Genomic DNA, 247297 nt, shown 5'->3' with positions numbered 1-247297 from the left:
ACGAACGGTCTGTGAAACGAGAGCGATGGGGCTGGATTGAAACCCTCCCAGCGTCCCACCGATGACCCGACAGTCATGTCACGGTTCGCGGGAAAAAGCCCAAGGTTTCTCCTAGGACTCGCGGTGGGGTAAGTAGGACAGGTGGCTGGCGTATCATTGATAAAAAATGTGTATTTCTTCGAAAAGCAGCGCGTCATTGCGGTGAGTTAAGGGTTCAGCCTGGGGGTGCAGCTCGAATGGACTGGATCGCGCCGCATGAGTGCGGCGAATACCCAAAATATTCACGGGGAAGGAGCTCGGCGGCAAGTCTCCTCGGCTGCAGCTGTTCGCGAGGACAACTTCGGCCTCGCAGTTTCGGAAGCCCCCCGGTAGCGCGCGTAAATATTGGCCATGGACTTCCGCATCCTCCTCGAACGCGCCCGATTTGCGGGACTCTGCTCGTATTACCGTCCCGCCGTGCCCGCACCCAAAGGGTCCCGCGCCAAAGCGCAAGGCCGCCGCCGAAGCGAACGCGCGCTTAATCGCGCGCTCCGGAGCGCCGCCGAGCGAAAAAACGGCTCGGCTGCAGGAAGCTGAACTTTGGAGGAGGCTTTCCTCCTCATTTCGTGTATCTCCTAAGCTAACTTTCCGAAAGCTGAGATGAAAAGAGCATCGGCGGAACAGATGCCCTACTTACGATGCCTTGAGTACTTTTTCATAAATTAAAATTCTCAAAAGCTGTTCTGCACATGGATGAGTCGTGTGTATTTTTTTCCCCCCTTCTTTTATTTCCTTCTTTCAAACACGCTAGAAAATATGGCATCGTTCGAAGTCCGGCGGACCGGACGCTGGAAAAGTGTGTCTGTTGCGCACACCAAGTGTAAAATGTCGAAAGTCTGCAGCAAAAATGTTAAAAGGCGGCAAGGAGTCGGCATAATGACAGCAGCGCTGAAGGTTTTCCGTCCAAAAATAAATGGTTTCAGCTGCTGCAGTTATATTGGATACACCTTTATGGATATTTTCCTATTTCTTATAGCGGAGTTATTGCGTTTCTCTTTGGTGGAACCGCAGTGGGCCGCCATCGCTAAGCTTTTCAAACAAATATTGAGCCAAAAACAGTCATTAAAGCGCAAGCAAAAAAGACAGCTCACCGCGGCGCAAAGCGAACGACAATAACAGCAACGAAAGAAGCTCGGCTCCAGAGCGACTCGCTGCAACGCGTCCAAACGTAAATACAGCTGGGTCCCAATATGACTGGGTCAGTGGGCTCACCAGCAAAAACAGGGACTGATATACGTTCGAACCGTTCGCGCTCGTAATGAGCCAAGGATCCGGGGCAGCAGGCCGAGGGATTTAAACTGATTTAAGTAACGCTAATTTAGCACCGGCCTTTCATAATAACACAGCGCAAGTGTCTGCTATTCACGGTGAGCACAGTTAGAGTCATTTTTTTAGCAGACGCTTTTCTCCAAAGCGACTTCCAGCGAACTCTATGTAGTGTTACCAGCTCACACACCTTATTCACCGCGGTGAATTACACTGCTAGATACACTACTTACACTGGGTCACTCATCCATGCGTCAGTGGAACACACTCTCTCTCTGGCACTCACACGCCGTGGGTGAACAACTGTCATTTGAGTGTGGGAGGAAACCAGAGCAGCCACCCACGTAGACACGGAGAGAGCATGCAAACTCTACACAAACTGAGTGGGGATCAAACCCACGTCCTCTCACGCCACCCGGGTGCTGTGAGACAGCAGCGCTACTCCCAGTGCCACCTTGTCCAGTTACAGAGGAAAATTAATGTGGAGGTTAAATGAAACTCGTAATACTATACCGGCGTACAGTTATTTCCTTATAACATTCTCATACAGTACAGAAACACGGTAGACTTTTACGAGTCATTTGAGACTAACGGGGGGAGAAAAAAGCAAAGTATCCCGACAAATGATCCCCCGCACACATGAACACACACACACACACACACACACCAGTGACAACTCACAATGCAGAAAGTGTTTCCCCCTTTTTTAAAGAACTCTCCAAGGTTCTGGAAATGCACTTAAAATTATTACGTTATTCCTTATGAATATTTATTTGCCTTGGACCGTGTGGCCGCTGCAGGCGGAGGCCAGCTGAAATGAAACGAGGAACTGGCAGCGCATCATCGGAGTCTTAGGTGAGGTATCTTATAGCCTGCATCAGGTTACTTCATATTAGTCTGTCTCGAGTCGCGCCGCTTTGTTCGCTGTTTGTCTTGGAGACGGCGAACGGCTCATACTGGGATTCAGTGTGTCAACACGCCTCTATATTATACCTTGAATCCCACCATCTGCTGGTCCCCATCTGCGGCTGCGGTTCGGGGGGCTCTGCGGCGCTCGGAATAGCCAAGAAGATCCCCCACCCGGTCGACGAGAGGAGATGAACGCAGACGGTGGGGGTTGGGGGGGGGGGTTTGAGGCGAGACAGGGCTGCGCAGGGTTTCCCGAGTTACCTGCGCCTGCTTAACGACTGCGGGACACGGAGGTGCAGCGGGTTTGACTGGGTCTTGGGTTCAAGTCCCGCTTGGGGTGCCTCGCGATGGACCGGCGTCCCGTCCAGGGTGCGTCCCCTCCCCCTCCGGCCTTGCGCCCTGCGTTGCCGGGTTAGGCTCCGGTTTGCCGTGACCCCGCGTGGGGCAAGCGGTTTCAGGCTGCGTGCGCGTGCGTGTGCTTTTAACGAAAGAACCCTAACGAACGCTGTTATTACACTGTCGGTACCGCTTTAAAAAAGTTTTTCAGCTCTCTGCTCACCTTTGACTGCTACCTGTTTGTGAACGGACCGGTCAGCGCGTGAGAACGGAAGCGCCGCCGCCGATTCGCACCGCCTCGGCTCTTAGGATATGTGGCGTGAGTGCCCAGCCGTAGCACCTTACAAGATTTTTAAGTTTCCGCGGAGCGGCGCCTCGTCGGAGACGATCGGGTGCGATACATCTGCATTGTATCCGAGTCGCCGTCCCTCCGGCGATCGGATCGTTGCTCAGCCGACGCTTTTACCCAGAGTCTTACTTTGTTGCAGGAGCAGCGCGTGCTCAACGTGGCAACAAGCGGCCTTTCGAGTCTACGTCTTTAACCGCTGCGCCCCCTACTGTCAACGTGCCGAAGAGACCCTGTGGGAGGAATGAAACGAGTGACGCAAGAACAGGCCCCAAAGGAGAGGCATCAGTCAATAGGTAGTTCTGCGTAGCTGCCGCTGTTGCCCTCCGGCAAGGTGCTTAAGCCGAAGGTCTCCGGCAGAAACGTCCAGCTGTGCAAATGGCTAAAACTAGTGGCTTTGGACAGAAGCGTTGACTTTGCAGCACGGTACCACAGGATGAGAGCGGCAGCGTTTTGTACGAGTCGCAACGCGTTCGTGTTTCCTCTTCTCCCGCAGCGCAGTGTTTCATTTCATGGCAAAGCAGCTCCTTGGGATTCATTACGTCGCCTTTGCGAAGTCCTTCGGGCCAAAGTTCAAGGTGGAACTCCGGCGCTGAGATAATGTGTTTAAAGCCCGAACCCAGCTGCAGGCGGGTAACGTCCCAGCGGCACCGCTCTAACCAGCTCGTCACGAACCGCGTGCGCTCCGACTTTGAGTTCGCCCGGTAGGGTGCGGGCTCGCGTCCTGCAGGGGAACAATAGAGCGGGGCTGTACGGCGAGGGCCGGCCAACAAAGGCCCGCAGCGGAGCCGGCGACACGTGGGCGGCGATCGATGACCCGGCCGAGCTACCGTCTCGAGGTTCAAGCCCGGTGTTTGCGTTTGCGGCGAAAGTGGGCCGTTTCCATGGCGCCCAAAATAAAGCGTGGGCGCTGCCCCCCCCCCCGCACCCCGTTCCTGAAATAGCCGCTAAATAGTTTAAACGGATAGATGGAAAGGTGGCGGGCTGCCAGGAGCGTGGCCGGCCGACACACGGGTTACGCGGGCGCCGCGGACCGGGGTTCGACCGCTGCGCCGGAATAAGTCCAGGGGCGACCGCAGCGCGCGCCGGCTCCTCGCTTCACACCGGCGCTCTCCTTTAATTGCCTTCATTTAGCGAGCTGCCGCTTCCTCCGTAAATCCTGTTAGAGAGGGCCGAAGGGAGAGCGCGCTGACGTGGGCTTGTTGTTTTATTGAGACGTACAGAGGCGGAATCCTCAATGAATGGCTCCAAGTGTAATTTTCCCCATCAGACTGAAACCGAATAAAGGATGTGCTGATAGCTTATTCCAAAATAATATGTGAATCCAAAATATATATATGTATATATATATATATATATATAATATATATATATTTTTTTTTTTCTGATATTTGCCCCTGAACAGGAAAAGCGAATCCACCCCCTGCGAAGAACATGTTGTGTGGCACACGTGCACAGTTTGTTTAATATTTCAATAGTTTTGCCTCCGAGTGAGTTTCCCACTTTGATTCGGTCTGATACCTTCTGTTAAAGGGAGTTAATGCTCTCGTTTCCTCGCAGCCGCACCAAACGCGGTGCGGTAAAAGCACTGCGGCAGGGCAGCAGGGCTCCCGGAGCTCCACGGTTAGCAAATTTCTCCAAATATCTTAGGACCGGGCCGTTAATTCACATTGCGGTCCAGGAGGTGAAATTTACTCTCCGGCGTGAAGGACGGTGACCTGGGAGCTGAAGACGGTTTCGGACGAGAGGCCCCACATGCGGCGGCCGTCACTAATCCGGCCCGTCCCTCCGTCCGGGGGTCAGAGGTCACCCACCGCAGTAATACCAGGTAAACCTGTCATCGGTAACAGCACGGTGAACCTGGATTTTTTGCTCTTTTTACAAGGCGGTGCCCCTTGCGACGTCCAGTTCGATGCTCTGAAACTTCTTCAGATCCAATGAGTCAGAGTGCAATTCGCACTTCATCCGACGAGCGACCTCACGACGTACCGTGGCGCGAAGCGGCGTCTTTCGCTCCCGGAGCGACGGCCCTCGGAGACGGGTCGTTTCCCCCGGCGGAACGTTGGGACGAGCGGTTTATTGCAGATAAGTGTGAAAGTGGCAGCAATTAACATTTTCACAAAGCTTCCAGATGTCCTTCTAGTGGCTGTGTCGCATTTCTGAGAATTGGAGTGCGATTGAGATCACCGTAATCCCATTTGCGCGCACGATTAACTCGCGTTCGAAAACGGAAATGCATATTTCGGCTGTCGTAAAACGTGCGCTTTGGATGGTGACGGCACGTCGGTCTCCGTGTACGATACAGCGGCGATGTCTACTGGAGAGTGCGGAGTACACGGCGCTACTTGTCACCTAGTTACATTTATCCCTTGAGCCGACACTTTCCTCTAAAGCCACCGACAATTATTCACCCAATTTAACACGGCTGGGCAATTTTACCGGAGTAATTAAGGGCTAGTAAGCGCAAGGCTACTACCGCTAGGATCTGAACCTCTCACCTTTGGCTCCAAAGGCAGCAGTGTTAACCGCTATGTTACGGGAGTAATGTAGGCTTCTACCCTGAACTGATTACTATTGTTTTACTCATGTACACAACAGGGTAATTTTATTCTACCAGTTCAGGATGAGAGCAGTGGGGCCAGATAGAGCTGTTGCCTTTGGACCTGACGGCTGGGGGTTCACATCTCGCCTACAGCAGTGGAAAAAAAGCTACTTACCCTAAATTACTCCAGTAAAATGACACAGCTGTAGAAATGGGTAAGTAGTTGCAGGTAGCTTAACATTGTCAGGCACTTTGGAGAAAACTGTCATCTAAATGAATAAATAGGTGTAAGTACTACATCTATTTGTATGGGTGGCACAATGAATAGCGCTGCTCTCTCACAGCCCATGAGTGGTGCGAGAGGACGTGGGTTTGATCCCCGCTCCAGCTGTGTGGAGTTTGCATGTTCTCCTCGTGTCTGTGCGGGTTTCCTCCGGGTGCTCTGGTTTCCTCCCACTCTCCAAAGACATGCTGTTCAGGTTCCCCCAGAGTGTGTGTGTGTGTTCCACTGATGTATGGATGAGTGACCCAGTGTAAGTGGTGTATCTAGCAGTGTAAGTCACTGCGGTGAATAAGGTGTGTGGGCTCATAACACTACATGGAGTTCGCTGGAAGTCACTTTGTAGAAAAGTGTCTGATAAATATATAAATGTAAGTACTGTGATCCAGGGTACTATAGCAGGAGGTGGGATTCAGACCCAAGTCTTTCTGTCTCGGCTGTAACCCCTCAGCAACTTGCACCGTCCGTTTAGTTAATAATTGGTGTTTTCAACATGCACGATACCCATATTCTAATGTGACAGTTTTAATAGTGCATTGATTACGTCCCATGTGATAAGACTGTCAGCTTGGTAAGCAATGTGAGCGACTTGTCTCCTTTTTCCTGTAGACTCGGTATTAGTAAAGCTCAGCTTTAGGGTTCTGAGCTTATTTGCGGCCTGCCTGGAAACCGGTCCGCTGGCCCTTACTTGTTCCTTTGCTGCGTGACCCGCTGATAAAGTGTTAATACAGCCGTCTCCCTCTAGCCACGAGAGAGGCGTGACAGGCACCGGCAGGGCCCCGAAGGTCCCCCCCATCGTCCTCTTTCCCCTGAGCGCACCCCCCCCGACGAGAAGGACATCCTTCACAGCGTGAGGATAAACTGTCGGCGCAAGCCGTCCGCTGTCCGCCGGCCCGTGAAGGGTATGTCTTCATGAGGGCCTCGGAAGCACCAGGTCGTCACTTTGATCTAAAGCCGTTCTAAAGTTTTGCAGGGAAGCGCAGCGCGTTCTGTCCGAGAGACGAGCCGGCGGGGAAGCGAGGGTGCTGCTCCCGTGTTCTTCCAGCTCGCCATCTCGTTTTCCCGCTGACATCGTTTTCTGTGCGTGCTGAAGGAAGTGCTGTAATAACTGGTGTCCAGGTATCATCATGGTAACACACCATAGTAGCGAAGGACTTGTATTTCTCAGCGGAAGATTCAGAAGACTGTACTTGCCATGGTCCCCTTGACCAGTGTGTGTAAGCAAAACCTACGTGCACGCGCGCGCGCACACACACACACACACTCTGTGAAGCTGCTTGTCCCAAGCGGGGTCGCAGCAAACCGGAGCCTAACCCGGCAACACAGGGCATAAGGGGACACACCCAGGACGGGACACCAGTCCATCGCAGGGCACCCCAAGTGGGACTCAAACCCCCGACCCACCGGAGAGCAGGACCCAGTCGAATCCACTGCACCACCACGGCCCCTATGGAAAACACCCATGTTCCTTATTTCAGTCATGTGCATTAATACCTTTAGCTGACACTTTTCTTCAATGCAACTTACACTTATTTCCCCATTTATAGAGCTGGGTGATTTTACTGGAGTAATTCTGGGTAAGTACCTTGCTCAGGGATACTATAGCTGGAGGTTCGATACAAACCCGTGACCTCTGGGTTCAAAGGCAGAAGCGCTAACGTTACGCTGCCACCTGATTCACCTCTTCGGAAAACCCTGTTACCATCACAGGACTTATGGAAGGTGGAACCCCTGAGCCTGTCACGCTGTGGAACCTTGGCACAGTTTCCAGTGACAGCAGGAGTCTCAGTGTGCAGACCATAAAGTCTAAATGAAGACCATAAAGTCTCGGTGTGCAGATCATAAAGTGTCAGCATGCAGACGTAAAGCCTAAGCGAAGACCATAAAGTCGAGGTGTGCGGAACACAAATCCTTAGGGTAGTCCGTAAAATCTCGATGTGTAGACCGTAAAGCCTAAGGGAAGACAATAAAGTCTCCGTTCGGAGACCCCAAAACCTCAGCGTGCTCCTTAAAGTGTCAGTAAGGACTGCGAGAGGTCAGTGTGCAGACCACAAAGCGTACGGGAAGACCACCGGGTCTCGGTGTGTCCCGTGAAATCTCGGTGCGGACTGTAAGGTGTCCCGTCATCTTCTGCTCTTGAGTCCTACGGCTTGTGTACATCAAACACAGAGCCTACGAAGAGCGCTCCCGATGAGGGAGCCGGAACCCCGAAGCTCATTATGGAAAGTTCCCTCGCGGTGAACCTTTCGCGAAGCGGTCCGAGGGAAAGCCAGATGAAGAAGATCCTTTTATTGCCTAATTCAGGAAAACAAGAGCAGCAGCGACAACAATAAAAGCTCGAAACCAGGAGCCGCTCTTGTGGCGGTGCGGTGCGAGAGGGGCGCTAGCGGCCCCAGGCCCACGGCAGCTTCCCTTTTTTTCCCCTCTTCGTCTCCCGGGGACGAGATCCTCCTGCTTCGTTTCGGCGTCCGCCCCATTTTTCGTCGCTTTCGTTCGCGCGGCTCGCGGCCCGAGCGGAGAAGGCGGATCGCCGGACGTCCGCGACTCACGTGGCACCAAGGAGGGCGCAGCTGACAGCGTGACCTCATCATGTGATGCGTTTTGAACTTAAGGCCATTGTTCCAGAGGGAAAAAAAAAAAAAGAAAAAGTTGTTTATGCATGCAATTAGCCTTCCGGTGTTAAAGGTAATCCCTCCGAGGCCCGGATGACTCTCCAAGGACGATGGGGGGAAAAAATAGCGGAAAACGGCTCAAATGCACACCGCTAGCAGTATCTGTGTCTCCTCAAAGTGATGAAATGCCGCTTCCCTTTCTGACATTTAAGGACGCGCCGCATGTAAATTTCGTCTGGGAAGATGAAACCTGGCCGCTCGTTCTAAGGGCTCCCGGAAGTCCCCGGTTCGGCGCCAGAGCCGGGGTGCCCGGAGCCCGAAGCCGTCGCAACCTCCGCAACCCGACGTCCTTGCCGTGCGCTCCGAGGCCGGCGGTATTGAAATATCGCCCACGACTGCGGTTCCTGAGGGATGCGTTCCTGAACTTGTGCCGGTCCGGAGACGCTTTCCCCACTGCTCCGGGTTAGCGTCTCCGCGGACCGGCCGTCGAGGCCTAGAGAAAGCCCGGAGGACCGCGTGAACGCGCAGGTTGCCGTATCGCAAAGAGGTTAATGCGGAGCAGGGGGAGACGCTGCCACCTTTGCGCCCGAACGAGCCGGGATCCGTTCCCGCTGTACCGCCGCGTTACCCTTGAGCGAGGTACTTACTCTACATTTACCCCGTAAGAGGCTTAACGTCGTAGGTCGCATCGGAGGAAGCTGTCAGCGCGAAGAATAAACGGAGTTACATTTTAAACCTCTTGCCGCTGCACCTTTGCCAGATTAGAAAGACACAGCTGTCGACTTTCTTAGCAACCGCCCCTGCAGAACTAACACCGAAGTGTTGCAATGAGATTATGTTTCAGAGGGATTATATTATTTGATTTGCACCTGCACAGCAGAATGGGCCTAAAGATGCATGTAAAGAGATTTCGGAACATATATTCCAACTGCTAATTGCTCTCTTCCTCCCCGCATTTAGATAAGACCCCCCTGTCAGCAACGAGGGACACAGAGGACACACTGTGGGTAAATATCACGGTACTGCCTGACACACGGCGGGGTGCGGTGGCGCGGACCGGGTCCCGCTCTCCGGCGGGTCTGGGGTTCGAGTCCTGCCGGGGGTGCGACGGACCGGCGTCCCGTCCCGGGTGCGTCCCCTCGCCCTGAGTTGCCGGGTTAGGCTCTGGCTCCCCGCAACCCCGCGGGGGGCGAGCGGTTTCAGACAACGTGTGCGTGCCTGACGCATGTTGCTGTGAAACTTGCGCAGGGTTAAATTGTTCTCACCACCTCTGAGGGCCCAGCCTGGGGCTCGAAGCAGCAACCTTCAGGTGTGCGTGTCCTGAACCGTTGTTTCGGGCCTGCGGTTTTGTGTCCAGCAGGGACCCAGGGCCAGGCCTGCTGAATGGATGAACAGATTTTTATTTATTTATTTATTTATTTGTTTTTTTTTTTTTTTTTAACTGTAGCTGCTTGTGTTTGTATTTGCTGGCGTGAGCGCAGGGACGCCTCGAGGCTCCGAGACCCTATTCGGAGTGCCGGCGGTTTAGGAGGGGGAGAAATAATGAACGCAAATTCTCGTTGGTTTGGCACCGTTCGCCGACAAGATGCTTTGAATCGCCCTGAATTTCAGATGCGTACATGTTACACGTGAAAAGGAAATTAACACTGGGATTATATATGTGCAAACAAATACATATTCATATTTATAATTAAATTCAGCAAATTTGCAATTATCATCCTCAAAAACCGTAGTAAATCTACACAGATAGAAGTGAATTGCATACTGATGTGTTTTAAAATCATTTTTGGTTTGAAAATGCTTTATATAGAGACATAAATGAGGAAGCTTTTATAAGCAATGATTTTTTTTTTTTAAATAGGTCCTATGTATTATACTGGAATGAAATGCCTTATTCTTCATTGGTGGAACCGAAATCCAGGAACATGTGTCCAATTTACGTTTGACTTCTACATTTAATCGCAATTTGTAAGTGTAAAATACAGCAAAACCCGATTAATCAGCTGGTTTCATCTGTTGCTGTATGAAGTGCACAATGAAATTTTTTTTTTGCAATTATTTTTACATTTTTCACAGCGTTTATTATTGTATTGTATTGTATTTTTTATGTAGCACCATGCTCCTGGAGGAATGTTGTTTCGTTTCACTGTATACTGTACCAGCTGTATATGGCTGAAATGACAATAAAGCCATTTTGAGTTGGACTTAAGGGTGGCAAGGTGGCACAGCAAGTAGCACTGGTGTCTCACGGTGCCAAGGTGGTGCAAGAGGATGTGTGTTCGAACCCTATTCGGTCTGCCTGGAGTTTGCATGTTCTCCCTGTGTCTGCGTGGATTTCCTCCAAGTGCTCTGGTTTCCTCCCACACTCCAGACACATGCTGTTCAGGTTCCCCCACAGTGTGTTCCACTGATGTATGGATGAGTGACCCAGTGTACGTAGTGTATCTAGGAGTGTAAGTTACCGCGGTGAATAATGTGTGTGGGCTCATAACACTTCATAGAGTTCACCGGAAGTTGCTTTGGAGAAAAGGGTCTGCTAAACAAATATATGTAAATGACTTTGACTTGCAGCTGCACGAAAGTACTGTATTTTCTTCCGAGATTGGAATCAGCCTTAGTTCTTGCGTTTAATTAAATGAGAAAAGCGTCCGCACAAAAGGTGTAGCCGACGAACAAAAGGCTCTTTATCAGACGTTCGTGTTTTGCTGCTTCCGCTCCACGAGTTCCGAACTCAGAACTTGCGCCTTTCGGAGAGCAAGCGTGTCGGATGTGAACGCTGCCTCGAGACATGGCTCCGCGCTGAGCAGAGGGAACCGTCTAGCGCTTCGGTCCTTCAGCTCAGACTCTCAGACGAGGGAGGTTAAATATTAATAGCCTCGCCTTCCCGCAATTAATCTCAGCCTGTTGTTCACGTACGGCGTGTTACGTGTGTGTGTGTGTGTGCATACATACTGAAGGTTAACCTACCCCTGGCAGTAATGAGGCCTTAGTGCAAATAAAGTTCTCCATAATTATAGCGACAATTGAAAAATACCCACCAGATTGAGAAATGACGCAGACGAACGGGAATGCTTGCTCCTGTAAATATGATAACCCCCAAAACATGTAATTGATTGATGGACGAATGAGTGAGTCTGGATTCGGCGCAGTTTCCAGAGTTTAACGTCATGCTTGTGAGAAATGTGCTTTCTTTGAAGGCTTTTCCTTTAGTTCGCCTTTCAACACTCTTAATGCATAGCTGTTTTCTAATCAGCACTGGAAAATAAAATTATTAGGAAAACAATGTATAAAAGAACAATCTGTGAGTGTTTGCTTCTGTGGAAACCAGATTTTTATTCCCTTTTTAAAAATTGTTACATTGTTAAATATAGGGCACAGTGGCACAGCGAGTAGTGCTGCTCTTTTCCAGCACCTCAGAGGACATGGGTTCGATGCCCACTCAGTCTGTGTGGAGTTTGCATGTTCTCCTCGTGTCTGTGTGGGTTTCCGCTAGGTGCTCTGGTTTCCTCCCACACTCCAAAGACATACTGTTCAGGTTCCCCCATAGTATGTGAGTGACAGAGAGAGTGTGTTTTGTTGATGTATGAGTGACCCAGTGTAAGTAGTGTATCTAGCAGTGTAAGTCACCGCGGTGAATAAGGTGTGTGGGCTCATAACACTACGTAGAGTTCATCGGAAGTCGCTTTGGAGAAAAGTGTCTGATAAATGAATAAATGTAATTATAATGCAGGCGATGTCTGGTAGTGTAGTGATTGAGCTGCTGCCTTTGGAACTAATGGTCGCAGGTTCAAGCCCATCTCTGGCTGCCATACCCTTGAGGAAGGTACTTACCCTGAAATTACTCCACTATATAAATGGATGAGTAAGTGTAACCTTAACAATGCAAGGTGCTTTGGACAAAAAACATCAGCTGAAAGGGTAAATGTAAGAAGATGAAAAACGAAGCAAAATCCTACGTTTCCTCTTCGATCGGCCCCTCCGAGCTGCAAGATTGCAAACTGTATCTCTGCTTTACCGAAAAAAAAAAAAAACAACAAAACAAAAAAAAAACAACTTTACGTAAGTTGCTTTTATAGCATAATGCAGAGCAGATGTTGAGCAAAAGCAGGAGACGGAGATTGGATGTCAGGTGTCAAAGAGACAGCCAGACTGTGGGCTGGTTTAAATATAGTCCACACAAGCTGCCTGCCCAAACAACAGTACCATCACTTATATAAAGCGTGTATCATTTTAAAGAGCGCATATACTCTCTTAAACATCCTCCTTTTTGCCATTAAGAGCAGGGGTTCATCTCGCAGACCAGGCAGTCACACTTTCTCTCAGTTTCACACTCGGGGTGGGGGTGGGAGTGTTGCCACGGTGAATTATGGATGACACATAAAGAAACGCGCTCCGTGGCTATTATTATTAATTTAGGTGACGCTTTTCTCCCGGGTGACTTAGAGCGTTAGGTTTGTATGTTAAGCTGCTTACGATTTATTTACCCATTTATGCAGCTGGGTAACTTTCACCACGTCAATTCAGGGTCAGTGATCACTATCAGAAGGAGTACGGTAGGAGCAGGGATTCGAACCCGGGCCAGATCAGGGTCTTTCGACTGGAAGGGGACACCTGCTGGGAGGATCTATAGTCAGGATATTATAGCTCTTTATGATAAAATGTGTTTATTATGCATTTTTTTTTCCAAGTATAAAAAACTCTCTTTCAAAATGCCTGTAACTGGGCTCAGAATAAAACTCTACTGAGGGCTCCTGCTTGGTTAGTTATTCTTTTTTTGTTGTCGGCGTTGCGCGGCATCCTGTTAGGAATGAATATAAACAAATAAATCCCTTTTCGTCAAATAATGCCGCTGAACTCGGTGGCATCACACGGCAGAAGAAATGCAATTTAAAGGGGCCTAAAACCGTCGAAGGGTTTCCGTTCCGCGGGCCCTTTTCGAGGGGAACGTCCGGAGCCGCGCCGTCATCGCGAACCTGCTCCGAAGTCACCGGCGAAGGCCGGGAAAATGCGAAGAAAATGACTCGCGCTCGCCAGACTAATTTACACGTTGGCCAAATTTCATAGTTCCTGTAATTTCACACTGACACAGTTTTGCTCCATAGAAATGCCAGGAAGACGGCCAAGTCTGCCACTTTCCAGATGGAGTTTACAGTTATGAATAATGAAAAAGTTGTGCATGGGTACTGGACGCCAGTTATGCAACATTAAGTAAGTCACTGATTAACATAATTATTCTTATATAACCGAGATGATTTATTCAAGCCAGGATTCTACTGTTAATGTGATGATATGTGTTCGCACTCTGAAAACTATGCGCTTTAGTGGCACTGTCTTGCTTACATGTACAGATGGGAGACCCCCCATTAAAGGGGCACTGCACCCCCCACAGCCAGGATGCGAATGACATCGAACGCTTGGCGGCTGCTCTTCTGACATGACGTCTTCAGGCTGATGTCAGACGTTTACCATCTTAGATGATCTGCATACTGTAAATGCCCCAGAAAACAGGACTGTGTACGTTCTCGTGTTTATTAGCGCCACTGCAGAATCCCACATCTGTTTTTTGCATTTACAGAGCTCTTCTTCGTAATACGTGCTTGAAAGTGTCCCGTAGCTTATTGGTAGCGCAGCTACGAAAAGCTGCAAGAAAATGCAGACATTTGAAATAGAGTCTCGCTGAAAAGCGTGAGCCCATCTGGACATCCTGGGCGGTTACCTGGACAGGTGAAGCTCCGCAGAAGTGCGAGAGGGGAGCAACACATAGGTGTCCACGAGCGATCCGCTGCTCAGAGCTGCGAACCATATGCCTCGTGAAAAAAACCTTTCCTTCCTCAGTAAGTGTACTCACACTTCTCACTGCTGCTGTGTATGGACTTATAAATAAACTGACTCTTTTGGGGTTATGCATTGTCAATGGGCCCAGGGGACATTCAAGATACACAGGACAAGATGTTATACCCACGCGTATATTACAGCAGCTCTCCGCAAAGACCCAGTCCAACCCACAACAGCATGAAGCCGCAGAGAACAACATCCAGCGTAGCCAACGTACATCTCCATGATTGGAGACCAAGAAGCTTAACTACCTTCTCCAACCAACCAACCAACCAACCAACCAACCAACCAACACAACTACCAGGTACCAACATGAGCATTTCATCGAGATTATCAAGCGGGCTCCTTCCTTCGCCAGTGTTTCGTTGAATTAGGTCCACGACACCTCCGGAAGGCTCAACGGTGCGGTCTGGCATCCCAGGTTACAGTCTATGCTAATTGGAAAGAAAATTTTCCAAATCACATCAGAAACATGGGGTTTACAGCAGACGTACAAATACGTGCACTGAGTCGATTATGTCTTTCTAGTCCTGTTTCTCTGACACGCATAAGCCAATGTGATTGTGTGTTTTTCTTTTCTCAATGAGTGTGTAATGGTCCACTCCAAGCAGCAGTCTCTGAAAATGCTGTAAAGGTGTTTCCATAATCAGAAAAGTTTCCTTATAATGTTTACTGGAAGGTGTATAGTGTAAGGGGACAACTAGTAGTGTACTGGTTGGAGTCACTGCTCTTGGATCCCAAGGTTGTGGGTTCAATCCCTGTCTCTGGCTATAGTACCCTTGAGCAAGGTACTTACCTTGAATTGCTCCAGTAAAATTACCCAGCTGTATAAATGGGTGACTCACTGTGGGTAAACTAACATTGTAAGTTGCTTTGCGGAAAAGCATCAGCTAAATGTAAGAGTGTGTTTATGCAATTCAGTTACACACTTTGGAAGAAGTTTTGTGCTGAGAAAACATCACCTCGTTGAAAATTCACGAGGTCAAAAATAAAAAAAATGGATGTTTGGATTGTGACCTCTGCCGACCCCACCCGCGTGTCGCTGGCCGTTGCGCAGCTACTGTCCGAAGCCGTGTTGATTGTGCGGTGTGCGCCAATTTATTTTTAATCTCTGGCATCGTTCCTGGAAAACAGCAGCTTCACGTTCATTTGACAGAAATGTCTCCGATTTGAACATGGGAATATTGTTTATTTGCGGTGCCTTTGGGCTTTATTCATTAGCCCTCACCCAGCTAACTTTGAAACTGTAACATTTTTTGCAGCTTGTTTCAAAGATGTTCATTTGCAGCCCATAACACTTTTCTTTTTCATAAATATACTTACAGCACACGGATCTCCTTTACCAAATACAATCGCATTACAGAGTACACAATGACTACGGAACGGCAGTTCCGAACATGGAATTAGTATCCATCCATCCATCCATCCATCCATCCATTCATCCATCGTCAATAACCACTTGTCCACCGCGGAGCCGCAGTGGTCTGGATGTTGTGCTATACACGTGACATAACTGTCATTGTTGTTGTTATTGCTGTAACCTCATATGTGGGTCTCGAAACCTTTCAAATCAAGGGACAGTCAGTCAGTATTAAGCACAGGTTCTCCTGAGCACTACATTACAGCTCCCATGAAACTCTATCCCTGATACAACCCACTTTGAAGACCAACTGCCCGCCCAGGCAGATGGACAGCGCTCGGTGACAGGAGCTGTGGACGGTCTCAGACTCCTGTCACTGGGCTGGAAAAGGATTTGGGGATGGAGGCGGGTGATGTCCGGGGCAGGAACGTACACCGTGACAGACCCCTCAGCCGTGCACAGGTGTCAAAGAAAGCGATAGAAAAACATGTTTATCCTAGTGAGAATATGTGGATCAAAGAGGGTCCACTGAGACATTGTTTCTGCTAAATAACCTGTCCCTTTCTCTTACTAAAATACACACACGCACACACAGAGAAACCGCTTATCCCGAGCGGGGTTGCGGCAAACCGGAGCCCAACCCGGCAACGCAGGGCACAAGGCCGGAGTGGGAGGGGACGCACCCAGGACGAGACGCCGGTCCGTCACAAGGCACCCCAAGCGGGACTCGAACCCCAGACCCACCGGAGAGCAGGATTTGGCCAAACCTGCCCCGCCGCTGCACCCCCCTATTGAAATATAATTAAACTTAATTTTCCACAAATATAACTGTGTTATATGAGTATACAAAAGTCTATATATGAAGATATATATTCAAATTGTGCGTCTGTATGTATGTCTGTGTATATATATGTATATATGCATATGTACTGTATGTGTGTTTCCTTAAAACATTTGCTTGTTTTGAAACAGCTGTGACAATTGCTGTCACCATTATACTTTGTCACTGTAGAATTGTCAAGATAAAATAGCATGTGTTTTGCCGGAGTGTTTGTGATATTCAGGGAACCTGTTAAAATCCTGTTATCTCTGTGCGGTTATAGGGTTCGGCATAGTTTGCCACTAAAAGTTTCTATTTTCTGTGTAATATTTGCATACAATCTGTTGGCATGGTGCGCTCGTGCATAGTGTGCTTCTTCAAGGTGATAAAAATACAAAATGGTTTTGCAAATCTGAGCGGAATACAGTTAAGGGGGGGGGGGTGCTCATTAGACATCCCATCTATCTTACTGAAGTGATACCCGCGCCATGTGGTTCCTTGTCATGCCATCACTCTGGGTTCCAGATGTGAGAGAAGCTGAGAAATGATGCTGCCCATTCATCGGTAAAGTGCTCCAATGATCTGGGAAGCATCAGCGGCAAACCTTGGCCTGTTGGCGATGAGCTTGGGATCGCCGCTCTCGGCGGGGGGACTGGTTCCGTTATTGCCGTGGGCTCTCCTCAGAGGTGCCGCTGCGGTTCGGTATTTGGGCGCAGAACCGCAGCTACCGGACGCATTTTCAGATCCGCGCTGGGCGTTGGCATCGAGCTGTAAAACATTTCTTTGCCGTCTTTAGAACGAATTTGTGGTTCCTTGCAAGGCCCCGTTACTCCCAGCCGTCCCGCCCCGAGCGCGTTTCTCCCGTAGTAAAACCGACAGCCGTCGGCCTCTCTGATTTATGCCCGGCTGAAAGTTTGTGGCTTGGATCAGGCCGGAGACGATCTCGAACCGTGTGAGTAATTCACAAGCGCCGCTTGCGAGGTTGCCACCCACCCTGACACATAGTATGGCGTGTTATGCAACGGCGCTGATTAATTGCCACTGACATCCCCTTGACTGTTGCCTGCAGGATTAATCACGGTGCCACCGTCGGGGGTTCGAGATTGCACGCCCTCCGTGTGCGATTCATTGAAACCGGCCCGTTTCGATGAGCTGCGCGCGAACCCGTGTTGGCACGGTATCGGGAACCGGGAATCGTGTCTCAGGAATGAGTCTGCGCTCTAACGCCCACGGAGCTATCACCTGTAACTCAGCTGGCCACGCTGCCGCCAGCGTACAGTAATCCCGAGGGACATCGTGCCAGCCGGCGCCACGTCGGGCCGTGCGGCAAGGATACATTTACACCGCTGCGCATAATTTACACCGCTGCTGACTATTTACAGTACTGCACATCAGACGCGCATTGTCCGACATCCACACTCTAACAGGGACCAACCATACTTCTACACAGCTTTACGCTCGTGACGTAAGCGATAGTTACGCAAACAGCACTGGATTTAATGTCTTCACCAGAAGTGTTCGTATGTATTCATTTATGATGTATTAATTATGAAATGAATTAATTTCAGCACAGGGTTTTTACTGCAGCAGCAGCAGCACGTAACATGTCATCGGTGGCTTGGGGTTCCACCACGATCGCATAACACAGCTCTGTAAAGTAAAAGGAATAGAGTTGCTGGTATTGAGCACAGGATGCAAGGATTATAGGAGTGGTTGTCCACCCAGTGGTACTCAGCGAGGCCAGACCCCTGACCGTGGTATTGCTCGTGCTTCTACCGCAAAAGGCCAATTTTCACGACAATTCCACGATACCGATGTGTGGAACAGTCTCTCTGTCTGTCCGAAATCTTTTTCATTTGTTATACAAGTTTACAGGAATACTTATATTTTGAATGTGTTGTTCTTCTATTTACTACTGCCGTAGCGAGGTCCTATGATAACGCCCGCTGTTCCTTTCAAATCAACGGTACGCTGTATTGTACTCCATGATTTTACTAGAGTGTATTCTGGTTTTGGGCAGATAAAGGAAACCAAATTAACTGCCAAGATGAAGTGTTCCTTCGTCCGCATCCAGTCGTCATGACTCCTGAAGGGCTGTGCAGTGAGAGTCACTTCTCTCTCAGACAGAAGGGGAAGGCTGGTGATAGAGGCTGGTACCACAATATACTGCGGTAACCTGCATCAACCTTTCATACTGTCTGCGGTTTGGCTTTGGTTTTGCATTCCACTTGCAGTGATTTTTTTCCACGGTGAGAACAATAAAGGTCTCGAACACATAACGCTCACAGGAAGAGGAGCGCATGCATGCACGTATCGAGTGCTTGGCAAGGACGGCGGCGTCTGAAGCGCCTTCGCTGAGGGTAGGCGTTCAGTCTGCCCGCCCCTGCGGCTGCTCCTGTTAGCCCTTCTCCCGCTTCGGCATTACATCACAGTCAGACTGGCCCACTTTGTCGGCTCGCCTCTGCGCCGCAGCTCAGCTCGCGCAGGTTCAGCTCAGGCCAAACAAATCTGGAACATTCTGTCAGGCATCCGAAGAGGCGAAACTTTGCGCTGATTTGGGTTTGTGCGCGAGACCTTATTTATCACCCGCATGCATTGAGAAGGATGGTGTGTTTTTGTTATTAGAAATGTGAATGCAAGGGATCTCCGGGGGGGCTTACACACTCACCAAGGGACTCTTCATTATACTTTATTAACTATTTTACACCACAGGGTGCAAAGCTCAGGGAGATGCAGCTGAGGCCACTATCCTCACTGTAATTAGGCTGCGTTTACTGTATGAGTCGACGGCGTGCAAATCGCTCCCCTGCAGCTCACGCTCTCTCATTGTAGCGTGGGTTTCCGTGCAGAGTCGCCTCATTGCAACCCGTCTGTCACAGCGATCATCGTCAACACATTTCTTGCATTTATTCATTTAGCTGATGCTTTTTTCCAAAGTGACTCACTGTATTGAGCTACTTAGGATTATACATCTGGGCAATTTTACTGGAGCACATCGGGGTAAGAACCTTGATCAAGAATACTACAGCAGGAAGAGAGACTTGACCCTGCAACTTTTGGGTCTAAAGGCAGCAGCCCTTACCACTAACCCACCAGATGTCTCCTACACTACCCTGCAGGCTTCAAGGGTGTATGCGTTATACAGTATGTAGGGTGTTTGCTGCAGCAAATGCATGTATGTTAAACCAAGCATCACGGCCAGCTGACAAAACTGCCACTGCTGTGGGAAGGCACAACCAAACCTTAAAAGTAACGCATGCCTCCTGACTAGGACCTCCCCTCGAGTTCATAGCAACAGAATAACAGCCATAAATCTCTTCCCAAAGGAAGGCCTCTGAAGCCCTGCACTTTGGCCCTGAGAGTCCTCAGCTGGGGCTCATCAACACACTATATGGAAACCCAAAGAGTGGGGTCCCTGGAGACTGGAACCCAGGAGCTTGGGTTACTGTAGGTTACTCTGCCTTTGTCACGCCAGCCCCACGGAAACCCAGCCGACACTCCTTCAGAGGTGAGTCCTGAGCGCCATGTGCTCACACCTAGGGATTCTTTATCATACTTTATTGACTGAGTTCGCAGGGGATGTGAAGATCTGGGAGGTGCAGCTATCGCAACAGATCCACAGTATCATTAAACCAAGATCAGTGTTACAACTGATGGTTTCCCCAGCGTTTTCATTGCAGCTGAAGGATGTTTCCGTAACTAGATGACAGGAGCAAGGGGTCAGTTTCCCCAAACCATTGTTCTTGTTTTCATCGACTTTCTATGGAGTTATGCTTATGACAATCCTTCGGTATTTCTGGTTAAGGCCCTAAATCCAGATGCACTTCTTAAAATATCCCGATGAGTACTTATATATGCATACGAAATGTGAGATTAATGTGTTGCTTTAACCATTTCTGGTGATAACCAAAATAGGAAAACTGTTGTGAAATGTGATGTCAACTCAACGTCCAACGAGAGCTGTCCAGAGTGCTGAAATCTTGAACACCTTCATTATTGAAAAGAGTTACGGAGCACAGGAATATTTACAGCAAAGTGTTATTAGAGTTCAGAATCATACCTCTTGTGTCTTGATTGTCAGGCAGAACATTTACAGAATCAGTTATTTTACTTTTAATTCACTGTTTTACAACACGACATGCTGCTTATTTTTACTCAGATTCTTTCACATTCACTTTTGTTTTGTTTCAACCTGAGACCAGTTTAAGTTTGTTTCCCAGAACACTTTCACTTGAGCTCATATCTCCATAGAAAAAAATAATCTCTTGGTCATTAATGTCCAGATGATTTTGGGTTTCAGATATGATAATAATGGAGTTTCTTATTTTTTAAATAGGCATCTCAATCAACCAAAGGTAGATCAGAAAGGCATAATGGTAACAAAGCAGAATGAACACAAACAGAACAGATAAAGACATAACCAGTACAGTTGAGTTACTGTCTTTTTTAATTACAGTTGAAATTTAAAAAATCTGATTTGTTGGTGAGGGGGTGTGGTGGTGCAGCGGGTTTGGCCGAGTGCCGCTCTCTGGCGAGTCTGGGGTTCGAGTCCCGTTTGGGGTGCCTTGCGATGAACTGGTGTCCCGTCCTGGGTGTGTCCCTCCCCCTCCAGCCTTGCGCCCTGTGTTGCTGGGTTAAGCTCTGGTTCGCCGTGACCGCGCTTGGGACAAGTGGTTTCAGTCTGTGTGTGTGATTTGTTGCTAATTTGCAAAGAAAGATAATCAGTAATTGTTTTTCTGTTCAGGTAAAAACAGTTTAAATTTTTGAGGCAGTTACATCATTAACTATGTAGGACTCAGTATGGAACCCTGTGGAACACCACATTTTGTTTTTGCTATTCAAAAAGGTTCATTACACATCTGTCTGTATTAAAACACCTGACGGATGGACCCAAACACAGAAACAATGGATGCGTCCCTTTCCAACGTTTTTCGGTGCAAAAGGTGGACCGAACATTCTGGAGGAGTTAGATTTATGTGGTTGCCAGGGGTTAATATCAAGCCAGAAGCACTCAACAATAAGTATTAAAATGCCAAGCAACTGCGTGGTCAATCAAATTAAACTCTGGGTTTAGGCCTAACATTATGATGTCTACGGTGTAAACAGAACTGTTCACACAGATTAAATTTAAACAGTTAGTATTGAATGTGGGGTGTTAAACAAGGGACCAAAAGAGAAACAAGAACATTACCCACTACACCCCCCCCAACCCCCACCAAGAATAGTTGTACTGAAATCATTTTGGGAAGAAAGGGTACCATTTAGGGCACAATTTCACACACAGAGACAGCAGATTGCATCCTAAAAATTGGTTTTCACTGATTCTCCAGCGATACGGTGCAGCCCGCGCTTCATGTCTGATGTAGATAATCGAGGGGTCTTGCGGTAATTGGGCAGCAAATTAGTTCTCCGTCTGCCTTGTGGCTTCTCCTTGTTTCCACAGCTGCTGTGAGCTGCTGTCAATACCGGCGCGGTGGGATGGAGCAAAACTAACTGCCCCAAAAAAGTGGATGGAAGGTGAAGAACTAATGCTAGGGCTGCCTTTACAGAGGGAATCATTTTGACATCCTTAAGCTGCTGTCAAATTCTCCTAAAAGAGCAATCAATAGTATTTTACTCTAGAAAGTGAAATGGAACAGAGAGTAAAGTTGGAGGAAAGTAAGCTTTACACGGTTTAATACTGGTATTTCCTGATTGCGTGTCACTCCTGAGTGAGACATTCTGTATGATAATGAATAAATAGCAATAACTGCGCTAGTAATTATATTTTATTTAGGATGCCGGCTCCCTTGGACATCTCGTTGCTTTTTTGCTTGCTCTCTCTTTCGTGACATCACTGTTTAAATGTTTGTTTCGTGAGAAGTTGATGTATGCCTCGATTTGTGAGGGAAAACTTGCCCACACTGTCGAGCCATTGAGAACGGCAGCAAATAATTCTGATGTCACGATCAAGTGCACGGGCTGCTGAATTGCAAAGATGTTAACGCTTGCATGCATTTCCATAATGTAGTTGGCACAGGCTGAGACACAGAAGTGGCTTTCAGACCCAGGGTGGCCACAGGCAGATACCCACTTACAGTGTGTGCCACCTCTGTTTCCCTGCTGATTCCTATATCCACAGTGAATTTACACAGCAGAGAGCGCATGATAGTGCTGATGAGTGATGTATCTGCAACTATGTTATGCACAAAAGGCTTTTAAAAGTTGGTAGTACTGTAAGTGCATTGATGCAGCCTGGTCAGGTGGCTTGTCGTACTGCATTTTGGGGGAGAAAAAAAGAAACGCATCGTTCAGAGTCCACTTCACACTCTCAATTTTGATGTAGCACTGACGATTTTACCCTGGTAGAATTACAGGGTGGTTCAAGTCCAGCACCTATATAGTGCACCTTTGCTCCCTCTCCAAAAAGCAGAACGGTTTGTATCCTCTTATTTGTGCATTTCTCAATTTCAGCTGATTTCAATTTCATCACCTGCAAACCACCACCCTTGTCTTTATAAATATTTGTAGACACCACATTTATCATCTCCGAGCAGAACCAGTGCATGTGACATATATATTAATGGAGTCCGGAGCCCAGCTCAACTCACCTTGCCTTTTCTGTACCCTTAAAGTATATGCACCTACTGAAAAAAGCCAACATTTAGTGAAGAACCAAATCAAGAGCCATGCAGATTGGTAGATGCTGTCCTTGCTTAACCCAGGCTGTTATGCAAAGTGACCCACATAGCTTGCAATTTTTTGCACTTTACCTATTTATACAGATGGACTTCGGTATGAATTCAGGTTAAGCACCTCGCTCAAGGGGACAACACTACAGGGTCTCCCGGGGCTTGAGCAAGCAACTTCCCGGTCATTTTTCTGTGCTCTAACCTTAGTAAAGCTGAAATGCAAATATGAATTCATGTAAAATAGGTGAGAGCACTGCAGCTGCAGAACTCGCTCTGCTCCTGTATGCGGACAGCGCCGTAGCACTGCCTGCCTCCGCTGTAACCAAGCAACTCCGACCGCCATCCCCTGCAGGAGCTCCGCAACCCATGTGGAGCTCAATGCACGGCTTCGTGCTCTCTACAACCTTTGAATTTACATCCCCGCGAAGCCGAAGGAAAAACTTAACGGGGGAAATCCACGGGGGGCACTTAAAGTTACCAACAGAACCCCTGCAACGCCATTCAACTTGTGGGATTTTTTTGGAGGATGAAAAGGTGACAGAGGACATGGCAGTCAGCAGTATCCCATTGTGGTGTTACCACAGTACAACTGGGAGCAGTGTCGAGCAGTTGGGGGAAATGTAGCGCCCCCTGGTGGACAGCGCTGCCTCGGTCCTCCTGCAGTGCGTATATGCGTTGCGTGACACTGTCTGGTGGATTGATTGACCAGTCAGTCCAAATAGAATACAGTCTTACACTGGCAAATTCCTGGTGTGGTTCTGCAGCTGCCCCGCGGTTAAAAAGCTATATAGGCCATCTGAGTGATACTGAAATTATAAATGGGCTGTTTGTATTCATTTGTATTGATCTCTTTAAATCAGATAAACCAAGAGCAGACAAACCGGGTGCGGGTGGCGGGGGGGGGGGGGGGGGGGGCAACGTCTGGCATCAAACCACCAATTCTTTATTGTGCAGGGCTGGTCTGGTGTGCTGCAGAAGAAGAGCTGCCATATGGGGGTCTGTGTTTTCCCAAAGAAAATGTCTGCATCACTGTAAGGCCATAGTTCTTATATCAAATGTGTGTTTGTGTGTGCCGGGGGAGGGGGGGATTTAACTTTGCCAGGTCTTTGTTTTATAACTCAGTCTGTTTTTTTTTTCTTTTTCTTTTTTTCTAAAGAATGCTGATGTTACATACCGTTAACATCGGACTCAGTCGGTCTCTTAAGGTTCAGTGGTTTCCAGGACAACAGGTGGCGTAGTGATTAGAGCTGTCACTTGTACCATCTAAACGTCTCTGGTTCATGTCCCTTTCATGCTGTAGCTCCCTTGATCATGGTACTTACCCTGAACTTACCCTGAACAGTAAGAATGAGCTGCAGTACAAATGAGTGAATCGCTGTAAAGTTGATTAACAGTGTAAGTCTGGGTGGCACAGCGAGTAGCGCTGCTGTCTCACAGCACCTGGGTGGTGTGAGAGGAAGTGGGTTCGATCCCTGCTCAGTCTGTCTGGAGTTTGCATGCTCTCCCTGTGTCCGTTTGGGTTTCCTCTGGGTGCTCTGGTTTCTTCCCACACTCCAGTGACATGCTCAGGCCCACCCATAGTGTGTGAGTGACAGGGAGAGTGTGTTCCCCTGATGTATGGATGAGTGACCCAGTGTAAGTAGTGTATCTAGCAGTGTACATCACCGCGGTGAATAATGTGTGTGGGCTCATAACACTACATAGAGTTCATTGGAAGTCGCTTTGGAGAAGAAAAAGTGTCTGCTAAGAAGTAACTCACTGTAAGTCTCCTGGGAGGAACGCGCCGGACAAATAAAGGTTAAATAAATACATTTGTAAAAAAGGGGGTATTCAAACGTGAAGGTGGCTCCATCCTAGTTTATTGCACAATAGTGATACATAGTACATACCCCCCCCCTCAAGTTTGTGCGGTAACGGTGATGTGCTGCGTTCTGCAGTCGGTTCCCGCTCACGCGCGGTCTCACCGCCTCCGGACAGGAGGAGGACGATCACCTGCTCAGGTCACACACCCTGCCACCGGTGCACCTGGGAAGCCGGGATTCGGTCAACCCCTCCCCGCCACCAACCCACCCCCCTCCCCGCCCCGAGCTCGTGCCGCCCGTTGCAGTAGGAGGGTCCACGTGCCCGCGATGACGTCGCTCCGCGAGCCTGCCGGACTCCTGGGCTCCGCCGCTGCGCTCCGCGTCCTCGGCGCTCGGCGGGGAATGTGGTGCGGAATATGAGAGCCCCGAGGGCTCCGACGGGGGCGTCTTCGCTGTGGCCGTAAATCGCGCTCGGGGAGCAGTGGGAGCGCCGCTCCTGCCGCCGCCGCCGCGCAGCCTTTTTCGCAAGTGAAACTAGTGCGCGCGCACGGCAGCAACAGTGAGTGAGCAAGAGTGTGTGTGCACGGCGGGGACGGAGTCGGGAAGAAGAGCCACTGACTGATGAGTTCTTCATCACCACCATCATCATCATCAGCATCATCCTCATCCTCATCACCGTCATCGTCGTCCTTTCGCGCGTGGATTACTGGTGTCCGGCAGCAGCGGCGGCAGCCACCTGACCAACCTGGATGTCGTGATTAAGGTAAGATCGGAGGAGGGGGGAAAAAAAGAGGAAAAAAAAAAAAAAAAAAAGCTGCCCTCGTGCTAAATGTGCTCAGCGAGCCAAGTTTCTGCGAGTTAAGTCTTTCCCACCTTTTCCCCGTTATTGCTCTCTCTGCTAATCACCAATATCAACTTTGAACCATTTAGGACCTGTAAAAACTGCACAGGTTTAATTATTAACCCCCGCTGTTGCACGCAGAAATTGACAGTACACTTACACACACAGTGCATGCACGCTCAGACTATGGAACGATATGACATATGATATTATTGACTGGGTATCTGTGTTTCGGTGTACTTTTTACCACATAACAGTCAGCAGCAACGATGTAATCGCTCGTTCCACTGGGTCTCAAACATCTACTAGGCAAGTTTCCTTACAAACCTCGTTGACACAATCCTCCTGCTCGAGTATGTTTCCCTGCGTGCACACCGTCGTTATTTTAGTCGGTAACGTGTTATTTTTCCTCCGCTGGAAATAAATAAATCACACCGATTTCACTCCATAATTAAAGAAGCACTGTTGTATAGCTTCGTTGAGCTAAATGTAACTGATACATTCCCTTTACCCTAGCCTGTAATTCTCCAGGGGACCTTATCGATACAAATATTAGGAGAACAGGTAATAATAATGTGATTTTTACACTTTTTATCATATACGCCGTCTCTGTGCGGTTAAACTGTTAGTAGTGCTGTACCCTATTAGCATAAACAGCGCAGATCGCTTGAAAAAAGTGCAGTACGTGTGTTAAATACACTTTTATCGTGTGTTATATGGAAACTTGAAGACTTGGACATCTGCTTTTCTGTAAATATCGTTTTTACACAAACCAAACACAGCCCAGCGTGATAAATGTCCGCCTTACTTATGGATTCTTCCAAACGACATGAAGACCGAATATCGAATTTCGTCGGACAGTATTTTATTTCAAGTAACACGTTAATTTGGGCCGAGGATCGCGGATTTATTCAAAGTTTTGACTTTTTCCCCTAGCACTATGTGGCCTTAAGCGTTGTTATAATTTCTCGGTAATGTCGCAGCAATGTTGTGGCCGCGATTAAAGACCCACTAACTGACAGTCCACTAAACCAATCCGTGCGCAGCACGGCGGAGCGATGCCTCTTTTTCATCCAATCGCAGCTCTGAGGCGGAACCGTAGGAGAACGTTACCGAGGACCACGTGATGTGTTTATAGCTACCGCTAATGACTGACAGATCACGGAGCCAATCGTTGCGTGGTCTGGCACATCGGTGCCACTTTTTCACCCAGTAGCAGCTATGAAGAGGCGGAGCCATTGGAGAGAGAGGGAGAGAATGTGGCCGAGGACCACGTGACGCCTTTAAAGCCCCACTGTCATCCTGTCTCGGGTTTATATAATGAAAACAAACGCATGTATGCTTGTGTTGATTTTCAGTACATTTTGGCCGAAGGCACGTTCTAAACCTAATAAAACAATTGTCCAATAAGTTGTAACAACCCGGAATTTTTTCTCCAGACGCCAGGATAAGCTCATGGAAGATTTGTGACATGATGAAGTATTTAAAATTGTCATTGTTGTGTGGCAGAAGCAGAGTTCTGCCTTACATGGAGGGTTCGGGTCTCCTCCGCCAGGCTCGGTTCCTAATGCTTATGAGGTTTAGCTACTGAGGGGAAAAAAAGTCACCAGTTCAAAGTCAGTAGACCATGCTCCCTAACATCAGAGTGCTCGCATCACGGTGCCAGTTGATGCTCCGTAGTCTGTCTCTCCTCCAGTTTCCCACGAATCAGTGTTATCCTGTGGCCCAGTGCAAGCGCTATCACACACGCTGCACTGTACACGTGTGGCGGGGTGTAAAGACGGCGGTGATGACAGCCTTCGCTCCAGATCCTCTTTAAAAGGGCCTACCTCAAAAATTGTATAAGCTCCTGATAAAAGTCACGTTCGTTATGTCCTCATATTACAAGTGGGTGTTAAATTGATTTTTTTTTTTTTTTTTTAAAGACGTTTTGCAGCGTAGTGTGCGTTCCTTGAAATGTTTGCTTTATCTCTTTTCGTGAGAAGTTGGAGAAAAGTTGTAATAACATCAGTAAGTCATGGGTCGCATTGATCAGACAGTTGCTTTGAAGTTTTAAAAAAAAGCGTCGTCATTTTGACAGTTATATTTAGAGCTTGCAGGTACATGGCAATGTGTTATAAATTCATGTTGGGGATAATTCTGTGTGCTCTGTGCATCAAGGATTTCTTTCTCTTTTTCCTTCCCTTTCCCGTTTGCATCAGGTGTGTCGATGATTCAGTCATGGAGACCAAAAAATACCAAAGTTTATTTGAGGGAGGTGACAGTGGGAGCCAGTGGGTTCACTCGGCAGAGTACCCTGGTGCAATGGAACAGGGCGCTCAGACCAACAGTGATGTTCTGATGGACATTGTTAATGCCGGCTGCCCTTCTGCCTCGGAAATGACCTTCAAAAACAGCAGCGCAGAGAAGATGGCTCAACCCACCCTTTGCCCCAGCCAGAGCCAGTCATTTACTTTTCCAGGTTTTAGTGGTCCTGTGACTGGTGCAAAAATGGAGATGGATTCCAAAGAGCTATCCAAGACGGTGGCGGAGTCAATGGGCTTGTACATGAACTCTGTGAGAGAGGCTGACTACCCGCTTGGCCCACAAAATGCCCCAGGAGGTCACTGCAGCCCGGGCAAAGCATGTCTGCCCAGTGGGCAGCGCCCAGAGGACAGTATAGGCCTGTCATCAGAGAGCCCAAATCCGAAAGCTTCTCCTTCGGCCTACATCGCTGTACCCCGTCCGCTCAACGTACCTCCCTTGGACAGCACCTCCGGGGCCCGGCGGGGTGCTGGCACCGTGGTCTTGACGCTTCACGGCAGTTCTCCAGGCTCTAATAGCTCCAGCCCTGGAGGTAATAATGCGGTGTCGTCAACCTCGAGCCCGACGTTCTTCAGAACCGCCGGCCCGTCCCTGGGCAGCCCCTTGGGCCAGAACACTGCTCCAGGCCTCTCTAACGTGCATCCCAGCAACGCCAGCACCTGCAGCCCAGCTGGCACAGGCGTCATGGGGTCTCCGCAAACCAGTCCTCTTGACGTCATGAGGTCACCCATCTCCAGTCCGCAGAGCATGGGGAGCGTGAGGTCCCCACCGTCCTGCAGTGCCAATGTGAGGTCTTCTGTGTCCAGCCCAGCCGGTGGTGCCAGCAACATCAGCAACAGCAACATGCGGGGCTCCATCTACAGTCCTGGACCTGGTGGTACCGTGCCTCAGACCAGTCCCAGGAATCTGACGGGCTTCCCTATGTCCAGCCCTGCTGGTGGACTGGGCCTAGTGCAGAGTGACATCCACAGTCCGGAAGAGAGAGACCAAGACCTGAAGGGCTTTGAATTCCCCAAGGTGGAATGTGCTGATGGTGAACAGTACAACATTGGCCTGGACCACATGGGCATGGTGAAATACATAAAGAATGAACCAGATACAGACTTTAGGAGCATGTGTCTGGGCAACAACAAGAGCAGAATAGCCAACTCGGCTTTTCCTGTACAGGTTAAAAGTGAGCCAAGCAAAGAAGGACCGTGCTTGAACCCTGGCTACAGTGAGCCGGAGTCTTTAAATATGTTCCATACACCTGAGACCTCGTACTTGTCTTTGAGGGACAATGTGGATGAATACAGTCTCTCTGGAATTTTAGGGCCTCCTCTTTCTTCAGTGAGCGGTAGCTATGAACCCGGTGTTTTCTCCAACAGTGTGTTTCCAAAGGGGATTAAGCAGGAGTACAACAGTGACAGCTACTACTCAGAGAGTAGCAGCACGCAAACTCCAGCTATTGTAGGAGTTAATTCAGGAGGACATTCGTTTCATTACCAGATCGGAGCGCAAGGAACTATGTCTTTTTCGCGGCACGATGTCCGAGACCAGTCAAATTCCTTGCTGAATTTGATTTCCCCTGTTACGGCGTTAATGGAGACGTGGAAAGCACGCCGAGGTCTGCCGCAAACCCCTCTGTCATCACAAGGGGAAGGTTACCCTGGACAGAGCTGCTTGGCGGAAAGCATGTCAAGGTAAGGGAGGAGACTGTTCGGAAAGCAGAATCGCGCACGAACACCGTGGTCCCGTCACCTTACAATGGCAAGATTCATTGATAGCGGTCATGTTGCGGTCATGTTGCATCCTGGTGGAAAGGGGCAAAACTATGCAGAAATCTTTTTTCCCCAATTTCCAGTTACAGAAATTGGCTGCAATATTTTTTTTTTTAATCATCGTGCACAGATATTTTTATCGGCGAAGAAACGGATGGTGACACCGATAAGGTAGCTGAAATCAAGGTTGAAACCTTTCTTTGTGGGGAAAAAGGCAACATTCTGACATCAGAAAATGCGGTATAGATCTGAAAGCAAAATTGTTGGGTCTCTGCAGCTTGAACATCAATACGACACAGATTATATATAGTTGCCTGATAACGTAGATTGCTCGGTTAAAAAAAAAAAAATTCCCCAAATTTCTGATCAAAACAAAATAATAGGAGCAAAAGCATTTTTTCCATGCATATTCTCTCATGAATATCGCCTACCTTAGCTGGTTATTCTTTGTATGCTCTGTGAGCAGGTCATATAGAGAACCCATGTACATCAGTGAACGGGCTAGCTTTACATATGGAGGTGCCAGATTTGAAATCCATGGGAACCGGAGTGCCTGCGGGGGATTTCATACCACGAGCGCTGTCGGGCCGAGGCACCATCAGATCGCAGTACCGCAACACATGATTGCGGCCCTGCAAAGCTCATTTCCCTCATCTCTCTACTGTCTCACTGGAAGGCAAAGTTTGCGTCTTATCAGGATGCTCTGTGTGTGTGTAAGACCGCGTTTATTGCTTGCGACTACAATCTGGGAAGGAGCAGTATCAACACAATTGTTTTCCAGCCAATATCATGATTACCTGATTACACACCAAAGACCATAATCAGATTGTACAAAAGAAATTACTATACACCGACGTCCAGCTGCATTGTATCATACATGTTTTGTTACAGTACAATTTTTATTATGTTGTTCCCCTTTGGGTTCAAAATAATTATTTTAAATGTTAATATTTTATTTATGTGATGAATCTGTGTCCTGACAACAGGATCTGTGATAAAGCGATACCTTCTACGGGTTATACATAGTGTTTATGGATTTAAATGCTGCCCAAGTTACTGAAAAAAACTTAATCTCCCTGTTGCTCGTGAACAAAAATCAGGTTTTTGTTTAAAGAAATACATCTTAAGTTTTTCCAGAGATGGTTTCATTGTTCCACGACCATCGGCTAATGCTTCTCCAGCTGATATGGTGAACAATTGAATATGAACAATTCCCCCCCCGTTCTGTTCACCACACCTATCTCTGCTATTGAACACAGCCTTGTTCTTGTTGTTGTCATTTTAGTGAATGATAGACATTTTTAATTTGTTTTAAGTTTGTTCCTGATATGGAGACATGGACCACATTGCTGACCACATGAAGTCTTGTTGGGGAGAAAGCAAAACCAGGCAAAAGGTTTATTGCCTTCTGGTTATGCCCACAATTATGATTTAGTTTAAAATATTTAAACCAGTGACCTCTTTGCTTTGCTCATATATTATAAAGGTATTGATAAAGTAATTAGATCAGGTTTGTGTCACAGGTGAATATAAACAGGGGGGTGCGGTGGCGCAGTGGGTTGGACCACAGTCCTGCTCTCCGGTGGGTCTAGGGTTCGAGTCCCGCTTGGGGTGCCTTGCGACGGACTGGCGTCCCGTCCTGGGTGTGTCCCCTTCCCCCTCCAGCCTTACGCCCTGTGTTACCGGGTAGGCTCCGGTTCCCCGTGACCCCGTATGGGACAAGCGGTTCTGAAAATGTGTGTGTGTGTGTATTTAAACCAGTGACCTCTTTGCTTTGCTCATATATTATAAAGGTATTGATAAAGTAATTAGATCAGGTTTGTGTCACAGGTGAATATAAACAGGGGGGTGCGGTGGCGCAGTGGGTTGGACCACAGTCCTGCTCTCCGGTGGGTCTAGGGTTCGAGTCCCGCTTGGGGTGCCTTGCGACGGACTGGCGTCCCGTCCTGGGTGTGTCCCCTCCCCCTCCGGCCCTACGCCCTGCGTTACCGGGTTGGCTCCGGCTCCCATGACCCCGTATGGGACAAGCGGTTCTGAAAATGTGTGTGTGTGAATATAAACATTCTTTCATTTAGGGGTTTTCTAGTTATTAACGTTACCAAACGAATGCTGTCGGCACACCGGCGCGACCCATAAAGGTTAAGATGATGCTGACTGAATCTTGTCCTAATGAGATTCTGCTTAACTTAATGTCAGAGCTGATGAGAATCAATGAGGTGGCATGGCTGAACGGCGACCAACACCGGCAAGGTCTACGCAGGGCATGTCAGCTTCACGACGGATGGTGGGCGACAGCCGCTATCAAACTGATGCCTCTGAAACCTCACCGGTCGCTGGTGTCAGATCAACACACCTGCGAGCTCATTGGTGTTAACTAGACACTCTTCCCAGACCGGTCGCTGACGGTGACGCTCCTCGGTAATTTCTTTGTCTGATTCTGTTTTCGACAATGCAGGCAAGAAACACATTTGCCCAATTTGCCGGTAAAGGAGGAAATGGACGTTATCCCCTGACACCTGTGAATAGGACTCCTGAAAACTACACTTGTGTGAATGTATAAATCACAGCCTATGTACATTGGTAGAGTTCACAGATAAGAGGCTCTTGAGCACGGTGCGGAGATGGCAATTATGGCTCAGTGGTCCAGTTGCTAGAAGCGGGGTGCTGGGAGGGAGGATTGGGGGCTTCTTTTATTTCATTGGCCTCTTTTGACCTTGTTTGCCGGCAGGGTCAGCTGACCTCCGTTTGTGATTTCTGGCCAGTTTGATGAAGAGCTGGGCTGCCACTGGCAGAGTTATCGATGTGTATACCGTTCGGCTTGAATGAGGCACCATGACTGTTTTCGTTAGATCAAAGGGTTATGTAAGCGTTGGGTGGTGAGGCCCAGCATGACCATGCATGCAAAGGCCAACCCTGGTGATGCGGTGGTGCGGTGGCAGCTAATGGCCCGAGGACCTTAATTAAAAAGCATCTGACTGTGTTGACGCAGGGGCTGCGCAGGGGACTGATGTTTGCAATCACAGGGACCTTTGTCGGCGAGGTCGGTGCAGTCATACCCCGATCAAGTGGTTCAGAACTTCTTGTTTTTCAGCGTGCGAGCGAACCTAGAGTCCCACAAAAAGACAAACGGAACAGGTGGCTAAATGTCTGCTGAGATGAAGCCGACAGGTAGGAGGAAGGGATTTTCCTCCATCGTTAATCGTCAACTGCTAAGTAGACTGTGTAGTGTTTATGCTGGCAGGACATGAGAATGTGGGCAATCACGCATTGATTGAGCTCGTCCTGTAGGGGAAACGATTTTGGGCCTTTGTGTTTCCGCAGACACGTAATTAAATTACTGCCAACCCAGTGTTGATGAATGGAAATTTACAGCCAATGGCATATTTTGTATTCCGCATTGCCTGTGTGAATTCAGCATTCAGATTATGTTGTACTCTTCATCAAACCGCTGCTTTTTTTTTTCATTGCTGGGGGACCAAGTTGAAGCGAAGTGCGCATGAAGCCGAAGCATTTAAAATGCTTCTCGTTTAGCCCCGTAGAATGGCCTGGGAGAAGGTGAACTTTCTACCAACTTGCTTATTCCTGGCTCTCCGCTGTAGTATATTTAAATGAGTCATATTAACACAGAAACCATTAACTGTAAACTGTTCAGGCTGTAAATGTAATTTTTACAGCGTCAGCTTTTTTAGCTACTTCACTGTCAGCATACAGGCGCCGTGTGGGATGAAAATATACGTTTTTTACTACTGAATCCGCTTTTGTCTTGGTTGCACTGACCCTTGAGTGGAAAATGAACGTCGGATGTTTCTCTGACCGCCAGATGGGTTCCTCAGCTGGCGGCCGTTTCCGTAGCCGTAGCGGGGCTGTGGATGGAGGGAAAATAGGAAATGACGACGCCGCACGGCGGCCGCGGTGTGAAGGTCAACCGTTCGCCCTCGTTTCTGTCGCACCCCACGCCATCTCCAGGCACGTGCGGGTGACCGTGTCGCCGCCAGCCGAGGGAGGGCGGGGGAACGGAGCGAGAGCCGAGGTTGCCCTTCGAGCTGCCCGGGTGAAAGCGGTCGGCGCGATTCTCCGCCGCGGACCGTGCTGGCGGTCCACGCTTCGGGGGCCGAGGCGGCTTCGCTTAGCGGCGCGGCTGAAGAAACGAAGCGGGAAAGCGTCGTCTCTAACGGAAAGAAGTCTCGCGGCTGGGCCGTGGCCAACTCCTAATGTTCTACGAGAGGATGAAAGAGCATATTCCTTGGAGGATGCCTATTAGAAGCGTAATTGTGTGTTCTTATACTAAATTAATGGCAGACGATGATTTGATTAATTCAAACTCTGCTGGATACAAATATCCAATTAATTCGGATCCTCGCGGTGCCCCGTTGCATCACGGTCCGTCGTAACGTGTCCCTTTGTATAAATTTCGATGCTGAGAAAAGTTGCGTTGAGCCCGCCTCCCGCTCACGCTCATGTTACCGCTCTTGCCTTCTTACTCCGGGGGTGTCGGGTGAACGGTGCGACAGGCTCGTTTTACTCCTCCGTGAATGTGACTTTGAGAGGACGCTTTTTGATAGGCCGGTTTTGCTCCGCTGGGGGCGCGGCTTTGGGAGGGAACATTTTATAGGCTGGTTTTAGTCGCCCGCGAGCTGCTTTTTCAGAGGGACGACTTCACGGTTCGTCCTATTCGTGTGGCGTTGTGACTTTTTGAGGCACCTTTCGGACAGGCTGGTTTTACTCCCCGGGGGGGAGTGGCTCTCCGATGAAACCTTCTCCAGGGTGTTTTATTCCTCTGGGGGCGTGGCCTTCAAATGAAAACATTCAGACGGACGTGTTTAGACAATGCCTCCATCACGGTTAACTTGACAAGCTGCTTTCAGACCAAAAGTAATTTTGTGTTCACCGCTTTTGTCCCTAAATTGTGTGCTTTGTTTCAGTTTCGCCATTACAGGAGTTGCGAAGGAATGTATTGTAAACATTATTCAGGCCATGAGTTAAATGAGACCGTATGCTACATTTTAAGTGTGATTTTTTTTTTTCTGTGTATTATTTACATTCTCTTTGTATATGCAAAAAAAAAAAGAAAAACATTTTAATGGAGGTATATCTGGTTCGCAAAGAAACTAGATTATTAAATGTGCAAAATCTCCCAAATCCAGCTGAAGCAGACGACGCTATTAATTCCTAGGCAAAAACGTAAATCGGGAAAATCGTTGGCTAGATGTTTGTCCTTGCTTCCTTCTACAGCTTGGCTGCTCGAATAATGAGAAGATGTTAAACTGCTCGGCACATGCAAAGACCGTATAGAATACAGACCTAGAGCAGCTGTTGCTAAACCGCTATAGGTTAATAATTCGGTCACGTGTCACTGCAGCGGAATTTACCCGAATTGATGATCCATGGAACAGTACGTATACTGTATTTCCTCTGCTCTGCGAGCGTTGAAAAGATTGCGGGCGGCCGCGAGCAACTTTCCGACGGGCTGTCGGGAATGCCGTTAAAGCGGCGGCTATCGCTCGCAAGGAACGTCGGGGTAAAAACGCCGTCCTCATGCGAACTCTTTTCGCAGGGAGGTTTGGAGAAGCCACGGGCCCTCACGATCTCCACCTGCGCCGCCACGCACGGCTACCTCCGGCACTCATTTTTTCTGTTGCGTTTTGTTTATACGTAGCGGAATGGAAATTTATGTTAAATTTCATCCTCTTCTTCAGTTTTGGGTTTGAAGGGAAAAAAAAGACACCTTCCGGTTGCGGAAATTACTTGTTTAATATGAGTTCGCAGCAGTTACGGCCCTCGTTCAGGTATTAACGACTGTAGAAAAGTATAGAAATTTCTGATATTCATCAGTTTTCGCAGACGAGTGTTTCTGTCAAACTTTTATTTACAGCATAACTAGTCTGATTGTGTTCAAGGGGGCGACGGGCCCATTGACGTTGGCAGTAATAGATGCCATTTTGCAAAAAAAAACACTTCAAAAATGTTAATTGTTCCACTTGAACGGTTTGCAGAAGTAGGTCAGGCTTCGCTGGCCGAATTAAAGAATGCAAAAATCACAGCGCCGTGAACCCAGCGGTGGAATGCGCGTTACATAACGCGGACGTCTTTTAAAACGGCAGTTCTAAATACTGTAATGGCATTGGATACGTCCCCCCCGCCCCCCACCCCCGCGTCCCTCCCCGCTACAGAAAGTTCGCTTTGTGCGACTGAAACGAGACTCTTGTCACTTCCCATCGCTTGACTTTATCTGATATATCTGGAAGTAGTGGAGGCTGCGGGGTAGTTTTCACACACGCGTCGCTTATGAATTTCCCCCAAAATATGGGTGATGGCACAGTAACCCAGTAAGTATCCGAAGTTCCAATCGCCTCCTGACATCTTCTGGGGAAAAAGGTCACGATCGCGGCTACTTAGCGGAGCCGACTCGTATACGATAGCGTTTGTTAAAAACGAACAAATGACATAATCGGAGCATTCGGATGTTTGGCGTGAGGTTTGTTACGCCGCTTTTAAGCCAGTTTAAAAAAGCAAAGTAGAGTTGTGCTTTGGTGCAGTTTTAATGTTTCGTCTCCTGTGAAGGAGCGCTCGTATGTAACGGTGCCGTTGGTTCTGCGTGCACGTGACCCTAAGGTTGCAGGTTCGAGTCCCACGAGAGCCTCCGTCGTCGTCCTTGAAACGAGTTGCTCCGTGCGAATCCTTTCGCTTAAACGGCCAGCCGTGTAAACGCATATAAGAACCGTAAAAGTGAAAGCTGCGCGAGTCGCTTCGGAGAGCGCCGTCCGCTAAACGGAGCGGTCAAATAATGGATCTCTGGGGCTGGGTTGCCATGGCGTTCCCGTGGACCGCTGCAGACACTGGGACCTTTGTGTCCCCCGCGGGCCGAGCCCGGCGGACGGGTTACTGTACACACACGGGCCGTGGCCAAGGGAGCCGGGCCCGTTTGTTTTCCGCTTTTTTTTTTTTTTATTTTAAACTGTACCTGGCACCCTGTATCCGTGGCCCCTGCCTCTTTCATGCTTTACCGTTGGCTTTTGTTCCCGCAGCTGCAGCTCTTTATCACCACCCGCGTCTTGGCCGCCGTGTCGCTTCTTTTCCTTTTTTTTCCTCTTTTAAATTGCACATGGCGCGGCCTCCGTTTATTTTTCATGCGGCTTATTTTCAGCTGCTTTTCCTTTGCTCAACCCACCCGGTTTTTTTTAAACCCCGGAAAGCGCAAGGTGTTTGCTAGAAGACTTTGAGCAGTGGGGCGCAGGTCATATTACGTTTTCTGTAACTTATGCATTATTTTGTTAGGAACCGCGCAGTGTTTGAGCGCTGCACGCTGCAAAATGGGCAAAGTGAAATCGGCTGAAGCGCCGCTCAGCTCATCCCTGCATGGACCCCCCCCCCCGTTTGATTACTTTGCCCGTTGTGCTCCGTCACACCGGTCACCTGTTGAGCGAAAGCGGCGGTACGTCGTGTTGACCGTACCCGGCGCCTGCAACGGCGCCTTCGCCTGCTTTCGTAAACGAGCTCGCTAAGGTTCGACACGCGTCCGCATCCTCGGCAAGTCGCGGGGAGCCTCATCCCTCCGATCCAGTGACGCTGGCCCCGAAAAGGCAACGATAGCTATATTTTTTGGCTATTTTTCATTTTCCCTTGTATTATTTCCTGTTAACAGGATTTAAGAAGTGACCTCATTTAACACACCCAATCTCCATCTTATGTGAACTAAATTTATAAAAAAAATACATATTTTGCATCTGATGCAAATTTATGTAATACCCATTACTGTATAAATCTTTCTAATGCATATAATCGTTTAATCCACGCTTAAGGCATAAACAGGGGAGACATCTGGAGTGAGAATGTGGTGTTTTCATGGATAGTTTGAGTATGAGTAGATGGTTTACATACTCTGCTAACGCTGGGGGTCCAGGTAGGGACGAAGGCCACGATGCAGCAGCGTACGGTCTGGAAACCGCTCTGGAACCGTACCGTAGACCCTTCTTGTGACCTGGCCGCCCTCCGTTCGTTTCTCGGATGTTAATTTGTACGGAACGGCATGGCGTCGACGTGTTCGCCTTCGGCGGAGCGCAGGGTGCTCGAGAAGAGCCCCCGGGAGCTATTAAGGGCAACGGAAAGCAGTTCCCGTTTCCCCCTGTCCTCAGACCGGCTGTTTCGGTGTGCGCGTGTCGCGCGTCGGTGGGAGTCGGCTAAAAATCAATCGGCGTACGCTCGTGCGGCACGGCGAAGCTAATTTGACAGGACCTTTAGTGGAGTGTACAATGGAATTGCCCTCGATGACCACACACGGTCCCCCCTGCACATCTGACCTATTTTCCTGCCAGCTGCAGCAGTCGACCCCCCCCCCCCCGGCTCGTCCCGCCCCCCTCCCCTCCCGCCGCAGCTCTGCCCCTCGGCCCGGCGCTGGCTAGCTGTCGGCTTCCACGCTCATCTGTGATCATTAGGCCCCCAGAATTGGGGGATAATAAGCCAAAAGTGCCGTTTCCATGGCGAAGAACAACATTATACCTGGCCGGCATGTCCTCTCGTCATTAAAAGCCATTGTTTCCCTCTAGCACGTGTGCCTCAGTGGTCACTGTTTGCTCCGCTCTCAAAATCATCATCGGTTGATAATCTGCAACATGTTGGGTTCTCGCTGGGGTTGAATGAATAACACAAGATGCTCGTAAAGATGCGTGTGTCGTCCCCCCCCCCCCCCCAGCTGTGAGTAATTTGGTGTTTTTTTTCCTATTTTTTAACATAAGCGATGAGAATGCTGGGAGATTCGTCTCCGTTCCTCTCCTCGTAGACACGGACAGAGCGTCAGAGTCGAGGCAGAGCCGTGCGGAAAGCCTCTCCTCCTCGCGGCTGCCGGACTTTCCGGGGTGGCACCTGTCTCGTTTCATCGAAACCGCGAGCTTTTGGCACGGGCTCGCCGGCGGGAACCGTCCCCCCGTCGGTCCGTTTTCGTTCAGGCTCCACTGGGGAAAGGCATGCGCGGGAGTGACGTTCCCCGTAACGTTGCGCGGCGGGAGGCCGATCGTGTCGGGCGCTGAGAGCGTGATGGTGCTCTTTATCAATATTCTTTCCGCACACCGACCGCATACCCGCCACGTCGTACTCGTTGCTACCGTGCGGTCGGTCACACGGGTCTCCAATCACATGACAGAGCTCTTAACCGCCGAGCACAGTTCTGACACATCTTTGACGAGTTGTCCCGTCCAGAACTGTGTGCTATTGATAGTGATTGTAAATGTTGGAATAGGTACAGCTATTTAAAAAAAAAAAAAAAAAATCAGTTTGCCATGCCTGTGCTTTGTGGAAACACGTCATGCTTCGAAGTGTTAAAATGTTCGCTCAGTCACGGGGGCTGCAGCAAATTGACACCTGATAGCATCTGCTCAACAGTCACGGCCTGTTTTCTTTGGCTTTTTCTTGCTTAACTTGAACGGGAGGCCCTTCCGAGACCCTTCGCCGCACGCTGTCGTGCCGCGTTCTCCGCGGTCAAAGCCGTCTCTCCTGGGATCGCATTTAAACACGTAAACGGCAGTATCGCGGAATTCGGGAGCAGGTTGATAATGTCCCCATGTGGCTGCGATGGACTGCAACGGAGCGCGAGTGGGACGGAATTACCATAGAGAGCGACCGGGAAACCCGTAAAACACGAGGGACGATTTTGACTGAAGTTCTTCCCGCCCCGAACTCTTTGAATGGACAATAAAGAAAGTCGATCTGACGTTAAAGCGCCCTGCCCCAGTGGGCGCAGGCACAAAAACAGCCTGAGCAAATACGACATGTAAGCAAATATAAAAATGACCGCCGTCCACCTTTAGGAGGTTTTTTTTTTTTTTTTATATGGCTGGTTTATTTGCCGAAATGCTTGGAGGCGCCAGGCGAACGGACCACCGGAGTCGCAGGTTCGGGAGGAGGCAGGTAGCGGGAACGGTTGACCTCACGCAGGGCGTACCCTTGCGGAGGTGGGGACGGCAGCACGACTGGGGCCGCAAGGTGATCTGAGCGCACGGGAGGAGCGAGAAGGCCTCACCCGTGGAGCTGGGTCGCACCGCCATCTTTACCACGCTTTCTCGCTGTCCCGTGGGTAGCGGGGCGAGAAACGAGGGCTCGCGCGCTTCACCCGCCCGGGGGCTGGGGCCTAGACCCGGCTCGACCTTTCCCGCCCGTCGCTTCGTCGTTAAAGGGCAGCTGCGGAAGGCTTTCGACGGAAACCGTGATCTTCGCGGCGTCCGGGAATCCCGCCGTGTCCGAACCTCGCTGCGAACGGGGCGTTTGTCTGCGCGGCCGTTCCCACCCGTCCCCCCAAAAACGAAATTTCCGTTTAAAAATACACGCAGAGACACTGAGACGCACGCGCTCGGAGGAGCACGGGAGTTTGTTAAGCCCCAGCCGTTTCGCCGTCGGCGGCCCCGTGCGAGGCCTCGAGATCCTCTCGATTCCGGATACGGTTTTCGAGGAGCTCTCGTGTCCCGCTCGCATCTGCGCGCTTCTTCCCCTCCGCGGTTTGCGCCCTTCTCCATCCCATGCGGTTTCCGCACGGATCCCCGAGGGCGCGGCGTGATGGATGCGTCGGTCGAGCCGGCCCCTGACTCACACCGCTGGCTGCGTTATTAAATACCGCAGGCGTGTATGTGTGTATTTTAGGAACGCGAACTGGCGTTATTTTATTGCCTTAGCGCTGCGAGCTGTTTAAACCAATTTGTAATGCTCAGTAACTGAGCGAATGAGGATGTAAAATTTCCACGGATGGAAACGTTCATGCGGTATACAAAAAAAAGCGCGCTGCGGAGCTGCACCGATGCGCGGGGATAGCGGAGGCTGCGCCGGTACGTGCCGAGCTCCTACTTTGGCTATTTTTTTTTTGGTCTTGCGGACGCGCAGCTGCGAGTAATGACGGGGCACAGGCGAACACCGGTGCGCCGCAGTAAATCGCGTCCCCGTTGCCGCGGCGACCGCGCTACGCCTGCGGCCCAAGCTTAACGGATCCCTATTAGGATAATTGGCCCTCGCAACTGAGGAGAGGGGAGGAGAGGCTTTCGTTAGAATTCTCTCCCTGCAATCTGTTCATTACGGCCTTTGTCCGGCGGAGAGCGGGGGACCGTCCCGAACGCGCCCGCTTCGCGTGTGGTACCCCGGACACGAGTGGGAAGGGGCAGGGAGCCATCGGCCGCACCTCCGGGGACGTTTCGACTCGGACCCCGCGTGAAAGGCGAGGCCTGACTTTTTTTTTCAGAGGAGCAAGGTGCAGAAGGAAGAAGTATATTTTTGGATTGCCGTTACTCGAGAGTCACGCCGAAGGGCGTACGCGCCCGCGTGGCGTCGAGCCGAAAGCCTCGCCCCGGGTGCGGCGGTGCCCCCTCGATCCCGAGCCGGGCGTGCGCGACCTTGCCGGGGCGCCTCTGGGACGTGACTTTTCTCCGTCCGCCAGCTGCCTTGTTAGGCTGGCGTTGCATGCTGGGAAATTGAGGTGTCATTACAGAAAGATGAGACGCTCCTCTAAGACCATTTCATGTTGCAGAAGACAGCGATGAGCTTTTTTCTTTCTCGGCTGATGTTTCGATCGACCTGAACTTGACAGCTCCTTCCCTGCTACTGCTATTTTATTATTATCATTATTGTGCCTTCGCTTCTACCTAAAGTGCCTTAAAATGTAAGCCGATTATACAGTTGGGTATTTTTACAGGAGCAATTCAGGATATGTTCAGCTGTCAACGATACTGCATCGGGGTCCATTCCTGGGAACGGAACCGACAACCTTAAGGGTAGAAGTGCGCGTCATTGCTTATGCACTTAGGAGAAAGCAGTTTGTGTTACTAAAACGTGGTAATGATCTCTGGCCATTCCCACATTGGGCAATGAGGCTTCCAAAGTCTGGCTCATACATAGATTGTTCACTCTTCACTCCATTGTAATGAGGAGAGTCTTTTTTTTTAATTTATTTTTTTTTTTAACCGATATGGTTCAGGGTTTTGCCCGGGACATGAAATATGCAATGTAATCTGTGTCTTCTGCAGGCAGATCACAGCATACTAATCTATTGTACACATTTGTTCCTGCCATCTGTTCATGTAATTACTTTAACTGTAATTGAGCAAATTAGTTTCAGAACGAATGTAGCACAGGTGCTGTAGATCAGAAGGGAAATGGTTAATTTTTTTTTTCACGACTTTAAAAATTTAAACAAAGTCGCCGATGGACTTTCGGGAACCATTTGCCTTGTACCCCCACGCGTGGGGAGATTGGAGCCGGAATAGGCATCCGTCACCCCCATCCCCCAGATGGGGCGGTGGCTCGTGGCCCCGCGGGGGCGCATCGCGGAAGTTTACCAAACGTGACGCTGGCCGTTTCTGGGCGGGCGCCGGGCTTCCCTCGCTCACCTTGAGCTCGCTCCTCTGTGGAAGATTGAGCCGCAGCCAGCGGCCCGAGTCTGGAGCGAAAAGTCGGGCCGTGCCAAGCTGACCTTGCGAAGCTACCGAAAGCCTCCGAAGAAATGAACTTGCTTTTCTTTAGATTGTAGGTAATGCGGAGAAGTTCTGGATCACTGTGCTGGCGAAATCTCCTGTTGCACGATCTGCGCCGGGGGGTAACTCTGTACTCTTGGCAGGGCTCCGCCGGCCCTGCGGTCTCAATCTGGTTGAAAAAGATCCACCTGGACACCGTCACCTCCTCCTTTTGACCTGCTGGACAATCCCCTGGTTTTTCTGTGTTTGAACAACTGCAACTGAGCTGTACGCCGCTGATCTGAGTGGGTAAATGCGGCAAAAAAGGGCTAAAATCTGAACCGGTGTAAACTGTTGTTTGAGGTTTCACAATGATAATTCCCCCCCCCCCCCCCCCCCGCTTTTAAATTGTTTACTTACAAGGGAGTTGAAACTGAGAAAAGTGCCAAGATAAACTCAGTGCAGCAGAATACTGAGAAAAGTAAGTCTTTGTTAGGAACGGCTACAAGTTGGGTACCTGCCTAAGCAGGACATTGATATGCTTTATGTAGGATAAATTCCAAATTGTTGATGGCCAAAACGTTATTTTGACTGTAGGACAGAAATGGTGGAATTGACTGATAAAACAGCCCCAAGCATCTTGATATGCACTGAAACGAGTGATACCGTTCGTTGACTTTCGCGAGCATCCATGTAATAACAGATTCTCACACACGCTGGTTAAAACCGCTTGTCCCGAGAGGGTTTGTGGCGAACCAGAGCCCAACCCGGCAACACGGGGAGCAAGGCTGGAGGGGGAGGGGACACAGCCAGGACGGGATGCCAGTCCGTCACAAGGCACCCCAAACAGGACTCGAACCCCAGACTCACTGGAGAGCAGGACCCTGCCAAACCTACTGCACCACCATGCTCCCCTAATAACAGGTTCACATCGTTTAATTGCACCTGTTGCCTGTCGTTATCACTTGATGACCGTCCAAGGCTGTAAAGATGAGTCATATACATTTTGTCTACGAAGTCTATGAAGCCCCCTTCTATGGGATAGCTGGTGGTGTAATGGTTAGAGCTGCTGGCTTTGGACCCAAAGGTTGCAGGTTTGAATCCCCTTCCAGTTGTAGTACCCTTGAGCAAGGTAGTTAAGCGCCATTACTCCACTTACATTGTCCTACTGTATAAATTGGTAAATAACTTAGAACATTAAGGCAATTACAGTTGCTTTGGAGAAAAGCATCAGCTAAATGAGTACTTACATTTATTAATCAGATGCTTTCCTCTAAAGTGACTCTTCTAATGAACTCTATGTAGTGTTATCAGCCCACACTCCTTATTCACCAAGGTGACTTACATTGCTAGATACACTACGTCACTCATCCATACATCAGTGGAACACACACACACTCTCTCTGTCACTCACACACTGTGCGGGAACCTGAACAGCATGTCTTTGGAGTGTGGGAGGAAACCAGAGCACCTGGAGGGGAAACGGACACAGGGAGAGCATGCAAACTCCACGCAGACTGAGCGGGGATCGAACCCATGTCCTTTCGCGCCACCCAGGCGCTGAGACAGCAGTGCCACTCGCTGTGCCACCATGCCGCCCGTACTTGTAAGTACAACGCGAGGTAGATGGCAAAATTATTGTTATAGTTTGCAGTAAAAGTTAAGTTTCTTAACCAAGAAAACCTAAACAGTAGCACAGTTAAGACTACTCGTGGACTTTTACGAGGACCGGTTACTTAAATTTTCAGAAAAGTATGTTACGTGGGGCGATAATGCTTGTGTTTACTCACTTGACCTAGAAAATGTGTCCAACCGTGGGGTTTAGAGCTAATGTACCCTCAAGCGATTAAGAGTATCATATCCTATTTCTTTCTTTGCCAGAAATTAGTAGCGTTGTCTCCTGCCAAAATAGTCTTGCCTTTTTCGCTTATTTTTTTTACAGGTGAGATAGTTGCACGTAGAGCTATTGCAAGTGGATACGGGGGTGGACTTGACTGCCACGCCGACGTGTCTCCTTCCCAAAGGACAAGTAAAGAACATTCATGTCATTTTCCCAAACTGATGCCATAGTTTTTCATTAGAAAAAACGTTTTTTTTTTTTCTAACTTTCCTGCAAGAAAAATATGAGCCAAATACTAAAGTCAACCATAAATCTGAATATTTCACAATATCCTTTGCTTCACTGCCCCCCGGGTATATCATCAGAATGATAATCACCATTAAAGTAATGACTGCTGTCGGTAATTACTTAAAATACACAATGTCGGGATGTCTAGAAAGCATTCGGCATGCACCCTTAGCACTTGGGAGCCGGTGCAAATCCCGTGTTGATGTCAGAGCCCGTTTCTGTGTTAGATAAGTGCCTCGCGTCTTAGTCAGTTTGTTTTCAGATTACTCAGTAATCCAATTAGCGCATGGGAGCTTTCTTTAGCCGTCCCCTCTGAAGCGTGCGCTAAAGAGCGCTCCTTCGCATGCAACACGAGAAAGCAGGGTGCGCGGCTGCGAACCCGTTGACCTTCGTTGTGTCAGCCTGTCTTTCCTTCGAAAGAAATAAATCTGATTTTGTGTGTGTGGGGGGCGTGTGTGTGGGTGGGACAGCCGGTCACATGGTGGTTACTGCTACTGCCTCTGGACCCAAAGGTCTCAGGTTTGATTCTCACCTCTGGCTGTAGTACCCTTGAGTAAGGTACTTACCCTGAATTGCTCCACTAAAATTACCCAGCTGTATAAATGGGTAAATAAGTGTAAATACCTTAACAGTGGAAGTCGCTTTGGAAAAAAGCATCACCTAAATCAATAAGTGTAAATGTGTGTGTGTGTGTCTGTGTGTGTGTGTGTGTGTGTGTGTGTGTGTGTGTGTGTGTGTGTGTGTGTGTGTGTGTGCGCTTACATCAATCAGTGAGGAACTTGGCTCCATATTTTACTGGTAAATAACTTTTCCTTTGCCTATTGCTTTATGTGATTTAATAACATAATTGATTAAGAGAGCTGAACAAAACAGCCTACTTGACGTAGTTCTCTTCCATAGGATTATGATTACATGTTATAGGGCTAGAACTTATGCGTAAGAGTTTATTTTTTTTTTATTAGGATTGTTTTTTGTTTAAAACACGTTTAATCTTGGTAGCGATCAAGGCAGATGGGTTGGATGTAAGAGGGATGTTTGCAGGGGCTAAGGGAAGGTTAATTACGTAACTCCGGTCAGGGCACTTGGGGGATACATATCCGAGTCTGTCTTTTGATATTCAATTCCGTGGCAGACGAGTGAAACCTGTGTGTGTATAAAAACAGATGACCGGTCAGATTTCCCAGTGAAAGGGAGGCTAAATTCCAGAGCTCATGTCTGCGACGTATTTCTCTTCGTATGCAGAAGGTCAGTCACCACACAGTTGAGTTCTTAGATGATCCTTTGCATCTTTAACAGCCAGGAAAATGGAAAGAGAACTTTTTTTTTTTTTTTTTTTTTTTTTTTAAATTTGGAATGACATGGGTAGAAATTTTAAAGTCCCCATTGAGGTGAAACCATGTTTCTGTGTGTGGCTTTGGCTGTCTGAGTTCGGTGGAAAGGGGGACTCCCTAAGAACGCTCGCCAGCTCCATTTGCATACAAGAGCAGCAGCACATGCTATTTGCATACTACAGAGGAGACATAACTTTCTGCATGTGGGAACTGTGTATTTCCTTACTTGGCACCTTCTTAGTCAACTGTCTCGAGAAACCGACAGGTTCCTCCCCATGACGAAGAGGTGATACATGGCAGTTCTGCCCAGAAGTGCATTTCACAAGACTGCTCGTGTCCAAGGGTTTACTTTTCACGATTTTTACACTTCCATTGTTTTCTAGGAGCAAAGTACTGCTTGCATTGATAACGTTATTGATCAGCACATTTCCCCAGTGTTGACATGCGCTGGTTTTCTGAATGTACAGCTATAGTTGTGTTGCCAGAAGTATTGGCGCCCTTGCACCTTTTTGCAAATAACTCAGTTTTCTTAAAATTAAGTTGAAATCGACCATAGTATTTTGTCTGTGCAATTCTTTATTTCACCATTAATATTACAGAACTTCTGTTTTTTATTGTTTATGTCCATTGAAATCAGAAAATAATAAATTGACAAAATTATTTATGTTATCCCAGGCTCAATATTTGGTCCCATGGCTTTTCGTCCAAGTAATTGCAGTCAAGGGCATCCCTTAGCCCTTGGTGATCTTCCTCCCATCTCATATCGACAGTGTGACCTGCTCTTCTTGTGCAGACGACGCGTGGCTTCTCCCAACCGCTGTTTCCAGATCTCTTCACAGGTTTTCAATGGGCTTTTGATCTGGACTCATTGCTGACTACTTCATAGTCCAAAACGGTGCAGCATTTTTTTCTTAAGCCAGAACTGGGGTGGTTTTTGTGTGTTTGAGGTTATAGTCGCGATAAAAGACCAATGATCTTCATTCAGCATTCTGACATGGGTATGATGTGCTCTGAAATTCCTTGGTATTCTTCTGATTTCATGATGTCATGTGCAGTTTTAAGGCACCCAATGCAAGTGGCAGCAAAGTAGCCCCAAAATATTGGCAAACTTTCTCCATTTTTCATTGTAGGGAAGGCGTTTGTTTCTTTGAAGGCTTCATTTTGATTTCTGTAAACATAGGGGTGGTATGCTATATCAAGAACCTCTAATTTGGTTTCATCTCATTTCTACATGACATTCTCCTAGAAGGATTTTGGCATCTTCAGGTATGTTTTTGCAAATTGCAATAGGTCTCCTTTATGGCGCTATCTCTCAGCAGTGGGGTACCGCTTGGTTACTATCATGCTGTATATCCCCCCTTCTATAGGGACAGCTGGTAGGGTAGTGGTTAGAGCTGTTGCCTTTAGACCCAAAGGTCACAGGTTGGTTCCCTGTCTCTGGCTGCAGTACCCTTGATCAAACTACTTACCCTCAATTGTTCCAGTAAAATTACCTAGCTGTATAAATGGGTAAATAATTGTAGGTAGACTAATATTGTAAGTTGCTTTGGAGAAAAGTCTCAGCTAAATGAATAAATTCATTGACTTGCAACAGATAGTGTGAGTTGAAACTATTGTACCTTGTGTGTGAAGGCCAGCTTCAATCTGGGTGGCAGTTGACCCAGGTGCTTTCTTCACTATTCAAACAATCTTTCTCTGCAAACTTTCATCAATTTTTCTCTTACGGCAACGTCCAGGGAGGTTGCTTACAGCACCATGGGCACAGTACTTGATAACGTATGGTGGGAACAGAAACATCAAGGTCTCTGGAGATCAGTTTGTTTCCTTGAAATCGTGCATGCTTGGCTACAGTCTTGTCTGACCTCCTAAGACAGGGCTTTGGTTTTCTTTCTTTTCTCTGTGCTCATTGTGGTATACCCAGTGACACAAAACAGGAGAATGAGCCCTTTCCTCTATTCATAATTGTTGAATGAATGACTTTTATGTTGCAGACATCCGCAACTTGCCACAGGTGAGTTCACTTCCAACATAAAGGTGAATCACTTGCTCGAAATCATATTAATTCTCAGTGCTTGTAAAAGGTGCCAATAATATGATCGGGCCTGTTTCAGATTACCAGGTGAGTAAGATAAAGTTTAATAAATTATTAATCTTTTTTTTCGTTTTGTTCCACAGGAGACCAAAGAAATACATATGTGGGTTCAAAAGATTTTTAATTTCAACAATTTTCTGGAAGGAATGTTGTTATGCTGTTTGAAAGATGTGCATGGATGGCAATATTTTTAACCGTGACTGTATACCAAGTTGTATAAATATTCACTTTTATTGTGTTTTTTGCTTGATTTGTAGTACATGAAACCAGTCATCCATGCATTAAAATCCCCTGAAATGTTATTTTCTGTTTAGCAATCATTATGCCAAAGAAATTTTTCAGTTCAGAACTCATGCATGCAAATTTTAATAGAAAATGAGAGAAATAAAGTATATGGCTAATATATTTTGAAACTTTGTTGCACCACTTTTATTCAAAATGCACGGAAATCTTACGCATTTATACAATTAGGAATTTTACTAGAGCAATTTAAGTAAAAGGTTCAAAAAACAGGTCCCTCCCAGACTCAAACCAGCATCCTTCAGGTTACAGCTCTAGTTATGATATTTACGAAGGACGAGACAGTTTTGACTTCGCTTGAAGTTACTTGGTTAATAAAAAGTTCAGTGCAGTTGAGCTGTGTCTTTATTTTGACTGGGGATTTGAAAGGGGGTGCATTCATTTTGTTCAGCGTCTCAGTTAAATGTAAAGCATTCTTTTATGATTTTTCTTCATTGTCATGTGAAGATAATGCTAATTGTTCTGGAGTCACTCTGAGGATGATGTGCCGTGCTTCTTTCTTGCTCTTTGCATTTATGTGCAATCAGCATGGGTCAAATTTAAACATTCAAGCAACGTAATAAAGTGACACTGTGATGTATGTGTTGGTGGAGGAGTGAAACTTCTTGCAGCTTTGTGACACTGACTAAATGAGTGATAAGAAAGAAATGCAGCCTAAAGATCTCTGGAGAGTGTTGAGTGGCAGAAAGTGCTTTCTGGGTCCCAATAATCTATAAACGTGTTCATGCTTAGGAAGTGAATCGGACCGAAAGCCGTCTGATCCCTTGATTTGGTATTTTGGATACGCAACTTGCCATTTCGGTTTATAAGACCCGCTGCCTTCATACTCAGTTTGCAGCCTCTTTATTCCTTTTTCTCATGGGGGCTGAGATCGCAGCTTGACAGCACACAAGTAGAGGTGATTAGACCTTGGATTGTACCAAATAGACAGATTTCCTGTGCCATATAATTAGCTTTTGTAGGAATGAGCATCATAGTTCAAAAGTTTAACTCTCCAGAAAGAGAGTGAATGCCTGGTTGTTGTATCATTACCACACGTGTCCATTTCAAGTCCCAGGGATGTTCCTTTGACGTACCACATTAATGGAAGGGCTTAAAAAGGACAACATGTACTCCAGCAGAGAGCAGAATGGATTCTCTTCAGAATGGCTTCCCTTCCCATCACCTCATCGTGTTCTTAGCGAAAAAACATGGGAACCTGATGAATCGAACTCCATGTTTGTCCGAAACATCCAGATTGCATGTATGCGTCATTGTTCCAGACTGACTCATGCTTCTTGACACCACTTCTTGGTGGACCACAGAGGCAAAAATGGAAAGGTGATCCCATGCATTGGGAAGTGGAAAATCTGAGGACAAATTGGAAGAGTACGTTTCCTCTGCCTTCTCTTGTCCTCTGAATGCAGAGAACAATGCTGAGAAAGTCCTTCAAAACCGAGCACATATTCACTGACAATGAACCATCTGCTTTTGTATACTTTTTTTTCCTCTCCATATAAAATATTGACATTCATTTTAGTGCTGAATACATTATTCCTTACTGAAGGCTTTAGATTCAGTCTTTCAGCACAGTTATCTCCTTGTGTTTGTTTCCTTGTTAATGAAGGAGCAAAAAAGTCATATAGTCAATTTTCACCTTTTTCTGGGCAGTTTATAGTGAAATAAACTATTTAGACAATTCAGAAGGTGAAAACGCAGTTCTGCCATTTTATGGAATGGATTATATGATTATGCATTGAATCCGGTGCAGAGGCAGACATCTTGAGATGGAAGAAGAAAGGAAATTGGAGCTCTCTGTTTAGGGGCTCCTTGAGGGGCAAAGAATAAGTGAGAAACCTACAAAAAAAGCAGTAGGCACTGACCAGTTGGCGTGAGGTTGGATGGTCCAAGAAAAGCCCAGACAAGCCTATTTCTCAATTTATAAAATAGGAATTAGAGCAGAACATGTGGTAGAGGAAATTTATGATAGGAACAGCCTCAGGACTCCCTGAAAAAGCGACTCACTGTGTTTAGCTGAAGGTAAGGACGAGTTTGGTTTCCCATGAATGGCCCTCTTTTTTTCTTAAAAAGTTGCAGTATGGGAAAACCCCATATATCTCCCCTCGATGTTTTTCTCCATGGGCCTCCTTTAGCTGCTTGTATGAAGTTCAAGACTCTGGTTACAGCCACCAAGACCATCAACAGATCTGCTCCCCGATACCTCCAGGACCTGATCATTCCCTATGCCTCAAACAGCCTGCCTTCCAGACCGCTCTTCCTGTTCTAGCCCCTTGGTGGTTCTGCACGCAAGAGGTCCAAAATCAAAAGCCAAATGTTCTTGGTTCTGCCTCCAATGTGGAATGGCCTTCTTCTTGGTTCTGGTTCCCCTTCTCCGTCTAAACTACTGGAGCCCTCTAAGCATTCAAGAAGAAGAGTCAACCCAACCAATGTCAACAACCGCTTGTCCCAAGTGGGGTCACAGCAAGCCGGAGCCTACCCGGCAACACAGGGCGCAAGACCAAAGAGGGAGAACACCGGTCCGTCGCAAGGCACCCCAAGTAGGGCTCGAACCCCAGACCCGCCGCACACCACCACATCCCCGAAGAAGAGGAGTCTCAAAACACATTTCTATCCGTCCCCTTTGTTTACTCTGAGTTATACATTGCTTTGGAGAAAAGTCTCTGCCAAATGAATAAATGCCAAGTGTGACTATAATCCATACATCACAATAATTCCCCTCCAGTGGAATGTCCGCCTTTGGCAGGTGAACCTTAAATTAAGAGGTGATGCTCCTTCTCCAGGCATTCGACTTGATTTGGGTTGAGTTTGGACAGTGTTCTTTTGTCCAAGTTGCTCTGCTTCCAGTGAGTGTGGTTGATTATATTCCTCTGGCCCATGTTCAACTTGCCAAAGGCGTACTGGGTGGAAATCCTTCTAACATGCTTTTACCCTTCTTCTGCTTTTGCATCAAACATTTCGTCAGCTAAAATGATGAGTTATGTTCTGAGATATGATATCTCTAATTCCACCAATCCCTGCTAAGTGGATCCAGATTCATTTCTGTGCAAAAACCTTTTGATAGAACTAGTTTCCTGTACAGTACTTTTATACGTTGTGTGGTTGTTGAAATGTTAAAACATTTGTTAAAATGTTCATTAAAAAAAACTGACTGTACTTATCCTTACACATCCTAAATGTAAATCTTCTTTGTAAGTACAAAGAATGAGTGTTGAATATAATGTTCCTTCTGTCCTCCAAGGATTTTACTGTCCTGTGTAACGCAAGAATTTCTGGTGCATATGTATTGCATACAGCAGGGCTTCATTTTAGCAGGTCCAGAACCGCAAATCTGGGTGTTAGAATTCATTAAAGTGTGATATGACAAGAATAAAGATGGTGGTTAATCAGGGGAGATCAGCTGGGAACTGTGGTGTTCAGCTCATCTGGACAGAACTCCGCGATTATGGTTCTTTGTATTACATAACGGAGCCTCTTGTTTTGACCTGGTTCTGTTATTCAGGGTTAGGATTTATTTAGAATCTGTATGCAAGGTGTAAACCATTAATTTTTTTCATTTGAATTTAATCGGTATGTGAAATGACCCCTTCCTGCATCTCCAAATATAATGTAGGATTGGAGTTAATTTAATGAAAAGGTAAGCATGGCATGGATTTTAAAGTATAATAATGTACAGTTTTTTTCCACTCACTTAGATAGATGGTCTGTTCATTATATTGGACTTCTGTTGGTTTTTTTAATCATAACTTTCTGCTCCTGAACATTACAAATCAAGCCGTGAAAATGAGAGCGTGCTATGCTGAATTTCAATATTGCTAAAGTAACCGCCAATTTGTGGTATAATTTTATGGAGTTAATGTGTGATGCTAAGTTATAGTTTTGGAGATGTGCTCATACAACATCTGGCTCTCCTCCGAGTTTATCATAACTCTCCTTGTTAAAATTAATTAAAATCCAAGTCTGTCATTTCTTGGAAAAGTGTGGTCTGCATGGAACACATAAAAATATAACTTTTTTTTTTTTTTTTTTAACCCTTGCAGATTTATCATATTATTCTGTCTGACTGTTTCCCACCACCAAGTAGTATTTTAAACTGGCTTTACTGGCTAAGGAAAATATTATTTTCAGGTCTTACAGATACAGTTAGTTGTGTTGCACCATGACATTTGCGTTCATATGGAACGTCTTATAATGACAGTTCATGTAATAAAAACAGCTTCACTGGGAAAATCGGATTAGAAGTAAAACATAAAAAACAGTTGCCATCACCTATAAAAACTCATAGCACATACAAATATGAGAAAATATTCAAAACCTATTAAAAACATGATCTATTGAACTGAAAATAATGAGAGATTTTACATGTTGGAACGCTTTGTTCTTTCATACCTTTCAAAGGCCTTTATAACATCCAACTTCTCTTCTAGAATTTTGGACCACAGACCACTTTTTTAACACTCTTATTACTTTAGCCAACCATGTTTAACTGTAATACAGAAAATCGAAATTAAATACTAAATGCAAAACAACTGTGGCACAAGTTTGAATTTCCAGAGTGCGATCGCGTCATTCCCAGATCGCACTCACAAAATTTTGCCGTACCGTGTGTTCCTGTATTTATTCATCAGCTTGTATCCAAAATCATACAATTAAAAAAAACACATCATAGCAGAAGTGACTATATTGAAGGATAATACCACAATGTGGAAAGTGTAAAAAGAATTTGACTTACTTGAAATAAAAAAGAGAGAGGTTCAAGGGTCATTTAGTGGTACAGTATAACTTATAGTATGGGTGGTAGATCAGTGACACTGAAGAAGGATGTCTTTTGCAGAAGAATGAAGGTTAATTACAGACAAAGGGAGATTCTGTCCAATGTCTCACTGCTGTGTGTCTTTAGAGATGAGATTTTCAGCTAGCTGCCAAAACCGTACTAAGTATCGTAGTTGTAGAGTCAAAGCACTGCCCTTCCGCTGATATCCTTTGTCTGATCTCTTCTACTCATGGCTTTGCATCACTTCTCCATGGTGGAAGCCCATCAGCTGGTCCAGACTGGACAAGCTGATGACATCCACCCGCACGCTTTGGCCTGTTTCTTGCAGCTGTTCAACTATTATGCCGTTGAACAACTTTGTGTTCATTATTTTATTATCATTTCAGTTTCTGTCTGGAGTATTGGACTCGGGTTCAGGGATGACTCAGCGCCGGGTGCACTGTCTGCTGGACTGAGTGGGGGGGTTGTTTTGTGTAGATGTTGCCGGATGGCTTAACCTCACCTCTAATGCTCCTCCAGCTTGTCCCACAAGCTAAACTCTCAGTCCAAGGCTGAATGGCACTTGCTGCATGAGTTAAGTTTCCGTTAAACTGCGGATACGTGCAGATAAGAGTCTTCGGGAACAACCTCATAGAGGTCTTTTGGCCCATTTCTTCTGTCTAAAGCAGAAGGTTGACCAGTTCTTGGTTTTTGAACTTCCCCGAACGCAATACCCACTGACCTACATCTTTCCCAGTGTCGTTGGCTGGGATGAGGGCACGGGGGTGGGTTAATATAGTCCTTGTGTATGATGTTATTGCAGTTTGCCTGGGTGTTCTATTTTGGTCTATTCTTTCAGTTTTGTTCTTAGTGGGCATGTGTGGTGACTTGCCTCTGACAGGTGTTGCATTGTTTGTTCGGTGACCATATGGCCCAATAATCCGCTGACGTGTAAAAGTGAAATTACAAAAAGGTCAAAGAGGGGGACGTTTTCTGGGCTGCCCGTACATGCAGATTGTGTCCTACTGGTGTTCCGTAACGTCTCGTACCATGTTTGTGCTCTGGATCTTTTGTAGTTCAAGCCAAAAATTTCTACCTCGACCTTAACGGAGTTAGTGATTCCTAATGAATACGGCCTAATACCAAGTTTTCCCATATCTGCACAAACATTTGGCAACTTCTAAAAACTCACATTTACTCGACAAAAAGATGACTAGACAACTAAAGTTATGTAGGAGAGGACATAATCTGCCATCTGCTCGTGAACCTGCCATCCACCACTGTTCGGCTGCTAGTCGACTGCTCAGTACATAATGATTTACTTTCTGCAATAAATGTTCAGTTATTTTACGTGACCCTTTTTAGTTGGCATGTGGGAACTCATTTTTGGTCCAGATGTTCTCTTTTTTTTTTTTAATTATTCTTTTTGGAAATGTTTTCTGTGAAGCCTTTCGTGCCAAACCACTGGCAGAGCAAGAAACAGCCTATGTTTCATTTGATGGAAATAAATGAGAAAGCTCTTATTCTCTGATACACAGACACAAACCTCAATTGTCTGTTTAGTTTTGTTACTAATGAAACTCCATTTACCTTAATAAATAGGGTAAGTACAGAGATAATACTGCGTCATTTCAAATGTCCTCGTTTTAGCTTAAGATTAGGGCTCCTTGTTCTACCATATATATTTATACATTATATACTGAGTGTATGTGTAGGTGTTTATGTGTAAATAAAGAAATCATGGAAATATTCAAATCATCTCCACCAATTTTACCAGCCCCTTATGATGCATAACATTGCAAATGTTTTTTTCTTCTTCTTCTTCTTCTTAAAGTGTTCTTTAGTATGTGGGGCACATTTAATTATATTATTTTGTTTTTTGAGAGTTCATTCTTTCCTCTGTGCTTGACTGTATAGTGCCTGTTGCGTGACGCTAACCTGGCGATCGCTTTGTCTGCTCAACTCCCACGCACCAGGAAAACAACGTATTTCTTTTCCGTCAACATTTTGAACTCTTGGAAAAACATTCCATTATACATTATTATCTCATTTACGCAATGGTTGAACAAGTATTTATTTTTGTGGGAAACATGGCAATTTTTGAAAATGTTCACTTTTTCATTGTGGATCAGCGCTGGCATGCTTCCGAGTCTGAACAAAACAGTCAGATGTTCGGGAGCGAAAAGAAAACTGTCACAAATATAATCACAAAATTGCTGATCAATTTTACTTTTAATTCATCCTCATAAGAAATATACTTCTTTATGTTGATATTAAGATCCATCTTCTAATGCCCTGTAAGTGGCACAGTGAGTAGCACCGCTGTCTTAGAGCGCCTGGGTGGTGCGAGAGAACGTGGATTCGATCCCTGCTCAGTCTGTGGAGTTTGCGTGTTCTCCCCATGTCTGTGTGGGTTTCCTCTGGGTGCTCTGGTTTCCTCCCACACTCCAAAGACATGCTGTTCAGGTTCCCCATAGTGTGTGAGTGGCAGAGAGAGTGTGTTTCACTGATGTATAGATGAGTGACCCATTGTCAGTAGTGTATCTAGCAGTGTAAGTCACCGTGGTGAACAAGGTGTGTGGACTGATAACACTGCATAAAGTTCATTGGAAGTTGCTTTGGAGAAAAGTGTCTGCTAAGTGAATAAATGTAAGTGATTTTCATTAATACTTTGTTACAGAGATTATGCTTTTTTTTTAATGATGCAGATTTGTCCATTAACACAGGTAGATGTTTTATTGTAGGAATTCAGCTTGAGCTCATTTCTCCAAGGCACAATAGCAGGGCCGTTCTGGGATTGCTGCTTTCAGCCTTTTGGATGCAAGTCCGCGTTCTTAAACAGCCGCGTGCAAAGACTTTTGCTGAGGTGAGGATTGCTTCAGGAGCCTCCAGGAATGACATCGCGGTCCTCGGAGGCGACCGGACAACCCCGAGACACCCCGGAGGTGGCCGTGAGGAGGTCCTCATTACCCTCTGGCAGGTTTTTAATCTCCGTGTGTCTTGACTGGGATAATTACCTCCACCTGGAGCGCGAGTGCAGAATGTCCAGGCTGGGTGCTAACCCCTCGCCCGCGTGATGGGGCGCGCAGAGGGCGCCCCTCCACCTTGTGGTTCCGGACCCCGTGACTGCTGCGCGTCACTCGACAGCAGACTGCCAGCTATTGCCGCGGTTTCTCGCGCGCTCTGTCCGTCCTGCGTGCGCATCTCCGTGCTCAGCCAGGACCGGGCCTGCGTGCCGGTAGCTGCGTGCTCTGCCACTGCCGGTTACGTGGAAATACCCTGTCTGATGTACCATAGGACACGTTTTGTTGTGTCCCGTGCAGCCCTACCTACTCAGTTCCCAAGAAGGGGATTTCGGGAAATCTCTCCGGGCTCATATTGTATAGGAGCACCTTGATCTGCCACTGCGGAGATTTAGAAGGATGGAGAGCCGTGCCATTGATTTCGACTGTCTTTTTCAGACGTTCAGACGCTTTCTTCGTGGCCGTCACGTCTCCTGTTTACTGTCGTCTCCTTTCTCTCTCTGTGTTAATTATGGGTCGACTTGGATGGACAACCCTGCTTTCCGGTGTCTGAAGGACTGGCGTTAGGCCTCCTCACCTGTTGCTCTGGCCACATCACAGCTCCCTCAAACCACATGCGTATGAACGGGGATTTTTGGCAGAATAAAATGTGCCACCGCGCGTCTCGGTTAAAAATTAGGATGCTTTTATCCAGTTCCCCCAGTCAATACACCGTAACCCTTACATAGAAATGCATTGGAAAAAATTAGCTGCATGCCGCTTGCGTGATGGAACAAAACTCGTTTTGCCCAGGTTGTCGCCTGGCACAACCTCCCGACCCCATTCCGTGCCGCAGGTGTCCGTGATGGAGCGTTTTCCTCAAACTGACCACGAATCGACGTGTTGTACGTTCCGGCCCAATTCGTGCGTCCTGTGAAGAGAACTTTTGAGCAGTTTATGCCTTGTCAGCAAATATTTATATATATTTAATGAACGTATTAAAAAAAAAGGTTTAGTATACATCACGTTTCAGGAGCCATTCATACTGAAATCCAGATAATTCTGCAGAAAGTTTCTCATCAGATCTGCATACATACATTTAAACTGATGCTTCTCTCCAAAGCGACTTACTGTGGTAAGGTTACAATTATTTACCCCTTTGTACAGCGCCATAATTTTAGGGTAAGTACCTTGCTCAGGAGTACTGCAGCCAGAGGTGGGGAATCAAACCTGCAACCTTTGGATTGAAAGGCAGCAGCACCAACCACTACCCTACTGGCTGTCCCATACAAACAGAGGCGCACACAGAACATATATTTAAAAAAATTAAAATCAAGTATTCAACCTGTCGGAGGAGTGAAAAAAGCTCCGAGTACGGGTACGGCAGCGAGGCTGAAATCTCCGTGCCGTGGGTCCTGTCGAAACGGGACGGGGTGCGGAGAGTCCCGTTTTCCTCACTAATGGAGCAGCCGCCTGGCTCATCCGAGCAGCGATTGAGCCCAGATGTCTGAGTCATGTGTGGAAGAACAACAATGAAATGAAAGACACATAAATACAGCAAATAATGTTTTGTTTTGTTTTTTTTTTTCTTTCTTGCCACACAGGGGCCCACACATTTTTCTTGTTGCTCAGCGTAGGACGGAGCAGGGTATCGATGTCAGCGCAGCGTGTTGATTCAGGCTCGCCCGTGAGTCTCGTGCATTTCGGGACTGGAGCGCACCGGTTTGGAGTTTGGGCTTTGAGTGGGGGCGGGGTGCTCAGAACCGGGCTTGTTGGACCTCACGGTGATCCTTTCAAGTTAATCTTGCTCTTGAAGGATTTGTCATACTTGTTTGCCCTCGCCGGCCTGAGCCGAGTCTGGAGGTCACCGGCGGATCCGGGCCGCCCCGTCTCCGGCGAGAAGCCTCGGCGCAAGGAGCGGAAACGTCCGGAAAGAGCGAGCGGACGGGGGCCGCGGGCGGCCCGTCGCGAGGTCGTAAGTTCGCCTAGGTGGCCGTAAGCGAGGGATTTTGAGTTTAATGAAACCGATTTACAGACTAGCTTCGAAGTAAGTCTGTTTTTATTCATGCGTCGGCCACTAAGCCAGATTAGTAGAAATAAAGTGGAATGTGATTCGGAGCCGCTTAGGAACGTCGCCTGCTATTTTACCTGCGTTACGATACCGGGCAGGTTACCTGGCAACATGATGAATGTACCACCCTGTAAATGTGGAAATGGGATTACCTTGCGTGCTTGGTGTTTTACACCGCTCGACTGCGCGTTTTCCTGAGCGCTTCCGTTTTTTTTGTTTGTATACCAGTTTTTTTTTTTTCCCCCCTCTCATGGCAATGAATCCATTGTCCAGCACTGCATCCTAGCCAGTGGGTTCCAACGCAACACGGTCTTGGTGGAGTGTTTGCTGAAACGAGGCCTTTGTTTTCCGCTCTGGGTGATTCCTGGAAGACGGTTGTTAAAAATAGCCACGACGGAGGTTCGCCGAGAGATCAACTGGTGGGAGTTGATGACTTATTCATTTAGCGAGAAATAATTTCAAAAATTTCCAGTTTCCAGAAGCAGCCATCCAGGGGGTCGCTAGATAGGAGCGATGAGTAAGAAGCTGTGCTTTTTTTTTGCGCAATTGACTGATCACAACTGTTACAGAGTCTTTCTGGTTATTACTGGTGTCGTAGTATTTAGGACCAGCGCCCGGTGATGCTCCACAAATCCTCTGAAGGTGCACGAGGCCCTTGATGGGTACCATTTATCTAGAGGACCTCTCCTTTCTGTCCTGATCTGTCACCTTCTATATCTCATCTGTTTGCTTGCAGCCATAAAATACACGGTGCACGTAAGCGATTAATTTAACGAACAGGCCCACGGTCGTGCCGGATGCATCCGAATGGCACCTCGGAGAGCGTTCGGCGTGCACCTGAGCCTCCTCCTCCTGCGCTCCTCGGTGACGGAGCCGAGTCGCGAGCAGGAGATGATCAGCCCGCTGCGGTAATTAGCACCTGTCACACCTCAAACTCACCCACATCTACAGTCCCATCCGCCGAGATAGATACGTCTTTTCTAGTAATTAAGTGCTGTCTGGCTTGACAGTGCACGGCTGCAAAAAGCGCCATTAGCATTACAATGCGGTCTGATTGCAGTTTTACAGTTGCAGGGTCGCAGGCGATTTGGGGCCTTTGACAGGGGTTGGTGTCAGAAGTTCACTGCAGTGGTGAACGATGCTGGGTTTCTGGTGTCGGTTAAGATGGGCGGGTTGAGAAGGTGTGTCATGGAGCGGTGGCGAGGGGGCTTGACCTGACGGTTTTGACCCGTACGTGACCGAGAAAGCAGCATACCGCATGCACATAGAGCGCCATGCGGGACCTGCCTGCTCTTTGGGACCTGTTGGACTGGCCTGCCGTCTCTGGCCCTTGCTTCCTGTGGAATACGATACCGTGTGGGAGAGGCGTCTGGCAGCGAGCGGCAAACCTTGAGACCCGCCGCGCTGCCGGACCTGAAATTCTGGTTCACCCGTTTCCAATTTCCACGGCTCGCGCCCGGCTCCCAGGCCTGACCTACGTAGAAAATGGCGCGTGGAAACATTTTGTCCTCTGCGGACAGCCGGGAGAGGACCGGGCTCTCCGGTTCTCTGGGCCGCGGGTGACGCTGGCTCTCGCAAAGCCCGAAACGCCGGGCGGGCCGATGGGGTGAAGACGGTCTTCCTCCATCTTACACAGGTAATTTCGTCACCTTCCTTTACCTTGTAAAGTAAATTCTCACAAACCGAACACGTAATTACCCTTGGTTTGAAACGAACACTCGTTTAAGCTAAAAGTGTCACGAGACCCCGTTAAAATAGGCAGTTACTTCAGTAGTTAACATTAGATATCATAACACAACATAACAAGACTGTTTCCCTTCATTAGTTACTCTATAGTACAATACCATTGTCTGCCCTTGCTTATTTAGCTCTATTGTAGGACAGCTGGTAGCATAGTGGTTGGCGCTACTGCTTCGGACCCAAAGGTTGCAGGTTCGATCCCCACCTCTGGCTGTAGTACCCTTAAGCAATGTATTTACCCTAAAATTGCTCTAGTAAAATTCTCCAGCTGTACAAATGGGTATATGATTGTAAGCATGTAATAACTGTGATCTTAATATTGTAAGTTGCTTTGGAGAAAAGCATCAGCTAAATTAATACATGCAGCTATTACATACTGTACACTTACTGAATGCTCACAAAGAAGACATAAAATATTCAATGTATTAATTCAACCTTTAATGCAAAAAGCAGGAAAGGCAAATGAAATCAATGAAAACGGCGCAAATGTATTCACAGTCGCCGAGAAAGTCGATGTTGTTAGTAGAGTCCAAACGGTGGGGATGATTATGGGGATTATTACGCTATATATTAAACTGGCAAACAAAGGCTCATGGATGCTGAGAAGGAGCCATGCCATAACTGTGGAGAAGACGCATGGCGACTCTGGTTTTGCGCCGCTCACATGTTGGGAGTCGCACGAACTCCGGATTCGGTCCTTGGAAATGCAAAGAAATTCCTTGTATGCCGAAGCAGGGGTATTATATGGAGCTCCTATTAAAGTCCGACTCTCAAAACCTCAGGGTGCGACTGTCAAGCCACGCACAGACATCTCTCGAAAGCTGTTTATTCTGTCTAAAATGACAATCGGCATAGTTCGTCGTTCCAACCTTTCTGATGCCTCATCCCAAAATAACAAAGTTGCGTTTTTGCTTTTGTAAGCAACGCATGGATGAGGAAAGGAGTCTCTGACCACACACGGGGAACCTGAGCAGGGCTGCCATTTAAGTGCCGTTCATAAATCTGTTGGATTTTTTTCTTCTATAGGTTTTGGGATACCAACAAAGACATAACGAGGTATTATTAACATAAATGAACGTTGATGCCGGGAGAACGGTTTCCCTTTGTGCACATGGCGCTATAGAGAAGAGGCCCCCACCCCCCCAAACAAGGCTGGATGTGGGCGCACAGATAATGCTTAGGTCGTCTCATTACTGTTGCGTAACGCATCGGTTGCTTCCTCCGATTATTTTACCTGCGCTACCTTGAGCTCCTCCAGATTCGGACGGACTCGCTGTGTAAATATTCCACGCCGGAGCGTCACTTGGTTTCTATTACAGCAGCTGCTGCTTGCGAAGCGCAGGAGTGCAGAAGTTCTTCCAATAAGTTTTTGGCACAGTTGCATGTCTGAAAGTCTGTAAAAGCTTATCTCTCTCCCCGCCTACGTCGAAGTTGCTTTGATATATCTGCGTGTGTGTGTGTGTGTGTGTGTGTGTGTACGTGCATGCATGTGTGTGTTTGTGCGCGTGTGTCTGTGCACATTTCCTTATTATGCTCCCATTGTTGAAGTTTTGCATATTGGGTTTTGTTCCTGACCTTGTTTTAATGATATGCAGATCAGATGGAATTTATTATTGTTATTATTATTATTATTATTATTACTATTTTGTTGCTTTACAGCCATTTCATTCCCATAAAAATTTGAATTCCCTACATTTTTGCACTTGAATATTTTACTGCAGGTTGTGCACCTTTCAGAAGGGTACGACAGCAGAGCTCTTATGGAGATTCCAGTGACGGGTGTGTGATTCCAAGCCCGTGTTCCTGTCCTGTGGCACATGCACAGACCCCTCTCTGCTATGCATTGCGCGTCTCTCTCACTCTCTCTCACTCTCTCACACACACACACACACACACCCCCCCCCCCCCCCCCCGCCCCCCATGCAGCTTCCCGAAACACGGGAGGAGCCGGAGATATTACCTCAGCGGAACGTCTTTTTCTGGTGCGTTGTGTTGTGCGCTCTGTCTCCGGTTGCTGACACCCTTTCTTTCCCACATCTCCTTTGGCGTACGGATGACCTCCGGCATGACCTCACTTTCTCCACGTTCGTTAGCAACTCTGAAACAGATTGGCGTTCCGAGGGCTGAGTTCATCGAACCCGAACGCTGCGGTTTTCATCCTGTGCGCGTAACACGATTGACCTCCGGCCAGAGCTCGGTCCAGACGGGGGGGGGGGTGGTCAAGCTCCTGCCTTTTCGCCTCATCTCCTGCGATCTTCCCTGATCGCCGAGAAAGCGCTGACGCGGCGCTCCGGAGACGGCGACGAGCCGCGCGGGTCGAAACGGACCGCACCACATCTAATTCGGCCCATGTGGCGCGTGAGCCTCTCATCTGCCTTTTGTGCTTCGCCTCTTGGTGCTCTAGTCATGCTGGGGGCTCTTTTAAATCATTTTTCAAATTTCTGCTTTAAACACGATGGAGTACGCAAGACATTAGTGGTTCCCCCCTCCTGGATGCATCCAGGTGAACGTGGAAGTAAGGAGCAGAAATAGTAATCAATCGTTAAAAATGTAGTAAGTAAACGATGACCTTTGAGCACAGGTTCTCGATCGATCGCTACACCTGAACATGATCACAACAGAGCGATCTGGACGGGACATGAGATACGGGCCGAGGATGACTGTGTTGTCTGCTCCGCGGTAGCTTTTGATGCATGTTGGGGTTTTCCTGTTGGTAAACAGGAAGGCTTTGAAATCTAATCCCTATTGAACGTATGCAAATGAGCGGTAGCCCGGCGGGATGCGCTTGCGCTGCCGACGATGGCGTCGCCGGCCGGGCACGACCGTACGCGTGGGCCTGGCTGTCGGAGGGTGCTGGGTTTAAGTCCGGGTCTGTTCCGCGGCCGTTACCGTGTACCGCGCAACTGCAAACCGCAATGCTGTGAATTTTTAATTTTTTTTAATCTTCCACAGAAGTGCTGCACTTAATTTACCAGCTTATTCCGATGGGCATTTGATGTGTTTTTTCTTCCGGATGGATGCCGCACACCTCCCCCGTGGCTCTCTGTAGTTCCTGCGCACATCTGCTCGTAGTTTCAGGGGTTCGAGAGGTGTCGTAGCTGACCTATTTACTCCGCCGCCTTGCGCAAAGGGAGCGCAAAGGGAGCCGCGGAGGTACGCGCGCTGGGTCCAGCCCAGCTGAGATCCAGCTTCCCGGTGGGCCAGCGGCAGACTCGGGCAGTGCAGGGCAGGGGGCGAGGAGAGATGTTTCGCACGAGAATTCCAACAAGGGAATCGCCATCTTGCCCCGTTCGCACCCGAAGCTACGTGGGTCTTCGCCCTTTGTCTTCACGTGCCGTCATCTCACCTGCAGTGTATATTAGACACCTGCAGTAGCTAAGGACAGCTGATAGTGTAGTGCTTAGCGCCGCTGCATTTGGATCAGAAGGTTGTAGGTTCAATCCCCATCTCTAGCTGTAGTACCCTTGAGCAGGGTAATTACCTTATATTGCTACAGTAAAATTACCCATCTGTATAAATGGGTAAATAATTGTATGCTCATAATCTATAAGCAAGCGGTAGGTAACGAACTAGGTTTGCTTGAGACTTTCATGTCTGCAGCTATGTCTCCTTCTCTTAATGTAATGCATAAATTGTGCTTTTTCTGAGATGGACAAAAGCATCTGCTAAATGAATGAATGTAAATGCAACCGCAACTTTAACATTGTGAGTCGCTTTGGAGAAAGCATCAGCTACGTGAGTAAATGTGATAAAGCCATCAGTGCTAGTTTTTCAGCTCAGATTTTCTTGGAGCTGTTTTTAACCCTTGAGGAGTGACCAGATGACTTCCACATCACATGTTCCTCACTTTAGCAAATTGTGATTTTTTTTTTCTTTTTTTTTTAAATTTCTTCGATTTTCCTTTGTGAGATAACCGATGCAACGCTTTGCCATAGCTGGTTTTTAAATATCTACTATAATCATTAAATACGTTTCATTCGTTGGTTGATGGAACGTGTGTTAAATTGCATTTGATAATCGGGCCCGTTGGTGTGTCGCCCGCAGCCGCCTCTGCGCACCCGTGACTTTCAAATGCAGACGGCGCGCTTAAGGAAGAAATTTTATTCCGATTTCGCTACTGACTGAAGCCAAGTTGTTCCGGTGATTGAAACAGAGAATTGCAAGATACCCTGAAAGGTGAAAGACAACTCTTGACCCAGTGACCCTGCTGGTTGCGCTTCGCTCTCCGTATTGCGCGCTATCAGGTTAGCTGCTTAAGCTAGTCGTGGTAGCTAGAGAAGCTAGAGAAGCTAGAGATCACGTAGCTCGAAAGAGAGCGGCAGGGTCCGAACCGGTACAGCGGAAGGAGGCAACAGACGTTCGCTCCTTGAAACTGTACGTTCGTAGCGTGTTTTCTTGTCATACGGAGTATTCCTCCTGCCGGCAAATCGCATCACCCGTAACGCACGGCGTGGGTGTTTCAGCGTTGCGTTTCTCACAAAGATACGGGCTGCGTTGGGAAAGTTGCGTGACGAGTCACTAGATACCGGGTTACCAGGGTCGCGACCTCCGTTACCCTCCCCTGCCGTTTCATGTTTGTCGGTGCAATTTCGTAGCAAAAAAAAGAGAACCCCACAAAATCATTTTCTCGTGCTTCCCGCTGGCAAATTGTACAAAGCTTAATAAATGTTTCCATCTGTTTTTCAGACATTGTTTCAATTTAAAAAGGACAAACGAACACAAAATGTGTAGGGCAGACAAACGAGGAACCCCAGCCACGCGTCAATTTACCATTCATCCATCCCAGCTTCATTTATTTTTCACGCAGTTCATGGATTCCAGGTGATGGTCACGGTACGTAAAATTAAAAGAAAATTTAAAAAAAAAAAAAAAAACTAATTTCTTGGTATTGAGAGAACTTAATATCTAAAGTAACTAATTGGTGGGAATTTTTTTGCTTCCCTTCTGCATAGAAATGATGTTTAGAAGATTCTTTAGTATATATTAATAAATACTGGATGACCCTCTCCCTACTATATTTTAACATTTTATATTAGTTTGGTATTTCACTATATATACATTCCAGGTTTCATCTAATTAAAAAAATAAATAAGCAGTCCCATCAGTGTGTCTGTGCTGTATTTGTGGTTTTGGTTCAGACTTTCCCTGCAATGCGTCTTGGAGACGGCTTCTGGTGATGATCTCACTTAAAACTTTGCTCTGGCTGTAGACCCTGTTGATGCAGAAGGAGGCCAACGGCGCCGTGCCACGCCACGGGCAGCACCGAGTGTCGTGTCTGAAAAAGCATTCTCCTACCGCCGGTCCCATGTCTGATTTAAATAAAGAGATCCAAACAAATGTTCGTCTGACAAAGCCAAAAAAAAAATAGAGCTAATTTGCTTTTTTTGCGCGTTGCTGTCGCAAAGTACGGAACTCGAGCCGCTTTGCACTGCTTTAGTATTTGCGTTATGCGTACTTTAATTTAGTGTAGAAATGCGCTGTATCTCTGATACACAGTGTGGCTTTTTTACATTTATTTATTTAGCAGATTAGTTTGGTCGAAAGGAACTTACAGGGTTTAGTTTTTTACAATGATTTACATGTTTTTACAGGAGGATAAGGGGGGCGCAGTGGTGCGGCGAGTTTGGCCAGGGCCTGCTCTCCGGTGGGTCTGGGGTTTGAGTCCCGCTTGGGGTTCCTTGCGGCGGACTGGCGTTCCGTCCTGGGTGTATCCCCTCCCCTTCCAGCCTTGCGCCCTGTGTTGCCGGGTTAGGTTCTGGTACGCTGTGACCCTGCTTGGGACAAGCGGTTTTGCACTCTGTGTGTGTGTGTGTGTGTGTGTGTGTGTGCAGCAGGGTCATTTTTCCTGCAGCAATTCAAGCTAAATACCTTGTTCAGGGGTACTACAGTAGGAGCAGTGACTTGAACCCAGGTCCTTTGAGTGCAAGGAAGCAGCTGTAACCGCTACCCACCTGCAGCTGTATTGTTTTGTTCTGTTCATCATCCTTCATTCTCAAAGTCCAAACAGTCGTGTTTGGCTCCTGGTAGCCAGATGACAGCACTCTTCTCTGAGGCTCTGAAGGCCCTGTGTTGGTGGTAGCACCAGGAGGAACAGGTGTGGACCAGGCCTCTAACCGTTAGGGGCCGCAGGCCGTTTGCTCCGCCCTCGCTTAGGTTTCGGATAGCATCCTCTCACCTCGCGGCGGTGTGGCACGCGAGTCGGGGAGCGGAGGGGAACGTTACGCGGTGAAGTCGGCAGGTAAATTAACTCCGGGAGAGGTAAATCGGCTCAGCTGGAGCCGAACCTTCTCCGAAGGAGCTCATTAAAACTTGCTGTCATTTTGCCGCATTGGGCTTTTTTTAAACAAATCTACGGCGGCGCTTGGTTCGCAGGCAGCTGCAAAGTTGCACACGGCACGTGGTTCTGTAGGAAAGTTCTGCAGAAGGAGAACAGCGCGGGTCATGCAAACTTCTCGCAGGATCCTAGACCTGCTAACCCTGTGTTATGTTTTTAGCGAAGGCACTTGGAGGGTCCAGGAGAGGTGCACAAAGACACTTAGAGCTCTGTATCCATTTATCTGTGGTTCAGTGTGGCGCCATACAGCCTTTAAGAGGGTCAACCTTGCAAAGGATGTGCTTTTTTTTTTCATCTTGCAGAAAGTATGTCAGGTTTCAGAAGAGGACTTGGACCACCTTCTGCTGACTCAACATGACTATTTGGAGCTCAGGGGTTTGTTTTCTGCTGTTTATATTTCAATTGGACGGCAAGACACGTAAAAGATATTTCTCTCTCTCTCTCTATCTCCCTGGTTCCCTATTTATAGGTGCTAAGAGGCTTTGTGATTTGTTGTTTATTATTGATGGGGAGATGCAGAAAAAACAATGGGGCATGCTCCATCAAGGTCACAGAGAATGTAGCGCTGCTCCATTGTCTCATGATCAGCCTCATATATAATTCAGAAGCTCTCAGACGCCAGAGGTGAAAGGCAGCGCAGACCTCTGGGACACACCTATTCACACTAGAGCCTGCCGGTTGAGGGAGGATCGCAACATAAACCTAGTTCCCGCACTCATCACCGATGACCCTTGGTGTTCAGAAGTTATTATGGAGCGTTCACACTGGTGGAACCTCTGATGGTGGGGCAAGAGTATGGCCAGCATTCAGCCAGGTCTATTCCAATGCGTTTGACTTATACATAGCTTATAAAGATTTAATTTTTTTTGATTTCCTCAGAAGAAGCGTACAATTCTGAGTAATAAAAACTGCCTTTTGCCAGCAGATGAAGAGCTACAGATACAAACAATTGATTTTCAAAGCACAGTTCATCCTGTGCTGTTATTTCTGCAGGTGCACATTATGTGACTAGTTGCATATAGAAGTGAATGGGAATGCAAAGGTAATATATTGCAAGTTTATGGAGCAGACAGGAAATCAGAAGAGAGGTGGGTCTGAAATAGACGTGCTTTGAAACCCTTCTTGAATGTTGAGATGGATTCAGTCATTTTGAGTGTAAAAAGCAGCTCGTTCTACCACGTTGGACCCGAAACCAAGAACCTTTGTGCTTTTGCCTTTGGACCTCATGGGGGTGGGACCACCAGTAAGCCAGAGATGGAGGAGCATAAGGGTCCACTTGGGATGTAGGGAGTAATCGGGTCCTCCGGGTATCGGAAAAGAGACTATATTGGACAAAGGTGTAGGAGTCCTGCGTGGATGAACTTTCACAAAGTAATCTTGAATTACGCAATTGGTAGCCAAAGGTTCTTCTTAAAAGTCATTGCAGCAGCCTTTTGTGAAGTCATTAAATTTGTGTTAAGCTGCGTTTTTCTTTCTCTATGTTAACTTAAACTGACTGTACAGACCACGGTGGAGCTCCAGCTTTGACTTCATGTAATGACACCTGGTTGTTCCTGCACTTCTCCAAGCTCTTTGTATCTTCCGCTCCTGTGTAACAGGCTGTTTCTGTCCTCCTCTCGATCGCGACGTTTGAGAAGTGCGAGGCCATTAAGACGCTTCAGGAATTGCTGGACATCTTCAAAATTAGCCAGATTCCACAACTTCTCTGTCTCTGTGCTGTAAGTCATGGGAACCTGTGAGGTCCTTCACACCTTCCTAAGTGTGCTCTCTCTCCTTGTGCCCTGTGTGTGTTTCAGCTCGTCGCTAAGACACTCGTCCCTGGGCTCCTCTACGGCCAAAGTGTGCTTGGTGTGTGGAGACGAGGCCTCGGGATGTCACTACGGGGTCGTCACGTGTGGCAGCTGTAAGGTCTTCTTCAAACGGGCCGTGGAAGGTAGGATGCTGGGATTGAACAACCTAACTGAGCATTGGCTGGTGTAGAGTAGTTGGCCCCTGGTCCCTCCTTTGGGGATAATAAACTTCTCATCTCTCTGTCTATGAATCTCTCTTGGCAACCAGGGAACCCAGAACACAATTTTGTGATAATGGATCCCGGCTGATTTTAAGGCCTGTATGCTTCTGGTTTACATTTACGTTACATTTACATTTACTCATTTAGCAGATGCTTTTCTCCAAAGCGACGTACATCTCATAGAAAATACAATTTGTGCATTACATGAGAAGAAAGAGACAGCTGCAGATGTGTGACTCTTAAGTAGTTTCCTTCACCATATGCACCGATGTTCATCACACAAGTAGCTGCATAAAACTTAGCCAGAATATCACTGATTCCTAATCACCTTACTAGGAGTTTTTTTTTTTTTTTTTTTTTTTTGAGATACATATGAACATTTACGTTACATTGCAGGAGCGGCTCTGTCAAGGACTGATCCGAGCATCATCAAGAACATTTATACCTTACATGAACTTAAGAGATGATGGGCGAAGTGAGTCTGGAAGAGATGAGTTTTAAGACCCTTTTTAAACGTGGACAGAGATTCAGCAGTTCTGAGCGAGAGGGGGAGGTCATTCCACCGCAACGGAGCCAGAACTGAGAACCTCCGTGCTTTACCTTTCGTTACCTTTGGTTTCCAAGGGGAAGAGACATTTGGAAATAGGAGAAACAGGAATTCGTCCTTATGCTGTCAAGTGAACATGTAATTTAATAAGGCCTTAGAGGTGGACATGTGGAATCAAGCCCTTCCGCTTTTCTGAATCGGCAGGGTTTTAGTTGACATAACTGTGGATCACCATATCTTGCGGGATACCTGAGAGGTGTTTGAGAGAGGTGGGTTTGGGCTCTTCTCCTGTGCCAGCACTCCTGCTCCTCATTTCAAAGTCATGTGATCAGCAGTGTCCAGAGAGAGCCATCTGCTTCACAGGGCAGCATAGGGAAGGAGGGAGAGCATGTCTGTTGGGTGGAGACATGGGCGTGGAAAGGAGGGCAGGGGGTGGGGTGCACTTAGAAGTGGGTGGGGAAGAGGGTAGGAGGGAGGCGAGTGGAAAAGAGCGGCAACAGACTGCGAAAAGGGGATGTGGAGTGGAGATCATGGAGAGGGGGAGGCGAAGGGCATGGAGAAAAGAGACTAGAAGAAGAAGGTGGGCTCATGGAGACTGTGAAAAGAGGGTGTGGAGAGACGGTCATGAGGTGGGGTTACTGGAAAGGAGGTTATAAAAGGGTTTGGGGGTGTAGGGAGAAACCTGGGAGGTTGATAAAAAAGTGGCATTGGACAAGGATAGATACGCTGGGGGGTTTAAATATCATTTTTAGGATAATTCATGTCTATTATGGAAAAATGTAGGGTTTGAGAGCTCAAGTCCAGCGTCCGGGAACTGATGTGCGGCAGCTCAACCCCATCATTAGAAACAGAACACTGAAACCTCACAACCGGCCGACCGAGGGCCGCTGGGCTAGCGCTGGTCTCAGCGGCGGAACCCAAAACGCCGATCAAACGTTCGGCAGGCGGAACCGAACCAGAGCCGAGGAGCAGCGCCGCGACCCCGTGTAAAGCATTCCATACGCCTGACGACTGTCGGCGTCCAAACCTTTGTCGCTTCTCCTAGCACAACAAAGGGGATCGTAGAAACGGAGATGACTTTTGAGGGAGCTGCATGTGGATCTGTGCTGAACGGCTTCTCTGTGTCTCTTTTACAATTCCATTGTTTAAACTGCTTCATTCTTTAGTTCCTTTTTTAAAACGTATAACCCCGTTCGCCGCACTTGGCCGCAGTCCATATATGATGACCGTCTGCGTCCTTGGTCTGAGCAAACGCACAGTCTCCTGATGTGTTTTTTTTTTTTTTCTTCACTTTTTGGGTGTCGCACGCTGCCTTAGACTAATTAATTTAGCAAAGCGTCACGGTGTAAAATGCCGGTACGACGGCACCAAAGCAAGGCGGACACGAATAACGCTAACATTTTTGAGCCGACAAAAAGTCGTGCGTCGGGTATTAACGCAACTTCTGTCAATGCTGGATTATCTTTTCACTTCGTTGCCGTCGAGCGGCATCCTATCCGTATCTAATCTAGTTTGGGTCCTGCAATGTTTTTACTAGAAAACACCAGTTTTTTGTGCTGAACTGAACACACACACGTTGTCTGAAGCTGCTTGTCCCAAGCAGGGTCGCGGCGAACCGGAGCCTAACCCGGCAACGCAGGGCATAAGGCCGGAGGGGGAGGGGACACACCCGAGACGGGACGCCAGTCCATCGCAAGGCACCCCAAGCGGGACTCGAACCCCAGACCCGCCGGAGAGCGGGACCCGGCCAAACCCGCTGCATCACCACTCCCCCCAATTTAGCAGACGCTTTTCTCCAATTGACTTCCAGTGAACGCCGTGTAGTGTTATCACTTTTTTTTAGAATGTGCAGGGTGCAAATTTGAGAAGAGATGCAAAAACGGAAAATACTGCAAATACTGTCCTGCCTCGCGACGGCGATATGCGAATGAGAGGTTGAGTTTTTTTTGTGCTCCAGGCTTGGTCTTTCTCAGCTGTCACCCTGTGTCTTTTCAGACCAACGTTACCCTGAACTCACCTTAACAACATACAGCCTATAATCAGTTGGACGAAAACTACTGTATGACCCTCCTGTCTCCCCGCAGCCCAGCTGACCTCCACGGACGTCTGGAGGAGCTCCTTTAACAAGCTTCAGCCAAATAAGCTTTTCACTGAACTCAGCTTGGAACTCACATTACAAAAGTCTTCTGCAGAGAACTCCCCTCCCCGCCCTCAAAACACGGGCTTCTTTTATAAAGGGCCTGGAAAGTGTATTGATTTATTGAGTTTGATCAAAACAAATAGCCTCATTGTTATTTCTCTTCTTTATAGTGTTCCCCCTCCCCCAGTTGCACCCAATGAAATATGTATTATTCTGCCTGCGCTGTAAATTCACTCTGTGTGTTTGTCTCTCTGCGAAGGAACAAGGACAATAGTGAGAAACTCTGATCTGGCTGTAGCGGAGCCGGTCGAATAAAATGGGTCAGGGCTCGGTACGTTACATCTGCAGTTTGCCGAATCCGCAGAATTGCACGCGTTTTATTTATTTATTTTTTTTTGGGGGGGGCATCCGCACTAATTGCGCTCGACGTGATCCGAGCAGATGGTGCGAAAAGCCGGCAGGGGCGTTGGCGACCGCTGGCTCACCTGACGCTTACCGCGGAGAAGAAGGAATAGAATAACAATATGAAAATGCAGCCCTGTTTATGGAATTTACCAGGTGATGCGTGCCATTTTTAAAGGCGTACCTCTCTCAAGGAAGCGTGACATTCTGGGAAACACAATTTCCCTTTCTCTGTGAGGACAGAGCGTGCAACAATGAGACGGCGTGCCGCTTTTAAATAGAAGACGGCCCGGCCGATGGCCAGATGCCCCGACCTGCGTGCCGCGTGTTCAGCAGGGAGCGGGGCTCCTCTAATTTAGATAGAGGGATAGAGAAGCGTAACATGAGTAGTTAGACCAACACCTTCGGGAACGGCTCGAACGGAGCGGATCCTCTCATCTACTGAGTCACGTTCAGGGTGCATCTCCTGTTGCCATTTATTCCTCCAAAACAGGGGAGCATTAATTTGATTTGTCAAAATGTGACTTTATCAGGTCGAACAAATAAGGGAGAAGTGTTAGGTTCTGGCTATTTGGTGAGGCTACTATTATGAAGACCCCCACCCCGTTGCTTTGGGGGTGGTCTTCATTTCTTACATTTAGCCAAAACTTTTTCTCAAAACTGACTCACATTATTAAGCCACCTACAATTTTATTTATTTTTTTTTTAAACCCATTTACACAGCTGTCTATTTTTTACCGCAGCATATTAGGGTAAGTAGCTTGCTTAGAGGTACTGCAGCAGTGGGTGGGATTCAAACCTGCAACCTTGCAGTCTAAAGGTGGCAGCTTTAACAACTACGCTACCTGATACCGAGTGTGTGAAATCCAACACAGCAGCATCATTTTCCAGTTTTAAAATTAAACTGTATTTTACATTTCCTTTGATTTAAGACGCTGATTTTATGGTATAGAGACCTGGGAATGGTCTAGTGCTGTATGTGTTATCGATCATCCTCCGCTCTCTCTGCACTGGATTTCTGTTTTTATTGTCATTTTCGAGGTCGGCCTGCTTGGATGTTGCAATGCTGACAGCAGAACAGCGCGTGTGTGTGTGTGTGTGTGGATGTGTGGGTGGGTGAGTGGGTGTCCCTATATGGGGATTTCAGTTTTTCCTCCAGACCAATACAGGAATCCAGCGAGTTTGAATTTTGCATTACATGACAGGCAGGAACAGTAGCTGATGCAAATGAAGTGGAACGCTGGACGCTGTAATGGTGTGCAAATTAGCCATGTGCAAATCCTGCCTGCTGTTTCCACAGGGTTTTGGAAATTGTGTGCCGGTGTGCCGTTTTTGCAGCCGTTACCCAGGAGAAGCAGGCCATTGATATAACAGAGCAGAAGTCTGGAGAGACTCCCCCGCGATAGATTATTATTCCAATGTCATCATATTTAAATGCGGCTTGGCGTGCCTGCGCTTTGAACAAATATTTAACATTACTTCTTCCATGGCTTGTTATTTACAAGACATTTATTGAACTTGGAGGACCGTAATGAAAGGGCTCGACCATGTTATGGTGGAGTTTCATGGCCGAAGGGTGCCAGAGCGGCACGCTAACTGTAAAACGTTCCTCGGCAACGTGGATGATCTCTGCCGTCGCGTTTAACCTGGAAGGAGTGGAAAGAGTGGACTTTCTCAAACTGCCGTGGCGCACATCCGTGTGGGGCTGACTTACCGCTCTAGTAAGGAAACAAATCCAGCCAGTTTGCCTCTACTGTACTTTTTCGCCCCCAGCGTAGTGTCAGACTTCTGCTGCTCTTTCTCGAAACTACGCGAGCCGTGGACCGAGAGAGCCTTCCGGGACAAACGAGTCCTTTGGGTTAACGGGAAGCTCGGTAGCCATTTCAGTGCGCTTCATTGTATATCAACAGCCGTTCAGGCTTTAGGCTCATAGGTCACATCCACACTGAGGTGATGCTGGAAGAGACTGTGCTAACCCTGGAGAGCGTATGAATGGTTGGGGTTAAGGTCAGGGTCATAGTGTTCTCATAACGTTGAGGGAGGACTCTTATTTTCTGCAGTGCACTTCTAGTGTCCAAAGCCCTTCCTGCTCCGAGGCTGCGGCTCCTGTTGATCGAACCTTGGCTTCAGTCAAATATGGGTTCCAGCTAGCTAGTTGACTCCATGGCCTCAGATCTCCATTGTGACCTGGATGTGAAGAGAAGGCTTGGCGGAGGAGCAGTCTCTGGACAGCGTCTGGTGCCTCAGGCCTCTGCTGGTCAGCAGGTCAGCAAGGCGGGAGTTTGCCCAGCTATATTTCCAGGATTTGTCCTGCTACCTCATGGTTTGGGTGCCCAAGTTCATCCCAACCCATATTCTAAGAGAAAGTTCAAATTTTTTTTTTTTTTTTTTCCTTTGCTTAGAGCACAGTGATCTTCACGTTTGAGTTTGCCGAAGATCATGCAGACGACCTCCAGCGAGAGCTCAGCATCATCATATATTCCGCGACCTTCGGCAGGAGCTCCAGTAGGCAGCACTTCTTCTGGTCATGGTGACAATTACAAAACAGAGAGTCCGTCTGTGTGTCCTTGTCCTTAAGCGTTGCTGTCCTTAAATGACCAGATACCGGCACGCCTTTGGAACTACCTTAACTATCCGCCATCTTTTCCGCCACCGCGATAAACTTCGTACTTTGACATCAATGCAAAATGGGCAATCGTTGCGAGACTATGACTTTTGTATGTAGGCAAATGTGCCAGTAGTATCTGATTCACTTTTCTATTTTTTTTGTAAGGTTATTTTGTATGTCCTTATTTTTCCTCTGAACTCAGCTGATTGTCATTGTGTGTCTTTCATTTAATAACAAATAAAAAAGGCTTGTTGCGCAGTGCTGAAAATAACAAACGGTTCCTAAAGTTCGGTAGTACAGTAAGAAATGTGTGCGGCGACTTTGTTTCGATTGCTGAAGGGAAGGCTGGGTTCTTCTCGTTGGACGTTACTGTGGTATTCCGACACTGTCATTATGTCACCGAAAGAACCGGCAAGGATCATTATAGACAGGGGATTTGAAAGAATGGTGTAATTAGCTCTCCTGTACACTGGCACAGCAATACATTGTGCAATAAACAATAAGGCACTGTTGCTACACAGGCCCAAATATATTTTTTCCACTAATGACAGATTTATTAATAGTTCCACGCTTGCAAAAATATTTTTGTTCTCGGTTTTGCGATTTGATTAGGAAACCGCTTAGACCTCAATCGTGCCTGTATGCTTTTATCGTAAAAGATAAGAATGTATTCAGGTATGCTGAGAACCGTTACTTGTTCTTGCGTAATTTGTATTATGATGAATTAATTCAATCTTGTATTTTGCCAGAAGGCAGCGCAACAAACGGTGCAATAAAAGGAAGTTGTGCGCTTATTTAGTCTTTATCTATTCGAGAACAAACAAGTTATTGCAGTAATTACCCTTTGGTCGTGCCAGAGAAATCAAAACAAATATAACTTTCGTGTTAGCAGTGTGTAGATGGGGGAAGGTTATAAAAAATATGAAGTAGCGAGTTGTGCCGAGGGATTGTATGATTCCCCGCGTTACTGTTCATGTCGACATTATTGTATCGTTGTGACCAAAATATTTATCTTAGACAATTTGTCCAATAAGTTTGTAACACTCCTCTGTGCTGCAGTACTATTACCCAAGGGAAGCTAATTGCTCAGCCAATGAGGGAACTGAATTAATTTACCTGTCAAGGAGAGGACCAATAGACACTAAGGGGGCGGGGCTTAAGTGCACAATGTAAGCACCCGCAGACCATCTGCTCTAATGCAACGTGCACTCTCAGATCTGGGTGCGATGAAGTGTGTGTGGGGGGCAGGGTGCACGCTGCCGATGTTAAACATAGCGGAAGCCAACTGGCTGCTGTTACAGATGTTGCATAACTGCGAGTCGGGCTCCTGCCTCCGAAGTCGAGGCTGAAGTTGTGTTTTTAAGTGTCGATGTTTAATCACTGCTGTAGGAGCGCAGGAGATGCTCGCTGCGCCGGCGTGCTCTCTGCGCTCTTGTGCGCATTTGCTCAAATGGTGCTTGGGAAGGATTTTGATTTTCCTCTTTGCTTACTGACTCCCACTCCCACCCACATGACACACACACACACACACACACACGCCGTGTGACCCAGCAGGACTGCTTGAGATTATATAATCGGAGAGCAAGCGCTCTAATCTTGCTAAACAATTACCGGACGAGGTCAAAATACTGGGAAAGGTCAGAAAAGTGGATTTCCTTGGAGGGACCGCTCGTATTAATTTTGCGTGCCAGTGGGTAAAAAGTGCGTACCGTCCCTTCGTGCTGCGACGGTTATAGTCCGTCCCAACGAGCCATGTACGATTCTGTGGGGATGAAATAAGACACAGCTGACTTTCCTGTGAAGTCGCCGTGTTTATTTGGTTTTTTTCCCGCTGTGGGAAAGTGCCTTGTCTTCAGTCCAAGAACAACAATGGCAGAAATGCAGGGACTCGCTTAGGCAGGTGCTGAGTGAAAACGAATTTTTCTCTAAGAAATAATCCGTCGGAAACGCCGCGGACGTCGCAGAAAGCCGGCGTACGGAGGGAAGAGTCATTTCGGCCTTGTGCGGAAGCGAGCTCTGGAGCCGGCGAAGCGTTTAGAAGGTTGGGCGCGTGGATGCGAACGGGCCGAGAGGTCGAAGTAAGGAGAGGACCGGGCGAGGGACCCGATCGTGCTCCCTGCTTCCTGAAGGCCGTGTTCTCCGGCTGCGTTCCTCACGAATCGTCTTGCTTGCGTCGGCTTGCCGGCCCGTGACGTCTTTGGCCGAAAGGCCGACGCCCCGCAGAGCAGCTCCTCTGTCCGTGTGTGAAACACGGAGAACCGTCAGTCGCTTTGCTGTGTTTTCTCTCTAGGTCTTGGTCTCTGTTGGTGTGCGATTCGCCGACGTTAAGACGGACGCTTCTGTTATTTGTCCGTTATCAATCACCGCTTATCCAGTGCAGGGTCGTGGTGGTCCAGAGCCTATCCAGAAGGTATGGAGAGGAATACACTCTGGAAGGGCTGCCAGGGCTCCCTCGCTTGAACCAACACCCGCCATCAACGGCAGGGCTACCCGCTCCGCCTCCATGCCACCCGCACTCACTTTTATACACTTTCAATACATACAGTATTTTAATGTGTACTAAGATATGTACATAACCCTTTTAAAACTGTATGTAAACTGCATGCGGGAGCTCGGCAAACCTCCCTATAATGAACAACGGTGTACAAATATTCCTTCCACTCACGACACGAGCGTTCTACCCGGTCCACGTAGTGAAAAGTACGTAAACAACGGTCGGAAAGCTGCGCGCTTATCAGGTGGTCCACCCTTCACAAATACTGAGCGAGCGAGCAAGCGAGCGAGGGATCGAGTGCGAGCGCTCACATGGAGGGGAGCTGGGCGACTGCCCACCTCTAATTGTTCCTGACAATCATTAACCGCCGTCGTGGGAATGGAGTGGTCCTTCTGCAGATTGCTGGTTGACTTATCTCAGCCGACTTTGCTCCGATCGCAACGCGCTTCCCTGCCTTGCAGTTTACTGTTTTTTAGAGCAAGAAAAATGGGCTTATGTAATGGTCATGTGACCTTGCCAGAAATAGTGCCTGCGCTACAGCTGCTGTTACTCCTCCTGCAGTTCCTTGGCTCTCGGAGGCTCCCAGACAGATCCGTTGCACATTTATCTGACCCAGCAGCTCCTCCGCCCGTATCCGAGCTCTCTTCCCGTCAAATTATGGGAATTAGCTAGCGTTAACGATGGGGGTGCCCTGGGCGCGCGACGCACGTGACCTCGGCCCGGGATGCGTCGCCTCTGCCGCGGAACGCGGCGGCAGGGGGCGGACCCGGACGTGGCCGGCCGCGGCCCGAGGAGAGGCGTGGGCGGGCCGCTCGCGGGCCCTGCGGACTTACTGGAGCAGAAAGGACCCGAAATCGGAGCTCATTCGCTTGGCTTCCGGCTTGGTGGGGGACTGAGAGGATGTGACAGCCACCGTCATAACTGCACACCCTGCTCTTCACTCATCACGTATTATTTATATGCCTGCGTTGTTGCGTAGGGTCTTGCATTTAAATAACGTTTCAAAGACCTGTGGCACAGCTGGAACGCTATCTTATTAGGCTTCCGCAACGTTTCGCGCACGACACACGCGTGCGGTATCTTCTGCAGCGCTTTTTGTGTGCAGCTGTAATGATACAATTAAAACCACCTTATTGCCAAATTGTTTTTCTGTGGGTCGGCGAGTCTTTAATTAGGATTCTCAGGTTATCGGCGTTTGCTGATTATTTGCCGTCATTACTACTGTATTATCGCTGTAATTACTGTATCATTATTCATTTAGTGGAAATCTTCTTCCAAAGCAACTTACGGCGTTATTTAGGATGACTTTCCCCTTTACGCTGCCGCGTCGTTTTTACGGATGAAGTTCAGGGAAAGTACCTTGATCGAGGGTACTGCGGTAGGAGGGATTTGAACCTGGGTCCTTTGAGTGCAAGGCAGCAGCAGCTCTAACCACTACACCGTGCTCCTCTTGCTCTTATTTAGATGAATATGATATGTCTCACGTGAAAACGCAACCTTCGCTTCGTTGTTCGTGTTCAAAAAATGGTCATCGTAACGCCTGCCTTCTGCGCTGCTTGACACGAACGGTTCATGCTGCCGTCGCTCAGCGCCGACAGATTTTTTTTGCTCGGTGTTTGTCCGCTGTTTTCCGGTTTCCTTTCCGTAACGGTCTCGCCCTCGCTTTCCTCCGCAGGCCAGCACAACTACCTGTGCGCGGGGAGGAACGACTGCATCATCGACAAGATCCGCAGGAAGAACTGCCCGGCGTGTCGGGTACGGAAGTGTCTTCAGGCTGGAATGAATTTGGGAGGTACTGGACTTACGATCCCTTTTTCTCAAAGAATGTGCAGGCATGCTCCGATTTACAAGATGATTCCATCCCTGAAAACAGTGCAACTGCCTAAATTTTGGATAAAGGAAGTCAGTTTTTCATTATTTTAAATGGGAACGATGATAATGCATCAGCCCATCGGAAATCTCAGCCCAGTTTGATCACTAAAATCTCACTATATATCATTAAAACGTTGCGAAGCACCTACGTAACTATCTGCACAGTATAAAAACACCTATTTTTACATTTATTCAATTAGCAGACACTTTTCTCCAAAGTGTCGCGTATCTTAGAAAACAGTACAAAAATGCTTCACGCCTGTCATCTTTGCTTTCCTGCTTCCGGAGCGTGTGTGGAAAACCTAATTTTCTTTTTAATTGATCAGTTCTCCAGAGGATAAGCAATAGACCAAGCAGGGATTCAGAGGGCATGTTGCTTTTATTGGGAACAACTTCCTAAAACTGCACTGTTGCCAAAATGTGCATATTTACATTTATATATTTATCGGACACTTTTCTCCAAAGCGACTTACAATGAACTCTATGTAGTGTTATCAGCCCACACACCTTATTCACCATGGTGACTTACACTGCTGGATACACTACTTACAATGGGTCACTCATCCATACATCAGTGGAACACATATGCACTCTCTCACTCACACACTATGGGGGAACCTGAACACCTTGTCTTTGGACTATTATGTATTATATACAGTAGTATGTTCATATATTATATATGCATATATGTTTGCAAAACCAACAGCTAAACTTGTCTAAATGCCCTGCTATCTGTGCAATCATTCAGTTCAATAATACACCCAATATGGCAGACGCACGCTCCTGTGGAATTTCAAATGCTTCCTGTAATGCCCCACACTCATATTTCTAACAAACAGACAGAGAGATGCTCATGCAGACACACCGCCAGCAGTACAGTACTGCAGTTCTACTTCACTCACACAACATGCAACTTTAAAAGTTTTTTTGGACAGGCTTCAGATAAATTTTGTTACAGTGATTTTTTTTTTATTTATTTATTTATTTATTTTTTTCTGGAAATCAAAAATTGGGTATCAAATGCCAAGAGCTGTTACACCGAAATGTCAGATAAAGAGAGTTCGTAAATTGAGGGAAGCCCGTGTAGCCTCTAGGCGGAAATTCTGCGTGTAATTCCGTTATACTCTGTCGACATTGCAACTCGATGAGGCGAGAGGACAGATGAGGGGACAGTCCCGGGGGGGGGGCAGGCGGAGGATGTAATCCAGCTCATTTGTATTGACACGGGGTGTGGCGGTGCAGCGGGTTTGGCCAGGGCTGCTCTCCGGTTGGTCCGGGGTTCGAGTCCCGCTTGGGGTGCCTTGCGATGGACTGCCGACCTGGGTGTGTCCCCTCTCCCTCCAGCCTTTCGCTCTGTGTTGCCGGGTTGGGCTCTGGCTACCCCACTTGGGACAAGCGGCTTTAGCAAATATGCGTGTGTGTGTGTGTGTGTGTGTGTGTGTGTGTGTGGACACAGAACAATGTGACTAAGGAGTATTAGGGGAGGCAAATGTGAAGGTGTCTGCTGCGCTTTGCTTGGGTTTTAATAAATGTGTGTAACTGGACTGCAGTCTGTCTGCAGCTCACATGTAGAAGTTTGGCCTTCTGTCACTCCTGTGATTGAGACTAATTGTGTAACTTTATTGCTAAAAAGAAAAGATTTCTTCCATGCATTTTGGAGCCTGCTTAGCGTAGCTGATTGCTCTTTATTGAAGAGCCATTTTGAGGGTGTTGTGCTAAATGGAAAAAAAAATGTGAACGTATTGCAGAGCTGAATAATTCCGAAATGCAGAGCGCTATAATTTGAGAGGGAGTAAATTCTCAGCCTCGTTAAGGCACCGTTGATGCGGAGACGCGAGCGAGCTGCGACGACCACGAAGCCAGATTACGGGCACGGTGCGGCGCCTCGACGCCCTTCCGGTACGAAAAGCCCGGCAACGTGCGCTTCGCGTACTTCACCCGCAGATGGGCGGATCGGGCTTAGAGCTCCCGGCCACCGGCGGCGCCCGGGCGGAACGCACGTTGCACGCTTCGCTCTGGAGGCTCAGTGTCAGGTGGCAGCCCGGGCCCAAGGTGACAGGAGCCTGGGTGCGTGCCAGCGGATTTCCGGATGCTCTAAGAAGTCCTCATTAACATCTGAAAATAGGCTAAGCCTGGCCATGGTGCGTAGGCAAAAAATAGGCCTCCCCGCCGTTAGTCCTCTAGATTGTCTGGCACGTGTCGGTCGAAAGCGGATCCGTCAAAACGTAGTTCCGTTCGCCCATGACAAGTCGGCATGTCTCTCCATGAGCACGCAAAGGCCTGGGGGCGCAGCGGGTTGCACCGCGTGAACGGAGGTGGGTTCGACCCCCGTTCGGTCGCTCTGCGCTTTGCGTGTTCGCCGCGTTCGCGTATGTTTCCATTTACTTTTATTCGCTTAGCGGACGCTTTTCTCCAAAGCGACTCGCAACAGATACTATGTAGCGTTACAAGGCCACGCACCTTATTCACCATGTTTCGTCCCACGGTCCAGACACATTTGTGTCGGGCAGATCGGACAGGCTCTAAATTGCCCTTAGCGCGCGTGCGTGCGTGCGTTACCTTACTCCGCTGTATAGATGGCGAATGAGCGTGGGCAGTTTAGTGCAGTGTATCTAGCAGGGTAAATCACCTCGGATAAAGGTGCCTCTTAAATACTGCTTAATAATCACCGGAAGCTGCTTCGAAGGCCAGCGTCTGCTAAATGGAGACACGTGAATTAAAAGGCATTGTTTCTTTACCTTGAATCTGCTTTCGCTTTCACTTCCAGAAGGTGGTGCGGAAGGCAGGTGAACATTAAGAGCGGTTCCAAATAGGCGCGTCATAAATCGATGAAAAGGGGGGCTAACCTTTAAACAAACCGTCGGCCGATTCGACCCGCCGACGTTTTCCCGGCAGCCTCGCGCAAATGGCGCGGAGCCCTTTCTCGGCCCTCCGCTCCCTCCGCGTGGTTTCTTGGCAGGGTGTCCTCGCCGGCGCTCCGTGCTAAATTCCTCCTCTTTGTGAGATCCAGACGATCTGCGGTGCCCGATTCGTGCCCCGCTCGACGCCTCCAAAACACACACACGCACTGCAAGAGTCTGATCGGAATGCTCGAGAATTAGTCACGCTTTCCCCGAAGGAGCTCGACACACCTCTGCTCGGATGTCGACGGGGTCGCGTTGCTCTCCTGGATTAACTCCAGAAATCGAAAAGCATAATGAATGGATTTCGTGTCGCTCACTTCCGAAGTTAACTTTTAATTGTGCTGAAAAGGGTTGTAAAAGCGGCGCGGAAACGCGCGGCCGAATTTCCGCCTGTGTAGTTTTGTGGGTTGTCTCCCGGGTAACGGGCTTTATAATGGCGTTTAATCCATGTGTGATTTCCTCCGCGCTGAGCGCTGTGGGGATTTGCATTGAGCAACGTTTGATTAAAAGTCAACTTGTACGGGAGGTAATTGCTGCGGAAAACCATTTTAATTCGGGCCACAATGCTGATATCATACGGCCCTAACAAAAACCATATTAGATTGTTTTGTCATTTTCTGCTTGTTTAGCCATAAAGGCTTGGATTTATCTGATTTTGGATTGAAAATGTATTTAGCCGAAAGCAACGTGAAACGTTTTACGAGCGTGCATTCGATTCTTTGTTTTATTGACCTTTCTGGAACTCCCTTAGGTTCAGTTCATGAGTTGTCACAAATATTATTAAGCGATACTGTACCGTGGTACGATACGAATCGCAGCGATCGCATTTTTCGAACTCGGCGGAAGACCTGTGTTTTCGGTGGACGGTCGGCGTGTGCCGTGGGATCGCGCTGAGCTCGAGGCTCGCGTCGCCTCGCCTCGCCTCTTGGCCCGAGTCTTTTGGATCCGAAGATCGTGCTTGGTGTCGTACCGCGTTTCCTTGTTTGGCGAACTACCTCAAAAGCCGCATCGCAGCACGGCTGATCTTTCCGTGCGGTTGAGTCCGGCGTTCGAGAGACATGCAAAACCAGGAGGAGGAGGAGAGAGCGTCGGGATAGAGGCTCTCGCTCGTTCTCTCTCGGCTGCGTGGGCTAACCGCTGCTGATGTCTGTGTGTCTCGCCCCGTCGACACCCCGACAGCTCGGAAGTCCAAGAAGCTGGGGAAGCTGAAGGGTGTGAGCGAGGAGTCGCCGCTGCAGAGCCCCAAGGAGTCTCAGAAGGACGCGGGATCGGGTGCCGCCCTGGTCCCGCACGTCCCCGGGGTCACGCCCTACTTGTCGCCGTCCATCTGCAGCGTGCTGGAGCTCATCGAGCCAGAGGTGGTGTACGCCGGCTACGACAACACCCAGGCGGACACCACGGACCACCTGCTGTCCAGCCTCAACCATCTGGCGGGGAAGCAGATGATCCGGGTGGTCAAGTGGGCCAAAGTACTTCCAGGTCAGTTTCGGACGCCTGTTGGGGGCCGTTGATGGAAACGTTGACATCTGTTGGGCTGCGAGTTAATGAGTGACTCAGGACTTATTCAGCCCCCCGTACAAACAATAAGTGTGTGGCTGTTCAGCTCTGTGGCTGATGACCCAAATTAGTCTTCGGGCTCAGAAACACATGTTGCAGCGCGGCCAACATTCGGGAGAATCGTTTTGGCTCGTGGGCATCTGATTATTTGCAGACTCCTCCTGTGATGTTCCCACAAAGGTGGAGTGAAGTGTGCAAATTTTTGCCTTGTACTGTATATGTATGTTTGAAATATATGTATGTCCTCTACTGGGTTGTTGTGGCCCAGAGTCTATGATGAATCCTGGAAGCATAGGGTGTGATGTAGGGTACACCCTGGATGTAACCCAGTCTATCACACAGCAATCAGACACACGCTCGCATGCTACGGACAACATACAGTCACCAGTTCATCTAAGACATGTCTTTGGAGTGTGGGAGGAAACCAGAGCACCCAGAGGAAGCCCACATAAACACGGGGAAAACATGCCAACGCCACATAGATGGAACCTACTCGTTCATGTTTTCTAAAATCGTATCTCAGTACTTTTTGCTATTTTCCCTGCCGTCACTTTAACATTGCACACCTTATGAAGGGTCGAGCTGCAACAGAAGATACAAAAAAAAAAAAAAACTGAGATCACTCAGACCTTGGTGTTAAGATATAACTTTGATAATGTTTAATATGCTGCATCACAAATATTTGATACTTCCAGGGAGCTGGTGTGCTGTATCCGCTTTTATAAATAGATGGTTATGCGGATAGTGGGCCGCAGCGTGTCGCTGAGTCCGAGCTCCCAGTGTCCTCAGCCCGCTGTGGATCGCGGGAGAACGAGTGAAATGCAGTAAAAACGAAAGGAGCACCCGAACCCCCCAAACCCCCTGAACCTCCCGAACCTCCCACGCTCTAAAGGCTGCCAGAATGAGGTGCAATGCTCAAAGGTGGGACAAAGGGGGCGTTTTGCTGCTTAGTGTGGGATGAGCCGCTGCAACAGGTTGGCATGAACAAAGAGGAAGAGAATTGGCTCCGTCTGTCATTCCAGATGTTGTTTTCAGTTGTGCCTGAGAGCAGGTGTAGTATCCCTGGAGGAGCTAAAGCTTCACCTGTTTGGCTTCAAGTCCTAGGTGGAGCCCTGCTGCCATACCCTCATGGTATCTCTCGCACCCTCTCCACGTCCCTCCTTTCCCACCCCGCAGGGTTCCGGAGCTTGCCCATCGAGGACCAGATCACCCTCATTCAGTACTCCTGGATGTGCTTGTCCTCCTTCGCCCTCAGCTGGAGGTCCTACAAACACACCAACGGCCAGATGCTCTACTTCGCCCCGGATCTCATTTTCAACGAGTGAGCGTGGGCTTCCCTCGCCTTTTCAGTGTGTATTTATCTGTGCGCGTGTGCGTGGGCGGCGTTCGTGCGCCTTATTTGAAAGGTGCGCTCGTACCCCAGACCCGCGTCAATATTTGCACCGTGAAGTTTGCACAAGTTAGATGTGAGGTCCAGCCCTGGAATACGATCAAACAAAGAGGTTAAAGAAGCGCGCGCCGAAGCCAAGCGCCCGCGTCCTCGGAACCTCGTCGCCGCATCCCGCGCCGAGCGGATTATGTCACATAATACTGCGCCCTTGTTCCTGCTGAAAAGGGAGCGCGAGTGCTGCCCCGCGCTTTACACACACACTTGATCGGAGAGCACAGTTAGGTAAATAGACCGGATTTCCTGCTTTAATACTTTGGGCCGCGAACGACTAGAGAGCTACATGCCACGTCCAGCGACGTTGTGGAAGGAAAGCCAGACGGGAAGCGAGCACTTCGTGCCACTTTGGTGGGGATGGAACGGAGGTAAGAAGAAAGCGACCCCTGCAGACCGCTCTCAGAAGCGCATCTGGTGCCAGAGCCACAGGCTGGCACGGAAACCTTGGAAATATTTACTTTAAACACAAATTTCTCACTGACAGCTTTAAAATCCTTCTCTAATATTAGCAGTGGGGGGAAGGCATAGTAGGGATTTTTTTTTTTTTTCTTTTTTAAATCACCACATTCAACGGTCTCAGCTAATTATTATTATTAACCGTTACTTAGCTGATGCCATTCTCCAAGGTGACTTACAATGTTAGCTTTTTACAGCGAGCTGCCGGCAATGATTTACACAGCTCGGTAATTTTTATGGTTTCGATTCGGGGCAAGTACCTTGATCAAGGGCACTGCAGCAGGAGTGGGGATTTGAACCCGGGTCCTTCAGGTGCAAGGGGGCAACTCTAATCACAATGCCACATGATCGCTACTATATTAATGTTTTATATATGCAGGGGCAGCTGGTACCTTTAGAGTTGCTGCATTTGGACCCGAAGGTTGCAGGTTCAAGTCTCACCTCCAGCTGTAGTACTCTTGATCAAGGTACTTACCCTCAATTGCTCCCGTAAAAGTTACCCAGCTGTATAATAAATGGGTAAATAATTGCCTAATAATGAGTAAAGTGTCCACTAAATGAATAAATGTAGCATGACGGTGAAGTGTCCTTATACTGTAACTGTTAATTCCTTCCATCAGAGTTGTGTGCAAGTCTCCCATAGAGTCCAATTATTCTGCCCAGAGACTGCGTTCAACTCCGCACTCTAGTTCTAACTGGCTGGAGTAAATGCAAGTGCCCGTCCCACAGTTAGCATGTGGCTTATAGCTCTCTGGTCACCATGAAGTGGACGGCCGAGTGGGTTCGGGTTCTGTGGTTCTGTGGTCCAGAGGTCCAGCCTGCGCTCGGCTAGTAAAGGCCCGGGCGGCTGCGCATTTAAACACAGAACAAAATCCGCCGCCGCCTCCTGCATCGGGTCGATGTCCCTGCCGACCGGGTGCTGCACTTCGCGCTCAGACGCGCGTTTGTGCCGACTGCAACTCGCCCGCAGCCAGTTCGGAGTTCGGAGTTCGGAGGGAGGAGAAGAGAACGGCGCCGGCGGAGGGGATCTCTGCACCCCGGCGTCCGTGCAACGAATGCGGTTGTGCGGCCAGGTTGCCTGCCAGCCTGGGGATCGGGGATGTGCAGATTTTGCGCAGAGATCATCATGATGATGAGGTTTGCTCGGGGAGTCCGGGAGAAACGAGGCTGTTTTCCATTCCAGGAGGAGAGAGAGGCTGCATCTCGTATGTATCTCCTGGCCCGTGTGTTCCCCCCCCGATTCCATTAACGCGTTTTAGTTCGGCTCCAGATCCCGAAGCCCGATCGCGCAAAGCCATAAAAGTGACGTCGAGCACATTTTAATGAAATGTAGCAGCCTGTCGAATCCCAGAGCCCGCCCACAAGAGCAAATTACGGTATTACATCTAATAACACATTCCGTTGAGCCTGCAGTTCGGGGGGGGGGGGCTCCTGTCGCCGATCATCATTTGCAGTCCAGACAAGTAGTAAGTGCAGAAATACAGTGAAGTGATAACAGCGCAGCACAATGCAGTTTTCCAGTTTCATAGCCGGGAGGATTAAACGAATTGTGGACACCCCTCACCTGCGCGTGGGACACGTGTCGAGGAGCGCAGCGCCGTGGCGTGGGGCGGGATCCGCGCGGTGCGAGCGCCGCCCTCACATCACGTGAATGTGACCTCTTTCGCACCAGCTTTGATTAATTGATTAATTTGCGGTCAGCTCGGCGAGGATCAGAGCCAGCGGTCATCGGAAACCGCCAGTCCTCTGACTCCGAGCCACGTGCAGCGCTGTTTCCTGCAGATTTTCCCATTTAAAATGTTGCAATAATCTTTGATGCGGATTGGCTCTCCGCTGCGCCGCGGTTTTCGTTCCGCTCCACGCACAGCGTGTTATGCGCGCGCTCTTTTCATGTGTTGTACTTTTCTTCTCGCGGATGCCTGCGCTCTTCTGGGGACACGCATGTTTTGTGATTGGCCGCCGAGAGACAGCTGTCAGCCAATCGGAAGCAGTGACCGCTCCGCCCCCCGCCCCCCCCCGACCTTTCATGTCCCTGCAGGGAGCGCATGCAGCGGTCGGCTATGTACGACCTGTGCCTGAGCATGCGGCAGGTGAGCCAGGAGTTTGTGAGGCTGCAGCTCACCTACGATGAGTACCTGGCCATGAAGGTGCTCCTGCTGCTGAGCACAGGTGAGTGTCTCTGCCCTTGGCCCGCCTCGTACCGCTGACCGCACGGCCAGGCTGCGTTCTTCAACTAACCCTAACCCCTGTTCTACCCCATTCATTTCCCTTCCACTGACCCCCTGCCCTTTTCTACACCCTTCCATTGACCCCCCCCCCCCCCCCCCCCCCAGCTCTATTCTACACCTATCCACTGACCCTACACCTTTCCATTGACCCCCCACCCTATTCTACCCCCTTCCACTGCTCTATTCTACACCCTTCTTCTGAGCCCCCCCCCCTCCCACCTTATTCTATCCCCCCTTCCACTGACCTATGGAGAAATTGGGTGTCTTGAACTCTGCTGCCGTCTGATGTTTGCATCTGTAAAAGCATTTACATTTACTCATTTAGCAGATGCTTTTGTCCAAAGCGACGTACATCATCTCAGCAAAAATACAATTTGTGCATTACATTAAGAGAAAGGGAGGTGGCTGCAGACATGTGACTCCTAAGCACACCTAGTTTGTTACCGTCCACTTGATGCACCGATGAACTGCGGCGACGGACCTCCAACGCGAAAAATAACGCACGATGAACAGGATTGACGGCTTCAGAAATGCATATAAGTATAGACTGAGGGGTCAGATTGGTCTGTGATGCTGCAAGGTGCCCCAGATTAGGGCAAAACCATGTTTGACTGCTGATGTATGGTATGTACTTTGTAAACCATGAGCGAGAATGAAGGGTGATGCTCTCCGCTTCCGGGCTGCGCGGCGCCGACGCCCCCCACCCCGCGTCCCGGGATGCCGAGAGGCGTCCGCGTTTAGGACCGTGCGCGCCCGAGACGGTCTGCGCTCACGTTCGATGATCGATGCCGTTGCTGGCAGCTCCCAGGGTCGCCGGTTTACTTTGTTTCGGTAAGGTCAGCTTGTGGGGGTGCAACGGTATGTGCAACCGGATAAATAGTTTTCAGCCGTTTTTATGCTCTGTTCTCCTGGGGAACCTTCAGCTTTTTCTTTTCTAGTGCACACTGGCCTACAGTTTCCATTGTGGGTATTTGATAATTCTTCTTTTTATCCTGGGAAACGCAATTAGCCGTCTTTAACGACGTAACGGGAAGGCCGCGTTTCTGGCCCTTGCGTTGACATTTCCAAGAATGAAACGGATTTGCCGAAGGATTATCAATTAGCGGGCTGCATTAATACTTGTATGATTCCTTCTCTTTGCTGAAGGAGGGCAAACAAGAAGAAAGGGGGGGGATTTAGGGCGCTAATGATGATTCGGAGCTGCAATTTGTCCCGCGTCAAAGGGATCGATGCCGGGTTTTGCGTCGATTGAATTGTCCGGCTCCAGCTTTGTGGCAGCTGCGTCTCGCGTCCCGCGGAGCCTCGGCTGGAGGTGTTCGGTGGGGGTCTGCGGGACCTCCCCGGGGCCTGCGTTCCTACAGTGGCGGTGGGTTGTGAGTGCCGCCCTGGGGGTCTTCTGACCCTTCGCCTCACCTTTAAAAAAAACACTTTATTGTGTGTGTGTATGTGTGTATATATATATATATTATCTGAAACCGCTTGTCCCATGTGGGGTCGCGGAGAGCCGGAGCCTAACCTGGCAACACAGGGCGAAAGGCCGGAGGGGGAGGGGACACACCCAGGACGGGACGCCAGTCCGCCGCAAGGCACCCCAAGCGGGACTCGAACCCCAGATCTGCTATATTTCAAATATTCCAAGTATTTTTGAAATACTCAAAATAAATGTATTTCAAGGAGAAGTGATATGGCATATTCACATAGTCATAGGGTATCGTTGCCATGTGAAGCTTTTTTTACTCTTAAGGTTTTATATTGTTTAGTTATAGTTGGCTACTGTGCCAAAGTTTGTTTCATCCAGCTTTCCGCACGTTGTGTTTGTGCAGAGCGGCCTTGCTGATCCAAGGCCTTCCCCGACAGGTTCTACGCTGTGCTCTCCAGCGTGCGCCACACGCAGTTAGGCTGCGTGAACATGTGGGGGGGCGTCTCCGCCGGCGGGGATCGGTCCCGTGTCGCCCGCTTTCCGGTGGAGGCGTACACCTGCTCGAGACTTATTCGTAGTTTCCAAATGCTCAGACCCCATAAGGTGTGAAATCAGAGGGCTGCAGGCCCTTGGCGAGGTGGAGGGTGCGGAGGGGCAGGGAGAGGACGGAAGAGGAGCTCTAATAAGTTTGTACATTTAGCGCACGGACAGATGGCTCCGCTGTCATGTCCCTGGAGGCGTGTTATTGAACCGCCCTTACGGGTGACCACTGAGGCGTGGTGGCAAAGGGAGGATCCGTCAGCCTCCTGCAATGGGGACCTCATGCTGTCAGACGCGATGAGGAGAAAGGATTTCGATTTTCATAACCCCCCCCAAAAAAAAAAAAAGTTATTTTCCTTCTTAACTCCAAGACAGCATGGCAAAATGAAACCCTCCAGAGTCGTTGCTTTTCCGGAATTCACCACGGTGAGAAACATTATGCTGTGGAAACGCACTGGTCTTGCAAGGTGCTCTGGCTACATAAAACTTGCATCAACTCCAAGGAAATATTACAGTAAATCTGTTATTTCACATGTATGCATGTGCCAGCTTGTTGATGCAGTTTACAATACCGCTGTTCCTCGTGACTGCTGGAGGGATTCAGCAGTCATGAGGAACAGAGGGAGATCAATCCACCACGTTGGGGCCATGACCGAGAATCGTTTCGCAACAGAATTCTAAAATATGATAGCATGTCTTATAAAATATACATTAAAAGAAATATACAATACGTAATATAAGACTAAATGTTACATTTCCCTCTTGTTCAGCTATGGGAACTTGGTTCTAACAAAAACTTTTCGACTATTCTGGTTGACCTGCGTTGCTACTGCCGGTGTGGCACCGGGTAGCAAACCAGCACCGCGCTCCTCTCGCAGTGGCTCTCCCGCCAGCACAATAGTAAAAATTGGAGTCAGCGGGTCACTACGGTACACCGTCTCAGTGGGGGCTTGGTGTGTATCGTAGGGGCATGGTGATTGCGGGTGTGGGCTTGTATCCTAAAGGCTGTGGGTTCGAGTCCCAGGAGGAGCGCTGGTGTGTTACCCCTGCGAAACTAGTGAGCGAGCAGTAAGATGTCTTTGTTTATACATGGGTAAAATGTAAGCCACTTGGGAGTAAACAGTGCTGAGCAAAGAAATGTTTAGAAATCGAGCAAATACAAGTTTGAAGCATGGGGGGGGGGGTTCGAAGGCATCGCTTTTTTTTTTTTTTTTTTTTTTGCTCAGGCTCGGAACACAAACACGCAGGAGGTATCCTCTGTACCGTAGCGCCCCTACTTCACTGTGCGAACGTGAAAATGTAAGCCGTTCTGGATGAGGGGAGCCGCTAAGCTGTGGAATATCGCAATAACAGCGATTGTAGTCTAATGCAGGTCTGTGTCCTGCCTTGCACTCTTGAGCAGGGTACTTAACCTGAATTACCTCTGCAAATACCCATGCAAGCAGAGAAATGAAAATGTCAACTGCCACACGGTACGGTGGTGGGAGAAGTAAAACCAAACAATTATAACAGGGCGGCAGCTATTGTGGTGCCACTTCGAAAGTCTCGGGTTCAGATCCCACTCCTGCTTGTGGCACCCTTGCTCAAGGTACTTTACCTTAAATTGATAGAGTAAAAATCACCCGGGTGTCCAGATGGATAACGTAGTACGTCGCCTTTTACTAGGTGCCAACTAAATGAATGAATAATTAAATATAATTGTAATAATGTGTATTCCAAGAAGTGTCGTGCGTGCGAGGAACGCACGAGGGATTTCGGTGCCAGTGCTTCCACTTGACAAGTGGCGACAGTTTCCTCACGTTTACCGTTTGCCGTCGGTACGAATAGTAAGGGGGCAAACGGGACATTAGTGTGTCTTGGCTTTAAGTACTTAAGTGTAATGTGTTGCAGTCTGGGTTTCCACACGTCTTTTCTCGGAATATCTAAATTCACATTTAACCCGGAACGAGTGGGTCCCGTTCAAGTTCAAAGCGGGAACGGAATATAATATTATACACTATACGTTATATAATATAGCAAATATTTCACTCTGATGCAGGGGGGTGCGGTGGCGCAGCGGGCTTGGCCGGGTCCTGCTCTCCGGTGGGTCTGGGGTTCGAGTCCCACCTGGGGTGCCTTGTGATGGACTGGCGTCCCGTCCTGGGTGCGTCCCCTCCCACTCAAGCCTTGCGCCCTGTGTTGCCGGGTTAGGCTCCGGTTTGCCGCGACCCCCGCTCGGGACAAGTAGTTTCAGCCTCTGTGTGTGTGTTTCAATCTGAGCGCCTGCTTTTGAGGCACGACAATTACGTGAAGTAGACGAAATATTTTCTGAAGCGGAGTGCAATTTAAAAGGCTGGCGGCGCTCCGGCTGCGCGTTCGCCCTCGAAAGAATAAGAGGATGTCGTCGTCGTCCCGCGGACACGGTGCCGTCGTCTCCCGCCTCGTTCCGCCGGAGTGCCAAGGACATCCTCATTATTCCTTGTCATCTTCCGTGATTGATTTTGAGGAGAACTTCCTTGGTTCCTCGGCGCTTTCGGCTCTCGGATGTGGACAGACCTTAATGAGATTACTAGCGTTTTTATTTGTGTAATCATTAAACGTTTTTGAATATCGGATGCGGAATGTACTGCGTCAAACTAGAACGACTCGGAAATAACTGCAACGCATTTGCATACGTTAATTTAGCAGATGCTTCAGTCGAAGCCAAACCCACAACTTAGAGTAAACGAGAGTGCGTTTCGCAACAGGCCGAGCACTTTAGATACAGGCGCACGATTAATGGAGCAGTTTGTCTGCTATCGCCGTTTTCCTGGCGTGGGTTCAAGTGCCGGGAGCAGCGTGATATGAAATAAAAAGATGATCATCACAGATATGATTTACGGAGCTGTTAGGAGATCAGGGCACAAGTTGGTCAGAAATGAGACGAGTTTTGAGAAACTTCTTGAATGCCGGAAGGGATTCAGCAGCTCCGAGGAGCGGAGGAGGCCGAAAGGTTGCTGGTTTAAGTTCGCTTCGCAGTTTTGCTGTAACGGTACATGTTCTGCATCTGATAAGCCAAGGAAAAACAGCTATATTTATTTGCGGTATCAGATTTAATTATAGGTGGGTCCGTGGCGCGAAGCACGAACTGTGAAACTTCAGCAAAGCTTCGGAAACTGTGAGGTCGCTGATGCGCTCGATGGTCGATGGTTGCTCCCCCTCGCAGTTCCCAAGGAAGGCCTGAAGAACCAGCCGGCGTTCGAGGAGATGAGGGTGAACTACATCAAGGAGCTGCGGAGAGCCGTGGGAAAGGCCACCAATAACTCGGGACAGACGTGGCAGAGGTTCTTCCAGCTGACCAAACTGCTGGACGCCATGCATGACGTGAGTACGGCTCCACGGTCAAGCGTGTCCACCGCTGCGAAATTATGCCTTTCGTCTGCGTTTGTGCATTTTACCTTTAATTGTGCTCATTTATTACAATTTTATAATAAAAAAAACGATAATCAATTATTCAACCTTATGTTGTTATTATTATTTATTTTTTTTTATCAACCTTTGTTTAGATGACACCTTCTCCCAAGTAAATTTTCAATGTTAGGTAAACAGTTGTTTTTTTAAAAAAAAAAAAAAAAAAAAAAAGTGATTTACCCACTTAAATTGCAGGGTACTATTACTAGAGCAACTCGTGTTCAGGGCCTTTATCAAAAATGCTATAACAGGACTGGGGGGATTTGAACCCGCGACCTTCACATTGAGCGGCAGCAGCCTCTGTGCCACCTGCCCCCCGCAGTTAGATGCCTGTTCAGACAAATGACTTAATTGCCCTTGAAAAACACAATGGAAGTCTTTAATACAGATGTTCACGCTCTATAGCCTATAATAAGTTTGAACTGTTTACATATTTGACATATATCGACACGGGCTGCACAGGTGAACGCATTTTATGTCTCGGCGCGTCACCGACGCTGCTGATTCCGCTCCGTGCTCGGTAGCGGCAACACGCCGATAGAGTATTTCCTCTTACCCCAGGCAGGGTCAGTCAACTGACTCGGCGCTTCGTGGTACAGCAGAATTATTGTAATCCAAATGACAATATCGCCGATCTAGTCATCCTCGCAGCATAAAGCCATTAGACTTGTGTGGCGAACGTCCAAAACGGTTTTAAATGTAAATATCGGGTATAATTTAAATATCAATTTTTAATTAAATTCTGTTTTTTATTTCTGATTTAGACCGATTACCTGTTGGCTTCCATCTGCTACTGTTTGTTTACCTGTCGGCATCTGTCAGCAACGCTGTTAAAATGAGTGCTGGAAACGAGCTTTGAACGAGACTTTATTCCAAAGTCCGTCGCTTGGTCCTTCAGTCTGCCGTTGCACGTGACGTATTTAAGCGTTTCGGGAAACGGGAGCAGGCGGCGTACGGGTCGGAGGGGTTGCCCTTCAGTCGGAGGCCTTGGGTTCGAATATCGAGTCCCGCTGTAATAGCCACGATCGAGGTAGTTGCGCCGGACGGGTGCGGTAAAATCAGCCACCCGTGTAAATGTAAGTCACTTTGGGGAGTTAAATAACGTCGGTCAAATGTGTCGGTGGGTAGAATAAAAGCTCCCCGGGGCGCGGAAGATGAGCTGGCGAACGTGGACGGCGGGCCCCCGGATTATGCCGGATAACTGACCCTTGACCTCTGTCTCCAGCTGGTAGGAAACCTGCTGGACTTCTGCTTCTACACGTTCCGGGAGTCGCAGGCGCTGAAGGTGGAGTTCCCCGACATGCTGGTGGAGATCATCAGCGACCAGATACCAAAGGTGGAGGCGGGCCTCACGCAAACGCTCTACTTTCACAAGAAGTGAAGGAGGAGAGCGGCCCGGAGGGGGGAGGGACCTCGCCTTAACGCAGTCCGCGGTCTTCCCCCGGGAGGACGGGGACGGAGGGGGGAGGGGGGGGGTCGGTCGCTCGCGCCTCGGACGGCCGCCCGCCGCGGGACGGCGCCTGCGGGGACGACGAGGCGCCGGGACGGACTTCGCGACGGCAGAGCGGGCCTCGGGCCTCGGGCCGCCAGCGGTGACGACCGCAGCGTTGCCGGCGGAAACGAAGCCATGCGTTTGTTTGGTCAAACCACGACCTGCGCGCACGCACGCATACACACACTCGCAGCGCGCAGGTGCGCGCACCTCACCTCCGACGCTCCTCTGTGGGAAAATCAGCGCAAGCTTTTGCTTTGCAGTAACGCTGAGAAAAAAGGAAAAGGAAGAAAAAAAACAAAAAAAAAAAAAAAGCATTTTAACTGGAGATGTGCCATTTTCCCTCGTGGGGGGGGGAGAAAAACCGGACATCCGAGGTTCACGTCTAGTATATTTCAGCATTTGCAAGGGCTATACGAGTTTCACGATTAATTGAACGGTAGCAGAAAAAAGTTTAAAGTAATCCGATAAGTACACATTGCATATATACCGTGCGCACGGAGGCAGCAGAACAACGCATTCTTCAGTGTGTGTACGCATTTTACAGCAATCACGCTTTTACTGATATGCAAAACGGTCACGTGATGGGTCGGAAAGGAACAGAAAAGCCGGGGGATGGAACTGAAGTTGCCGGATCTTCTAGTTTGGTGGTCTCGGTGTGAGGCCGCTTGATAAATATGCATTAAAAACAACATAGTGGTCCTCCGCTAGTGCAGGAGGAGATGCAGGGGGGAAAATAAAAATCAGAAACGATGCAACTCGGTTCCATTAGCAATATGACTTTTAACTGGGATTTTTTTTTTTTTTTTTTTTCCTTTGATAGGATGCGTGTAGCTGTAATATATTTAATATTTGCCATTTTTTAATTTTGCTTGGTTTATAGCCCTACATATATACTCACTCACTTTAAACCAGCTCTTTGTAAAAAAAAAAAAAAAATGTATGTGTGTGTGTGTGTATATATATATACATACAGTATATATATATTATAAATGAAAAAAGAACTAACTTTATTTCAGAGTTCCAGTATATAAAGTCTTGTAATTTTTTTTTTTTTTTTTTATTAACTTTAACGAGAGCATTTTCAACATGGTGCTTTTCTCCTCATAAAACTTTTCTGGTAGCGCCACATAAGCAGACGCTGTCTTGTGTGCAACGTAATACAATTCGCAAAGAATTGCCGAGTCGTGCAAAATTCATACTGGAACCTAAAAATAAAGTTTTTATTAACGCAAAGTGGAAAATTAGGAATGAAAGGACCTGGCAGATACCTGTAATTGCCATCTTGTTCGGAGATGTTTTTTTTTTAAATACTGTACTGTACAGAGGAAGCTTGCAGTCCTTGTTAGCATCTCCAATAAGTGATGCATCAGCAGACTTTTCTTCAGTATTTTCACATCGCATCTTTTCTGGGCCCGCGCTGAGGCTTCGCCTAGTTCGTTGGACTTCACCGTTACCCATTATTATTATTATTATTTTTTTTTTTACTAAAACTCGAGAGGTCGTGTGACTTTGACCCCCACGACTTTGCCAGCAGGTCTGCTGCGGTCCCGAGCGGCGGACCAGACGCCGACCGCGTTCGTTCACATGGTTTGGATGGGTCGGTAAGGAAGGGCAACGGCGGTACACAATTCAGGGCATTTTCCCTTTTCTGAAATATGGGACTGTGTGTACATTCTCTTGCCCACCTTAGATTTGCACACGAGAATAAATGTGACATTGGAGGCATTAGTCTTGCTTTGTTGTGTGGCTGGAAGGAGGAAAAGAAAGAAAAGAGGAGAGGAACATTCCTTGACTATAAGTTGCTTTTTTTTTTTTTTGCATCACAATGAGGTGCTTTGTGTTTCGTTGAGGGCGCATTGCAGCGGAGCGGAGAATTATTGCTGCACGTGCGAGGGAACGGACGAAATTCTGCGGGCTTTTGCCAATTCGAATTGTCATCTTTGCTACTCTGTACATGAGCGCCCTGCAAATATTTTGAAGGACCTAAAAACAAGCTGTAAAGAGTTTTTCCTTTTATTTCCTTCTTTTTTTTAGAATATATATATATATATATAACTGAGAATAAATGTTAAATGGTTCTTAGGACGAATGGGAAAGTATTTTTGAAAGAATTCTATTTTGCTGGAAACAATATTTAAGTACTTTGTCTAAGAAACAACACTTTTTTGTAAGGTGAAATGTTTATGCATGCTTTTTGACGAGATGTTTACAGTGTATTTAAGAAGGGAAAATTGTGCCTTTTTATCTCATAATTTACCATTTTACAGTATGTGTTGTAAATAACACGGCGAGTCAATATATCGAGTAGTATAATCCATTTCTACTTTATCCTTTGTTGGAATACTTTGCTTTTTTTTTCTTTTTTTTTTTTTTAAAAAATGTGGTTCCCACAAGTTGCTGTGCTGTAAACTATAATGGTGTGGTGTGTGACAGTTACTGCCGGAATTAAGGGACGATGTCAGCAGAGGTGTCTGACACACCGATGAATGTACACGACCTTGTGAGACGGACACGAAACTACCTGAATGTTAGATGTTTGTTTCTTCTTTTGCTTTAAGAAAACATGTACAAGAAAAAAAAAAAAAAATTTTACATTTTATACTTCTGATTTTTTCCAGCGTGGCTGTCATGTCAAACATTGGCAAAGCCTACAAGTAACTCTTGGGTTTATAAGTTAAAGAAAGGAATGAAGAGGAATAGTACAGTTGCAGTTGACAATTTGCCACCCCCCTGCCCCCAACACCTTTTGTAAATCTGTTTAATGAGGCTTCCTTTGCATCCCTTTATTTGCATTTTTTTTTTTTTTTTTTTAAAAAAGCAGCATGTGCATACATAGACAGTATCTGCTCGTAAATGTGAACGCGCACCGAATGGTAGTTGGGAAGAGGCGGATCGGAGCCATTCGTTTCCGCTTTCACCCTCTTCGTAAGCTAGGCTGCGGAAGAGCGGAAGTTCCCCAGGAGTTTGAATTCAAGCCGGAATTCCAGAAGGTCCGTCTGTGCCGCGCGGTTCCTCCGACGGTCGAGATTCTGACAGCTCCTGCAGAATCCCGGCTCACGCCAGACTTAACATCTGACGGAGGGGAAGCGCTGGAAATCGTGGCAGACGGTCCCCCTTCCCCTTCCCCTTCCCCCCCCCGTAGGCTGGGAGAAAGCCATTCCTTACCGTCCACCTGTAAGACCCTACGGACTTATTTCCCAGGATTCCCCAAGCCGACCGCATCCTGATTTTGCAGATAACAGCAGGTTGTCTTGCACAGAGACACTTTGGTTTCTCTTGTCCCATTACCAGTCTTGTCCTACTACATCTGTAAAAACTACACAAGAAGGTATTTCCACCATGCAATTTAAATTTTGTATGGTTTAAAAAATAAAATAAAAATAAAAAAAAAAAACAAAAAAAAACCATTCGCATTATCTCTGTGCAATGAAGGCCATTTAGTTGTTTACCGTTCAGATGCTTTTGTGTCCCAGTGTTTTGATATTAAATCTAAATGGTTAAAACTGGAGCTAATGCATTTCCACTACTGTATAAATAATTAATCCAGAGTAGAGCAATTAAGCCATAACTCAGATTCAAATTTTCTGTTACTGGTTGATTTAAAAAAAGAAAAAAAAATTTCAATGCTTTGCACAATATGTGTCTGCAAATATTCACGGTACATTTCATATTTCATTATAAAAATGCAAAACTAGTTCCTACTTATTCTATATCTTGAAGCAAATATTGCTATAATTGTATTTGCAAAAATATCAAGGGATTCAATAAACCCTTTTAACAAATTAACTTGTTTTCATTTCTTATTCGCATCTTGAAAGGAGCACGTAGAGACGTAGCGCAGCGGTTCTGCTGTGTGTCACAGACCGAATAAATTTGTTCAGAAACCAAACATTGTGTTTAAGCTCAGGAAAAAAAAAAAAAAAAAAAAAAAAAAACCATCTACATCAGCTATGAACTGGACACCTGGCGCAGTCTGTCACACATTTCTTTCATTTATTCCTAGCATTAAAAAGTGGGGTTTTTTTCTTTTTTTTTTTTTTTACTTTTTACTGAATAAATTCAAACACCAGCTGTCCGACTGTCCTAATGTTATTCATTGGTTTGCTGCACATCTTTTTAGTCGACTTCCAAGCGAAATCCAGCACAGAGACGATTGACAGATAGGTGTGGGTGGAGGATTTCCTCCAGCAGAGGTAGGAAAGAGTGCTGGGAGGGAGGAGAGGTGGGGGGGGGGGGCGAGTCACATGACACGGGGGGGGGGGCGCAGCATTGGCTTTGGGCCCATTCAATCTCAACAGAACCACAACGAGGGAAAGCGGAGGGGATGGCGAGCGATAGCGACAGAGAATAATAACAAAGACTGCATGGCGTGAGAGAGAGAGAGAGAGAGAGAGAGAGAGAGAGAGAGAGAGAGAGAGAGAGAGAGAGAGAGAGAGAGAGAGAGACCAAGCGATGGGGTGAGACACTTACACTGAACCACCAAATCCCTCCCAGAGGAATTAAACATTAACCTTGTTATAAACCCATCTCAAAACAAGGCCATGTGTGAGACTGCTATTCAGACTCTATTACTTTTGATCTTTCATGAAATCTGCAGCCCATCCCAGTTCTCCAGCAGACCACGTAGGCGCGCCAGATAAACGAAACCTATTGGATCGGACCGATTTCGGGCTGCCTTTTACGCACCGGTCCCATTTCCCTCCTTTCGTCGCGTTTTTAAACTCTACGTAAGCTACCGGCTCCATTTCTATGCGCTTCCCGCTTAAGCCGTCACTCTATTGCTTTGGCATCACGAACTTCACGTTTCTGACCCCGCCCCGGTCCTCAAAGTCCACAAAGAGGCGAGAGGAACAACAAAGGCTGTGATTTCGATGAGGCCATAAGCATTTTTTTTCCCCCACCAATATTCATCAGGATTTTCAGATTTATTATTTTATTTTCCCCAGCAAAAAGATTAAGCTTCATGTAATGATTTTATGTCTTAATCCTAAACCTAAAATCCTCTCATCTCGGGTGGAGGGAATAATATCACTTTTACAAACATTTATCACTTGTGGAAAAACGCTGCAGCGGAGGGTCAGGGAGGAGAGGTCAAGCGCGACGACGGCGACGCGTCGCGAGGGCCGACCGAGGGAGAGCGGATTCGTAGCCCTGCTAAGGGTACAGCTGCGAACCTACGTGGAAAATGTGCTGTATCATTTGCACGAGCCACATGCGTCCAAGGCAGAAATTCCTCCTCCGTGCGAACGGGCAGATGCGTGTCCGTGCGGAACCGAGGATTTGGGGAGCGCAACACTAAATGTGCGCAGAATACGTCTCTTTGCCCAGTCCTGCTTAACGCTTTTGCCAGGAGGTTCGTTTAGCCACATCGTACCGCAGCGAGAGCCGGGAAGGTCAGATTGCACAGCGCGACCGATTCCCGCTGGCCGTTTCCCCACCTTTTCTCAGCCTGCCACACGAACTTTCACATCCCTAGCAAGTTCCTGATGCAGCATTATTGTTCGACAGGACGCAAGTGGATGAGGGAAACCTGATACACGCTCTTATAGGAAAGGGTTTAGATGGCAGCTTACACAGTACTGTCTAAATTATGATTTATTCATTTCCCCGACACGTTGCTCCAATTTAAATTACAATGCTCATTTTGTACACTCAGCTTATTACAATTATTTACCCATTGCTGTAACAGAGTACTCACTGTACCAATTCAGAGTAAGCACCTTGATCGAGGGTACTACAGTGGACAAAGACGGTAATTTTTACGCACATATAATAGACACGGACACACGCAGTGCTACGATATATCGAGCGCATTTTTCCTCTGTACAAATGATGGGCTCAAAACGTATTAATACAAAAACATTACAGGGGTCCTTCCGCCCAGCCCGGCACTCGGAGACGGACTACGCTCTTTCCCTCCCGTGTTGGAGTGTTAAAGTGACAGAATGGGAGACACTGATTCAGCGTGAAGAATTCCGAAGCCGCTAATCGCAACGATTCGCCCGTCTCGCCATCCCATCGCATTGCGTAAGAACCATGTGTCCACAGCATAGCAGGTCCCAGTCCAAACCTACCAAGTATTTTTACCAAGGTTTGACAATGGATTAAAGGCCCAGAGCAACCAGTCTTTATATTGTAATATTATTACTGCCGCCAGGTGAACCGTAGCTCCTACACTAAGTACACAGGTAGAGGACGGTATTTCCACAATCTCTGAGGGGTCCATCGTGAATCCTGGAAACTTTGCCTTCTTCTAGTGACGAACTTGGCTGTAGTGCCTACAACTATAATGGTGAAGGATAAATGGCTCATTTATATAAAGACACTACGGTTTTACATAAATCAATATTTTATACATCATGCAAATATGCAGAAAAATGTTTAGAAAAAACCTTGCAACTTCAAAAAATGCTTTATTTAACAATTACACAGTCTTTCCAAATTAAATATAAGCAAGATCTTTAATGACGGTATAAATCAATGTTTACCTAATTAAAATAAAAAAAAAAAAATGGGCGAGGCTCTTGACAACAGACAATGCCTTATTTAACAGCAGTGAAAGTATGTGTGGATGTAACTGATGTAAAAAGTGCCCAAAATACCACCTGAAAACAAAATCTTGAAATGGAAGTCGACACTTTTGTGAAATAATACTTTTTAAAAGACTCCGTAGTGGTAAGACATTCATGGCAATATTATAGACACTCATGAACACAAAATATAAATCAGAAATATTTCACTTAAACACCAAATGTGCTAAAACCATAAAATCTCATCTGAAATAGAGAACCTTGCAGAGTGTGTGTGTGTGTGTGTGTGTGTGTGTGTGTGTGTGTGTGGGGGGTGTTTCTCGTTTTCAGAAATAATTCCGCCACTGAAACGGAGGAAACAGACCCTGCGGTGGAACGTTCCGGTTCACCAATGAGGAGATGCCGAGATACTCCTCGCTGAAGTGAATCACATCAACATCTCCAGCCTCTGCATTCAGACTTCCACCCCCAAACAGGAGTGGAGTTACACATGGATATAATGTAATATTACATATTGCTTCATGCACTCTAGCCGTCAAATAATCTTAGGCCAACATGATTATTATAATGAGTAATAAGGCAATATCAACCCATGCAGAAATTTCAACTTTTAAAAGTATACAAGATAGAAACCCCATGTTTTTCCAAATTAATATACAACACAATGTCATACAAACCCATATATACACGTTAAAACAGATATTTAAGAAATACCTGCAAATCCTGTAACTTTAACCTTCAGCTCTAAACGTAAAACGAAAGTAATCCTTTACTGCAAGACATTGTGGTTATTATTATGGGCACGTCTCCCGTCTCCGAGCCGATGCATTTTTGTGAGGGAGGGAAGCAGGTGCGGGAGGATAGAGAGGCATAAGAAACAGGATGTGAGGGGAGAGCGAGTGCGTGTCGGGACGCAAGGACCATGGATACCATGTGTAAGTGGACGCCCAGCTCTCGCTCCCTTCCCCTCTCTCTGGCTACAGCATTTCCACGTAGTTCTCTGGGATGAGGCCTCTTCTGCCCTCCAGCTCCCCCTCCAGCCAGCCAGGTTCCCTGGAGAAAATCACTGTAGGGGGCGGGGAGGCGCACGCATACGGTGGACAGGGGAAAGCCACAAAGGAAGTGTGGGATCAGCGCAAACTGTACAGGTGGACTGCATGATCAACAAAACGAACATTAAAATTAAACATTGCTGGAACATGCAAGGTGTATCGGTTGAAAGGGGGGGGGAAATCTTAAATCAAGAATGCAGATCCTCAGTTTCACTGTCACACTGATCTAGGGCCGTACCTGACACCTCGACCCAACCTAGGGACTAAAGAGGCAGACCGAGACAGCGTGGGATCAGAGGGAATGACCGGACACACGGAGACGCACAACTCACCATCGTCAAATATGGCGCCGACATCGAAGGACAGCTCGGAGTCATGTTCAGCTTCGCACGGATACACCGCCTTGGCCTTCCTGTTTGTGACACTGAGGCATTCAGCAGGCCTGAAATTGGGGGAATTACATTGTGGATAAGATATTTAAAAAAAGAAAGAAACACGAGATGCAGAGAAGGAATCTATACACCTGGTGGTGCGGTTATGGAAGGCGTGTACAGGGTGTGAACACGGTGTGCGGCGCCGAAAAGCTGAAGATCCGCAAGTCTATTCTCATCTGATGGACAACGGCGGCTGCGTAAATAATTACGGTGCGGAAAAAGAACATTCCAGAAGTGGGAAAACAAATGGCCTTTTCTACTCTATCCCTCCAGGTGCTGCAATATCACTCGTGTTCTTATTTCAAAAAATATTTTGTTGTTTCCATTCAATAATTCTGACCATGAGTTGCCAAAGAAACCCTGCACGGAGATATGTTAGCTTTGCAGAAAATATGGTTATTATTTTGGCCTCAACAGCATTTTCAAAGGCTCTGCAGGAGTACAAATATTTATTTCAACTGGCAGTGTTACTGGGTGGAAGGAGGAAGCATTCAATACTTGATAACCTGATAAATATTTCATGCACTTTCTCTGAGCAACTAGACATGTAGGAGAGGGTCCTGTTGAATGATACATAAACCGAAAAAGTTGGGAGCAAACTAAGCTGTCAGCTCAACGATGTGCATTCCGACCGAACTTTGCATTTTGGGCAGACTCTGCCGCTAAGTTTAACGCTATAAGTTAAGCTTGACTAAAAGCGCCGGACTGCGAAAGCCTTCTGATGAAAAAGCGGCGCTTCCCGAACCCTTCTGGGACATTTGCAAGTTAGCGGGTAAAAACCCTGTAGTTTCTATGACACGGTCCCTATAAATATGGAGGAATGTGAAGGCTGGTGGCTTTAGCGGTCATCAGCACGTCGAGAACGCGGGAAGGAACGAATGAGAGCGGGAGAAGCGCGATCCCGTTCATCGCTTGTGAGCTGGGGATAAGTACGGTAGCAGTCGGAAGTTTGAGCGCACCTGGGTAATACTTCCGTGGGATGGAATAGTCGGGAAGGCAAAAGCCAAGGAACGTACAAGTGTCTCGCATCTCTGGGAAACGATTCAGGAGAGTTGGGAAGACAGGGTGACTCGAGTGTACTCACACAGTTCCGGTCCAACATGTGTATACAGTACGTGTAAGTGTGTTCCTGTAAGGAACAAAGTGAGCCTCCAAATCCATGTGATATGGTGAACGAGTGAACGATCCATCGATCGCAGAGATGAATCGCTAAATAACTGGGTAAGCGCGTTGGTCACTGGGCGGTTACATGGACGATGAGTTGACAGCGGGGCGGAAGTGAATGGACCGAAGAGCAAGGTGAGCGAGTTTACCCGTCCTCCTCCTTTTGAGCCTCACAAGTCTTCGGCGCAGCCTTGGCGTCTCCGCCGGAGCTAAAAGCCCCCAGGTTCAACCAGGAGGCCATGGATGGGCACGACCTGCGAAGACAGGTGGACGCCGCTGTCAGAGCACCGCTACAGGAGCAAAAATAGACCGGGACTCCGCAGCGGGCCGGAGGCCAGCACACGCTCCGGCATAAAGACACTCGCTGCCGTCTAAGCCCAGCTCAGACAGTGAACTTCCGAACTCCAACAGCTTGATGTGGCACGAGGGGATTACCGCAGTGTCTGCTTTACAAAACTTGTAGCTGTGTTCCGCTACTTTGTTTAGGATGACAGGATTTTGTCATGCTTGAACACCGCTGAACATTGTGCGTCGGATTACTAAGTACAAGGAGGTGGCGTGTGGGGTTAAAGATGATCCGCGTTGCGTGAAGCGAGTGGGAGTCGAATCCTTATTGTTTGTTATTGTTTACAACTTGATAAAGCGACTGGCCTACAAAAGATGGGATTTGGGCTGCCTGTCAATCCCAAAGCTTCGGTTACAAGCAGGTAATGGCTATAAATAACTTGCCTTCCTGCGCTTTAGTAAATATAATTATAGGTACGTTTCGTGACACAAGCTTCTCAACTGTTTCTCTCCGACGGCTGCGTTGCCTCGCCCTCCCCCCCCCGCAACACATTTCCACTCCCGTCGTAGCAGCCGAGCTTTTTAAAAGTGTTTACGAGTCGAGTGGGGAGAACCCGGGAACGTGTTCTGTCGGAATGATCAGCGAGGGGCGCTGTCTGTCCAGGCCAATCAGGAGGGAGCGCCCCGGGCCGCGCCTCCGGTTCCCACCAATGCGGACGAGGGGGCGGCCCGCGGGGCCTCCACGCTGGGCCTGCCGGCTGTTTACTCGAGTGCCTCTGCATCTGGCAAGAGGCCGCAGGCTGCAGTGTTATACTTGGAGGCAATGAGGAATGGAGTCAGCAGCAGGACGAAGGCGGGACGAGGGAGAAGGAGCCAGCCGCTCCGCACAGAACCCATGGGCGCTCATCCCTCCCAGAAGCATCTTCTTCAAGGCCGCGCGACTACCTCTCGACGAGAGCGAAAACACGGATCGCACCACAAAAATCCACGTTGCTCTCTCCAGCAGTCTGCAGCCTTTCTTGGCCGGTTTTAAACACGAGGTAGTATTTGTAGCGATGCACAGCTGGACACGGCAGCCTCGGTCCATTCTTAGCCCAGCGACAGGAACATGAACGCCGGGCTAAAGACCAAGATGGCAAAATGAGTTTCCAGGATGTAAAAGTTAAGCAGCCAAAGTGAAAGTACAGAGTGGAACAGTGGTGTAACGGGTAGCGTCTTACTGTGCCAGGGCTGTAAATTCCAATGTGGGTTCGAACACAGACCTGGAGTTTGCACGTTCACCCAACGGTTGCGTGGTTTCAGCCATGTGCTCCGATTCCCTCCTACAATCCATAGACATTTGTGTCAGGTGGATTGGTGACTAAATTGGCTTGAGAATGCATCTATGTACGTGTTACATTACTCAAGTAGTCTCTTAAGGTCCAGGAGTTGAGGTCTAGACTTTGACTTAGCCATTCAGTTGCAGAATTTGTTGGTGTGCTTGGGATCATTGTCTTGTTGAAAGACTCAAATTTGCCCAAGCATTAGCTGTCGTATAGATGGCCTTACATTTGTTTCCAGAATACTTTGGTATAAAGATGCCCAGGTCCTGCGACTACAGAACAAGCCCAAATCCTTACCCTCCACCACCGTGCTTAACGGTTTGTATGAAGTGTTTGTGGCGACTGGTTTTTGCCAAACTTATCGCTGAGGAGATCTTTGGTCATTGTGCACTTCGATCGCATCTGTCCAAAGGGCATCAATCCAGAAATCTTGTGGTTTGTTCAGATGCAGTTTTTCAAACCAAAGCTGTGCCGCCATGTTCGTTTTGGAAAGAAGGGGCTTTTTCTTGGCTACCCTTCCAAGAGAGCCATGCTTGTTTAGTGCGTTTCTGATCGTACTTTCATGAACTTTAACATTAACTGAAGCCTGAAGGGCCCTAGATGTACATCTTGGATTCTTTGACACTTCTGTGAGCACTATACGATCTGACTTTGGGGTCAATTCTCTCAGAGGCTCCTGGGAAGATTGGAGACTGTCGTAAATATTCTCCGTTCATAAACAGTCGTCCTCACGATATAACGTTGGATTTCAAATATTTTGGAAGTGGCCTTTTAACCCTTTCCAGATTGATGAGCAGCAACAATTGCTTCTCCGAGTTCATTACTTACATCTTTTCTCCTTGGCATGGTGTTAACGCACACCTGAACGCACCAGACCACCAAACTGCCAAAATTTCTGCCTTCATAGAGGTGTTCACACTTCCAAATTATCAACTAATCAAGTGCATGATTAGCACCTGGCTGCCAACTACTCCCTTAATTCCAGTGGAAGCAGTGAGGGTGTACTCGCTTTTCTTTCGACACACACTTTCTGCATTTGGGCTTTCTTTTTGTTGTGTACTTCACACGGCTGTACCTAGTCAGGTAGCTATCCCACTAGCCACCAAGCTACCAGGACTACCGAGTTACCTAAGCAACGGAACCATCCGATAGCTACCTAAACACACAACCTCAAGGTTAACTAGCAATGAAGCTACAGAGGTAGCCGTTGAACCCAGAGACCCCTAGATAGTAGCTAGCTAACTACACACATAACTTCACAGTTAGTTAACCATATAGCTAAGTGGGCAGCTACTGAATCCACAGTCCTCTGGCTACCAACCTGCCGGCCATCAGCTAGCTACCAAACAAGGCTAGCTGACTGTACGGTTTCATGTCAAGCGGCTAGCTAGCCAGACATGCTAAAAGCCTTGGGCTTCTGATCTCGTTGGAAAGGTGCGGGAGGAAGCGAGCACGGGTGTGCTAGCGCCAAACTCATGCATCCCAGGTGCTTACACCTGCAGCATTTCCTGGAGCAGCGCTCGCCAGGCATGCGGAGAGAAACAAAACATGCGATAACAGAAAGAAGAACCATCAGGAAATGACATGAAATGGTTTCCTCCAGGATGCCGTGGACGGAACGGCGTCTCTGTACTTTCTGCGGCTGCTAAGCCCCACAAAGAATTCAAAAGCTAACAGTTTGAGGCATTATGTTGTAAAGTAGCAAAACAAAAGCCTTGGAACTTCATTTATGTCTTACACAGCTGAAGAACATTCATTTTAAAAGAGGGGCACAAAATTCCTTTTTTAATAACTGAGGACAACTAAATATATTTGACAGCAGATTAATGGAGTTTTTGATGTGGAAGAGAAGGATATCATTTTGTGCATAAACGTCGCTTTGTCCACCATCAATGTGACAAACATAATTTGGATTCAAAATACAATGAGACGTTTCTTTTCCATCGTCTTTGTTTACCTCTTAATTATAAGGGAGTAAACAAGGTTCTCTTTTATTCTCAGAGCGGAATACCGAAACAGTGAGTACGTATTACACACAAAAACCATTCTGCAGGGTGCACGTGGGCAAGACTGTTGTCCCAAATTGCCTCATTAACATTTCTGCGAGAAAGTCCAGTCATATTCCCCCAAACCTCAGTGTTCCGGGAGAAGCGTCCCACACATACTTAAGCAAACGGACCTTAAACCCGCCGGACACGGACTTTGGCCCGAGCGCCGGGGACATGCTAATGCACGATTTAATCAGCAAATTGTTGCAACCGATTGCTCCCATAGAGACGATAATAACGGCAATTAGGACGAGTAGCTGAGGAGGGGCCACAGGACCCAGGAAAGGTGAACACCGCGTTCCGCCGCCTCCCCGGCCGCTCACGCCGCCTGTGATTTATGGCTCTGCAGTCGCTGGCCGGCGCTCAGCCGCTGCGCATCAGCATGGAGGATGGCGTGCGCTGCAGTGCAGCAAATCCGCTCGTTAACCTCGCATTGTCTGCCTGGGTGGCGGCCAGCTTCACCCGCGGCCCCCTCCGAGCGGCGGCACACATCAGGAACAAGAGCGCGGCGCGCGCGCACACACACACACACACACACACACACACACACACACACACACACACACGATGCAGACAGGTATAACTTCTCATCCTTGCCAGAAGATCGCCCCCTCACTAGTTTGAGCTCTCCAAAGTCACATTTACATTTTCATTTAGACAAGGACGACAGAACCAAATGTTCATATAAAACTGTGTAGGATTTAAAAAAAAAAAAAAAAAAAACGGGCTGATCTTCAGAATAAATTCCTGTTTAAATTTTATATCATGATTGGCTGGAAGCAAATTGCAGAGCGTAATGTTCGCCTCTAATATCAACTCGAGAGGAGCTCAAGGAAAATGGCTTGTACCTGAATGTGGCACTTACAATTACAGTTCGACAAAGTGGTCTCATTTATATGGTGTAAAATAAGCACATAAATGCTTGCAAATGGTTCCATTATTTGCAACTAAACATTTGGTTTGGGATTTCCATATAAAAAGAGATTAAAACATATAGACAAGTATAACAATTAATTCCCGTTATTTTCCCAGCCATTTATGGAGGGGCTCAACCTTTCACCTGCTGAAATAATACTGGGATTATGGAGACTTATTACTGGGATTATGAAGATTTATGACTAGTATCCATGTGTTCATGTTAGCTGTATGAACTGAATCATGATGCTCTACTCTTTTAAGTGCTTGGCATCAGAAGCACATAGTCCCAGCAGGCATCCCAGAGGATGACCACATCAGAACTGTAAAATACCCTGTTTACAGGGTCTTAGAGAAGGGGGGGCATTAAGGCAATTTCACTAAAGAGACATACTGCGGTGCCAAAATGTGAAGCATATCCCAATATTATTAGGCCCTGCATCAGCATTCGAGGCAGGCTGTGTAGGAAACGGCAAAATCTGAATCTTAGGAAAGGCAGAGCGAGCGAGCGACAGACAGAAAGAGAGAGACAAAGTGAGAGACTCAGAGCATGTGTGTGTGTGTGTGTGTGTGTGTGTGTGTTCTGTACAGAGTGTCGCAAAATAAAACCAGAAGACTGAGTGAAACCTTGCCAGAGCAAATAACCCCAGAGTGCAGGGTTACCATTCGGCAGAGGCCCGGCCCCCGGCAGCCAGAGCAGTACAAGGGCAGGGTGACGTAGGCGGAGCCGGTCCGACTCGGCAGGCGCACACCAGAAGACCCTCCGCAACTACGGTGGTCGCCTGCGGTGATCTCCATTCAACTCAACTCACCCTTTACTGTCCTCTTTACACAATGTCAGAGGAAATGTGTCTTTAGCTTAAAGCTAGGCATTTTTATAAAAAGAGGAAAAAAAAAAAAAACTATATTTATGCTTCATTGTTTTTGTAAGTGGTTAAGTAGAACACCACAAACTGCACTCGCTTTTGTTAACCATTTGTCTAATTCAGGTTGCTGTGGTCTGAGGTTCATTCCAGAAGCACAGGGCACAAGGCTAAGTAGAATAAACTCTGGATGCGAGGCATGCCCAACGCGCACACGGAAACCAGCGGTCCCGTAAAAACTCACCCCACGCTGTCCACCAGGCTGCCGATGGTCAAACCGAGGCTGTTGTCTCCCGTCTCCGGAGTCGAGCTGGACGCCGAAGCGTTGGAGGACTGGGACGAGACGGACTCGTTGCTGCCCGAGGACACTCCGTCGGGGGCGGACTGCGCGCAGTTGGCTGCAGCGGAGGGTGGCAAAGAGCAACAGACAAGACCTTGTCAGTCTCCTCACGTTCACCTGTCATGCTCATTAACATCATAACTAAGAGCAGAACGTGCGTGTGTATAATATATATATATGGAGGGGGGATTACTGTTCCAAAGCTTGTGCGCCGTCTGCCACGTTGGAGCCGGACACACACTTTAGAAAGGAAGCAGCCCGTTTGGACATTTCTGGGTTCTTACTTCTCCGCCCCAGGGGGCCTCGCTTCTAAAAGCGCATCAATTTTTTCCACGTGCGATACAAAGCTAACGACAAAGTACAGACCTCGGAGACTGCGGATCCCTCTCTCCAGAGATACCACCAGGGCCAGCGTGCAGACAGATCATCCTAAAGCCTTCAGCAGCCCCAAACACACGCGCACACGCACGCGCGCACAACCTCGGCCTCCTTTCATCGACGACGCTCGAAATCCTACTTTACTTGCGGGCCGAACTAAGTAAGACTTCCAGCTGAAAAACTCTGGCGTGCTTTAAAAACTTCGTACTGAAGTTCTGTTCATGTTTAACATCCCTTCCTGGGGTGAAACACATTTAGCTGTTTGTATGGAGCGCACACCGCGCTTCCAGGGGAGAGACCACACCGCTTTAAACACGAGGTCACGCCGCGCCCATCCCCTCGAGTCCGAACAAGGCCTTCCTAACAGGACCAAAGAACAAGCCCAAGCAGAGCGGCGCGATCCCCTCTGCTTCTAAAAACTATAAACATGGAGACGAGTCTTCAGAAGTTATATATTTCACGTGAATGACGACCAAAAGGAAACATCTCTTCGGTTCTCCTAACGGCTCCATAAACTCGCATCGCATCGTGTATCGCAACACATTTGCATTTCCCATCGTTTCTACGTACGCACATTATGCGATGTGCCCCGGCTGCAAAATGAGTAAAGGTCGATGTAAACAATTTCAAAAACAATTTGATTCGGATGCATAAAAAAAGAAAAGGCAATACTTAATATACAAGTATGAATCCTCAGAGCTCCAACATGAATTTCCCAGTAAACACAGTTACACAACCCGATACAGTACCTATAAACTGCATTCGTCGTCGCCAATTACAACATTTACTCCTGCCACTGTACCCCACAGAGGACTGGCCTTTAAAACCGAGTTTGCTTCTGGAAGTTTCTCTTCTTAAAAAGTTCAGCATGCATGAAGCAAAAAAAAAAAAAAAAAAAAAGGAAAAAAAAACTGCAATTTGACAGCCCAATATATACAGCCATAAATGTAATCATAAACTTATTTTGAAGTACGTTACGCATGTAAATTTATTCCAGAGATTGGCACTGCTCGGAAAACTATTTTTACTTAATATCATGACTCAGTTATTTTTCCGACCGCCTACAAGACCAAACCTGCAAATGAAGACGCCACTTCATGAAAGGAGTCTCATCCAGTTCGAGAGACACACTCAATAAACAAACCTCCAAAGGCCCCCTGTGTATTTATCCTTAACCGGCACGAGCTACATTTCAATCCACTAGACGCCACCTACCCTGGTGCTTAAGATGCCATAAGCTTTTTTAAATTTTCATTTTTAAAATTAAAAAAAAACTACTGTAAATCAAAAGTACATTTTGTTATATTGGTCATGACATAACCAAGTATTTATATAATCTATATAAACATTATTAAAAGGTCAAGTTTGCAGAAGAAATATATTCATTGAAGTTCCATCCAGAGTCCTTCTTCTTTCCAATTTGCTCAGTTATGATACAATATTATCATAATGCTCTGTTTGATTGTGCTTCTTTTCTACAAACAAAATTAAGAGCCCCGAGTGGCTAAATTACAGGGGGAAAAAAAAAAAAAAAACCTGTTTAAAATGCGTTAAATTTTAAACGGAAACAATTTTTGAATACACACAGGATAAAACAAATGTTAAAAACGCCGCTAAAAGTAGAAGTTTCCCAAAAGCTACAAATAGCGAAAGACAAATCTTCAACATGACGTCTGCAGTGCTAGAAATGAGAGCAACTTACATTAAAAACCAGTTTTAATATATTGATACAATTCACATTACTCACAATGCAAAATGAAATACTATAATTTTTTTTTAAAAAAAAAAAAAAAAAAAAAAAAAAAAAAAAAAAAAAAAAAAAAAAAAAAAAAAAAAAAAACCCTAACACCGTTGATTCATCTTTTTCTTTTACCCCCCCCCCCCCTTTTTAAAAAAAGTCCTAAACTTATTTCATTCTGCCAGTCTCGAACCCACAGCAGATGGGAGGCTGTGCAGTGCAAACGTGTGTTAAGATACTTCCTTCTCAAGCGGTTTTTACTTGAGGTGCAGATAAATAACTGGGACAGTACTTAGCGACCACACACTTTAAGGCCCGTTTTCAGTGAATCGAGAAAAGCAATTTAAAAATCATTATCCTGGGCTCAGGGAGAAGACGCGAAGGTTAAAAAAGGATTAGACGTCTCATCCCACGTTTTATGCACTCCACGGCAAAAAGCTGGCAGAACATGAAGGGAGACAATCTGGTAAGCAGATTTCCTTTCCTTCAGTACTTCAGGGTGGGAGGTTTTTTGACGAACCGGCAACGGACGGACGGGGAGGGGAGGGGGGGGGGGTCCTGGTGACCTAATCACCTGACGTACAATTGCGGTGGTGGCTGGACGGCTGGCTGGCTGGCTGGGTGGGGCGCCGATACCTGATCAACCGGTGAAGTACAGTTAATAAAGATTGGCACAGGAGACCTTCTTCGCTTAATTAACGTTATTTATTTCGCATCTAAAGCTGCGCCTTTTCTCCAGAGCTTCCAATTTCACACTTGCACCTATTAACAGCAGGATATTTTTACTAGCAAATTTCAGGTTAAGGATCTTGCTCAATGGCAGCGGCCCGCCTACGGAAGCCTAACCGTAACGTCTTTGATCGCCGCCGCATTTGCTTTCTTTACCCAGACGTACGGTTGACGCGACTCGTTCCGAACACCGACTTTCCGTCCGCGCCACGGGAACGTCCGATCGAGCAGGGTCGCGACCCCGCGGCGCGGCGCTGCCTCTTACCTGCCTCCACGTCCAACGCCTGGGGGTTATAGACGGCCAGCGGCCTGCTCTGGCGGACCTGCTTCTTGGACTGCCTGGTCGGGGTCGTGAGCGACGGCGCGGCGCTGCACGGCGACGCATCGGGGGGGTCTCCGAAAATCTGCAACGTTCACATGGTTAACAATGATGAGCTGCGAGGACGGCGGCCCGACTCCGGGGCGTCGAAGACCTAACCTCTGTAATAAACGGCAGAAACCGCAGCAGGCCCACGTCTCGGAACGAACTCCGCAGGTACGGCAGGGCGCGTGTCAGAATTATAAAATTTCCGCAAATAAAATGAGCGACGGGACCTCTTCAAATGACCCTGCGGGTGAAAGACGCGCGTCTTATGCAATGCGGCGCCGCCGTTTGCGGAGCCCCGCGCGTTCGCATTCTGACCCTGCGACGGAGGAGAGGGGAGAGAAAGAAAAAAAAAAAAAGTTCTCAACAGAAGTGTTGTTTACATAAGCCCGTGTTTATGCGCCAACTTTTACGCCTGGAGTTTAAAAGTAGAGAAAGACGGAGCGAAGGCTTGGGGAAGAGAGCGAGCGTCTCGTGACGACGGGGCGGGAGGCAAAGGAGAGGAGGCGCAAGGTGCGAGCGAGACGATGCAGCCGAGGATTCGGCGCCGCGGCTGCCTGGCGTCTCTCCGGATGCATCTGAATGCAAAGCGCCGTCTACCGATGGCATCTGGAGTATCGGCGGTCTGAAAGAGGCCCGGCTGAGAAGAAAGCGAGCCGTACGCCTCCGGTGCTCGGAGGCGTCCCCGAGCCCCTGCTTCTACCCGCTGCTGGGGTTCGCTTCTTGGGCTAACTAGTGATTCTCCCTGACAGAGATCCAGCTTCCTGCGAACCATTTAGAAATAAGAGATTAGCAACTGGGATCCATGCTGGGCAATTTATAAACGAACCGTCTCCTCCTGCAGATATGGGACGCAACAAAAGAATTACAAAGACTAGACGTATCCATGAACGCACAAATTAAACACGCATTTCACTTAGAACAATTACATACAATTCTAAGAGTTTTTAAAAAATTAAAAAAAAAAAAAAAAAAATACTCCTTCTTGACGTCTTTGGTACAAACTCAGGGAGTCGTGGAACATCCACTTTTCCACACCACCAGATGGTCTCAATGAGGACAGATCATTCTACTTTTTTTTTTTTGTAATTCTGTTCAACTTTTTCTTGTCGTCACTATTATTGTTAGTACATTTATTCTTGCATCCGACACTATTCTTCAAAGCGACCTACAGCTATTTACCCGCTTATACAGCTGGGTAATTTTACTGGAGCAATTCAGGGCAAGTCCCTTGCTCAAGGGTACTACAGCTGGAGGTGGGATTCAAACCTGCAACGTACATTTCCAAAGAGAGCAATTTGCTGCCCCCGTTGGTTGCGATCCATACGCTGTCCTTGTTTCTTATGATTTATAACAGAGACGACTTGAATTATTCAAGTCCCATAAAACAGAGCGCCCTCCTCGTGTCCCACTGTGCCACACTACCTCACAAAGGGGTATTTTTCATCCTCATTTCTAAAGGAGCACTTCTGTTCAGCTGTTCCTGTTTGTAAGTGCCCCCCCCACCCCACCCCACCCCACGTAAAAGGTTACAAAAGGACAACGTGGAAGATAAACCACATATTTTAGGAGGAGGAACTAAAGCAATGCAAAATTCTCAGCAACGCCGTAGTGATAAAAGTTTTTCTTCCCCCTCTCAAATTTCTCTGATCTCATACGACAGCAATAATTTCGGAACACAGATAAGTTTAAAATGCGAACGGCGGTATTTCTCGTCACGACGACAAGGAGGAAGCTCAGGTTTACCTGATAATAGGGTGCAGCAGATGCACGGTATAACACTAAGCATCTAGCAGGCAGCTGCAGATGCACGCTGCTTTTTATTCACTCCACCTCTCCCATGCTAAAGGAGAGTCACAAGTTTCCACATGGTGGCTGGAGCAACGGGTCGAGCCAAAGAACCGAAGAGCACAACATGATGGTACCGCTCCGATCTCAAGCGCCGCAAAGGGCTAACTGGTACCCTAAGCGATCGCCGTGCTTTACATCTCCGTTTACACTCTCCTCTACTGGCGTTAAGACCGAAGGCGGATGGCGTGCTGCAGTCCCGCATACCTTCTGGTGATTCTCAATAAGGATCTCCACCACAATGTTCTGGAACTTGAGCTCCATGATGGCTGCCACCGTCTCCTCCTGGGGCCTCATGAGCGTGGGGCCGAACACCACGCCCAGGTTGGCCACCGTCATCAGGTTCTGCTTGCTGTTGGCCGCCACCCTGCGGAAGAACACGTCGGTTTGGACAAGCCGACCATCACTTTGCATGGAACAACAAGGCGGCGCCCACATTAACCATCAGTATGAGAGACAAGAGCACAAACATGAAGGCATTTTCTGGAGATCAACCTAGACGCTTCAAAAAAAAAAAAAAAAAGATTTTATTGGTTTTCCGGGGAACTCTGTTGGTCTCTGGTTTTTGTACGCAACGTTATAGCCTTTCTTAGCACTCAAGCAGATTATTTTATAAGCTTATAAATAAAGTGGACCACATTGGTATTTTGGTACACTGTACCGGTATTACAGCGACTCGTGTAGAGAGTTATATCAGATGTCAAGATCTACCCGATTTTTCTCCACAGCGAATTCTTTATCACGCAAAGTTGGAAAGCGCTCCGCTTACCAAAGAGAACTGCAAAGGTAGAATATTTATCTTACCGCAAATATGTGTCGAGCAGTCTCGGCTATATCGGAAAGTTCCTTTTCGGGGAACTCCAAAAACTAACCCCAAATTCTTCGTAAAAAGCCCCTTGAATACTAAAGATACGTTGCTACTCTAGTTCAAAAAAAATCTGCAGGGTGGGGAGCGGTTTCTGAAATTCCGTTTTTATTAATCATTTATTATTGATTATTAATTATTCAACTCAATCCAGTTTTTCCGTAATTGAGAGTAACGGATACAACCGCGGAACACAGGAACCCTACGGAAACCAGTTTGTTTACGTAATGGAACATCACACGAACCAGTACATGACGACTCAAACTGACTCGAAGCGCAGATGTGCGGGTTTGAGGAACCAGAGCTCCAGCTCTTTAAAAGCTCATTTTGGCTTCGGAGCGAGATGCACGTTCGTACCCGCGCTGACCGACTTAATACGTGCTGAAAAATCACAGTTAAGCTGGACTTCGCCGAGCGTCGAGCTGCCTTCGCCCATCGTTGCATTCGCCCTTCTTCCGCTTCTACCGCTGCCAGGTAATGTTGGCTTCACCTTGACGAAGGACGGCGAAATTGCATTTGATGCGCTGCTCCTTAGCCACCTGGAGCTCGTCCTTCCCGTACCGCGTCGGGCCTCGGCTACAGCCGTGCACCGACACCGCAGCCGCTCTCGTCCCGTGGATTCGAGACGGCTGTGCCGTCCAGGGCTTAGCGCGCAAACCCGGACACCGGAGGACGGCGGGGTCCGTCCGCAGAAGGTCGAGAAGGCGGCCCCTGTCGCGGCCAAGACCTACCTGGCCAGGTGCTTCACCAGCAGTCCCAGGACGAGGCGGTTGGTCTCGGGGAGTCTGTGGACCAGGCCGTGGATGACTTGTACTCGGCACTCCGGGCTGCCAGATTCTGCCCGGCAGGACGACAGAGACACGCACCGATTAACCGCGGAACACACGGGCAGCGCTTCCGCTGGGAGATGCAGGTGCACCGGGCAACATCTAGCATGTAGGGGCAGCTGACGGCACACAGGTTACAGGGGTTGCATCGCGATCCAAAGGACGCAGGTTGGAATCTCACCTACCGCTGCAGTACTCTCCAGCAAAATTACCCAGCTGCATAAACGCAGACAAGCGTCGGCCAAATAAATAAACGCAGATGTTATCTTAGCTACTGCTCCGCGGCAGGTTCACCTACGGTGCCCAATATCACACGGGCTGTGCGATGGGACATGAGTTTGATCCCTGCTCGGTCTGTGTGGAGTTTGCATATTCTCCCCTTGTTCATGTGGGTTTTCTCCAGGTACTCTGGTTTCCTCCCAGTCCAAAGACATGTGGTTCAGGTGGCTCCAAAATTGCACTTTGTGCGTGCGTGCGTGCATTTCACACTGCTCTGCTGTATGAGGCAGCTGGGCTGGTAGCGGTTACAGCAGCTCCCTTCGGACGCAGAGGTATCGGGTTTGAATCCCACCCCAGCTCTAGCACCCTTGAGCAGAGTACTCACCCTGAATTGCTACAGTAAAAAAAAGAAAAAAAAAAATTACCGAGCTGTAGAAAGGGGTAAATAATTGCAGACAGCTTAACGTTATAAGTAGCTTTGTAGAAAAGTCTCTGCAAAAGCAATAAATGTAAAAAAAGGTGATGTTTACATCGTCCCGTCATTTTGGAAAAGATTCTTTTTCTGCGGTCCAGACCACGTTGCCTTTTTTCCCCCACTTGAAACCGAGGGTCATACGGGAATAAACCGCAGATGTGACTCGCTACCAAACGCTGCTCCTTTCCCCGAGAAGAAAATTAAAAATTAATACGTTTTCAAACGCCAACTGATTATAATAATCAGCAAAAGGCTTGGCGCCGCTTCTCAGAGAGTCCTGCAATTTTAGGTAGTTGGCAAAAAGGGAGGAGTATTAAGGCTGCTCAGACTTCATCTCCTCAAAACGTCCTCGCACAATCTAATATCTGATAGCTGCCGCCCACACATCCCACAATCCATTACTCCGCGAGCGACAAGGATTTGAACAGGCAAGGAGAAAAAAAAAAAGAAAAAAAAGAACCAAATCTCCTTTTAGATGCTGTCACCCTTCAGAAAATATTCATTTTCTAATCCATTTCTTCCTCCTCAAAACACAAGGTTAAAAAAAATAAATAATGAATTTGCAGCCTCACGGCTCCTTGCAGCTTCTCGTCATCTTTATGGCAAATGTTTATTCTTAATCCAGTTTGTTTCATTGCAAAAACACACACACACACACACACACACACACACACACACACGGTGTGGAAAAATGTATATAATCATTGTTAGGGTGTATATGATAAACCAGCAACAGAAAAATAAAAGGTTTGAAAATATATATTTATGTATGATTTCGTTTGGGGGGGGGGGGTGCAGCAGGTTGGACCTGGTCCTGCTCTCCGGTGGGTCCGGGGTTTGAGTCCCGCTTGGGGGGGCCTTGCGATGGACTGGTGTCCCGTCCTGGGTGTCCCCCCTCCCCCTCCAGCCTTACGCCCTGTGTTGCTGGGTTAGGCTCTGGCTCCCCGTGACCCCATATGGAACAAGCGGTTTCAAATGGAGATAAATAAATAAATCTATATAAAATATAATATATATGTGTGAGAGAGATTTCCTTTATGGCTCAATCTGCACAGACTATGAATTAGAGCTGCAGAGAAGAAAATTTAAGCAAACCGCACAAACGCTTTCGAGAAGCATGACGACGTGAATTTCCACCTCCGGCAGCATCGCGTCTCCTTTCCCCTTTCCCCTTTCCCTCGAAGACACGGGACCGAACTCGTAACGCATTCGCTCCACGAGTGCGAACGTCACACGCAATTCAGCATCGCGCTGGTCATCGGGCAACAAGATGCGCTTCAGAAGCGCAAGGAAGCTGCCTTGGCTGCTCTCGGAGCGAACGCCAGGGACTACTTGGGCGGCAAACCCGCCGAAAACCCAACCCCAGAAATAGCCGGCGAGTCGGAAATCGCACGACACGACGCCAAATTCCTACGTAAACACTAAACGTCCATCTGCCGTTCGGGTTCGAGGCGAAGCCTTAAAAGGGCACGTCTATCGACCGGTGATTTATTTAGAGCCGGGACCCGAAACGTGGAGCTTGGACCGGCGCTCCGGTGATTAATCCCATATAGTTTTCCCCCCTGCTCGAGCCAAACCCACAATCCAATCCAGAAACGGCGCTCGCTCCCCTTAAATTCTGGAGAACCGAGCGCAACCCGCAGCAGTTTCTCATTTCTGACACGGCAACCCGAGAGCCTTCGCTTCCCCACACGGGGATCTGTAAAAATATTATTGAAATACGAAAACGAGCCAGCCTCGTCGTCTCCCATTGTTTCCGCGGCAGCCCGGTGGGGCCCAAAACCCGGGTTCGAGGGTCTCCGAGCGCAGGCGAAGAAGAGAGAGCCCACATCAAGGGCGCAATGAAAAACCCAACGCTATTAACGCGGCATATTTTCCACGCTTACAACGCGCAGGCGAGCAAACGCTTGTTTCAACTCGGAGCCGTTCGGCAAACTTTGCATCCGCTTACGATACGTTTCAAACGGAGGGGATCTGGAGATGATAAACTTTGTGAGCTGAGTCAGCAAGGCTGTCTTCCCTGCAAACAAACACCACAAAACACGAGTCCAGAAAAGCTTTTTGAAACTGCAATTGAGCAAAAGTCGTTACCATTAGTCAACGGCAGCGAGGAAAACTGGTGTGTTTGTGTGCGTGGGGGGAGGGGGTCCGACACTTACTTGCGGGCAGGATGAACTCTTTGTACAAGCCGTAGGTCATCAGCAGCTCCGGGAGGCTCCTTGGAGAAGCGGGACAGAAAGAGACAGGAGCTGCTTTATGGTGCCTGCACACAGCGTGATTAATGTACCTGCGCCTGCCATTAAATTAGACGGCATGCACCGCGGTAACCAAGTTCATCCCAAGGTGCCTCCGCCGGGCCTCCGTCAGCCCGCATCGCCGAAACTCATCGCTCTCACGGAGCGTCGCTTGCAAGTACCCTGCGCTAAACGTCGAGTGTCCTGCTGTCCGTGGGCCAGCGCCCCCCACACACACACACACACACACACACACGAATTATGGGAAATCTACATAATCCGTTCAATCAATACAGTTGCATTTATCCCTATTGTTGGATTTTTATTCATTTATATATGTATTTTTTTTTTTTTTAATTGCATGGAGACCTCGAGAGGGAGGCACCCAGCACAGCAGGGGTTAATGACGCGCCGCCGAACTTTCCATCATGACCCCCGATGATTAATTCTCACTTACGCATTCAAAGGCCAATTATCGGGCTCCTGTCCAAATTAATCCGCCTTCTGGCCAGACATACACACCCCCTCCCCCCCCCCCCCCAGCTCAATTTAAGGGCTTTTTCCGCATTCGATATGCAAATGACTTGTCCGTCGTCAATCACTTCCAGGTGAGATACATTTCTCAGTGTCTGCTTGAGCCTGCAAAAGTGCCCCGAAAGGAAACATTTATACTGAAGTCTGGATTCGGACCCCCCCCCGCCTCACTCCCAAGTCACAGGTCCATATATATATATATATATATATATCACAGAACACTGGAACCCATTCGTTCTGCCTGGTCACAAAAATCAATAACAAAAAATGATGAAGGAGCTCATAAGATCATTAGAAAAATGGAAGGAATCAGCGGCCACCCCGCACTGGACAGCCCACCCTGCTCCAGCGCTTTACCGCGTTTACAAACCGGTCGTTTCAACCAAAACACTTTTAAATAATGCTCTGCATACGTGCACAAACGCACAAGGGCAGCTGCAGCTGGCACCGGAAGGTCGTGTGCTCGAACCCCAAAACAGATACTGCTGCGGCAGCCCCGGGAAAAGGATCTGACCTCATTGTTTCATATAACGTTCCGCTCAGAAACGGAAAACTCAAAAGAGCAGCGGTCACCCACAGTGGGGCCGTGGCTGTTTTCCCAGCATGCTTTGCAGCTGGACGTTACAGGATAGGGCCTCTTCTGCTCTGTTACCCTATTACCAAAGTAACTGTAACTTCTGGATAAATTTACCGCAACAGTGTTATTCATTTATCCCCCGCAATTACTCTTCCTGTCCTTTAATAGTCATGGTAAAGGAATGGGGTTCGACACAAATTCTTCACATGAAATCTTACCGCTCATAACCCTAAACCGGGAGCTGAACCGAGCTGGTAGCGAAATAAGGGTGGTCCGGTCGCACTGCTGGGTTGAGGCCACTCTTACCTCTTGTCCCAGAGTAAATGTACTGAACCGTCTCGGCGACAAAGCAGCGCACGGCTCACGGGGGCGTCCTGACCTGAGGAAGAGCTTCAGCGCGCTGGTTATGGTCTTGACGTCCCAGTCGTCAGATGCGGACAGGTCCACCTCGTTCCCGCTTTTCTCATCTGAAAGGGTCACGGCATTAGAGTGAGTCTCCGTGCGCCCAGCGTCACGCACGGAAGTTTGGGGGGGGGGGGGGGGGGGGGCTCCGAATGGAGCGCATCCCGGACAGGAGAGGGACACGGGAACAGCGGACAGCCTCGGTGGAGGGACACGTCCACACATGAGCACTGGAGTCAAAGCAGTTAAGTGCTCCACCCTCTTTAGGAGACACTGAGAAATTACATTTTAATTACTTTTACTGGATGCTGAGTGTTTTTTTTTTTTTTTTAAGCGCTTAAGTCAGACCTGTATTATTTAAATCCACAAATCATTTCCCATGACCTTCCACTTGCTTTGCATCAGGTGCCCTTTGGATTCCCTCCGATCCAAGAAGCTGCTTTATTAACAAAAGAAATGACTTTTGGACTCAGCTTTTTAAAGTGTGAGTCATTAAACTGTTTTGGCTCAGGGAAAGAAGGTGGGTAGTCTTGAGTGCATCCCTGAGACCCAAAGCCCCATCATCTACATTTATTTCTCAGGTGCTTTTCTCCAAAGCGACTTCCAATGAACTCTGTGTAGTGTTATGAGCCCAAACACATTATTCACCGCGGTGACTTACACCACTAGATACATTAGATCACTCATCCATACATCAGTGGAACACACACACACACACACACACACACACACACACACACACACACACACACACACTTTCTCTGTCACTCACACATCATGCACTGGGGTCCCTCATAGATGACCATAGAGGGGGACGACGGAAGGACTGAGGGAACCAGGTGGAGGAAGCGCGGGGGTGGGAGACAAACTACCGAGGAAGGACTGGTTCGCTCGCCCACGGCCTGCGCGTGGTTTGAGGGCCTGCGAGTGGCCAGGACCGGAGCGCAGCACCTCCTGGCACTCCGGGCTCACGTCTGACACGTACGAGGACGGTGCGACAGCAGGACGGACGACAGTCCGGCTACGCAATATTTGTATATTTTTTATTATCTGTCTTGTCACTGTCATTCTGTCTGTGCTGTGGAAGTTTGTCACCAAGACGAATTCCTTGTATGTGTAAATGTACTTGGTAATAAAGCGCGTTCATTCAATATCATCTGGTGTCAAAAACGACACCAACATGATGGGGGGGGGAAAAAGGGAAAAAAACCACCACGCAAAGGGACAAATTTAACACACACACACACACACACACACACACCGTGGGCAGCTCCACGCCACCCCCAGCGGACACGTGGCCAGTTTTGCCACGCGAGGCACGTGCCCGGCGACTAGGCTACACCCACAGACGGGATGGTGGCGCGACTCCCCGCCCCCCCACCAGCGGGAGCCGAGCATTGCGGACAAGGACAGCGCCGCGATGGGGTTGCGGGGAGCGTATGGGAAACCGTGCGAGCGTCTCGCAATGTGGCACCCTTATGGAGCGGGGGAGGGGAGGGGAGGGGAGGGGAGGGGGAGCCTGGTCTCCAGGCCCATCGGCCCCAGCGGAAAACTAAACAAGCAGCCCAACAATTACAGCCTGTTATATTACACAGTGCCTGTCCTGCTGTGGCACCACGGGTCACTTTTAAAAACATTCCCCTGCTGGTGCTTCGCTTCCTTCCTTTCTCACTCACACACACACACACACACACACACACACACACACACACACAAAATAGGAAAGGCTGTTCCTGGTTTACGTTTCGGCTCGTCTCCCAAAGACGCCTCCGTGTCCGTCCCCCCTCCCCCGAGACCGCGGCGTGCCTTTCAGCTTCTCGTACGCCGTTCTAAGACACCCAAAATAAATCCAAACGGAAGGCGAGCCGCTAGCCAGCTTTAGCCCCGTGTCTGAACAGCGCTGCCTTAACCGCGGCCTGTTGAGCTCAAGCGTCTGCGAAACACAAACCAATGACACCCCCAACAAGACGGGTGCCAGGCAACGGAACACGCCGTTATATTTACATCCTTCGGGGTGAGGGAAGACCGAACATTTGACACGCGGGGGGGGCAGGAAGCCGAGAGGTGGCCGACGCTTGGCCAGAACCTAAAGCGTCCGTTTCAGATGGTGACGCCGGACCCGGACCCCACGGACGCCACGGCGACGTTTCCTCACCTGTCATTATATTCAAGAGCTTCTGAACTTTAGAACTGACGCCCACCACTCTGTACAGGCCCTGGTCATTGATACCTGCACACACGAGGAGGGGCAGAAAAATAAAAAATTAAAAGTGAATTTTGGTTGTTATACAATTTAATTGAAGCATGACAAAAACCTTACTCTGGTTCTGTGGACTCACGAAATACATATCAATTCATGAGTTTTAAAACATTTTCAGGAAAGTAAGGCTAAATGGGATATTCTCGATCTGTTTTTAAATTAGTGCATTTGAGAGTGTGAAATGATTTTTCAGTAACACTCATATCATAAATAATTCTCAGACCACAATGTCAACCACAATGTAGTGTAATCCTGCCCTCTTGTGGCCACCTTCAGGTACTGCAAGCTGCACCCACACACAATGAGTAACAGTGATCACTAAGGAGCCACAATTTACATTGTTCGCATATACAATTTTTTTTTAACACAAATTATTTTTCAGCAACAGGACTCATGTGTTTTGCCAATGGTTTACCTTGCTATATTGCTGAAAGTGCAAAACAAGCGGTCTAAATAACCCACAAACCCTTCTCCCCTCACATGGCCCTTAGAAGGAGGAAGAAGAAGAAGGGGAAAAAAAAAAAGTGTTTTACCCCGTTTCTCTATGGCGTTGATACAGTTCTTCACAAACGAAATCCCAATTTCATTCAGCTGGGCATCGACTTAAAAAAACAAAAAAAAGTGGCATTCAGCATTTGTCAATTCATGAGAAAACTTTAAAAATGGAAAAAAAAAAAAAAAAAAAGGCAGCTGTAGAAAGACTAAATCAACTGTAAAACAAGCTTGATCCCCCACCCCACACACACACACACACACACACACACAGATCCTATGGGGCATTTACAAAATGTTTCATGCATATGCATTATAATCGATAAAACTGAAGTGACACACGAATCTGCCATCACATATGGCCCTGGCCTCGGCCCATTCGTCTTCCGGCACGCAGAGGACCAGACTGAGCACAGCCCTGCTCATCTGCTGCGTTTCCGTGTCATCTGTGGCTTTGGAAGGACCGCCGAGAAAGCGGCGCGGAAGGCCGTCGCACTTACTTCCCCTTTCTTTGGAGTAGGTCTTGCCCCAGTGGTTCACCTGGCCACACAAAGGAAACGGCGGTGAACACCAGTCCAGTGGAATTCCACATCGAGAAAATTTATTAAATAAAAAAAAACTTTCACATTACACACAGACACACAACTGGCTTCTACACTTACATTTATTAGTTTAGCTGATTATTCACCCATTTATACAGCTGGGTAATTTTACTGGAGCAATTTAGGCTAAGTACCTTGCTCAAGGGCACTACAACCAGAGATGAGATTCGAACCTGCAACCTTTAGGTCCCAAGGCAACGGTTCTAACCACTACGCTACGTAAGGAGAGCTGAAACAGACGACGCAGAGAGGACGTCCGGGTCCGAACCCGAAGACTTACAGGTTCCGTCCCTCCCATGGCCTCCATCCAGAGCTTGCGGTCTTCTTCCGAGAGGGTCTGGACAGTGAGCATCGCCCCTGGCCTGATTGACAAGAACATAGTAAATCCAAAAGCCCAGCGTACCTTAATTCAGCATCAGTTCATCAGTCATGACTCCCATTTGCTGCTGCGCTCCCTAGTGGCCTTTTCACTGAATTGCAGATCCGGATTCACAGCATCACCGAGTCCCGACTTTGCATTCCGTCATCATGAATTTAAAACCATTTAATCCATTTAAAAAAAGTAGTCTGTTTATTTTGTATTTAATATATTTATATATGTACGTATACACACATCTGCCTAACAGAGAGAGTGTGTTCCACTGATGTATGGATGAGTGAGCCAGTTTAAGTAGCGTATCTAGCAGCGTAAGTCACCGCGGTGAATAAGGTGTGTGGGCTCATAACACTACATAGAGTTCATTGGAAGTTGCTTTGGAGAAGAAAAAGTGTCTGCTAAAATAAATAAAATGTAACACTTTCCTCCACAGCTACTTAAAATATAATAATACACAGATTACAGACACAAATGTACGCACATATAGAGTACTGCTCATTGAAAACAAAAAACACAGCCAATTACCACTACTGGGATAAGTAAAATTGATTTTAGAAGAGGTATAATAAACACAAGAGAAAATATGACATTGTGGCTCAACAGTGCGTGACAAATCCTCCGGAGCTCTGTAAACCGCTGGACGCCGCCGTGCCAAATCCCACAACGTGTTCTGCGCCGAGCCCTGCTAAGCTCCCGGCCAAAGTCGACATCTTTCTCAACAGTAACCGTATCCTCACCCGAGGGTTTTTTTTCCCCTCTGGTTGGGGAGGCAGCATTCAGACTGGTTTGAGGGAGCAGGACAAGAAGTGACGCGGACTGTCGTTTCTCTTCCATGAACATTCGGTTGGGTTTGTTAAATGGAGTACTTTACCAGACTGGGGGTGCATTGGAGAAACTTTTGAGCTGATGAGGGACACCTAGCGATCACCCGGGGCCCAGGTAGAACGGGAACCGTACGCGTGACCCTAAGGGTGACGACGTCTCACCGATCCGTTATTTCGAGGTCCAAGCAGAAGCGCCGGTCCAGCACATCGGTTGTTTTGCGAACGCAGGACTTGAAGGTGACGGATTCCGTTTCCCCCTGCGGACACAGAGCCGTTTCGTATGTCACCAGCAGGGGGAGACAGCGGCACTCGAACCGCACGCTCGGTAAAGGTTCGGAGCCGTTCGGCCGAGAGGTGAGAAACGGGACAAAAACAGAAAAAGTGCGACAGGCGGAGCTCCGAGCTCCAACGGCGAAGGCGCGAAAAGCAAACGGAGCGGCCAAAGCATCGTTCGTTTTCGGACGCCACTCACGATTTTCCCCCCTGATCTCTGATCGAAGGTGACCATGTGCAGGATCTTCTGCTCCTTGACGAAAGTGCAGTATCTCTTCACCCAGCTGGAGCCGAAGGGAGGAGGCCCTGGACACGGACCAAAAAAAAAAACAAACTACCATTAGTGACCATCCAACACAACCCCAAGTGTTGGGGGATTCACAGCCATCTGATCTGGGCCATTGGGCGCCAAACACACACTTATGCCCTGAAGGTTGCTGGTTCTGTTTCCTGGAGGAGGTTGCCTGCAAGTGCCCCAGTTAAACACCCTACTGTACCCATGAACTAAGTGGAAATATTTACTTACAATACACAGCATCTACAAAAGTCCTTGTGCAGGGAGGGAATTGTTAATTCCTTTGTTATAAATTTTCCCATTTTATTTTCCAGATAATGAACTTCACACTGTACCTAATGGCATAAATTGTGCCCTCCTGCTACCTGAAGTCTACAGTTACAAATTGTGAAAAACTGAACAAACTGCATTTCACCAACTTAAGTCCTACATAGACGAAGTTATTAGAAATTCAAACTGCACAAGAACTCCAGACACCCTGTACTTCCACTGCGATCATGCGGTCTTTGTCCACTTGGGTTACACTCTCCTCTTGTTAAATATATACCACACATGATGCAACACTGGCACACTGAGGGGGGAGATCCCTCACGACCATCATCACCCCTCTCCGCCCCTTCTGGGAGAAGCCATCACACGTACTTTTCTCCTGCACATAGAGGTAGCCCTCGATGCTGATGGGGCTGGTCTGCCGGTGCTGCTGGGGGCACTCTTTGATCTTCTTCATCAGCTCCACGACCTCGGATCTGGTGCCCTCGAAACGACTCCTCGTCTGGGGAAGGGCGGGAAGCAGGGAAAGGAGCGCACCTTTCACACGCTGGAGTTTGAAGGTTAAACGCAGTGCGGGAGCAGGGAAGCGGAACATCTTAATCGCATCCCAGAAGATCTTCCAAAACACCATTTAATAACGGGGGAAGAATGTTATTATTGGCCGGGAAACAGAAAGGGGTCCCGACATGCTCGCACGTACAATAACTGGTGTTGAAAAGCGCCCCAGAAGAGAGACCTTGTAAAAACACAAAAGGTCATTTTCATCAGGAAACTTCCTTATCATTTTTCTAAGTCAAATGATTCACCCCACCGATGGGGAACATCATCACAAGCCTATTTCCAAATTTCACAAGTTTGTCCAAAAATAGTTCTTGCGTTCTTAATACAGTCATCAGAAACCCTGTAGACACAGACAGACGGCCCTCAAAACCCCAGAGAGATGATCTTACAAGTATGGTTCGTTAGCCCTACAGAGATGGTCTTACAGTAAAGGTCTTTGGAAACCCAACAGAGATGTTCCTTGGAAACGGTCTTTGAAAGCCCTATAGAAAAGGTTCTACAGCGACAGCCCTCAGAAATGGTTCTACAGAGATGGTCCTCAGAAACCCAACAGAGACACTCCACACAGAAGGTTCTACAGACATAGGCCTACAGAAGAATGCCCTAAAGAGAACCCACAGAGATGGTTGTACAGATCTGGTCTTCAGAAACAGTCCTCAAAAAGATACCACACCAGAGATGGTCCTGAGAAAATTGCATTTCAGAGACCCAACAGCTGACCAGGAGAAGTGTCTCACATTCTGAATGTTGATCTGCAGGGCTCTTTTATAGTGGTCAAAGTCCTTGGCCAGCTCATATCCTTGATGGTAGAAGGTGAAGACGGTTTGAAAGAACGCCAGCATCTGCCCCAAGAAAGAGAAGAATCAGGAACAAACGAGGAAAAAAAAAAAAAAGCACTACTTTAGACACACTTAGGATCCGCTGTGTGTTTGGATAAGTGCCACTGTGGAGGATTTGCTCACAGGCTCCACGCAGTCAAACTTCTTCCTCTCCTGGATTTCCTGCAGCTTGCAAACGTACTCGAGGGATTCCTCCTGAAAATGTTGCCTCATCAGCTCCACTTGGAGGTCTGCCTGGAAAAGGGAAGACATGGGCCCATAAATGGGACTCCGAGCAGAACCTAAGCGCGCGCACGCACACACAGACGCGCACACACACACACACACACACACACACACACACACACACACACACACACGAGCAATGGTCCTCCAGGAGATGCTGGTGCACGGGTTGGGACAAGTCAACAAGCGTGTGTTGTGCGACCCAAGTTTCAGGCCTAGTTCAGCCCAGTGTTCGGTCCCCCATGTTTACAACAGACGCGGACGCAAACGCGCCGTCCGAGGCCGCGTTTGCACCAGCATACCGTCATACGCCCAAGGACCTCGGGTTCATTTGTAACGACCTCAAAGCAACCGGCAACGTGAGCGTTTCGCTCCGCCTTTCCACGTCCCCCCGCTCATCTTCCTCCCCTCGGAGAAAAAGCTCGTACTTATCGCTCCCCTGAGCCCTCCAACTTCCAAGCGAGGCGCTTTCCCGATAAACAGAGGTTTCAATTTCATATTTCTCCCGCGTGACAACACGCTCTCGGCAGAGACGCGTTCACGGCCCAGCGGTGCCTTGAGGTTTTTCTCCCCCGGCGCTTTCCTCATAGCTGGCCGTAACTTCTGTAAAAACACTCAACACGCTCTCTCTTTCCTATTCGCTGGCAGAGACCGACACTACAGGCCTGTAAGCATCTCCCCTGGTCCACGCGTGCGAGTGCATACACACACCGAGATCTGCTCATGCTCAAAAAAAAAAAAAAAAGGAAGGGGCCGGAGACAACGTGACGTCTTTCCAAACAAACGTCCTTTCTCAATAAATCGTTCCTCCCAGCAGACGAAGGCCTTATCGCATCTCTGGCTGAGGTTCCCCATTCCCGCGGACAGGTGCGGAACTTCACGGTACCTCTTGCAGGTGCTGCTCCTTCTTCTTCGCCGACAGCGTCAGCAGCTTCTCCAGAGCGCTGTAGTACTTCTCCGTCTCCTTCTCGTACCTCTTCCTCTCCTCCTTTACCAAAGAGCAGAGCCATTAGTCTTTCATACTCCTTAGCAGCCTTACATTGACACTTATTTGCCCATTTATACAGCTGGGTAATTTTTACTGTATCATTCAGGGTATTACAGCTGGAGCAGGGACTCGAACCCAAGATCTTCCGTCTTCGAGGCGACGGCTCTAACCGCCGCAGCACCCGTTTCAAACCCGGAGAGGAGGAGCTCACCTTGGCAGCACCCAGCTGCTCTTTGCGAAACTTCTCCAGCGGCTTCATCAGGGTCTCTGTGATGTTCCTCATCTGGATAAAGAGAGCCAGGAAACGCCAAAGCCCGATCACAGACGCTGCAGGACAGCCAGGTGTGAACTACACCCACCAGAAGGTCACAGGACCTCCTCGATGGTCTGGGCACATTGACAATGGGGGGGGAACTTCTCGCACAATTCAAAGCAAACTTGGGTAAATTCAGCAGGACATAAGCGTGAAGCTGATATAAACATGTAGTAAATCAGTGCACATCAAACCTTTGAGTGGAAAGTTGTTTCTAGAAACACAACCATGATTTGTGAGTAGATGAAGGAATTCCTATTAACCGACAAAGCGCTCGCTCTCCGAGCCCCGGGTAACGAGCCCACCGCGTAAAGGTGTCGCCGTGTCTAATCTCCCTCATCGACAGCAATGACGGCCCTGGACGGGCACGGTAAACGCAGCTCTCCGCCAGCGCTCGGGTTCCCGAGTGAATTCCTCGACGAGCCTAGACCTGCCACAACCCCCTGCCCCGCCCCAGTCCCACAGGTCCCAGTTACAGGCGTTCGAGTCACCCGCGGTGAGGGAGGGATGGTCCAAGGGCCTTAGAGCAAAACAACCCTCCCCCACACACACACACACACACACACACACACACACTCTCCTTGGCACAGCTTAGGGATGCTGACCGCAGGCCCAAAGAGATTCACTTGGGACAAACGGGGAGCAGACCGTTTTCCGTGCTTCTCATGCTGCGCTGGAGAAGGAGAAAGTTAAATAAAACACAGACACACACGCGTCTGTATAAAATTCCAGTTATCTGAATCAAGGAGCCGATCTAACATTCCAAACCAGTGATTTATTTGAAAGGAATCGGCAACTCGAGGCGAATGAAGTCAGCAAATCCAGCTCCCTTCCCCGAGCAAACTGGGGTCCCATTATGGACCAGATTATGCACGTTCTCCACCAAACCGCACACGGTAAACCGAATTACGCCCAGCGATGTTCGGGGGTCATGCCCTCCCTGCACTCTCCGGCGGCTTCGGCTCACGGCGCTGCACGGGGTCAACGGGGAGCCGACGGCAGACCTCGCGGCTCTTCTTCAAAATCTGGCCCGTGCGCATCGTCGGGTCTCATCGAGGACCGCGGCGTAAAACGAAAGCGAGAAGAGACGCCGGCTTCGGCTCGCAGCTTCGCGCACCATAAAAGGAAAAGACGGGGGCCGGGGGTCCGGCGGCGAGAGCCTCACCATGAGCTCTCGCTGCTCCTCCAAGTTCTTGAGGAAGGAGGCGAATTCCCGCAGAGATTCATCTGAAACGAAAAAACGTTCACAGCTACCGGTAGCTTCTTCAGTGGGGGGAGGGGGGTGGAAAGGGTGCAAACGGTGCAAACATACAACACGCATAACGGATCTCAGAAACATCCCATCCCAACACACCCGCCAGCAGCTGGGCACGCAGCGCCACGGTCAGAAGCGCGCACGCACTCACCGATGCACTTCTCGTCGTCCGTCCTGGCGTCGCCGATGTACTCGAACTGGAACTCGCCGAGGCACTGGGCAAACTTGCGCTGGGCCAAGCCCAGTTCTGGAAGGCAGAGCAAACCCGGTTCCTCGGATCAGAGATGCGAAGCTTCGGCCTCCTCTTATTCCGCCGACCGGCGCACGAGGGAGCGTAGCGCTACGCGGGATACGAGCGAAGACGAACGACATGCTTCGAACAATACCTTTCTTTTTTCAATCCACGCTCTCGTCCAAGACGACTTACAGCGTGAGGCGAGGTAAATGACCACACAGGGTAACCGACTCAGACAGCTCTCCTGCGAATCAACACTTAATACCTTAGTATTAACGATAAATACAGGTTACGCTTTTTATTATTTATTCCTTTATCGGATGACTTTTGCAAAGGTGACTTTCACAGATAGGGATGTATATGTTGCTACTTCCATGGATTTATCCATTGAGAGAGCTGGGTAATTTTTACTGTATCAATTTAGGGTACGCACCTGTGATCACAGGTACTAGAGCAGGAGGGAGTCTCAAGCCCGGGTCCTTCGAATACATGGCGACGGCTTTGCCTACTGCACTAACCTCTTCCTCATACAGAGGTATGATAATTTACCTGCCACTCCGATGCCTTCTTTGGACTAAATCATAAATTGGTTATTAAATGACCAGACCCTCGCCGATCTCATGGAAGGCAGATCTCGGTCTGTGAACTCTCGAGAGCTCATGTTCTCAGCGCCGGTGACACAAGACGGGCGCTGAGGTCTTCCTGTTTCCCACAGTGAAAGGAGGGCACGGCACTGCTCTGCAGAGCGCATGCACACACACTCTCTAACCCGAGAAAATGCATCGAGACTTGGCCTCCCGCTACACCGGCACCAAGGCTGCATGGAGGCTAAACACAAAGCATACACGTAGTGGGGTGGTGTACACTGCAGGTTTTTTTTTTTTTTTTTTTTTTTTAAAAAAAACTGGACAAGAGACATTTTGAGGTGTTTGAACAAGGAGGTTCTCAAACACAGCAGGTTAGCAAACACCTTAGTGCTGACTCAGCAGAAAAATGATCACACAGGGGCTGGAGTCTGTAGAATGTGTACAGACACCTCTTCTGTGTGTCACACCATCAAACCTGTATTAACATCTCAGTTTTAAAGATAAATACAGGTCTTCATTTCATACAGGCTTGATTTCGTACAGACTGGCGTCGCTTAACGATGGGGATACGTTCTGAGAAACATGTCCTTAGGCAATTTCATCATTGTGCAAATGCAGAGTGCACTTAAGCAGACCTAGATGGTGTAGCCTCGATCACAGAGTGCACTTATACACACCTACGTGGTACAGCCTCGATGTAGCCAAGAGACGCGGTAAACATGAGATTTATGATGCTGCTGCCGGCCTAACACAGCATACTGTTTTACTGTAAATTTTTTATAAGTAGACGAGTACACTAAAATAATAAGTACAGTAAATTACATAAACCAGTAGCATACATGTTTATCATCAAGTATGATGTACTGTACATAATTGGATGTGCTATACTTGTATACAACTGGCAGCGCAGTAGGTTTGATTACACCAGAAGCACCACCAGGAACACACAACACATATCGTGTTACGACGGCTACGATGTCACTAGGCGATGAGAATTTCAGCTCCATTACAGTCCTACGGGACCACCGTGGTATATGCGCTCAGTCGTTAAGTGGCGCATGACTGTATTTACCGATTTAACTGACTTTCTCCAAAACACACAAAGTAATTTCATAATTTACATATTTATACATATTTTTCACTGTATAAATTCTGAGCAAGCTCCATAGTCAAGGGAACTATAGAAAAGGGACAGCTGGTGGTGTGGGGGGTGCTGGATCATTCGATTACAATTTGGTGGCTCTTACTACTACACCACCTGCTGCTCCCTATTTCGTACAGTACCATTAGCACAACTCTGACCGGGTGACCTGTACTGAAGCAAACAAGGTACATGATCAAAAGCGGCAGCTCTCATGGCTCCAGGATCGAGAGCCGTTTTTCAGGCCGAGAAAGGAGAACACGCAGCTCGGTCCCCCGTCGGTAGACTGGGATCACTGTAGGAAAAATGCCGGCATGCGTTCCGCTCGGCCTCGCTACAGTACCTCTGCTGCTCGCTTCCAGCAGCGAGAGACACACGACTTCTTCCAAAGAGGACGCGCCCTCCTGTGGGGCAGCCGGGCGACTGAACCACAGAACGGACTCCAGAAGAGCACAAGAAAAGGCATGATTTTGACTGAGTGATACTGAGGTCGACAGCTCTGATGTGGAAAACGCTGATGCTCCAGGTCATTTCAACTCGCGATGTTCTAAAACCATTTCTGAAGGTTTTTACAATGCAGATGAGAGCACCTGCGTGCAACACATCTTCGTGCAAGTACCTTCTACAAGCATCCTGTTGCATTCAACCTTCTTGTCAGTGGAACAAGTCTCTCTGCTCCTTGCAGAATGAGACATGACCGGCACTTTAACAATTTCTGTTTCCAACCCAAAACCACCCAAATTCAGGTCCAGACAAATGACCCCACGTGAGACCACACACCTCATAAAGACTCTTCGTTGATCAACATCGGAGGTCAGAGTTTGAAACGGTTCAGTCTACCCGATTCGGAACAAACCAGTCCAAGTTCTGCTGCACGTCACTACAGCATAGTTTGCAAGGAGTTCACTCAGGGGATGGGGTGGTTTGGTGTGGGGGAAGGGCTGAGGGGTATTTTAGGATGGGAGCTATGCCTGGTATCCAGCGCTACGGAAACATCATCCGTCACCGCCATCCCCTGCTCGGTCCGCCGAGACAGGAATCCCCTTGCACAACAAGGACTGCCTGGTAAAACCAGCTGGGAAACACCCTCCTCGCACACGGCCTCCAAACATCAGTGGATCCAGCTGATGGATGAAAAATACTCATCTGTTCACTGCAATGTATTACAACCCTGTATTCACAGAATTTGTGCATTTGTGTTGTTGACTACAGGGGACTTAATGGGGGGAGAAGACCAGCAAAATGTCCTTTGGGACAAAGGCAAAGCTGAGTGAAACCATGGTTTACTTGATAGAAGTCAACAAAATTCAATAAGACAATAACTTCTCATAACATAACATCCTTCTCAGCGTCTCTCCCGTAGCTACAAGCTCCCCGGCCGCCCACATTTCTGAAGATAAGCTTCTTACATCCTGCTGCGGCTAAAAATTCAACCATGCTTCTGAGGGCCAGATCGTGCGGACTACTGAGCGGCCCCTGAAAACCCGATCACGTGAGGGACGCTCAACGACCCGCTGAACAGGACCCTGCAGCAAGGCAGCTGACCGCAGGTTAAACTTGAGTCAGTGCGGTATGACCTCAGCCACAATCTCCGTACGACTCGTAGGTCAACACGGTTTACCAGACAACTACAGTGCGAGCGAAACAGTCTTAGAATAGCCTTTAGTGAGCCAAAGTTGAAAAAATTACTCTGAAGGAAACAGTTTTCCTTTCATTATCTATCATCTTCCATTCAGTGCAATAAATATTACAGCGTATTGAGCAAAAAGTCTAGGCAAACACCTTTGGTGGGAAAGATCAACTGTCATTATAAAATACATATTGACGGAGTTCATGATTGAAGATGAGGGAGCCAGTGACATTACAGTCTGTGTGAAAGCATGAGCAGTGCCTACTACAAAAAACACCCTTGCAGCTGTCAGCTAAAAGAAAAAAAAAAAGTTTTATATGTAATTGTTACAGTGACTATTCAAAGTTATGGAAAAAACCAAAAACTCAAAACAGCTTCACAAAAAATACAAAGTTTTCTGGATAATGATGAATGTGATCAACAGACTACACTAAAAATACTTCATTTAGCTGACACTTTTCTCCAAAGCGACTTACAATGTTAAACTGCTTGCAGTTACACTTTTATACAGCTGGGTAATTTTACTGGAGCAATTTTAGGATAAGCACCTTGCTCAAGGGTATTACAGCTGGAGGTGTGACTCAAACTTGTGAGCTTTGGGTCCAAAGGTAGCAGCTCTATCCACTACCAGTGGCCCCCTTTGGGACTATGGGAATAAATGCACATCAGTGCAAAAAAAAAAAAAGTTTGTCTTGAGGGATTTAGGATGCAGAAAAATAAACCTTCATGTTTAGCTGACGCCAAACCAATGACTTCAACACCTTCCATAGTGAACCAACCCAGATCTGCTCTGGTCTCCTAGAAGCCACCCCGCTCCTCAAGAGTTACTCCTAAGATTTTGTGAGTGTGAAAGAGTCCATTGCTGTCAAAATCTCCACAGAGGCTGTGGTTAGCGCTTATCTCAAGCACTTTACACATATAATCAAGCAGAACTCCACCCTGAATACAAGTGCGGACAAGAATCGCGAGGCCAGACGGCAGGGCCAATTGCCACGTCACCGCAGCCATTTCCACTATTGTTACTCTCAAACTACCTAGCAGACAGTAACAAGTCTACACATTATGCACTTCAACAGCTAGGTGTTTTACTAGAGCTATGCAGAAAAGTACCGTTAAGTAACGGCTACAAAAGAATGGCATTTACTGGCACTTGCTCCACCTCCCATACCAAGCTGACTGGTTTGCAGTATCCTTTGAGAATATTCAAAACAATTGCCTTGACTGAAAAGGTTAAAACAAGAGGAACATTTAACCATGTACATTTCATAACAAATCACATTTTCTTCAGCATCTGTTCCAAGGTGCTATATTATCATAATGACATTTTCTGGAGAACAAAAAGAAAAAAAACTGCTGGGAAACAGTCAACACAACGTTGAGCTGTTCTTTGTCCTCCTTAACATGTTTGTTATACAGTATGACAGTGATGTAATATTTGACTCACAACAATGCAAGTCATACAGTAATTTGGGCTCCTCCCTTCCCCCAAAAACCCCATCTCCAAGTGTGAGGCGAAGGGGAAAGAGCTTACTGACAAAACAAAGACTTATGCACTTAAAGCCAAGCATTACTGGTTTTAAACTTTGCTCCATGACAAAATGGTTTCATTCAACAAAAAGCGGTGGCTCATGCAAAACCGTAGGGTAGGATTCAGTACTGATATTTGCCAGTCTCCTAGTGCTGAAAGTTGAGAACCAAGACACCAACTATTATGGTTAAAGCATCTTAAATTCTGCAACGTTACGCTTCGGCCTGGGAAAATCTTATATTAGCCAGTAAAAAGAGAATAAACACAAAGAACCAATGCGGTAAAGGAGCCCTCCCCTTGTATCTGCAAGGGACCAAAGCGCAGCCCTAAAAGCCTCTGTGCTTTTCTCATCCACAGATACGAAGTCCTTGAGATTATTTTTATGACGTACAGCAGGGTGCAAAGAGGAGGAGGAAGCAGGCTGTCCTATATTTACACTTAGCCAAAAAGGCAACAGTAAAACAGGTATATCCAGTGTGGTAAAATACTATGTGGTTACTGCTTCTCTACAGCACCCGGCCACATTGACCTCTTCCGAGCAGTACCATCATTTATTTCCAGCAAGTATGCCACACACTATGCGTGTTAGCAGTTTGAAGCTTGGCCTTAACATCAAGCACCAACACCGAAAACCAAACATGTCCCCAAAGCATTCTGGGAAAACAGAACTGGCTCAAGTAGAAGCACAGCTATAAAACAGCACAGCACACAGAGAACAGAACACGCCCTTCTGGTGACTAATAGAATAACCTTCCACCCTAATATCTGTCAAGGCTTCCTTTAAAAACATCAAAAAGCTTGGTTGGCGCACACACAGAGCAAGCCCTCACTAAACAAGGGAAAGTAAAACGATCTTGTCTGATGTGTTTGCGTTGTGGTGGGCTGACATGAGACTGAGAATGGGTGTGGGACCCTCGACGGAAAAGAACATGAGCTTGGAGAAACCCAAAACAAGTAGATTAAAGCAGAAAGCATGGCAGCAAGGACCTCCTAAAGAAAGGAACTTCATTCACACTGTTCCAGGCCAACAAAGGGAAGGTTGTTGGTCTCCATGCTTTAAAGTGCCCACTAAAGTCACAGTCCTCTGTCCCATGAAAAATGAGGCAGCGTCCAGCTGGGTAAAACAAAGCTAAATAATCCATTATGCATTCATAAGAAGTCAAACAGTAAATCAATATTTCTTCGTAAGTCCTTGGAAGCACTGGAACACCCTTACGAAGCTTACCGCTTACAAAAGTGAATCACGCAGAACCTGAACAAAGGAAACCCCTATAATATCATGACGCAAGAGTCTCCGGGGTGAAAAACAGAATCCGTTTCGACACGGTGAAGTTTCATACTCGGCAAAGTGCGGCTAATGCGACAGCTGTTCAGAGCGACGCAGAGCAAGACAGCTGAATGGGGAATGACACAAGCGGGTGCCAAAATTGACTGGCGTGGAACGTCTTAGTCACGGCGATGTGGATGACCCGAGTCCGATTATGAAACTTGGCGGGCTGAACTCCGAGACAATGCACTTCTCTAGGTGATTTTATCAGTCTGGAAACAGGATTTGAACGTGTTACCTTAGAAAAATACACCATTGCACTACTCACGAATGCAAAAGCTATTAAGGGGAATCCCATCCCAAAGGTCTGGTAATCATCTAATAACGAAATGGCTAACGAGTGGTGATTATATTACAGAATCCTGGATTTTCCCCAAAATTTCACCGTCATGTCATCAAGGTGTCTCGATCCGTTTCTCAGGTCCAACCGCAACAAACGTCATTGAACCAATAGACTCGTCGAAACTGAAAACAATGTAATATTTTGAACAAGATGACTATGACTGGTCCCAATACACAACCAGCGTGAGCATGAAGAGCGAGGAAGACAAAGTTGAAGTCCTCACTCAGAGGGAGCAAATCATGCCCGGTGAGCCGTGTGTGTGGAAAGCATAAGGAGCGACAGAGCACAAACTGATCAAACCTTGGTGTATTTCCCTTTTAAAAATGAAGAGCTTCATGCAACTTTGGATAAAGGCATCTGCCAAATACATGAACGTAAAACGTACTGCAAGGCCGTGATCCAAGCCCCTTGGCAAGTGTGAAGATGCATAACTCAGCAGTTACTCTCTGAGCTGAATGGTAATTATGCACAACTAGATGTTTCCTACAGTCCACACTTTGAATGACCTCTGAAGTACCACGAAAGGTCAGGGAGGTCCATGCAAACTGGTCCCCCCTCCACCCCAACTGTTTAGAGAGTGAGTATGAACAGCGATGGGCGTTCACTGGCATCTGTGTGAAACAAGTGTTTATTTTCACAACTGTGACCATCTGACACTTTGTCAGAGTTTGAGGGAACTTGCCCGGGCTGCTCGCCGTCCAAACTTTGCAAGAGCGGCCCGTTCCTAAATCCTTCCTGCAGGAACATTATGACCTTTCCAGCCCGAATCCCTTCTTCACCTTTCAGCCCACCTCTTCCTCCCACGAGGACCTCATATCTGTATTTGCCGCACAACTTTTTCCAGTGCCGACAGCACGGATCCTCAAAGGCAAATGCATTACATCACGTTCACCCAGTTTCCCCATCCATAAAGAAGGCCCCTTCCAGAGGACTGCCCCGCGCCCCCGATCTGTGGAAACTGGCCACATAGCAGCAGGTGCGTTGTGTGCGAATGTAAAAAGAGGATTAGTCCGGATCACGGTGGACGGATTATTGCGTGCGTATACACGTTTTGCTTGACAAAACTGAAACTATACAGAAATTGAAAAAGATTTAGAAATCCGATACATTTGCCCCAAAAAAAACTTGCACTAATTTGAATACTAAGCTAGCTAAAGCAATTTAACCCTTTACATTTAGATTTATTCATATAGCTGATGCTTTTCTCTAAAGCGACTTACAATGTTAAGGTTACAATTACCACAAACCTAGTTATTTACCTTTTCATACAGCAGGGCAATGTTTTACTGGAGAAACTTAAGGATAAGTACCTTGCTCAAAAGCACTACAGCCAGAGGCAGGAAATCAAACCTGCGACCTTTAGATCCAAAGGCAGCAGCAGCTCTAACCACTACGCTACCAGCTGTCCTGACATTTATTCAGCTAAGCAATTTTTATTGCAGCAAAAAATTACTTTGATCAAGGGTACTATAGTAGCAGTAGGGATTCAAACCCGGGACGCCGACCGCAAGGTGACGGCTGCCGCCATCGACCCACCTGCTCCATCCGTTTATTCCTCGAGCCGCCCGTGACCCTCCGCGTCTTAATTTTCACAGGACCGAACGACAGCTTAAGGAAAGTTTTAACTGGCGGTTTGCGAGGACACGATCGCCGCACTCCAGAAGTACCTTCCACAACAGAAAGTCGTTTCGCAACGGTACGCGGAGCCGTGACGGACCCTTTCTTCCGAAGAAACTTCGAAGGCGTACGCGTTACCTCGTCGTATCGCATTCGAGCGATGCGATACAAATCGAGAACGTTTCCGTTTCGCGGGGAGTGCGGCACAAGAGCCCTTTCCGCGAACGGCGAGCGTTCAGTCGGCTCAACCTTAGCCCGCCCGCTACCCGTCCCAGCTAACAGGAAGTCAACCATGTCGCAGACCGAGGCAAACAAACCAACGGAACGATTAACCAAACACTGGGCAACTCCGAGTCTCCCGGCAGTTTTGCTTTTATTCCCGCACTGGGGGGGGGATATTTTTGCATTGCCTCATGCATCTAAAAATGTGAGTTTAATGAAAGTTTGCCATATAATTTGACGGAAAGCACGCTCGCAATTACGACGGAGCGCTCGCCAGGCCAAACCACGATACGGAGCACGTTGGCTGCCAGCACAGCGGAACATGGCGTGCGTTTGTTTTTAGCCGAGCGAATACGCCGAGCCAAAAGCATAAAGCAGCCATTTTAACTTCTTCTCCATCGGCCGTCCAGCAGGAAAACCTCTGGAAACTTGACCTCCGCGGAGGAGAGGGCCGATCATTTTCTGCAGGGTAAACAAGGCCAGCGAACTCGTATGAATGCGAGGGGCGAACGTGGAACAAACTCCTAGCAGGGTTGGAAAAATACGTATCCGAGGTCGAGTAAACCGGGGGTCATATTCCCTCCTCGTACGCCACTGCTTCCGAGCGCAAGAAAAGAACCGTTCTGAGGGGGAAAAGCTCATTACCATGGATAAAGCGCAAAGTGATTTGAATTTGGGTACTTCAGTCAAACGACTTAAATTAGTTGAAAAGGGTATTAAAGGCATTAGCTAAAAATTAAATTTATAAAATTTGTAATAAACGTCGAGATTTACAAGTATAACATTTCCTTCCCTTCCCATGACATTTGTAGAGCTTTACTCTGCCCTGGTTATTAGATTTGTAGTGTAATTAGTAAAAACTATTTTTATGAGGGTTGAAATAAGGGCCTACATTAATCACTGAAAACTAATAAGGGAAAGGGCTGCGGCATCATTTTAAAACATGTTTCCAATGCACAAAACAGATCCCTCCTTGTCAGTCATCCGGGTGTTTATCTCTACCGTCACGGAGATCTCGAGATCTTCTACGGGTCACTTTATCTTCAGTGGAAAAAACAAAGCAGCAGGAACTGATAAACATGATGAGAACTGTTTTGAACAGGATTTTCACCTGCTCTCATTTCCTGTCCACAATTAAAGAAAAACTGATTATTGCTATTTTTAATAAAAAAAAATCTTGGAAAAATACATATATTTTAAATTAGCTAGATATTATGGAAAGATACAAAAAAAAAAAAAAAAAAAAAAAAGACATTTCTGAAGGTCAGAATATAAAACATGACATTGTCTTCTCTCGTTCTTTATACTCCCTGTAGGACAGGAGCAGACAAGTGCTGTTATATATGGCTTTATTGCAAACTGCAGCCTGTGGTCAGGTGTGCCTGCAGTAAACGAGGCGTATAATCTGGAGTGCACTGAATTTCTCTTATTAAAAAATTCACAACCTAATAAACACTTACGCAACCTACAACTCGGCATGATTAAGCGAGCAAATCAGCAGAGGGATTTTAAATTTGCAATCACACGTCTCATTCTTGCATTTTACATCAGGTAACAGAGAAACGATTTCAGCATTTAAAATTAGGTACCGGAGGAGAGAAATCACGCCTGTGCACGACCATCATGTCCCTTCTTTTGGCAGAGCGCCCAGGGTTCGCTCTTCGCTCTGCCAGCCCAAGGACGCTCGGTCCCCTCGGCAGGGCCGCTCTTCTGTCCGGCGGGACCTTTAACATCCGTTAACGACAGAGCAGGATGGAAAACAGATAGAGGGTCGTCGTGGCGCCAGCAGCGGAGGGGACCAGAGCAGGACCAGGCGTCGACTTGGAACGAAATTTCGAGGGAAGAGAAACCTGCAGCACTCAAACTAGAAGTCACTAGTGTGCTGTCTAGACATGTACAACACCAGCGGCGTTCCTGTACAGCATCTTCCATTCACAAACCTGCAAAAATCACTGTAAAGGCCTCACTTCGGTTCCCTTTACCGCATGGCACGGATTCACCTCTCCGAGTGCATCATTACGGTAGCAATATAACTTCATACAAGCGCACTCATAAAAATTAACCCGGTTTATATCGGAAGACAGAAGTTCGAATCCTACCTCCAACTCTAGCGGCCTCGAGCAAGGTACTAATGCTAAAAATTGCTCCAGTAAAATTACCCAGGTGTACAAATGGGTAAGTAGTTGAAGGTAGAATAACACTAAGTGGAGGAAAGCATGAGCGATATGAATAAATGTAAGAGCTTGGCACATAATATATTTCGATATGCAAATCCACCTCGCTTGCACAGCAACACCAAACGGTGATCCCGGGTAGACTGTGCACCAAGCAGCTGACAACTGCTAAAGCAGACAAATATGAAAGCGGTAAAGATGGTGCTGTAAGGGACACCATTTAAAGAGCAGTCTTGGGGCAGGAGGGGTAGAGAAGGTAGTGTGGACACCTGCCCTGTCTTTGTGGATCCAGTAGAACATCTGGGTGTGCGTTTTTCTCTCTCTCTCGGAAAGCGAAGGGTGCTGGGAAGTCATGGGGTGCCGGGAAGTCATGGGGTGCCAACGAAGCACATCTCGCTATATGCCCTTGGGCGAAAGGGACGGGGACATGCGTTGCCACACCACGGAGAGTCTGATGCGTAGGGGGCACCTCCCAGGCAAGAGGAACCCAACGGGGCCCCGTCATGGTACACACAAATCACACACACAATGCCCAAAACATCCGCTTGCCTTTTAGAATATGTACAGGAAGCAAATACTTATGTGGGCTTGCTATGAATAGATCCAGCTTTTGAGTAAACAATGAACAAGAAGCCTGTATGAAATCTTGGGGGGGAAAAGAAAAAAAAAAAAACGTGGATGGAGGCTACGCAGAGAGGGGCCACGCAGGACGGAACCCGACTGCACCGAAACGCTGCCAGCCGATTGTGCCCCGACACAGAGCGAGGACGAGTTCCAAAACAAACACAGCTTCTCCTTCCAAACTACTCGCAAATAAAGCGTTCCCCACCCAGCACGGAGAAAGCCGTAACGACAGCGTGTGCGTAGAAATCCTGCCGCAAAGGTCACTAATAAAAGGGGCCGTTACCGAAAGGAATGTCCGATCCGCTTACGCTAATCGCGCTGCGCAGAAACGGGCCGAGCCGGCCACATCGCACCTCGCAAGGTCACCGTTTCCCCTCCGACGGTGCCACAATCGCAGGAAGTGCATCCAATTCCCGCTGAGAGCCAAACTGGACTGGAAGAGAGTTAAAAAAAAAAAAAAATTAAAAAAATAAAAAAAAAATTAATGAAAACAGCACGCTCTTCAACGGACACTCTTCGCCTCATCCTGTTGTCACCTAGATAAGGGGGACCAGCCCCGGAAGGATGTATGGAAGGCCTCAAAACTGCTTGAATGCCTGTCAAAAAAAAAACCCACTTATTTTAAATTAAATATATTATTATCCTTCCTGCCCAGTGGAGTTGTGTCCCATCCAGGGTGTACACTGTCTCACACCCCATGTCCCACTGAAGTTTCTGGGTCACCGTCACCTTGCATGAGACTGATAACAGATGGGTGTTACCCTCCCAGTGTTTACGGTGTCTGTGATTTTTAAGCCATTTAAGCAATAAAACATTATCTGAAAAGTCACCAGAACACAAGCATTTCCCATGTCATTAATCCACGATGGGAAGCTCCGCATACCTGTGTCCGTTGGCATTGCCGTCGCCATGGTTACGACCAAGCGCCACTGCCTGGTCCTCATACTAAGAGAACAGCCCCCGTGGACAAGGATGTAAATGCCAGCGAGCCTGCAATGTGGGGCAAAGTCTAGCCAGGCGACGAGCTTGGGTTCAAAGACCCGGCAGGTGGAGCAGGAACTCGGGGATCGCGTGAACCTGCCCGGACCCAGAACCGCCACATGACCACAACAGGGAGGTTCTTCAGCGGCACACCAAGGGTGCGCAAACCACCAAGGACACTTCCAGAGAGCACATCACAAACACGTGTGTATCAGATGTTTATCCCCCCCCCACCTTTGGAGCATGTCACCCGGCCAAACTGCGCGCATCGTCTGCTACTCGTATCATGTATCACGGACTATTTGTATACTGTCACCAGGCCCTCAAGATCAGACATACAAAGACGGCGCTGTATTGTCACCTGTGCCGCATGTGATCTGCAAACACACTCGAAGCCCTTTGACCTCCAGTAAAACTAGGTGTGCGCTTGTGTACATTCATGCCTCCGCGCCAGAACTCGCTCAGCACTTTTCGAAGTCCGCACCTCTGCTCGAACGGACGGCAGAAACGCGAACAGCTCGTGCCCGTTAACCTGCTTCCCATCGCATCGGGCCGCATTTTTCAGAGCGACGCAAAAGTTGGCGAAAAACACCGCAATCGACCGAGCTTCACGGTGCAAGCGGGGCCGCGGAGTCGGTACGCAAAACCTTCGACTCCGACGCCAGTAACCCAATAATTGCCTCCAACTCCATGACTCAGACTCCACGGCACTGCCCAAAAGGTGCACGTCATTTTGGGGGTCAACCTATCCGGCGAACATATGCCTAACCCTATATAAGACTTGATTTTTCAGGGTCGACTGATATGCTGGCATATATGGTACATTTAGTCGGAGTCGGTGCATTTTTACCGTCTCCGACTCCAGTAACCCAATAATTGCTTCCGACTCCGACTCCACTTCTCCACATCACTGCATGGAAGGCGAGCTTCTGCGCTATTTGAGGGACAAATCACGACCAAGTCGAGCGAGAAGCCCTGGACACCGCCACCAAACACACTGGTATCGCACCAGTCCTGAACAACAAAGCCCAGGAAATTCCACTGGGGCTGTAAACTCGCTCGCTTTTCGGTGGCATCGGTGCGGGCGAGTTGTATAAATTTAGTAGCACGTGGTAAAACCAAAACGCTCGTAGAGGTACAATTATAGTGTTTTAACAATTCAGATTTAGTGTTCCACGGTTATAAATAATGTTTGGTTAACAAATGAGAGCAATAAATCCTACATCAATATATACAGCGCCGTCTTGGTTCAGAGGGGGATCACTTACATAACAACGAGTCTAATATTAAAGATTTATTTAATCGCTATGGAGAAATTTCATTAAAATGACCATTTCAAGTAGTAATACGAGGGGCCCCGCTATACAATCTAACGTTAATATGGACCAAACAAGTGGACTTTAAGCAACAGGTCACATAGCAGGGTTACTTTCTCCATAAGGTGGAAAATATTGTTAATGGGGTGTCTTCTATTATCAATCAGTGCCCAAAAATCTGGAAATTTAAAAACACATTTCCAAAGCTTTTGTCCAACATACTAGATGATTCCTGCAGGGAAAAATGATATTCCGGACGCTGTACATACTGTCTATTATATCGAGAGTACAGAACACATGGAGCACCTTGCTGTCTAAGGTATTTACTGGTACGGTATCCTCTTCAAATACATTTGTAAATGAAAACTCGTTTTAAACTTTCCATTTCCAGTTAAAAATACATCCCTCTGAGGCTCCAGAAACTCATCCGCTGGGTTAAGGCGTCTTATATTGAAATACGCTCCATTAATGGTGACCGCATCTGCAAAACGACATGCAGCAGGGCACCGGACAGCAGGGACCACCTGTCCCTCAAAGCAGGACGACATAAAGGACACCTTTGAAGGGCAGCTCTGATATTTGCCTTTTCACATCATTATTCTAGTGGCAACAAAAGAAAGTTGTTAGATGAACCAAAAATGGTTGCGGGAAGAGCACAAGCAGAGTGTGTGGAGAAGGTGCCACCCGACAGGGCAGGTTTCGCTAGCCGGACCCCTGACCTCAGCGACCACTGGCGACAGCTCAGGGCAGAGATGCTCTTGCGTGGCTGTGTGGTCAACCAGCAATTAAATCATCACACAAGTTTGGATATGCTGAAACTTGTACAGGCACAGTGTAAATAAATTAGTATTTAAAAAAATTAAAAAAAAAAAAAAACACATACACACTCATACAAATAGCATAAAATTCTGCAGGTCTGATTCCTCTCCAAAAGCTGACAGCAGCCTGACGGACACCGAACGCAAGGGAGAACGATGGAAGCCCCCCCCCCACCCCACACACACACACACACACACACACACACACACACACACACACACACACACACACCTGTGAAGAAACTATCTGCACATGTTTGTTCCTCCAAACACCAGCAACTCCCAAAAATGGCCTGCAGAAAGGGGGCTGGTTTCAATCACAGGAACATTTATTTTTAGCCAATTCCACGTTGACCAAACTGGTTTAAAATAGCGAAACGGTAATCTATATGTATACACCGAATCGTTCGTGCAGAACGGACCACTGGAGTAATGGATCGAGCCCCAAACGTGGCGATCGATGACCTGAAACCGGACTACTCGGCGCCGCTTCTTGGCACGTGTGCGAAGACAGGTTTCGGTGATCAGGCAGCGCACATGTGTCTCAACACCCCAAGTTTTGTAAAACCTACTCATCAAGAAAGTGGAATGTCCCGATCAGTAGGTTTTACTAAACCCATCGTAAGTTGAAAATGCATTTAATACACACCTCTGTGTGGCAGACCGAGAGATGCGGATCGCTGTGGATAGCTTGCCCGGGGGAGGGGGAAAAAAAAAAAAAAAAAAAAAAAAAAAAGAATTTGAAGTACAGTTCCTACTGAATGTCTATCGCCAGCTCACCATTGTAAAGTCGAAAAAAAATTGTAAGTCGAATCATTGTACATCAGGCACCACCTGTATGATATAGATACACACACGCAGATGTTTGTGTATGTTGCTATGTTACTGTAGCGGTTGAGCAGAGGAGAAGAGGGACCAACACAGTGCTCTAAAGACCCCAACGTCCTCTAAGAAACCCCTCCGAGAGACACTAGACACTGTCACATCCATAATTCTCACACCAGACATCCTAATGTGGGAATATTGATGAGGTGTGATGATTCCCAACTCCTATTCCTGATCACACCATGTTTGGGGTGGCGGGGGGGGGGTCAAAAACAATTGTTTGAAATTTAATACCACCTACAATTCCAACTCATTCACTTAAAATGTTCCTCTTGTCTCCCAACAGCAGGCTTTACCATTCAAATTGGGACTAGAAGCCTACGACGTGGTCCTGATGACTATATCAGCAATGATACATAGTCATTTATCGTCTCAGTAGTAGTAATCCTGTGGTATAGTGGTTAAGGAGAGTAGTCATCAGACAGTTGTGGTTTTCAGTCTCTGTTGGGGCCCCTGTGATTGGACCTGTAAGTGGGGCACCTAAGAAAGACTTTTTGTTAAGAAACTACACACAAGGGAAGGCTTAAACCTAATGCTAATATACCGTGGAATCCTTTAAACTTTACATCATCGGTTACATTCACACTTATGTATTCAGCGGACACTTTTCTCCAGGGAATTCCAATGAACTCTACGTAGTGTTATGAGCCCACACACCTTATTCACCGCGGTGACTTACACTGCTAGACACACCCCTTACAATGGGTCACTCATTCATACATCAGTGGAACACACTCTCTGTCACTCGCACACTATTGGGGAACCTGAACAGCATGCCTTTGGAGTGTGGGAGGAAACCAGAGCACCCGGAGGAAACCCACGCAGATACGGGGAGAACATGCAAACTCCACACAGACTGAGTGGGGGTTGAACCCATGTGCTGGGAGACAGCAGCGCTACTTGCTGTGTCACCCTTACAACACACAATGGCAGACAACCAGCTTTACAGTGATTTACCCCTTACACAGCAGGATATTATCACTATGAATTCAAGTAAAGGTAAGAACCATGATCAGGCGACAACACCTGACAGGAGGAAGGGTTCCAAGCAGGATGCTTCGGACAGCAAGGTGATACCACTAACCGCTACACCACCTGCTGGCCTGCATCTTCAGAGCAGCAACGCAAGTCGGTGTGAAAGTTCTGAACCACCCAGGCAGGGGTCAAGGTGGGGGGGGGGGAGGGGGTGTGCACCAAGGGGTTAAAGTGAGGAGGAGACAGTAGAACAGAGTGAGTGACATCTCACACACTGTGACTGTTCAGACTCATGGCACGTCTTCTCGTGGTACGGTGGTGTGAACCTGCCTACAGCGCCGCTCTCCACGCGTGTCACACACACGAACGAACACATGTGACATGATTTACACAGCCGAACCGGCTAGGCTAGTAGGCTAGTAGTGTGTCACGGAGGGAACTTGCAGCTGACTGACTGTGTGTGGAGCAGATCAGATGCCAAGATTAAAACTTAAGTAACGAAGCAGGAGCACGTGACTGTTGTCGCGCTCGACACAAAACTGCAACGTTGTAACAACAAGTTTGTTCAAAACGCATATGCCGCGCGCTTTCTCAAACGTGCTGGGCCACCTACTACTCACGCGCTCCGTCCGTGTACTTAAGAATAACAAACGAGGAGGAGGATGAGGAGGAGGCTCACGTTTGGTGGCGCTGATCAGGTTCTTGCCGTCCTTGTACAGCTCTTTGATGAACCTGTTGGTCCTCTCGAGCTCCGCCTCGTGCGCTCTGATGCGCTCCCTGAACGACGGGCTGTCCAGGTAACACTCGCTGAACTCCAGCGGCTGCAGCACCATGGCTTCGGCTTCGGCTCCGGCTCCGGGTCCGAGGCAGAATCCGGCTCCGAATCGAATGGACCGACTCGGTTTAAAACTAGTTTTTAATCACCTTACTTTATAAAGGTGACCAGTGTATCCACACGTACCAGTGAGGGTTTGGTAACTAATAACTTTTATTTAAAAAATAAAATAAAAACAAAAATAAAAAAAAGGGTGCAGTTTGCTGACCGGGGAGCAGCGCCCATTCGAGGTGCGGAGCTCCGCCCGTGTGTTTAAATGTACAACGGAGCCGCAGGCTGAGAGCGGCGCTGCGCCGCAAGTGCAGGCAACAGACGCCCTCCTATTGGCTAAGATAATATGTCAATCTTCTGCTGAGGCCGCCCACATAGCCACGTTACTGCAACACTCTGCCACAAGTACAGAGATGAAGAATACGGTAATTGGTTGCACATTCACGTCAATCTTCTTTAGGGCGGTTCATTTGGGCTACTTTACGACCCGCCCCCGTGACAAAGCGAGGCCTCACCTGCTCCCTATTGGCTGCAATTACGTGTCGCTCTTCTCCAGAAACCGCCCACTTTTGTCGATACTGCTTGACGTGGTTTATTACAGTATATTTATTTACTGTTATGCTTTTAAGGCCTTTTAAACGTATACTCATCATGTAGTTTATTTAGCAGTATTTTCACACCGATACAACACAATAAGATGCATTTTGGTGTGTATGTGTCTTCTGCAAGTACCGACACTACTTTGTTCTTTCATACTAGTGCATCATGTTCTTTATTTAGAAACACTTTTGCTTATGCAATACAGAAATAACTATTTCTGTGCTACAAACGTTCCATTTTATTGCTTCTGTCCGGGAATCGGGTTCCTGAAGGGATTACTGTACTATACGGTTGTCGGGAGGTTCAGGTCCGGAACTAACACAACGTTCACTGACACCCGTCGGAGTCATTTACCTGCCGTACCGAAAAAAAATGGAGACCGGCGTTAGACAAGGTTCTCGTTATGCGTTTCGAAATATGTGCTTTTAAATTAAATGCAGGTCTTAACAGCAGGAATTGAAAAGAAAATCAAAACTGTTAACGAATGCCCTAAAAACATCTGTAGTCGCAGTGATCAGTGTGCATTAACGAGGAGTCCGAAATACACGGAGAGGACAAGTGAAGTGAAGTGAGTACCGACTCGACGACCGCTGCCTGATAAAATTCATCTGATGAATTTATTTATGAATATTTGAATTAATAACCACTAGTATGTAATCTCAGTAAATTCGAGTATGTAAATGTGCTGTAGACTAGTGTAGATTGACGTTTCATGATAAAATACTGATGTGTGACATGATTCATTTTTGTGATGGCTGCAGTTGAATCATGTAATAATAATATCACAATATAAAACAAAAGTTTTTTTATTTATTTAATGTTTTGCATAGAAAATTTGAGATCTAGGATCGACTTATTGATCAGACGCAGTTTTACATGTATCTCAAATGTTACTCTGCAGCTTTTAATTCCAAAATTCTTATTTTGCCAGAATACTAAGTCTATATATACTAGAATACTCTGTGTCTTATTGTATCTGTGAAATAACAGTTGAAGGAAATATTAGTGTCTGTGGGGTTTAAAATAGTCTGTCAGTGAAAGGTGAACATTGTTGTTGTTGTTGTTTGGATGTGTATGTACCCCCCCACCGCCCCCCATTCTCTGTGTAAGGAATGCCCAGTGCCACAGCGCGCGCCAAGCGGGTGAGGAGGGCCAGGCGGACCCCCCGGGATGACCCGGCGCGAAACGAGCTCGTTTCGAGGTCTCTGGAGAGTGCGCAGCAGTGTCTGCTCAATCAGGACTATGGAACGGCTTTCGTTCACTACCTCCTGGTGCTCAACCTTGCCCCCGTTCTCAAGGACTTTGCAAGGGTAAATGCAACAGCTGCTGCTTCCACAGACACACTTTCATATATATGTGAATACATAACATTTTTGTTGCGGCAGCTATAGAGCCTGACTTCTTACCAGAAGGCTTGGTGCACAGGAGGGATTCTGATCTGCCTTTGAAACCAGCACTGAAATGCTTCCGCGGATGTCAAGCTGTGTCGGAGAAGGGCAACGGCACAGCAAATAAATAATGCAGCAGGCGTGGCATTTAGCAAAATTGATAATGAAGTCGACACGGAACAGAGGAGGGTTTTCGTTTATTCTCTTCTTTAGGAGTCCTTTCGGTTCACGCTGTTCAAATGGGCAGAGGAGCTGGATTCTCTCGGCCGGATCCAGGACCTCTTTGACTGCTACGAGCAAGCGTTGGAACTGTTTCCCACTGATGAAGTAATTTTGAACAGCATGGGAGAGCACCTTTTCAGGTGTGTCTTGTTGAGTTACTGCTTCTCTCAGATGGAATGCAAATAAAATGAATGATTTCAGATGTTTATATTTTGTCTCATCTGAAAACTTCACTTGGATTCTACTTGTGTCAAAGTCTCTCACATAGGTGTTTTTTGCTCTGAAGTTTGTTTCTTAGATCTGTATTGTTGCAACCTATTTCACATGAAATATTTTTCACTCTGCATCTATTAAAAAAAAAGAACATTCTTCAGGTTGATGTGCCATTCTGACAGGAAGCCCAGCTATGTGCTGGTGAGCTTCATAAGACTCTTTCTCCACAGGATGGGTTTCAGGGACGAGGCTGCGGGACATTTCCACAAGGCCTTAAAGTTGAAGCCTGATTTCACAGAGGCCAAAGAGAACTTCTACCGTGTGGCAAACTGGCTGGTGGAGCGCTGGCACTTTCTGATGCTTAATGACAGCAGGAGGAACCAGAAGTATCAACAGGCCATCCGTAAGGCAGTGGAGTCTGGTTGCAGCACAGTGCTTGACATTGGCACCGGTACTGGGATCCTTGGGTAAGATCGGTGCGTCTTCATGTGGTTAAGGAGACAGATTTGTACATTGAAGATCGATGCTTAGATCCTTGAAAGGGACCCATCGTAGTACCACTAGGCAAGTTAGCTGCTCTCAGTAAAAATGGTTATAATTATGATAATCTTTTGCCATCATCTGCATGGAAATATCATCAGCCACTTCGATAATCTTCATTCAGATTTCTGCAGGAGAGTTCTAGTTCAAGTTGTTTTTATTGTCATTGCCCTATATAGCTTGTATACAGTGGAACGAAATGTCATTTCTCCGGAGAGCACGGTGCAACATAGCACAGGAGTATGGGACAATAAATACACAGGACAAAACTAAAAAAGGGCTGTACTGAAGGCAGTTTGTAGTGTATGGAGTTGTGCTGGGTTAGCTGTTTGACCGTGCCAGGTGAGCGTTGGGAGGCAGCAGGGTGTTGAGTAATCTGACTGCCTCAGGGAAGAAAATGTTGCGGAGTCTGCTGGTGGTGGCACGGATGGCAAAAGAGCGAAGAGTCCATGGGAGGGGTGAGAGTGGTCATCCACAATGCTGGTGGCTTTACGGATGCAGCGGTTGTAGTATGAGGTGTTGATGGAGGATAGAGACTCCGATGATCTTTTCAGCTGTTCTCACAATTTGCTGTAGGGTCTTGCGATCGGAGGCTGCGCAGTTCCCGTACCATACGGTGAGACAGCTTGTCAGGATGCTCTCTATCATCTGGAGAGTAGTGATCTATTAAGGAAAAAAAAAAAATTAATTAGTAATTGGGAATTGACTTTGTAAATGTGAATGAGAATACTTTAGAACTGTTCTGTTTGTGTGTTTCTGTTCAGGATGTGTGCAAAGAAGGCCGGAGCAGATAAAGTTTATGCCTGTGAGTTATCGAAGACTATGTATGAGCTGGCCTGCGAAGTCGTGTCTGCCAACGGCATGAATGGGACCATCAAGATTCTACACATGAAATCGCTGGAGATGGAAATCCCTAAAGATATCCCTGAGAGGTCAGAACCACCCATGTCCAGTCCACCCATATCACAATGTGCCCTCTCGAGGGCTTTTCTCATCCACATTGAATGTTGACAAAGCTTTGTGTTTGTGCCATGGAAGAGTTTCGCTGGTGGTGACAGAAACTGTGGATGCGGGGCTTTTTGGAGAAGGCATCATTGAGAGCCTGCTCCATGCCTGGAACCATCTGCTGCTGCCCCATGAGGTAGTGTGTTTGTGTGTATTAATATTCATGGCTGTTGTGCACCCCGATCCTACTGTGAAAGACTGGAAATATAAGGAGTGTTTCGTGCAGAGCCAGTAAGGGGTTAAACACTTCTGAGTCAGAAACAGAGGTAAATATCTTGGTTTTTCCTTTCATTGCATTTTAAGAGATTTCCATTTTCAGAAAACCAAGATATTTACCTTTGTTTCTGACTCAAAAGTGTGTTGTAGTATTTTACAATAACTGTAATGAATGCCCTTTTATAAAGAATAATAATAAATGAGGCTCGGAGGTTGAAATCATGTGAAACTAATTTGGAAGTTTACTAGCTCTCCTATCCTACTTCATCACTGACCTGTTCCACTAAACCTGTTTGGGCGAACAGTGACATCTAGAGGACAGACTTGGAACTGTGGACCGAGGGCCTCCACAGCTCTTGAATCAGTGTTTTACTCATTTTTCCTACAGAATCCAGAGGAGCCATCCAGCAGCCCCGCACTGACGGGCCGAGTCATCCCCGCGGGGGCCACCGTCTTCGGCATGGCTGTGGAGTGCCAAGAGATCCGCCGGCACCATAGGTGAGCTGTCCAGTTCTGAGCTTGGCCCAGTGATGACAGAGGCCTGTAAGCTCATGTTTACAGCCTTAGAATAAAAAATCAAGTCTGTGTGTTTTTTTGTATCTGTATTTTTTCCCTTGTGATACTTCTCATCATCGTGTGTTACATAGGGATGTTGAGGCAGTTTACATTTCAACAGCGACAGGTTTGAAGCAGAATATTAATAGATGCTCTGAATGCCTTAGACAGGGCTCCAAAAGTTGCTCTCATTTCTCATTGTGACCACTTGTCTGTCTGTGTGTGCAGGGTATGTGTGTCCACAGCTGGGGGGCTGTCCCTCTCCATCGTGCAGGATTTCCACAGCCCGGTGAGCTGCAAGCGTGATGCTGACGATTCCATGGAGCCTTACACCACAGAGAGGCTGAGCAGACTGCCAGGGGGCTATGCTCCACTGACGGAGCCATTCTGTGCGCTCAACATCAACTTCAACAGTGTGCAGGTAACCCTCAAGCACCTGTCACTGCCAGAAAACAGGGGGTGGTTTGTCTGGCTTAAAGATTTCTGTTTATAAGGACATGGACGTCCCCAGTCATATACTCCCTGAACTCTGTGGTCACACTGAAGGCCACAAGTCTAAATCTCTGCATTGCTTTTGGTCCCCCTGTTCTGGGTGGGTTGTGTCGCACTAATGGCAGCTCTACCTTCAGGATCTGGAGGGCCTCTGCTCCCAGGAGCCTATCCGATTCAACCTGCCCGTCACCCAGGCAGGGGTTCTGGACGCCTTGGCCATGTGGTTCCAGCTGCACCTGGACGAGGAGATCAGCTTGTCCACAGGGCCACAGGAGGACACCTGCTGGGAGCAGGCCATCTACCCGGTCCAGAACCACTGTGGTCAGTTTAACAAGAAGCTGCCGACAGCTCATCATAGACTGGGAGGTGCCCTGTACTCATCTCCGAAAAGCAGATCTAGTGTCTCCATGCTGACTGACGTGAAATGGCACAATTTCTGAATAGTGGCTGGATTTGATAAAAAGTAAATTTTATTAGGGGGAATTAGATTTTTTTAAAAAATAAAATATTAAGACACACTAGGTAGAGTAATTAAAACATTATATGTCCATTATCAGTAAATACTTGTCTAGTACAGGATCGCAGTGGCCCAGAACCTATCCTGGAACCATAGGGTGTGAGACAGGGTACACTCTGGATGGGACGCCAGTCCACCACAGGAGAAACACTAAGGGCAGTTTAGAGTCATCGGAGCACCCAGAGGAACTCCATGCAAGCATGAAAACACTAAAACTCAACACAGACTGAGCTGGATTCAAACCAGTGACTGAAGGAGCTCTGGACAAGTGCTGCATGCTGCCCTAATTAGGACATTAAATATATTAATTTTAAAAATTGAATGTCTGTGTAGGAGATTCTTTAAAGTCTTTTGATCACGTGAAAATATATAAGGTGTCAAAATCTGAATTATTTCCAAAAGCAAGGACACACATTTGGAATAAAAAGTACAGTTACCCAGGCGCATCCCTGTTCTAAATGAGAATGAAAACTTGTGCCTTTTGTTCGGCTGCGCTTTCTTCTGGCACAAGTTTGGCTCAGAACAGGAAGTGGAGCGATGGTGCCTCATTAAAGCTTTTGATGTGACGATTAGCGGTTTGCTAAGGTAAGGCTTCCAGCTCCACTGGCGCTAACTGACAGGGACGGTGCCAGGGGACGCACCACATCTCGCGCTGATCGCTGACATCCGTTTCCCGATGCCCCGACATGTGCAGCGGGATCGCCCGTGACGCTCTTTAGCGTTCATGAAATTCTTAAAGGCCATAAATATGCATTTTCCCTGAACGCTTGTGACAGTCGCGATGCTCAGGAAGGAACAGCTGTTATTCCTAAAGGGGATTCTTTTTGTGATCCTGCACCTCATTTGCATGAAGGCCCCTACTCTTCAGTGACAGAGACTCTTGTTCGATGCCACATCTTGTTTACTGATTTGTGAACAAAGGTTTCTGAGAAAGGTGTCATTTTCTGGAAGTGTCCCCTCTTCAGGGATTTCTCTAAAGTAATTTCGCAACTTTACCTTTCTTTGTACCAGACCAAGTGCTTTTGCAGAAAATGAATGAATGGAATTGTTTCCGTCAAAATCTCTGAATTCAGTGTTGTAGGAATAATGTGCTTTTGTCTGTATTAAAATTAATTTGCATATAATGTTGAATGTAATACTTTGTTGCAGATGTCTGTGTGAACCCCGGAGATGAGTTGATTGTGGAGATTTCGTGTGAGGATGCGTACCTGAGGGTGCACGGTGTAGCTGTGGTGAGAGATGGCAGCGTCGTGATCAGTCTGGACGATTCCGACGACTCCCCTTCGAGCCCGACTGCGGAGGCCGAACTGTGCAGCGCTCTGGCCTGCCTTCAGACGAACCACGGCAGGTCTCTGGAGGCGTGTGTGCTGGAATGCTCAGAAATAGCCCTGCTCAACAATGTCCGATACCATGAGAGTTTCAGGAGGGCTCTGGACAAACTTGTGACAGGCCTGCGCCCCGAGTGTGTACCACAGGGGGATGACGGTGAGGGCCAAGCCAGTGGCCAGGAGCGTGGAAATGGTGGCCCTGGGGAGTTTGAGCACGATGCTCGAGAGCCACTCTATGTGTTGGACGTGTCAGAGGGCTTCTCCATCCTGGCGCTGGTGGCTGCCCGGCACAGCTCCGTGAAGGCTTTCAGCTCCGTGGAGAAGGAGCAGCACCAGGCCGTGCTCAGCCGACTGGCCCAGGCCAACGGGGTGCAGCCGGAGGCGCTCGAGTTCTGGCTGGGCCGATCGGATGACAGCGACGCTGCAGGACTACAAAGGCCATCCACGGAGAAGCTATGGAGCGCCATCGTGCTGGACTGCGTGGAGACGTGCGGCCTGATCCGGCAGAAGCTGATGGACAAGGCCGCACTGGCCAGGTGGGGAGATGAGAGACGGCGACATTCCCTGCTAACAACACTGCAGATCCCCGCAATACACAGTTCTAGCAGTTACTGTTATCAGGCCACAGAAGGATCCCATTTTTTACCTTACATTCTGTAATTTCTCATCATCTTCTGGTTCCACAAAAGAACTTACTTTCTTGTCACAAATAAGATTTAATACTGTACCATACGGTGGCCTGATCTGTATGAGGTTCGTCCTGCACAAGATTCTCCCCTGATGTGCAAAGTGGAAACTGACCTCTTCCCACGGCGCGCGGCCCCTTGCAGGTGCTTGCTGGAAACAGGCGGCCGGATCTTTCCACAGCGCATCGTCATGTACGGGCTGCTCGTCGAGTCGGACACCCTGCTGCTGGAGAGCGCCGTGCAGGGGCGCGAGCCCACGCTGGGCTTCAACATTGCACCTTTCATCAACCAGTTCACTGTAAGTTCTGAGCCCTCAAGGGGTCACAATGACTTGTCCAACAGTCTCTTTTTATCCTTACAGGCTCTGAAAACTTTTAAAGAATATAGCATTATTTGCTAGGACCTGACAAGCAGTGGCATTTACTGTAGGAATATATGCTTTGAAATAACAGCACTATTATTTGGAAAAACTGTGAATACAGATCCCCCCCTGAATATTTATGCAAATTTCCATCAGCTTTAGAGCAGCTGGAGATCCTTTGGAGTTTGTAGTGTTTGTGTTCCAGTTGAACGTTTGGGTCCCATGTGTTCCCTGCCAACTCCCAGGGGACACCAGCTTGTTTTTAGCAGATGTTGCCTTTGAAGCGAGAGCTTTGTTTTGGGGCACTTTGTGCCACGGCTGTCATTGCAGGAAATTCCGCTTCAAACGGGACAGCTTTACCTCATTGTGTCTGTACAAATCATTACCAAGAGCTGCAACAGTCAGGAACTTAATGTTGGCTTTGTTGTTTCTTGTTCATTCAGTAGAAGATTAATTATATTTGCAGTGGCTCTTGCACCAGACCCGCGAAATGATTTAGGGCTTTTCACGGACATTGACCTGAGACCGAGATCCAGCTGTAGGCTTTTACGTAAGGTGCAAATGGCCGAGGCATCCATGTGGACCCCCCCCCGGTGAAAGAGCGGTTTTTCTAGGTGCCTGTTCACGTGTTCCTGGACCTGTCAACCCTTCCGTGTAAACATCTCAGCGACCCCATAGAGCTGTTCGTCCTCGACCTCATGAACTGCAGTGTGAACTACAGCCACCGCGAAGTGAAGGTATGAGGAACATAAAGAAGCAGTGAGACTATTTTTAGTCTGAATGTGTAATGTTTTTTATGAAATTGAGCTTGAATGTTGCAAAGATGTTGGAGAACATTTAGAGTTGCAGTTTGAATAACCTAAAAAAAATATAGAGGGGCAATATGTTTGCTTACTTTGTGTTTTAATTATTTTTGTATATATTCTGAGCTGAAGCTACTTAGTTTCCTCTGCTTAAACAGCTGGGTGGCCAGTGTCTTGAGCTGTAGTGCTACCTGCTCTCCATACTTAGCCACTTACAGTACTTAGAACACATTTATTTGTTCACCTCAGCTCCAGGCCACTTGCTCAGGCAGGGTGACAGCCGTCCCCTTCTGGTACCGGGTGCACCTGGACGAAGAGATCAGCGTCAGCACCTTCACCGAGGATTCCCACTGGAAACAGGCTGCCGTGGTCCTGCACCAGCCCCTGGAGGTTAGCACTGGGGATACGGTGCGACTCGACATCCATCTCCACAGTAGTAGCCTGTCCATCACAGCCTGCAAGGAGCCAGCTTCTTACTCAACCCACAGCAGTCTGTGAGGGGGAGGAGCAGCTGCCAGTTCCACCTACCTCTACTGTATCCCTCCCACTTCTCATGAAGGTCCATTGAGCTTTCAGATATGAATTCCAGTAATTCATGAATTTCATGTGTATTTGTAAAAGATGTTTGTAGCATGTCAGTAATTGCAAGAAAAATAGTTGTAAGATGTTGTCTCCAAAACATATATTTTTCAATATGTGCAATTGTTGCTTAGGAGAAATAAACAGATCTAAAAGAAGCAGACTTGCAGTGACCTTTTGTCTACAGGGAGCAAAAAAAAAAACTTGCATGTCAGCAAGGGCTGCAGTCCTGGAGTTACTGTGCTGTACATTAAAACCCACTACCTGCTGTAATGTTATAGATTCAGATATTACTGTGCTTTAATAAAACTGTACACATATTCTGAGCAAAGGCTTCTGTGGTAGTGCAGTACAACATAGAACACAACTGTAATCCTAAGCTTCACGGAGCAAAGGTGAAAGTTCTTAGTCGAGTTTTTAAAACAAGACTAAAAATTTTGGCTTTCTTACAGTATGAACAAGCCCCAACCAAGATGAATGATAAATACCATATCAACCCCCTCCCCCTGGACAGAATACCACAGCACAATTAATAACAGATTTTCCTGAGCATTGAAAAATTAAAGTAACTTGTGGTCCAAACAGTCTTCAACCATCCTTTAAAGGGGTATGGCTTCTAAACATTGGTCACAGGAAGCACAACGTACAACAGGTCTTTGTAGAGCAAAACAAGAAAAGATGGGTTGTTTGAACATCTTTGGTTAAGGCTTCAACCACAAGCACCATAGCCACACAAAACAGCAAATCATGAAAAAAAAGTTAACTTGACAAACTACAAATCCAACAAGTACAATTTGCGAAGATTCAGGAGAACATCAAGCATAAATTAAACATTTAGTTACAACTACCTTCATGAAAAACATATAAAGGCACAACCCACACAGTGTTATTTCCTATGACCAAAAATTTTTTACATTATCTGCATTTGAAAATGTGTTAGAGACCTGAATGCTGGCAGTGAAGGGAAAAACCTGACCTCAAGGTTGAACCCAAATGGGTCATTTCTGACCATTTGCAGAGGAGCACTTCTTGGAGCCGGGCGTTTACACAGGTCTAATGTCTTTTTTGGGCATGAGCCGTTTTAGCTGCACTGCAGCTCCAGAGGATTTTAAAAACCTCTCATAGAAAGATTTAAATAAACAACAGAGAAGTTAGCTGGCAGTAAATGGAAAATTTTATGTGTAGCAAAATACTACATAAGTATTGCTAACTGACATTATTATATTTAACCAGTTTGTTTTCTCTCCTCCAAATGATAACAAAATGGAATTAAAAATAAATTAAAACAACAGACAGGACTGGTTGTACAAAGAAAACATGGATATATGTCATCAAACCATTAATTATTTGTTTTTACCATTCAGAAAGCTGTCGCCCGCTGCAGTCATAGCAGCATATGAAGTCAGTATGACACTATTGCTCCACCATGTATACAGCAGAGGACTAAAACATACAGTGTGGTCATATGACCACTTTCAAATATTATATTGCTTATTTGAGCAGTTTATTTCTGGCCAGCAATACCCTGTATGTTATCCTGAAACCCAACAAAAAAGGGGAGGGATAAGTTCTGAGATATATTTCCCCAACTTCTAGGAAGTTTTCCAAACCCCAACCCCAATTTTGTGGTATTATTTAAAATCGTAAAATGCCCTCTTTGTCACAAGTAATTACTGTTGCGTGTATACTTCTTGAGACAGACTTCAAAACGTGTCTGCTAAAGTGGACAAACATGAAAAGTTGGCTGTCAGATTAACTACCTGAATGTTTTCTTTGGTTTTTTCCAACCTTCTTGCCAGTAGCGGTGGAGGATAAACTAGGATGACATGTCGTGGCTAACAGGGGCATGGTCCTTCTTGTCCTGAGGGGCCGTATTAGGCTGGACGTCCTCCCCACCTTTCAGCTCTGGGCTGAGCCCCGCTGGTGCAGCAGTGTGTCCCAGGCCCCGGTAGTGACCTGTGGGGGATGGGGCAATGGTGGCACCATCTGCAGCTGGCCCCATGGGCCCCGGAGAGAGAAGGCCCGTGCGCTCATTTTGCTCCTGCTCCCGCGCCTCACCAAAGTATGTTGGCCTGGGACGGCCAAGGACCGTCCTCCCTTTTAGAGAAGAAAGAAAACATGGAATGTAATCACTTCTTTGTGACCCAGACCTCACTCTCTTATTAAAAAAAGCCACTGACTAGACAGAAAGTAACTGTTTTTGAGGATAAAAAATGTTTTGGGGGGAATTTGCTGTCCATCTGTATCCCCATAACAACTAATTAATTAGCTTTACTGAGGCATCTATGAGACACCATGAAGAACCCACAAACCCCGTAACCTTCATAAGACATGATGGGAAATACCTTCATTTATTTCCACAAGAAATTCTGGGTTGAATTTGGATCTTAACTTCAGAGAGGTTCAGCTGTGGGGAGACGCCGACTCACCAACATTGCGCACTTGCTCGGATATGTCGGCCCTGACGTCCGATATATCCCACATGGCCATGAAGGAGTCCAAACAAGATACCTCCTCAGCCTCCCGAACATATGGCTTGTAGCTGAAAGTATAGTGGTGAGCTATGGCTGCCAGGAACATCTCCACGCAGATGACAAAGTCCTGGAAAGAGAAAACCACCACAGTCTGGACCAACTGCTGTGCACAAATAGCGAATAAATCCCAATGAATCCATCACCAGTCTATATGGACTACTAGGAAGTTGTTCAAGCCCTACTTGCAAACACGTGGTATCATTTACAGTCACAGAGTGTCTTCCACAAGGTGCACTAGTAGCATGCAACATTTAGGAGATAAAGCTAAAAACATGTCTTCTAGAGCAGACAAAAGTGAATGGCTGGAGGCCAGGAGGAAATGCAGTTTAAGCTCATGATTAAAAGTGATGGTTGCTGGTTTAAAAAGGTTAAGTGTCAATGATGACAGTGAGGTTCACCTGTAGGCCTGTGGCCACGGCTTCCACGCTGTCCCAGTCCCACGTATGGGATTCGGAGATCACACCCACCTTCACAAGTAGAGCAATGAGCACAGCCTGCCTGTGAAAAACACACCGCAGAGAGACAATGATTGACATGCACAGGTGACATATTATCCATTCATCATGCAATTTTTAAACAGGTCTCTCACTCCCTACACATCAGGAAGCGACATGTTGTTTATATATTAATTAACATTAGCGGAATGGTTCAAGTGGGAGGATATGTGTGAAATGGAAAGGGGTGGGGAAGGGTCACATGGAACTTACCAGAAGGACACAAATACCACCAGCTTCACGCACAGGAATTTCCCGACAGGCTGGATGGGGCTGAGCTCCTCCCGCAGGGCCCTGTAGAACAGCACCAGGCAGTACATGGCAAACTGGGGAGGTACAGAGAGGCAGAGCCACTGTCATACACACATATAGACAAGGACACACACACACACCAAAAAGTGTGTCCAAACTGTTTTAATGTACTTACTGATATGAACTTAATGACACAATATTTCAATGCACTTAACACACATTTGGGGGGGAAAAACATCTATTTATTAATATTTCTCTCTTTGAAATTAAAGCATTTGCCCAAAAATATTTTAAACTATATTAAAAATATATATGTATTTCATAGATGTATCTATTAAATAACTCAATGTTGCAAAAGACATACCAGCTGGGACAGATTATTGAACACTACCAGGTAGGTCCAGGCATTCTTTGAGCTGAAATTTCCTTCATCATACACACCACACAGCTCACAAATTCTGGATGATATTAAGAGGGAAAAAAAGAAAAAGAAAAAACATTTAATATGTCTGAAAAGGTACTAAAAGCAGATCATATAGTTTTAGATACAAGTTTTTGTGTTATATATATATCTCTGCAATTCTGGAAAAAAAATCTTTCCAGTATGTCAGTAATTATAGGGCCTTTTATACAGGCTGTATATTTCTATAATTACACATTTAAGTAGCAATCTTATTTAAATAGCTATTTTAAAAACAGTCAATAATTTAATGTTGTGTCACTACCTGAGAAGCATATTTACTGGACACTTACAGAGCTATTACTGTAGTGACAGGTCTCACAACTGTATATTGCAGGACCCCCAGTTTGCATCTGAGCAGCAGCACTCTGCAGGAGGACATGAAGAGTATGGAGAAGAAGCATCAGTCATGAATCTGGAAATGGAGAGATAAGAAGAGCTCCTGCTTGCTCAATTCTCATGTTCACTCGCTTTCTTTCCTTGCACCCAAGTGATAAAGTGCAGAATCTTCACCGATAATAAATACAATTTAATCAGTTTCATGTCAATTCATATATGTCATGAGATATTTTGGTAGTGTAGTGGTTAAAGTTGACATCTTGCACTTGAAGGACTGGGGGTTCAAAACCCTGTTCATGCTGTAGTGTCCCTGGTCAAGGTTCATACCCTGATTTGATACAGTAAAAACAACCCAGCTGTATAAATGGGTAAATCACAGTAAACAGCTTAGTACAGAAACATAGTGCTGTAAGTCACTTTGTAGAAGACCGTTGGCAAAATAGTTACAAAAAAATCTTAAGAAATAAAATAATGTATGAATACATTTTAAACATTTTAATCCATAGGCCATTTGTCCATGAAGACTCACTCTCCCATAGGCCATGGTGGACAGCAGCAGAGTGGGGGTAAGTGTTTCTGCTGCTCCTGCACTTCCAACATCAGGACCAGGTTTGGGTACTGATTCCCCAGGTAGTTCAGCAGGAAGGTCATGAAGTTATAGATGACGAAGGCCTCATAGCACTCCCTACACGTGTCCACGTAGATGGCGATGCTGGGGTACTTAAGGGCAATCCACTGCAGGGGGTGAAGCACAGCTTTCAGAAGATGACTTTGAATATCTTCATCTGCATAATTAATACTTTCCAATCAGGTATGATTAATGCCAGAGATTCGGCATGGACACGTGGTGATGTGTTAAATTATGAGTGTATTGCTGGGCATATTTCTAAAAGTGCCACCAACTTTTCAAACTCCAATATAACTTTGCTTATCAGTTCATGTTAAAGTAAAAATGTTCTACATTGCATTTCAATGTTTTATTAAACATAACACAGTGTATTGTCAGGTGAAGCTAGAAAAGAACAGGCATAGAGAGATGTTTTTGTGAGCACTGCCCTGCGTAATGCAATAATCTGTGTCACTCAGTCTTGTGACAAGACTGTGTGCCTCCAATTTAGTGCCGCATGAGTCACCGTAGAAACAGTGGTGATGTTTACAGAAATGCTAAACAGGATGTGACACGGTCTAGGTGTCTTTCAGGAAAAAGTCTCGCTATACATTTGTCAAAAACACTTGTACAACATCTCAGAATGACAACATACTGAATGATTATTCTATTCAATGAACAGCAGAAACAAAATGATACACGTCCACAAATGTGGCACATACTGGAAAACACATGAACAATTATGATGAAAAAAACTGTAATACATTTTAATAAAAGAGAGAACACTTACACTGTCTAAACTGTATATGGGCACCATCCATAATATCCTGTGGTAAACAAAAGAGTTATTGTCTGCATAGCTTCCACTGCATTGATGACAAACTTGTTTAAAAATTATTACGAAATCTTTACTGCTGTCTCAAAACAAGGTGATACAGAAAGGGCGTACCTGATGATTGGCTTCTGCAGCTCAGGCTGGGTGTAATGCACCAGATGCTGGAGGATTTCCCACAGTGATATGGGAATGGTCATAAACACAAATATTCCAGCAATGAACCAAGCCTTAGTGTGGGTGCCCACCTGAAATCACAAGAAACGGAAATATGATATGAAGAGACATTTCCACTTATATAATAGTTAGTTAGTAGGCAGAGAGGAGAGCCCTGTTGCCTTGCAATCTGAACGTTGCTGATTCAAATCCCCCTCCTGCTGTAGAACTCTTGATGCAAAGTATTTAACCTGTAAGTTATCCCCAGTGTAGTAGTCGTAGTAGTAGTAGTAATAGTAATAATAAAAGCATTCATTCATTTCAAGGACTCTCAAAGTTATATATAGGTCACAGCTGGTAGTGTAATAGCTGTCTTTGAATCCAAAGGTTGCAGGTTCGATCCCCACCTCCGGCTGTAGTACCCATGAGCAAGGTACTTACGCCCTGAATTGTTCCAGTAAAAAAAAAAAAATACCCAGCTGTATAAGTAGGTAAATAACTGGAGTTAATGTAACTTTTTTACACTTACGTGTATTTATTTATCAGATGCTTCTCTCCAAGCAACTTCCAATGAACTCTAGTGTTATCAGACCACACACCTATTCACCACGGTGACTTACACCGCTGCTAGATACACTACTTGGGTCACTCATCCATACATCAGTGGAACACACACACACTCTCTCTGTCACTCACACACTATTGGGGAACCTGAACAGCATGCCTTTGGAGTGTGGGAGGAAACCAGAGCACACGGAGAACATGCAAACTCCACACAGAGCAGGGATGGAACCCAAATTAGGATTCGATAACATCGTTCACTTACACAGGAGACAAGAGCTGGCAGCAACGAAGATGAAAGGAAAATTGTATCACTATCAGCCTGCGGGGTGGCTTTCATATTTGATATAATTTTTGTGCCTGCAGAAAACTCACCTCGGATGTGTGCAGCTCCCAGATGCAGAGGGGCAGCAGCACGAGCAGAACGAGCAGATAGAGCACGATGACCAGGGGTCTGATCCACTGCCTCCAGTTGCCCCAGGAGCAGGGCATGGTGTCTCAGCCAGCAGGGACTGTTCTCATACAGAACTCACACACTGAGTGCGACCATCAACCTGGGTTGGAAGAGCGCAAGGTGAAAGTCAACAGTTACACAAGCTGCCTGCTCTCACTCACACACACACACACACACACACACCACTAACACACACACACACACACACACACACACACACACACTCTCTCTCTCTCTCACACACTCACTCACACACTCACACACACACACACACACACACACACACACACACACACACACACTCACTCACACACACACACACACACACACACACACACACACACACACACACACACACACACACACACACACACACACACACACACACACACACACACACACAGAGTCCCTCGTCAGCTGCGTTCTTTTCCGAAACTCCACTGTTTGCCCCATTCTCCTACCCGAAGTTCTTAGACTCCTATCCACCTCGTTTTACAACTAAAATTAAAATATCATTAATGGCAATTTTTTTTAAAACTGCATACCAGCTAACTCTCAACAACACTGGAAGTGGAACTTCTGAATTTCTGAACTTTTCTCATTGTTAAAAGTTGTCACACTTCCTGTCCAAAGGAAGTCCCGCCTTTGAAAAAAATCCTACTGGCCACTTTAAATTACGTTTGAGTGAGCACAAATTTCATTGGGTAAAATATCTATCAATCATGTTTAAAAACCCAGGAAAACGGTGGCGCTCCGTCCGTCATGTGACCTGTATCGCAGATGAGTTACGCAACTCTTCGTACGTAACTCGCATTCCTTGTTATTAGCGAAAGAAGCGCGATCTGTACTCGTCAACAACGGCGTTCGTGATATTTTGCTGATACTGCTAGATTCCTCAGTGGAAGAGGGAAACATTTCTTACCAGGAATTCCAGCTTAAGCAAAATAGTCTATTTTACTTTACTTCAAAATTGAGTTTATATGAGAAAACATATGTTTACATGCATTACGCCGTATCCAAAATGTACTCAGAAAAGGTTCCCATGATCTGAATGTGGACAGAAACAAAAATGAAGGACAGTGACCAGATGTTAATGAAAAAATATGTAGATATGTGGGAAATGTTATTTGTGTATCTCAGGTTCTCTGTGGGGGGTTGATGGGGGGCACCACCCACCCCAGGCCATAGTAAAAGTCACTCTACGTCTCGTTTGAAACCGGTCAGCTTTGCATCTTTCCAAAAACCAAACACCACTTCATTAACACAAGTGCAAAATGCAAAATCGTTGAAGCAGCAGTGTGGGTCTGATCACCAACAACTATGAGACGGCCTACAGAGAGTAGGTGGGGCTTCTGGCAGGGCGGTGCCAGGACAACAACCTGTCTCTAAATGTCAGTAAAACTAAGGAGCTGGTGATTGACCTTAGGAAACAGGATATGGTTCAGGCACCCATCTACATAGGAGGGGACATTGTAGAGAGGGTCAACAGCTTCAGATTCCTAGGGGTCACCCTCACTGTCAAACTCACATAGACTGAGCACACAGCATCGACCATCAAAAAGGCCCATCGACGTCTCAACTTCTTCAGGTGCCTGAAGGAAGCCAGGATGTCCACTACAGTCCTCACCACTTTCTACAGGTGTGCTGTGGAGTCCGTCCTCACAGTGTGTATTACATCCTGGGGCGGCAGCTGCTCCATACAGGACAAGAAAGCCCTACAGAAGGTGGTCAAAACAGCTCAGGGAATCATGGGCACACAGCTACCAGCAGTACAGGACACCTACACCACAAGCTGGCTCAGAAAGGCGATGCGCATCATGAAAGATCATGGTCACCCCGCACGGGCACTTTTCTCTTCTCTGCCATCTGCAAAGCGGCTCAGGTCTATTCGAACCCGCACTGCTAGGTACAGGAACGGCTTTTACCCCACTGCTGTAAGAGTATCCAACACCAACCAATGTGCCACCTTTAGTAACTAGAGTTGGACTGCTCCACCCAAGCACATTGGTAAATTGCACTGCCACTTTAAGCATTCTCATGTTCCGAGTTCTCTGGCTGTGTGCTAGTATTATTGTTATTACTGTTACCATAATTTCTTGCTATTACTGTTGCACTACTCACTGTCATTGTCACTGTTTTGTTTGTGCAGTATTTCTATTGTCTCTGTCTTTGTCCGTAGTCTGTGGAGAAGCATTCAGGAAGAATTTCAGGATACTCGTACATGGTACTTGTACTTATGACAATAAACTTGAACTTGAACTAAGATACACTGTAGAATTATGATGTTTCCATTTTCCATGTCTGTTGTGAACCACTAGATGGCCTTATAAATCAATAATTCACACAGCTGACTGAACCAAAGCAACTACATCACATTTATCTTACTGCACATTTTTCTAATGAATACTATGCTGTAATGTATAAAATTGTATGTCATCTAAGACTACTGTATTACAATTTTCCGTCTATGTTTCATAGGTCAGTTTACATTTCAAGTACCATAGTGAAAACCTGACTGCACAGCACACTAAATGTCATTCTTATTGTTATGTTTAAAACCAATATTGCAATGATGCTTTAGCATATTACCTTTATACTAAAAAAAAAAAATCACTTTTTCACATATGCTTTTATAATATAAAATAGGTGTACTTTCTGTACGAAGGCATATATATTAAAATGAACCCTAGTACAGACGCGACATTTATGACAAATTTCACCGTTCGCTTGTACATGCCATGTGTGAAAGGGATGTGCAAATCATTGTTATTAAAAGTATGTCTTTTATTTGCTGCAGTTGCATAATTACACAAAGCCACGCTTCTGACAAAACACGGTCAAGAGGGACTGTACATGAGGACAGCAGAGTATGTGTGTCCAAGCAAACGTTCAAAATACCAAGTCAAATGCTCTGTTTACTGGAAAGGAAGCATCTGGGCTGTCATCCCCACCAGAGAATGACCTAGGGCACCGGGAGCCCAAAATAAGTCGTGTACATCACTGTAGTGCAGGATTTGGAGTCAACTCTGAGAACTCTTTTAATTCATATGTTGGCTCACATATAAACCATTAACTTCCAGTCTTTTATACAGTTCTGAGTGGTCAGGGCCAAACAATACTTGTAAACAAGCAAACCGCTGCTTTTATCCTACTGCACTGAGCTGCTTCTGTTGCTTTTATTATTGTGAAAGAGTTTTAAAAAAAAAGTATTTTCTGTAAAAAAAAAAAAAAAAAAAGAAAAAGGGCCTTTGGCACGCCTCAAGTTCTCCAAAGTTCTATCATAGACCGAACGTTCTTGACTCCAGATGAAAATCCGAACACTGGTCATTGCGTCCAATGTTTCTCTTGGGGTGAGTTTAACAAAATAATGAGTTAGGGGCATTGGAGGCAATTTGCTCAGCTCTTACTTGTCTCTATTTTGAATTTTTCCTCTCTTATTTTCAAATGGGATCCCTCTAGATACGGCGTTACGGGATACACGAGTGCAAAGGGAGGTCTTCGCTCCCTTCAGCTGTACTAGAATTAGCAGAAGTTTCCTTTGAGTTGTAATTTACTGCCCCTCAGTCAGAGTATCCATTGTTTGTAGTACAGATTGTTCATGAATATTGAATATATCCTTTTGGCTTTTATAAATTAGAAATGGACTTACCAGAGTCACACAAGAGCCTGGGCTGTTTGGTTCCAGGGGCTCTGAAGATAAATTCGGCACTTCTCTGTGCATAGAAAATGATTAGCAGTTCTTCTTCAACATTTGCTTTGTGGTTTACATGGAATGCTCCCATGTAAAAGGAAATACTGCGGTAAAACTGTGCAGTGTGAATTTTTCTATACCTGGGGAAGATGCAGGGAGTTAAGAACAGATGAATGATGTGCGTCTCAGCAATGAGGGAATGACTGACATTACCATAGTTTAAGTGTATGAATATACTGTATGTGACCATGATCATTTATTTATTCTGTACATCCATGCCTACAGATACTCTGCCAGGAAGTGAACTTTTGCTGCTCGGCCAAGAGTCTTTTTGACTGACAACTAATTCGGTGACTTCTCACAGCAAAGACATTTGAAATAAAGACATTAAACAAAAATGTCGAGTTTAAAAAAATGCACTGCTGATTTTTTCCCCTATGCACATAAATTAAATCTGCCCTTCAGTTAAAATAGGATTTTAGAAAATGTAAGACTTTATGTTCTCTCATATTTCATTTATGAAGAGTCCATTTCCATGCTGTGTTATGTAAAATTATGGGCTCTCGTGAATTCTGGGTCACGTTCCTCAAACATAAAGTTTTGGAAACACTCATATCTCCAAGTATTATAAGGTCATTATATTCCCAGATTCTCCCTGATGTGACTTATAAACTTGAAACAATGTTGGAAATGTTTCTAACTGGAAATCTGTGCCTCAGCCAATTTATGCTATGATGTATCAAAATTGTGATTTTAATGATCTGAGCGCTGGCACATGCCAAAAACCCAGAGATCTGGCAGCTTTTATAAGCTATTGCTGCTGAACTCTGAAGTACAGAAGATAACAATGATGCACTTTATGACTTCAGGGATGCAGTCAATCAACATAACTGATTTTTGTATAAAAGTATAAAAGTGTCGTGTGATGGGTTGGCGTCCCATCCAGGGGGTACCCTAGTACCCTGCCTCATGCTTTGCCTCCAGGATAGGCTCCGGACCTCCATGACCCTGCACTGGCCATGCAGTTTCTGTCGACGGGGTGGATGGATATACGTTAAAAACATTAAACATGTTAAAATGTCAAGCGCTTGGGGAGCATCTGGTTGCTTCCGGAGATTCAGGGAGGATAGCAGAAAAGAAGAAAGGTTCCCTCAAACCATCTGGGAGAGGAGAGGGGGAGTGCGATGCAGCAACACGGTTGGTCCAGCATCTGAAACATAATCAAGTCCTAACCAAGTTAGTCAATGGGCCTCTTTCATCCAATCTGCTTTCTTATTGGATTAGTGCAGTTGAAGCCAGGAGCGATGGATTCGCCAGGGATGCTGCGTGGCCACATGGGGACTATTACTTCTCCAAAACCCCCAGTGGCAAAGGGAGTCTCGCTTTGCAGGCTTTGATGGGGAAACGGAGCAAGGCGCTCATCTCCGCGTTATGTTCCTCTTCCTACTGAACGATCGAAGGGGAGAGGACACATAGAGACGGAGACAAAGACAGAGTCGGCCCTCCAGGAGGTTGTCTGAGCCAAAACTGGATATCACATAAATCGATACCATAAATTCTTTGGGACGCTGGTATAAATCAATCCTAAAATTAAAGTTACATTCGCAGATCGAAATCTCTCACTTCTCCGCCACATTACGTCTCCATTCGGTTTCCGAATGAATCTTCTTGACTCCGCACAAGGCACCAGATGCACTCATGTAAATCACGGCGGCGACGCTGCGGGGGACACTGGTGATTCAGCGTGACCTACAGAAGAAACTTAAACATCCTGCTATAATTTCGTGGAACTCTTCCCTCTATAGCACCGTCACCCAAAGATTGTAAAGGTCTATAAAGAGTAATGCGGACTGGTTTTTCCATAAATAAAGTGAGACAGAGAGGAGCTTTACTGTGATATCCAGTGGTCTTTTCTGGATAGATCTTGCTGCGACACCTCTCTGTTATCATCGCCACTTTTGTCTTCTATATACATAAACTCCCCAGGCACCTGGACTTAACCTGTTTTCTCTTTGCCTGTTAATGTGCTCGGTGTCTGCTAAATGAATAAATGTAACTGCATGCTGTCTCACTTTGTAACGAGCGGCATAGCGGCACAGCGAGTAGTACTGCTGTCTCACAGCGCCTGGGTGGTGTGAGAGAACGTGGGTTTGATCCCTGCTCAGCCTGTGTGGAGTTTGCATGTTCTCCCTGTGTCTGTGTGGATTTCCTCTGGGTGCTCTGGTTTCCTACCACAGTCCAAAGCCATGCTGTTCAGGTTTGTCCTTATGGTGAGAGTGTGTTTCACTGATGTATGCATTAGTGACCTATTGTAAGTAGTGTATATAGCAGTGTAAGTTACCTTGGTGAATATGGTATAGGCTGTTCACACTACATAATCAATAATAATAATGATAATAATATTGCCACACCCTGGGACACTTCTGCTGGAATGTCAATTCCTCCTTCATGGTGTTAGCAGTTCCAGGAGCAAAGATTTTGTGTCACGTTGTCACCGCTGAAGGTACGAGATGCACGAGAAAGACCTTTCAAACAACTGCATCATTCCTCCTGACAGCATAAATGCGTGAGTCAGTAAGGCTCAGGGAGACTTATGTAGCAATGGAAATTCTTAATGGGGTTTGCAACAGAGCACTTCCAAATGCTGTATAAATCACAGTAATCCCCCCCTACTTAAAAGTGAAACTTTAGTCACTGTATAAGTAGTTACTGTATTGATCTCATTCAGTTTCTAAGAGCTTTCAGTAATACAGACCTGCCCCAGTGCTTGGCATGCCTTTACACCAGCTTCAGAAACATTCTTCCTGATCTTTTTGGCTGTGTGCACCACTGCTAGTTGTGAAATGTTACATTTTACGTTACCACCAGCATATAATATTAGTTACCTGAAGACCACGTATTGAAACAAGACCCCCGACTTGCTCCGGCGCAAAAGTGCATGTACAGCAGTTCGCCGGTGGCTTTCCTTTCGGTGTCACAGTCGCCAGTCTTCGAGATATTCGATGACAAAAAAGACGTCCCTGGCTCAGGAAGTCGGGTCTATATAAAGGGTTTGCTTGGCTGCTCTGCATCACACTGCTTTTGGCTTGAGAGCTGGATGTAATGCTGGCAAGAAACGACTTTCCCAGTAAATTCCAAAGCGCGGGAGTTCAGCCTTTCTCCCAAAGGGCACCGTCGTGTCCCATGAACTAACAAAGCAGCTTTATATTCTTGCATAAAACTCAGCTGAGTATCCCTCTTCGTCAAACACAGTTAGAGAAGGAATCTGGACCTTGCCAGGCATTCCGAAAGCTGCTCACACCGCCGTTCCTCTGCAGCACAACTGTGTTTTCCGCTCCATCAAACAAGGGACCTCACCTCCACCAGTGAATTTCAATCCACATATAAGTGTTGAATATTACATACACATTAGTATAGAAGTATTATGCAATATTTATATAACAGGAACCCTTTCCTGGCTCTTCTGAAGTTTACGTATGTCGTGAACTCCTACGGAGAAAACATCCTGCTTATATCTTATAGTGACATATTACCAGTCTGCTTATGAAAGTTATTTATAAACGTCTCCAAAGTTTTACGACCGTTTCTCCATTTTAAGACTGATCGTGTAGCCCGAAAGCAGAATGTTGATCAGAACTTCTTCCCACTGAACGGCATTTCCGTGGAGAATAGGCGGTTATGCTCTCTCTTCCCATCGTGATTTCAGCATCGCCCATAGAAAACAATGTGTTCTTCACAAGCGCTGGAGAATGAAGTGCCGTGTAGCGCCTGTGGAGAATACAGCAATCGCACGGGGTCCGGCACGTCGTCTTCGCAATGCGCTCTTCGCCCATCTTTCCAAGCACATATTTATGGTAAACGGGCGTGACCCCGAGTGCTGCGCTGCCAAGGAGGTCAGGAGGCCTTTTGAAACAGTCCCAGGCGAAACTGCTCTTTCCGCTGGAAACGGGAGAAGCGGCGACTCCCACAGGAGTCTCTTTTCCAAAACGACGGAAAACCTTTCCCTAGTTTTGTCTCGGCCACTGCTCAAATTCACAGGCCAGTTTGTAATGATCTCCATCCATCCATCCATCCATCGTTAACAACCACCTCTCCCGAGCAGGGTGGCGGCGAGCCGGAGCCTAACCCGGCATCACGGGGCACAAGGCCAAGGGGACACGAGTCCGTTGCGAGGCACCCCAAGCGGGGCTCGAACCCAAGACCCACCACCCACTGTGCACTGGCTGAACCTACCGCACCATCACACCCCTGTAATGATCTAATTGTACGACATTAATGTCTTTAAGAATCCTTTTCTCCCTAAGCGGTGTTTCCCAAAATTAACCCTAAACCACAAAAAAAACAACAGGGTTCAGTAACGAGACGAAGACACGGCAAATAAAGAGGAACCTTGTTATTATGAATCCTGTTTAATTTTGTTGTACACGAATATACTTTTGAGGTATATAAGAAGCTGATTTCTTTTGCGTATCATTTGAGAGCTGTAATAATTATGTGGTAGTTGTACATGTTTAATTTTACCTTCAACAGATGGGGCTTTTTCTTCAAGGCGTAAATCACAGGTGTCTCTTTCAGGAAAACAGATGCCCGCAACCGCGAACTGAAAGTGCACCTACCCACCCAGTAACACTCTCTTACAGTATTAGGCAAAATGAGATCAAACACATGTTATGAGCCTATCGTCTGCCATATGTCATATATACAGAGACAATCCGTCTGGTGTCGAAACACACACATTCCGTACGTACACCCTGCTCGCCACGCTGGGAAAGGATGTACACTGATCACTGTTTTTATGCTGCTATTATTATGTGATAATTCTGCAGTAAGTTGCACAGCAACTCCACTCATGAAGGATTCACCACCCAATCTGCAGCATCATCTTATAAGAAGAAAAAAGTCAAATAAAACCAAATGTACATTGTTAGCAGAAACATTCACAGTGGATTTGTTTTTTTTTTTTGAAAAAAAAAGGTTGTTCATTAAAAACTTATTGGTCTCCAAGTCACGTAACACATCCTTTTCAGTTTTGCTGAAGAGAGCAGCAAACAATTCTCAAGAATTTTTGTTAAACACAATTTGTGTTTTTTTTTTTCTAGTGGTTTCCATCTGGGGGAGATAACGTGAGGGTCCAGTCACAGAGAACTGCATCATGTGTACAACGGGCTCAGTGAGAGAGTCCAGGTGACACCTGACACCTCTGGGTTTGAATAAAAAGTGAGGAAAAAAAAACAATGTGTGGCATTCTGAGCACACTGAAAATAATATGCTGCAATATTCATATATACAGGTTTGCAATACAATATACAAGATGGTTATCCAGGCGTGATGGCGGTAAAATGCATGAGGTTTGCTTGCTTTTCAATCAGCTGGGAATTTTTCTCGCCACCAGTCTCAAAAAGCGTCACCTGCACAGTTAGAGCAGAACGCACTATATCCATTTATAATATTTGCACATAACTGAACAGAAAGGCCCGTTGTGCTGATGGCGGCCAGTGACCTAGCATGTCAAGTGGAAAAGTAGCGTCTCTGGTACCGCCCCCTTTCATCAAGGGTTTAGACTCCGCCCCCTTCCTCTCCTACGGCCTCTGACAGTGTCTCAAGGGTGGCCGCCTTGTACTGCCCTCCTCTGTTTCCGTCGTTCTCGAGAAAAAGAAACGAAGGTTTTCCCTCTGGGATCCGGGCAGCGACGGAACGCCCACTGCGTACGGTAAACGTGCGGTACGATGAATCCGCTTATTGCTCACCGTGTCGGGCTCAGAACTGCTGTGCTGTTTTGCATAAGCATACGCTGTACAGGTACATATATAAGGTAAAAACCTGAGAGAGTCGAGCACCTAAAGGGTCCCAAGGCCTGCTTGGTCAGGTGCAGGGGCTGATGGGATACGCTGAGCGCGGTGGACGGCGAGGCCGCCGCTCAGTTGTCGCTGTCCTTGGGCTGGCTGCGGTCCACGAGGTGGTTGTTGGGGTCCGGGACCTTGCACTGGATGCTGGTGCCGTTGATGGCGCCCATGCTGTTGCTCAGCAGAGGGGAATAGCACCAGCAGCACAGGCAGGACTGCCGGGACACAGAGGGACAGAGCGTGTGAGAGTGTGCGTCTATGCGCTTACGCTTTACGCGTGAAGTGATCCAACGAAAAATGAATTGGTAACGCGATCTGACTGTGAGTAGATGCCGAAATCCAAAAAAAAAAAGACATCCGATTGGCATTTTGTCCGCCTGCTGTGTGGAGCATCGTGCTGTTAGGTGTTAGGTTAGGCGGTTAGGTTTAAAGGCAGAGAACTGAGGATGGGAGCTGCTCCAATGCCAGGACCTCCACTGGAGGGTGTGGAAGAGCAGCTCTGCATCACCAGAACATTCTACACCTTCTATTTTTACCGAAATGTCATTAGTGCTAAATGAGGACCGCAGTGTGGTCAGTTTGGATGAGCTCCTTTGCGGCACTTTCTCGAGGGCTGTAGGGCGAGAAGGAGAATAAAAAAAAAAAAACTTTCTGCAGCTTTTTTTGCACCGGAGCGGAAACAAGACACCCACCTTGAAGCAGTTCTTGAATTTCTTGCTGACGAAATACAGGATGATGGGATTTATGCAGGAGTTCACAGTGGCCAAGTTCATACCAAAGTAGTCCAGGACTAACAAGAAGCTGAAGAAAAGAGGGGGGATCAATAAATTCTCTAGACATTCATAGCAATTCAAATTCTTATCAAAAGTGATTTTTATAAAAAACAATAAGTAAATATTGGAAGGAACAGAACAATTCGTGCGCAAATTTTTGTAAACGGTCTTGTTGTGACTCAGTTTAAGGGCGGTACGTACGCGAGGAAGTCACACCGGCTCGTGTCGTCTTCCGCGTACCCCATTTTTTTCAGGATCCTGCTCAGGTGCAGCGGGAACCAGCAAAGGGCAAAAATGAGGACGAGACAGAAGACGGCCTTGGCCACCTCTCTCCTCTGCGATGAGGGAAAAGCGAACGAGACGTTGGCATCGAGGAGGGAAACACGTCAAAACACGTACAGCGTGCAGGCAGGGCGCGTTAAACCGAAATCATGTCGAAGAGGCCGAGCTGCAGACTCTGACACGGTCCCACCTGCTTGAGATGTTCGCTGAGGGCGATCCTTAGGCTGCCATTCCTGTGGTGGAGCATCTTGCAGGTCATGAGGGTGTAGAAGAGGGCCGTGCAAGCCAAGGGCATGCAGAAGTAGAAGCCGAAGAGCCACCAGTCCTTTGCGTCCCTGTAAAACTGGAGAGACGCAACGGGCTGTGTTGGAATCGCCCTCCTCGTGTTTTCATCCGCGGTGGAAAGACTTTCGACAAAAAGGCCAGGAATAATTGTCTGGGAGTGGAATTGTCTGATAGCCCCGTTTTTGCTGGCACGCAGCACACAAGCAGCAGTGTTCAGCCCAATAGAAAATACCAAGGCGATCGTGACTGATGGTGTGGTGCAAGTACATGGAGCTGTTAGGAGGCCAGGAGAAAAATAAGACTAAAAGAGATGCCTTTATAGATCCTTTGTGAATGCCGGTGGGATTCAGCAGCTCTGAGGGACTCTGGGGTGAGTTAATCCTCCCATATCAGAGCTAAAACCAAGAACCTCCCCACTTCTGATTTTGGACACGTCATGAGTGGGTTCACCAGCTGGCCAGAGGTGTCGGAGTGCAGCACTCCTGCTGGGCTGTGTGGGGTGATCAGGTCTTAGAAGTACTGGGGTACGGATCCTTTGACCGTCACCAGAGTGCTGAGCTCTTGAAGCCAATGGGGGCGACAAGGAGGGGAGATATGCAAGAACAGGAGAGACGGTGCCGGGATTTGAACCCACGATCTCCTGTTTATGAGGAACGCACTTTGACCAGCTAAGTCTTTTCATCAATTGTGCTGGCGCTTTGTTCGTAAAATTTTGCCAAGGCGTTGACAAAAAGCTGAAAAGACACTTTTTTGTCCATGTATCTTGTAGCTGCTTTGAATTACGGTTATCGCAGCTGGGTTCTCATGTCACGTCTGGTAATTGTACAGCACGCTGACGTTTCCTCTCCATCTGCCCTCTCCAAAGCCCCTCGTTCCAGATTGCTATCAAGAAGCTCTCCACCCGCCACTATTTCTGGAGTCGCCGGATCCATTCCTCACTGTGGTGTGACGCTAGAACAATACAACGGGAAGTCAGAGTAGCCGCTCGCTTCACACATGTGAAGGCAGCTGTTACAGCGGGGCCCGAGAGAGAAGCTTTCCTGCTTCGAATAAGGGGGTTCACGCTTCGTAGGCATGGTACGTGGCCCTTTTACCGTGTTCCATACACAGATCTCTCCAAAGAACAATGGCGATTCAAACAATTACGCTTGAAAAGCACGGGAAGGTTATTTACAACAGACTGCCGGAAGGTCAGCTTGCCTTCAAGCACGATATACGACGTACCGAGTCCGACAATGTTACGGCGCAAAAGAGACAACAGGAAGTGTAGCGGTTAAGGAGCTGTGTGGCTGATTAAAACAGCGCCGGTTTGAGTCTCAGGGTGGTTCTGCTGTTGAACCTTTGAGAGAAACACTCAGTGTGAGGTGCCTTGCTGTTGTAAGTGTTAGCTCGTGTGGGTTTCTCAGAACCGGAGAGATGGACCGTACCTCCATGAAGGTGGAGTGAGGCTGCAGCATACAGGTCCTTATGGTCCTGTTCCGGTAGCCGAAAGTGACGATGTTGAAGCCGATGGCCTCTGGCACGGCCAGGACGATGGACAGGACCCAGATGGCGATGATTTCGATGGCTGTCAGCAAGGGGATGCCGACTCCTTGCACGCGACTCCAGGAAGCCACCGCTCTGTACCTGTAGCCAACCACGGAGCGCAGAGGCCTTAGGCCACACCCCCTTGCTTTTCCACTGCCCCTCCCCCGAAACCCCAAGGATTGTAAACACCTGCATGTTGACCCCAGGGCAAGATCGCCAGCATGCAAACCTCTTCCATCTCTTCTTATGCATATGATCAACCAAATTTTGTTGTAGTTTTAGTTCCAGAGTTTGTGTTTGATTCGGTGACGACAAGAAGGATACTGAACAAAACAATTGGGACCATAACATTTTCTATGTAAAGGTTTACATTTGTGTTCAACGTTCATTGCCTATAACATTCACACAAAAAAACACTGCCTGATTTTTGTTTTCTGCGACACGTACGTCGCTTTGGAGAAAAGCGTCTGCTAAGTGAATAAATAGAAGTGTTTTGTCACTCAAGACAGCTTGTTTCATTAGATCTGGATGCACAGTTCAGTCCTCCCTCCACCAGGGGGCGACTGCACACAGCCTTGTTACCTGTCCACACTGAGGGCGCACAGATTGAGCACGGTGATGCCCACAGAGGCTTTCTGTAGGAACGGGACCAGCTTGCAGAGGAAGAGGCCAAAGGGCTTGTCATCAAATGGCCAGTGGGATGCCAACAGCTGTGGGAGAAAACAATTGCATTTACATGACATTTAATCCATTTAGCTGATGCTTTCCTCCAAAGCCACTTACAGGGTTGAGGTTACAGTTATTTACCCATTTAAACAGCTGCATAATTTTGCTAGAGCCATTGAGGATAAGTACCTTGCTCAAGGGTACTACAGCCAGAAGTGAGGCTCAAACCTGCAACCTTTGGATCTAAAGGCAGTAGCAGCAACCAGTACACTACCAGCTATCCCAACCCACTGTTGATCACAACAGTCACACAGACCATGACATATGTACTCATTCAGCTGACCCTTTTCTCTCAAGTGACTTACAGCAGTTTACCATACAGCCGTTCTTTTTTTTAATTTTTTTTTAAAAACTGTTTCAGTTCATGGCAATTTCCCTAATGAAGAGTTCTAAAGCAGGAGATGCAGTTCAAACCAACAACCTTTGCTTTCAAAGGCAATAGCTGTAACCACTGCACCACCTGCTGTCCCAGACAAGAAAGTGCCTGCCTTGGAGTGGCTGAACTCAGCTCTGTTTCACAAGTTTGGGAAACACACGGCCGACGGGCCGAACTGACCCCCTGCCCTGACATCTCCAGCCGTTTGCAAGAACACATCTGTCCGACGTGGAGTTTGCAGGAAGCGCTTTGCCGGTGCATCCTGTCCCCAGTGTTTACGGTCAAGGACCCACTTAATTAGGGCGGCACTGGGCACGGGGGCAGCGGAAAGGCCAGTCCACTTCATAGACCCCGCATTCGGCGGATTAATTTTGGAAACGGCACCAGAACCATGGGAAGTGGCCTCGAGCCCAACCCCTTCCCTGCTCCTGGATCCGCATTTGTTTTTCCTCCCTGTCCCGCGCCCAGTTAATCAGTGAACGTCCATTTGTATTCTTTTAATGTCTATTAAAAAAAATATAAGCTCACGAGTGAGAGAGCTCTGAATCAAACCAAGATTAGTGCTCTTTAGCAGTGTGTTATCAGGGAACACGTATAACACACATCACACTGTATGTGTGTTTCCCTCCGCAGTCCAAACATGTATTTCATGTGAACCGGGAACTTTGAATAGCTTCTGGTGTGTATGGGGGAATGAGTGTGTGCGGTTGCCCTGTGATAGACTGCGTACCCTGCTTCGTGCCCCGTCTTTCCGGGATAGGCGCCGTACCGCCATGACCCCACACTCTTCACGCACTTGACTGAAATAATGACAATTAAGTTTTTTTAAAGATTATTTGGTTCTCAGAGTGAGTGAAAACCAGGCACCAGGAAGGGAGGCCTACACATCATCCATCCATCCATCCATCCATCCATTTTCTTGCCTGCTTGTCCTTCTAGGGTCTAGGTGGCCTACACCACACGTGCAAAATGTGAATAAACACACTGAAGCTAATGAAACTGGTAGTCATTCAATTGAGGCATTTCAGTTGGGACAGCTGGTAGCGTAGCGGTTAGGGTTACTGCCTTTGGATCTACAGGTTTGATCCCCACCTCTGACTTCAGTACCCTTGAGCAAGGCACTTACCCTAAATTGTGGTGTTACCCAGCTGTATAAATGGGTGAATAATTGTAACCTTAACATTGCAAGTCGCTTTGGAGAAAAGCATCAGTAAAACGAATAAATGTAGCTGTCTGGTGTGTAGGACTTAATGAAGCCTGATGGCAATTCCATAAACAAAACCATATTTATTAACATTGTAAATAGGTCAGGTTGAGCATAATAGAACCAAAGGGTTAAAAAGCTTCACATCAGAGTGGAAGAGTCTGGTCCTCCTGCATCTCACACTGGTTATACTACGCTGAGGGTGTTATCTGCATAGTGGTCAGATGTTAATAGCACTTTGATTCAGATACTGTACAGTGTCGAAAATATTCAGGAATTCAGGCCTGGAGTTGTGAACCCCCCCTGAACGTTGAAAACCAAAATAATCAAATCAAAGAATATTATAGCCAAAAAATACTCGATTTAACGGCTTTTATAAGGTAGGAAATAGGGTGAGAGGTATTTACAGTCATATGCTGTTTGAGGTTCAAATGGTTTATGTTACATTTATTCATTTAGCTGACACTTTTCCCCAAAGCAACTTACAACATCAAGGTTACAATTATTTACCCAGCTGGGTAATTTTACTGGAGGAATTTAGGGTAAGCACCTTGCTCAAGGGTCCTACAGCTGGAGGGGCGGTGCAAACCTACAACCTTTGGGTCCAAAGGCTGTAGCTCTAACTACTACACTACTTCTTAGTTTCATAACTGAATAGCTCCTACTGGGAAAAAAAAAGAAAGTCTTTGTCTCAGATGAAGAAGCAAATCTGAACCGAATCAAGCGTTTTCAGTTACACGCGAGCGTGTAGCGTTTTAGAGCCGGTGCGCGGACACGCAAGGTAAGAGTTAAGGATGACGGGGCTACGGAGAGCTCGGCCGGCCAACACCGCGGCTCACATGTTTATTTTAGTCGCCCGCGCCCCCTAACAGTCATCGCAGAGGCTCTGAGGTGGAGATAAAGCGCTCCGCACCATTAACTGCAGCCCGCTGCCTGACGGCCACCTATCGCACGGGAAGATAAGATTTGTCTCGGGGTCGGTGCCGCGGATTGACTCGACGGCACCGGAACGACGACTCCATCTTCGGTGCAAACGCGCTGGGAGACGGCGCCGTTGCTTTAATTTCGTTGCCGAGGCAGCCCATGGTGTTTCCCGCGTACGCAGCCAAATATTTTTATGTTTGGACTAAAGATCTTTCCGGGAATTGAAGCGCCTCCCTTCAGGCTGCGACCCCGTACCCTTTTCCCCAGCCAACCCTGCAGCCGGGCTCCTGGCGCGAGCTGCGGCGCACCTTGTACACGTTGATGGGGATGGCGATGGTGATGTAGATGAGGTCGCCCAGCGCCAGGCTGGCGATCAGAGCGTTGGGTCCGTTCCTCATGCACTTGTTCTGGTAGATGATCCTCAGCAGGGTCGCGTTGCCCACCAGGCCCGTGATGAAGACGGCGCACGAGATGACCGTGTTGATGTACTTGAAGTAGCTGCGGATGTAGGTCTCGCCGTTGATGCAGAGCGGCGGAGGCACCGGGCGCATCCTCACCGAGACGTTGGCGCCGGGGCCCACGGAGGGTCGGGCCGAGGCCGCGAGGACGGGGCCCGTGCTGTTTATCTGGCACGTTCCGCTGCTGGCCAGACAGAGGACGGCCAGCGAGACGCACAGGGCCACGCCTGTCTTCTTCGCACACATTCCACACCTCGCAGTGATTACAAAGCAGCGGGGCATCGGATCGAGGCGCTAGGGGAACAAGAGAGAGAGAACGTCACAGACGCATCGGGAGCGCTCACCTCTGACCCGAAATGCCGCTTAACAACGACCAACGATACCCATAACTCGGTGTGAAGTGAGGTCTTGTTAATACGGGCTGCTGATACTCGTGCAGCGAAAGCGAGCGCTGCTTTCGGGGCCAAACCGAGAAGCTGGGCGACGGAGAGGAGCAGCCAGGCATCGAAGTGAAGCGAACGCAAAGAAGGCTCCTTTGCGCGTCTCATGGATCACATTAACCTGCTTTGGACTTCAAACACGCTCGTTCGGCGGGGCGCAGATGGGGCTGCCAGGCCTGGTTACCATCAAGCGGAGGATGGGGGCGCGAGCGCCGGGTTCCGCTCCGGGCTCGCGTGCGCGTCGCTCGCCCTCAGTCGCGGTGGCTTCCATCGCGTGTCACCACCCCCAACTCCCCACCCCCTACTCCCTGTTTCTTACTTAAGCCTGGGAAATTTTGCAACATCTGGATTTTTCACATACATACATACATACAGTATTCATACAGTGAAATTCTCTTCTATACTATACTATGGTATGCTATGCTATGTATATATATATAATATACAGTATGTATGCATAGATACATACATATACATTGTATAGTACATATGTATATAGTAAATATACATATATACTGCATGGTATATATAGTGTATATATTTATGTATACGTATAGTTATATGTATAAATATATGCATAATATAGCACACACACATACATATGTGCTTTGTCTATATACAGTGTGTGTATATACACACACACACACACACATAGACGAAGTGGCCTCACAGTACATATATGTATAACCCACAAAGCAATTATCAGAAATATTACAAGATCACATTATATGAAATTGCCACACTAACCCAGACACTTTCAATTAATTCATTCCCCAGTTCCCAAATTTCTAAATATTACACATTTTTTTCCAGGATTTCATTCAAATAACTTTCCACGTAATGTCGCCGGCCTGATATAAACCATCCTTCCTATGTTTTCGTGTCACGTTGCCTGGCGCTGAGCCGCAGGTCAACCGATGAACCGTCAAGGAGTCCAGCTAGTGACTAATGAAGTGTCACCGGAAAGAGGCACGACGACGCACAAGACTGCAGTAAAGAGAAGGAACCATCCACCACGAGGAACAGTGAGACGGAGTGCGTGCGGAGTGGCGCTCGCGCCCCCCCCGATCGCACCGCCGTACACGGAGCGCTATTAGCTGACAGCCCTTAATGTGGCACCGCCGCTTATGATCAGGACATCACTCGCGGAATCTGTGACAGAACACAAACTGATATATCCATAAATAATAAATGCATTTGGTTTTCACCTACCGCTCCTAAAGTGTTTGTCTCCCCTGGAACCGTCTAACAAAGTTTCAGATGGAGCCCCCAGACATCTGCATCACATCGCATGAGTAATTAACACGCTATCAAAGTATAGGAGTATCCCCTTCGGTCCGCGTGTCTGCTCTGAGCTCCTGAGCATTGTGTCTCAGCCTTTTCCTGTGCAGAACACCCCCCCCCACCCCCCCCCACCCCCTTCTGTGGGAGCCGCTGGCGCGGAGCTCTTTCACTGGGTGGGATTGTAAATCTCCACCTCCCCTAAGTAACCAGCCGGCCCCCCCCAGAGGACCGAGGCGCTCCGGCAGCGCTCTCCTTCTGACAGTCGTCGGGGAGCGCGGGGCCCGCGGGCGCCTGGGGGAGCGCCGCTTCCTAACGCTCGCGCCCCTCCGACGGCGGCCCCCGCCGAGCTCCCCTCCTTCTGCTAGGAAAGCTTCGGATGATGCGGACGGCGGGGGGACACGCGACATTTTGGCGAGCGAGGCCACGCGCCCTGTGCTCCTGTCTGCGGCGCTCCTCATGTAACACATCACTGACTGAAAAAAAAAAGTTTGAAAGGGGGGGGCAGCGTGAAAAGCAAGACTTTAACCATGGAGCGCTGCAGAACGACAAAAGCAGAAGGAAGTCTCTCATCTGACGAGTTTGGAACAGCGTCAACGGAAGTTACTGCAGACAGCAAAGGTGAAGGACCCCAAAACTGCTTCTAATAAGATACACCATGTTTTTACCTTGTTGGCAGGGTATAATGAATCCCAGCAGACACTGAGTACAGTTTTATTATGTAAGAACAGAGGCCAGAGGGCACAGCGCTTCCTTTGGTTTGCTTCTCGGACAGCAGGTGGCGTTGTGGTTAGAATCACTGCCTTCCGCTCAAAAGTCCCAGATTCAAATCCCCATTCCTGCTGCAGTGCCCTTAATCAAGGTGCTTACCTTGAACAGATGCAGTAAAAATTGCCCAGCTGTACAAAACATAATAAGCGGTTTATCATTTATTTTGCTGATCCTTTTCTCCGAAGCGTCTTACTACGATTTACCTCGTTATTCACCCAGGTCATTTTTACGGTGTCAATTCAAGGTAAGTACCATGCTCAAAGAGAGAGGTTGGATTCGGACCCGGGTCCTTCGAGTCCAGAGCGGTGACTCTAATGATTACGCCACCTGCAGTGCTGCAGACAGCTGTCAGCTATTAATAATAACAATTATGGTCCTTTAAAGACTGATCCTTTGATGTTGACGCCGCGGACGGAGCGGCGGCGACGAACGCTGTGACCAGCTCCTCCGTCTCGCGGAGATGCGAGAGGGAAAAAGCGAGAAAGTGCAGTGATGTCAGGCGCCGACTTCGTCCATGCTGCCGCGTCAGCTTCCATTACGGTGCAAGCAGCTCGGGGTTTTTGGGGAGCAGAGCTTCCATCTACATGACCATCTGGGAGCATCGAGAGAGCAGTCGGGAGGAGGACGGCCCGGTTCCCGCATCGTTGAGCAGCCGATTTTGTTAAATTTCTCCTGGATTCATAGGAGAACACACACGCACATTTTCAGAACCGCTTGTCCCTTACGGGGTCACGGGGAACCGGAGCCTACCCGGCAACACAGGGCGTAAGGCCGGAGGGGGAAAGGGACACACCCAGGACGGGACGCCAGTCCGCCGCAAGGCACCCCAAGCAGGACTTGAACCCCAGACCCACCGAAGAGCAGGACTGCGGTCCAACCCACTGCGCCACCGCACCCCCCCTCATAGGAGAACAATTTTTATTATTAGACAAAACGCAGGCCAACACACTCATGTACATGGCGCTGTGTAAGCCTGTGGGTTGTGTGGGTCTAGCAGAACAACTCTGGTCTGTGCTTTCAGGATAACACCACAAACAGGGCCAGTGGGTGGTATAGTGGTTAGAGCCGTCACATTCTGCTCAAAGCATCCAGGGTACTTGTTGTGAACTGATGGGAGTAAAAAGGACCCTACTGTACAAATAGGTAAATCAGAGTAGAGAGCTCGGTATCCAAACCTAGCATTTACATTTATTTACCAGATACTTTTACTCCAAAACAACTTTCACTGAGCTCTGTGTAGTATTGTCAGCCCACACACCTTATTCACCGTGGTGACTTACACTGCTAGATACACTACTTACACTGGGTCACTCATCCATACATCAATGAAACACACTCTCTCTGTCACTCACACACTATGGGGGGAACCTGAACAGCACGCCGAGAGTGTGGGAGGAAACCGGAGCACCCGGAGGAAACCCACACAGACACAGGGGAACGTGCAAACTCCACACAGACAGCGGGGATTGAACCTATGCCCTCTCGCACCACCCAGGTATGGTGAGACAGCAGCGCTACTCGCTGTGCCTCCGTGCAGCCCGAGTGTAGCCTGCAAGTCGAAATAAAATTATTATTACGATGTTCCGTGTCCGCCTCTACCGACCCCACGTACCCATACCTGTTCGCCTCTACCGACCCCACGTACCCATACGTGTCCGCCTCTACCGACCCCACGTATGTACCCATACGTGTCCGCCTCTACCGACCCCACGTACCCATACGTGTCCGCCTCTACCGACCCCACGTACCCATACCTGTTCGCCTCTACCGACCCCACGTATGTACCCATACGTGTCTGCCTCTACCGACCCCACGTATGTACCCATACGTGTCTGCCTCTACCGACCCCACGTACCCATACGTGTCCGCCTCTACTGACCCTACGTACCCGTACATGTGATTTCCCTCAGACAAGCAGAATGAGGTGGAGCTCCTGCCCCCCAACCAGAAGGAGTAGAACTCAGCAGCATCTCAGACCAGTGGAGTTGGGGTTTTGTCCCAAGACTCCAGGGCAACTTTGCCTCGATTTAGGGTCCAAACCAAGCATGAAGATCTGTTGGCCCAGGTGAGCTCCAACATTCATGTGTCACTACTAAATAACACACACAGGTAGGTGCTCATGCACACTGTTATTCGCAGAGACGGATACCACTACACATGAGTACACACACAGGCACTGAGACGTATTAAGTCCAGTATCATGACAGTACTAAAGTGCATCCACCTGGAGGATAAGGTGTGTGTGTGTGTGTGTGTGTGTGTGTGTCAAACAGTCTTCGGGTTCTGTGGGACTATTACATTCACTCTGTGACTCCTGTTTCTCACACTTGCATTATTCTTTCAAATTCCTCCTTCGCAGAAGGCTAGAACATCTGCAGACTTCTCTTGTAACTTGGCACATCTTTCGTTGCACCACTTGCTGTGGCTGCACTGATGGAGGTAAAGCTGATGCGAGTCATCCGTGGCTGTCTGCTTATTGTGACACTTCCCTGTTTCATCATCCCCTTAGGTGATACTTGGAGTTTTTAAATAGTGGTGACAAGCGACAGGGGGTGCGGTGGTGCAGTGGGTTGGACTGCAGTCCTGCTCTCCGGTGGGTCTGGGGTTCAAGTCCCGCTTGGGGTGCCTTGCAACGGACTGGCGTCCCGTCCTGGGTGTGTCCCCTTCCCCCTCTGGCCTTACGCCCTGTGTTGCCGGGTAGGCTCCGGTTCCCCGTGAGGGACAAGCGGTTCTGAAAATGTGTGTGTGTGTGTGTGTGTGTGTGTGTGTGTGTGTGTGTGTGTGTGTGTGTGTGTGTGTGTGTTCCAGTTGTGCAGTAACACTGTAAGACCCCGAGTCATCATCGGGTTCTCACGTGGACCGAAACGCCTCCCATCGCCAAAGCTCCGAATCCTCACCCTGAAAGAGCAGTTTGCACACAGGCCCCTGGAGGTGCAGACCCGCGCTCCACTTCCCGAACGGCCCTCGTTTCCTGAAACGCTCCTCTACTTCTTGTTTGGTGCACATGGGCTCCCGGGAGCCCCAGGCCAACGGCTCTCTGCGGGGGGTCGTGCTGCAGCAGTCGTTTCACTGAAGGATACCTGCTGACATCATGTTTCCTAAAGAAAACGCCTCCGTTGCGCTCATTACGGCGCTGTTGGAGCGCAACAAGTGGCCAACGACTAAAGAGCGCTTTCCCAACACGAATCATGGTACGTGATGCCGATGGATGGAATCGAAGCAGCCCGGACGCCAAGCGGTCACGCGTCCCCACGGCGCGGATTGCAACGAGAGGTTCAAAAGCGTTCGGCCCGCTCCCATGGACAACGCCTCGCTATTTTTTTCGTGCATCGGAATAAGATGCGTCAAAATAAGAAACTTGGTTTCAATTGCATTTTACGAAAGTCGGAGGCGGGTTCGAAGACGCATTGCGAACGTAAGGGCGTCGCGCTTTTCGCGAAGCGTCTCGTGTTGCGTATCCGAACCGCGAGACGCTCGGGCGCAGTCCTTACCGCGAAATTTCCGAAAGCCAACAAATTTCATTTCCATAAACAGAGCTTTGTATCTTATTTGTGCTTCTCTGGTCTCCTTTCTTAGGTTCTTTACCTACTTCATATAAAGTGTGACCTAATTGGGTAATGCTAATATTTATTGTCATTTAAATTTAAAGGGATTGTGTTTTCTTTAATAGTAGGCATAAATATCTCATGACTCTTGAATTAGTCATGGTCAACAGCGGCTTATATTTTATTAAGCGGAATGTGACTTGCTGACGGAATCTGTTTTCAAAGTCCCTTGGTTGTTTGCAGTTCCTATAGCATTTTCCCTTTTGAGGGACAGTTAGGCTTTGTTAATAAATACATAATATATAAATTATGAAACCTTTACCTGGTCCCACTTGTTTTGGCTTTCATGTTGTTGTTGTTGTGTTGTTGTTTGGGTCTTAATAACGTATTAATGCCATTCCGTCTGAACTAAAAGATGGCACGCTGCCTGGTAATTCATATGCTTGTTCTCTGATGGCATCTGTCGAAATGTGCTCCCTGCATATTGGTACATACCCTGTGGGAAATTTAAACCCAGACTGAGTGGGATGTAAGCAATTTCTTAACTGGGACACTTGCGGGGGAAAAAAAAAAAAGTCAGAGGCCAATATTGTTTTCATTGAGCCTGACACCGACTCTTTATACGGTGCCGTTGTAGCGATGGCGTGTGGCTTGTTTGCCAACTGCGGGAAAACTGCACTGAAGAAGTAAACTTTTTTAAAAACCGTGCGGAGGCCCTGCGACAAATACGCGAAAGACGACGTGGGGTTAAACCATGGAGGCTTCTGTGCGCTGCCCTTGCTGCGTTGTGAAAGAATCATTGCCACAAATAAATATTTCCGAAGATTTCGCAAAGCGCGTCTGGGCACGGTGAATCACCGTGGTAAGGGTTAAGGGTTCGGCTCTGTTTCGATAACAATTATTGCAAAAAAAAAAAAAAAGCTGAACAAGCGCCGCCAGTTATCTTCATAGTCATAATGTAGCACAAGACGGTAAGCTTAAAGATGTCTGAACACGACGGGCATCGGCGCGACGCAAGCCGCATCTTAGTTCTCGCATTTCTCTGCTCCCCAGAAGCCTGTTTGTTTGAACCGTGTTCTCGGAAACGGGGAAGGGCGTACAAAACGACGGCGATCCGGCCAATCGGGTCGCTAGGCCGAGGGGGGCGGAGACTCTCGTCACGCCCCTCTTGATTGGCCTGATTGCTGTGATTGACACGCGCATGACAAAGGACCCCCAGTTGTCGGGCATCTGCTCGTGCGGTTGGGCATCAAAGCTCCGCGGGACGGCTGCCGCGGACCGCCTTTCGTGTGAGTCGGCAGTTTGGGCCTGCGTGCTCTGGCTCGGCTCCCCCGGTAATGCGTTCCAAATGAGAGGCCGCGGCGCTCCTTCTCAGACCTGGGCCTCTGCTCTGCTCTGCTCCTTTTGTGCGGAGGCTGAATTCACGTTTGCTTCCTGTCCAACAATCCAGCGGGCTGGGGTTCGGCAGCCTAACGAAAGGATTTACATAAATGGGGTCAATTAGGCTCGTAGCCTTTGGTTTGCGGTACACGGCGTGTTCCTTCGCTAAGTCCGTCACGCGTATCCCAGGTGTCCGTGGCACGCAAACGTCTCCCTTTGGCAGCCCACCACCGCTTTTTGGTAGCACCATTATTGTTATTCTCTATTTTCCAGCTGTTCTTGTTGTTGTCAAGCGCCATTAAGTCAACGTTAACTCCTGGCGGCCACATATGTAGAGCGCTTCCGGAATGTTCCGTCCTGTACCTGTGCGCTTAGGTTTGAAGAAAGAGATGCAGCCACTGAAGTTTTTATTCAGTCCATCCATCTTCAATGTCTTGGGTCACAGTCCTTGCATAAAAAACTTTAATGCATTCCATTCAGCCATTCATCCGTTGCCAATAACCACTTGACCAGTTCAGGGTCAGGGTGGTCCAGAGCCTATCTTGGACTCATAGAGCGTGAGACAGGGTCCCCATACAAATGTGGGAAGAATATGTACACTATGTACAGTCTCTGCACAGACTGTGCCACCATTCCACCCTTCATAAATCCCAGCTGTTCATAAAACATATTATTTGTGAATGCTGAATTTGTGTTTGCTTATATATGATTTATATATGTTATATACATATCATTCATTTAGATATGATTCATTTGTTTAGCTGATGTTTTTCTTCAAAGCAGCTTACACTGTAGCCTTGTGTACTAAGCGACATACAGTGATTTACTCATTTATACAAGTGGCTAATTTCAGTGGAGTAACTCAGGCTGATTACCTTGTTTAAGATACTACAGCAAGAGCAAGGATCTGAGCAAAGGTCCTACCGACTGCGACGTGACACCTCTGTGCACCGTGCTGCCTGCTACCCAGTTGCTGCATACAGTGATCCTTGTTTTTCACGGTTACCCAGATTTAAAGAAACACAAAGTATTAAAGAGGCTAATTCAAAGTAAGATGCAAATAAATAATGAATGCGATGTGACCGCAGCATTAGATGCGTCCTATCAAAGTGTACCTTATAATATTGGAGGCTGCCAGCTTCGGTTATATTTTGAGCTCATGGCCATTAGACCGAGAGAACTCAACATCTTCCCATTAGGGTGATCGATAAAATGGAAGTCGGTTGTGGGCCGAGACACGAACTGAGCTGAGCGCTACATAACTGCTGGACGTCTGAGGAAACAGAAGTGGGAGAGCGAAAAACAGAAATACCCAAAACACAAACACAGGTTGATTAAGACGTGGATCCCATGCATGTAACCATTTATATATTTAGCAGACACTTTTTCTTCTCCAAAGTGACTTCCAACAAACTCTATGTCGTGTTATCAGCCCACACACCTTATTTACCACGATGACTTACACTGCTAGATACACTACTTACACTGGGTCACTCATCCATACATCAGTGGAACACACTCTCTCTGTCACTCGCACACTATGGGGGAACCTGAGCAGCATGTCTTTGGACTGCGAGAGGAAACCAGAGCACCCAGAGAAAATCCACAGAGACGCAGGGAGAACATGCAAACTCCATGCAGACTGAGCAGGGGGATCAAACCCATGCCATTTTGCACCACTCAGGTGTTGTGAGACAGCAGCACTACTCACTGTGTCACCGTGCTGCCTACTTGAACACAGTAAACAGCATCTGTGAGCTGTGAAATTCCAAGAAGCTCACATTTCCCACAAATGGCAGGGCCTCCCGAACGATGTCCTGCTTTACCCTACTGTACATCTCGTCTGGATCGAAAAGTGATAGTGACGCATTCTCTGTCTTTCCCTTCTTTATGGGGCTCAGCTGTCGGGTGACTTTATAAAGTTTCGTCTCTGATGCACGCAGAGGAAAGATTTGTTTATTTGTCTCGCAGTCTAATTACGTTGCTGTTTTCATCGTGCTGCACAGCTCTTGTAGAAAATGCTGCCATTTGGCCTTAAACAGAACAGGAAGCGTGGAGTCCCAGACACTGCGAGATAAGGCTCCTCAGTTCTACATCGCAGAGACTCCACCCATAAAACCCCAGAGACACCCATCTTTGTTGCTGTTGGTAATCGGACTGTGTCTGAACATCACAAGCATCACTTTGCTTCGAGGCCACCCACACAAAGCAGAAATATTTGTATATATATTTATTTATTTAGCAGACACTTTTCTCCAAAGCATCTTCCAATGGATACTATGTAGTGTTATCAGCCCACACACCTTATTCACCGCGGTGACTTACACTGCTAGATACACTACTTACACTGGGTCACTCATCTATACATCAGTGGAACACACATACACACTCTCTCTGTCACTCACACACTATGGGTGAACCTGAACAGCATGTTTTTGGACTGTGGGAGGAAACCAGAGCACCCGGAAGAAACCCACACAGACACGGGGAGAACGTGCAAACTCCACACAGACTGAGTGGGGATGAAACCCACGTCCTCTCGTACCACCCAGGCACCGTGAGACAGCAGTACTACTCGCTGTGCCACCGTACCGCCCATTATCATAAAAGGACCAACAATTTATGACATATGCCATATTAGCAATATGTGTATTCTGTATGGATTATACCTGAATATCTCTCCATTTATTGGCACATTAAAGCACACACACACACACACACACACATTTTCAGAACCGCTTGTCCCATACGGGGTCACGGAGCCTACCCGGCAACACAGGGCGTAAGGCCGGAGGGGGAAGGGGACACACCCAGGACGGGACGCCAGTCCGCCACAAGGCACCCCAAGCGGGACTCGAACCCCAGACCCACCGGAGAGCAGGACTGTGGTCCAACCCACTGCGCCACCGCACCCCCTCACATTAAAGCAATTACATACAAAATAAAAATACTTCTTTCAGCTGGGCAGGGGAGTGATAACCAGATGTTATTGTAATAGAATAGAATAGAATAGACCCAGTGTGACAACTGGTAGTGTACTGGTTAGAGCTGCTGCCTTTGGACCCAAAGGTGGCAAGTTTTGTCCCCACCTCCGAATGTAGTAGCCTTGAGCAAGGTATTCACCCTAAAAAATTGTTCCAGTAACATTACCCAGCTGTATAAATGGGTAAAATAGTTGCAAACACCTTAACGCTGTAAGTCGCTTCGGAGGAAAGTGTCAGAAAAACGTGATATGATGTTAAAAAGGCAGAAAGAAAGAGCAGAGAGCTTGAGGAGGAATTATGAGAAGTCTGCGTGGTGAAGATCACCACCTTGTACATGTGATTATGAGGGAAGGCGGAACGCAAATTGCCGCTTAGCTGGTCAAAGGGGTTCCCGCAACCATCCCAAGGCACTACTACTGGTCAAAGGTCTGGTGTCAATATGGTGCGGGACCACATCTGGTGGTCATCTCAGCACATCCGAAGTTGTTAGTACAGCTGTCTGCGAGACACAAGGAAGAGGCGAGACAGCGATGGCTCTCAGAGTGCATTTCCACTAGACTGCAGTCGTTCTACCAATACTTCAGCGCATGCTCCTGCGGGGGCATCATATTTTCCAGAGGAAGTTCTCTTGGCCCTCTAATGACATGCATCTGTTTATGCAAATGCAGAATGCCCGAGATGTCACAAGATGCAAAGCTTACGCTTTGTCCGATAAGCGTAGTACAAATGAACATGGGACATGTAGAGGGGAAAAAGACAGAAGTGAAAGTAGCATGGGGGTTAGAGCTACTGCTTTTGGATCCAAAGGTCGCAGGTTCGATCCCCACCCTGTGGATCCAAATGTTGTACGAGTGTTATCGTAATGGCCGAACGATCCGTTAAAAACTCAGATGCTGAAAAAATACCGGTCAACTGTAGTGCAGGAGGACAGGCGCTGGAAAGCCGTGTCCGTCCTATGGAAGCCCTCTCAGATTGCAAAGCCAACCTTCTACCACGTTTCTCCAGCCCACAGCTGTTTCTCATATGGGTCCGGACTCTTCACTCAGCATACGCTCTCCTGATTGCGAACGGTGTCCTGTTGCACTCTGATGCGTACCACATGGGTGTTATTTCATGCTGCAGCTCACAAAAGCTTTAAACAAAAAAGAAAAAAAAAAGCGAAACAAATGTGCGGCTTCACGGGTATCGAGTGTTGACCAGCCGAGTCAATCAGGCTTCCTTCTCAGAGCGGTGGCAGGTATGGCTGCACGTGTGCTTGGAAACACGTTCATCAAGTCTGTGCGTATTAATAATTTTAGAATAATGGAATATCTAAGGTGTTTTAGTCGTGTTTTAATAATTACTTCTCCGGTTCTTGGAACGTGCCCAATTATTTTTAAATAAGATAAAAAATTTTGAACATTTTTTATTTCGATAGGCTCTGGACCTATCGAATGGGTGGCACAGCCAGTAGCACTGCTGTCTTACAGTGCCTGGGTGGTGTCGGAGAATGTAGGTTTGATCCCCATTTGGTCTGTGTGGAGTTTACATGTTCTCCCTGTGTCTGGGTGGGTGTGCTCTGGTTTCCTCCCACACTCTAAAGAGATGCTCTTTAGGTTCACCCCTAGTGTGTGAGTGACAGAAAGAGTGTGTGTGTTCCACTGGTGTGTGGATGAGCGACCCAGTGTAAGTAGTGTATCTAGCAGTGTAAGTCACCGCGGTGAATAAGGTGTGTGGGCTGATTACACTACACAGAGTTCATTGGAAGTCGCTTTGGAGAAAAAACATCTGCTAAATAAATAAATGGTTTTCCATTTGAGATTTCTTCATACCAGCTGGTGCTGTTGCTGCCCAGTTACTGGTATTAGGCAATTAAAATAGAATCTTTTGCCAGTCTGTGGCTAGGAAAAATTTTTAAAAAAAAGAAAAAAAAAAATCAATGCAAGGGTTAGAAATCTGCCCCCAGCCAACCAGAAAGTCAACCCATAGACCTGATGCTGCTGAATTATGAAAGGCTTCCTTCACACAAACCAATCATTTCATTACTGTTCCCGTGAACACGGGGCAGTGTGTTGTTGGAAGGAAATGATGTGGATCCAAGTAAAACACAACAGTGTTATTTTACTGAAGCCGTCCAGGTGCCCCCTGTCAGATGTGACGTTTTGGTTGTGCCGCCAGCGTGTTCGAGAGCACTTGACAGGAAGCCTCTATTAGCCCAGGGTAAAGCACACATTAGTGCCATTGCACAGTGAAACACAGTGGAACACAGTGAAACACAGTGGAACAGGCTCCAGTGAGCACCCTCTTCGTGAGCCTCCATCCATCAGCTCACAGATTTCATTTTGTCATGCATGCATATTTTTCGTGGAAACCTCATTATTATTTATGGCACTTTTCTCCAAAGCAACTTACAAGGTTTGGTGTTTATACTGTTCTACGCAGCAGGGTAATTTGCAGCGTACCGATTCATCCTAAGTACCACACTCAACAGCATTACAGAAGGAGCTGGATTCGAACCCCGGCTCTTTAATTGCAAGGGAACAACTAACCGCTAAACCACCTACTTTCTTAGAAACTGTTCTCCCATTCGTGCAGCACACTCATTTTTACTGTGTCAAATCAGGTTCGCTCTCTTCTTCAAGGGCAATGCAGGGTACTGCACTGTGCTAAACACAGTACTGTGCCTGGAACAGTGTACGATAACTCGAATGCGAAGAGCAAAAAATTCAAGCACTGAAATGTCTAGTATAACCATGAGCAGGTGAGCTTTGGCTGTGATGAGGAACAGACCCATGAACTGGCTCCGAAGACGTGCTATAATGCAGGACTAATTACCTCGTGTACTTTTTCCCGGATTATAATTAGGCCTAACCTAATGACTGTGTTACACGACCTAAATCGCAGTACATAAAAACAGTAATTGGCAATTTGTGCAACAGCCATGATTGCAGTGCGTCGCACCGCCCGGGGCGAAGGTGCTCGTGCTCCAAACACATGTGATGGAGCTCGAGACGAAGAAACAGCTGTGCCCATTACAACAGTTGAAAAAGTCCCAAGTGGCTCGAAGCAAGGCCTCCTCGGCCCGGCAAAGTCAGCGCAACGTCCTTGGCGTCGATCGCGAGACCCGTCACGGGACGAGATAATGGAATGGGGATAATGGGGGTGGGGTAAGGGTGGGGGGGTGTCTGTTATTATGCAAAAGCACATTTGAGCTGCAGCTTTTGCAAAGAGCCACAGTCGGAGCGTAGATCACATTTACTTGTTTAGCTGATGCTTTTCTCCAGTGCAGCTTACAGTATTAAGCTACTTGCAGTTATTTACCCATCTGAGTGATTTTACTGGAGCAATTTAGGGTAAGTACCTGTAAGGGGTGGCACAGTGAGTACCGCTGCTGTCTCACAGAGCCTGGGTGGTGTGAGAGGACATGGGTTCAAGCCCCGCTCAGTCTGTGTGGAGTTTGCATGTTCTCCCCATGTCTGTGTGGGTTTCCTCCGGGTGCTCTGGTTTCCTCCCACAGTCCAAACACATGCTGTTCAGGTTCACCTATAGTGTGTGAGTGACAGAGAGAGTGTGTTCCACTGATGTATGGATGAGTGACCCAGTGTAAGTAGTGTATCTAGCAGTGTAAGTCACCACGGTGAATAAGGTGTGTGGGCTCATAACACTACATAGAGTTCAGTGGAAGTCGCTTTGGAGAAAACTGTCTGCTAAATAAATACATGTAAGTACCTTGCTCACGGGTGCTATAGCTGGGGGAGGGATTTGAACCTCTAGCTTCTGGGTCCAAAAGGACCAGCTCTAAATGCTGTGCTACCAGCTGCCCCTCAAAGAGCAGAGGGCTGTGCTGGCTGGAACTCGAACCCTGCCCCATGGTGCGCTTCCGTGATGCTGCGCAAACAACACCTGTATGCGACTAGCAGACAGTGCAACGTCGCTCCTCCGCTCTTTACTTTTTGCTTTACCTCGTTCTACTCTGCTGCCGAGGTTTTGCACTGTAAGCTGCTGCACATGAAAGCAAGAGGTGGAAAAAAATGAAAATGATCGGAGGCAAAAAAGAAAAAAACGAATACGGAGGACGTGGCGTGGACTCACACGTGAATTCCTCATCTTCGTGTCACGCTCTTCATGAAGAGAACACGGAAGTCGTACGCGCTGTACGTTAAACTCCAACAAAACGCGGTAACGTTTTATCAAGCACAAGGTACACAAGGGTAACAGAGGAGGATAACAGCGCTTCTCTCCTTAATAAGAAAATACACTCTGACTTTGCATTTTATTGTGATGCTTTCTATTGACACTCTATCGAAAAGGGCGTTCGTATGTTCACACGTTACACGGAACTAACAATTTGCCCATGTGGACAGCGGGGTATTATTTACCACATCAGTTCAGTCGTAGTATCCTGCTACAAGGTACACGGTACGGCGCTTTCTGGGGCGTCAACTGGCAACCGTTAGCTCACTAGATGCTTAACGGATTTTATTTATATCAGCAGGCAGATTTCTGTAAACAAGAGGCGAAAGGGTAAACATGGGATCTGGAGCAGGTTTTGTGGACACATAATTTCGCAACAGGCTTTACTCGGTAGCAAAATTTCGACCGATGGTGCCAGACTAAACTTCCTGTGTGGATTTACAGGTGTGAAACGGTGGACTTCAGATGCACCTCTCACACACACACACACACACACACACACATTGTCTGAAATCACTGGTCCCGAACGGGGTCACGGGGAGCCGGAGCCTAACCCGGCAACACAGGGCGTAAGGCTGGAGGAGGAGGGGGCGCACCCTGGACGGGACGCCAGTCCATCACAAGGCACCCCAAGCGGGACTCGAACCCCAGACCCACCGGAGAACAGGACCCGGACAAGCCCACCACACCCCCTGGCGAAATAATTCCACACGGAATATTGTATATGAGTGTGAGAACACGCATCGAGCGCTTATGTACCGAACGGAGGCGTGCGCTCTGTGTCACTTGGAACTTTCACACGCAATATCAAAATTTTTTAACACGGTCTGTTGCGTCCTATCGACTCATTCGCGGCCCTTTTGGCAACGTACGTCTCCCCAGATACAGCCGGACTAAATCACAGCCAGATGTCGGATTTGTAGATTTAGGACGGGATCATATAGGAGGCCTCCTCTCGTACGGCACGTGATGATGATCGCCGGTGTCCCGCAACACGTGCTGGCGAGTGACGCCCCGTTGCGCTCATTATTGACGCAGAATAATAGGTTTCGGCTCGCAGGGGGGTGGCGAGGCTCTGAAACGGACCACTTGTTCCGTTTCGCTCTCAGATGCCAGCTTCCTGTTGTGCTTGGCTTCGTTTTTTCCTGCTGGAGGCAGTTAAGGGTTGGCATTGGTCGCAATCTTTGTTCGTACTTTTTTCCCTAATTCGAAAAGAAAGACACGGCCGCGGAGCAGAGGAAGGAAAGCGAGCGGCTAGAAAGGCTGCAGAACAGGTGGGATGGGTTTTAAAAAAATGACCATTTAATATGTCTGAAAAAAGCACGATGGTGGATGGAATATGTCTCGGTATTTTGTTTCATTGTACACGGTTATGACCTGTTTAGTGCTCTTCGGTGTACATCGCACTGCAGGATTTGAGGTGTGTCACCCACAGCACCACCGGCTGCGTTTACTCACTGCGCTGGTGCCCCCCCACTATCACATCGAACCCCGAGCCTGGGGGCGTACCGATCTCCCGGTCCCAGTTCTTTCCAAACCCCGTCTGGAAGCGATTTCATCACCGACGGACTGCTCCGCGCAATCCGAGCGCACCACCGTGCAGTAGGTGCGAGCAAACCGCCGAACGCATTTTTGGAGTGCACGGTCAGCAGTGAGCACAGTTTCATGAAAACTTCTCTTCTGGATTTTGAAGTTGCAGATACACTCCAGACCAGGTAAAAACAGTGTGTACGCCTTCATCCATTACTTATTTCTAACGGATTGATGGTGCAGGGCTGCGGTGGACCAGAGTTTATCCTGGGGTCACGAGGCTCTATGTTAGTCATGGTATCCCCTGTCCATCACAGTGCAGGTACAAACACACACACACACACACACACACACCCTGAAGGCAATTTAGAGACACCATTTGATCCAAAATGCATGTTTTTTTTAACTGTGGGAGGAAACCAGAGCACCTGGAGAAAACCCACTTGAACCTGGGAGAACATGCACACTTCGCACAGACAAGGTGGACTGAAAAAGTCGTCTGAACCTACCGATCATGAGGCGTGAGGCACCAGCGCTACCCGCTGTGCCGCCTCTATAACGTGGGATGTATCTCAGTCTTGGTGACCATCTCACGTGAAGAAAAGTTTGAGATCCACGAAGAAACATCGAGCGGAGAAGAAGGTTGACGAAACCTGCGGATGCATTTTGAAACGTGACCTCGCGGAACCGTGGAACCATGTCTGAGTATCAGCTTTCAGGCTCGTATGGGCCTTGACCCCACAGCCGCTTTCATATCAGGGTTAATGTGAGGTTCATTTCATCACAAAGTGGACATCCTGTAGAGGAACTCAAACGCCGGGACCTTTGCTCTCGAAATCATCGCGAGTTCTTCTGCCTCGCAGTCACACACCCGCAGCGGTTGCGCCGACATTTCTGGACCACACGTGAAATTTGTTTTCAATTTTACGGATGGCTGTGAAACAAAACGAACAAAAAAAACTTGACAAATTATAGTATAAATTAAAGATTAAGTCTATTTTCTCTGTCTTCTTTGTCCAGGTTCACAATAGTCTGCTCACACACTGCTAAATGGCACACAGAAATATGAAATATGCGATGCTGTTATTAGCCAGCGCTGCCATGCATTGCTGCTTCTGCCACATTAATGCAAAATCAAAGACATAAATAGCAGAGCTGCTGGACGCAAAAAGAGCACTTCATGGATGAAAGCCTCTGTCTGCCCGGGCCAAGGAGCGGGGAAACAGGCCCATGTTTCCGACTCCCTCTTTCTGCCGTGGGAACACTAGTACCCCGTGTTCTCGAAGCGCCCTCTCGCACGCAGTGTTAAAAGTAGTTAGCGCACCCAAAGGAGTCTGCTTCCGAAGGACTTGGAGACAATATGGGACCTGGATGCCAAAGCGTCTACATCAGAACAAAAAGGCAGCAAACCAGCTTTTCAGCAGCCGGCCTTGTTTCTGTTCGTCGGCGCTGGCAAACGCCCGTCTCAGCGGTTCTTTCGCTCTCATTAAAGGATTACGGCGAAAGCATTTTTCAGGCCTAAGCCACATTTTATTTTTCAGAAGAACTCGTGGCTAGTAGGGGCGGCACTGCGGGGGCTGTAGCGCCGGTGCCTCATAGCTCCGGCGCTTGGGTTTGGACCTGGCTTCGAATCCAGTGCGGTCTGTGTGAAGTTGGCACGTTCTCCCCCATTCGCATAGGTTTCCTCCAGGTGCTCTGGTTTCCTCTCACAAGGGGGGCGGGGCTCAGCAAGTAGCTCTGCTGTCTCATAGGTGGTGCAAGAAGACATGGGTTCGATCCCCCGCTCAGTCTGTGTGGAGTTTACATGTTCTCCCCGTGTCTGTGTCGGTTTCCACTGGGTGCTCTGGTTTCCTCCCACAGTCTAAAGACATGCTCTTTAGGTTCACCCCTAGTGTGTAAGTGAGAGAGACAGAGTGTGTTCCACTGGTTTATGGATGAGTGACCCAGTGTAAGTAGTGTATCTAGCAGTGTAAGTCACCACGGTGAATAAGGTGTGTGGGCTCATAACACTACATAGAGTTCATTGGAAGTCACTTTGGAGAAAAGTGTCTGCTAAATAAATAAATGAAAATGTAAATGTAATGTGTTAGATTGCCCTGTGGTAGATTGCTGTTCTGCCCAGGGTGTACGCTACATCACTTCCTATGTCTCCAGGATAGGCTCGAGACCACCATGACCCTGCATTGCAAAAGCAGTTGTTGATGATACATGGATAGTGTTCAGCTAGGCAGGTAACTTGATCAAATGGAAATAATATTCGCATCTTAAACAGACGTATTTCAGCTGGAAGCCACGCATTTACTGTGGTCATTTTTAACCATAGTGTCTCATAATTCCTTCCCTGAACATCTCGTTCGTCCCAAGCAACAAGCAGTTTGTCCACAGGTATCTGGGCTTCGAACTGGCAACCTTCAGCTTTCTCCACTACGTCTTGTGCGTGGCAGAAAAAGGAGCGTTACACAAACTCAATTTCATACACACACGTCATTACGACGCACAAAGTGCATTTTCTTCACAATCTTTATGAAAGCGTTAGGATTTATTTGCAACATAACCGAACACGACAGGACCGTCGACTGCACACTTCAGTGTCGCGCCAGCCTGTGATGTGTGTGTGTGCGCGTGTGTGCGCGTCCGGGCCGACGTGCTCGTGAACCCTGAACGTCAGGTGATGTTTCCTCTGTCTAGGGATCAAAGGGCTGCTTGGAGATGGAAATCAGCAAGCTGGCATCGCAAGGCTTCTGGGACCGGCTGTAGGCAGCATCCGGCGTGCCGAGACACGGTCTGATGACAGCGAGCGTCTCGGTGCCATTGTTGTCCTCCAGCGCTCGGCACTTCACGTGGCTTTGATTATCTCTTTTAGAGCTTTAATGAGGCCACTGTCTGCGCGCTGACGAGAAAACGCGAGACGTGTTCGGGAAGCTGCGTCAATTCAAGTTTCGGGATTATCCAAGGCGGGGGCGGGGGCGGGGGGGGGGTCCTATCATTTAAAATAAAAAGTATCTTTGGCAGGCACTTTTCTCCAAAGCACCTTACAATGTTCAGCTCCTTACAGCGATTTGCACGGCTGGGAAATTTTCACTCTACCGATGTAGGGTACGTACCTTGCTCTAGGGTACTGCAGCAGGTCGTGGGATTCAAAGCTGGGACTTCAAGTCCAAAGGCGGCAGCTGTGACCACTACGTCACCCGCCGGCCCTCAGACCGCAAAGTGCAGAAATCCTCCAGACAAAGGTAAACACACTACTGGGTTAGTTATTTATTGTGGCACACCAGGGTGTGCTGGGTTTCCAAGTGACCGGGGGTTAGGGGGTCTGTCTAAATAGTGTTCATTAAAAAAAAAAAACATGATAAAGTTTATTAAATTAGTTTATTGAAAACCTGCCTGAGACACAAAAAAGAGCTCTCGCGTCCACTCTTGTTCCAGGGACGGCAACAGACTCCGCATCTGAGTTCGTTTAAATACCTAACCCTCATCTCTTCATCGGGTGCGGCCAATAATCCGGGAGGTGGGCGCGGCCACACTCCTGCTTAGCACGTTTTTCCATCCGCTCATACTTTTCCCCAAGGCACCTTACAGTGATTTACCCTGCTGGGTACTTTTTAGTGTATCCGTTCAGGGTACGTACCTTGATCGAAAGTACTATTAGGAGCAGGGATTCAACTCTGGGCCCTTGGAGTGTAAAGCGGTGTCTCTTCACACCATCGGACTTTACTTTGAACAGCCCATGGGTGGGGGGGGCGTTTCAAACACCATATTACAAACTAACTAAACCCACGCACACCATCGGAAACCGCTTGTCCCGTACGGGGTCGCAGGGAGCCGGAGCCTAACCCGGCAACCCAGGGCGTTAGGCTGGAGGAGAAGGGAACGCACCCCAAACACAGTCCGTTTCAAGGCACCCCAAACGGGACTCGAACCACAGACCCACCGGAGAGCAGGATCCGGCCCAACCCGCTACGCCACCGCACCCCTTGCAAGCTAAATAAATAGGCAATAATTCATAATCAGATTCACACATGTTCTGAAAGTGGGAACATTTCTGTTTAAGAGCCTGATGCCAGAGCCTTCTGGCATCGGTCGCCTCTTTAAGACGTCCAGGTCTCTGGGCGCAGTGACCTTCATTGTGGAGCTCGGACTGTGTCCGTCCCCTGCTACATGCGGAAGCAGGCAAGCGGCATCATGGGAAACTCCCAAGGATTTTCTCGCACTCGACGAGAGGATGTGGGACAAAGGGGGAAATAAATAAGAAGCTCCGGTGGGTCCTGGAAGGAAGAAATCGAGCCCCTGGGGGTCAGGGGCAGGACAGCAGGCAGGACAAAAGAAAAGCTCGGTGAGATGAAGGGGAGACTGTAGTGCCTGGGCTTCGTGGGACAGAACGGTCCACTTGGACACAAGAGCGTCCATTCGTTGTTATTATATACGCATCCGCAGGACCCGTAAATGTGTCAGGACTAAAGCACCCATGTGCTGCAGCCTCCGTGACTCAATATTCCAGATGTTTCCCAAATGTTTCCGGACTTTTCTCAAAGCAAAGTATAGAGGCACAATAAGGAAATCAGCCTGTGCGCACAATTCTGATGAAAGTGGTTGCGGTTGTTTATGCCACTTCCTACTAACAAAATGTTCCCTTCTTATAAAATTAAAAGCATATTTAAGAATATTTTTCATATTCTTCATATATACAGAATCAAAATATATAAATATATTATGAATTAAAATATTATACCATAATAAAATATTAAAACATATTAAAATATTTTAATATTTAATAGTTACTTTTTTTACTGCTGGATCGCACGTGGCCATTTGCTGGATATGTCCAAGGGGACAAAATTTTGGGTTGACGCATGATACAGGAATGACTGATCCAATGGAAACATACTGTGTTACAAGCTATGATTATAAAATAAGATCTGGGTGGCACGGTGGCACTGCAAGTAACGCCTGGGTAGCGCGGGAGGATGTGGGTTCGATCCCCGCTCAGTCTGTGTGGAGTTTGCATGTTCTCCCTGTGTCTGCGTGGGTTTCTGCCAGGTGCTCTGGTTTCCTCCCACACTCCAAAGACATGCTGTTCGGGTTCCCCCATAGTGTGTGAGTGACAGAGAGTGTGTGTGTTCCACTGATGTACGGATGAGTGACCCAGTGTAAGTAGTGTATCAAGCAGTGTAAGTCTTCAGGTGCTCTGGTTTCCTCCCACAGTCCAAAGACATCCTGTACAGGTTCACCCATCATGTGTGAGTGACAGAGAGTGTGTGTGTTCCACTGATGTATGGATGAGTGAGCCAGTGTAAGTAGTGTATCTAGCAGTGTAAGTCACCTTGGTCAATAAGGTGTGTGGGCTGATTACACTCCATAGAGTTCATTGGAAGTTGCTTTGGAGAAAAGTGTCTGCTAAATAAATACATGCAAATGTATGAATATGACTCTATGCTCCATCATTTACAGAACTGCGTAGGCCGGTTAATTGCTGAAGAAGCTCAGTTTGGACAGCGCCGCACACACACAGACCCCTGACTGATGAACCTGGCATCCGTGGGGTGAAGGACCCAGGGACCTTTCAATGACGTAACCCCACAGAGAGTCGGAACGTGATGAAAAACCCCGAGACGCACACAGGTATGCGCAATCGTTTCCCGTAACTCAATTTGCTCATGCTGCTCTCTCACGAACTGAGTGTAAAACAGGAGCGTGATGTGCGGAGCCAGCGTGCGCTGATTGCGGGTTCCAGCTCTGCAAAGCTCTTAAACGGAAAGGAGCGTCGGGAGGACGATCGATAAAAGGCGCCTATCGATCGCAGGGCTCCGGGTTCCAGTGCACTTAAAGGACAGTATCGCTTACTCCTCTAATACTGCGGAGCACAAGCAATTGTATTAAATATTCATCCAGCGCGTGTTACGATCGGATTACCGAAAGCGATGTTACTCAACACGCTCCAACAGAAACACACACGTGCAATTCAAAGAATATTAGTGCCCGTGAGCTGGCCGCTCCCAGGAGCACGTGTGTCCTGTGGGGCGTGTGTACAGGATTTGGGTTTGGTTTCCTCCAGGGCCTCTACTGTCGTTGAAGCCACGGAGTCCCGCGGTTCAAAGACTCTCCAGCACACCTGCGAACATCTCCTCTCCAGCCCGGCTAGGAGGCGCCCTACGGCTGCCGGCGCAACCCCAGCGCAGCCCCAACGCCCGCTCTAATGATGCACGCTGGAGCTGGGGCGCAGCTGTCCCCAGACACCCTCGAACCCGGTGTCTGCTCTGATCAACGGCCAGCTCCGCGGTTCCCAGCTCCATCGAGATCCTGCCGTTTCACACTTCTGCTCCCTCTAATTTTGCTGAAATGATTGTAGACGATGATACGCATGTAGTGGACTGTTACTGTTATGTTACATCATTCTACAGCACACATGCGATACCTCAACCGCCCGCATGGCTTGGAGCTCCCTGTGGTTTGTTTATGTAACTAGATCATTATATCAGCCATAAAGTAGTGTCAGCAGCTTGTTAGAGTATTATTTACACATTATGGGTAAATCAGGGTGTGATTATGAGCGCGGTGTGTATTATTTGCACCTCCTACGCTGTCCTTCAGAGTAACATTAACCCACCTTCACCCTGAACGTTGTCAGAGAAAGATAAATTAATTGAAAGAGAAATAATTTTTGATCATCCTGAGGATGAAGGGAAGTATCTGTGATCACAATTTTTTTCCAATGTGACTTACAGTGTTAGATATTCCACTCTACACGGATTTATGTATTTATGCAGCGGGGAATTCTTACTAAATCAATGCGCGGTGAGTATGGGTGCTATAGCAGGAATGGGATTCAAACTGGGGTCCTTTCATTGCAATGGGATAGTTGTAACCACTACGCCCCCTGCTGCACACGAACTCACATTGCGGTGCTGTTCCTTGTCAGCAATTGTGGCTTAGTGCTGTGTGGGAGGTGGGGGTGGGGCATTCACCAGAGCTCCACCGTCTCCATGCAGCGCGGACCGTGCAGACCTCCGCATGGGAACCCGCAATGCTCCCCCCATGCGTTTCCATGACAACCTGCAGACACAGCTACCATGTTGCGCAACTGAGGCCCACAACCATGAGTTCAGCGTGCCGGCAATTAGTAAACTGAAACACAAACTGCTGGTTTAACGCAACTTGGAATTGCTCAAAAAAAAAAGCCGTCGATAATTTAGTAACATTTAACACAGTGGCAGGAAATCGACTGGCTGCTAGACGATGTGTCAACAACAGTGGTGTCTCATAGTAACCTCATCATCATCTGGAGCTGCTTGCCCCATACAGGGTTGTGGGGAGCTGGAGCCTAACTCAGCAACACAGGGTGTAAGGCTGGAGGGGGGAGGGAACACACCCAGGATGGGGCACTAATCCATCAGAAGGGACCCCAAGCGGGACTCGAACTCCAGACCCCCCGGAGAGTAGGAGCCAGTCAAACCCACTGTGCCACCATGCCACCATGCCACCAGCAATGCTGTTTTACTGCACAGCAATACCCTTTGTACTGCAAGTTTATTCAGAGTTTACTCCAGGACGCTAATAGGGTTATGGGATATTCCCCTTGACACCTTGATGTATATTTTCCCGGAATGTGACACGTTTTAAGTTAACCGGAGCAGCTTTCGGTTATTCATTCAAATCCATTTATCTGACACTTTTCTCCAAAGCAACTTACATTGTTAAAATACCTACAGTTACTTACCATGTTTATACAGCTGGGCAAACTCTTACTGGAGCAACATTAATTATTTCAACTCGTGAGAAGTCCTTCGATATAAAGCGCTATAAACGAACCAGCAGGGCGATGCGAAGCTTTATATCGAATATAATACTATGATCTGATAAACATGAGTTTCACTCAAGAGTCAAAAGAAGAGTCAATGCAAGGTTTTGGGCATCATTTTAATTGGACTTTGGAAGCTGCCTGGATCAAATTTAAGACCCTGGTTATGACCTACAAATGCATCAATAGAGCTGCTCCCAGCTATCTACAAGACCTTATCATCCGCCACGCTCCAACCAGATCGCTTCGCTCTTCCACATCCACCCGCTTGGTGGTCCCACGCACGAAAGGTAAAGCAAGGAAGTTCTCGGTTCTGGCTCCGTTGTGGTGCGACGACCTCCCCCTCTCACTCAGAACTGCTGAATCTCTGTCCACATTTAAAAAGGGTCTTAAAACTCATCTCTTCCAGACTCACTTCGCCCATCATCTCTTAAGTTCATGTAAGGTGTAAATGTTCACGCACTATAACTTTAAGATCATGCCCGGATAAACCTTTACACATCTATAATGTAACGTAAATGTTTATACACACACGCTGTCCAAAACTGTTTGTCCCAAGCAGGGGTTGCAGCGAAGTGGAGCCTAACCCTGCAACATAGGGCGTAGGGCTGGAGGGGGAGGGGACACACCCCAGCTGGGACGCCAGTTCATCGCAAGGCACCCAAGCAGGACTCGAACCCCAGACCTACCGGAGAGCAGGCACAGGCCAAACCTGCTGCGCCACCACACCCCCTCTAAATGTTAATATGTATCCCAAAAAAAATTAGCAGGGAGGTGATCAGGAATAGGATGCGGTGGCGCGGTGGGTTGGACTGCGGTCCTGCTCTCCGGTGGGTCTGGGGTTTGAGTCCCGCTTGGGGTGCCTTGCGACGGACTGGCGTCCCGTCCTGGGTGTGTCCCCTCCCCCTCCGGCCTTACGCCCTGTGTTGCCGGGTAGGCTCCGGTTCCCCGCGACCCCGTATGGGCCAAGCGGTTCAGACAATGTGTGTGTGTGTGATCAGGAATAGTGGCTATTCTGATAAAGTTTTACGCAGCTACTCGTGTGATGAACATTGGTTCATATGGTGGAAAGAAACAAATTAACTGCATTTAAGGATCACACGTCTGCATCTAAATTTCTCTTTCTGCTAATGTAATGCATACAACGTATTTTCTATGAGATGTACGTCGCTTTGGAGAAAAGCATCTGCTAAATGAATAAATGTAAATGTAATGTATGATTAGATCACCTCTTTAGACCTTTATCGATGGGCTGCATGACCTCCCCACTACCTACTGCAGCCCTTTGCCTTTGAGCTCTGTTCTGTACCTGTAAGTATTTGTATTTCTACAGTACATTGATTGTGTCTCTGTGTTCCTGTGGCCCAGTGCAGTTCTGTATCCCTTTGTATGTTTTATTTTCCATAGAATTTGTCTGTCATTGGGTTCGAGCACAGCATCCTCTGATCTGTTCTGAGGTTAACGCGATGTGCGCATCGGCAGGAAAGGAGCCGCTCTCGCGCTCCCATCCCTGGGTTCGACTCGGCTGCGGGACGCGAGCGCAGCCCGTGGGAGCGGCGCGGAGTGTGAAAAAATGGATCCGGGGCCTGTGGTCGGGAGCAGCGGAAGTGAGAAATGAGCCGAAGGTCTTTGCAGGGGATAGGTGGGCGAGAGAGGCCCCTTTGCACATATCCTGTGCTGCTGCGAGGATGTGGGGGGGAGGGGTGTGGGTGTGTACGCAACCTCGAGGGCCAGCCTGGACGCTCTGTTTTTCTAAGCCTCATTCCCAGCGAGAACATGCAGTCACATGAACTGGATCCAATCAAAACAGCCCCCCCCCCCCCCCCATACCCCCTCTGACATGTGGGGATCGTCCATCTCCTTGGGAGGTTTAACAACAGAGAGAAGCGTAACAGTGCAGCTCCGGGGCCACGTCCCCTGCTTAGTTCGCATCTTTTCCATGCTGCGCCCCAGTGCATTGTGGGTAAATTCTGCTCAAGCTTCTGGCTTTCATCTCTTCTGTAGTTACAACAGTCACTAGTCACACATTGCTGCCACAGACAAGGGGATTAATATGGCAAATGAGGATGGATGAACAAGGGAAAAAAAACCTGCGGACATCATGGAAGACGAGGCATGCAAATGGTCACACAACGCATCCCTGGTGACCAGATGAGAACAAACCGGCCACCAGACATCTTTGTCTAGATGAAAGCTGCCTGTTATGGGACCCTGGGGTCAGCATGTTGAACTTAGTGGACCTCATTTTCAATGTGTGTGGAATGTCATGGTGCAGGGCGTGATGGTGCAGGAAGAGCATCTGGTGGTTTGTAGACAGGGTCTCCAGAGTAGGGTGATACTGGATATATTGCATGTTTAGAATTGGTGTTAAAGGCTCGTACATCGTGCACGTTTATTCATTTAGCTAACTCTTTCCTCTAAAGTGACTTACAACTGTTGACCCATTAATACAGCAGGGTAATTTCCCTGCAGCAATTCTGGGTACGTACCTTGCTCACAGGTACTACGGCCAGAGACGAGATTCAAACCCACAACCTTTGGGTCAAAAGGCAGCAGCTCCAACCACTACTGTACCAGTTGCCCAGCTATCAGTCTTTACATTATGCAACTAGAAGTAAGCCTCCAGGTGGTGCAGTGGTTAAAGCCCCCCTGCCCCCCCTCCCCCGGAACTGAAGGGCTCAGGTTTGAATCCCACCTACTCTTCTAGTACCCTAGGTCAAAATACTCACCCTGAGTTAATAGAGTAAAAGTTACCCTGCTGTATAAACGGGCAAAGGATTGCAGGTGTGAGCAGTTTTGAAGAAAGGCCTGATAAAGAGCATCATAATAATAATAATCTCAGCGTGAAATAGAGCATTAGCTGCCTTTCTTATTTGTGTCACATCGCGTGCTGGATGCGAGCACGGGTTCGCCTTGTGCTTCTCTTCCAGTAATCGCACCAACAGTAATCGCACTAACTGTTCCAAAAAGTTCCTTGCTGCCGCCATCTGTGTATATTGGCGTGTCGCCTACTTGGTGTCAGTAATGCAAAAATTTCCTAAACACGCCACACACTCTGCTCGCTCACCAGTAAAGACATGACGCACATCTGCGAAGATGAATAAAAGTTTAATGGAAAATGCAGGTTTTATATTACTAAACCCAAGAAACACAATAATCATATAAAATGTGCAAATTATTACACAAATTATTTAAATGTGATTTTTCTCTTTTAATTAAGCACTTTATTTATTGATTTTGAAACCATCACATTTGACCTGATGCGTACGATTTATGTTTTTATGTCACAACCTAATTTTTCGGTTGATATAACAAAAATATTTTGTCCAAGCTACTGCTAACATGTACAAATGTAATGATTTTTCAGATTTTCATAAAAAAAAATAAATTTATAGCGTTCCTTTTCTTTAAACCAGCAAAACAGCGCTGTTATGTTACTGATTCAACTGAAACGATGATCTTATCTTATCTTATCTTATCAATAATACTCAAGACGGCTGAATAACATTTATATTTCAACTTTGAATTATGATGTGCACTGAGTAAAGTTTTTTCACAAAGAAACCATACAGTGTGTTAGATATATAAATTAAATATTAACTGCATAAATGTGTAAGGTTACTGGTGTGAGTTTTTAATGTAATAATGAAAATATTATTTTATTGTCATACAGTAAAATTTTATTGTAGCGCTTACACAGGGCATCAGGTTGTCTAGTGGTTGAGCTCCTATCTCTGAAGTGAGAATTTACAGGTTTGAATCTCCCTGCTCCTTATCGTAGCCATAAGCAAAACATCTCTTCCAGTTTTTTATTTATTTAAAGTTTTTCTCCACTAAAAGATACAGTAGCCACCTGTGGAAAAAGGTAAATCATCAATGTAGAGGATAGCATGAGCTAAATGTAAGAGTTTCATTATGGAGCATAATGTTTATAATTATTATAGAGCTGCTGCTTTGCGATCCAAATGACGCCGGTACCACTGATCAAAGTCATCACCCTGAACTGATGCAGTAAAAATTACAAAGCAGTAGAAATAAGTAAATAATTGTAAATAGTACAAAAATTTTACACTTTGAGTTGCCCTGGGTAGAGGTGTCAGCTAATTTAATAAATCACCGAAAATAATAATTATGACATAAAAATTTCCTTGACAGAAAATCCATGTTTTTTTACACTAAAAATACAGGCAAAATGAAGCAAAAGAAATATGACTTCCCCAAGGCAGGAAAGGTGTGTGTGCTTCTCATCAGTTACCTGTAGCTGTAACTGTGTTCTGCTTCACGCAGTCAGTGTGGACTCCAGTCCCTGTGGACCTTCATCTCTGTGGACCTTTATTGTTCTGAACCTCCATCACTGAGGACCTCCATCACTGTGGACCTCCATTATTGTGGACCTTCATCAATAAGGGGCTCTGTCAATGTGGACCTTCATCACTGTAGACCTCCGTCATTGTAGACCTCCGTCATTGTGGATCTACATCACTGTGGACCTCCATCATTGTGGATCTTCATCACTGTGAACCTCTGTCAGTGTGGGCCTTCATCACTGTGGACCTCCATCATTGTGGACCTTCATCAGTGTGGATTTCCATCACTGTGGACCTCCATCATTGTGGACCTTCATCAATAAGCAGCTCTGCCAATGTGGACCTTCATCACTGTAGACGGCCATCGTTGTGGATCTTCATCACTGTGGACCTCTATCACTGTGAAGCTCTGTCAGTGTGGGCCTTCATCACTGTGGACCTCCATCACTATGGACCTCCATCACTGTGGACTTCCATCAGCGTGGACCTTAATCACTGTGAACCTCTGTCAGTGTGGGCCTTCGTCACTGAGGACCTCCATCACTGTGGACCTCCATCAATAAGGACCTCTGTCAATGTGGATCTTCATCCCTGTGGACCTCTGTCACTGTGGACCTTCATCGCTGTGAACCTTCATCACTGTGGACTTTCATCGCTGCGAACCTTCATCACTGAGGACAGGCAGAGTGTTGGCAGCAGCCCTTGTGCAGCTGTGACACAATTACCCAGCATTCCTCACTGGCTTCTCATCTCCCCTCCGCTCCACTCCCGTCCTTAGCCTGATGTCTTTGATGTCATGTCAAAAAGGAGATGTTAACTAGCATGTACACACTGAGCTGCTAACATCTGAGTGACAGTCCTGTCGTCTAGGAGACCTCCTGTTTAGTTACTGTACGTATTATTAGTACTGGTAGCTGAATGCACTTCAGATGCTTTTATCCGCTATTATTTAATGTCAGAATAAACTAGTACTATTTAAAAAAATACTTTATATAAAATGAATATTTGTAAATGTTACACAAATTATGTTCTCCAACTTCCATAAGCACTTGTCCCTTTAAATAAATATAAAACCATCCATCCATCCATCCATCCATCCATCCATCCATCCATCCATCCATTCAATACTATCAAAAATAATAAATAATAATGTGCACTCTGCTATGGTTGTGTACTGATCAGAGCCATTTGTGCAAAAAATCCAGTTTCCGTTGCAGTTGTATGTCTTCTATTAATAACCATATGGGGCTCTGTGCATTATCTGTTTTTTTTTTTTTTTTTTTTTTGTCTGTTCTTTCTCCGGACTTTGGAGAGCTTGCTTTAATAGCTCTGGACCAAATCCACATGAATATCGCTGATGGTTTCATTGCCCAGCATAAGGTTATGATCAAAACCGTTATGAAGAACTGAGAACAAACATGCTGCAGAGCCCGAGTAAACACACATCAGCCTGCACATATACCATAACTGTTGGCCATAATTAGTATGGCGAGGTTTATTACCATTAATATCCCTACAGCTGAAATATAAACCCAAAGCTGAACTGTAGCTCAATGACACAATGGCACCTGATGTGAAACCATTTGCGTTAGGCATAAATGAAATTTACTTTGCATGATCAACCTGTACACTGCTTGCACCACTTCTTAGCCTGATGGGTTTAAAAATTCAATTATTCGGTGAGAAGTTAGCGGAGAAGAACGCCTGGAGATGTACTGGTCTGGGAATGGCTTTGGAGGCCAGCAGGTCATCCCTCTTTCCATCCTGCTCTTATCCAAACATCTGGGAAGTTCTGAAGAGATACTGGGAAATGAACCTTCAGATGCCCCGTCCACTGAAACAACAAAACAAGCCCGTGTTTATACTGGAAGGTTTCTTGCCGATAAATATTTGCGTGTTTGTATGTCTTTGAGAGTTAATTGTGGCCTCAGGTTTCGCACAACCCTGGACGAACAGAAGGCCACGGTCACGTCCAGACCTGAGCCCCGTCCGCGTCGCCTCCTCCGGCCCTTCGGCGTGTAACACGCTTGCCACACGTGTTGATTCCAAAATGTCACACCGACTGAGCCAAAGGAAACATGCTTTTATACTTTTCGGAATGCGACTTTATCAGCTCATCATTTATCACTGCCTCGCATGTCGCAAGACGGGAGAAGGGGCCCTTCGGCGCTGCGCTCCACGAGGCAAACCGCCGAAATAAGATTAGCTCCAGAGGAAAACCGAACAAGAAAATTAGAGATTAATGCAACAGACAGACTGCATCGCCTGCGCGTTGGAAATATACGTGCTGCACTTTCGATGTAATGTTCCTCGGAGGCAGTAGTGATTCATTCGCGTTGCACGGAAGAGACCCTTCCAGCAGAATAAACCGTCATCAAACCTCAAGTTTAAGGGCTTCAAACGTGAGTTTAAAATGTAGCAAAGAACTTCAGTATTACACTGACATTTATTTATTTAGCAGGTGCTTTTTCTCCAAAGCGACTTCCAATGAACTCTACGTAGTGCTACCAGCCCACGCACCTTATTCACCGTGGTGACTTACACTGCTGGATACACTACTTACACTGGGTCACTCATCCATACATCAGTGGAACACACACACACACACACACTCACACACACTGAGTGAACCTGAACTGCATCTCTTTGGAGTGTGGGAGGAAACCAGAGCACCTAAAAACTTACACTGCTAGATACACTACTTACATTGGGTCACTCATCCATACATCAGTGGAACACACACACTCTCTCTGTCACTCACACACTAGGTGTGAACCTGAACAGCATGTCTTTAGACTGTGGAGTACCAGAACAGTGTCACCCTGGTTAATCTAGTGTAACAGGTTCCTAGAGCACTGTTTTATTAGACTAAAGGGAGGGGGGTTGCAGGGTTATTCAATCATCGTTGCAATGATTTGCCTATTTACAAGGTAGACCATTCATACTGTATCAGTTCAGGGTAAATTACTTGATCAGAAAGGTACTACAGCAATAGCAGGATGGGAACCAGGAACCTCACCCCTGTGCCACCTACTGCCTCATTTAAAGATTTTTCACTAGTTTACCTGTTCAGTGCATCAAACTGTGTCACTAATGGTAAAGGTTAGTGCTAGGGTCAAGTCTGTAGTTAGGGTCAGGGGTTAGTGTTAGAGTTAGGGAATAATAGTCACTAACAAGTTGAAGTGTATTGACATGTAGGACTGTATTTGGATGGACACTCTTCAGGATATGGGCAACATTTCAAAGCTGAATGGTGAAAGACTCAAGACCCATCCCTAACACTGATTCTAATCCTAATCTCGATCCTAATCCTAACCCTAGTCGTAACACTGATCCTAATCCTAATCCCAGTTCTAACCCTAACCCTAACACTGAGTCTAATCCTAATCCTCACCCTAATTCGAAGGTGAATGGTCGTAGATTCAATACCCAACATTCTCATGTGAGATTAGACTATTCACCTTGTTTCTTGTTTTCTTTCTGACCTCAGTTAAATCTCGAAAAGGCAGCAGACCTTATTTCTAACTCATCCTTCGTAATGGTCCCTCCAGGTATCGTGCCTTTAGCATCAGTCTGGAAAGACGGCGTGTTTCGGACAGCCGGATTTACCGTGCTATTACAGCACTTGGCAGTGGAGAGGTCATGCTACTTCTCTTTTCCTGGAAAAAATGTGTCCTTGTGACACAGCCCTTTGGTAGTGATTTGATGGGATGAGTCCAATGGAGACAACATGGGCTTGAGGCCCTCGAGTTGGGGATGAGGTGGACTGACATTCATCCATCACTGGTCACTCGATGGTTATTGAGCACACATCAACCAGAAACTTTACAGCCTAGGTCAGCCATGGTCCTTTGTGTGTCCAGACTTTTGGCTCTCTCCTTCTCCTCTTTTAATCGTTCGATAAACATGACTTCACCTTTGCATGGTTTTTATCATATGTCTCCTTGTATGACGGATAGTGTAAGAATACTTGATTATACTGTTATTTAACCAATATTTAGCAAAAGCCTTTATTCAAGGGGACATGCGATGCCATATACACCAAACTGCCAACAGTCATTCTCACATTTATACACCACAGCAATGTAACACACACACTCACTAATGGCAATTTACGTAAGCGTGTTCACTTGAAACGCATCTTTGGACTGTGGGAGGAAACCAGAGCACCTGAAGGAAATCCGCAATGGCACAGGGAGAACCGAATGGGATTCGAACCCACAGCCCAGGAGCTGCAAGGCACCAGCACTTTTTTGCGATAGACATCTACAGAGGTTAGCGTCTTTTCTGGTCTGTGTTCTAGACCTCAAAGGAAGCCCAAAAGAAGATTAGAAGCGTCTCGTATTTCCTTAAAGCGCTAAAGACTCCTCGGTCCGTTGACGCTATCTCAACGCACCGCGTCGGAAACCTCACTAATGACTTTGCCGTGGAGTTCAGTGTTTCCAAACAAGCGATTAGCAAGGCCTCCTTTTATTTTCTTTGCGAATACCACAAGCTATTGGATTATTAAGGGAACCATGTGAAAACCTTAAGCTCCTGAGAGAGTACAAGGGGCTTTTTACAGCTTGGCAGAATGCCGAGTTCCACCAAGGGCTCCTTCCGAGCACCGCGCTTACTGTTCACATTTGTTTTTGCTCTGAAAAGTATTTAAACATACATGCTTATTATACTGCGATGCATGTATTATACATAGCAATACAAGCTGTACAATTAGAGAAAACCCAATAAAATTCTAAATTGTGTTTATTTCTTGTTCTGTTTATGTTTTTGGGAAATAAATGACTCATGAACCTCGTTCAAAAAATATTTGGAGTCGGTTCCCCCGTGGGAGTCACCTGTTGAATTTTGCACGCAGTGTTGATAACGGCCCTCCGAAGTCAAATAAATATTGCAATGAGCACCGTTCCGCTTCCCTGGCTTCTCCCTGACAGGCCTCTGTTGGTGGCCACGCCCACACCACGCCCCCTCATGCTGATTGGCTGACAGACATCTCCCCTCCCCCCCCACTCATCAACATTCATTAATTATACCGTGCCAGGAAATTATGATAGCTATGCGGCCTTTTTTTTTTTTTTCAGCAGCGGCAACTCCGCTGTTAATAACGTCGGCATCGCTCGCCTCATCATCATCAACGCACACTGGGACCCAGTGCCCTGAGTGTCAGCACAAACACTCCCAAGGTTATGAGTTTGTCCAAATATTAACATTGCACAAATTAAACCCTGGGAAAATCCCTCTAAAATACATAGACGGCGTGCTGCTCGACGACGGATCGCTGCTTACGCCGTCGTCGTGAACTGCTCCAGCGCTAATGTACAGTGTTTTTCTATGTACTTATACACACACACACACATTTTCAGAACCGCTTGTCCCTCACGGGGAACCGGAGCCTACCCGGCAACACAGGGCGTAAGGCCGGAGGGGGAAGGGGACACACCGAGGACGGGACGCCAGTCCGCCGCAAGGCACCCCAAGCGGGACTTGAACCCCAGACCCACCGAAGAGCAGGACTGCGGTCCAACCCACTGCGCCACCGCACCCCGCTGTACTTATACATTCATGTCAAAAACCGTCTCATCATCACCACATGAGTTCATTAGATGATTAGAAGCTTTCGGCTGTATGTGAATTAGTAAGCGAGGACTAAATAATTAGAGCAGCGGTGTGCTGTACTTTCACTGGAAAAACAAAAGACCGCGTCCCGTTACGTAATGTCAGTGTGTATTAAGTAGGACTGAGTGTGCGGTAACAAACTGGCCTGTGCAGTGTGTCCTCAGTGTAGAGACATCCATCACGTAGTGCTCTTGACAAGAAGCACCGGTACTGCCATGAACCTTTATTTCCCTGACCCCTTGATCTACATATGTTTATTTATCAGACACTTTTCTCCAAAGCAACTTCCAGTGAACTCTATGTAGTGTTATGAGCCCACACACTTTATTCACCGCGGTGACTTACACTGCTAGATACACTACTTACACTGGGTCGCTCATCCATACATCAGTGGAACACACACGCACTTTCTCACTCACACACTATGGGGGAACCTGAACAGCATGTCTTTGGACTGTGGGAGGAAACCAGAGCACCCGGAGGAAACCCACGCAGACACGGGGAGAACATGCAAACTCTACAAAGGGCCACTTTTACTGTATTACTTCGGGGTACCTTGGCCGTGGGAACTACAGCAGGAGGGGGATTCAGTGCCATAAGGTTCAGACTGCAAGGTGACACTCTTACCCACCAACGACCACCTGCTGATGTGTGGTCTTCCAGTAAATGGTAAATCCACAAGAGGTAGGTGTAAACATATATTTTCCTCCATCGTCACATGGGGGATTACCGTGTGCTTTAATAAACAAAAGGCCCAAGTGAAGAATAAACGTTTCGCAGGTGTACCTTCTAAGCACAGGTGTTCCCTGGTATGCTGGTTTGGGGTCTGCTGGGACCGCACGCGCGGTGTGGGTATCGCAAGCACTGGAGGCGAATTAGTTTCTCTTCCGCAACGGAGGTGTCGGCGGCCAACGAACACACTCCCCGAAGGAACACGCACCTGCACTGGCTCACATGCCGAGTGTGTGATCTTATGGCTTAGTGTTAGGCAGGTATACTTTACCAGGGACACGACCCACTTTAATAGCTTCTCAAAAAGTTCCCCCGGTGGTAAGTAGGAAATTAATTTCATCTTGATGCACCACAAATAAATATTAATGTAATCATGCAGTTTTGAAAAAATAGAAAAAATGAAAATTAATGATAATAATGAAAACCACACCCCGTGTTCCCATGTATAGCTTCCATTTATTATCATCAATTGTTTGTCCAGTGCAGGGATTTGGGGATCCAGAGCTCATCCTGCATCCTGGGGGGACAGGGTGTGAGGCAAGGGACAACCTGGACAGGACATCAGTCCATCACTGGGCAAGCAAACACACACACACACACACACACACACACACACACACACACACACACACTACAAGCAATTTGGAATCACTATTTCACCTGAAAAACCCACAAGTCTTAGGAGTGTGGAAGGAAAAGCCGCACAAAAAATGGTTATTATTTCTTATTATTCATTAGTATTATACAGTTACTCATTTAAAAAAGAAAATATGTGCTGCAGTTTTCTTTTTCGTATTTTCGCTTTCTGTGTCTGTGTCTCCAGCAATTTTTACTGATTTCATTTTTTTTATCTTTGTCACCACTAGATGTCACAGTTGTTTGGCTGTTTAGATTAATATTTTTGAAAGGTAAAAACATGGTACTGGGCATTTTTAACAAATTTCTGTTAATATCTAATTTTCACATACTTATTTAGTTTATCAGATACATTACAGACAATTAAAAAAATATTCTGGAAGAAACTTCTGCATAAGAACAGGCCATTCTGGCATGTACTGTACTCAAGGTGTTGTCTTCTGTGTTTAAAATTGTTAAACAGTCAGTTTACTGATGTAATTCCTATAAATGTTAATTATATCTGAAAAAAATTGTGGCAAGCGGTATTTCCTAACCGAACAGATTCCGTTGAAATCATTTAGTTAAATGTCAATGTTAAACTTCTAAATAAGTAAAAAATTTCGATCAGACCCTTTCATGGGTGCACACTGTTTGCGCTGCATTTGGGAAGTCAATGGAAGTGCAAACCTTACTCTCACTCAACGCGAGTGCTGGAAAAACGTCGAACTCATAGATGGAGGATTTTTTCTCCCTTCAGTCAGGTTAATGTGAACTCCAAGCGGACGAAGCTCATTAGTCTCCATCACATTCCTCCGAAAACAGGTCGTTCATTTTCATTGACTCGTTTTAGAGCATTTTTAAAAGGCAGATCACTCTTCCAACAGACTTTGTGCAAAAAATTCGAAATAAAGCAACTAACGAATTTTGCCCATTCTATCTGGAATAAATAACAAGTATAGTAAATGCATTAATCTTTTTTCCTCCTGTTTGTTCCGTATCACGCAGTGGCCCCAGATTCTCATCTGACCCACTTCCATTGTGAATTGTCCTCCTTGTACAAGAATCTCAGCTTGTCCAGCGGGAAAAAATTAACAAACAAGCAAACCGAAATACATCCAGGTGAGTGATATGGGGACAAACATGTAAACCTTTGAATTAAAGCTAAAGTCCAGAAAAACATGCAGGCCTGCTGACACTGGTTCTGTGAAAAATTATAATTTTGCCAGTATGAATGGTAAAATGAATGCGATTTGAAAAAGGCGAATTCGGATCAGTTCATTAGCTCCTTGGTTTCCTGACGCATGCACTTTTACTGGCTGTCAGAGCGAAGTAGCTCTGATGTAAGTATTCAGGCTCGGTCGCTATAACACAGAAGGGACCTAGGAGTACGTGGTGTTTACTGTAGTCCAACACGTTTGTAATGGACACGTTTGGTCTGAGAAAACATCAAAACGATCCCTATCTTTTCACCCCACCCAAACTGTAATTGTAGTCCACGGTACATTTGGAGGTGTGGTTCACATATAATTAGGATAATTAAGCTAAATAAATACAGCGAAATTGGGTTTTGATGCTACATTGCTCTTTTTTTATGTTTATATCTTTACACTTACATTTACACTTATCTATTTCGCAGACACTTTTCTGCAAAGTGACTTCCAGCGAACTCTATGTAGTGTTATCACACCACACACCTTATTCACCGCGGTGACTTACACTGCTAGATACACTACTTACACTGGCTCACTCATCCATACATCAGTGGAACACACTCTCTCTGTCACTCACACACTATGGGGGAACCTGAGCAGCATGTCTTTGGAGTGTGGGAGGAAACCAGAGCACCCAGAAGACTGACATCAGTGGAACACACTCTCTCTGTCACTCACACACTATGGGTGAACCTGAACAGCATGCCTTTGGACTTTTTTAGTGTATATGTAGAGTTTAATATCAGTAGAAGCAGTGAAGTTAAAGTGGAAAAAAAAAGGGTAAAAGGGTAACAAAAAAGCTGGAAACTAGAAAGTATTTAAATATTGTTTGTTTTAAAAAAGAAGCAGGTCTTGGACAGAAAAAGACAAAGAATCATGTGACACAGACATCTGTCCTTGAATGTTTGCTGCAGGGAGATGACATTTCTCGGCACTGACAAAACAGAAAAGACAGATTCTATGCACCTCAGTGTTGTACTACTAACCTTTGACCTTTAATGTTAGAAAAGGACCATCCGGATCCCGATCACCCACCATGAGTCTGTTAGATATAAGGAGACATGAACGGCAGAGGGAACCCATTCCCTACTAGAAGTACATGGGTCAGGCCTGGCAAACTGATCTGGAATCAGCAGTGTGATCAGAACTGACTCACCGATCCAGGAAACGGATCTGTAGTATCATCAGGACTTACTCACCGATCTGGGATCAGGAATTTGCTGGGCACTGACCCAATTATCTAGGATCAGCAGTGCGATCCAGAATTGCCTCCTGACCTGAGATCAGTAGCGTGATCAGGACTGACCTCCTGACCTGGGATCGGTCGTGCGATCGGGTCCGACCCACTTATCTGCCTTCAGCAATGTGATCAAAACTGATCCTCTGATCTGGGATCGGCAATCTGCGATCACGGCTGACCTCTTCACCCGGGATCAGTAGCGTGATTAGGTATGACAGCCTATTCGGGGTCAGCAATACAATGAAAACAGGCCTGCTGATCTAGGATCAGTCATGGGAAGCCGTTCCTCTCCAGAAGCGCGTGCTCCTCCAACTCCCCTGACCCACATGCGAGACAGACAGCCGCCTACTACAGGCACCTGGGAGGCGCGGACGGAAGGCGATGAAAGCCGTGCGTGGAGTCCCATGGCAAGACCTTGGATTCTCCACAGCGCCGCGGTCTCCCTCATTTAGAAAGCGCATCCTGGAAGCAGACGCCTCTTTAATTAAAGCCTTGGTGAATTCCGAAAAGCCCAGAAGAGGTTGCGAAACAAACTTTAAAGTTGCACTTGACAGGTATATTTAAGTTCACCAAGCCTGACCAGATGGAGCATGTATTTTGTATAAGACTGAATATGGTAGAGGGAGAAAAAAATATATATATCACACAAGTGGAAATAAATCACAGAAAAAAGCAAAGGAGGGGTGTTGAGGGGGGGACTGTGAGCAGCAAGCGGCGAGAAGGCCGCTGAGATGTTGCTGCGGTGATCTTTGAGCGCTGAGCATCTCACAACTTCATACTCAAAGAAGAAGCATGTTTAGCTGGCATTGGATAAAATAAGATGTTTGGGTTTAATTGTTAATATTTATCGCCTGGTTTAATTGCGCTGAAATGGACTGAAAAATAGATTAAACTGCGTGTCTTCAGATGGATCGCCTCCCCGGGCCTAGAGATGCTTTAAAATGTTTTATGATTCATTTATATATCCTTACTAATCACCGCTGTTACAACTTGGGACAGGCCGACATCACAAAGTCGACAACGATCAAAAAAAAGGCTGTACACGACGTATTTAATAATTCTTCACAAATCCCCCAGTCGTACCCATACTCGTCTGAGATCGTTCGTGTGTCAAACCCCCGCTACTCCACAGCTTTTCCCACCCGAAGAGCTCTGACACGGATGCAAACGTGCAACTTGGGGGTCCGTTTTGGCTAAGACAAACACCGCGTGGTTTTAAACAGGCCACCTCACTCATACGACACACAGAAGCTTCCGGCATGTTCGTGACAGGCCGGGCGCCTCCTTGTATTCCCTATAACACACATTTTATATATATGCGGCACGATGGCATTATATCTGGGCAGCACCGTGCACAGTGAGTAGCTCTGCAGTCTCACAGCGACTGAGTGGTGCAACAAGACACGGGTTTGATGTCTGCTTGGGTTTCCACCGGGTGCTCTGGTTTCCTCCCACACTCCAAAGACATGCTGTTCAGGTTCAGCCATAGTGTGTGAGTGACACAGAGAGAGTGTGTTTCACTGATGTATGGATGAGTGACCCAGTGTAAGTAATGTATCTAGCAGTGTAAGTCACCACGGTGAATAAGGTGTGTGGGCTAGTAATACTACATAGAGTTCATTGGAAGTTGCTTTGGAGAAAAGTGTCTGCTAAAAAAATAGATGTAAATATGCCTGATAATATTTACATTTATTCATTTTGTTGACGCTTTTCTCCAAAGCGACTTACAATGTTAATTTATTTACAATTATTTACCCATTTGCACATCTGGGTAATTTTACCGGAGCAATTCAGGCTAAGTACCTTGTTCAAAGGTACTACAGCTAGAGATGGGGCTCGAACCTTTGGATCCAAAGGCAGTAGCTGGAACCACTACGCTACCAGCTGTGCCAAAAACAAAAAGCATGTTCTCAGATAAAGAGAACCCCTGAATTTTACTGTCTGAATTGGTGGACTCACCTCACTCATATTTGTTCCTGTATCACTGTATGACTCTGCAAGTCATGTACAGTAATTCATAGCTGGGACATTTTTCAATGTATTGTGTAACATACCTGTAAAAAGCAAAAATATCTGGCAGCTGTGGAATATCAAGTGTCCACCCAGAAGTCTGTAAACTGACAATGAAATAATTGCTATAAAGCGTTCTGATTTACATCAATACGTTATATTTTGGGGATTCGAGATCACGGGGAATGTATATTTGGAATACACCGTGTTATAAAATTGCTGCCGACTAAACGCAATTAATATTGCTTTAGAGTATTCGCCGCGTTCCAAAGTGCAAAACTATAACATTGTGCTAAAATACATTGTTGAGGAACGGAGCAGAGCCACAGCACATATGATAATAATGTGGCCGTAGAAACTGAAACGATTTGTTCGAAAAATTAGCATGCTTGATATGTGACATGCGTGTCAAAGTATTCATTCTAACGGACAATGAAACTCGTGAGATGCGTGTAATAGGTTGTAAAAGAGCAGTACAAAGCAGTGTTAAAGGGAGGAAAAAAATGATTGAAATCCTCTTATTGCTATTTGATTACATCATAGTGTTATATTAAGGTAGTCTTAGCATTTCACTTGACAGAAACAAAAAAAAAAAAAAAGCTAAATTAAATTTTCCTTTGAAGGTGCCACTGTACAATTGCCAGCAATTTCCCAGCTCACCAATATACCGGATTCTATCTTTGCATGGAAAGGCGGGCTAATGAGAACGAGAATTCAAGTTATTGCTTAGAGCATGGCTCAGACCGGCATCGCGAACGACTCCCGCAATCCTGTCCAGACGTTGAACGGAAGTGAGAAACTGCGGAAAAGAGCGGGCGACGGGACCGAGCGGCCGGCCGGCCGGCCTCGCGGTCGCTGGCGGGAGGTACGGCGCCGCTTGAAAATGCCAACAATTTCAACTCAAAGGCATCACACGCTCTTCCTTTGCTCGTATGAATTAATAATCAGAGACAATGGTTTTCGGGGAAAAAAGAGGGAATTTACGACGAGAAATCAATGGGCATTTTGGGACCCGTGTCGATACGCCGGCCTGGGTAGCCGCGTGTGAGTCCGGCCTGCCGTCGTGCTTGCGCCCGCTTCTGATGTACTTCGCTGGATCTACATCTAAATCAAAGCTCCGACACAAAGCCAGCCCTCCCCCACGCCCACGTCCCAAATACCAGCTGTGTTAATGTATCGACGGGCGTCCCGGCTAAATTATTCACCGTTCCCGTCGCTCAGGTGTCCTGCGCTCTTAGGAGGAGCAGTTGGACATGGCTGGAAGTGAGAAAACGACCACGCGGTCCACACCCCCCCCCACCAACCTCCAACCCCCCGGGGACGCCGGCGGCGAGCGGGGGACGCCGCCCACGGTGACAGCGAGGCAGGGCTCACCGACGGGAGGCCGAGCAGGGCACCGCGTTCCGGGACGTGAATTATTGAAGGCCCCCTCTCTGCTTCCTTAGGCTGACAGACAGCGGCCCTCCTCTCCATTTGTTCGCCACCGCAGGTACAAGAAGGGACGGGCGGACGGCAAATGAAACAAAAGCCCTCCAGGTGAGCAGGTTCCCCAGGCGGGTGACACGCGTGACCCCTACAACCAAATACTACATGTGGCAGCAGTCAGAATGACGAAACAATCCCAGATTGTTAAAAATGAATTTCTGTTCAGCTCTGACATGTGGTACAACTGATGCTCAACAGGCTTCTTGCTTTGTTTTTCCTTGCTTTAAGCACTACCTTATAGTACGTACACACACACATCGTCTGAAACCGCTTGTCCCATACGGGGTCGCGGGGAACCGGAGCCTAACCCGGTAACTCGGGGCGTAAGGCCGGAGGGGGAGGGGACACACCCAGGACGGGACGCCAGTCCGTCGCAAGGCACCCCAAGCGGGACTCGAACCCCAGACCCATGGGAGAGAAGGACCCGGTCCAACCCGCTGCACCACCGCACCCCCCTCTTATAGTACATAATACATATATATTTTTATGTATATATGAGGATGTTCTCCTTATGATGATAAATCAGAACGTATCTGCAAAATATTATTAGAAAAGTTCAAACAATAATGCAAATACTTTTTGACACCCTTGCAAACAACATATTGTATCTACAGAGAGATAAATGGTTTCTTCATGAATATGCATATATTTACACACTTAAACGTGTTGATGTTTAGAGTGCGTTCTCTAATAGAAAAGGACAATGTTTATTTTAATAACGTCTCTCGTATGGATCCAGTGTTGCTTATGATGGTAAAAGAAGCTTCTTGTCAAATCACAGGTGGAAGAATTATGAATTCGAATCCGATGAAAAGCATCGTATGATTTACAGGTTCGCAAAAAAGCGACGCGAGAAGTCGGGCGGGTCAGATCCTTCTTACTGGTGACGGACACGGCGGAGCGAAGGCAGCCCTCGCCCAGACGGGGAACATCGACGCTGCCGTGTTAAACGTCCAGCGAAATCTCATCGGAGCGCTAATTGTTCAAGCGTCAAGTCAATTTGTTCAGCTGTCACGTCAACTCTCAGGGTAAGAACACGAAGACTCCGGTCTGTCTCAAATCCAAGCCTTGAGTCAACAACTCCTCTTAGGCGGCATCTCTCCGCTATGCATTTTTCACTCAGTACAAAGCTCCGAGGAGATCCGATTAATAATGAGCGACTTCGCAGCGTCGGCCGGCCTTACGCTGCTGCCTGTCTCAGGACTCAAGCGGGCAGGTCTTTTCCAGATTCAACAACAGAAAGCAGCACACGCACCCACCCACCCACCCACCCGCATACAAGCACGGGCTCTGTGTGCTGTGCCCCTTTGGCCAGAAACCAGAAGCGTGATGAACCTTCAGAAGACTTTGAAAGTTGCGCGTTGCTCTGGTGGATATTCATCTTCAGCGTTGACTTTTGTCTGGTTCCAGGGGCAACTCTGGCACTCCCCGTTTTTCCACCTCCTCCAGCACTCTGCGTGCGGCGCGTCTCGTTTGCTTCAACAGATACACTTTCGGGTCGACAAATCGGGCAGCTTTGTAAACCTTAAGCCTCTGTGTACGTCCTTGAACGGGAGACGCGCCGGTGGAAAATCGAGCTCTGACCTGGATTCCCTCCGACGGCCTGCCGCAGCCGGGTTCGCGGCCTACGCCGCACCGCGAGCGCTCGCTCTATTTTCTTATATATTATGCAACACGTTAGTTTAAAGGAGCCGTATGTGCCTATACATCTCCGGCTAGCTGCGGATTGCCACGACTAGATGCGGCTTTGAGGAACAGCGAGTGGTTTGCTCAGATCGGGAGCCCTGGATCTCTCTGGCCGGGTCACGCCACCGCCGGAGCCAGAAGTGCTTTAAGCAAATGCAAGACTCAACCTGCAACACAACTCTAGTATTTCATTTTATCACTCTGTTTTTACTTGGCTGAGTTACCTCATCAAGTACCACGTCAACGTGAACATTATGTGGTTTCCGGGGCGAGTGAGACGCGAGGCAAGATTGATATAACCGAATGTGCGATGGATACGTTGGAGTACGCAAACCAGGGATACGCAGAGCTGATAGTTTCCTAACCATTTAAATACTTCAAATATTTTTTTAAAAGTTCGTCGTCCTTCTAACGTGAGACAGGAATTCATTTTAGTGGTTTTCATCAAAGAGCATCCTTCGAATTGTGCCCCTTATGTTGGTACATTATCATTAGTCTTGACCTTGTAAATGTATTTGAAATTATTTGCAGCTGCATGTATTATTTTACATTTGATTCCCCTCCTTCGTCATAATGAGTTCGCACTGGAAACCGAAAACACGGGAGCCTGTCGGCTGCATCCCAAAAGCAGTAATTATGAAGTAGGGTATTGATCAGAGTTCTGATGCATTGCTAATTGTTCGGGCTTTAGGTATTGAGCTTTTAACCTTGAGTTTAGGAAGAAAGTAAGCTGCAGGAAACGAACATCAGATTTCAGTTTAAACCACCAAAGCATTTCTGTGCGTGTGTGTGCATTCGAAAAAAATGTTCCCCATAAAGTTACGTCTATGAACTCGCATCGTAAACAGAATCCCAGGTTTTTGCCAAATGAAACAGGTTTTAATGATTCTTTTTTTTTCATAGAGGTATTGAACTTTTAGAGCCTTGAATATTTTACTTACTTATAATGCCCTCTGAGGTGCTTGTTGAGAAAGTGTGACGCAATTATATTGATCAATTACAGAAATGCATAATGTACGATTCTGAAAAGTATGGAAGATTTTCTATCATTAAAACAGGAATGCCCATCAAAAATACACTTCAATGTGTATTTAATTTGTTTTATTGACATATTGGACTAACACGGAACCAAGGTTGCAGGCACATGAATATCTGAGTGTAGCCGAAGTTTTGTGGAGAGAAACTGCCAAAAAACTGTTTTTTATATTTCATGTATACATACATATATATATATATATATATATATATATATATATATATAGAAAGAGAGAGAGAGAGAAAGAGAGAGAGGAAACTACAGGAAACTCATACTTAGGCTTCAGGCTTTTTAAGGACCTAATGATATTTGACTTAATAGTTCCAGCAAAATGTTAAACAGATATTAATTTAATAAGTGATTTCTCATGATTTATAACAGGGCTGGCAAGTCTAAGTTTCTCATCGCTTTACAGACATTTTTCGAGGTTTTTTTTTGAGCAACCGCTATCCCCCAACCAGACCCCTTCGCTCATCTACTTCTGCTCGCTTGGTGGTCCCGCACACGAAAAGCAAAGCGCGGAGGTTCTCGGTTCTGGCTCCGTTGTGGCGGAACAACCTCCCCCTGGCAGTCAGAACTGCTGAAACTCTGTCTGCGTTCAAGAAGGGTCTGAAAACTCACCTTTTCCGGACTCACTTTGCGCTGATCTCTCCAGCTCATGTATGGTGTAAACGTTCATGCACCGTAACTTTGTGATCATCCCCAGATAAGCCTTTACACACCCGCTGCTCCTGTATTGTATGTAAATGTTTGTGTATCTAAAAAAAAAAAATTTAGGAAGGTTATCGGGATTCATCTATCCTGTGTTTTATGCACCTACTCGAGCGATGAACTTCGGTGCATCAGGTGGAAAGTAACAAAGTAGGTTTACTTAAGAATCACATGGTCTGCAGATTCGTCTATTTCTCTTGATGTAATGCACACATTGTATTTTCGCTGAGATGTACGTCACTTCGGAGAAAAGCGTCTGTTAAATGGATAAATGTAAATGTAAATCTAAATATGCTAACCTTAAAATATATACATGCTGAGTCTAGTATCTTAGTATACAAAAGTTTTTTTAAAAAATAAAGAAATACTCTCTAATAAACTATAAGTCAGAAAGGGTTTCATAGCTATTTACTGTTAAAATGTAGAGTGGCCATATCTTAATTGACTTGTTAATTGAACTTGTCGGTTTAAGTCATTATGTTTTCCAGGCGTAGACGCTGTGCAGGTAGAAGAGTTCTCCGGGAATCCAGGTGCGTAGGCTACAGTCCTGCTTTTCCTGCGATCGAGGAGAAAGCACAGCGCCCCGCGCGCGGTGACCGGCCGAACGACGCACCCTTGCAGTCGCACGCCGTTCCGGCACGAAGCGAACTGGCCCGTAATTACGCTTTATTTATTCTTGTGCCTCGGCCCACTCCCCTCCAGATTGCGGGGCGCGCCTCTTTGCGTCGCGGCGCCGAAGGTGTGTTTGTGCTGTTTCGCCCTCTGGCTTGGCTGCCAGCTCATTCCCACTGATCTGAGCCAGAAGGCAGACTGCCTGAGAATACCGATCACCTTGGCCAGGCCTGGTCCTTTGAGCTCTGCCTGGCATCGCTCCCCTCCGCCGCTTTCCTCCTCTGCTCCTCTCTTCCCGTCTGAAGTTGACAACAAAGACCTCCTCGGGGTCCTCCTTGATGTAAGACCCGCTCTTGATCTTTTTCCCTTATTTTTTTATTTATTATTTATTTATTTATTTATTTATTTTTGGTACCTCGTCGTTACGCGACTTTCATATCGGGCTAGCGCAATATTTACGCGCCGCAAGACAAAGGGAAGACGGAGCGAGTTTGGCGGGACCTCGGACACACTAATCAGCCCCCTCCTCCCCCGCCGCGCTGACCAGCCCGTCGTCGGAGACGCGGAAGGCAGCGGGGACGAGGCCGAGGTCCCGCCTTAGCTAGGCCCGGCCGAGCGGAGGAAGCGCGCGCGCGGCGCTCGGGCGGCGCGGCTCGTCTGAGCGGGTCCGTTTTCATCCGAAAATTGCCCAACATGCCACTGTATTATTAAATCACGGTGGCGGCGGGAAGCAGGTATGAGAGACGACTTCCCATCAAACAGAAACTTTTCAGCGGTTTCCGCGGCCTCCGCTATAACGATGCCCCCCTGCCGCCTCACCCCGCCCCCCTTCATAAAGAGAAATCTCTAAAGAGCTAATTAGTGGCGGAGCGGGGTCCAGGAAGCCGCGGAGCTGAAGGATGAGACTGGCACTGCGAGCGCGGCGGTGGTCAGGTCTGACAGAAGGTGACGGCGAGCCGCGCTAACCGTAGGCTGCTAGCTGACAGCGACAATAAAAACAGGCCTCCGAGCCCGGAGCTACGTGACAGGCGGCTCCGGGGGTCGTCCAAAAGATCTACATTTTGCGTCCAGCAGGAATATCCGTGGCGCAACCCTTGCGTTGTCCCCCCCCCCACCCCCCACGTCTACCTGCGGTGTGTTCTCGCGGCTCCGTGACAGGATTAAAGCCGGGAGCTTCAGCGGGGCATATGTTTAGCACCAGAACAGTCTGTCCCGTAATGTTTCATCTTTCATGCCCAAAAAGGGAAAGTTTAGTATCAGATGCAAAATTAATCCCCGAACTGGGGTCCAACGGGCCTGCTGTTACCTATCCAAGAAGTTCAGCGGGCGGATGAAATCACCTGCTGCGGGGCAGAGCGGCGGCGTTCGGCTGCGACCGGATGCGGTCGGAGGCGAAGACGGCTCCTCGTGTCCGTGACACGAAGGAGCGTCGAGGTGCGCTGGCGGCGAAACCTGCTCGAGACCTACACACCCCCCCCCAGCCATCCTGCGCAGAGGTATGCTGTGTAACGCGGTGAAATGGATGTCCTTTCTTACCACATCTTGCCACCTTTGTGCCTTAATGCTTTTGAAAAAGTGTGATGGATCTCTTGCTCATAAGAGACAGCTTATTTTTTAATGGCCTGTCCGCTAACATATGTCACTGAGGCAGAAGTCACGTTGTCCCCTTTCAGCTTAAGGCAGCAGGTGGCGTACCGGTTAGAGCTGTCGGCTTTCAGGGGAGAGACCCCGGCTTAAATCGAAGGTCCTGACACGATTCCCTTGAAGGTACTTACCCTGAGCTGATGGGATAGGAATTACACTGCTGGTTAAATGGGTAAATGTGGGTAACGGTGTACAAACCTACTGTGTCAAGTCTCTTTAGGGAAAAAGTGTCAGAGAGCTGAACAAATAAATAAATTAGATATGCCATACAGAGATGGGACCAGAGCAAACTCATTAAAACCTTAAAGGGCTCAGATGTTTCAGCATTGAATATAGATTATTTATGATTTACAAAGTAGACTTATTTGCAATACTGAGTGCGTACAGATAACATTCTCATTTCTGCACTCAGCTCATTGCTGCAAGAGTCTGACGGCTACGAGTTTATAAACTAATTCGAGTTTCTGGTGTAAACACGAGTTGAGCGTTACATTTGTCCATTTAACTGACACTTTTCTCCAAAGCGACTTACAATGTTAGCAGGTCTTATTTATCCATTCATACAGCTGGGATAGCTTACTGGAGTAATTTAGGGTAAGTACCTTGATCAAGGGTACTACAGCTGGAAGTGGGGATCAAACCTGCAATCTTTGGGTCCAAAGGAAGCAGCGCGAACCCCTGCCCTACCAGCGGTCCCATGTAAAGCTTCTGATGGTTCTTGCAGTAGTGGACCTTACACCGTCAGATGATCATTACGGTAAGTTCATCGCACATCGGAAACGTCTTTTGGCTGCTCGAAGGAGCAACAGGAAGACGTATAAGGAGAAGGCAGCCTCCAGACGTTGCCATGGAATAGGCCAAGAACCCGTACGAGGATGCACGAACGCCAGGAAAGGACTGGGTCTGGGAGACGTGGGTAACTAATAATATATTAACCAAACTAAATAAAAGGTCAGGGAGGTGGCCATTATATTTTCATGAGGATCATTTATTTATTTGTCCAAAAATTGCAATCAGAATGGCGTGCAGCAGCAGACAAAGTGTGCGGCGGTAATTAATAACACTGGGATTGGTGGCGCCTCCGCACTCTCTGCCCACTCTCTTTTATGTGCTGCAGAGGTGATGCTCTAAATATTGATGGAGTTGCCCGTGTTTCTTTAAACCCAAACAGGGTGAACTCTACAGTCCCGCACACCGCTCTCCATTCCGCCGTTTGCTCTCTCTGCTGTTTGCGCCGCGTGGTTTTCTTTCATTTCATTTCATTTCATTTCACCTCATTTTCCGACACTTTCAGTTGGAGAGCAAAACTGGTTGTTATGTAGATGTATCTGCAGCCGTAAAGTCCTCGTTACTCTCAACGAAACCACCGTTTCCGTGCGGAATGACGACGTCATCTTGCGCCAGAATCAATTTCTAGCGATATTTTTGTTTTGGCCTCTATCCACAACCGCACATATTTCCTCTATTAAACATACGTTTTGCAAAAGTAAGAAAAATATTAATTCAAACTATTAATGTCCAGTGCAATTGCAAACATTTGTTATTTTTTCAAAAAAGGCAGTGAAGGGCAACAGTTTGTTCTGGACATTTAAATATCAAAGTAAACAGTAAGTCAGCTAGTTTTCGAAAAAACATACATTTCCAAAAGACAGTAACCCAGGAAAAACAATGAATTGATAAATAAAAAATAATTTCAAGGACAACTACAAAAGGCGACATTTTGGGAAGCGACGAATTCGTAAGTCAGTTAAAGGGTGTGAATAAAAAGGCCTCTTTGGCATTCATGTATCATTTCTCCCGTTGCGTTGCCTGTCTCGTGAGGACCTGTAATTTCGACCCTCCCGTGTACATTCATCCACCGCCTTCGCTATGTTCCCCACAAGACTTTAATTACACACCAGTCGTAGCCTTAATAGGATCCGCTGGCAATACGTGTGCACAGGAACTTCAATAACACATTATTTGTCTTCCTTTAGTGAACGTCCAGTAAATGATTAAAATCAAATCCTGGAGACCTTAAAATAAAATTTAAATAAACAAATAAAATTTAAAAGAAAATTTAAAGTAGCGCCCATGAATTCAGGTAGAAAGAATAAGATGGTTTGTTGGAAAAATAAGATGCGGTTTTTTTTTTTTCATTTTTTTATTGAAGCAGTTCATGACTGCCAGTGTCGTTCTCCAGCGTGTCGTATTTCTAAAGTAAACAACACTTACACTCTGGATCTTGTCATTTTATACATTTCTGGTCGGCTTGTCACTACACACACCTCTGCTTTAGCTAATTCCCCTTCGAGTTAAATAATTCAGACTTTTATCAATAAACCTCAGTGCCACTGTATAATTAAGTTCTTAAATTCATTCCTAACCCAGTTTTTATTTATTGCTCATGCCATTTATCTTGTGCTAATGCCTGTTTTAAAAATTCACATTTATTTATCCTAATTTTTAAAAATGCCTTTTTTGTGTCTTTTCTGTTCGCAAGTGGAATTTTATGAATTGCTCCCAAATCATTTATTAACGATTAACTTCTGCATGTACGGTTTCGAGATGCGTGTATATGTACAGTCTTTACCAGTTATATATTGCCGGTTACGTTCTTTTGTGATCAACTTTTTTTCTATTTTGAATGTAAAAAATTCATTATTGCTTTGTGCCTTCTCCTACATATATATCTGTGTGTGTGTGTGTGTGTGTATACGCTGTGCTCTTTTCTGTAAGATGAAGCCTCATTTAAAGCAGAAAGACAAGAGACATAATTGAGAAGGTCCTAATCACGCACTTAATGTGTGCGAGCAATGATAATTATTTGTGTGGATCAAGGAATGAAGCGAACGGTTGGCCTTTAATCAATAAAAGCGCATTTGGTCTCCTGTGAATCGCGGGCAAATTGGAAGGGTTTTATTCTGTTCTGTTTGCATTTGAAAGTGAAGCGTCTCCTCGGAAACGAGAAACTCGAGAGATGCGCCGAGTCGTCCAACAATTAGAAGGATGCTCGCGCCACATTGGGAAGTTACATTTAAAATTCAACCAGTTAATTATGTCTCTTTTTGGCAGTTGTTGCTGAACGCCACTCAGAACGAGTAATTGCCAGATGTTGCTTATTTACTTTCGCTTGTTCCTCCAAACAGCGGAGTTCTGAGAACACACATGTTGTCTTTTAAGGGCTTACGCTCGCAATATTCCACCTCCAACCCAGCTGAATAATTCAGAGGCATCCGACAACGTCAGCGGTCCCTCATAGAATCGTGACCTTGTAAACATCGATTGTTTCAGACACCTAATAAACTTTAATTTGGATGTTTTTGATATTGTTAAAGATGACTGATATATATATACATCCCAGCTATTGATTGGTTCCCAATTATATCTCGCGGTTTCGTTCGCTGGGAGCAAATCGACTCGCGGCCTCAATTTCTGCAACAAAACGCATGCTGACAAAGCCTGACGTGCACGCGGAAACGGTCCCGCTGTGGTCAGGAACACGTTGCCTACAAACCAAATGCAGAAAAAGCACTTTATTCGCAAATTAATTTAGTACCTAGCAGAGAATTTAGACCTCGAGGCTCTCGGAGAGGATGTTTTCATCTCAGGCCCTCTAGATCCATGCCGTTCAGCCCGTGTCCAGGTGATGGACAGCGTTGCTCAGCTTCCCTCCCAGGATCTCTGTCCTGACGTACAATTGGGGCATTTTCACCGCTGTTTGGGCGAAATCGGTCCTACTTTCATGTGCTTAATGATGCTTCTGTGATCTTTAACAACACTGCAACGTCTAATTTGATAAAATTACATTTTTTTTTTTTTTTATTGTAAAAAGCTCATAATTTCAAAAGAAAAATAAGGAAAAATTCAATTATATTTAGTGCGGACGGAATGGGGACAGTGGCTGCTTTGGTGGCGACCGGTGTGAAGTCTAGTACAACCTGCAAATTTAATGGTCTACATGCAGACAGGAAGACGGATATGCAAACATGCAGGTATGCACAGTAACTTAAGTGTGTCACATCAGTACGAGTGGAAAAACCCCCCTCTCCGAGAGCCGCCGAGAGGCTGCAGGCAGACGCCACGCGTGTTCCACCTTTCCTGCTTCATTGAAGGTGACAGGGTCCTTACCCGTGACCTCATACCCTGGAGATGGACGAGCCATCGCGCGACTCGGAGTATGTTTCTGCGGGCACCCTGCGAGGCTAATCTCACCCAGGGGCCTGTCACCACGGCGACGGTGCCACGGTAGCCCGGCCGATGGGTTCCTCGCACCGCCGCCGCCGTCTGCATCCACACGCACGTAACTTTGAGCTCGGGAGGTTCGAAAGTCTTCCCGTCCGTTTTTAACTCATTCTCACCCGCCAACCATGGCGGCTCATGGAGCGGGTGTGAGATCTTCCCAAACTCGTTTTTAAATCTAAGGACCATTCTTAATGTAAAGAATATAAAAATTCGAGTCCTCTTATTTATACATGTGGAATCATCGCTCGCTCATGTGAAATACTTCATAGCTTAGTATAGCATTATTTTGCTGACATTTAAACAGCGAGTCGACCCGTTTCATGAGTCAAAAGTTTTCATTTTACGGAAACCGGAGCAGTGTAAACTGAGGAGTTTAACAGAGTAAACGTGGATTTATGCAGTAGATGTGGAAAACTATCTGAGAATGACCCGAGCATATTTCTGCTCATGATTATTAAAAAAAAAAAAAAAAGTCTTTGTCCTTATCCATATCTTCCCAGAGATGTTCAAAATAAAAAATAATAAAAAAGTGCAGAGCACTGCCAAGGTTTTTAAAGGTCTAGTTAGCAGAGGTAATGGATGAGAGATGTCAGCTTAGCAGTTTGTTAGGCCTTTCGGTCTCCTGGGCTCCCGCTGTAGCCTCTGGCCATTCTCCCCTTACCTTAGGCATCATGGAGAAAAAACCTGATGCTTCTAGTCATTCTGCATCCCTGCATCGCTCCGAAAATAATTGGAGAGGCATCTTTCGAAAAAAACAAAAAACACGCATGAAAAAGTTATGGTTGGCAGCTAACGCGCATAAAAATAAATAAAGAAAGAAAAAATAAAATGAATACTTTCTGAAAGTTTCCTTAGAACTCTGTATGTGTAATGGTGTAGATTGTTTCTGATGTCGCCAACAATGAGGAGCACAAGCCAGCAGTGTTCTGGTGCTCACCGCTTCCACCGCGGACATGAAGCATTTTGGACATCTCCTCTTCCGTCTGCATATTTAAATATTTCTACTCATTCGGTTCCTATTTGGCACTGGTCACAGCATGTTTTAATTGTTCTTTTTGTGTTCTAACGCAGTTTTTCTGTTAACCCTTGGAAAACATTAACCAAAATAAATTGTGACAACAACGATAAATTGTCAATTACGATACATGACAATTATGGAAATACATGCACACGTATTTACAGTAGAACTTGAACGTCGGGGAAGAATGTGAGTTCAGCAAGTTAATAAGAGTTTGTCCCCTAAAGCTGAAAGGTTTATTATTATTATTATTATTATTATTTAGATGAGAATAGATTATCTTCCATAAAATGCACATTTGTAACATTTTTGTCCTGGGCAGAAGACACCTTTGTACACCTTTATATTCACCACAATGCAGGGAAATACCATACCTGATTTTTATACTTCCCCCATTAAATGCAGAACTGACATTCTGACAAACAGATCATATGAGCATAAAGCGCCACATGTCAGATGCTGCCATCAGTAATTAAGTTGAATATCTGTAATTGGCAGAGTGGCGATATTTAATTAAACAACCGAGGACATCATGAGAAATTCGAATTTAAAAATTCACATGTATTTGTAATTCATGAGCAAAAATGCAATTTCGGCGTAACGGTATTAACGTAAACGATAATAATGGCTGTTTTGATATTGTGGCAGTTTCCGCGGCTTTGTGGGCACGAGCACATACATCCCATCCAGGGCATGAAATTTACCCTTTCATTTTCATAAAACGTAGAGATGTTATATTGATTTGGCCTTATTCTGACAAGCCACCCAGCTTCTAATAATTCTGCGAGTCGTTGATCTTTTCTCCCCCCCCCCCCTTCCCTCGACCAGAAGAAACGGGTCTGTTCTGAAACGCCGCAGAAAGACAACGGTGGGGCCCCATGCTACCTGTAAGCCGAGGACTGCGGGAGAAACATGCCCGAATTAAGGAAGAATCATTATTCTCGGAATGAGACGTCGCCGGTTTGATCAGAGTGCAAATCAAAGGCCAATCTCTTAGGCTACTTACACATTCACTTTAAAACGGGAACTTGATTGTACTTTTATGGTAATCTGGCACCTTCAATGGGTCCATTTTCGGCTGTCTCCGGGTCTTCGGCTCTCCCAGCAGAACGAACGCGGCTCCCCCTCATTACAATTCTCCTGGTAAGAGAGCAGCAGATATGAGAGAAAGATGTAAATTTCGGGCGAAAAGAAAAGGGTTCTGATCTTTTTAGGAAGGAGGGAAAAAAACGGAGAAAGTTTATGGATATAGGCCGGTGGTGATCTTGTTGTAACTGTTAACGAGTGTCGGCTTTTTAACGAGCTCCTGCAAGGCGCAAAGACCGCCGGTGGCACGCGGCTGACCGAAGCGGCACCGGAAACACATTTTTTCCTTGTCTTTAAAATCGAAATGTCTTCGTCTTCTAAGGACCCTTAACCAAAAACACGACCACGAGTGCAGGTTTTTTAGGTTTTTTTTTTTTTTTTTTTTTTAAATTTTCTCATAAACAATTGTGTCACACATGCAATCTGATGCTGCGTTTTATGGAAAAAATCAAGTTCTGTCGAGCTGGCTTTTATACAGCGTGAAAGAAAAATCCGGAATGTTTAGTAAACTCGTCTGGCTGTTGTTTGGCCTCCGGAGAAAGAACCAGATCTTAAAATATCTAAAATGTTTGATGATGTTAAAAAGATGTCACACTTTGCCGAAAACGAGTTTGACGTCCGGCTCCATGCGCAGAGCTGTGGAATGTGACCGTCTGAAAAACATGCGTAAACACACATGCAATTCGTCGCAAATTAGTCGTGATCCTCGCTCACTTCATCCACGGCCCTTCCGTTGTGCTGCGGCACGAGGCCCTGCGTTCCGTACCTCGCGTTCCGACTTTGCTTTTAACAGCTGGATAAAACCTATGTTGCGCTCCAGTACTATTTTTTTTTTTTTATTTAATTAGCAGTTAAAATTTTGAACAAACGGCTCAAGCAAACCGGCCCCACAATGACTAATCTATTTTTAACCTTTGTAAATACATTTTTAAATCCACGTTTGCCTGCCGTTTTAACATTTATTTTGGTTGATTCACGCCGAGGGCGTGCTGTCTCGAAACGAGTACCTTCCCCTTTGTCATCAGTTTCCATAAGATACGCGGCTTATTTTTTTAACGTGTTATTTTTCGCTCGTTCCGACGAACGCTGGCATCGATGGATTTGTGCACCTTGTAAACAGAAGGGTATTTGCTGAGTTTTGCTGGGCAGGTCTGGAGGGTGGTGCAAGGAAGAGCGCGTCCAGCTCCGAGGAGCCCATTCCCCCCCCCCCCCCCCCCCGGGCTGGTCGGCCGTCCCGCTGGAGCCCCCCGAGGTCGCTGACCCGCGGTGACTTCCTGAAGCAAATTGAAAGTGTCACCGTGACATTTCACAGCGCGGGCCTCAGAGAACGTGGGCGAATACAAATCAGAGGCTTCGCGTCACGGGGATCAATTGTGTCTATTTATACGCAAGCGGCATTTCTGAACGGAACACAGAGGTAGGCGAAAAAAAAAAAAGTGAGCTGATTAACAGCACGAACCCAAACACATATGTGAGCGTAACACTTTTCATCATATAACGCTCTGAAGGCCATTTTTTGGGATAATATTTTCATTTGATATGTAAAACTTGTATGTAAGTTTTATATACATACGGTATATATAATAAAAGTTACATTCTATAAATAGATTTATAGAAAATAATTTTTAATTACATATACTATATAAATCTATTTATACATAGTACCTTCTGCTGAGGTACTACGTACGAGCCGTGAATTACTACAGTAAAATTACCCTGCTGTATAAATGGGTCCATCTTTGCAAGGAGCTCAACACTCTAACTTGCTTTGGAGTAAAGTGTCAGATAAATGTAAATCACATCATGTTACCATTGATAAAAGGATGCTTTATGAAACAACTTTTAAACCTAGAGTTTGTTCAGCAGCCAGCTGACACCGACCTCTCGCCTGTCAGATTATCCCATAGAACCTTCTGGAAAATGAGCAACGTTAAGAGGTTTTTATTCACTCGGTGGACAGTTATTTCATATTTACATCCAGTATTATCAGCAGTGCAAGTGATAATAACTATACACAAAGTCTTCAGCTGACAAAATTAGGAACTGAAAGAGAATCACGTGTTTATTGTGGATTGATGTGGAGCAGGGAAATAGCCGTCAAAGTTCAGTTTCGTTGTACTCGTGTTGTATACGGTATGATATGTAAGGTATATATGAAAATGCAATATATATTTATGACGTTACATATGATTATTATGGCTGGCAGGGGGGTGCGGTGGCGCGGTGGCGTGGTGGGTTTGGCCGGGTCCTGCTCTCTGGTGGGTCTGGGGTTCGAGCCCCGCTTGGGTCGCCATGCAACGGACTGGCGTCCCGTCCTGGGTGTCCCCCCCCAGCCCTGCGTTGCTGAGCTTGCCTCCGGCTTGCCACAACCCTGCTTGGGATGAGTGGCTTCACACTGTGTGTGATCAGTCTAACATTTGGCTCAGCCAGTGTAACTAAAGAGCTACAGTTACACTGGCTGAGCCAAATGTAAATGCAGTAAATGTGCACCACAGGAACACGGTCACAGTCTTTTCTGTTTACCGGGCCCTTTCAGCCGTCGTCGCCTCCCGTCCCGTCGATGTTATCCTCACGCTCCCCGCGCCTCGTTCCCGCCTCAGCGCTCGCCGTCCCTCGCCTTTGTTGCCATCTATCAATATGTGTGTTATCATAATCACTTCCCCGCGCCGTACCCTTCGAGCGTCTCGGAGCGAGGTGGGGGTGGGCGTGTGGGTTGCCGCCGCAAATGACTGGTTGGCTGTCGCTTTCCGCGCGGCCGCCGTACGGCCCGGGCGCACGGGCCTCCCAGGCCCGGCCGGGTGACAAGATTGCGGGAAATTAGTGGACCTTTCATCCAAGAAGATGGGCCGCGGCTAGAGGCAGGGCGTTGGAGAGATGTGGACTGTAATAACTGCCGCTTGCCCCGGGAAGCGGAACGAAGGCCGGAGCGGCGGCTCCCGCAAACCAGCACATCCTCTAATTACAGAAAATCCCGAGGAGAATGTGGATGTTAATCAGTCTCTGAGAGACCCCCGCTCCGTGTGGTTAGTGCGGATTTATAGCATTTTCTAGCATGCTTTTTTATTAAAGATGATATTTCACGCAGAAGGAAACGGATCTCCAGACAACCGTTAAAATGCAAAGTTTCTATCATGAAAGCGAACTGTAGGATTATTCCGAGGCTATTCCACCGAGGCCGCGAAAGGAAGAATGTAGAACAAAACATCAAAGAAGCATAAAGGGAGGGAAAAAACAAAAAGAAGAAGCTGTGAAATATTTAGTGCGTATGCTCAACAGGTGGGCCAGAGTGCAATTCAAGGCGATGGTTTAATTAAGATTAATAATGTATGCTTATTATGCTTATGTAAATATGTATTTCGCCTCCTAATTGAGAGAGAATGAAGATCCATATCTAAGATAAAATTACAAGATAAATCTGTGCACGTGGGTGTAATTAAATGACAATTAGGTTAATTTTTTAATTGGGAAAACCACTAATCACAAATAAGAGTTTATCGCTTTTAACTTTATTGGATAGCGCCAACGACAGGGAGCGTGAAGCGTGTGTGTGCATACACACCTACGCGTCACAGTTGACCGGGCACAGATTCATAACACTGGCCTGCAATTATTCTTTAGCCACCCGTAGCTGTTGTGTAACAGCAGCCCGGTGGAATGTGCTAGAAGGTTTCGCTAAATGTCAGAAAAGTTCTATCGCCGCGTTTTTATGCGAGTCGTGCAGATACGCGTTTCCGTTGAGGACGGTCCCGTGAAATAACAGCGAAGCTCAGCAGAATACGTGAACGCAACGCTGCCGCAGAACTCAACAGTTTATACACGTTTAAGCAATTCCATGCATATGATTCATTACCATTAGTAATGAGTGACCCAGTGTAAGTCACCACGGTGAATAAGGTGTGCGGGCTGGCAACACTACACAGAGTTCATTGGAAGTCGCTTTGGAGAAAGCATCTGCTAAGTATATACATATGAAAGTAAATATAAATGTAATTCAGATGTTTCTATGTGATGTTTAAGCTCTTGCAGCTCCATACTGCAGTGCCCTGCTGACACAATCAAACCGCTCTGTCAGCTAATACATGTAAATTTTAAATTCTGGGCATTTGGCAAACAAGTACGTGTTTACAAAACGAAGCCAGTTTTCCGAGTGCAACGACGCAGCTTTTTCACCACCGCGCCACCTATGGGCCATGTCTGGACGTGGCGGGCATCAGACAGCCCCTGAGATGAACGCAAGCAGCTGAACATGGAACAGGGAGAGGAGGTCTGCAGAGTGACCGAAGCACACTGGAGGAGGAGCATGAGCACCCGAAACAGCACCGTCTGTCTTCTTATACACTCCGCTCCGGGTCCGAGTCAGAATGCGACTGAGAAATCCTCAGAAATGCTGTCCTCTTAATTTTATTTTTTTTTTTTAAATTAATTTAGCTAAAGAATTGCTTTAAAGAGAGTTATGATATTGGACTTGTACACTCACCTTCCAACAGTGAATTACCCCTTTGTCCAGCTGGGTCATTTTCACTGTATCAGTTCAAGGTAAGTACCTTGATCAAGGGTACTATAGCGGGAGTAGGGATTCGAACCCGAGTCGTCCTAGTGGAGGTCAGTACCTGTAAGCACCACAGCACCCTCTGACAGTAACGCTTCGGAAACACAACCTCCAGCCGCTGCGGCGTGTATGAATGTCGAAAGCCCTGTCGCTTGAGCCTGGTGTAGAAGGATGGAAAGTTGGAAGCTCTTCTAATTCGGGACATTTTTCCAGACTGCGCTTCAAAGATGATGCATTTATATTTGCATTTACATTTATTCATTTAGCAAACGCTTTTGTCCAAAGCGACGTACATCTCAGCAAAAGTACAATTTATGCATTACATTAAGAGAAGGAGACATAGCTGCAGACATGAAAGTCTCAAGCAAACCTAGTTCATTCCCTACCATTTGCTGCACCGAGGTTCATCGTTCGAGTACGTGCATAAGACACAGGATAGACAAATCCCTATACCCTCCCACCATTTTTTTCATCTTAAATATTATAAGATACACAAATGAGCAAGTACAATGCCAGACTAGTGGCTGAATAAAGGTTGTAGCTGGGGATGCTTATGGAGTTACGATGCGTGAACAGTTACACCATAAATGAGCTGGAGAGATCTTGAGCGAAGTAGATCTGGAAAAGGTGAGTTTTCAGACCCTTCTTGAAGGAAGATTTTCATGATACATGTACATGGTGCTTGTTTCTATGTATTTATGACAATAAAACTTGAAAACTTGAAACTAATATAGACAGAGTTTCAGCAGTTCTGAGTGACAGGGGAAGGTCATTCCACCACGGCGGACCCAGAACCGAGAATCTCCGAGCTTTACCTTTCGTGCGCGGGACCACCAAGCGAGCAGAATCAATTAATTATATGCTGTAAGAAGACAAGCGGTTATTAATTTGTACAGAGAAAACAACAATACATCAATACTTTGTACAGACAGAAGAGCAATAGGAGCCCTGAATGCGCTTTATGCCCAATACAGTTGTCTCTGAACAAATTGAAGAGAGACTCAGTTTCATTATTTGCACAGCATGACTTTGGCAGGTTCTGAATAACAAATTAAAAACAACAAATTCCCATTTTCCCCCCTTACAAGTGTTATTATGTTGTTTGGAAGTTGCCCTGTAGGTCAACTGGCACTGGCCAGTGGTACAAAAGTCAAATGTTGGTGTGCGAGTTAATAAACTGTTATTTGATGTAGTGCTTTAATTGGACTTAGTTTTCACAAAACAGAGGAAAAAATGTTTAGAGTAAATAAAGAATGCAGAAAAAAATGTTTTTGGCGTGGTGCATTTGGCTGCCTGCAGTGGTGGAAAGTAATAAGAGGCACATTCTGAAAAACAGTAATTAAGTGTATTTATTCCAGCTCTTCTGCTTCATTCAAGTACTTTATTTGTTGATAAAATTCCCGAAAAGTGTTTTTTAATCTGGACTGGATGTGTTTTTGGCAGGTTGGACATTTTAAATTGCCCATACTAGTTGTATGTGTGGTGGGGGCTACCCTGCAGTGGACTGGCGCACCGTAGCTTAGCACTCTATGCTTCCAGGATAGGCTCAAGACCACAGTGATCCTGACTTGGACAAGCACTTAATGACAATGAGTGAGAGACATTTTACTCCACCACATTTACAGCACTGATGTTATTCAATGTTATTCTTTATGAAACTCTTTTTCTGGTATGTGCTTGATACTGTACAATATGCAATATTTGATAAATTAAACAATTTCGAGTAAGTATCTTGCTCAAGGGTACCGTAGCAGTAGGTGAGTGTAGCACGCCGGGGTGGGCTAAGGGTCAGGCGGAGCGGAGCAATGACACCCAAATCTAAGCAGGTCCTCTATTTCTTCCCTCAGGCGGACCAGTAAGGGAGAGAGAGCGTGAAGCCTGGATGCCGGAGACGAAGCCGCAGCACCAGGAAGCACGAGCCCGAGCACCTCACCGACCCCGATCCGGCACCCGGAGCACCACCCCTCGACACCAGTTCCCTGTGCCCCCTTTTCCCCCCTGTCGCCCTGTCCACTGACACACCTGCCCGTTAACAAACCCCTCCTCACGAGCACTGCACGTGACCGTCTCGGCCTCCTTTTGTTACGGTGAGATTTGACCCAATAACCCTTGCATCCAAAGGCACCTCTGACCTCAAAACTATCAGCTGTGAAAAGCCTGTAAATGTTACTCATTATGAACCAATAAGTTGTCCAGTTAAGACTGTATGAGCCTTAACAACATTCAGACTCTGTCCTGCGATGGACTGGTGTGCCGTCCAGGGTGCAATCCCCCTCAGCCTTGCGTCCAGGGATTCTTTGATAGGCTCTGGACCAGCGCAACCCTGACCAGGACAAGCAGTTTGCAAAAGTGAGTGAGTGAAGTTCAAAGTGTAGATTTTTTTTAAGATGTGAGAACTTCTGCACTTTTTTTGTTAAGTCCCTTTTGTATAAACTCCTTTTGCTCTTACTCAAGTTTATACATATAAAAACTTTTTCCACCTTGGGATCTGAGGATCCCTGGTAAATCCTGCACCGCTGCAAAAAGACAATGTAACAATTGTCTATGTAATATATTTAACATAATATACAGTATATATTGTTCTTATTCTGTATACATAGTCTGTTTCAATTAAGTAGGAAGGAAAGGGTCTGAATATTTATGTCAATGTGATATTTCAGTTTATTTATTTTTAATAGTTGAAAAGTTGAAAAATTTCTAAAATCCTGTTTTTGGTTTGTCCATTTGAGGTATTGGGTATACAAGTGTAGATTGATGAGGTAAAAAATGAATTTCAATGATTTTAGCATAAGGCTGCAACATAAAAAAATTTGAAAAAAGCAAAGGGGTCTGAATACTTTTGGAATGCACTATATATATAAGAAATGCAGGAGGAAAAAGAGACGAGAGAAGGTTCCTTTAGCAGCGCTATGCTTCTCGATATGGTGGAGAGGCGACACAGTTGGTGAGAAGGACCGGCCGGGCCTCAGGGATGCCAATAGGCTTCGCCACATCATCGAGAAGCGGCAAAGTGGAGGAAGCACTAGGTGTTTCGCACAGGATGGAAAGGATTAGGGAAACAATTGATGTCGAGTTACCGGCCTTGTGCTGACAGGGATTTCTGAGGGAAAACATGGAGCCACATTAAATCAATGCCAAGGAGTCCCCCGAGCGCTGATTCAGCACATCTGACGAGACGGCCAGAAGGGGGAACCGTGGAGCCGGGGTCAGACTGCCGAGGGACACCCCTTCGGCCTTTTAGATGGGGGCGGAGCCCTGGGGATTTTGGCACCGCTGCAGCTGATGGCTTAAGGCAACTCATCAGTATGACCCCAGGGAGACAGTGAGGGCTTCTGGGAGATAAGGATGAACTGCGGGCACAATGAGAGCAGAAACCAAAGTGAACTGCAGTGGGGTGATGAAGGAAAGTTGGATGAAGGTGAGCAGCATCAGCACTCGGAGGAGTAACAGAGCTCAGAAGGGTGTTGGGTCTCGAGTTCAAAACAGTCCCTGTCAGTAAACCGCAGTACTCTGTTAATACGTAGGTATTTAGTGCTGGAGATTGCATCTGTTTAATTCACCATGTGGAAGTGGAACATCTGGAACAGGGTCTGACATTTTCAATGCACACTTCCAGCTGGAGTACCCTTCCCATGACCTGGTACAGTAAAAAATACCATGCTGTGTAAATAGGTGAGTCACAGTAAAAAGTTTAATTTACAAAATATACAGACTTTTTACATTGTGAGTCACCTTAGAGGGAAACATCAGCTGAAAGGAAAAATTAATAAAATATTGGACAGTTTATGATATATATATATATATATATATATATATATATATATGTGTGTGTGTGTGTGTGTGTGTGTGTGTGTGTGTGTGGTTTATAGGTCACATCACAGATGGCTTTAGCATGCAACCCTAACATTGTAGGTACACTTAGAGAAATAAAAAATGACAAATAAAAAAAACAAGCCTTAAGCTTCTTAAACTGCTGTATAATAAATACATTGCAGCACATTTCAACATTTATTGTTTGGCACAAAATTTTGACACAGAACCCAAATATGATTAAACTCATGAGGATTCAGCACTTCTTTTATATACTGCTTTCATACACAGGAAGTTTCAGAGTGTTTGCTCTCGATACGGTTTTTAAAGAAAAATGCTGATGCTGAACCCTGTACTTCAGGACTGATGCAGAGAGCTGTTTGAGGGAGCCACCAGGGCACGGGTTCCTCCTCGGGACAGGATCCGTGGTGCCATGGGTATGAACCCGATACCTGGCGTCACGGTGGAGACTACCTCTGAGCCCATCCGCCACAGTGACCTATCAAGGAAACACTGCATTCCATCAACTGACCTTCAGTTTACTGATTTACTTAATTTAGCTGACACTTTTGTCCAAGTGACTTACAGTGATTTACTTATTTATTCGGCAGGGTCATTTTCACTGGAAACGATTCAGGGTGAATACCTTCTTCTTGCCCTCTCATGTTAATTTACGTGTGTACGTAAGCAGAGCAGTTTTTAAAAAAAGGAATTTTCACTTCTTTCTTTGGACCTTATCCTCCAATGGACTGGCATCCCATCCAGGGTGTTCCACCCCTCAGCTGTGTGCCTAATGCTTCCAGGATAGGCTCGCATTTACCGTGACCCTGATCAGGACAAGCAGTTATTGAAAATGGATGGATGGATGGACGGAAACTGTTTTGCTTATGTTTTTTGTCCGTGGGGTCAAAGCTCAGTCTGAGCGGAGTCTGCATGTTCTCCCTGTGTTTGCATGGGTTTTTCTCATGTGCCCTGGTTTCCTCTCGCAGCCCAAAGAGATGCGTTTCAGGTGAACAAGTGACCCTGAATTGCCCCTTGTGTATAAGTATGTGTGTGATTGCCCTGTGATGGAGTGCTGTCCTGCCCAGGCTGTACCCCGTCTCACATTCTGCTTCCAGGATAGGCTCCAGCTCGCCGAGACCCTGCACTGGAGAAGCAATTGTTAATAACTGATAGACGAGCTTTTTTGGACGGTCACTGAACTGCAGACCATATGAGAGGCGACACAAACCAGGTCAGCCAGCCCACTTTGGGGCAGTTCTCTCCATGAAGCATTTCAGGGAACAAGAACTTCGAACATGGTAGCATCACTGTATGTGTACGCAACCACCCACCGACAGATAACGCTCCCCGAAATGAAGCATTTTAATCAGGTGACGTCCGTCCGCCACGGTAAAGATGCAGCTCCAACACACTGCACAGAATTAAGAGCAAATTATAGGAAACGCATCTTTTAATAAAGTCTTAAGTTTCGCAGGACTTCGGAAGGGTGAAATTCCAAAGATGAACCCTGTTCCTGTAAGATTATTAATATGCAAGCCTCGGGGAGAACAAACTGCAAGTCTTGCAACTGCTTCATTAATCTCTCCTTGAATTAGCGAGTCGTGCCGGGCGTCTTTTTTTTACACCGTTTGCTTTTGCACTTAGACTCTAGTTATAAACTACATGCGGGTTCATATCTGCAAATTTGTCCTTTGGCGATTGCTAAAGCCTTTTTAATGGCACCGCAGTTAAGGCCGTGGTCACATTAAGAACGACTGAGTGTGCAGAAAAGCAAATTGAGGGAGACTATTTTTATTTTTCTAATTTCGAAGGGCCAGCCTTAGGTCTTTCTGCCTCACAGGTAAGTTTGGATTTAGTTTGGCAACGGCGGCGTGCGAGCAGCGAGCTAGACGTGGAAATGAGGTTAATTAACATATATTTACAAATTAGGCTATTCAAACTAATTTAGTTTCTGCAAAACGAATCTCAATTCTCAATTACAAAAGAAGCGCAATATTAAAATGTATGAACATTGCTTTGCGACGCACCGAGAACAGAGATCTTCTGCAGGCCTGAAATGATTTGCACATCTTCTCAGTATTAGAAATTATTGCTGGCAGTGTGGAAAAGAAACAGTGTAGAGAGCAGGACTGCTGAACAACAGTACATTAATGCATAGCACACAGCAACACAAGTATTTACATTTATTTATTTATCAGACCCTTTTTTCCAAAGCAACTTCTGATGAACTCTATGTAGTGTTATGAACCCACACACCTTATTCACCACAGTGACTTACACCACTAGATACACTAGGTCACTCATCCATACATCAGTGGAAAACACACACACACACACACACACACACACACACACACACACACACACACACACACACACACACACACACACACAAAGGGTGTCTGGAGTGTGGGAGGAAACCAGAGCACCAGGCAGAAACCCACATAGACACAGGGAGAACATGCAAACCCAACACAGACCAAGCAGGGGTTCAAACCCACATCCTCTCACACCACCCCGACGCTATGAGACAGCAGCACTACTCACTGTGCCACGAAGGTTACTAGTCAAGTTCAAATCGGAAGGCAGTGTGGGCCACAGTGAAGTACAGAAACACGAGAGAGCGGGCGGCTTCAGCCGTGATTCCTCGGTCGGTATTAACGCAGCACAAAAAAACAAACCTCATAAGAAAGTACACTATGAAATGGACACAGTCATTATATACCCGAATCTCATTATTGATTTGGTTTCATTGAGCTCAGCTGACAGTGGCAATAAAAGCTACCTGCCTCTTGCAAATGACCGTATTTCACTTTCAATCGCCTGCGTTCCGATCAATTTCATTCCATTGCCTGGTTTTGCATATAAATGTATATAAATTCGCATCACATTTGCACTGTTTTGTTTCTTGATGGCATCATGACAAACCATGGAAGATAAAGCGTACTTTAATAAAGACAATGCAATGCTGTAATAACACGGTGACCAGGCACAGCGTTCGCTGACCCAATGATCTCTGTGTTCCTGTATTTATTATTTGGAACGTTCACAATAAACCAAACCCTCCGAATTTTGCCGACTTTCCCTTTTATTACTGGAAGATCGCCGTGCAGGTGAAGGCCACAATTTCGGTCGGATCGGATGCACCGCGTCCCACCTAAAAGGGTTCGAGAAAAGCCGGTATAAAGGTTTCCCGCTTGTGGGAAGCAGTTTCAAGAGTTAATTTAAAGAAAAACCCTGAGCGCTGATCATTTCAATCTCTGCAGCACTAAGAAATCATTTTCATTCGACTCAAAACGTTTGCAGTTCTGGGCGCCGTTGCAAGGGAGGCCTGCGCCAAACGCTTCTGCGAGCTGTGAAACAAGACACCCAAAAGCAGCGGTTTCAAATACAAGCGCGGCTAAAGCAACAACGAAACATCAAGACCCCAAAGGGAATGAACTCACTGGATTAAATCATATACGCTAAACATTTTAAATGTTGCGGCGCGACTCGCATTTTTGTTATTAAGCCATGTGCTATTTATGTAAAGATCAATTTGTGTCAAAGGACCAACGTGCAACAGCGATTAGTGATCTCCAAATTCGGTCTGAGTCGAAGGCCACTGCCTTTAATCTACAAACCGAGAAAAAAATCCTTTTTAGTGTAAATTGTAATTTATTTGAGACGAAACTTAAAACCCACATTCAAAATGTATTAGAGGCTGTGTAGCATCTTTTATGTATAAAGTTAGATAAGTAGTTATTAAAATATTCCCGTTAATATGAGAGGTTAAACTATGCTGGAGAGAAATTTCTTCCACTGTGGGTCATTTGCAAAGCCTTTTATACCCTTATTATTTTATTCATTGACTCTTCCTTGAAATATCTTTTACACCTAATTTTGCCCTATATTGCGTGTCTGGAGCTGCATAGGATGGGAGAACGTTTGGTGCAACGAGAAGGCGTTTTTTAGCTGGCCTGAAGAACGGAAAGTGCGTTTGAGAACGTCTTCTGGCTGGAGGGAGGGGTGGTACGCCCGAGTGTTTATAAGCGCGGTATTTACTCTCCTTTTCTTTTTCTTTTTGTTCGGTTCCGGTTTCTTATTATCGGTTTTTGTGTTTCTCTTTTGCGCCGCGACGCCCGGTTTAACCCCCGTTCCAGAGCGAAAGCCGCAGCGCCGCTCCGCCGGCTCCCCCGCATCGCACCTCCAAGCGCTCCCTGGCACTTGACGTGAAAGATCTGGAGGAAAAGGTGATGCTTTAATTTGACTCATCTCTCAATTTCCCTTTGCAACCAACCTATTTTTCCAAACGCGCCTCTTTGTTCTCCTCCCAAGTCGTCGGTTGCCCGATGAGGCCTGTTCGCAATGAGAGCGTTATTGCCGCTGATTAATTTTGTAACAGACCTGGCTATAGTTAACACAAACACATAGCACATAGCTGGAGAAGAAGACCACCGTGGGGTGGATGCAAACAGCGGAGCGGTACTCTCAGCCATTACTTTTTAAATCAAACACTTTAAGCATTTATATTTCATGCATTTGCTTTTGCTTTGATTGTAAAAAAAAAATAAATAAATAAATAAATAAAAAAGCATCTTCCGATTACCAAGGACATGCCAACCTGCAAGCTGGAAAAAAAAAAAAAAATCACATTTAATAGGTCCCGAAATGCAACTTCCTGGGAGAGGATTTCCCAGCTCCTCCGCCCTCATAATACTGGAGGAAAAGCACTATTTTGTCGAACAAAGGAGGATGCAAACTGTGCATATTGTTACCACTACAAATATTTCCACTCTTTGATTGAAAGAAAAACGACTAAATTCATTGGCATGGAGTTTAAGCTCATTCTCCAGAGAAGGCTGGATAAGTGCTGCGCCTGATGAAGACCAGCGATTGCAAATAAAGTGACCAAACGAGCGAACGAAAGGTGTTTTCGAAAGCTCCTTCACTCGTAAATAGCATCGGTGGCGTCCTGGTGTAATTAAACGTGCATTATTAGAAAATGCGCCTTTTTCTTCATTCTGTTCGTTCGGTGAGTCTCCAGAGAAACCGGACGTGGCGTGAAACATAACGGCTGCGTTACGGGAGAACATCGATCATTCGAGTGGCGGCGGAACTGGAAGTGCTGACCCGGCCTCACAGCATCGCCGCACTTTCTGCGGAGCGCCATCGTTTCGTCGCCGGAAACAGGAGGTCACCTACATTAAAGTTTCCCTCAACTCCGTCCACAGCTCTGCGGCTGAACAATAAGGCCGTGCGCAGCAATTACACACTGCAGATGTATATTTAAAAGACACATCTGGTGCTAAAGAGTTCCAAAGGCGCCTCTCCTCATCACGGGATGGCACAGGTTCATAAGAGAGCACACGCGTGTCCACGGGTCCACGCTAATCATCATCCCTCACCCACTTCCATCCAGCCCTGGTTTCCTTTGATCGCTCTTCTTTCCCTTTCTTTTTCCCCAGCTCGGAGCGTGATTGGAAGGCGACCGGGCGCCGGGCGCGACTGACCCCCCATGCAGTATTCAGGGGAAGGGTCAGTACGACATGCTAGGTAGAGCAGGGCCGGAGCAGAGTGCAGCTCGCCGCGACCGACCGCGCCCCCTCGTAACGACATCCACGGCGCTCCCCGTTACCCAGGGCATCGGGGACCCGCGTAGCTGGAGGAGGCGAAGAAACTTCTGAACACTCGCAGTCCATTATGTATAATTTTGAGATATTTCCCAAGTCTGGGAAAAAGAAACTTTCATTTTTAATGACGAATCATGAATTATTCTATTTATTGTGTACGGCGTTCTTACAGAGGTGCAAGTCCATGAAAGGTGAAGATGAATCATACTGGGACTTTTTTTTTCTGGTTAAATAGGCCTTATGGTAGCAAACGACACCTGTTGAGTGTTATGGAACGTTAAAAAAAAAAAAAGAATATTAAATATGAGCATGAATTGTGGAAACTCCAACTCTCCCGTTCCCCTTTCTCCTGTTTCTGATCCGTGTGTTTTTTTTTTTTTTTTCCTCCTCCTTTATCCTTCGCTTCTCCCGGTAGAGGAGCGCAAGGTAAGACTGGAAGAAGCAGGCATCTGCCTCTGCTGTGCTGTTCGCAGCAAACCAGGGGACATGCGTAGACTCCACATTAATCTTTGCTTAAAATAAACCCCTTCCATGTCACGAACAAAACAGCTGCAGACATACGTGAAAAATTCAAATGGATTTTGTTGACAATTTTGCTGCATAAATTAACTACGACGGCTGAAAAAGACCGAGCGATTACGCGGCGTCCGGAACCGGTTGCCGTCTATTTGCTGGAATATCTCCGCAATACAGGATAAAGAATTGCACTTTTCCTCCGCATTTAAAATGAAAGAGTTACAATATATTTATATATATTTTTTTGCCAAGGGCTATGGAAAGTGTGAAAAAAAGGCACAAACCACATTGTTAAAACTAATGCTCCACTGGTGTCTTTAACCGAAGGGCCGCCTTGAAAAATGAAGTCACTACTTATCACAAATTGAATGATCATCATGCATATTTAACCGTTATTATGTTCGCACTGAGTCTGCATATGGCTTAATGTTCCCAAGACAAATGTTTTTTTTTTTTTTTTTTCCCTTTTCCCTCCTTCCCTCTCTCTCCTGTCTTCTTAGGCCCAGAGTGCGTTGGGTCAGGCGTCTGAGGATAACTGAGAAAATCAGCTGTCCGCCACATCCGCCGCCTGTCGTATGCGAGGAAGCTGACTTTACATTAACTTTCTAATACGGTTCATTAAATGCGTTGTGTCTGATTTCGATTTCTTCGTGTAACATCATTTAATTTGCGAGAAATGTAAGCAAGATGTCTGCTTTTTAGTAACCCGCATTTTTTGTCCTCCTGGTTTTTAATTATCATTATGTTTCAAGTAAATCTTGCATATCCTGGGGACGATTTGCACACGGAGAGCTTTTGAATTGCTGCAGCGTATAAGCTAAAAAGTGATTAACTTTTATACATCATTAACTGGGTATTTCCTGGGGTGGTATGCAGGAATCTTTATAGCGTTCTTCATAGGAAAGCAAATATGAAATGTGAAGATATCGGTTTGAGATATTTTGGCGTCTTTATTTTTCTCGCAGGAGATTAGAGGGGAAGGTTGAGAAATATTTGCATTGTTCTGGC

The 247297-nt window shown here is 47.0% G+C and overlaps 5 protein-coding genes across 8 annotated transcripts; 2 read left to right on the top strand and 3 right to left on the bottom strand.

Moving 5' to 3' along the window:
- Positions 1–25178: 25178 nt before the first annotated feature.
- Positions 25179–94371, top strand: nr3c2 (nuclear receptor subfamily 3, group C, member 2). The gene is made up of 9 exons (XM_029258813.1): positions 25179–25581; positions 27861–29645; positions 67690–67826; positions 77771–77887; positions 82050–82349; positions 83604–83748; positions 86366–86496; positions 91700–91857; positions 93170–94371. Exons 2-9 carry the CDS (start codon positions 27880–27882, stop codon positions 93323–93325), a joined length of 2910 nt encoding a protein of 969 aa, XP_029114646.1. The 5' UTR covers positions 25179–25581; positions 27861–27879; the 3' UTR covers positions 93326–94371.
- Positions 94372–100257: 5886 nt separating this feature from the next.
- arhgap10 (Rho GTPase activating protein 10) lies at positions 100258–146627 on the bottom strand. The gene is made up of 23 exons (XM_018736023.2): positions 146238–146627; positions 129307–129402; positions 129066–129127; positions 127799–127870; positions 127486–127587; positions 126498–126608; positions 126273–126377; positions 125347–125476; positions 124609–124715; positions 124299–124393; positions 123217–123298; positions 122835–122874; positions 122376–122444; positions 121738–121812; positions 119560–119647; positions 117995–118053; positions 115046–115151; positions 113657–113816; positions 111503–111641; positions 108297–108450; positions 102769–102873; positions 101354–101463; positions 100258–101035 (listed from the first exon to the last, which is right to left on the bottom strand). Exons 1-23 carry the CDS (start codon positions 146389–146391, stop codon positions 100947–100949), a joined length of 2310 nt encoding a protein of 769 aa, XP_018591539.2. The 5' UTR covers positions 146392–146627; the 3' UTR covers positions 100258–100946.
- A 725-nt stretch (positions 146628–147352) lies between these two features.
- Positions 147353–156038, top strand: prmt9 (protein arginine methyltransferase 9). 2 transcript variants are annotated; one of them, XM_018736063.2, is made up of 13 exons: positions 147353–147552; positions 148095–148294; positions 148586–148734; positions 149038–149274; positions 150112–150279; positions 150386–150488; positions 150957–151066; positions 151352–151544; positions 151753–151936; positions 153282–153996; positions 154291–154444; positions 155122–155244; positions 155560–156038. In XM_018736063.2, the coding sequence occupies exons 2-13, from the start codon at positions 148097–148099 to the stop codon at positions 155806–155808; spliced, it is 2583 nt and encodes an 860-aa protein (XP_018591579.1). In that variant the 5' UTR covers positions 147353–147552; positions 148095–148096; the 3' UTR covers positions 155809–156038. The 2 variants fall into 2 exon arrangements, with proteins under 2 accessions (XP_018591579.1, XP_018591580.1); XM_018736064.2 differs by having other exon boundaries at positions 148053–148294.
- Positions 156039–156107: 69 nt separating this feature from the next.
- Positions 156108–163209, bottom strand: tmem184c (transmembrane protein 184C). Of its 3 annotated transcripts, none has more exons than XM_018736066.2 (11): positions 163040–163209; positions 162500–162678; positions 161525–161655; positions 161366–161402; positions 160498–160703; positions 159923–159997; positions 159534–159627; positions 159131–159243; positions 158822–158921; positions 158319–158490; positions 156108–157986 (listed from the first exon to the last, which is right to left on the bottom strand). In XM_018736066.2, the coding sequence occupies exons 2-11, from the start codon at positions 162614–162616 to the stop codon at positions 157706–157708; spliced, it is 1326 nt and encodes a 441-aa protein (XP_018591582.2). In that variant the 5' UTR covers positions 162617–162678; positions 163040–163209; the 3' UTR covers positions 156108–157705. The 3 variants fall into 3 exon arrangements, with proteins under 3 accessions (XP_018591582.2, XP_018591581.2, XP_018591584.2); XM_018736065.2 differs by having other exon boundaries at positions 163124–163209; XM_018736068.2 differs by lacking the exon at positions 163040–163209 and having other exon boundaries at positions 162500–162753.
- Positions 163210–170579: 7370 nt separating this feature from the next.
- Positions 170580–180460, bottom strand: ednraa (endothelin receptor type Aa). Its single transcript, XM_029259138.1, has 8 exons — positions 180320–180460; positions 178518–178961; positions 175562–175689; positions 174880–175078; positions 173358–173510; positions 173087–173220; positions 172805–172913; positions 170580–172327 (listed from the first exon to the last, which is right to left on the bottom strand). Exons 2-8 carry the CDS (start codon positions 178947–178949, stop codon positions 172187–172189), a joined length of 1296 nt encoding a protein of 431 aa, XP_029114971.1. The 5' UTR covers positions 178950–178961; positions 180320–180460; the 3' UTR covers positions 170580–172186.
- Between the last annotated feature and the right edge of the window lie 66837 nt (positions 180461–247297).

This window comes from Scleropages formosus, chromosome 16 (assembly GCF_900964775.1).
Source record: "Scleropages formosus chromosome 16, fSclFor1.1, whole genome shotgun sequence".
Taxonomy (NCBI): Eukaryota; Metazoa; Chordata; class Actinopteri; order Osteoglossiformes; family Osteoglossidae; genus Scleropages; species Scleropages formosus.
Note: the sequence above shows the minus strand (reverse complement) of the source record. Positions and strands in the feature narration are given on the sequence as shown.

What these genes read in the sequence shown, in the direction of transcription:
- nr3c2 (XM_029258813.1), top strand. Translation starts at nt 27,880, where the DNA reads ATGGAGACCAAAAAATACCAAAGTTTATTTGAGGGAGGTGACAGTGGG. An exon ending in GGCTGGAATGAATTTGGGAG is followed by an intron (nt 77,888 to 82,049) that starts GTACTGGACTTA and finishes ACACCCCGACAG; the next exon opens with CTCGGAAGTCCAAGAAGCTG. An exon ending in GCTCCTGCTGCTGAGCACAG is followed by an intron (nt 86,497 to 91,699) that starts GTGAGTGTCTCT and finishes TCCCCCTCGCAG; the next exon opens with TTCCCAAGGAAGGCCTGAAG.
- arhgap10 (XM_018736023.2), bottom strand. Translation starts at nt 146,391, where the DNA reads ATGGTGCTGCAGCCGCTGGAGTTCAGCGAGTGTTACCTGGACAGCCCG. An exon ending in AGGAGCAGCGAGAGCTCATG is followed by an intron (nt 127,871 to 129,065) that starts GTGAGGCTCTCG and finishes CTCTTTATCCAG; the next exon opens with ATGAGGAACATCACAGAGAC. An exon ending in CCTCTATGTGCAGGAGAAAA is followed by an intron (nt 124,716 to 125,346) that starts GTACGTGTGATG and finishes GTCCGTGTCCAG; the next exon opens with GGCCTCCTCCCTTCGGCTCC.
- prmt9 (XM_018736063.2), top strand. Translation starts at nt 148,097, where the DNA reads ATGCCCAGTGCCACAGCGCGCGCCAAGCGGGTGAGGAGGGCCAGGCGG. An exon ending in CCTAAAGATATCCCTGAGAG is followed by an intron (nt 150,280 to 150,385) that starts GTCAGAACCACC and finishes GTGCCATGGAAG; the next exon opens with AGTTTCGCTGGTGGTGACAG. An exon ending in GACAAGGCCGCACTGGCCAG is followed by an intron (nt 153,997 to 154,290) that starts GTGGGGAGATGA and finishes GGCCCCTTGCAG; the next exon opens with GTGCTTGCTGGAAACAGGCG.
- tmem184c (XM_018736066.2), bottom strand. Translation starts at nt 162,616, where the DNA reads ATGCCCTGCTCCTGGGGCAACTGGAGGCAGTGGATCAGACCCCTGGTC. An exon ending in GTCACTACAGTAATAGCTCT is followed by an intron (nt 159,628 to 159,922) that starts GTAAGTGTCCAG and finishes AATATCATCCAG; the next exon opens with AATTTGTGAGCTGTGTGGTG. An exon ending in CGAGCAAGTGCGCAATGTTG is followed by an intron (nt 157,987 to 158,318) that starts GTGAGTCGGCGT and finishes CTTCTCTAAAAG; the next exon opens with GGAGGACGGTCCTTGGCCGT.
- ednraa (XM_029259138.1), bottom strand. Translation starts at nt 178,949, where the DNA reads ATGCCCCGCTGCTTTGTAATCACTGCGAGGTGTGGAATGTGTGCGAAG. An exon ending in TCCCCATCAACGTGTACAAG is followed by an intron (nt 175,690 to 178,517) that starts GTGCGCCGCAGC and finishes TTTCTCCCACAG; the next exon opens with CTGTTGGCATCCCACTGGCC. An exon ending in TGCGCCCTCAGTGTGGACAG is followed by an intron (nt 175,079 to 175,561) that starts GTAACAAGGCTG and finishes GGTTGGCTACAG; the next exon opens with GTACAGAGCGGTGGCTTCCT.